This window comes from Monodelphis domestica, chromosome 8, assembly GCF_027887165.1.
Source record: "Monodelphis domestica isolate mMonDom1 chromosome 8, mMonDom1.pri, whole genome shotgun sequence".
Classification (NCBI taxonomy): Eukaryota; Metazoa; Chordata; class Mammalia; order Didelphimorphia; family Didelphidae; genus Monodelphis; species Monodelphis domestica.
In genome coordinates, this window is record NC_077234.1 from 91,674,064 (window position 1) to 91,958,594 (window position 284,531).

General features: G+C 37.5%; 4 protein-coding genes across 13 annotated transcripts in view; all 4 read left to right on the top strand.

Moving 5' to 3' along the window:
- The first annotated feature begins 30,249 nt into the window (after positions 1 to 30,249).
- ALS2 (alsin Rho guanine nucleotide exchange factor ALS2) lies at positions 30,250 to 127,700 on the top strand. 7 transcript variants are annotated; one of them, XM_056807323.1, is made up of 36 exons: positions 30,251 to 31,062; positions 47,514 to 47,593; positions 48,260 to 48,320; positions 52,077 to 52,135; positions 53,507 to 53,661; positions 55,498 to 56,447; positions 59,783 to 60,140; positions 62,105 to 62,273; positions 64,518 to 64,614; positions 66,496 to 66,573; positions 82,258 to 82,431; positions 85,594 to 85,765; positions 86,118 to 86,298; positions 88,858 to 88,923; positions 90,968 to 91,130; positions 92,558 to 92,689; positions 93,103 to 93,231; positions 98,691 to 98,761; positions 99,402 to 99,468; positions 99,821 to 100,023; positions 100,108 to 100,173; positions 108,697 to 108,795; positions 109,381 to 109,545; positions 111,344 to 111,455; positions 111,700 to 111,777; positions 112,042 to 112,175; positions 114,200 to 114,367; positions 114,668 to 114,788; positions 116,186 to 116,343; positions 117,501 to 117,623; positions 119,599 to 119,775; positions 120,233 to 120,278; positions 121,802 to 121,863; positions 122,737 to 122,886; positions 124,592 to 124,688; positions 126,491 to 127,700. In XM_056807323.1, the coding sequence occupies exons 4-36, from the start codon at positions 52,116 to 52,118 to the stop codon at positions 126,527 to 126,529; spliced, it is 4,980 nt and encodes a 1,659-aa protein (XP_056663301.1). In that variant the 5' UTR covers positions 30,251 to 31,062; positions 47,514 to 47,593; positions 48,260 to 48,320; positions 52,077 to 52,115; the 3' UTR covers positions 126,530 to 127,700. The 7 variants fall into 7 exon arrangements, with proteins under 7 accessions (XP_056663302.1, XP_056663301.1, XP_016280674.2 ...); XM_016425188.2 differs by lacking the exon at positions 48,260 to 48,320; XM_056807324.1 differs by lacking the exons at positions 47,514 to 47,593; positions 48,260 to 48,320 and having other exon boundaries at positions 30,250 to 31,062; positions 114,203 to 114,367.
- Positions 127,701 to 128,099: 399 nt separating this feature from the next.
- Positions 128,100 to 189,339, top strand: MPP4 (MAGUK p55 scaffold protein 4). The gene is made up of 25 exons (XM_056808494.1): positions 128,100 to 128,416; positions 128,473 to 128,670; positions 129,040 to 129,199; positions 135,314 to 135,465; positions 138,585 to 138,691; positions 140,563 to 140,684; positions 141,456 to 141,533; positions 142,671 to 142,751; positions 147,484 to 147,615; positions 149,447 to 149,528; positions 152,125 to 152,210; positions 158,230 to 158,301; positions 159,710 to 159,906; positions 164,714 to 164,778; positions 165,299 to 165,316; positions 166,299 to 166,337; positions 173,005 to 173,025; positions 173,460 to 173,474; positions 175,070 to 175,111; positions 177,676 to 177,843; positions 179,236 to 179,316; positions 181,513 to 181,606; positions 185,276 to 185,384; positions 187,179 to 187,313; positions 188,422 to 189,339. Exons 1-25 carry the CDS (start codon positions 128,100 to 128,102, stop codon positions 188,611 to 188,613), a joined length of 2,763 nt encoding a protein of 920 aa, XP_056664472.1. The 3' UTR covers positions 188,614 to 189,339.
- On the top strand, positions 189,147 to 221,170 carry TMEM237 (transmembrane protein 237). Its single transcript, XM_056808495.1, has 14 exons — positions 189,147 to 189,176; positions 190,012 to 190,455; positions 195,377 to 195,408; positions 199,738 to 199,748; positions 200,277 to 200,333; positions 202,602 to 202,739; positions 206,874 to 206,994; positions 208,218 to 208,378; positions 209,254 to 209,377; positions 209,844 to 210,035; positions 211,881 to 211,954; positions 213,336 to 213,429; positions 216,281 to 216,402; positions 220,325 to 221,170. The coding sequence occupies exons 1-14, from the start codon at positions 189,147 to 189,149 to the stop codon at positions 220,390 to 220,392; spliced, it is 1,668 nt and encodes a 555-aa protein (XP_056664473.1). The 3' UTR covers positions 220,393 to 221,170.
- A 34,200-nt stretch (positions 221,171 to 255,370) lies between these two features.
- C2CD6 (C2 calcium dependent domain containing 6) overlaps positions 255,371 to 284,531 on the top strand; it is a 108,016-nt gene continuing 78,855 nt past the window's right edge. Inside the window, exons 1-7 of one of the 4 annotated variants that reach the window (XM_007501624.3) lie at positions 255,372 to 255,707; positions 261,568 to 261,648; positions 266,674 to 266,725; positions 268,400 to 268,545; positions 271,732 to 271,854; positions 273,273 to 273,317; positions 280,180 to 280,248. In XM_007501624.3, the coding sequence (XP_007501686.2) occupies positions 255,462 to 255,707; positions 261,568 to 261,648; positions 266,674 to 266,725; positions 268,400 to 268,545; positions 271,732 to 271,854; positions 273,273 to 273,317; positions 280,180 to 280,248 (762 nt within the window). In that variant the 5' untranslated portion in view covers positions 255,372 to 255,461. Of the gene's footprint in view, positions 255,708 to 261,567; positions 261,649 to 266,673; positions 266,726 to 268,399; positions 268,546 to 271,731; positions 271,855 to 273,272; positions 273,318 to 280,179; positions 280,249 to 284,531 lie in introns of all 4 variants that reach the window. The other 3 variants (XM_056807161.1, XM_016425059.2, XM_007501630.3) reach the window with 3 other exon arrangements.

Here is a 284,531-nt window from a genome sequence, read left to right on the forward strand (position 1 = left end):
AATCTTACCAATATAAAATACCTGGGGATATATTCACCAAGGCGTACACAGGAATTATATGAACACAATTACAAAACATTTTTCACACAAAGTCAGATCTAATGGAAAAATATTAATTGTTCATAGTTAGACTGAGCCAATATAATAAAAAATGTCAGTTCTATCTAAATCAATTTATTTATATAGCACCATAACAATGAAACTACCAAATAATTCTTTTATAGAACTAGAAAAAATTATAACAAAATTCATTTGGAAGAACAAAAGGTCAAGAATGTCAAGGGAAATAATGGGGAAAAATGTGAAGGATGGGGGCCTCATAGTACCAGATCTTAAACTGTACTATAAAGCATTGATCATCAAAACAAATATGGTACTAGTTAAGAGACAGAAGGGAGGATTAGTGGAATAGACTTGGGGTAAGTGACCTCAGCAAGACAGTCTCTAATAAAGCCAAAGATCCAAGCTTTGGGGACAAAAATCCACTATTTGACAAAAACTGCTGGCAAAATTGGAAAACAGTATGGGAGAGATTAGTTTTAGATCAACATCTCACACTCTACACCAGATAAACTCAAAAGGGGTGAATGGCTTGAATATAAAGAATAAAGAAATTATAAGTAAATTAGGTGAACACAGAATAGTATACTTGTCAGATCTTTGGGAATTTATTCAGACTGTACCTTAGAAGATTTGGTTAAGCTATTCCCCTATTGTAACAATGGAGATACTTGATCAGGAATGTATTGGGAACTTTTAAAATTACTCCACCCTACTCAGACAGTGCCTTAGAGGAAGATAAAGTTGTAAACTCCTGATTGAACAATGAAAGTCCCCAACTCATGCCTTATAGTAAAGGGAGAACCTTAAGCTAGGTCTATTTTTAGATCTAATACAAAAAGGTGTTAAGTATGTGATTTAACCACTTCAGGAAAACGAAATACCCTCAATCTTCTGATCTTTTAAGTTCATCCTTTAATAGCTAGTGCCTAATTTGTTTGTTATTTAAGCCACGTTTCTCCAAGATGCTTTTTTAGAAAACCAACTGACCAGACAGCCAGAAGCATTTCCTACAGCCCAAGCCACAGCGGCTTTTGTTGCTAAGGTGCTTTTAAAAGAAATTATTCCTTGCTTTGGCCTGCCAGCATGTATTGATTCTGATAGGGGAAGTCATTTTACTGATTCCATTCTAAATCAGATATATTCTTGCTTGGGGATAACTCTCAAATTCCATGTCCTATATCATCCCCAGAGCTCAGGCCAAGTTGAAAGGATAAATAAAGAACTTAAAACTATGATTAGCAAATTATGCACTGAGACTCATTTAAAATGGCCTGAAATTCTCCCTCTTGCCCTATTTTATCTTAGAAGCAGGCCTAGAGGAGACCTACACATCTCACCATTTGAGACATATATATACTTGCTATATTATTAATACATACCCAAACAGATTTAGACTGTGGGAACCTGCCATTTATTGATAATTGTTATGGGACTATGATTAATGTTTGTGTCTGATTCTAGGAAACTGGATAAAAAAGGAGCACAGAGATAACCTAAATAATGCCAAAAGAGCTCACAGGTCAACAAATCAAAAACCAATCCAGGTAGGATTGATGCACTTCTAAGCCAATACTAAGGACTTGAACCGAGCGTGAGACGAGGTTGCGAAGCTTGACATACATTAAGACGTAGGCCTTCTTTGTATCCGCACTCTTCGTGAAAATACTTACAGACAAGTACCAAAGGTTGGCTATCATTCTGGCTCCCTCTATCCCTGAAAATGAAGGTAAAATCAGACCAGGAAATGACACTTTCCTATTAAAATGAAAATCTGGTCCTTTTTTCTCTCCTATAGTATGGCAACTTCCTGTAGCCTTGGCTGCAAATGAGTAAGTGAAAATTATGCATTCTGTCCTACAGACTTGTGGGATTAGAAATTACTTAACTGGACCCTAATACAGGGGCCTGTGAGAAATTTATTCTTGCTTTCTCAAAATTTTGCATACATAGATTTTTTATATTTTGATACTGATTTTGAATTCTTCTTTAAAATAAATATAAATATATACACATACATATGTATAAATAAAGGGTTTAAATTTTTTCCATTAATTTTTCTCTTTTTTTTGCTTTTTGTTTTTTTCTTATGTTTTCATTTTTGTTTTTGTCTTTCTTTTGAATTAACTCACACACCCCCATAACTAAACCTTGCATCCTCATCTGGACTGGGTGTTTTTTCAACACTTTCTTTGGGGGGATTGTATTTTCATAAAATCCAAGATTTAAATTTTGTTCGAGATAGATCTTCAGAGAAGAAGCTTGCTAACTAACTGAATCCAGAGAATGAACTGTTTGAAAAAGATACCTAAACCCTTAAACTACAGGAAGGTCCAGAATGAACCTTGGGGTGTGGCTGATCGAACATTTATTTTGAATGTACACTCTTATGCCAAAGGGGACTGCCCCCTAATTGGCTTTTGTCAATGCGCCAAGCAAAACATTGGTTTTGCTGTCTCTCTTTCTCTCCTCTATTTCCCCTTATCTACAACTATTGTAGTTTTCCTCTTAGAGGGTAAAATTTTGTATACATTTGCAGTTAGAATTTTTTGGGGTGCAGGACACTTATGTTTAGTGATCAGTTGGGGAGACTAGTCCCCCAATCATCATCGGGGGGATTGTGATTTTTAAATCTCCTCCATCTTGTTTGGTGTAGCACCCAAAATTGTGTACACCCACACTACTAAGGCATGTGCTAGTCAATGGCAAATCAGAAATAACTAACTGCCTACCTGGGCTGTCCTAAGCCAAGCTTGAGACACCATTGGCACATGTGAGGCGCAGGAAGTGAGGTGGAGAACAGCCTCTGGAGTTCGCTCACTTCCTGGAGACAGGGCTAGGCACCAGTTCGTTCTAGGAGCTCGAGCAGGGAGGAGACCTGCAGGCAGCTTTCCTTCAGATCAGTCACATGAGTCAAAGGACTGATTATCTTCTCTACCTTGGCCTTCCAAGGCCTGGACTCCCTCTGGCTCTGCCAGAAGGTTGAGTTAACCTCTTTCCTTGCCCCTTCTTTCCTTCTCTCTCTCTCCTTCTTCTTACTCCCATTGTGATTAAACTGCCATAAAACTCCATTCTGACTTGAGTGTTTCATTTAGGAATTTCATAAGTTAATTCCTTGGTGACATTAAATTAATATACATCAGTCTTTAAAAGTGATTTCACTATCACAAGTACCTGTAAAGGTTAAATTAGTACCTAAAAAGGTCAAGTAACTTACAAAAGGCAAGCTAAACAAAGAGGTGTGAAGTACTCAGAAGATTTAATCTAACCAGAGAAGGTGAAAACCAAAGAAGGTGTAAACTAAGAATGGGCAGTCCTGGAAAAAAGCATCTACTGTGATTGGTAGATGTCAAAATTTAGGGGAGGTGACATAAGAGAAAAATCTCTTTAAAGGGAGACGAAGGAACAGTTCAGGAGACAATTGAATTCAGTTACAATTGAATTTAGTTTGAAGAGTAATTTCAGTTCGGAGTGGAAAAACCCAGCTTGGTTTTTGTGGTGAGTGATAAAGACTGATGGTCTCTCCCTTAGGCTCAGTCCTAGGCCATTTTGGCCTAGGCCTTTTACTACTGCTTGGCTCAGCCTGAGCCAGAGCAGTTTAAATTAGTTCTCTCTCTCTCTCTACTTCTCTCTCTCTACTTTTCTCTCTCTCTCTCTCTCTCTCTCTACTTTTCTCTCTCTACTTTTCTCTCTCTCTCCCTTAATTCCTTCTCTGTTTATTAATTAAAATCTCCATAAATCCCAGCTGAATTGGGTATTTTCATATTTGGGAATTTCCCATGGTGACCACTTATTTTAGATTTTAAGTCAAAACACTAAAAATTATCCTTACGGTTTTGGTGTTTATACCAGATGCTTAACAGTATAGAATGGTTGACTGATTAATAATGCAGATTCTGTAATTTATGCTTGACTAATACTGACAGTACAAATTTTGCAGCTTATGCTTAACTAGTGTAACAAGTGAGAAATACAAGATTTCAGAGCATGAGAGTTCAGCTTCTGTCACTACTTCCCATTGCTGACCACTGCCTACCTCCATCATTATCCCCTCTTAAAGTCTAAAAATCTAGAAGTCTGAGGAAAATGGGCAAAGGTTTCAACTTCTGAAGCTTCTTCACTCTGAGTTGGGACATTGCACTGGCCCTAGTTAAGTCTGTGAAAAGTATCAATGAGTTTGATCTAGGGGATGGAGAGTGGTTTCAGATAGGATGGCAATGGATGTTATCATCTGAAATCTAATAGAGTGTAATTAAAGAGAAATTAAATTAGTGAGGGCATTTAGGAGACAGGAACCAAAAATCAAGAGAATTATTACTAACAAAGGTATTAGGAGGGGGCCTAAGATGGTAGGCAGCCAGGAGCTCCAAAGGGATCCTGATCCCACAGCCTGCTCTGTAAAGTAAGGAAGAGAGACCCTGCGTTTAAGATGAGAAGTCAGGCTGATGGACAGATGAACCTGAGGAGCAGCGGAGGAGGGGCAAGAGAATCCTGGAAGTTCTGAAAGTGACTTAGAACTCTGAAGCCAATGGTCAAGGACTTCCAGACTGGGAGGGGGAGGAGAAGGAGCATTTTTCTAGAGGCTGAGAAAGAGCTCTACCAGGTTTCTCTATCAGTTGGGATCTGACTCCATTCAGAGGCCCTCAATACCTCCCCTGAGATTCATCAACAGCTATCTGAATTCTCAAGTGAGATTTTGGTTGGACTCACTCTGGCCTGAGCCACTTAATCCATTCCCTTGAATCTCTCTCCCTTACCTGTCCCTTGAACTAAACATTAGAATAGTCCATTAAGTGTAGGGACAAGAAGCTGTTGGTGAAAGAGGAGGCCAAGGCCCCAAGGCCTCTGGCCTCCAGACTTTGAAAGTCTTCAAGGGGGGTAGGACTACCCTCACCCACTTACCCATTTTTTCCCTCATTCTTCCGCCATTGCCTTCCCCATTGACATCAAATATATTATATTTAGAAATATTTAGATCTGGGTTTGGGCCTGTCTCTAGATTATAATACAAAGGGGTTGAGGTTTAACTAGTTTAAGACAGGATTTCAAGCTGAAATCCTGTCCTTATCTATGATCTAGGTTTGTCATACTCTACACAGAGAAGGGATTTGATTCTGAACCCCTGTGGCTCAGTATAGCTGGCTAAGGAACTCTGTAATCTCCCTTTACCAGTTGGAGCCATACATTAAACTGAAAGGGCTGTCAGCTACAGTGCCTTTGGGAGGTGGGATTAAAAGGGGTCATCTTGCTTCACTGAGGGAGACACATTGCTACCTTAACTGAATCAACCTGTATCAAACCTGTCTCCTGCCCCCACTTCTCCCTATCAACATCACTGGAGTTACATCCTTCCAGTTTAGACAGTACCTGGTTTAACTCTCCCCATTAGTAATAGAGGAGAGAAATACTCCATTCTTTCTCTCTCCATTTCCCTCCTCCATTACAGCTCCCCCCAGGCTTGTGAATTTTCTTGTGCCTGAGCCATGACGGTCTGCAAAAAAAAAAATGGTATGTTAACAAAAACCAACACTTCACCAAGGAAGGAGCAAGTTCTTCCTTGTGCTATGGTTAGAATATCAAGAGCTCTACAATTTTTTTTTTCTTTTAAACATTATTTTATTTGGTCATTTTCAAACATTATTCCTTGGAAACAAAGATCATTTTCTTTTCCTCCCCCACCTCCCACCATCCCTCCCATAGCCGACGTGTGATTCCTCTGGGTATCACATGTGTCCTTGATCCGAACCCATTCCCATGTTGTTGGTATTTAAATTGGGGTGTTCATTTAGAGTCTCTCCTCAATCATATCCCCTCCACCCCTGTAGTCAAGCAGTTGCCTTTCCTCAGTGTTTTTACTCCCACAGTTTGTCCTATGTTTGTGGATAGTGTTTTTTCTCCTAGATCCCTGCAGATTGTTCAGGGACATTGCATTGCCACTAATGGAGAAGTCCATTACATTCGATTGAACCACAGTGTATCAGTCTCTGTGTACAATGTTTTCCTGGTTCTGCTCCTTTCGCTCTGCATCACTTCCTGGAGGTTGTTCCAGTCTCCATGGAATTCCTCCACTTTATTATTCCTTTGACCACAATAGTATTCCATCACCAACATATACCACAGTTTGTTCAGCCATTCCCCAATTGAAGGGCATCCCCTCATTTTCCAATTTTTGGCCACCACAAAGAGTGCGGCTATGAATATTTTTGTACAAGTCTTTTTCCTTATTATCTCTTTGGGGTACAAACCCAGCAGTGCTATGGCTGGATCAAAGGGCAGACAGTCTTTTATCGCCCTTTGGGCATAGTTCCAAATTGCCCTCCAGAATGGTTGGATCAATTCACAACTCCACCAGGAATGAATTAATGTCCTGGTTTTGCCACATCCCCTCCAGCATTCATTACTTTCCATAGCTGTCATGTTAGCCAATCTGCTAGCTGTGAAGTGATACCTCAGAGTTGTTTTGATTTTCATCTCTCTGATTATGAGAGATTTAGAACACTTTTTCATGTGCTTATTAAGAGTTTTGATTTCTTTGGCTGAGAACTGCCTGTTTATGTCCCTTGCCCATTTATCAATTGGAGATTGGCTGGATTTTTGTACAATTGATTTAGCTCTTTGTAAATTTGAGTAATTAGACCTTTGTCATAGGTTTTTGTTATGAAGATTGTTTCCAAATTTGTTGCTTCCCTTCTGATTTTAGTTACATTGGTTTTGTTTGCACAAAACCTTTTTAATTTGATGTAATCAAAATTATTTATTTTACATTTTGTGACTCTTTTTATGTCTTGCTTGGTTTAAAAACCTTTCCATTCCCAAATGTTTGACATGTATACTATTATGTGTTCACCTAATGTACTTAGAGTTACCTCCTTTATGTTCAAGTCATTCACCCCTTCTGAGTTTATCTTGGGGTGTAGGGCATGAGGTGTTGATCCAAACCTAAACTCTACTACACTGTCTTCCAGTTTTCCCAGCAGTTTTTATCAAATACTGGATTTTTGCCCCCAAAGCTGGGGTCTTTGAGTTTGTCATAGACTGTCTTGCTGAGGTCACTTACCCCAAGTCTATTCCACTGATCCTCCTTTCTGTCTTTTAGCCAATACCAAATTGTTTTGATGACCACTGCTTAATAATATAGTTTGAGATCTGGGTCTGCAAGGCCACCTTTTGTATTTTTTTTTTCATTATTTTCCTGGATATCCTTGATTTTTTGTTCTTCCAAATGAACTTTGTTATGTTTTTTTTCTAATTAAATAAAAAAAAATTTTGGAAGTTCAATGGGTATGGCACTAAATAGATAGATAAGTTTGGGTAGGATGGTCATTTTTATTATATTAGCTTGTCCTACCCATGAGCAGTTAATGTTTTTCTAATTGCTCAAGTCTAGTTTTAATTGTGTGGAGAGTGTTTTGTAGTTCATATAGTTGTAGTTCATATAGTTCCTGTGTTTGTCTCAGAAGATATCTTTATCTTTACTTTATCTAAGGGGATTTTGAATGGGATTTCTCTTTCTAATTCTTGTTGCTGAGATGTGTTGGAAATATATAGAAATGCTGATGACTTATGTGGGTTTATTTTGTATCCTGCAACTTTGCTAAAGTTGTTGATTATTTTGACTAGCTTTTTGGTTGATTCTCTAGGATTCTTTAAGTAGACCATCATATCATCTGCAAAGAGTGATAATGTGGTCTCCTCATTGCCTATTTTAATGCCTTCAATTTCTTTTTCTTCTCTAATTGCTACTGCTAGAGTTTCTAGTACAATGTTAAATAATAGAGGTGATAATGGGAATCCTTGTTTCACTCCTGGTCTTATTGGGAAGGCTTCTAGTTTATCACCATTGCAGATGATGTTTCCTGATGGTTTTAGATATATACTGTTCATTATTTTTAGGAACGACCCTTCTATTCCTATGCTTTCTAGTGTTTTTTTTTTTGAACTGCTTTTTTATTTATTTTTTTATTTAAACATTATTTTATTTGGTCGTTTTCATACATTATTCACTAGAAACAAAGATCGTTTTCTTTTCCTCCCCCCCCCCCCCCGCCTTTCCCTCTCCCATAGCCAACGCATGATTCCACTGGTTATCACATGTGTTCTTGACTCTAACCCATTTCCCTGTTGTTGGAATTTGCATTATAGTGTTCATTTAGAGTCTCTCCTCAGTCTTATCTCCTCCAACCCTGTAGTCAAGCAGTTGCTTTTCATCGGTGTTTTTACTCCCACAGGTTATCCTCTGCTTGTGGGTAGTATTTTTTTTTAGATCCCTGCAGATTGTTCAGGGAAATGGCATTGATACTAATGGAGAAGTCCATCACCTTCGATTGTACCACAATGTATCAGTCTCTGTGTATAATGTTTTCCTGGTTCTGCTCCTTTCGCTCTGCATCACTTCCTGGAGGTTGTTCCAGTCTCCATGGAATTCCTCCACTTTATTATTCCTTTTAGCACAATAGTATTCCATCACCAACATATACCACAATTTGTTCAGCCATTCCCCAATTGAAGGGCATCCCCTCATTTTCCAATTTTTGGCCACCACAAAGAGCGCAGCTATGAATATTCTTGTACAAGTCTTTTTGTCCATTATCTCTTTGGGGTACAAGCCCAGCAGTGCTATGGCTGGATCAAAGGGCAGACAGTCTTTTATCGCCCTTTGGGCATAGTTCCAAATTGCCCTCCAGAATGGTTGGATCAATTCACAACTCCACCAGGAATGAATTAATGTCCTGGTTTTGCCACATCCCCTCCAGCATTCATTACTTTCCATAGCTGTCATGTTAGCCAATCTGCTAGGTGTGACGTGATACCTCAGAGTTGTTTTGATTTGCATCTCTCTGATTATAAGAGATGTAGAGCACTTTTTCATGTGCTTATTAAGAGTTTTGATTTCTTTGGCTGAGAACTGCCTGTTTATGTCCCTTGCCCATTTATCAATTGGAGAATGGCTTGATTTTTTGTACAATTGATTTAGCTCTTTGTAAATTTGAGTAATTAAACCTTTGTCAGAGGTTTTTATGAAGATTGTTTCCCAATTTGTTACTACCCTTCTGATTTTGGTTACATTGGTTTTCCAGTCTATTCCACTGATCCTCCTTTATGTCTCTTAGCCAGTACCAAATTGTTTTGATGACCACTGCTTTATAATATAGTCTGAGATCTGGGACTGCAAGACCCCCTTCCTTTGTATTTTTTTTTCATTATTTCCCTGGATATCCTTGATCTTTTGTTCTTCCAAATGAACGTTGTTATGTTTTTTTCTAAATCAGTAAAAAAATTTTTTGGAAGTTCCATGGGTATGGCACTAAATAGATAGATGAGTTTGGGTAGGATGGTCATTTTTATTATATTGGCTCATCCTACCCATGAGCAGTTAATGTTCTTCCAATTGTTCAAGTCTAGTTTTAGTTGTGTGGAAAATGTTTTGTAGTTGTGTTCATATAGTTCCTGTGTTTGTCTCGGGAGATAGATTCCTAAGTATTTTATTTTGTCTAAGGTAATTTTGAATGGGATTTCTCTTTCTAGTTCTTGCTGCTGAGCTGTGTTGGAATTATATAGAAATGCTGATGACTTATGTGGGTTTATTTTGTATCCTGCAACTTTGCTAAAGCTGTTGATTATTTCGATTAGCTTTTTGGTTGAATCTCTAGGATTCTTTAAGTAGACCATCATGTCATCTGCAAAGAGCGATAATTTGGTCTCCTCCTTGCCTATTTTGATGCCTTCAATTTCTTTTTCTTCTCTAATTGCTACTGCTAGTGTTTCTAATACAATGTCAAATAATAGAGGTGATAATGGGCATCCTTGTTTCACTCCTGATCTTAATGGGAATGGATTTAGTTGATCCCCATTGCAGATGATATTAGTTGATGGTTTTAGATATATACTGTTTATTATTTTTAGGAACGACCCTTCTATTCCTATGCTTTCTAGTGTTTTTAGTAGGAATGGGTGTTGTATTTTATCAAAGGCTTTTTCTGCATCTATTGAGATAATCATGTGGTTCTTGTTGGTTTGCTTGTTGATGTGGTCAATTATGTGGATAGTTTTCCTAATGTTGAACCAGCCCTGCATCCCTGGTATAAATCCTACTTGATCATGGTGGATGACCCTTCTAATCACTTGCTGGAGTCTTTTTGCTAGTATCCTATTTAAGATTTTTGCATCTATATTCATTAGGGAGATTGGTCTATAATTTTCTTTCTGTTTTTGGCCTGCCTGGCTTTGGAATTAGTACCATGTTTGTGTCATAAAAGGAGTTTGGTAGAATTCCCTCTTTGCTTATTATGTCAAATAGTTTGTATAGTATTGGAGTTAGCTGTTCTTTGAATGTTTGATAGAATTCACTGGTGAATCCATCAGGCCCTGGGGATTTTTTCTTAGGAAGTTCTTTGATGGCCTGTTGGATTTCTTTTTCTGATATGGGATTATTTAAGAAATCTATTTATTCTTCTGTTAGTCTAGGCAATTTATATTTTTGTAAATATTCATCCATATCACCTAGGTTGGTATATTTATTGCCATATAGTTGGGCAAAGTAGTTTTTAATGATTGCCTTAATTTCCTCTTCATTGGAGGTGAGATCCCCCTTTTCATCCTTGATGCTGTTAATTTGCCTTACTTCTTTCCTTTTTTAAATTAGATTGACCAGTATTTTGTCTATTTTGTCTGTTTTTTCAAAGTACCAGCTTCTAGTCTTGTTTATTAGCTCAATAGTTCTGTCACTTTCGATTTTATTAAATTCTCCCTCAATTTTTAGGATCTCTAGTTTGGTTTTCTTCTGGGGGTTTTTAATTTGTTCGTTCTCAAGTTTTTTGATTTGCATTTCTAATTCCTTGATCTATGTCCTCCCTAATTTGTTAATATATGCACTCAGGGATATGAATTTTCCTCTAAGTACTGCCTTAGCTGCATCCCATAAGGTTTGAAAGGATGTCTCGCCGTTGTCATTTTATTCAACGAAATTATTAATTGTTTCTATGATTTCTTCTCTAACTATCTGATTTTGGAGTATCATGTTATTTAAATTCCAATTAATTTTTGATTTGGCTCTCCATGTACCCTTACCAATCAATATTTTTATTGCCTTGTGATCTGAAAAGGCTGCATTCATTATTTCTGCTTTTCTGCATTTGAGTGCCATGTTTCTGAGACCTAGTGTATGATCTATTTTTGTGAATGTGCCATGTGGTGCTGAAAAGAAGGTGTATTCCTTTTTGTCCCTATTTATTTTTCTCCATATGTCTATTAACTCTAATTTTTCTAAGATTTCATTCACCTCTTTTACCTCTTTCTTGTTTATTTTTTGGTTTGATTTATCTAAATTTGATAGTGGTTGGTTCAAGTCTCCCACTAATATGGTTTTACTGTCTGTTTCCTCCTTCAATTCTCCTAATTTCTCTATTAAAAATTTGGATGCTATACCATTTGGTGCATACATGTTGACTAGTGATATTTCCTCATTGTCTATACTCCCTTTTAACAGAATATATTTACCTTCCCTATCCCTTTTGATCAGGTCTATTTTTGCTTTGGCTCTGTCAGATATCATGATTGCAACTCCTGCCTTCTTTCTATTAGTTGAGGCCCAAAAGGTCTTAGTCCAATCTTTAATTCTAACCTTGTGAGTGTCAACCTGCCTCATATGTGTTTCTTGAAGACAACAAATGGTAGGGTTTGGGGTTCTAATCCAATCTGCTATTTGTCTACGTTTTATGGGTGAGTTCATCCCATTCACATTCAAAGTTATGATTGTCATTTGTGGATTCTCTGGCATTTTGATATCTTCCCCTAGTTCTGACCTTTCTTCTTTAGCTATCTCCTTTTGAACCAGTGATTTACTTTAGGTCAGTCCCCCTAGTCCCCTCCCTTGAGATGCTTCCCTTTCTAGCCCCTCCCTTTTTATGCTCCCTTCCCCTCCCCCTTCTCCTTCCCTCCCTTTTTATACTCCCTCTCCCCTCCCTCTCTTTAGTTTTCATTTCTTTCTTGCCCTAATGGATAAGATAGAATTCAGGATCCCACTGGATCTAGATGTTCTTCCCTCTCAGATTTGATTTCACTGTGAGTAAGGTTTAAGTAATTCCACTTCACGCTCTCTTCCTCTCCTTCTCATATGAGAGTTCTTCCCCTCCCCTTCCTAAGTGTATCTTTATATGGGACAGATTATTCTATTAAGTCCCCCCCTATTTCTTGAAGTAAATCTTAGTGTTATTGATGGTTCCCCCCTCCCTTTTCCTTTCTTTGCCCCCACTTTCCCCAAATCTTCTTAATGCCCCAATCTTTCCCTATGCATGTTTCTTCTAACTACTCTTATGATGCTACAATTTTTGAGAGTTACACAAAACATTTTCCCCACATATTAATATATATAATTTGATGTAAATGTAGTCCTTATAGAAGAGAGTTTGACTTAAAGAAAAAGATAAGATTTATCTCCTTTTACCTTTTCATGTTTCTCTTGCTTTCTGTGCTTGGATATCACATTTTCCACTAAGTTCTGGTCTTTTCTTAGCAAATGCTTGGAAATCTTCTATTTTTTTTGAATGCCCATACTTTCCCCTGGAAGTATATAGTCAGTTTTGCTGGGTAGTTGATTCTTGGTTGGAGACCCAGCTCTCTTGCCTTTCTAAATATCGTGTTCCATGCTTTGCGGTCTCTTAGTGTGTTAGCAGCTAAGTCGTGTGTGATCCTTATGGGAGCCCCCTTATATCTGAAGCTCTTCTTCTTGGCTTCTTGTAGGATTTTCTCCTTTACTTGGAAGCTCTTGAATTTGGCAATTACATTCCTAGGGGTTGTCTTTTGGGGATTTAGTATAGAAGGTGTTCTATGAATCCTTTCTATTTCTATTTTGCCCCCTTGCTCCAGAACATGAGGGCAATTTTCTTTTATAATCTCCTGTAGAATAATATCGAGTTTATTGTTTACCTCTGATTTTTCTGGGAGACCGATAATTCGGAGATTTTCTCGTCTCCCTCTGTTTTCCAGATCTGTGACCTTCTCAGTGAGATATTTTATGTTTTCTTCTAATTCATTAATTTTTTGGGTTTGCTTTATTGATTCTTGCTGTTTTATCTTCTCGCTTTCTTCGAGGTGCTTAATTCTGGTCGTTAGGGACTGGTTTTGCTTTTCAGCCTTGTCTGCCCTTCTATTGGATGCTTCGAGTTCTTTTTCCAATTGAGCATTCTTATCTGTCAGACAGCTAATCTCTTTCTCCCATTTTTCTTTCCAGGTTTCCATCTTTTGAATAAGTTCCAGTTTGAGATCTTCCAGAGCTTGTTGATAGTTTCCATTTTGGGAGGCGTGTTCTGAAGTTTTTTGGATTTCCTCCTCATTCTCCTCTTTTCCTTGGGTACTTCCACCATAAAAGTTTTCAATAGTCACTTTTTTCCCTTTCTTCCTGGAGGCTTGATTTTGGGCCATGTGAGCCATCCCTTTGGTGGTTTTATTCCCCTTTCCTTTTTGGTCTGGGATCTGGGTTATATGGGTGGTTTTTCTGTGAATTTAGGTTGCTTCAGACTAGTTCTTCCCAGCCTCTTAGGTTTCTTAGAGTGCTGGGCCCCTGATCACAGCCACACTGCCCAGGTGTTCAGCTCCGCCCAGATAATCAACGCGTGGTCCGCCCCGTTGTTTAGCTCCGCAGAGATGTTCAGCGCAATCGCCCCAAGTACAGCTCCACTGAAGTGCTGGATTCTCCAGTGAAACCACCCTGAGACGTTTTTTCCTGGCAGTCCCCAGATCCCAAGGACCCTGGAGTGCCCCCCCAGACAGAGACGTTCCCCACTCACTCGCTGTCCCGGTGAGCGCTCAGGTAGCTTACGCTGGTTTAGTGGGGGAGGTGGGGTGGGGGAAGGGTGGCTCAGTTCACTTTTCTGTGCAAGCTTTTCCTCCTTATTATAGTGTGGAAATGTTCAAGCCCCACGTACCTTTGCCTCTGTGGGGTACTGGGGAGTCCTTCTGTTCCTCCAAAGGTGATTTTATGCTCCTTTGATGTAGTCTATTTCGTTCGGTGCTGGGGAGAGGAAGCGTGTGGCGTCTAGATTGCAGCCATGATTACCCGGAAGTCCTCTAGTGTTTTAATAGGATTGGGTGTTGCATTTTTTCAAAGGCTTTTTCTGCATCTATTGAGATAATCATGTGATTTTTCTTGATTTGCTTGTTGATATGGTCAATTATGTGAATGGTTTTCCTAATATTGAACAAGTCCTGCATTCCGGGTATAAATCCTACTTGATCATAGTGAATGACCCACCTGATCACTTGCTGGAGTCTTTTTGCTAGTATCCTGTTTAAGATTTTTGCATCTATGTTCATTAGGGAGATTGGTCTGTAGTTTTTTTTTCTCTGTTTTTGACCTGCCTGGTTTTGGAATCAGTACCAAGTTTGTGTAATAAAAGGAATTTGGTAGAACTCCCTCTTTGCTTATTATGTCAAATAGTTTGTATAGTATTGGGACTAGCTGTTCTTTGAATGTTTGATAGAATTCATTTGTGAATCCATCAGGCCCTGGGGGTTTTTTTCTTAGGGAGTTTTTTGATGGCCTGTTAGATTTCTTTTTCTGATATGGGATTATTTAATAATTCTATTTCTTGGTGGAGTCAAGATGGCGGCCTAGAAGGAGCAGAAGTTCAGACCTTTGAATACCCTTTCTAACCGATCACAAACTGAATGCTCCTAGGGGACTAAAAATCAAACTTAACAACAAGATAGAACCAAGCAACCCTCCTGCTGGACTTAATTCAAAAGATATGCCCCCCCGAAAATCTGGAATCCAAGAACATTCTGGTTTAAGGGGAAGACAGAAGGAAGGTCCCTGTACCCATCCCCCTTCTCACCCAGAGCGCTGAGACTCCAGCGGCAGTGGGAACTTCTGGGAAGCACAGGTGCTGGTCTGGAGGGCATACATTGCGGGCAGGGCTGTGCCAAGTTCAGAGCGTCCAACACAGATGGTGGGGAAGGAGCTAGAGAGGGAGCATAGACCTGGAAGCCTGGCCAGAGCTGTGGAGATCCTCCATATTTGCTCCAGCCATCCAGGAGGTTTTGGACTCAGAGCACACCCAGCCCAACTAAGCTGAACTTAATCCCATCAAAAGTCTCCAGAACTCAGGGAAACCAGGGCTCCATGCACATCCTCATTGATTGCTGGACTTTAATCCAATCAAAAGCCTCCAGAGGACAGGGAAGCTCAAACCCCCAACAACCCTACCCCAGAGACTATACTGAGAGATCTTCTGTTAAAGCTCCAGGAGGGGAGACTTACAGATGGCCCCAAAACAAAAAAAAAATGAGAGGAGCAAGAGCACAGACAAATATGGGGAGTAAAGAAGGGGTGAATATGAGCAAACAACAGAAAAAGAAGAAAGAAACTACAATAGATAGCTTATACTCAGCAAACAGAATGGAGGGGGAGAGATCAGCAAACGATAAATCAGAAATCCCAGCGAATTGGACACAGGCTGTGGAAGAACTCAAAACACAGTTAGGAGAGGCTGAGGACAATTGGGAAAAGAATTTAAAAATTAAGATAAGTCATCTGGAAACAGAGGCACTTGAATGAAAATGAGAAAATAGTGTCTTGAAAGCCAAAATCAACCAGCTGGGAAATGAGGCAAAGGAGATGAAAGACGAGGTAAAGAGGATGAAAGACGACCTTCAAAGAAAATCAGACCAGAAGGAAAAGGATGACCAAAAAGCCAGAGATGAAATCCAGTCATTAAGAACCAGAATACAACAACTGGAATTAAGTGACCTCACAAGGCAGCAGGACACTATAAAACAAAATGAAAAGAATGAAAAAATTGAGGAAAATATGAAATATCTCATTCACAAAACAGATGATTTAAAAAATTGTTTGAGAAGAGACAATTTAAGAATCATTGGTCTACCAGAAGACCATGACAAAAGAAAAGGTCTGGACATAATACTATAGGAAATTATTCAGGAAAACAGTCCTGATATCCTAGAACAAGAGGGGAAAGTGGAGATTGAAAGAATCCACAGATCACCTCCTGTACTTAATTCCCAACTGACAACACCCAGGAAAGTTATAGCCAAATTCAAGAACTATCAGACCAAAGAAATTTATGCAAAGAATTTCACAATCTAAGAGTTTTTTTTATAAAGAACATTAGTACAAATATGTAGGTATAATATCCCCCAAATTCTCAATATTACAGTTAATTACAATAACAAACAAACCTACTATCATATTTCACATAAGTTGCTGTATGGCATTTTTAAAAGCCTATGAGCTGATAGATATTTGTCACAATTTTCACAAACATAGCAAATCTTTCAACCTTGGTAAACATATTTAAACAAAGCAAAATTTATTTTGGGTTTAGAACATCATCAAGAAATCTAGATATCATTACAAAAATGTGGCAGAGGAGTCTAGGAAAAACTCAAACCTCTGTACTGTTGATGTTGGGTAAAGAATTATAAATGCGAGATGCTCCTCTTTTGGGAGTGCTCCAGGGTACTATATGCCCTGGGATTAACTTCCCAGCTCCTTGGTATGAGACTGTGATGTCTCATCCATTCACATTGTTATAAATGTGGGAGGTGGGGATTAAAATTGTATTTCACTTCAGCTACTAAAATGGACCTTACCTCCTGTTAGGGACAGGCAAAATGACCAGAGTTGTTGGAAAAAAAATGTAAAACTCATGCCGAAAAGACTCCTTAAAATCAATTTGAGATATTTAGCTCATTAAATTTTCCAAAGGTTGTTATACAATTGTAACCAGTTCTAATGAAGCCCATCTATCCTCTACATGACAATTTACAAATTCAAAACAGAAAAACTATTTTTACATGGGCTTTTTCAATAATATTTTTTTCAGTGTAGTTATAGGGGAAAAGCAACAGAATTTAACAGTAGTTAAAACCCAGTACATTAAAATAATTCAGTGTAACAGAATACTATTGAATGCATTAATATATGAACTTAAAACCAACAAAATTAAATCTTAAAACAATCAGTAAAATGCAATAAAATACAGAGATTTTTTAATAAAACATTGGAGTTTGAAATGCCTTAAAAATATAATCTCCAGTCTCTTTAAAGTTCCTTGGTTTTAATTTTTTTAAAAATTATCCATTTAGATGCCTATTGTCAGAAGGCAGAAGATTGGTAGGGATTAGGCAATGAGGTTCAGGTGACCTGCCCAGGGTCACACAGCTAGGAAGTGTCTGAGGCCGGATTAGAACCCAGGATCTCCTGTCTCCAGGCCTGGCTCTCGATTCACTGAGCCTCTGAGCTGCCTTCCAATAGTGAGGGTGGGTTTTAGGGATCTCAAATTGGGCCAAAGAATTGCAGGGAGTTGAATTTTTCCCCTGAATCTCAGGTGATATAAATAAAAGGATCAATGCACTAAAAAGATATCCTTTTAAAGCAGCCATGCTTGTAACTTCCTGTTTGGAAAAGTCTCTTCCTTCTTCTATTTCTCCCCCTCTGTGAACCCCTATCCCCTGCCCCCTGCCACGTGGAGGCTAAGGAAAGAACACCCCTGTTTTTACCAGCTGGTTTTTGATCCTGAAGAAATTGGGTCTGCTACCAGCAGCCTTCTGGGTCAGAGGCCAGAGTTGCTGGGGCAGGGCCAGGGCTGGGCCAGGTGAGCAAGAGCACAGGTCTGGATTTCTGGAGCACAGAAGCAGGCAAGCAGCAGCCAGGCAGGCATGGCCAGGACCAGGTGATCTATCTGATGGCTGGAACGAACTGAATCGAGAGGCTTTGCTAAAAAAGCCCTGCAGAAACATGGCTTAGAAATCATTATCTACACTATCTTTTTTTTTAATTTGAGAAGTTCTCATCCAATCTAGTGGCCACCAGAACTGTAACAGTTAAATTTAGTCTCTACTGATAAAGTATTATATTTTTATGAGGTTTATTAAAGATTATTAGAAATCAAGGATACAAAATAATAAACCATGTGCCATGGCTGATTTAGCAAAATTCAGAACTTCTGCACTTAGTTTACTCACTGCATCCTTACAATCTCTGAGTACAGGAAGAAGCCGAAATAGGCATTACAGCCAGTTTAAATACAAATTGTGTTCTTGCACTCAGGTGAGGACTCGGGTGAGATTATAGGGAATTCTGGGAAGTACCAAGGGCTTCTGGGGATTGAAGTCTGGGGTTCAAATATCCATTTTTACAACATCCTGATAAAAGGGAGTATAGACAATGAAGAAATATCAGTAATTAGCATGTATGCATTAAATGGTTTAGCATCCAAATTTCTAAAGGAGAAACTAGTGGAGTTGAAGGAGGAAATAGATAGTAAAACTATACTAGTGGGAGACCTGAACTCACCACTATCAAATATAGATAAATCTAATAAGAAAATGAATAAGAAAGAGGTAAGAGATGTAAATGAAATCTTAGAAAAAAATAGAGTTAATAGATATAGAGAGAAAAGTAAATAGGGACAAAAAGGAATACACCTCCTTTTCAGCAGCACATGGTACATTCACAAAGACTGACCATATACTAGGGCATAAAAAGGTGGCAAACAAATGCAGAAAAGCAAAAATAATAAATGCAACCTTTTCAGATCATAAGACAATAAAAATAATAATCAATAAGAGTACATGGAGAGCCAATTCAAAAATTAATTGGAAATTAAATAATATGATTCTATAAAATAGGTTAAAGAACAAATCATAGAAACAATTAATAATTTCATTGAAGAAAATGACAATGATGAGACATCCTTTCAAAAAACAATGTGATGCAGCTAAAGCAATACTCAGGGGGAAATTTATATCCTTAAGTTCATATATTAACAAATTAGGGAGGGTAGAGGTCAATGAATTGGACAAGGAAATCAAAAAACTTGACAGCAAACAAATTAAAAACACCCAGATGAAAACTAAATTAGAGATCCTAAAAATTAAGGGAGAAATTAATAACATCAAAAATGAAAGAACTATTGAACTAATAAGTAAGACTAGAAGCTGGTATTTTGAAAAAAGAACAAAATAGACAAAGTGCTAGTCAATCCAATTTAAAAAAGGAAAGAAGAAAACCAAATTAACAGTATCATAGATGAAAAGGGAGACCTCACCTCTAATAAAGAGGAAATTAAAGCAATCATTAAAAACTACTTTGCTCAATTATATGGCAATAAATATGGCAATCTAGGTGATATAGATGAATATTTACAAAAATATCAATTGCCTAGAGTAACAGAAGAAATAGACTTCTTAAATAATCCCATATCAGAAAAAGAAATTGAACAATCCATCAAAGAACTCTCTAAGAAAAAATCCCCAGAGCCTGATGGATTCACAAGTGAATTCTATCAAACATTCAAAGAACAATTAATCCCAATACTATACAAACTATTTGACATAATAAGCATAGAAGGAGTTCTACCAAATTCCTTTTATGACACAAATATGGTACTGATTCCAAAGCCAGGCAGGTCAAAAACAGAGAAAGAAAACTATAAACCAATCTCCTTAATGAATATAGATGCAAAAATCTTAAATAGAATACAAGCAAAAAGACTCCAGCAAGTGATCATGAGAGTTATTCATTATGATCAGGTGGGATTTATACCAGGAATTCACAGATGGTTCAATATTAGGAAAACCATCCACATAATTGACCATATCAAGAAGCAAACCAACAAAAATCACATGATTATTTCAATAGAGGCAGAAAAAGTCTTTGACAAAATACAACACTCATTCCTATTGAAAACACTAGAAAGTATAGGAATACAAGGGTCTTTCCTAAAAATAATAAACAGTATTTATTTAAAATCATCAGCCAACATCATCTGCAATGGGGATAAACTAAATGGATTCCCAGCAAGATCAGTAGTGAAACAAGAATGCCAATCACCACTATTATTTAACATTGTACTAGAAACACTAGCAGTAGCAGTTAGAGAAGAAAAAGAAATTGAACTCATTAAAATAGGCAATGAGGAGACCACATTATCACTCTTTGCAGATGATATGATGGTCTACTTAAAGAATCCTAGAGAATCAACCAAAAACCTAGTGAAAAAATCAACAACTTTAGCAAAGTTGCAGGATACAAAATAAATCCACATAAGTCATCAGCATTTCTATATATCTCCAACACATCTCAGCAGCAAGAATTAGAAAGAGAAATTCCATTTATAATCACCCTAGACCTCTGACAAAGGTCTAATTACTCAAATTTACAAAAAGCTAAATCCATTGTACAAAATATCAAGCCATTCTCCAATTGATAAATGGGCAAGGGACATGAATAGGCAATTTTCAGTCAAAGAAATCATAATTATTAATAAATACATGAAAAAGTGCTCTAAATCTCTTATAATCAGAGATATGCACACCAAAACAACTCTGAGATATCACCTCACACCTAGCAGATTGGCTAATGTGACAGCAAAGAAAAGTAATGAATGCTTGAGGGGATGTGGCAAAATCGGGACATTCACTCGTTGCTGGTGGAGTTGTGAATTGATCCAACCATTTTGGAGGGCAATTTGGAACTATGCCCAAAGGACACTAAAAGACTGTCTACCTTTTCACCCAGCCATGGCACTGCTGGGTTTATACCCCAAAGAGATAATAAGGAAAAATACATGTACAAGAATATTCTTATCTGCACTCTTTGTGGTGGCCAAAAATTGGAAAATGAGGGGATGCCCTTCAATTGGGGAATGGCTGAACAAATTGTGGTATATGTTGGTGATGGAATACTATTGTGCTCGAAGGAATAATAAAGTGGAGGAATTCCATGTGGACTGGAAACACCTCCAGGAATTCATGCAGAGTGAAAGGAGCAGAACCAGAAGAACATTGTACACAGAGACTGATACACTGTGGTGCAATCAAATGTAATGGACTACTCAATTAGTGGCAATGCAGTGATCATGAACAACCAGGAGGGATCTATGAGAAAGAACACTATCCACATTCAGAGGAAAAACTGTAGAGGTAGAAACACAGAAGAAAAACAACTGCTTGAATGTATGGGTCAAGGGGGATATGACTGGGGATGTAGACTCTAAATGAACATCCTAGTGCAAACATCAACAACATGAAAATAGGTTCTGATCAAGGACACATGCAAAATCAGGTGGAATTGCATGTCGTCTATGGGAATGGCTGGGGGAGGGAAAGGAAAGAATATGATTCTTGTAACCAAGGAATAATGTTCTAAATTGACTAAATAAATTTTCTAAATAAATAAATTTAAGTGGCTATCAGTGCATCATGGGTACTTTTCATCTCTTTTGCTTCACTACATCCTGTTATCTCACTAGATGATCAGCTCACCTAATTTTCTGGCCTTTCATCTCTTAAAATTTTCTTTTTTATGTCACTTTGGTATATAAGAAATTTCTAGCAATGTGATAATTTATGCCAACCATACTGTTCTACTGCCCTTTGAATAGATATAATAGATATATAATAGAAACATCTAGAAAAAGACTGTACCATATCCCAATGCACATTTTTCATTTCTAATCTTAGACTGTGCTCCATTTCAATTTTTTCATAACTACTAGGTTTTTATTTAATGAATTAATTTAGACTATTTTCCCATGGTTACATGATTCATGTTCTTTCCCTTTTTCCACCCCAGGCCCATAGCCAATGAGTAATTCCACTGGGTTTTACATGTATCATTGATCAAAACCTATTTCCATATTATTAATATTTGCACTAGGATGATTGTTTAGTCTACATGCCCAATCATATCCCCATCGAACAGTTGTGATTCTTCTGTGTTTCTACTCCCACAGTTCTTTCTCTGAATGTGGATAGTGTTCTTTCTAATAATTCCCTAAGAATTGTCCTGGATCATTGCCTTGATGCTAGTAGAAAAGTCTATTATATTTGATCATGCCACAGTCTATCAGTCTTTCTATACAGTGTTTTCCTGGTTCTGCTCCTTTCACTCTGCATCAATTCCTGGAGATTATTCCAGTTCACATGGAATTCCTCCAGTTCATTATTCCATTTAGCACAATAGTATTCCATCATCAACAGATAACAAAATTTGTTCAGCCATTTCCCAATTGAAGGGCATCATTTTCCACTTTTTTGCCACCTCAAGGAGCACAGCTAGAATTATTTTTGTACAAGTCTTTTTCCTTATTATCTCTTTGGGGTACAAACTCAGCAGTGCTATGGCTGGATCCAAGGGCAGACAGTCTTTTATCGCCCTTTGGGCATAGTTCCAAATTGCCCTCCAGAATGGTTGGATCAATTCACAACTCCACCAGCAATGCATTGATGTCCCAACTGTGCCACATCCCCTCCAACATTCATTACTTTACTTTGCTTTCATGTTAACCAATCTGCTAGGTGTGAGGTGATACCTCAGAGTTGTTTTGATTTGCATTTCTCTGATTATAAGAGATTTAGAGCATTTTTTTTTCATGTGCTTATTAATAGTTTTGATTTCTTTATCTGAAAATTACCTATTCATGTCCCTTGCCCATTTATCAATTGAGGAATAGTTGGGTTTTTTGTACAATTGATTTACCTCCTTATAAATCTGAGAAATTATACCTTTGTCAGAGGTTTTTTTATAAAGATTTTCCCCAATTTGTTGCTTTCCTTCTAATTCTGTTTGCATTGGTTTTGTTTGTACAAAACCTTTTTAATTTAATGTAATCAAAATTATTCGTTTTACATTTTGTAGTATTCTCTATCTCTTACTTGGTTTTAAAATTTTTCCTTTCCTATAGATCTGACAGGTATACTATTCTGTGTTCATCTAATTTACTTATAGTTTCCTTCTTTATATTTAGTTCATTCACCCATTCTGAATTTACCTTGGTATAGGGTGTGAGATGTTAATCTAAACCTAATCTCTCCCATTCTGTTTTCCAATTTTCTCAACAGTTCTTGTCAAATGGTGGGTTTTTATTCCCCAAAGCTATGATCTTTGGGTTGATCATACAGTATCTTGCTGAGGTCATTTACACCAAATCTATTCCACTGATCCCCTTCTATCTTTTAGCCAGTACCACATTGTTTTGATAACCACTGCTTTATAGTACAGTTTAAGATCTGGTACTGCTAAGCCCCCATCCTTCACATCTTTTTTTTTTTCTTCATTATTTCCCTTGATAGTCTTGATCTTTTGTTTTTCCAAATGAACTTTGTTATAATTTTTTCCTAATTCAGTAAAGAAGTTTCCTGGTAGTTCGATAGGTATGGCACTGAATAAGTAAATTAATTTGGGTAGGATTGTCATTTTTGTGTTAGCTCGATTTAATTGTATGGAAAGTGTTTTGTAGTTGTGTTCATTTAGTTCCTGTGTTTATCTTGGCAGATAGATTCCTAAGTATTTTATATTGTCTTGGGTGATTTTAAGTGGAATTTCTCTTTCTAACTATTGCTGCTGAGATGTGTTGGAAATATATAGAAATACTGATGAATTATGTGGGTTTATTTTGTATCTTGCAACTTTGCTAAAGTTGTTGATTATTTCCACTAGGTTTTTAGTTGATTCTCTAGGATTCTTTAAATAGACCATCATATCATCTGCAAAGAGTGATAGTGTGGTCTCCTCATTGCTTATTTTAATATCTTCAATTTTTTTTCTTCTCTAATTGCTACTGCTAGTGTTTCTAATACAATGTTAAATAATAGAGGTGATAATTGGCATCCTTGTTTCACTCCTGATCTTATTGGGTAGGCTTCTAGTTTATCCCTATTGCAGATGATGCTTGATTATGCTTTTAAAAATATACTGTTTATTATTTTTAGGAAAGGCCCTTCTATAGGAATAGACAATTGGGCAGTCACTGCTATCATATGCCCAGTTGTTCCCTGATCATCGTTGCATCTTAATTATCTCTTGCTTTCTTATTCTTAAGACTTAGCTCTTCTTTTTCAGTGTGGTCCCTATCACATTGGTTTCCCATCATTTCATTCTACTGGCATCCTGGGGAAGATTTCTAATTGGGTAACTTTCATTATGTCTTTGACTCTGCTGTACTCAGTATTTTTATAAATGCCTTACATGAATATATTGAAGCATACTTATCCAGTTTGTAGATAGCACAAAATTGAATAAGTCTGGTGATGTTACTTGAGGATGTATCATATGTCCCTAACAGAATGTATGCTCTATAAGGGCAGGGAACATTTTATTTACATTGTTACTATTCCAATCATTGTGCTTTGTTTATATTATTTAGTGAATTGCCATTGAATTTCATTTTTATTGGATATGTTTGATGACAAAAGGATATGTATAAGTTGGATTTGGTTGATGGGTTGGACTAAAGTAGTTGACTTCTCTAGTCTCTTACAAGTTTATAATTCTATAAGTTTATGACCACATGTCTTTCTTACCAATTACTCGCGGGGCCTTGAGAACCTGAGCTACACTTACTGGTCTTGTTCTGAGTTTTAAATGTCTAAAATGGTCCCAATTATGAGTCCTTAGGGGCTTTAAAAAAAACTCAGCTGCTACTTCATTAAATATCAGGTGACTGAACTATTTTAAGAGTAGAGGGGTTGGCAGAGAGCTCTGAATGTAATCCAAGTGAACATGGTGGTCAAAAGCCACTAATCTTTTGAGAAGAATATTGCATATGCTTGAGATAGCTTTTGCCTTCACTCAATATTCTAAAGTAATCTTATATAATGTGCAAATTTCTGAGAATAGTGCTGAACACTTGTTCAGCACTTGTTGGATTGACTTAGATTCCTGAAATGTTTTCCTTTGTCCTTGGCATCTTTACCCCCTTTTATGCATAGGAGAAAGGGGAAATAGTCAACATTCTAGGGCACAAGTGTGGCATTAGTAGGTAATCTAAATCAGAGCAGATCGGGAAGCTTGTATGACAGCTATAACTAGGAGTTCTGGAACTTAGGAGCAAATTCAGTTAGGTTGGGGGACAAGAGTGAGAAGAAACCACAGAGCTGGGGACATAAGATCTCTATTAGGCTAGGACACTGCCCCATAGAGAAAGGAAGCTGAGATCCTAGGCTTAGAATGGTAAAGTTGAGAACAAAAGAATAATATCGATACCAACATATAGTTTACAAAATAATTACTTGGGTGGCATATTACTATTTTATTATATTGATTAGTTTTACAGATTTTTTTCTCTTTTAAAAACTTTTTTTGTTATGATAGATGACTCTCTGGAAGGGGAATGAGGAAAGGATAAATAGGGAGAATTTAGGCAATATTAAAAACAAAAATATCAGTAAAGTTTATTTTTAATATGATAAACAAAAGAGAAATAGCCAGTGTGCTGGGGTGGGGTTAAGAGGATATATAAGCTTTCTGAGAAGGTAGTATAGTACAAAAAGTATTAGATATGAAATCCTGACTCTCCCACTTAGCTATATGAACGAATAAATTATGCCTCCCTGCTTAGTCCTAGATAAATAAATAGTCCAAGCATTCAGGTAGTCCTAGGCCTAGAGTTAAAAAGACTTGAGTTCAAATCTAATCTCAGACACTACTAGCTGTGTGACTCTGGATTGTCCCTTAACCTCTGTTTGCCTCATTTCCCTCAACTGTACAATGGACATAATAACAGCTCCTTACATTGGATTGTAAGAATCTAATGAGATATTTGCAAAGCATTTAGCATATAGTATGCATTATATAAATGTACTCTCTTTCCCTAAATATCCCAGGTCCCTTCAACCAGTTCTAATATGGCATGATTCTAAGTTTTTGTTCATTTAAAAAATTACTCTCATTATTCTGATCTGGACATGATTCTAGCTCAGTAATGCTTCTCTTAAAGTGTAATGCCCCAAACCAAATACTATGTATCAGATGTGGGTCCAATAGATATAGAAAATAGCATAACAATTATTTTCTTCATTCTAGACACTGCGCTTCTAGCAATGTGAGGATCACATTTTTTTTTACATCATTACACTATTGATTCATAATGGAGCTTGAGTTAATAAAGCCTCCAAGGTTATGTGTTGTTGGTTTTTAAAAAAATATATGAATTACTATATAACCATGTACCCCTTGTCCTGTGCTTGTGAAGTCAATCTTTTAACCCAGGGTTGCCTCTTTTGAGTTCAGCTCACTGTTTCAGCCTGTCAATACCCAACTGGATCCTGATTCTGGCATCTATCTGGCTAGTTTTAACAGCTTCCTGTCATGTGCCCATGTGATAATCATGCTATCTCTCTGCCTTTGTGAGGGGGTGGTGATAACCTCAGGCATATTGCAGAAAATAAGGAAACTCATCACTAATATAGCTGTTGCTTACTTTGTGACAGTCTTTGTTTTTCATATATATATTGCTATAGTCTACCCCAAGCAGTTTATAGTACAGCCCAAATTGGGGGACTACAGACAAAAAAGGAAAGCCACCTTAGTCATCAGATCAAGCTACTCTTTGACCCCAAGTCTGATCTGGCTTTCTTGTTTTCCCCACAGTCAGATCTGTGGTCATAGTATAAAGTTCAGTTTAGGGAATGACAACCCAAAGATGTGGATTACTTGCTTTTATTAACTACTAACAGATTTTTTCAGAGTAAAAGACAGATCTATTCTTTTGTTTGGGCTACTGACATCAGCTACTGAGTTCAATAGTCCAATTGCCTGTTTGTATCTTTTTTATTTTTTAAGTTAACATGTTGAATTTTAGCTGCCTCTAGGATATCCATTAAGCCATACTCCCCAGCAAAAAATTCCCTTATTTTCTGTCTTATAGTCAATTCTAAGAACCAGTTCAAAGGCAGAAGAGCAATAAAGACTAGGCAATTGGGGTTAAGTAACTTGCTCAGAGTCACATATCTAGGAAATGTCTGAGGTCACATTTGAACTCAGGACTTACTGTCTCCAGCTTGGTTCTCTCTCCACTGAAACACCTATCTTCCTTCTTAGGAATCCATTTAAAACATTTAATAAATCCTGGATGATATGGAACTAAAGCTCAGGAGAAAGAATAGGGCCAAATCTATAGATTTTTAGAGTTTCTTTTTTACCCTCCATCCTGCAATCACCATATACTTATTTGTATATATTGTGTATGTATATGTATTATGAATTTTAGATTTTCTCCATTTTGCTTAGTCTTAGAAATTCTAGCAACCAGGACTGTATACACCCCACTTAAGGATTAACTGTGAGGAGGATGGCCTATGACCACATGTGCTAGCACGTGACAAATCAGAAAACAACTGACAGACCCCCTGAGCTGTCCTAAGTCAAGCTTAAGCTATCATTGGTACATGTGAAATGCAGGAAGTAAAGTAAAGAAAGGTCTATATATTTCCCATCACTTCCTTTCTGGTTCTCACTCTCACTCTCCCTTGCGGAGACTTGGTCTCTGTTGGTTTTTTTTAAGTGTGGCAGTGTGGGGAGTACTGGTGGCATTTGGCATGCTTGCAGCTCTTATGTGGTTTTGGCATTTATGGTGTGCCAGTGAGGTGACTGGGAGAAGTTCTTAGTGTGCTTGGTGAGTGGTTTAGGCTGATTCCTTTTTCCTTTACCTCCTAAAATGCTATTCTCCTAGGAGACCCCTCATCTCAGAGGAGGCCTCGTGGCTGGTAACTGAGCTAGATTGAAAAGGCCCCTTGGCCAAGACCTCTGAACTCCTGCCTGGCTTACCCAGGGCTGAAACAGTTTAAATTCTCTTTCCTCCCTCTCTCTTCTTAATTTCTTCCCTCTATTGTAATTAAACCACCACGAAAATCCCAAACTGACTTGAGTATTTTATTGGGATTGAATTAATCCCTGGCGACCACTAGTATAATATAGTCAGTCAATAGCCTTACAGTATGTAGGTCATTTCCCCTTTAAAATGTAAGTTGTTTGAGGGCAGGCACTTTTTTATTTGTATTCTAACATAGATATTATATAGTCAATCCCATAACACAGATATTTGCAAAATCTGAGCACAGACACCCTTATTGGCCTATTTCAGAATTTGTCTAATTTATATATGACATGATGGCTACAACAGTTGCTGAAGTAGTTCACATCTAAAAGAAGCAGGAACCCTAAAGTCTAACTCTTCTTTTTATATCCCTTTTATTCACCAATCTGGGTTGCCTCTACTGTTACTGGGTAAACAAAAATATGATAACATTGCTCTTCTCCTTACACCTTCATTACTGATGAGAAAATTTTCTCTAAAGAGCTATATAATAGGACTCTGATGATATTTTCTACACTGAAAATGCTTTTACTATTTTTCCATTTCATTTGGTCAACAATGAATGATCTTTACTAAACAAACTTATGTACTAATATTTATGAAGGTTGAATGCTATGGATTTGAAATCAGAAAACCAGAGTTCAGAGTCCTATCTCCTCCAATTACCATTTGGGTGACACTTGGCAAACTACTTGGATAGTAACATACATACATACATACATACATACATATATATAACATATATATAAATATAATACCAAATTGACATAGGAGTTATTCATCTAGCAATATAACAACAATAATTTACCAAGTGCTTATTATATAATCAGGGCTACATTTTCCCTCTCCCTGTGGCTAGATGCCCCATGTCTATGAGCAGGAAATAATAATAGTTGACTGTTTGTAAATGTTTGTAAAATACTTTACATACATTGTATCATTTGATCCTCACAATAATACTGTGAGGAAGATACAAATGTTAGCATCATTATTCCATCAAAACTGGGGGAGAGGGGGAGCAAGTTCAATGACTTCCTCAAAATCACCAGCTAAGATTCTACCTATTACAGGAATCTACCAATTCCCCTTCATTCTAATGCCTTCCCTCTGTTGATTATTTTAAATTTATCCTGTATGTAAGTTGTATGTACATATTTGTTTGCATAGTATCATAACAATTAGACTGTGAGTTCCTTGACAGTAGGGATTTAGCTGGTGATTTTTTTTTACATTCTTTTTTTTTTTAATTAATTTATTTAGTCAATTTAGAACATTAATCCTTGGTTACAATAATTACATTATTTCCCTCCCTCCCCTCCACCCACCCTTCCCAAAACCCACATGCAATTTCATTGGGTATTACTTGTGCCCTTGATCAGAACCTATTTCCATGTTGTTTTTTGCACTAGGGTGTTCATTTAGAGCCTACCATCCCAGCCATATCCCCTCTACTCATGTATTCAAGCTTTGTTTTTCTTCTGTGTTTCTACTCCCAGTTTTTCCTCTGAATGTGGATAGTGGTTTTTTTGGTAGATTCCTCCAAGTTGTTCAGGCTTACTGCATTGCCATTAATGGAGAAGTCCATTAAATTCAGTTGTACCACAGTGTATCAGTCTCTGTGTATAATGTTCTCTTGGTTCTGCTCCTCTCTGCATCAATCCCTGGAGGTTGTTCCATTAGCTGGTGATTTTGGGGGAGACACAACCTTATTACTCCATTTTCTTGAATAATGATGCTAATATTTGTCTCTTCCTCACAAAGTTATTACGGGAATCAAATAAGACAATGCAGTTTTCCTTTCTCCCTGTCAGCAACATAGCACTGTTCCTGGCACATAATAGGTGCTTAATGTTTATTAATTACTGAAATCACAGGATTAGCAAGAGTCAGAGTTGAGACTCAAATTCAAATCTATTAATCCCAGATTAGGGGCTTTCCCAAACACCCAATAAATAAACAAACCATACTACAAAAACCTAATGAAACATGAATGACTAAATAGACCAACGATTCAATTAAAATCTTGGAGAATCGGTACTAGGTCCCTCCCAGCACGAGAATGTAAACTCCTTGTTCATTCTCTGAGTCGGTATCCTCAGAACATGGCATTGGACTTGGCACCTTGGGGCGCTTAAAAAATACTTGTAGATTGGTCAATAGCACAGAGCCTCGCCCCTAATAGAGCATTAATACATAGTTTGAATTGAATTCATTCTCTTGCAGTACTAAGCATGTGCTGGCTGGAGGTTCTGCGGGCCTAGGATATGACACTCACTGTCATCAGATGCGCGTACCTGTGACACCAGGTGTGCTAGGAGGTGTGGGCGTGTAGGGGTAAATGGAACAGATAAATGTTGTCTCTACAAGTTTAATGACGATGAAACACCCACTAGCTGCTTGTCCATTTAAACTAGACAATTCAGTCAAGCACAACAGGACATTTTCCGAACCTCTCTCTGGAGCCCCGGCACCTGTTACCAAGGGAAGCAGAGAGAGCGTTAGGAAGCTGAGGATTACACCCATACGTCACGGTTCCAACAGCTTCACCTCAGCGGATACTCTGCCCCACCCCCGTTCTCCCTGAGGCAGCCAACCCAACACAAGAAGGGAAGGATGGGCAGGACCAAATTCAACGCCTCTTCGCTAAGTTTGACCCAAGCGTGGCTCCGTCAAACAGACTCCTATTCCTCCCTCCCTCCTTTTACACCTCGACCCTCTCAATTGACTTGTTCCCACTCTCTGGTCCCGCCCCTTCCCTTCGAGGCCCCGCCCCCAGCGCGCGTGAATCTGCTGATCTCGCCGTAGCTGCGGCGGTGGCGGCGACCGCGGTAGTGAGGTGAGGGGAGCAGAGCGGAGCTATTGCACCAGTCGGCAGATCCTGGCGGGGCCGGAGAGGGATGCGGGGGTGGTGAGCTGAGAGCATTCGAGCTAGAACGAGGCGCTAGGGCGAATGAAGCTGGGCCCTAGTCCTGCGACGAGAGGCAGCGACCAAAAGAGCAGGAGAGGTGGCCGGCACTAACCGAAGCTTCCTCGGGAGCTCTTCGCTCAGGCTGGGGCCTCGGGGCCAAGCGGGACCCCCGGCCTAAGGTGGGACCCAACAGCCTGGCTTTCCTGCCACCAGGCCCTGCCTTCCCTCTTTGCCGCCTTCGCGGCCCAGAGCTGCCCTCGAGCCCCTCCTTTTCCCTCCACACTACTCCCCTCGTCCCCCCATTGGGTTCTGGAGAGCACTTCTTGCCCTACGCTTCGGCTGCTCCCAGCCTTTTTTCCAGCTCCTCGAAGCAATTCTGCCTGGCACTACTTGGGTTGCAGTCTTCTTCAGCTTCTCCCTCACTTCCCTCTCGGCCACTCGTTTTTCTCTTCTGGGAACCAGCCTTCGACTTCGGGGGTAGGTAGTCAGTCTATGCGTCGACTGCTGGTGAATTGGCCCTAATGGGCTTGTCAACTGAAGTTCAAGTGTTAGCAATAGTTTGCCAAATAAGAACCTTTAAGTTGGTGAAATTTGTGCAAAGCCCTTTTGCGTGAAAGTAAAAACAGGCATGGGGGTATTGTATGAAGCAAATAAAAGAAATCTCTAGGGTCTATGGTTCTGATATCTGAGTTTTATTATCTTGGGCGAGGACAGATTCCCCATTTTTATTAAATGAAGATATACGTCCATAGAGACTTGTTGGTAAGAAAGTTACTAATAGAACATTTGTTTAGCTAGAGTTGTAGTTAACCACTCAGTGATTGGTTTTGGGAAGAACTGAAGACCAATTACCGAGAGGAATGACTTTATAGCACCCAAGCATAACTTTTTTTTGTTTGTTTATTTGCTTTTTTTGTTTCTACAGCATCTATTCTTAACTTTTCAGGAATAAAGTTTGATGTATGCTTATTTTGAATAGAGTTACAAAAGTTTGGCAAGAAAGATTTCTCTTTGAAGGATTAAAGAAGTTATAGGCTAGAGGTAGAAATGAACCTTAAAGTTCTTGAAACTTTACATAATTCTCTAAATAGGAGGACCTAAAATTTTTGTAAGTTTATTTTATCTTCTAATTAAAGATTGGACAACTTTGTGACTCATCATTACTAAACAGAACCTGGATGCATATAAAATTTGGTCTTTTAATAGGACGCTTGTTCTTTACAACATAAAGATTCTTGGAAAAACTTTAGTGGGTTTTAGGGAGGATTTACTATCCATATTAGAGGCAGCTAAATGTTAAGTGGATAGAAAGCCAAATCTGCAGTCGGGGAGATCCAGATTCATATTGTGCTTCAGATACTAAGTCATGTGACCTGGGCACCTTGGTTTCTTCATCTGTAAAATGGGAGTAATTTTTAACACTTTTTGCAAACCTTAAAGTGCTTTATAAACGCTAGTTATTATTTAAATTTGTTCTTCATTTGCCATACCAAACCAAAGGATATGCAAAACTTGGGAGTTTCACAGCCCAAGAAAGTGTTTGTTTTAGAAAAGTCGAGAATTTTCAGCTAGTAGATATTTTTCCACTAGAGTGCCATTCTGATCATTCTGATTCCTTTTCATGTAGTAGAGATGATCCTGAGTCTCAAAGATTATGCCATCACAAACTCTGGCAGATCCTAACCAACATGGAAAGGCTTCAAGTGCTAGCCTAGTGATGATATTATTTTATCCAAAATATATTATCCAAAGACCAGCCTAACTGAAGTTCAGAGAGACTCATCACCAGACCTACACTTTAGGAAAATCACTGCCTGCTAAATGTAGGATGGATTGGAGGGTGGGTGGAGACTTGAGGCAGAGAGACCAATTAGAAAACTATTGCAGTAATCCAGGGGAGAAATGATAAGGGCCTTAACTAATGTAGTAGCTGTATAAGTAGAGAGAAGAGAATGTATGGGAGAGGTGTAGAGGGAACCCCACCCCGCCAGGATTTGGCAACTTATGTATAGGTGGAATGATAGAGAATAAGGAATTAAAGATGAGACCTAAGTTGTGAACCTAGTGGTAGAGAGGATGGTGGTTCCCTAAAGGCAAGTTTGGAAGAGGGGAGGGTTTGGAAAAAATATGAAGGATTCTGTTTTGAACTTGTTGGGTTTGAGATATCTCAAGGATATCCTGTTGGAAGTGGCCAGCAGGCAGTGGTGATTCAGAACTGGAGCTAGGACGGAATCTATGAGAACTGATGAGATTACAGAGTGAAAAAGTATAGGAAAGAGGACCCATGTTAGAACTTTAGAGGAGTTAGATGTGATACGGATAAAGATCCAGCAAAAGAGAGATGCCATTAGAAAGATAGGAAACTCAAGAGAAAGAGTCATGAAAACCAAGAGAGAATCTACCAAGGAAAAGGAGGCAGTAAACTGTGAAATGATGTAGAGATTAAAAAAAAAAGAGGTCATTAAATTTGGCAAGTACTTTGGAGAAAGGAGTTTTGGTTGACTCATGAGGTTAGAAGCCTAATTGATGAGAGTTTAGAAAAGAAAGGACGTTGTGGTATGTTGACCACTTTTTTAAGGAGTTTAGATTTAAAAAGGAAGGAGAGTTATAGGGCTATAGCTTGCCCAGATGATAGGATCAAATGAGGATGCGCATGTTTGTAGCCAGCAAGAAAGAAACCCTTAGATAAGGAAAGAGTTAAGTTTAATGTGTGAGAATGATATCTAATGGGGAAGACCAGAAGAGATAGGATCAAGGGTCACCTTAAAGGGGTTGGCCTTGGCAAACAAGAGCAACTTCATCAGAATGGAGTGAAGAATAGTGTAAGGCCATGTCAGAGGGTATAAGATTAGGATGAGGTGGAAAGAAGGAGGTCTTTGTGAATAGCTTTAGTTTGCTTTTTTTTTTTTTTTGGTGAAGTACTAGGGAAGACTTGCCCCTAATCACACAGCTTGGAAGTCTTGGAAGTGTAGGATTTTGATTTCAAATGTAGTCTTTGAAGAATTTGGAATGAAATGTAAGGGCATGATTTTGAGAGGGAAAGGGCTGGCCTTGGCAAGCTTCTTTCCCAGAAACTGGCATTAGTTGTTGTTTTTTTTTAAGACATATGCTAAGAGTGTAGACTATAGAATAGGATTGAGAAGAGAAAGTTTGGAACATCTACTGAGGGGAATTCAATGTTTAGGCATGGTTAACAATGGTGTGCCACTTCTGCTCCTTTAGGTAGTTTTTCTCAAGAGCAGAAGTAAACCAGTTACTGAGGTAGTTTTGTTTTGTGCTTGATGCAGAGCTCTTGGGATAATATTGTTCTTTTAATCTGAGTCTGATCCTTCTTAAAAAAAAAACAACTATAAGACAGTGATTGTGAATCTTTTAGAGATTTTAGAGATAGAGAATGCCAGGTCCTGCCCCCATGCCACCCCCCCAAGTGCCATGCCTGCCTCTCCCAGTGAGTAATGGATAGTAATTTAAAAAGTAAATATTTCCATTTTATTAACTTGTAACTTGACTAATCAAATTTTATAAACATTTTGAATGTTTTTAAATCTTAAATTATTTGAATATTTTATTATGAACTTAATCAGTATTGAATTTAACAGTGATAATAAAGTTATTTATACTCTTTTTCCCTTCTGAACATTTTAAATGTTCTTTTTGTTATCTCTTTCATTCTCTCACCTTTTCCCTTTCCCTCCATAGAAGCACTTGTAACAAATAAGTAAAGTTATGGAAAATAGTTCCATATATTAGTCATGTCTGAACATGTATATGTCATTCTTTACCGTTACCTCTCATTCAGGAGAGTACTTTTGAGATTTTCAAAGTTATTTTCCCCTACATTCTTATAGTGGTAATCATATAAAATTTTCTTCTAGTTCTACACATTTTATGCTTTATTAGTTCATACAAGCCTTCCTAGTTTCTCTGTGTCTGTCATTTATCATTTCTGCAGTGATATTCCATAACATTCATATATGTATGAGAAAGTGAATTGGCATTGTGGAAAAAGTGCTAAACTCCAGTAAAGATGAATTTGGATCTTGTCTTAGACTCTTGCTAGCCCTGTGACACGAGCAAATTGCTAAACCATTTTCATCATCTGTAAAATGAGCTTAATAATAGCATCTGTTTCAGAGTTTTTATGATTCCATTCCATCCTACCTTCTCTAACAGATTGCTCCTTCTGTCATTCCTGCTCTCACTAGTCTTCCATTTAACTGACTGCTTCTCTGCTGCCTACAAATATGCTTCTTTCTTTACAATCTTTTTTAAAAAAAATTTCCTTTCATTCATCCCAGTGTGTCTTCTTATCTCTCTCTTTATTTTGCCAATGAACTCACTGCAAAAGCTGTCCACAAATGGTGCCTCTTTTACTCTCTTCTTAACTCTCTGTAGTCTGACTTTAAAACACCTCTCTCCAAATTTAATAGTGATCTTTTAATTGCCTTTTCTCAATTCTCATCCTCCTTGACCTCTCTGTAGCTCTTGACACTGTCAATCATCTACTGCTCCTCTTCTCTAGGTTTTTGTGATGCTGCTCTTTGGTTTTTCTACCTGTCTGACCATTCCATTTTGGTCTCCCTTGCTGGATCTTTATTCAAGGCCAGCTTCTCAGCTGTAGGTATTCCCCAAGACTGTCCTCTGTTTTCTCTTTCACTTGGTGATCTCATCACTTCTTATGGATTTCATTATTTTCTTTATTCCAAATATTCTTAGTTTTATTTATCCAGCCCCACTTTCTCTTCTGGCCTCTAGTTTCCCATCTCCAATGTCTTTTGGACATCTCAAACTGGATATCTTATGGATTTGTTAAATTCAGCATGTTCAAAACTGCATGTATTATCTTTTCCCCAAAACTCCCCTCTTCCTAATTTCTTCATGACTACTGAGGGCACAGCCATCCTCTCTGTCACCCAATCTCAAAACCTAGGTGTCATCCCCAACCACTCAGACCTATCACTCATCCAATGTCAAGTACTAGCGATTGCATCTTTATAACAACTCTGCCACATGCCCCTATCTCTCCTCTGACATTGCCACCCCTCTGGTAAAGTTGACCTCATCACTTCTTGCTTAGACTATGGCAATAATTTTCTGGTTACTCTCCCAAGTCTGAAGTCTTTCCCTACTCCAGTTCTTCCTTCACTCATTTAGCAAAGTGATCTTCCAAAAGCACGGGTCTGAGCATGTTATCCCCCTTATTCCATAAACTAGTTATAAAACCCTATTGCCTTCAAGATCAAATATAAAATCTTCTGTTTGGATTATAAAGCTTTTATAACTTGGTCTTTGCTACACCCCCTGCTACTTTCCTAGTCTTCTTACACCTTACTCCTTCCATAACTCTTATGATCCACTTTAACATTGGCCTCTTTTGTCATTCATTGCAGGAGACACTGTGGATTATCCATCTCCCAACTCTGAGCATTTTCCCTGTGTGTGTTCATACCAAAAATACTCTTGTTGCTTTCCTTGCTTCTTTCAAATCTCAGCTAAAATTCTACCTTCTGTAAGAAGCCTCTGCGGGTTCTCCTTAATTCCTGTTTTTTGGTTTGTTTTTTTTTTCTGAGAGGATTTCCAGTTTGTTCTGTATGTCTTGTTTGTACATAGTTGTTTATGTGTTGTCTTCTGTGAACTTCTTGAGGACAAAGATTGCTTTTGCCTGTCTTTGAATCCTCTGCAATGAGTACAGTTTGCCTGATACATAGTAAGCACTCAATAGGTGATTATTGACTAGCTGACCAAGGCATTTTGCAAAATCTTGAAGCACTGTATAAATTCTAGCTATTATATACCACAATTTGTCCCTTCATTCTCTAATTGATGGCTACATTCTTTTTGTTGCTATAAATATTTTTGCCTATATAGATTTTTTCCCTCTGTCTTTGAGGTCTTTGGGAAATATGCCTAATAGTTCTCTCTGGTCAAAGGATATGTATGTACAGTTTAGTGACTTTGAGAATATTGTTTTCAATAATGGCTCTTGGGATATTGTTTATATTTGTTTCCCAGAGTAGTTGAACTAATTCTATTTGTGTTTTTCCCCAGTAAATCACTAGAAATTTTATATTTTATATATATATACACACACTGTTCACATGTGGCCCCACTCTCTTTGATTAATGATTTGATCTGTTTTTAAAATTCACTAATTTTACATCATCTTCCATATTTTAAAAATTCACTAATTCTGTATCATCTGCTATGTTTAGGATTTAAGCAAATATAACTTTGTTGAGTTAATTCTATACATTACCTTTTAGTTTTCTATTTTTCTAATGCTACATGATTACTTGTTGTAGATGTTGTTAAAAGAATTTATGCTTTAGTTAGGAGTTAGTTTCAGGAATCCACATCTACAATTCTGAGATTTCTTGAAAATTCCATAGAAATGTGTAATCTAAGATTATAGTAGCTATACTGCTAGAAAGCTACATGAAGAGTCATCTATTCTAGCCCCTATTTTATTGATATCCCCAGAGGTTTGAGATCACACAGATAGTAAAATCACAAAGGTAGAATTTTAACTGAAGTCTTAAGATACAAAATTAAACATTCTTTCCATTATAGCTATTGATTTTTTAAAATCATCTCTTTTAATTTTATTGTTTTTTTGTTCCTCTTTATTCATTCATTTATTCATTTATTTATTTATTTATTATTTTTATTTGGTCATTTCCAAACATTATTCATTGGAAACAAAGATCATTTTCTTTTCTTCCCTCCCCACCCCCCACCTCTCCCATAGCCCACCCGCGATTCCACTGGGTAACACATGTGCTCTTGATTCAAACCCATTTCCATGTTGTTGGTATTTGCATTAGAGTGTTCATTTAGAGTCTCTCCTCAGTCATATCCCCTCCACCCCTGTAGTCAAGCAGTTGCTTTTCATCAGTGTTTTTACTCCCACAGTTTATCTTCTGCTTGTGAATAGTGTTTTTTAGATCCCTGCAGATTGTTCAGGGACACTGCATTGCCACTAATGGAGAAGTCCATCACCTTCGATTGTACCACAATGTATCAGTCTCTGTGTACAATGTTCTCCTGGTTCTGCTCCTTTCGCTCTGCATCACTTCCTGGAGGTTGTTCCAGTCTCCATGGAATTCCTCTACTTTATTATTCCTTTTAGCACAATAGTATTCCATCACCAACATATACCACAATTTGTTCAGCCATTCCCCAATTGAAGGGCATCCCCTCATTTTCCAATTTTTGGCCACCACAAAGAGTGCAGCTATGAATATTTTTGTACAAGTCTTTTTCCTTATTATCTCTTTGGGATACAAACCCAGCAGTGCTATAGCTGGATCAAAGTGCCCAGACAGTCTTTTATCGCCCTTTGGGCATAGTTCCAAATTGCCCTCCAGAATGGTTGGATCAATTCACAACTCTACCAGCAATGAATTAGTGTCCCTACTTTGCCACATCCCCTCCAGCATTCATTACTTTCCATAGCTGTTATGTTAGCCAATCTGCTAGGTGTGAGGTGATACCTCAGAGTTGTTTTGATTTGCATCTCTCTGATTATGAGAGATTTAGAACACTTTTTCATGTGCTTATTAATAGTTTTGATTTCTTTGAGAGAACTTTGATTTCTTTGAGAACTGCCTGTTCATGTCCCTTGCCCATTTATCAATTGGAGAGTGGCTTGATTTTTTGTACAATTGATTTAGGTCTTTGTAAATTTGAGTAATTAAATTTTTGTCAGAGGTTTTTATGAAGATTGTTTCCCAATTTGTTGCTACCCTTCTGATTTTAGTTACATTGGTTTTGTTTGTACGAAAACTTTTTAATTTGATATAGTCGAAATTATTTATTTTACATTTTGTGACTCTTTCTAAGTCTTGCTTGGTTTTAAAATCTTTCCCTTCCCAAAGGTCTGACCTAATTTACTTATAGTTTCCTTCTTTATGTTCAAGTCATTCACCCATTCTGAGTTTATCTTGGTGTAGTGTGTGAGGTGTTGATCCAAACCTAATCTCTCCCACACTGTCTTCCAATTTTCCCAGCAGTTTTTATCAAATAATGGATTTTTGTCCCAAAAGCTGGGGTCTTTGGGTTTGTCATAAACTGTCTTGCTGAGATCATTTACACCAAATCTATTCCACTGATCCTCCTTTGTGTCTCTTAGCCAGTACCAAATTGTTTTGATAACTACTGCTTTATAGTATAGTTTGAGATCTGGGACTGCAAGTCCTCCTTCCTTTGCATTTTTTTTTCATGATTTCCCTGGATATCCTTGATCTTTTGTTCTTCCAAATGAACTTAGTTATGGTTTTTTCTAATTCAGTAAAGAAGTTTTTTGGTAGTTCAATGGGTATGGCACTAAATAAGTAAATTAATTTGTGTAGGATTGTCATTTTTATTATGTTACCTCATCCCACCCATGAGCAATCAATGTTTTTCCAATTGTTTAGATCTAGTTTTAGCTGTGTGGAAAGTGTTTTGTAGTTGTGTTCATATATTTCCTGTGTTTGTCTCGGTAGATAGATTCCTAAGTATTTTATATTGTCTAGGGTGATTTTAAATGGAATTTGTCTTTCTAATTCTTGCTGCTGAAATGGGTTAGAGATATATAGAAATGCTGATGACTTATGCGGGTTTATTTTGTATCCTGCAACTTTGCTAAAGTTGTTGATTATTTCGAGTAACTTTTTGGTTGATTCTCTAGGATTCCTTAAGTAAACCATCATATCATCTGCAAAGAGTGATAGCTTGGTCTCCTCATTGCCAATTTTAATACCTTCAATTTCTTTTTCTTCTCTAATTGCTACTGCTAGTGTTCCTAGTACAATGTTAAATAATAGAGGTGATAATGGGCATCCTTGTTTTACTCCTGATCTTATTGGAAAGGCTTCTAGTTTATCCCCATTGCAGATGATGTTTGCTGATGGTTTTACATATATACTGTTTATTATTTTTAGGAAAGACCCTTCTATTCCTATACTTTCTAGTGTTTTTTTTTAAATTTTAAACATTATTTTATTTGGTCATTTCCAAACATTATTCCTTGGAAACAAAGATCATTTTCTTTTTCGCCCCCCCCCCCCCCCCCACCTTTTCCTCTCCCAGAGCCGACGCAGGATTCCACTGGTTATCACACGTGTTCTTGACTCGAACCCATTTCCATGTTGTTGGTATTTGCATTAGAGTGTTCATTTAGAGTCTCTCCTCAGTCATATCCCCTCCACCCCTGTAGTCAAGCAGTTGCTTTTCATCAGTGTTTTTACTCCCACAGTTTATCCTCTGCTTGTGGATAGTGTTTTTTAGATCCCTGCAGATTGTTCAGGGACACTGCACTGACACTAATGGAGAAGTCCATCACCTTCGATTATACCACAATGTATCAGTCTCTGTGTACAATATTTTCCTGGTTCTGCTCCTTTCGCTCTGCATCACTTCCTGGAGGTTGTTCCAGTCTCCATGGAATTCCTCTACTTTATTATTCCTTTTAGCACAATAGTATTCCATCACCAACATATACCACAATTTGTTCAGCCATTCCCCAATTGAAGGGCATCCCCTCATTTTCCAATTTTTGGCCACCACAAAGAGTGCAACTATGAATATTTTTGTACAAGTCTTTTTCCTTATTATCTCTTTGGGGTACAAACCCAGCAGTGCTATAGCTGGATCAAAGTGCCCAGACAGTCTTTTATCGCCCTTTGGGCATAGTTCCAAATTGCCCTCCAGAATGGTTGGATCAATTCACAACTCTACCAGCAAATGAATTAGTGTCCCTACTTTGCCACATCCCCTCCAGCATTCATTACTTTCCATAGCTGTTATGTTAGCCAATCTGCTAGGTGTGACGTGATACCTCAGAGTTGTTTTGATTTGCATCTCTCTGATTATAAGAGATGTAGAGCACTTTTTCATGTGCTTATTAAGAGTTTTGATTTCTTTATCTGAAAACTGCCTACCCATGTCCCTTGCCCATTTATCAATTGGAGAATGGCTTGATTTTTTGTACAATTGATTTAGGTCTTTGTAAATCTGAGTAATTAAACTTTTGTCAGAGGTTTTTATGAAGATTGTTTCCCAATTTGTTGCTACCCTTCTGATTTTGGTTACATTGGTTTTGTTTGTACAAAAACTTTTTAATTTGATGTATTCCAGATTATTTATTTTGCATTTTGTAACTCTTTCTAAGTCTTGCTTGGTTTTGAAGTCTTTCCCTTCCCAAAGGTCTGACATGTATGCTATTCTGTGTTCACCTAATTTACTTATAGTTTCCTTCTTTATGTTCAAGTCATTCACCCATTTTGAATTTATCTTGGTGTAGGGTGTGAGATGTTGATCTAAACCTAATCTTTCCCACACTGTCCTCCAATTTTCCCAGCAGTTTTTATGAAATAGTGGATTTTTGTCCCAAAAGCTGGGATCTTTGGGTTTGTCTTGCTGAGGTCGCTTGCCCCCAGTCTATTCCACTGATCCTCCTTTCTGTCTCTTAGGCAGTACCAGATTGTTTTGGTGACCGCTGCTTTATAATATAGTCTAAGAGATCTGGGACTGCAAGGCCCCCTTCCTTTGTATTTTTTTTTTATGATTTCCCTGGATATCCTTGATCTTTTGTTCTTCCAAATGAACTTTGTTATGGTTTTTTCTAAATCAATAAAAAAATTTTTTGGAAGTTCCATGGGTATGGCACTAAATAGATAGATGAGTTTGGGTAGGATGGTCATTTTTATTATATTGGCTCGTCCTACCCATGAGCAATTAATGTTCTTCCAATTGTTCAAGTCTAGTTTTAGTTGTGTGGAGACTGTTTTGTAGTTGTGTTCATATAGTTCCTGTGTTTGTCTCGGGAGATAGATTCCTAAGTATTTTCTTTTGTCTAAGGTAATTTTGAATGGGATTTCTCTTTCTAGTTCTTGCTGCTGAGCTGTGTTGGAATTATATAGAAATGCTGATGACTTATGTGGGTTTATTTTGTATCCTGCAACTTTGCTAAAGTTGTTGATTATTTCAATTAGCTTTTTGGTTGAATCTCTAGGATTCTTTAAGTAGACCATCATGTCATCTGTAAAGAGTGATAACTTGGTCTCCTCCTTGCCTATTTTAATGCCTTCAATTTCTTTTTCTTCTCTAATTGCTACTGCTAGTGTTTCTAATACAATGTCAAATAATAGAGGTGATAATGGGCATCCTTCTTTCATTCCTGATCTTAATGGGAATGGATTTAGTTTATCCCCATTGCAGATGATATTAGTTGATGGTTTTAGATATATACTGTTTATTATTTTTAGGAACGACCCTTCTATTCCTATGCTTTCTAGTGTTTTTAGTAGGAATGGGTGTTGTATTTTATCAAAGGCTTTTTCTGCATCTATTGAGATAATCATGTGATTTTTGTCAGTTTGCTTGTTAATATGGTCAATTATGTGGATGGTTTTCCTAATATTGAACCATCCTTGCATTCCTGGTATGAATCCTGCCTGGTCATAGTGGATGACCCTTGTGATGACTTGCTGGAGTCTTTTTGCTAGTATCCTATTTAAGATTTTTGCGTCTATATTCATTAGGGAGATTGGTCTATTGTTTTCTTTCTCTGTTTTTGACCTGCTTGGCTTTGCGATCAGTACCATGTTTGTGTCGTAGAATGTTTCTTTTAATTTTAAATAAAATGACATTTGATATAAATGATACTGTCCTAATTTAAGGTCGTGGACCCCTGTGCCAGTCTGATGAAAGTTATGGATCTCTTCCCAGAATAATGTTTTTAAATTCATAAAGTAATTCCAAAGGAAACAAATTTTTTGAAATAAAGATGTAATTTTTTTCCTCATCCAAGTTCACAAACTGTCAGAAATCGATCCATAGACCCTTAGTTAAGAATCTCTATCCTAACTACAGAATGGTAGCCTTAGGAATATCTAAGTAATAAATTGGTAAAAACGTTCCATCTCTCTCATGTATTCCAGTCATTTACTATCAGAATCTTTTACGGGAATTATAAAAAAGAAATGATAATGCTTTTCTAATGAAATGGATACAAATAAAAATGCTCTCATTGCTAAGCATTCAGATTTTGTGATTATGTGTCTTCAATAGGAAAATATCCTTTGCAAAAGGCTGCTATGTTCAGAGTTCAAGCATAAATAAAGTAGGCTAACAAAAATCTGAAAACATGACTTGTCTGTCATTTCAGTGTTTACGAAAGGACTTTGGAGAGAGGGCATTTCCCTCTGGATTAGCTTCTGGTATTTATTTGACAAGATAAAATATATTTTGGAAACAGCTAGAAAACAAAGCATATTTTTGAATTAGTTTGATTAAAAAAATCACCATATTTTATGGTTTTAACCTAAGAATAGGCTATGTTCAGGAACTGTATTTATAAATTATTTATTAGATCTACCGAAATTAAGGACTGTTTGAGGATAAGGACTGTACCTTATTCTTCTTTGTTTCACTACTGGTGCTTTCTATCTAATAACTATACAGTAAATGTTCATTAAGTGAGTATATTTCCTCAGAGAAATGGTGTCAAATATGATTATTAGGTTTCCAGACCAGTTAAAAGTCTATAATTTAAACCCAAACAGCAGAAATGAACTCATAGTAGTTTTGAACTCAGCATCCAGAATCCTAGTGAAAGTTGGAATAGGCTTCATTTTCTGGAGGATTCTGGTAGTTGAAGAAAGGGGGAGATCAAGGTTCTAACATTGGTAGTTACTCTACTGAGAAAATGGGACAATAATCTCCTAAAGTATTGTTAAAGAAGGGCTTTGGCAGCAATAGCATCCAAAAGCATCAGGGTAATGCATAGATTGTTATGGATTGGAGAGTATGAAAAATATTGCCTAAAGCTCAGCCAGATTGTAATTATCCTTTTTCATCAATTCTCAGTTTGGCTTATTGATCTTAATTTGCCTTCTTGGATCACACAAATTAATTCTGTTCCATACAATAGGCCTTCGGATACCTAAAGCTATCTTGTTTTCTTTCTTTTCTAAGTCCATAACAAAATATTTCCAGTTCCTTCAACCAATCTTCCTATGTCAGAACTTGAGGCCATAGAACATGTTGGTGGTTTCCTTCTTTAGGATGCTCTTCATGTTGTTATGGTGTCCAAAACTGAACATTGGGCTAAAAATGCCAATGTGTGAAATTCTAATATGAATTAAAGTCAATTTGATGATGAGCCTCTCTACTTTAGACAAGTCCTTTGACAGCAGACATAGTCCTTCATGGGGCTCACCCTCAGGTGGCTTGTATACTAAAATTTAATGTATTGTCTTTAAAATGTTGATAATCAGTTGAAACATATTCAGATAATCCTGGAGATGGAGGTTTGGTGGTGTACTGATTTTATTCTACCACTAAATCTCTATTCCTTTGTCTAATGTTATGGACTTGAAGCTAGGTTCCTGAAGGCAGTGCCATCAGAGAACAAGCTCTGGCAGCTCCTGCTAAGCAGAAAAAGCTTTCGGAACAGACCTGGTAGTGGTCTGTGTGTGTCTTCCACAAAGCACAAACACACAGAAAATAGCCTATATCAGTCTGAAGAGATTTGTCATAGCAAGATTGGCAGCCAATACTAAACTTTTTGGCTATAGCAATTCTGTCTACTTAGGAATATGCATTTGGTGGAGAGGAGATGCTCACACTGATGAAATCACAGATCTTTGGAAATATTGAAGTAAGTTAGTTTTATTAAAACAAAAGCATAAATCTGATAAGAATTTGAACCAGGAATGATAACTCATAGCATGATATGGTATGACAGACAAGGCATGTTAGAGCTGGAGTGCAGCTTTGGGAATAACCTGGATGAATTCTAGTTTTTTACATGCAAGTGATTATACTTTTTAAAGTGGTCATGATACCCTACATCTCTTGTTATCTTTATTATATACCTAATTAACTTGTGGAGAGAAGTGTCTATTCTGTTTACATTAGGATTTTAAGTTTAAGTGAATTAATTTTGGGAAAATATATGAGAAGTGATTTTATTGGTTCATTTTTTCATTCAATGTTTATGTCATGCACATTGTGCAGAGTAGTAGGAATCAGAGAGAAAGCAACATAAGGTAGACAAAGACCTACTTTCAGTGCACTGTAAACAAAGGAAGTGGGATGAGTCAGCACAAAGACTAACGAATATTTTTTAAGTTTTTAAAATTTCCATTTTTATAAGTAACTCTTATATACAAATAGGAAGAGATTTAAGGAATTTTTGGTGTCTTCTTAAGGGACAATCTTGAGTATAAAATTGTTTGGCATAAAATTCTCACATTTACCTAAAAAGAAAGGTTTTATGTATACTTAGGTTTTGCTGGCAGTCTGCCCCTTATTTCAGACTATTTGGAAGAAGTAACATATGTTAAGTATGCTAGCAAAGGCCCTGCTTAATCCTACCAAGAATGGAGAACAGAGAAAGCCTATTTATTACTTTTTCACTTTTCTTTCTATTCATTGACAGAAAGTCTTTAGTATTAGGGCACATTGTTTTTGTTTGTTTCCTTGTATCACTGGTGTCCATAAGTATATCTCAACTACCACAACTCTTATCTCTGTGTATGGTATCTAAAATCATCAAGTTGGGAGATGGGGGTAGGGGGAAGCATTCCCACTCCCAAAAATCTTTTATTTGGCTGAGGTTGTGGAATTGCATACATAGAAGTATAATAGAAGGTAAGACACATCCACGTGGAATATAGAAAATACAAACTTGTATCCTAGTAAGATCTGATGAACCCCAAGTTTTAGGGTTAGCTTGTAAGCAGAGACTCTAATTTTGACCCACTTCCCATGAGAGTTTACCCCAAGGGAAGTTTGAGATTTAGCTAATCTTGGACTGAACTGTAGTAGTTTAAAGTAGTTTAAGTAGGGATGGCTAATCCCAATGATTTTTTTTTGTCCCAATGATTTCTTAGGCCAAAATCCTTTTACCTTGGTAGCCCAGCCCTTGGCTGGATCTTTCCCTTTTGTGTCTTTTGTAAAGCATTAACCTCTCACTGTTATTCCTGTCTGGGACTCCTCATTTTCTCTGTTACCATTGTAAAGCCAATCAACTATCTTCTCCCATCCTCTGTGCCCAGTTCCCCTAAAAGGTATTTAAGTTTCCCAATTTTAATGCCTCTTTGGAGTTTTCATATAAATGGTGACACTTCTGGGGGTCAGTGACCAGAGCTACCAGAGTCTGGGGACTCTGCGAGGATTTGTAGCATGCATGCTCTGTGAGGAGATCTAATAATGCACTCCTTTTTTCTTAATTAAAAAGTGTTTTTTTTTTCTGACTACTTAATAGTTCTGTGTTTTTTCAAGTTTAATAGACATCATGGGAATATAGGGAAATCCAGAGGGTGCACTAACAAAATCTAAAAAGACTAGAGAATAACTTCAAAATGATATATTTTGAAGTCCAAGGGAGCCCATAGACATTTCTTAACCATTTTTGTGACAGTTGTGGGAAACCTAGAGGCCCCTTCTCAAAATATTGTTTATAAATGTGTAAAAGGAAAGAATAGGGATTGCAAAGAAAACCAAATATATTGAAATGCAATTATAAAAAAAACTTTAAAAATTCAGATTCCAGGTTAAGAACCCCTGCTCTAGTTCAGTTTATACAATTTAAGGATTCCCTCTGCAACATGACTAAGAATAGGCATCTAATCTTTTCTGGAAGACCTCTAGTTAGGGAGACCCTACCACCTCCTGAGATCTATTCTCCTGAATTGTTTCAACTATTAAGACTTTTCCCCCTCCTTAACTCAAGTATAACTTTGCTCCTTTGCAACTTCTACCCATTGCTGCTGGTTTTACCTTCTGAGAGCTAAGACAAGTCGAAATCCTCTTGCACTCAGTAATGTTTCAAATATTTAAAGATGGTACTCAATTGCAAAGAAGGTGCAACCCTGTATTGGTAAAGGTGGGACAGGAAGTGTTCCCTATACCATTAAAATCATAGGTCTAATACCTACCCTAATTTTCAGCATTTTATCTTATTATCCAAATAAGACTGTTAATTAATCATTTACACTAAACACCAGTGTTCATAGTGTCTTTATTTCTTTTTGCAAGTGTGAAGACTAAGATGAAACTGATTCTACTATGTAGCAAGGATATAAAGATTGGAATTAAAATGTAAAAAAGGACATTTCCTTCAGACTAATCAGAATGGTAATAGGTATTACATAAAAGATCTGTTTTTAAAAATCTGAACTCACAAAATAGAGAAATCGAGGAGCAGCCATAGGAGTTTAGGGTTCAATTACTTGCATTTTTCAGTGACAGAAAGATTTTAAGCACCTACATGGTGCCAGATACTAGGGGAAATCCAAAGTTTAGATAAAATATCCTCTGCCCTCATAGACCTTCCAAGTTGAGTAGGAGAGTTCAAAGATAACTAATACATGATATTGTGTAAGTCCTTTCGAGACTTTCAAAATAGACTTCTGTGAGAGGTGGAGAAGTTTTTCACCAGCTGGGGATAATTAGGGAAGAAGTCAGTAAAAGTGATATTTCATTTGGGCTCTAGAGGAGAAAGGACCTTTCAGGAATTGGAAACAGCATGAGCAAAGGCAGGGGTAGGGGAGTGTATTCACTTCAAAAAATCTAAGATTAGGCCAGCTTGGCTGGAACATATAATGTATTATAAAAGAAATTTTCACTTTATTAAACCATTCACTATAAATTCTCAATTAGTGCATTCAAAACATTTGGCAGATAAAGCATTTACAGGTTTTATTAAGATGTTATGTAAAGTCAAGCAGCCTAAAATACGTTCATCTTAGCCAAAATAGTTACTTTGGTCACTACTACAGAAAACTATTTATCTTTAATCAGGAGTCCAAGAACTCTGTGAACTCTAGGAGTAAAACAGATTAGGTAGACTATCTTCAAAATCACTTTGTACTAAAAAGTTTCACATTTTCCTGTGTGTTAACTGTTGTAAATTTAAATATTTCTTGTATTTATAGGATGGACTTTAAGCAATTACAAAATACTTTTACAAATCTTTCTACAAGAAACATTAAGTATTTTTTCCTCAAATACACAGGTAAGAACCTGTAAGGATTCCCTCAGACAAAACCTAGAGTAAATAAATGGTTCTCATCCAATCAGGTTAGGCCTTTCCAAAAGCAATGACTAAGTAATGATGTTTAATAGAAAAATCATAAAGTTTGTTCCATTGGTGTTAAAAGGCTCAATGCAATTTAATGGATCATAGTTTTGCAATAGAAGAAATAAATTATATCTTGATATTGTTACATTTTTGTTATGTTATTTTTTATTACTGAAATTAGTAATATCAAATTATCCAAATTCAAGCTTATAAGGGAGACTTTAAAAAACAAACAAATCCTTACCTGTGTAAACCCAGTTAGTGATTGTTTTATTTCAGGGAGATAAATGAAGTCTGTGAGAAGTCATTTCTATTTTATCACACTATACATTGTTTATTTTAATTTATTTTATTAAAATTTTCTAATTGCATGTAAAAAAATTAACAATTATTTTTTAAATTTTGAGTTCCAAATTCTTTCCCTTCTTCCCAATTCCTTAAGAAGGCAAGCAACTTATTTTGATTATATAGGGGGAGTTATGCAAAATATTTCTATATAAGTCATGTTGTAAAAAAAAAAACACAAAATAAAACAAAAATAAAGAGTGAAAAAAGTTTATTTCAGTCCACACTCAGAGTCTATCAATTCCCTTTCTGAAGGTGAATAGCATTTTTCATCATGGATCTTTTGGAATTATCTTGGATTATTGTTATGATCAGAGTAAGTAAATCACAATCATCCTTACAATATTGCTATTACTATGTGCAGTATTCTTGTGCTGCTCTTCACTTTGCATGAGTTTATATGTCTTTCCAGATTTTTTTGAAATCATCCTACTCATCATTTCTTATAACATAATAGTATTCCAACACAATCATATACCTCAACTTGTTTAGCCATTCTCTAATCATCTAATAAATGGGCATCCCTTCAATTTCCAGTTCTTTGCTACCACAAAATAAAATTTCCATAAATATTTTTGTACAAATAGGTCCTTTTCACTTCTCTGAAATATAGACTGAGTAGTGGTATTGTTGGGTCAAAAAGTATCTACAGTTTTTTAGCCCTTTGGGAATAATTGCAAATTGTTTTTCAGAATGGTGAGTAGTTCATAACTTCACCAGCATCATTGTCACAATTTTTTCACATTCTCTCCACCATTTGTCATTTTCCTTTTCTGACATGTTAGCCAATTTGATAGGTATGATAGGTTGTATCTCAGTTTTAGCTTGCATTTCTCTAATCAGTAGTGATTTAGAGCATTTTTTATATCTAGTTTCGATTTCTTTTTCTGAAAACTTCCTGTTCATATAACTTGACCATTTATCAACTGGGCAATGGCTCTTGTTTTTATAAATTTGGCTCCCAATATATTTGAGAAATTGGACTTTTATCAGAGAAACTTATGGCAATCATTTCCCCCCAATTTCCTGTTTTCCTTTTAATTTTGGCTGCATTAGTTTTGTTTGTGCAAAAGCTTTATAATTTCTTATAATCAAAATTTTCTATTTTATTTCCCTCTATCTCGTTTTGTCATAAGCTCTTCTCTTATCCATAGATCTGACAGGTTCATTTTTTCCATTTTTTATTTGATAGCACAGTTTATGTATAAATCATGAACCAATTTTGAAGCTATCTTTATAAACAGTAGGAGATATTGGTCTTTGCCTGATTTCTGCCAAATTGCTTTCCAATTTTCCTAGCAAATTTTGTCAACTGTTGAGTCTTTACTCCTGAAGCTTGAATTTTTGAATTTATTAAACAATAGATGACTTTTTTTTACTACCATATATTGTAGAGTCAATGTATCCCACTGACCTACAACTCTGTTTCTTAGCCAGTACTAGATTATTTTGATGATCACTGATTTGCAATACAGTTTGAAATCAGCAGTTGCTAGGCTGCCTTCCTACACATTTTTCCCCCATTGATTCCTTTGATATTCCTGACCTTTTGTTCTGATAAATTTTGTTACTATTTTTTTCTAGCTCTATAAAATATTTAGTCCAGTTCATTTGTGAATGCTTCTAGTCTTAGGAATTTTTTCCCTAGAGATCTCATTCAATACTTTATTTTTCTAAAATAAAAGTGATTCTATTTACTTTTCTGCTAATTTGGGCAGTTTATATTTTTGCAAACATACCACACGTTTTATAATTATTAAGGAGACATTTGAATGCTTAAGTTGTTTTTCCCTCAGTAAGATGGAGATTATACCTGCTTGCCCTTTATAGTGATCAAATGAGATAATATATGTAAAACCCTTTGTAAAGAGGAGTCTTAATAATTGTAACTGTGCACCTGGCACTATGTCTATAATAGAGTATTCTTAAGGCCTTAGGGTCATTTTAAGCTTTTAGAGCTCAAAATTAGCTCCATTTTAAACTTTATATTAAAATACCCCTCAGGTTTTTAGGACTACCATGTGTTAAGGGTAAAATTTAGGGTTGAGACTGAATATATTATTTAGGGGTCTCCAGGGATTTAAATTCTAAATCCCAATGAAATACTTAAGTCAGAATGGGATTTTATGGTGGTTTACTTACAATAGAAGGAAGAAATTAAGAAGGAGGAGAAAGAGGGAAAAGGGTAAAGATCTACTCCAACCTGACCTGAGCCAGGGGGAGTTCTGAGGCCTCAGCCAAGGGGCCTTCCCAGAAGATTAAATCTAGCTCAGCTTCCAGCTAGTAGGCCTCCTCCAAGATGAGGGGCCTCCTTGGAGGCTGGAACCTTCAGAAGGATCAAGTGAAAGAGGAGTCAGCCTTATCACTCACCACCTGGTGGTTCAGGGAAGCAGTCTCACCTAGTCCCACATTTCAGTCAACTCCACCGACAAAGTTCGCAAAGGATGCCAAAAGCCCCTCTCACAGGAAGTGACGCGAAATATAAAGGCAGTTCTTTACATCACTTCCTATGTCTCACATGTACCAGTGGTGGCTTAAACTTGGTTTAGGACAGCCCAGGGGGTCAGTCAGTTGTTTCTGATTTGTCACTTGTTATCTCATGCAGGTCACAGACCATCCTCTCCTACAGTTAATCCTTAAGTGAGGATATATACATTCCTGGTTGCTAGAATCCTAAAGACTAAGCAGGGTGGAGTAAATCTAAAATTCACACATATACAATATAATCACTTCCTTACAGGATTCTCAATTATAATTTATTAGGTAATTTAATAGTAATTACAGGAGAATTAAGTACTATTTGCTGATTTTAAGTTCAGTAGGAGTTCAGAAAAGAAAATCAATCAATACAGGTGGGTGTCCTCAACAGTCTTTCAGGATTGGGTAGTTGTTGAGCTGTGCTTTGAAGGATGGATTTGGATTGGGGATGGGAACAAGTGAACAACATAAGTAAAGGGAGAGCTTGAGGGAGCACAGAAAACATAGACTGGGAAAGGTTGGAAGAGAGAAGGATGGGAAACTAGTTTGATTTCATGGGATAGCACCTTAAATTAGTTCTTTGCCTGAATAGATGAGGGAAAGAATATTCAGGATAGAGAATTTGCCATTTCAAAGCAGAAATTGGGGAATGGAGTAGAAGAGATGAAGGACAAAATCATTTTGGAAAATATTGTTTTTAACATGAGAAATAAGGAATATATAAGGACATATATTAAATCCAGTAACTATATGTTAGCTACTATACCACTTTCAGTATTTCTTATATTCAGTGACTTACTGATAAATCTACAACTTTTAACAGTTTTTCCCTGATAACTAGTACTTAGGCATAATACTACTGTATCTAACCCTGGAATATTTGAAAAGCAGTTCTAATATATATGTATGGAAAACATATTTAGGGCAGTTAAGTGGACAAGCGAATAGAGAGTGCTGGGCCTGGAGTCAAAAAGACTACTTTTTCTGAGTTCAAATCTGACTTTAGACACTAGTTATGTGACCCTGGGCAAGTTGTTTAACCCTGTTTGCCCAAGTTCCTAATATGTGTAAAATGAACTGGAGAAGGAAATGATAAACCATTCCAATATCTCCACCAGGAAAACCCCAAATGCTCTAATGGAGAGTTGAGCATGACTGAAAAATATCCAAATAAGACATTTAATATCATTGTATCTTGAGGTTATTTTCTCTCTGTTTAAAAAAAAAGACAAAATTAAAGTAATAATGAAATACCCTGCTTCTGGGAAATTTGAAATAGCCTATTGGAGACTTTAACTCTTTTATAAGCTGAGTAGGCAGAAGAATCATCCTAGCTAATTGACTCTTGGCAGACAAAATATGAAATCATTTAAATTGTTTCAATATTATTTTTGATATATGGTTGGGTTTTTTTTGTTTGTTTGTTTTTGGTGCCAGGCAACTTGTTTAGTAGGGTTTTTTAAAAAAATGGGAATAAAATAACTAAAGCTTCTCTCTTTCCTTTCCATGTCCCATATAGTACTCACCTGTATGGTATGTTTATCTCATGCTTTCCATTTAGGTCTTTATACACTGTTCTTTTTTCATTTGCCAGAGAGGAAATGATTTGGTGATGGAGTGCTTCCACTGACAGATGGACTCACCGGAGAGAAGGTAAAAATATGTTATTCCCTGTGTTTCTCGTTTCCTGTACCTCTAAAACCAGAACCAAAACAAAAATCACATTTATATAATTTATTATTTGACTTTCCTGCCAAATACTGTTATTAGAGAGTGAAACAAAAGGCAGTCAAAAGGCAGTCAAAAGGCAGAGTATAATATTATTTAGCTTAGTGGATTAATTTAATTAGTGGCAAAGTAGTTTTTTAAATATCTGTGTAATATTAAAAATAAAATGGATTAACACTTAAAACTTGAAGACAAAGGTTTAAAATTATTTCAAAGCATTTTGCAACCATTGATTCTTACTATTAATTTTTAGTGTTTCCAAAGGAATATGAATAAGAATGTGTTCTCTGTCAGTTATTTTAAGGTGTAGAGATTTCTGGGTGGGATTATTTAGTTGGTCTGTGGTTTCCTTACTTCATGTAAAAACATTCACTTATCTGCCATCATGAAGAAGAGAAATAGCAAAATCAGAGAGTAGGTATTCTGTAAGTCTTCTCCTAATGATTATTAAAATATTGGCATGGCTATTTTGCCAAAAGTAGAAGTGTACATTTTGCCATATGAAAACCATAATTCTCTACCGTCTCCTTTAGGAAACCTTATAAAGAAATATATAGTGTTCTAATGTACCCTTTACCATGGGTTGGTAAAATGAAGGAAGAGGATTGATATTCTCTCATCTGTATGATATGTCTATCTCATGCATTCTAAGTGATTCTAAACAGGTCTTTCTTTGTGATCCTTAAAGGCCACCAAAAGGATGATACTTTGGACAGAGCCTGAGTGAGGCAGGAATAACTTGGATGATATTTTAGGTGATTCTGCTATAAATCTGAATTTTATATTTCTTATTAGCAATTACAGAGTCTGAACATAGCTTATGATAATTATTATTTTTCAGTAACCATAAGTTTTCCAGGTAGGAGAATACAAAGCAAGTTATCTTCTTTCTATTAGCTCTGTTTACAAGTGCTTCTTAATTAAAAAATTTTTTTTTATTTTTTCAAAACAGAATTTAGATGTACAATCAAAGTAGGGATATGCCAACTCTAATCACTAAATGTGTTAGGTTTCTCCTCTGTTGGTATTCGGACTCTTCAAATCGTATTGGCCTTGAACTTTCTTTGATTAGAGATGAATGGTTAGAAGACTTAAACATAATTCCATTTTATCTTTAAGGAGCCCACTGTCTTGGCGCCTTTCCACAGAGGGAACATAAAGTAGGGAACAAGTAAACTAGATTTCTTATGTTGGTGAAAGGTACCTCACAGTCTCATGAATGTATTGTAAATAAAAAATTCAAGCTTTATCTTCATAAAGGTGTAAGCTTTTTGTGTACTGGTTTGTTTTTGATAGCTCAGCAGAGGCAGAAGGAGCCAAAGAAAGAGGCCTAGTCCATGTCTGGCAGGCAGGATTCTGCTCTATAACACCCGAGAGACTGCCGGGATGGGGAGGAAAGACTGTGCTTCAAGCAGCCTTAGGCGTGAGTCATGGAGTACTTCTAACTGAAGGTATTGGATATTAGGATTTACTACTTGATATTTAAGAGCAGAGTCAAGTGAACTCTCTTGAAAATAAGATTGTACAATAGCTTCATTCTTAAGTTTATGTATTGTATGTTGTGATCCTTTATCCTTAAGGATAGATTTAATGAATATCAGTAAATAACCCATCATTTGGAATCTTTTCACTATAAAATTTAAGTTGGGAGGTATTTTCAATTATATTGAGAAGGAATGGAGATAACTGTTGCATAAAACATCAGACTATAGCAAGTGTAAAAGTTTCTGTACTTCTCTGTATCATATCAGTTGGGCCAGGGAAAAAGAAATCATATTCTCTTTATAAGATAGTATGGCTCTTTAAATGGTTGAGGACTTGGGCATTAGAGTAAGGTTTCATTTTTGATATCTTTGATTTAAATGAGAACCTTACTTAGCTAATTTTTGTTATAAAATTCTCTCTCAAATTTATATATATATATATGTAATATAACACATGCACACACATATGTGTATGTAGAGAGAGTGTTTTGGGTTAGTTCAAAGTTTAAATCAAGAAATATATGAATTCAGAGAGAGCATTACTTTTTTAAGAATGAAAATTCTGAATTAGTAAATTGTTTACCAAATAATTTTGAAATGAGTTACCTTGACTCTTCCAGAAAGAATGAATGATTGAATTCATGTAGATAGTTGCTAACTCTGTCTCTTGACTTAATTTTCTTAAAATAGCTAGCCACAGCTTAGGAACCTTTTAGATTGTTTGAGACCTTAATGAGTCTACTAAAACCAAAGCTATAATCAAGGGAAACCATCTTATTTGAGTAACAAAACCAGAGGAAAACAGATTTCAGTTGTTGTAAGGTCTCCATAAAAATAAACTGTTAACAATACATTTTAATTACAAAATATAAAAACAATGAGATTTGGAGAACTGCCATTTTGGAAAACACCTAAATATGATAATTTCACAGGTGTAAAATTCATGAAAGTCCTAGACACTTTCTTATTAATACAGTGGGGAAGACTGCTGGCCTGAGTCAGGAAGATCTGAATGCAAATACCACCTTAGACACTAGCTGTGTGGCCCTGGGCAAGTCATTTAACCTCTCATCTTCAGTTCCCTCATAGTAAAATGAGAATAATAACAGTACCTGCCTTCCAGGATTGTCATAAGGGTCCAGTGAGATTACTTATGTACAGCACCTTGCAAACCTTAAAGTATTGCATAAATGTGAACTGTTGTTATTATTCATTTGTAATAGAAATTTATCGTGAACCTTGAGAAGACTTTTTCTCCTCTATCTTTTAAAATGCATCATCATTTGCCAATTTGCACAAATCTTAACTGTAGCTTAGGATGTTGTTGTTTGTTGAAAATGGATGAGCATGGGAGCAGCTAGGTTGCTCAGTGGATTGAGAGTCAGACCTAGTGTGGGAGGTCCTGGGTTCAAATTTGGATTAGACATTTTCTAGCTATGTGACCCTGGGCAAATCACTTAATTCCCATTGCACAGCCCTTACCACTCTTCTGCCTTGGAACCAATATACAGTTTCGATTATAAGACAGAAAATTTAAAACTTTTTAAAATAAAAATTAACATAAGTACATTTTATTAAATATTGTTAAATTATACATAGATTATTAAATAAATAAAAAGTTTTTCAAAGATAAGAGTTTATATAAAAAATAAATAATTTTTAAAAGGAAAATGAATGAGCATACAATGAAGATTTTATTTTAGCATAGGAATGAAAGAAATAATTGCCCAGCTATACTATGAGAATTTGTATATTGCAATGTTAGGTAATTTCACTAGCCTTTAATTTAATGTTTTGTTTCAGGTGGTGAAGTCTACAGCTTTGGGAACCTTCCCTGGAGATCAGAACCAGAAGAGATCTGTCCAAAGAGTCCTCTTCTAGAAAATGCTTTGGTTGGACAGCATGTTATTACTGTGGCAACAGGGAGCTTCCACAGTGGAGCAGTAACTGAGAATGGCATGGTGTACATGTGGGGGCAAAATTCTGCTGGCCAGTGTGCTATTGCTAACCAGCACCATGTACCAGAACCAACACCCGTCAGTATTTCTGACTCTGAGACAAGCCCTTTGTTATCAGTCAGGATTTTGCAGTTGGCTTGTGGAGAGGAGCACACTTTGGCCCTCTCAATAAGCAGAGAGATATGGGCATGGGGTACGGGTTGTCAGTTGGGTCTCATCACCACTACTTTCCCAGTGACAAAACCACAAAAAGTAGAACATCTCGCTGGGCGAGTAGTGCTCCAAGTGGCCTGTGGTGATTCCCACAGCTTAGCCCTCGTACAGTGCCTCCCCTCACAGGATGTAAAGCCAGTCCCAGAAAGATGTAATCACTGCAGCCAGCTCCTGATTACTATGACTGACAAAGAAGACCATGTGATCATTTCTGATAGTCATTGCTGTCCATTAGGTGTGGCACTATCAGAAACCCAGGCAGAAAGCCATGATGCCATCACTCCATCCACAGGGGAGAGTCTGGAAAGCAAAAATTTATCCAAAAGCCAGGGAGGAGAAAAGAAGACTCTTAGAGAGAATGGTTTGTCTGTTGCTTCCGAAGTGAATATTGAAAATATGCAGCCAGTGAATGCTGAGGCCACCCACCCTGAACAAGAGATCACCGAAGCCACAGGCATTCCCATTTTGGGAAATGTGCCATTATTCCCTGACAACCACGTAGAGAAAGCATGCTTACAGAAGTTGTCGGATGATTCATTACAAGGACATCCTGAGACAGGTGGCGAGGTAGAGGTAGCACAGGTATCTCTTGGGTTTTATAATAAATTGGGTCATTACTGTTAAACTCTGCATTTCTCAGCATTTTAACTTGTTAATCTAGATTTCTTTTCTTATTTAGAATTGACACTAAGGAAAGAAATATGGATTAATTTGAAATCAATTGTTAATTTCAGTTTTAGGCGGTTTAATGTATATTTTGCAGATATAACTACATACTATGTGCAAAACAGTGGATAGAGCTATTTGAGCCAACAGTTTGCCATTTCCTTCCTACCTTATTTTTATGTTCAAGATACTAAATTTTATTCTCTATTACTTATATTACCTAACCTGACTACCCATACATACAGATTCTTATGTGTATTTGTACTGCTTTTCACAATAGTCTAGGGAATATTATTCACTACCTTTTCAATGCAAGATGTTATACAAAGAAGAGTATAAATTGTTCTTCAAAAAAATCAAAATATGTATGTTCAATGGAATCTCTTCACTATTTGTGAAGACTTCTTTTAGAATACTTCTTTATATTCCTTATTTTATGAGAATGGAAGAGAGATGTTCAGTTCTGATAACATAATTTTGCCTTGTTCCTCTAACATGAGCTAAAACATGTAGAAAGTTCAGATAAGTTCTTTGGGGTAAAGGCACTAAAATTTTTCAATGCAAATTCCCACATTCTTAGTGCTTCACAACATTTCTCTAAGGTAAATGTAGTCTAAAAACAATTTACCCCATTTTACTGATGAGGATTCCAAGGATAATATAAACGTTAAGACTTTCCCAGCCTGTGTGTGACAGGATTTAGTCCACATCTCTTGTCTCTTTAAGACTATGCAATATGCTATGTTGCCGCTCAAAAAAAAAATGAAATTGAAATGATAAAGTTTAACAGGAATGTATTTGGGAAGTTCAATTTTATGGCTGTGAATTGTCTTATTTGACTTTTCTCCAGAATAATAATTTTCAAAATTCCATTGCGTGGGCATTTTATAATTAAAATATCTTTCACAGTTAATTTTTGTGGCAGGCAATCTTACAACAATTCACATTTGTTTTCCATTGACTTTATTATTCATATGAAGTAATTTCCTCTGATGATAGCTTTAATGATTGTAAAGAACAGAGAAAACCTGAATTCATATCCTAAATCTGATAATACTTCATGTACTAGTACCATAAGCCTTATTGGACTTTAGTTAGTGGTCTTAGTAGTGACTTTCTTTTTCAGTAAATAAATGTATTTGGCAAGTTTCTTTTCCTCTAATGAAGGGAGCAAGCACATCTGAATGATGCAATTTACTTGGAACTATGATTTCTTGCTATTGAACTTGGTTATTTTTGCTTTGCAACAGCTTAAAACTGTTCTTCACCAAAATTGCTTTTATTTTTTATTCAGATTAAAGAGAAACCACTTTGCCATATCATTTAAGGTTAAAGCCAGATTTTATAAATATGGCTATATCTCCATCTTAAAAGCATTTATGAACTTCCCTGAAGAGTTTTTAAATTTTCACCAAGGAAGTGATTTGGGTGGGGTCTCTTCAAGTTGTAGAGGCATAGAATGCTTCAGAATCCATTATTAACTTTTGTGCTAATTCATTTTATTAAAGAATAGTTTTTTGGGTTTTTTTTTAAAACATAATCTTATAAAAATATAGCCAGCAAAGACCTTTCTTCTTTCCTTAAGTTTTCTCCTTATTTACTTGGTTTACAATAATTGGTTTTGATGATCTTTTACAAATTTCTTTCCTTTTGCTCTCCTTAGTAAAATGAAACAAGAAATTTATAAATTACCTCCCAATGAATAAGTACTATTGTTATTATTGCTGTTTTTGTTTTGTTTTGTTTTTGTTTTTAAGAAAAAGGCAAAGAAAATTATGGAGTATATACTTTTGAGGATCCTTTAGAATGGGAAGTAGGCTTTTTTAAATGTTCTCTTTGCTGATAAAACTAAAAGCTTTATTTAAGTTTAGTTGATGGTTATAATGGCTTTCCTTTTCAGTAAACACATGTATTTGGCAAGTTGTAGGAAAAATGTTCTTCTAAATGAACTGATGTTGGTTTCTAAATGTTTAATTATTAACCTGTCACATTTAAGGAATGGGTGCAAAGGTAATGATTTATTCAGCTTTCTAAACTAGCTCCTGATAAATAATATATTGCATCATATCCTAAAGTTTAAGTCATTCCATTGTTTCACCAAAGGCTGAGAGGCCATATAGGGTTAATCTTTCTTTAAACTTATATATATCATATTTTTAAATTTTTCTGCTTATTAAACTTTAAAAAATATTCCTTAAAATAAAAATTTCTAGACTCTTTAAAACAACCTTCATAAATCCCTAAATTCTGCAATATCTATTTTGTCCATTTCTCCATCTCTTAGGAAGTTGGAAGAACAAGTAGATTTTCATTCTACTGTCTTAAATCAAGCCTTGGTGGCACATGACTGTAATCCTTACTACTGGAGTGGGATATGGCTGATGGATCAGTTGAGTTTATGAGTTGTGAGCTGCAATAGGGCTAAATGGATCAGATATCCACATTAGTATGGCACTATTATGGTGAGCCCCTAAGAGTTGTGGGGACCACAAGGCTGCTTTTAAAAAGGAACAGATTGTGGCCCAGGTCACCAAACAGAAGGTCAAAGCTTCCATAGTAAACAACAGTGGTATAAAACCTATGAATTACTTCTGCACATCTAGCCTAGGCAAGATAAAGAGTACCCATTCCTCTTCACCTCCACTCCTCTACATAATGCCAGAATGTTCATTTTATTATTAGCTTTCTTTAAGAAGGTCTTTAAGACAGACCCCTCTCTCTCTCTTCTCTCTCTCTCTCTCTCTCTCTCTCTCTCTCTCTCTCTCTCTCTCTCTCTCTCTCTCTCTCTCCCTCCCTCCCCCTCCCTCCCTCCCTCCTTCCCTCCCTCTCTTTCTTTCTCTCTCTCCCTCCCTCCTCTCCTCTCTTTATCTTTCTCTTCCTCTCCCCTTCCCCTTTTCCCCCTCTCTACTTCCCTTACTCCCTCCCCCACTTCTCTCCCTCTACATCTGCAGTAACCAATTTGAGTAATAGTGTCATTTTTCTTCTTCTACTTGTTTGCCACTAAGAGGGCATTTTAAAAAACATCAGGACCCCTCCCCCCAAAAAAAGAGACATATATATCAATAAACATATTGTCAAATGGTACTGATTTCCATCAAATCTTAAATTTCTGATGAAGAATACTATTAATAGAGTAGACAGACTTCCTTTTACTTTGAATTCATCAAGAAGTATATATATATGTTTGTATTAAAGGTAAATCCCCTTTGTTTTCTAAAAGGGTTCATCTTTTTTTTTCCCTGTGTTTTTAGTCTCTTACTGAAGAACCAAATCCCAGTCTCCCCAGCCCACCAACCACAAGTACATCTGCTCTAAACAGCTTAGTGGTTTCCTGTGCCTCCGCGGTTGGTGTGAGAGTAGCGGCTACATATGAAGCTGGAGCCCTGTCTCTTAAGAAAGTAATGAACTTTTATAGTATAGCTCCTTGTGAAAGTGGACTTCAGTCAGGCAATGCTTCCTTGGGCCCAGAAGGATTAAAGGATAGCCGAGAAGAGCAGGTTAAACTAGAATCAATGCAAGGAAAAAAGAGTTCAAGTCTTGTGGATATTAGAGAAGAGGAATCTGAAGGAGTTAGCAGAAGGCTTTCTCTTCCTGGATTATTATCACAAGGTAAGGCATTAGTCAGTTTCTAAGGATGAGTTTTGACAAGACCAAGTGCTTCTGAATTCACCAACTATATCACAAGACTTTACTTTTTATTGAGGAATGAGATCTTACACATAAATGAATTTTCTAGCTAAATAAAATGTTACCCTTTTAAATGCTAGAAATTCTTTTATTTGAATCATTTTGTATAAAAATCTTTCTAAAGTATATCACCTGGTTCCCTACTGCTTTAAACAGAGCATTCTCTTCCTGAGAGTCCAAGATCATTATGAATATCATTATTGCATTGTGCTGTAAAATAATGATGGCTTCCTACCGGACAGTTGACTTGAAGAAGGTTTTTATTTTTGTGATAAATAGTCCTTATCTCTCAAATATTAATTTCTTCACACCTTTCCTCTGTGACCAATTGTGATCTAATCAGTTGTTAGGAAATCAGATGCTAAGATTATTTGAATGGTATTTAACATAAGAGTAAATAGATTATATACTAAAACTCATGTACTTTATTATTGGGAAGGTCCCCTAGGTCCTCACTCAGAACCTTTGAGGCACTGATTTTGTTGTTGTTGTTGTTGTTACACAAACAGGCTGTTTTGCTTATGGTATTTGAAATTGCCATTTAAGTGACCTTAGAATAAGTAAGATGTTACTTTGCTTTATGTATAGATAGTTGCTCCGTCCTGAAGTAGTCTTTCTCTTTAAGCATTAATAAACAGAAAATCTGAGCAGAGGAAATGATACTACCAATACTATTCTTTTAGAATAATTACTAAACACTAGATTTTTATATCTACATCCTTTTCTAGTTGGAATCTCTGGGACATCTAGACTATTTTAGTAAAGATCTAGAAACCGCATTTCCTAGTTTGTATATTACTCTTCCTTGTCTGTTCTTATTCTGCATTTCTCAACAACTCTTCTTTGTCCTGTATTATTTGTGTTAGTTCCCCTTCCCATTTCCACTACCTTTGCTGGCTATCACTGTCCCCTGCTTTTTGCTATTAGTATCAGGAGTATTCAGCCCTACTCTCCTCACTTGCTACTATACTGTTATCTAAAAGCTATTCACCAATAGCTTATTAAGTGAGACAGGCACCAAGACCAGGATGGGAAGCAGATTGTACAGGAAATTAGACCATATTTTTTATCTCTTCAGATCATTTTTTGACTTTAGTGATTGAAATGAGTAAGTTTCTTCCATATAAAGTTAGGTAGAATTTTTGTTATCTGTGTTACAGCTCTTAAAGAATAACAATGAATTTAACTTTAAAGTGCTTTATTTTCAGCATATACTTCACCTCATAAAATGTAGTTATATGTGAAACAGTTTATCATTAAAGGATCACTAGAAAGCTATTTTCAAGTATAACGAAAACAGGCTAGATTAGACATTGAAAATTGCAAAAGAATTTCAAATATATCTTTTCAATCTTCTAAAAAATTTTTTTATCAGAAATTAGTATTTGTCTGAGAAAATATTGAGAATGCCTATTTGACTGTCTTTATGTCTAGAGGGTGGATGATAAATTCATCAGAATGATTTTTCATTTGTTGTCCTCTATGGTTCACCTCATATGACGAATAAGTACCTGCTGATTCTCCTAAATCTGTTTATATTTTTTCTTTCACCAAGTCAGTTGTACTTTGTTCTCTTTGGAATCCATCTAAAAAGAGCATAGCATTTCTTTTTGAGTAAGATAGTTTGAGTTATCTGAATAGTTTTGGCTAGGTGTCTCTTTATAAAACATTTAAAAATTCTTTGCTATGTGTCTCATTTTTCTTTTCTTGAGAAGTTCTTTAAGTTTTCATGCTATGTAGCTGAATCCTATATATTTTCATTTGATTCCTGGTCTTAGAAATTTTTTCATTTTTCTTTTAAGTAGGTAAAAAACACAAAACCTATAATATATGTCTTGAGGAAATAGTTTTTCAAAACGCTTTATATGCCAATTTTATGTTCTTAGTTTCTCCCAGGCTTCTGAGAAAAGCTGCCCGGGCAAAAACACGTACAGTGGTATTGACACCTACATATAGTGGGGAAGCAGATGCCCTCCTCCCTTCTTTAAGGACTGAAGTGTGGACTTGGGGAAAAGGAAAAGAAGGACAGCTAGGACATGGTGATGTTTTGCCTAGGTAAGATTAAGATTTAACAATAAACACTGGGTTTAATAAACATTAATTCAACAAGCATTTATCTAGGTGTGAGAGATGTAAAGATAAATTACATATCCTCAAGGAACTTATGTTTTAGTAGTGGTTTAAAAGTACTAAAATTAATTAGGTTAAATAGCCCCTCCTTTCTCATTTTGTAACATATGACATCATGTGTTTGTAAAAATGTTTTAATTTAATTTTCCAGGACAAATTTGAAATTGTTCTGTAGAATTCCCTTGTTTTGTCTATGCATGGATAATGACCACCTTTTTAAACCAACTAAAACAGAAAGTGGATGGCATGAGATTGGGAGTGGGGGGTGTAGAATATTCCATTCAACTATTTTGAAATTTAAGAACAAGCATATGAACCAGTAAGCTTATAGTAAGTACTTATTGTGTGCTGGGTATTGTGCCTAAGGACTGGGGTAAAAATTAAATTAAAAAAACAAACAAACAGTTTTTGCTCTCTAATTACATTCTTATTGGGAAAAAAACAAGTCAGTACATAAAAAGTAGAATAGATGGAAGATAGTCATAACTGGAAGGCACTAGCAGAATATCTGTGGGGCCCAGGAATGGCTTCCTGGAAAATGGTCGTTGAGTTAAGTTTTAAGGGAAGTCGGTGATTCTTTTTTGGGAGGGTAGAGATGATAAGGAAGAGCATTTCAACAATTCAGTAATGCAACAGATAAAAAATGTACTTAAGTCCCCTGTTATGGCCAGTTAATGAAGAGAAACACGGTAGAGAAAGACAAAAGGAGAAAATAGAAGTAAAACAGAAAAAAATAGGTGCATAAAGATGTTACGTAGCTACATAGCCTTTTCATGGAGTATTAACTCAATCTTCCAAGATATTGCTGCTGATAGCTTTGAAATCCATGCACCATTTTTACATGTCACATAAGTGGATTAACTTCTAAGTATTTATCCAGTGAGCCTCAATGAAACTGAACTTTTGTCCAACTTAAAAGTTTCATTAATTTGATAAAGATCTCTCTAGGCTCTTAAATATTTTTCTAGAAAAAAGAATTTAGTGTCCTTGTGTAGACTTTTTAAAATTTGAACGCTTATTCATATTGGTATACAAGCAAGCAACGCTAAGTTAAAGATGCTATTATATCTTGGTAATCTTGAGCATTTGGAATTTTATAAAAAGTCAATAAATATTACAAAATTGTTGATAATATAACTTGAAGACTTTACATGATTCCGTTCAACAAGAAAATTTACCTTTAAAAATATTTTTTTGATGATTGTTTTCATATCATATTAATTCTGAATATATTCTTCCTTCTTCCTCTACTCCTATGGTCTATCCCACAATGGTTCCCTATGTATTTATCCCACAAACCCTTTACAACAACAACAAAATAGTGTGAAATTATTTACTACTGAAGACCTCAGTAGAGAATTTTTAGCATGAATCTTCCAAGGGGTTTGTGAACCAGCAAATGGGAACCACTACTCTATCCAGCAAACTTTTCCTTCTATCAAATATAAACAAACAAAAAATTTTAGCAAAACCAACTGGCATGTCTACTGTTTGACAATATATGCAGCATATTATACTCTAGCTTTCTTTTTTTGTGTTAATCTCATATTTGTTTTAGTTTTTATATTTGTGTTAATTTGGTATCAGATTGTTATTGATATATTTCCTAAAAAGATTTTTTTCCCCGATTGTCAGTTTCCCTTTGTATTTTAGTTACATTTACTTTATTTTCAATTTTGTTTGGTTAAAGATAAGTACCTAGAAACTCAAATTAAAATGGAAAATAAATTGGATGTTTTATGAAGTTTGTGTGATATCAGATCAAAATCCAAAATGACTATTTTGTCTATATGCCCTACAGAATAAGAGAAACTACAGAAAAACTTAACTGTCCTAATCCTTTGTTTCTCTCCAGTTTGCATTTCCTTTTTCTAATAAGTACCATGTGTGCAGTTTGAATCTCATTATGTTCTAAATTATAAGGATTGCTGACTAGCCAAAAACTAAGTTAATAATGCTGCTGAAAACCTTATAACATTACTTTGTGGATTTGAGAAAATATTTAATACTTTAGCTATTCAATCCTTCAGTATTTTTTTTATTGTCTGTTAACTTGAACATTTAATCTGATATTTTAGGTAGGCTAGGTCTACTTTTTATTGGTTCTTAGTATAACTTAAAATTGTGGGGTTTTTTGTTATTTGTGTTTTTTTTTTGGTGGTTTTCTAGACTTCAGCCATTATGTGTAAAATGTTTAGATGGTAAAGAAGTAATTCAACTGGCAGCTGGTGGTCATCATTCCCTTGCTCTCACTGCTAAATCCCAGGTATGAGAAGAGTAATTATATGCTAATTTCATTTCAGAGGATTGGGTTTGAACCAGTGACATAGGCTTATGGCATGTTTTTTTTTTTTCTCAGAAAGGTTAGCTATGCATGAAATTGTCCATATGTTCACCAGAAAGAAATAGAAAGATTATATACCCATAGTTTGGGAATATTTATGAACTCATGTTAATCATGAAGTTTTTTGCTTGGAGAAGAAGTGGGGAAGGAAGGAACCTTTAATTAAGAAACTAAAAAAAAAATATTCTAAAGTCTTTGTTATAGAGTCACAGACTTCAAAGTGATGTCTGTATCAGTACCTAAATCAATTTTTAGAACTGTAAAAATAAAAAAAAATGGTGAGCTACATAAAATAAAAATTATATAATATTTTATAATATGTTATATTATTATATAATACTTTATAATATAAATAAAGGATTTCTAATTCTAAAGGATTCTAAATCTACCCAAATAGATTCCCAGGTTCCGCAAAGAATCGCTTCGCCTATGTTTCACAGGCTACACTACTGCTCCCTGATCTGACTAATCCAAATTTATACTATCTAAATAAAAACTACAGCAATTATCCTTATAATTCTTAACTTCGCCTTCAAATTCTAAAGTAGCAAAGGCTAACTAGTTGAGTCTTAACAAGAATCCAGTTAGGACTCCGAGTCTGTTCCAGACCAAAGACCAGGTTTTTCTTTGGTCTTCTCAGAGTTAAACAATTTATAAAAACCACAGTAGATATTCAGTAGTGTTTCCCAAGTTGGGAAAGGAAAACACTGAGCTCCTTCAGAACTTTCCTTCAGACAGTGAGAGAGGCAAAGATGTTACCTCCTCTAGCCCTGAGAGACTTTCTGAGAGTGTGTCTTTGCCAACTGCCAGAGAGCAACTCCCAATTGCCAGAGAGAGTAATTGACATAGAAAAATGGTTATAACTGTCAGCAGGTGAATTAACACTCTTTCTCTTAGCTCTGCTTCAAACTACAGTTCTTTTCTCAAGCAGCCACTTTATTTCTTATCTCTAAACTAATAAAACAATACTTATTTTCTAATGTCATCCTTACAGAACAGATAGCTTGTGGATTTTGCTGACCAAACTTAGAAAAATAGTTATTTAATTTAGACTTTAATTCAGACTGCCCACCATTCCATTTTCCTTTTTAGTAAGCTACAAATGAGCTCTAGACCCTTTAATTCAAGAATTCCTTTATACCTTTAACCTAAATTTCTTCTACTATTAGCTCCCCTTCTTTTTATCCTTAGTGAACATGGAAGTGGCACTTGTTATTCCCTATAGTAAAATATTCATAATAGAGATTTTCAGATTATCCTTCAACTTTCTCTCCCAGGATGCACTTGAATTCCAGTTTTTTAGCTTTTATGATAAACTGTCTTTAATTTCTTTCATCTAAAGAGTTAAGAGGTAAACATTGTTTTGCTTGCCATATTTTAAAAGCTGATTTATGACATTTCTGTATGGCAGTGTAACATAGGAGAAAGAGCCCTGGACTTTTCTCAGAAGTCCTTGGCCCAATTAATGGCTCTGGTGTTTACTAGGTGAGATTTTATCTCTGTCATCCTCAAATGTAAAATGGGAATAATCATATTATTAATATTCCCTTACATGATTACATAAGAATGTTATATAAATGTTTCATTATTATTTTTTTCACATTGTAGAGTAAGGTATTTATAACTTATATTTTAGATGGTCCATGATCTTAGATGGGAAAAAAAGTTGAGAATTCTTGTTCTAAAGAATGGAGATATCAGTATAATCTAAGTAAAATTATTTGCATGTGTTAATTATTGCCATAACTGAAATTATTGTATTTAACCTTTTTCTGATTATTAACTCTTATCATTTTCTGACAGGTTTACTCATGGGGTAGTAATACTTTTGGTCAACTTGGTCATTCAGATTCTCCAACTACAATTCCTCGTCTGGCAAAGGTATTTAAATATCTTTGAGAATTTCTTTATTTTTAACTTTTTGTTCTAAGTTCTCTTCCTTTCTAGCCCTCACTCACTCACCAGAAAGCAAGAAATATGCTAGAAAGCAAGAAATATGCTACCCTTTATACATATGAAATCATCTAATACATATTTCCACATTAGCCATGTTGCAGAGAGAAAAAAGAAAGCAAAATAAAGTATTCAGTCTCAGTTCATCAGTTCTCTCTTTCTGGAGATAGATAGCATTTTTCTCATGAGTTCTTTGGATTTGTTGTAGATCATTGAATTGACCAGAGTAACTAAACATTCACAGTTGTGAATTTCAAAACTATTCCACCCTAATCAGACCATTCTTTAAAAGATGTGATTTAGCTATTTCCTGATCATTAACAATGGAGATACTTGGAATAACGGAATCAGGTCTTAGAAACTCTACATTCTCCACCTTACTCAGTTTAAAAAGATTTTGAAGGTCTGCATCAAACTCAAGATTTAATTATCTGAGGAGATGGCCTTCAACAGACATAAGCAAAAAAAGGACAGCCCAGTCAAGCTAAGTCCTCATTGGTACAGATGAGATGCAGAAAAATGATGTAAAAACATCCATTTAAGGCATGGCACTTCCTGGTCCTTCCTCTTTTCCTGGAGAGATGATTCTGGCTGGCAGCGTGCTAAGCTTTCTGACATCTTGGAGTGTTGGGTGGTGAGTTTTGCCCTAGAGCTGATCTCAGGTTCAGGCATCTTAGCTGAGCCCCTTTGGAGGTCAGGCTGATTCCTTCCTCCTTCATACTCTAAACCCTTACTCCTTATCTCCTGATCTCCCTGCCTGATACTAGTCAGGGGGCGGGAGAGGGAGAAAAAAAACCTACTCCATCTTCTTCTTATCTTCTCCACTATCAATTAAATCACCATAAAATTTGGCAGCTGACTTGGGTATTTTATTATTTGGGATTTCCCTTGGTGACCACTTAAATTCAGATTTTTTCAGTCTCAACCATAATTTCACCCTTTACACAGTTGACCCATCATTACAGTGTTGTTGTTGCTGTGAATAATGTTCTCCTGTGAAAATGAAATGGTCCTCCAGAAGGAGATATGTATATAGAGAAGGATCCAGATGAATTGGTGGTGAAAAAATCCACCTAAGGACCTTCCCAGAACCAGTGAAATGCAAAACCCCTTGAGACTATATTGAAAAACACAAGAGTTAAGTTTATTTTGCAACTTAAGGTTAGGGAACTGATAGTCAAGAACAAAAAATGTTCCTGATTCTACAGATCTAATTCTCCAACCAACCTTCTATGCCTCTTTAATGAGACAGCCCTTCTGGTCTTCTAAAACTTCTTACCAGCTCCCTATTCTTATATTAACCCCAAACCATCTAACTACCTAGACTAATTATCCCAGAATTTTAATCAGTTAACCCTTCCATTGTCTCAAAAATGGCTATTGAGAATAGAGTCACAGGTGGTCTGAGTCCTTCCCCAATCCTAGGGTTGACTTCTAAGGTAAAAACCCCAAAGTCCCAGATGTTAAAATCTTTGCATTTCCCTAGCCAAATTGACACAACACTTCAGGGAAAACCAGATCACCTCCTTCTTCTTCCAAGGCATAAGAACCTCCAAGTTTCTCCACAAACTGGTCAGGTCATGATAGCTGATGGAGCTGCTATTCTCCCTTCCAGCTTAGGGATTGAAAAACCAGTGAAGAGACAGTTAACTCCCAAACCTTTCTTTCCAGTCCTTCTCATTCTAGAGTATTTTCCCAGGGTTCATGGCTAAATTTTCCTCTCTCTTTTAGAAACAATTTTGCATTTTCCCTTATCCCTTATCTCTCTATTCCTACACCTGGTTCTGTTTACCTCTCTTTGAATCAATTCATATATATCTTCCCAGTTTTTTAAAGTCTTCCCCTTCTCCATTTGTTTTAGCACAAGAGAATTCCGTCATAATAATTTATCATGACTTGTTTGGCCATCTCCCAGTTAGCATTCCTTCTAGTTTCCAGTTCTTTGCTACTACAAAAAGTGTTGCTATAGATATTTTTCCTTTTTCTTTGAAATATAAATTTAGATATGCACAGTGTTATAGTCATTTGAACATAGTTAGACTCTTTTCCAGAATTAGACCAGTCTTGAGAATTTCTTAACTTATTCTGAAATACTGAACCATAGTTTATACATTATCACTGTTACTTTAATGATTATAGATAACCAAATCATATCTACAAATTTAATCTAAAAACATTTTTTGTACATATAAAAGAATCAGACTGTTTTTCATATTTACTGTATGTTATTGAAATCACTTTAAAAGACTGATATATATTAATTTAAGGTCACCAAGGAATTCACTTATGTAATTCCTAAATGAAACACTCAAGTCAGCAGCCAAATTTTTATGGTGTTTTAATTACAACAGGAGGAAGAAAGTATTAGAGAGAGAGGGGGAGGGGGTGGGGAGGGAGAGATGGAAAGAAGTTTAACTCAGAACCACTCTGGCTCAGTGTAAAAATGGAGACTTGAATTCAGGACTTCAATCCTCAGAAGTCCTTGCTCCACTTCCCCAGAATGCTTTGTAATATCACTGAATTCTCACCTGGGCTGAGATCGAGATGGGGTATTTAACCTGATTGGAAAGGCTTCTGGGCTCTCTTTTTTTCTTTCCTGTTTCTGCTTGCAAGCAGACGCAGCTCTTTTCATAATGTAGGTGTGTTTCTTATTCTGTATTTGCTTTAATCCTTAACCTTTAATAAACCTCTAAAAATATAATACTCCTTGCAGAGAGATGCACTTCTAGGCCAATGCAAAGGTCTTGAACCTAGTGTGAGATTCGAGGTTGCGACACTTGACATATGTTAAGATGTAGGCCTTCCTTGTATCCACACTCTTCCTGAAAATACTCACAGACGAGTATCCCCAAAACCTTGGCTCCTATAATCTGGTCCCCTTTTCTGCCGTTCATAGTGTGGTACCTTTCTGTAGTCCTAGCTACTGACTGGGTAAATGCATCATTGCTTAGATCATTTTTATTGGGCCCTGATTCCAGGACCTGTTATAGATTTATTTTTCTTTTACTTAGAATTTTTACACATAAGACTTTGATAGTCTATATTTTCATCCAGAAATTTTTCTTTTTTATTTGGATTTTTCTGATATCTTTTTAATTTCTCTTGCCAATTGAATCATATACCTCATCCCTCAGTCATGCATCCCTAAGTGATCCTATACTTTTCAATCACCCTCTTAACAGGGGAATGTAAAAAATATCATTATTTAAATTGCAATGTTTAAATTCCTTTTAGAAGAATTTTAGGTAAAGAAAGATGCTACCTCTCTGAATCCAGAAACTGAACTGTTGAAGAAGATACCATGAAGAAGCCTCCAGATCATAAAGCTGCACAAAAATGAACTTTTGGTGTAGTTGATTGAACATTTATTTGTATGTATACTTTCATGCCAAAGGGGACTGCCCCCTAACTGGCTTTTTGTCAATGCCTCCAGCAGTTATTGGTTTTGTTCTTTTTTTCTCTTATCCTCAAATTATTATAATCTTTAAATTGATTATGTTTTTATGATCCTTTGGGGAAGTCCTTCTTCCCAGAGGATCAAACAGGGTGGTGGATGTAAAAATGGAGACTTGAATCCAGGACTTCAATTCCCAGAAGTCCTTGCTCCACTTCCCCAGAATGCTTTGTGATATCACTGAATTTTCACCTGGGCTGAGATTGAGATGGGGTATTTAACCTGATTGGAAAGGCTTCTGGGCTCTATTTTTTCTTTCCTGTTTCCACTTGCAAGCAGACTCTGCTCTTTTCATAATGTAGATGAGGTTGTCTAGGCCAGAGGCCTAGACACATTTTTCTTATTCTGTATTTTCTTTAATCCTTAACCTTTAGTAAACCTCTAAAAATATAATACTCCTTGAAGAGAGAAACTAATTTCTACCTGCCTCAGTATCCCCTAAATTTTTAATCTTTACACTCAGGCTGAGCCAAAGGGGACGTTAAGGCCTTGGATAGCTAAGGCAGGGAAAGGGATCAGTCCTTATCACTCACGTAACCAATCTGAAGGAAAGCAGTCTGCGGAGCTCCTCCAACCTCAAACACCAGCCTCGAACTGAGTCTAGCCCTCCTCACAGGAAGTCCCGAGAACTCCAGAGACTGTTACCTACCTTACTTCCTGCATCTCACATGTGCCAATGGTGGCTCTAGCTTGACCTAGGACCACCCAGAGGTCTGTCCTTTTTTTTGCACATGTCTGTTGAAGGCCAAATTCTCAAATAATGAAATCTTAAGTTTGCTGCAGCCCTTCCTAATCTTGTTACACTGAGTAAGGTGGAGAATGTAGTTTCCAAGACCTTATCCTGTTATTCCAAGTATCTCTATTGTTATTGATCAGGAAATAGCTAAATCCCATCTTCTAAAGAATGGTCTGATAGGGTGGAGTAGTTTTGAAATTCACAATCTCCCCCTGAGGCCCGAGGAAGACTAGTCTCTCCAGTGGGTCTTGTAAACATACCAGCTATGAAATTACAGTAGTTTGAGATAAGGGGAAAATAGAAGAGATAGAGAGAGAGAGAGACAACAAAACCAATGTTATGCTGGGTGAATTGACAAAAGCCAATTAGGGGGCAGTCCTCTTTGGCAGATGAGTGTACATTCAAAATAAATTCAATCAACCTTCAGTTCAATCAACCACACCCCAAGGTTCATTCTTGATCTTGATGTAATGTAGGTTTTCTGGCATCTTTCTGCAACAGTTCATTCTCTGGATTTAGGAGTTAGCAAGCTTCTTCCTTGAAGATCTTTTTCAAACAAAAAAAACTTGTCAAAATCTTGGATTTTTATTAAAATACAATCCCCTGCTGAAGTGGCTGTTAAAAATAAAAATCCAGTTCAGCTCAGGATGCATTGTTGAGTTATGGGGGTTTATGAGTCAGTTATTAAAAGATTCAAAAACCATAAAAACAAAAAACAAAACAAAAATATATAAAGGGAAAAAGTATGGAAGAAAGTTAAATTTTGGGGAGAAAGGGAAGGAAAAAAATTCAAAATCGGAATTAAAATACCAAAATCTATGTATAAAATGTTGAGTAAACAAGAATAACTTCATAATGGGCCGTTGTAAAGGTCCAATTTAAAGTAATTTCTATCCCACAAGTCTGTAGGACAGAATGCAGTAATATTTCACTTACCCATTTGTAGCCAAGACTACAGGAAGTTGCCATACTTTAAGAAGGAAAGGAACTAGAATTCTATTTTGATAAGGAAGCATCATTCCCTGGTCTGACTTTTTTCATTCTCAGGGATATAGGGAGCCAACATGATAGTCAAATTTTGGTACTTGTATGAGTACTTCATAATGTGTGTAGATACAAGAAGTCCTATGACTAACGTATGTCAAGCGTTGCAACCTTGAGTCTACATTAGTATTTCCTGTGTGCTCTTTTGGCACTATTCAAGTTAAGTCTGTGCTCCTTGTTTTTATCCCATTTCCTGGAATTAGACACAAACAATAATAGTCCCATAACATTTTATCAATAAATGTCAGATTCCCACAGTCTAAAGCTGTTTGGGTATGTATTAATAATATAGCAAGTATGTATATTTTAAACTTATATTATTGAAGAGAGAGAAAAAAATTTTAATTGTACATACCTTTTGTACAAGAAATGAGGAAAGGGGGAAAAATCAAATATTCAAAAGAAAGGCAATAATATAAAAAGGAAAAGAGAGGAAAAAAAATCAGGAATTCATTGTGTTTTTGAAAAACAGCATCCACTTGTCAATGGATTATTATCTTCAATGCATGTGATAGGATATAGTCAATCAGTCTCAACAGAAGATGCTCTCTTTACATGTGAGCAATGAATCCAAGAGTCCTTCTCTCTAACCTTTATAGATGTTGGAGTAGTTAACAATATTTGGAAGGTCCTTCCCAGGAAGGCTGAGTTGCCCCAGTACGCTGGAAATTCTTAATATACACCTTGTCTCCTGGGTTCAGATCGTGAAGTGAAAAGTCTAGTGGTCCAGCTTGTACTGCAGTTCCAGATTCATGGAGTTCACACAGTTTATGCTGTAATTCCTGTATATAGGAAGCAATAGTAGTATCTCCCCCTAATAGAGATGTATATGCCGGGGAGAAAGGCTTAGCCTGTATAGGCAGATGTCCAAAAAGCATTTCAAATGTTGAGATATGTAAGTCTCCTCTAGGCCTGCTTCTAAGATAAAATAGGGCCAGAGGGAGAATTTCATGCCATTTTAAATGAGTCTCAGGGCATAATTTTCCAATCATAGTTTTAAGTTCTTTATTCATCCTTTCAACTTGGCCTGAGCTCTGGGGATGATATGGGACATGGAATTTGGGAGTTATCCCCAAGCAAGAATATATTTGGTTTAAGACGGAATCAGTAAAATGACTTCCTCTATCTGAATCAATACGTGCTGGCAGGCCAAAGTGAGGAATAATTTCTTTTAAAAGAGCCTTAGTAACAAAAGCCACTGTGGCTCGGGCCACAGGAAATGTTTCCGGCCATCTGGTCAGTTGATCTACTATGACTAGACAAAATTTATAATGTCCAGCCTTTGGCATTGTTATGAAATCTATCTGTAGGTGCTCAAAAGGTATATAAGCCAGAGAACGCCCACCAAAAGCTTTGCCACAAAAGGCGTGTTGGTTATATGCCTGGCAGGAAGAGCAGACTGAACACACTTTAGAGCCTATGGTAGTTATACTGGGGGCTATCCATACTTTCTTAACAGAGTCCACGATGCCCTGGGTACCAAAGTGACAATTTTTGTGAACAGATTGGCAAATTTGGTGATAGAAACTTCTAAGGAGCAGGGGTTTCCCTTCAGACGATACCCATACTCCATTAATCTGTTTTGCTTTAAATTTTTGTCTCCATTTTTCCACTTCCTTTTCATTATAGGAAAGTGATAAATTTAAATCATCAGTGGTTGTTAATGTTAAAATTAATCCAGGCCTTTCTGTGGCTGTTAGCTTTGCAGCAGTATCTGCTTGGTCATTTCCCCTAGAGAGGGTCAGAGCCACCTGTATGGGCAGAGCAATGAACTACAGCTAGGGCTTCAGGCAGTTTGAGAGCAGAAAGAACTTTATTAATAATTTCTGCATTAGCTATGGATTTTCCAGCTGAGGTTAAAGATCCTCTCTGGAGCCTTATCCTGGCTGAGTGACAAATGCCAAAAGCATATCTAGAATCCATATAAATTGTTGCCTTTTTACCCTTGGCAATTATACAGGCATGTTTCAGAGCTATGAGTTCTGCCCCTTGAGTGCTGATATTAGAGGGCAGCGAAGCTGAGCACTCAGTGGCAAATTCTGTGACTACAGCAACTCCAGTGTAGCATATGCCATCTCTCATAAAAGAAGAACCATCAGTAAATAAGACCAGATCTGAGTTGTTTAAAGGAGTGTCCACAAGATCATCTTGAGGCTTTTCTGCCATGGACTCTAGTGTTTCACAACTATGTAATGGTTCTCCTGAAGTTGGTAAATCTGGAAGCAAGGTGGCAGGGTTAAGAGTTGAACACCACTTCAAGGTAAAGTTTTCATTGTTTAACAAAGTTATTTCATACCTTGTTGATCAGAGAATGCCTGTGTTCTATGTCTTAGCAATAATGCTCATGTGCCTCATGTGGGCATGCCAATACTAGATCAACAGTTTTTGTCACTAGTAAGGCTGTAGCAGCTACTCCTCTAAGACATAGTGGTGCTCCTGACGCTACTGGGTCCAGTTGGGCAGAATAATATGCAATTGGGCGCGGAGAAGGTCCCAAAGTCTGAGTTAAAACACCTGAAGCTACCCATCTTCGCTCATGTACATACAAAGTAAATGGCTTGTTGTAATCTGGGATGCCTAGAGCAGGGGCAGACAGGATAGCCTTTTTTAGATCTGATAGAGCTGACAGGTGTTCTGGTTCTAATTTAAGGGGTTCAGGGACTGAATCCCTTGTTAGTGCTATAAGGGGTTTAGTAATTTCCCAATAGCTAGGAATCCATTGTCTATAAAACCCTGTTGCTCCCAAAATTGCTCTCAACTATTTCTTAGTGATAGGAGCGCTTAAATGTTGAATATTCTCAATTCATTTGGGAGAAATAAAGCAGACACCCGCAGTCAGGATGAACCCCAAATATTCTACTTTAGGGAGGCACCACTGAACCTTATCCTTCGAAATATTATGCCCTCTTTTGTGCAATTCCAAAAGAAGGTGTTTGCTATCTTCCTGACATGCTTCCTCATCTGTTGAAGCCAAGAGTAGATCATCTATGTATTTGATTAATTTGCTGTTTTTAAATTTTATATTATCTGTATCTTGGCTCAAAATTTGTGCAAATAAGCTTGGGCTGTCTACAAAACCTTGTGGCAAATGACTCCAGGAGTAATTATGGCCCTGCCAGGTGAAAGCAAAGATATGCCTGGAGTTTTCATGTATGGGTATGGAAAAGAAGGCTGAACACAAGTCTACTACTGTAAAGAATGTAGCTGTGCTAGGAATAGAAGAAATAATAGTATTGATATCGGAAATTATGGAGTGTCTATTTATAATGTGATTGTTCATAGCCCTCAAATCCTACACGAATCTATAGAGGTGTTTGCCATCAGGCCCTCCTTTTGGTTTTTTAACGGGCAGGATGGGTGTGTTGTATTCAGATTTACAAGGGATTATTATTCCCTGTGCAATTAATGAGTTAATTACTGGGGTAATATCCTCAATTGCCTCTTTTGAGAAGGGATACTGATGAATGGAAGGAGGTGGGCTAGATTTAGTTTTTTTTCTGTATAGGAAAAGCCAACTTAAGCCTACATCAGAATAAGATGTGGCCTAAAGAGACTCCGGTATATCTTCAGGTATTGCAAAGGTGGGATGCTCTTTTTCCTCCTGACTCTCTGAGAGAATTACCGGGAGTAAATTTAAAGATTTCTCCTATACTTCCAATGATAAAGAACCATCTGGGGAGCAATTTATTATGGCTCTGAGTTTGCATAGAAGGTCCCTCCCCAGCAAATTTAAAGGGGAATCAGGCATCAAAAGGAAGGAATGTTGTACCTCTAGGCATCCTACAGACACCATTTTAGGGGTAAGTCTTTTAACTCTTTGGGGTATTTCTGATACTCCCATTACATTCTCTGAGCCAACAGAATAACATTATAAATCAAGTGTTCTCTTTAATACAGACCAGGAAGCCCCAGTGTCTAATAGACAATCATAATAGGTGTTACCCACCTTTAAAGTAACATGGGGTTCATTAGTATGGGGGGGTAGTGGATAGGGACAACAGGTAGTAGGACATCAGGGTCTGGAAAATCAAAGGTTGAATCCTCTGATTCCTGTGCCCCAGCCCGCCCGCCCCCCTCCTCCCGCCCCCCCCCCCCCCCCCCGGGCACCTTCATTGTGTTTCGGAAGTTCCTGGGGCACCCCCCGGAGGGGCATTAGCACCTCGAGTATTTTTTGGACGAGCACTATTTTTTATATATTGTTGTGGAGTCATTTGATTTGAGTTATCATTTTCCCAATATCTATTCCTATAGTCATCATTCCTAAAGTTGTGGCTTGCATTGTCATAATTATATTTATTTCTATAATTATCACTTCTGTAGTTGTTATTAAACTGCGTATTCCTTCCTATAATCTTGAGAAAAGCTCTACACTCTACCATATTGTGGCTCTTCTTCCCACAGAAGTGGCAGGTAATGAATTGATTATTAGATTTCTGGAGAGGGGCAAGTGTCATTGGTTCATTATCATGCCCACTTTCTAGTTTAGCTATCTTATCTTTTAAACATCTCATTTCTTTCTTCATTTCCTCCATGGCATCATTATTTTCTTCCTCCTTTTATTTGTTTCCCTTTAAAACTTATATAGCTGTTTTTCACAATTCTTCAAGGTCCATCTTTGACCATCTTGGACAATGTGTTCTAAAATAATCCTTAATCCCTTTGCAAGAGTTATTGACAAAGATCCTTCTAACTTGTCTAAAGCTATTCTCTTTAGTTAGGTCAAAATCCAGGTATCTGTCCCCAAACTCGATTATTCTATCCATGAATCTGGAGGGTGTTTCTTCCTCATATTTCTTAATTTTTTTCAAGTTTCATCCACTTATCTGTACTGTCTGCATATTTCCTCATTGCTGTAAGGATGGCCTCTCTGCAACAGTATAGTTGTAGATAATCCTCAGGGTTGTTATAGTCCCATTCGGGATCCTGAGATGGCCAATGTGCTGCATTACGCCCCCAGCTTTTGTTGACATGAGCAATTATTTTATTTTTCTCACGTTCAGTTAAAAAAGCTTGTAGCAAGTTCTCAACATCCTTGTAAGACGGATTATACTGAAAAAAAAATGTCTCCCATCTTTTTTGTTACTAGAAAGGGATCTTGTTCATATGTGGGGATATTTCATGCAAATCCGTTTATTTCTTGGGGAATAAACTGTATCCTTTGTCTTAAAGTCACCACATCCCTATTCCGTCCTATTTCAGGTACTTTTCTTAGAGGAAACAGTCCTCTAGTTGAATTTTGTACCTGTGGGTCAGTTTGACTAGGACAAGTTTCTCTAGGAGGACAAGATCTCCTTTGGGCTAGAATTTGGTTTTCTGGAGGAGAGGGAACATGAGAAACTGGGATTTCAGGGGAAGGGTTTTGGGGATTAAATTCAGTAAAAATTTGCACTACACGAGAGAAGCAGTCTATTAACTGAGCTATAGGGAAGGTATTTTCCATCTCTATTTCAGGGAAGGAAATTTCCTCATTCGGAGGTTCTGAAACAGGTCTGTTTCTGGTAGGGTGGATGTTTGCCAATTGATCCTGTAAGAAACATTTTAAGTTTTCAAATTGGGCTTGCATGTTCTCTTGCATCTTTTTTATGTCCTCAATTTTTTGAATGTTTTTCTGAATTTCAGCTTCAATTAATTTTTTTATGTTAGCATCTCTATACACAGTGTTGAGGAGTAAAAATGACATTACCTATTAATATAAAAAATTGGAGTTATGCTGTATTTCTCAATTCCCCTAATTCTTCAACCACCATATAAATGTCGAAGAATGTAGTATTCATATATATATATATATATGTATATATATTTTGTAATTATTTTTCTAACAGTCTTCACAAAACACATGGGGAGCAGGACAAAGCCAAAACTTTCTACAGGTTTTTTTCCACTCCTAATCTAGGCAGTTGTTTCCTAAGGGAAAGGAGATTTAGAAATAGCTCTCCCAGCGAGGACCTTAGGGTCCTGTTGCTAAGATTTAAAACAGCTGTATTCTATCTAATTTAAGGAGAGAGGGAGAAAAGGAAAAAAATCCAAATTTACTTACCTGTATAGCTGATCAAAATAAGCTATTAAAAAAGTCACAGTAGAAAAAAGTTTAGGAAAGTTAAGAAGAATGCGGGTATTTCGTCACACCAACATGGTCAGCCAAACTGTGTTTTGAAATTGCTTTAAAAGACTGATATATATTAATTTAAGGTTGCCAAGGAATTCACTTATGTAATTCCTAAATGAAACACTCAAGTCAGCTGCCAAATTTTTATGCTGTTTTAATTATAACAGGAGGAAGAAAGTATGAGATGGGGGTGGTAAAGGAGGGGGGTAGAGAGGGAGGGAGAGAGAGAAGGATAAGGGAGAGAAGGAAAGAAGTTTAAATACTCACTCTGGCTCAGGCTGAGCCAAAGTGGGCTTTAAGGCCCTGGATAGCCAAGGCAAGGAAAGGGATTAGTCCTTATCACTCACGTGACCAATCGGAAGGAAAACAGTCTGCGGAGCTCCTCCAACCTCAAGCACCAGCCTCGAACTGAGTCTAGCCCTCCTCACAGGAAGTCCCAAGACCTCCAGAGACTGTTACCTACCTCACTTCCTGCGTCTCACATGTGCCAATGGTGGCTCTAGCTTGACTAGGACCATCCAGAGGTCTGTCCTTTTTTTGCACATGTCTGTTGAAGGCCATATTCTCAAATAATTAAATCTTAAGTTTGCTATAGCCCTTCCTAATCTTGTTACACAGAGTAAGGTGGAGAATGTAGTTTCCAAGACCTGATTCTGTTATTCCAAGTATCTCTATTGTTATTGTAAACCTTAAAATTTCTTAGACTTATGAATGTTGGAAATTTCCCCATTGATCAATTTCATACTGGAAAAAATTTCCTACTGATAGTAAGAACTCTATTGGAATGTGAAACCCGTTGGCATGGGAGGATTCTTCTCCTCCCTACTTAAGACTACTTTAGGACAGAAACCTTTTGCTAAACAATGGAAAGGGTTTTGACCTATGCTTAAGCATAGAACAGGAAGTTCTTTGAGTCATGATTGATTTTAGAATTGATACAATAGAGATACTTGGAATGACAGAACCAGGTCTTGGAAAATACAATCTCCACCCTACTTAGAGTAACAGGATTTAGGAAGGGCTGCAGCATAGATCAAGATTTAATTATTTGAGAATATGACCTTCAACAGACATGTGCAAAGCCACAGACCTCTGGGCGGTCCTGGGTTAAAGTAGAGCCACCATTGGCACAGGGGAGACATGGACAGTGATTGGTAGATGTGAGAACTGAGGGGAGGGAACTTGGATGGTTTCCTTAAAGATAGCGGGGTCTGAGGAGAGGGAGGAGGGGGTTTTGCTCTGAGCGAGGTGGCTCTGAAGGAGGACTGAGGAAGTTGCTCTGTGGGAGGACCAGAAGAGAAGGCTGGCTCTGAAGGAGGAGAATTCTCTGGAAACATTTTCTTGAAAGGAGGCTCTCTTGAAGGTGGAGCCTGAGGTTGGCATGAGAAGCCTTACCTAGAGAGATCTTGGGTGAGTGATAAAACCAACTGACTGATTTATTCATTCTTATTCCTTTCTTACTTTCTCTCTTTTTCTATTGATTAATCAATGTATTATAAATTAAATGTCTCTATAAAACCCAGTTGGCTTGGGCATATTCATAAATTGGGAATATATTCCCTGGCAACCATCTTATATTTATATAAAACCAAGACACAGTAGAAAACATATTTCAGTGGTCATAATTGATATATATATTTCCCTTGCTCCCAAACATTTTAATTATCACATTATTGATCAGGAAATAGCTAAATCAGATTTCTAAAGAATTGTCCAAATTGGGTGGGGTAGTTTTGAAATTCATAACTGCCCTTTTTTGGACATTGTGATTTGTATTTTCAGTCTTTAGTTAGCCTACACTTGCTATATTTTATTTCATATTTTCTTTACCGTTTTTCTCTTAAACTGAAAATGAAAAACTCAGTTTTTTATATCTCAAAACCTAAATTTGTCAGTCAAGAAACATTTATTGACAACTTGCTAGATGCCAAGCACTATGTATTTCTCTTGAGTTTTGCTGTGTCAAGTAGTCCACAGCATGCAACTTGCTGTAAACTTTCTAGGAATTTATAGCTTTTAAAATTCCACTTCAGCTTGGCCCTTACATCATATGTTTATTTTCTTATGGACTTTTGTCCTTTTTTTCTGAATTGAAGATAGGAAGTGATTTTACATTCACATGAAGAGTTTTAGTGTATGTGGCAGTATTCTAAGGTACAGTTAACCTACAGTTCCTTTGAGAATCATAAACAGAGAAGTTACAGCAGTGAGAGGGATAGTTGCTTTGATTTTTGAAAAATTTTTCAAATGTTATTGCAGATTAGAAATAATTTTGCCATAATCTTTTCCCCAAACATTTGATTGCCTTTATCCTGAACTTAAATCTGTGCAGTGGTTTTTGTGTTCAAGGGATTTATGTTCTCACTCAGAAGATAATACTTGCCTGAAGCAATTCGAGAACAATAATGTTTTTCAAAATTTTCAATTTACCTTGAATACATTTATTATGTATTTGCTCTGCAATAACTATTCTGTTATCTCAGTTTTTAATTACGATCTGTCATAGCTCAGAATTTAACAAATACTTCTTATGAAGTATTTGTCATTTTTTTTTAAACCCTTACCTTCCATCTTAGAATCAATACTGTGTATTGGTTCTAAGGCAGAAGAGTGGTAAGGCCTAGGCAATGGGGGTTAAATGACTTGCCCAGAGTTACACAGTTAAGAAGGTCTGAGGCCATATTTGAACCTAACGCCTCCCATCCCTAGATCTGGCCCTCAATGTTTTATGTTTGTTTTTTTTTAAGCAATTTCTTTTATAATCATTTAATTGACACTATAGAGTTAGAACCATAGAATTTTAGTACTATAAGGAACCTCAGATGTCTAATTATTTTCTAATCCAACTCCCACTTGAAATATAAATCTCCCTTACACCATATCTTACAATTAGCCACCCAGCCTGAACTTAAAGACCCCCATGGATAGAGAAATCATTATGTGCAAAGTTTACATTATATATTTTTCTGAGGACCAGTCTAGCTAGATTTGAACAGGCTGATCACCAGGAAGCTGACCACTTGATGTGGAATTCTTTGGCTGTGGCTAGTTTTGAAACAGAAATAATTAGCACCAGACTTACCTAGTATTATGGTCTTTGATATTTTAAACATAGCATTGAAATGTTTGAATTTATTCTGGTCAGGGGAGAGAGATAGGGATTGGGCAGGGCTTAATATAGGAAGGAACTAAACTTGGCTTGTGAGCAAGGGTTTTTATTTATGGGGAGGAAAGGAGTTTTGGATTTGCATCAGTATTTCCTAGATTATAAATAAGAAGATGCTCTTTTTCATTTTGTTTCATTCCTCACGAAATTATCATATACTGATTTTAGGAGCCAGAAACGGAAATGATAACCATACCAAGTGTTAAATTGGAACAATTGGGGGGAAATCAAAAGAAGACAGGACTACAAATACACTGATATCAGACTTTAAGAAATTTGGAAGATATTAAGTTCCTGTACTGGCAATAAATCATAGCCAGGTGGTCAGCCACAGTAGGGAAGGTTACACTCAAGTACCATTGCAGAAGATGGAGCTGGGTCCAAAAATCCAGGACATTCATATAGGAGGGGTCAGGTTTGGAGTAGTTTACCAACAGGCAAGGTAATTTCTTCATCCCATAATTCTGCACCATCAGGCTATACTAAATAGAGGTTCACAGGTGGGCTAGAAGAAATATCCTAAGGTTGAGCACAATGAGTAGTTTCATATAGTCAATAAATAATTATTTAAAACTTGCTATATGCTAATCTCTGGGCCCATAAGACAAAAAAAAAACAGCATAAGATTACAATGATTGATTCTAGGTCAAAAGCACTCTCTTCCCTTACCTGGTTTTATGCATCCTGTCCAGTATGGTCAGAAAAGTTTTAGCAAGTGTGCTTTGCCACACAGGGGCTAGCAGGGCTCCACAAGTGTTTTTCATTATAAAAAAGGCAAAGGGCTAGGTCTTCTAGTATAGAGAACCTATTTGAAAACTCCTCAAATGCTGATGCTTAAGATTGTAATAAAAGTTCTACTTTAATGTATAAGGTGAATAAAAAGACTGAAAGGTATTCCTTCTTTTTGTAACCCAAACCCCAATTTAAGGAATTTTTTTTTTGCTCTTTGTTTGGCACAATGTATTGTTAGGAGGGATATTCATTCTTTGAAAGCAGTGAGTACATTTTGCTGTTGCTGGAAACAGTATGCCATAATCTCCTGATTTAATCTCATGGAAATTCTAGCTAATGTTCACCTGGAGCTGAAAATAACTCTCTAATTGTAGGTGTGTGATGAAAATGGAATCTGGAGTATAGCTGCTGGGCAGGATTATTCCCTTTTTTTGGCAGATACAGATGATTTCCAGCCTGGATTGTATTACAGTGGTCGGCAAGAACCTGCTGAAAGTGATCATGATATTTGTACTAAGACTGCATCACTGCTGGGATCCTGTAGTAAAGTAAGTACATCATAGAATTAGAATAATGGTGATGATATAACTTATATTTATACAGCATCTAATAATTTATAAAGCATTTTACATATATTATTTCATTTGTTACTACCAAACTGATAAATACTATTGGCATAGTATTTTATGGATATAAAATTTTATGGATAAGAAAATAGGAATTTACAAAGATTAAATTACTTGTTCATGGTCACACAGGTAGAATAAGCCAGGAGAGAAATGAGTTTGAATTTCATCCCTTGACACACTCAGCATCTTTTCATTATACCAGTTGCCATTTTACATGCCAGAATTAAAGCCTTGGACAGTAGTTATCATTAATGTGTGTGTGTGTCTCATGCTAGGTTAGTTTCAGTGATGAAGAAAATCATTGTGGCCCTTGTAGTTCTCAAAGAAGGATATGCTCTGCTAGCTTTAGAATATATGAAGTTTTTATTTGTAATCGACTGGGATCATCAAAGCACAAGTGATATAAAGTACTGCAATGAGACTTGATAAAACCTTGGTAGTCTTATTTTCTCATCACTTACAAATTTTATTCTCTCCTGTTTCCCATTCTTTTACTTATTGCCTTTTTAGTATCAGGTTTTTTTTTTGTTTGTTTGTTTGTTTTCCCATTTCAGCCTCCTGCTTTTGTGTTTCTCTTCCCTGCTAATGCCAGGCTCCTCCTCAAAATTAAATTAATGCAGTGAAGAAACTAATCAGTTTGTTAACTATCTCCTATGTGCCAGTCATTGTTCTAGGGACTGAGAATATAACGGCAAAAGTAAAACATCCCTTGTCTTTTTAGAGCTTACAATATTGCAAGAGGAGATAGCATGTACATATATGTTTTAAAATAATTTTTTAAACAATCAACAAACATCTATCCTCTTCCTCTCACCTTCTCCTTCCCCCACTGAAAAAGAAAAACAAAACTCCTGTAATAGAATATGCATAATCAAGCAGAAGAAATAATCCCCTTTGACTATGTCCAGTAAAAGATATCACGCTCTGCATATCTAGCCAAGAGGTGGGTAGCATTTTAACTCATCAGTCCTTTAGAATAATGATTTAGTTCTTAATTCTTTAGAAATTATTTTTATAGGGAGCAACTGGGTGGATCAGTGGATTGAAAGTCAGACCTAGAGAGGGAGGTCCTAGGTTCAAATCTGACCTCAGACACTTCCCAGCTGTGTGACCCTGGGCAAGTCACTTGACTCCCATTGCCTTGCCCTTACCACTCTTCTGCTCTGGAGCCAATACACAGTACTGACTCTTAAGACAGAAGTTAAGGGTTTAAAAAAAAGAAAAAAGAAATTGTTTTTATAATATTGTTATAGCATTACTTATTCTGGTTCTACATAAAATATTGCTCAGTATCAGTTCAAAGTGAGGTTCAAATTGAGACTTCTTCTGTCTCAATTATGTGAGAAAATAAATCCCTCTGAATTCCTTTCCTCTTCTTTCTTACTGTAAGCTCCCCCTTCCAACATACTTTCCTTTTTTCTTTTAAGATCATCATAACATAACATAACAAAAATACTCCCAGGCTATCCATCTTACTGGATTCTTTGTTTATTCTTAGGATGCTTAGGTTCCTTTGGTTCTTAGTGGGTATTTGTATAATTTCCTCCCCCACTTTATACCTTGACACACAAATACAAATATTTCATCCTTATGAAATCTTTTCAGGTACTCACTTGTATTTACCTTTTTATGTTTCTCTTTTCTCTTATGTTTGCATTTTGTGGTTTCTACTAAGCTCTCATCATTTCATCAGGACTATTTGGAAGCTCTCTTTTTCATTAAAAAGTGCATATTTCCCCATGTAGGATTATACTTAGTTTTCCTTTGCTAAATTTTGTTTGTTTGTTAATATTTTATAGAAGGAAAAGTTTGCTGGATACAGTAGTATTTCCCATTTGCTGGTTCACAAATCCCTTGATAATACTAACCACAAAAGAGATTTCTGATTCCTAAATCAGAATGCTGACTTATCTAACTTAATCAATATCCTAGAAAACTTAGAGCTGAGTTTTAGGCTTCCTACAAAAAACAAAGCTTGTAATATCCTGTTATGTCAATCAGGAGAAACCATTAGAGATCTGCTCCAAATTCCTAATTCTCCAAATGAGGGGAAAAGGTCCAGAGTGGTGAAATGACTCCCACAGAGCTGGGATTTAAACTCTAGTCCTTTGTAGAATATCATATTGTCCTTTGCCCATCCCATTAGTAAACATGACAGAGTAATTGCTACAGTTAGTCAAGTGTATCTAAAGAATTAAGGAGTCTTCTTTTTTTTTAAAGGAATCCAACAGCCTAGAAGTTCTCCAAGAGTTTGTCATAGCACATCAGCACGCTTTACGTTTTGCTAGATGGGCTGCAAAATATTTTACTTAATGTTGTTATAGAAAAATAATTTGTAAGTAATTTTGTCTAATATAAATTTTACTGACCCAGCATACATAGTATGGTTATGTGTTGTATTTACAAAATACATAAAACTTAACTATTACTCATAGACATTAATTTCAAAACACATCAGACCTTGAACCTGCTAAGAATTTAAGTGAGAAAAAAAGTTCTGTGTTTGAAGGGAAACCATACTCAGGAATATTCCCATGCCTCCCCTAGAAAGTTGCTAACTTAAACATTCAAGTGCACTGTGATTCTTCATAACCAAGATTTTATCTTGAACAAAAAGTTTGTAAACTACTACTATAGCCCATTTATACTTTGCTATATACATAGCCAGGTATCTTTCCATAGTGCCTCCATTTTCAATTCCACACAGGAAAAAGGATCCTGAGATAACCCTCCAAATTATTTCACTTTGCCTATTTTCAGTTGTTCCTTAGGTGCAGTCTATATGAGGTAGTCCTATGATTACTATGTCTCAAAAGAGATGATATGGTTTAAGACTGATTTTGAGTCATGTCTCTGACACATCCGAACTATTACCCTTTGCCAATCACTCAACCTTTTAGTGACTAGCAGTTTCCTAAGACTATGTAAGTTACAGGCAAAAAGAATTTCCTCACAAAGAATTATTAACACCAGTAAAATCACAGGTCTAGATGAAAAACAAGCAAAAAAAACCCCTAAAGGCAATTCTTACCATGAGCAAATTATATTCAGCCTATAATCTTATCCTACTCTTTTCTTCAGCTTGGGTACATAAGCAGTGTGACAGCAGGAAAAAACAGCTGCCTAGCTTTGGTGGACAAAAATATTATGGGATATATTGCCAGTCTTCATGAGCTGGCCACTACAGAAAGACGGTTCTATTCAAAACTGAGTGATATTAAATCCCAGATTCTCAGACCCCTCCTAGGTTTAGGTAAGTGGAAGTTCCCCAAATCATCAATGCTCTGATCTCTTTAAATAATTTTTTATAGGAGGTTTACTAAAGGCATGACTTTGTTCTCCTCGTTCTGTTTTGTATTTACTTATAAGATTGCTTGCCTGTTTGTATTTAAACTTATGAATGTATAATTCAAATGATTTATGACAATTAGTTGAAAATGATTCTTGCACTAATTACCAATATGTTAAATATACTTTTTAGTCATTAAGTGACAAGCTTTTTTGTGAATAAATTAAATATCATGAAAAAATATTTGATCCCAAATTTCATTTTATAGTAAGCACTATATATATAGCCCTTTAAATTGTATTGTTTTTGGTTACAGAAAATTTGGGTACCACCACTACAGTCCAGTTGTTGCAGGATGTGGCAAGCAGATTCAGCAAGCTGTGTTACCTGATTGGTCAGCATGGAGCCTCTCTGAGCAGCTTTCTTCATGGAATTAAGGAAGCCAAGAGTTTGGCCATCTTGAAGCATGCAAGTCTCTTCTTGGATAGTTATACAGAGCAAGTATCCAGTCCCGTGTCATGTTCAATCTCTGCAGGGTTATTCTGCCAAGGAGAACAGCTCCTTAATCAGAAGAGACTAGATTAGGGAGAGTGACATAAGGTAATATAAATTGCAAAGCAGTATTTTAATGTTAAGCCACCTATTGTTTTGCATTACTAAAATTTAGTTTTCTTTAGAGGGGAAAGATAGAAGGACTAAACTTTTTTGATGATTAGAAAAGACTGAAGACTTTAGTTCTTATGTAAGCATTCCCCCACCAAAAAATTTATATGGTAGCATGATATTACCCAGATGATACCAAAATGTTAAATATAGACATAATATATAGTATAATAAATTTTGACAAATGGATCTGGTTTCAAAGGGAGTGGTTTTGTTCTTTTGGATGACTTATACTCAGATTTGGGAGAGGATAAAAAGTAAATGATTTTACAGACTATAAATGTGGAGCTGTTCTGGTATCTTGGACAATATTCCATTTTGTGTGCTTTGAATAAAGTAAAGTTTAAGTATGCAGATGCATTTCACGTCTTTTCATGTTTTCCAAATATCTTCAAATGGATTAGCAATTTTAACTTGCAATTTTCCTTTTTAAAAATTTATATCATCTAATAACCCAGTTATTAACCTTGTTAATTCTGGGAGGAGAGAGGGGAGAGAGGAGGGAGACAACATGAATCATGTAACTTTGGAAAACTTATGTGTAAATGTATTACTGGAATAAAATAAAGATAAAACTAAAAAAAAGTTTATCATCTTAACATGTGATTTAAGTACATTTATTATCTTTTAACTAGATTGATAGTAGATATCCTTTCAAAGTCTCAACTTTGTTAAATGTGTTACTGGAATAAAATAAAGATAAAACTAAAAAAAATGTATATCATCTTAACATGTGGTTTAAGTACATTTATTATCTTTTAACTAGATTGATAGTAGATATCCTTTCAAAGTCTCAACTTTGGACTTTATATATAGTCCCTCAAAAAGTTTTTAGAATCAAATCAGTAGTGCCTTCTGTGTGTTTTTTGTTGTTTGTTTGTTTTAAGTGAAATGATAATTAAAATTGAATATATTCATAGTTTTTACGTGGGAATAGGAAACCTTCCAAACAGAAAATATATTGGGTTATTTTCTTGTGAAGCCCATTATAGACTTGAAATTTCCATTTTAAAATCACTGAAGCCATATACTACAAGTCTTCAGAATATTATAATATGTTCTCTGGACAAATTCAACAAAATGAAAATTTGCCCTAATTTTTGTTTTGCTTTTCTCACTTAAGTCATACTTATACTGGAAAAGTTTAAAAAATTATTTTTCTTTCCATGTTTCATCTAATTGTTTTTGGGTTTTTTCTTTTACTAATTATGGCATTTTGTCTAGACTCCCCCCGCCCCTTTTTTTATTTAAACCCTTACCTTCCGTCTTGGAATCAATACTGTGTATTGGTTACAAGGCAGAAGAGTGGTAAGGGCTAAGCAATGGGTGTCAAGTGACTTGCCCAGGATCACACAGCTAGGAAGTGTCTGAAGCCAGATTTAAACCTAGGACCTCCCATCTCTAGGCCTGGCTCTCAATCCACTGAGCTACCCAGCTGCCCCACCCCTCCCATTATTTTTATGGCGGCAGTGAGTTAACATAGTGACTAAAGACCTAGATCTGGAATTAGGGGGACCTGAATTCAAATTCAGCCTCAGACATGTATTATTTTTGTTTTCCCAGGCAAGTCACTGAGCCTCTTATCTTCTCCAGTTTCCTCCTCTGTAAAAAAATGGACATAATAATAACACCTATCTTCCAGGTTGTTGTGAGAATAAAATGAGATAATATTTGTAAAGCCTCTTATAAATCGTAAAGTAACATATAAATGCTTATTATTGTTATCATTATTTTATATATATGTATACATAAATATATACTCATATGTATATTAAAGACATAGAGAAAAATACCACCTTGCTTTTTAATTTCACGTTTTATATACCAAGATTCAAACAGTAGCTTGCATAGACAAAAAATAATTTATAAGTACTATATGAATATGTAATTCCTACGTTCATATAAATTAGTCTAGATGATAAGAGTTCAAAATAGCTTTTTTGAATCTCATTACCATTATCCCTTTCCAAAGAAATTTTATGGGGGAAAATCAAAATATAATATTGAATATTTAAATTAAAACTTAATTTCAGAAGACATAGTTTCTCTCAGATATTTTAATCATACTGCCTGTTTACCAATATAGTGATGTTTGAATATAATTGGAACTATATTATCATATTAGCTTTAGTCCTTGGGTATATGAGTTTGGATATGTTTAAGTTTTCAGTGTTAACATTACTTGCCATTACATGTTGTCTTTTTTTTTATTATTACTATGTGATAGCAAATGAGTGACCATTTCGTCTGTTACCCTACCAGTCACAAATGTCAGCATCATAGCATTTTAGGAATTCTTTTAATTGGTAAAATACCAAAAGAAAAAACTACCTTCTGATGTATTAAAATTCTGATCTTAACAATGATATGTATATTTTTCTCATCTGTTAAAGGTATTGCACATCTATTACAAATTTTGTGGTTATGGGAGGATTCCAACTTCTGGCCAAGCCAGCTACGTAAGTAAATGTCTTTAAATATTTATTTAAAAAACCAGAGATTCTGTTGTATGAAATTATTTTTATATTTTTAGTGTTCAGGAAAATCTGACTTGTTTGGTCACTCAGGTAAATAATCATACCAAGATTATATCAAGTAATTCATAATCTTTTATTCTTTTATTTTTTTCTCAACTGAGATTTTTTTAAGCTCTTTTGTTAGGGGCATGGATGTTAAATCTTAAACCTCTGTCTAAAGGTTATTAATTTTATATTGTGTTTATATTTGTATTTTCTCTCAAAGAAGATATAATGATACTGAACATTTCAAGGATGAATAAATCTTTTTTCTTAAAGGTTTGGGGACTTTTTTGGCATTACATGTGATTTGTGTCACATTATGGGATGTATGATCTGAATTGAGCCTTCATGTACCTGGACTATACAATGACCTTTTCTTTTCAAATAACATATATCTATTAAAAATTTTTTTTTATTAATACACTCTTACATTCTGTCTTACAGTGACAAAAGAGCAGTAAGAACTAGGCAGTGGGGGTTAAGTGGCTTGCCCAGAGCCACACAGCTAGGAAGTGTCTGAGGTCAGATTTGAATACAGGACCTCCTGTTTCAAGACCTGGCTCTCAATCTGCTGAGCTACTTAACTACCGCCTAACATGTATTTGTTTTTGCTGGGTAGAGATGAAACCTGAGTTATTTATTCACTTATTAGTATTTAGAGCATTTTATAAATGGTTGTTGACAGTTGCAGTTCTTTACTTCTGAAGGATGTTAACTCATGAGCTTTGGTCATTTTCTTCTGGTTCCTATCTCTTGATCTTTAGTTACTTACATACCTTATATATCAGAATTTTATTAAAACCACCAGATTCAAAAGTAATTTTTCCTTCAAGGAGTTGCCCTTCTTGTTCTAGCTACATAACACAAATTACTGAGGAAAGGGCTTCAAAAACTGTCAGGAAAACAGAAAGACAAGCAAACAGAAGATAGGTTTAGACCTTGCAAGCATTAATGCTTACATTCCAAACAGATATTTGATTCAAATCTTAAAAAAAAAACAACTAAAAATGCAAGAAAACAGAATGGAGGCTCCTCCACAAATATGGCTAGGGAGAGATTTTATAATCCAAAGAAGACATTCAGAAAATTAAAAAAAAAATTTTAATCAGTTATTTTTTTCAGTAAATTGTTTTCCTTCTCTACTTTTTTTCTGAGGCAGACTAAGATTTACTAGAAGAATACATGTTGGAATTTCTTTTCTTTGTCTATTCATATGGATGACCAAACTAAAACTAGAATGTTTATTCTTTTTCCTGAACTAAAGTGTTTAAAAAAGACAAAGGCAATTTACTTAGATTATTCCAATTTTCTTTTAGTTAGTACTTTGCTAAAAGTAGCGAAAAGTATTATTCTTTTTTTTTAACCTTTACCTTCTGTCTTAGAATCGATACTAAGTAACAATTCCATAGCAGAAGAGCAGTAAGGACTAGGCAGGTGACTTGCCTTGGGTCATATAGCTAAGAAGAATCCGAGGTCAAATTTGAACCTAGGACCTCCTGTCTTGAGGCTTGACTCTCTCCACTGAGCCACCTACCTGCCCCAAAGTATGATACATTATTCTTGATTTGAATGAGTTGTGCTGAAATTCATTATTCTGGTCTATTTAGTTTTGTATAATTTAGCCAGCCAACTTAAGGTTTGTTAAGAAACAAACCAGAAAAGTCCTACTAAAATGAAATTAGAATTATCTATTTTCTTAAGAGATTAATTTCCTATAGGTTGTCGATATTAATAGACCGCAAACAAGTTCTGAATTTAGAGTATTCTTAGTATTACTGCTAACTAAATTTTTTTGAACAAAACCCTTTTAAATGATATCAAGGGTTAGTCAGTTGTGGTTTTTGTCTTTCTTCCACAGCCTCAGTATGTCACATTATAAGTTTTACTGTAGAATAAAAGGAAAAGAAATATTTTTCTTATAATAACAATATGCACAAAATAAGCATATTTGTTGAATAAATATATATTTTCTCTCTCTCTCTAGTGACTTCTTAAATAAAAACCAAGAGTTATTACAAGACTTATCAGAGGTGAATGAGGAAAATATCCAATTGGTGGAACTGCTAAACACTTTGTTTTTTTTGCCAATCAGACGTCTTCATAATTATGCTCGAGTTTTGCTAAAGCTTGCTACTTGTTTTGAAGTGGTAAGTTCTCTTTCTTTTGACATACATGAGGACTGGAATTCTGAGTTCCTTTTCTACACTTGTACTGTGTTACTACTAGGCCATTAATTAGGTTAATTTGATACTGATTTTTACTTGAATAAAATGGTAGTCTAATAATGACATAAATGATTCTTGATAATACTATGAAAGATCTCTTCATAGTTTCTCTTGCCTTGGTACTAAATGTCATCATTTTATACAAATGTGTTTGTAGTTCAGACCTAATTACAGTAAATGCAACTTTTCATTATATTCTACTCTGAAAGGCTTGGCAAGTGCCATTGTGGCACATTCCAGGACCCTTTGGGCAATGGGTTATAGTTGGTGCATGCTGAAATGTCATCCCCACATTATACCCCAAGAAATGTTGAGGAATCTAGTCTAGGTCTTCATCTTTCTAAAAATCAGTAGGGTGTCCCACCTTCAGAGGTGGAATTGTTCTAAGTAGTTTGTTCCTAATTTGGAGAAGCCTTAACTTGTGTTACTCTAGGGCAAAAAGATCTAACTCCCCTAGAATGACTCTATAATCACTCCTTCTTTGGCGTCTTTTGGTTTTTTTATCCTCTTAAGAAGGGGATGTTGTCATCCACTGCTATAATAGAGAGATGTTACCAGTTCCATCATATGTTAACTCAGCTTTGAAGTACTCCCGATCAGTCAGTAATGGCTGAGCTTCCCAAACTCCTGCCATTCATAAGAACTAGTATTCTGGACAGCCTTTCAACTGTAATTTTAACAATCAATTTAATGGAAACTTTTCCTGCACCAGTATACCCATTTTGCTTAAATTGGCTTGGTTCTGAAACACTGAAGACTTTTCTCTTACATAGCATACGTAGCATATGCTACATGAAGCCATTTCCTATAAATTGTCTTAATTTTTATCTTTGATTATATTAAAGCAGATTTAGTTTTAAAATTCAATACTTGGACAATTTGAGATTCACAAATTTGTTTTTATAAAATTTATCTGGCACCTGACCAAATTTTAGAAACCTATATGAGGTAGTGACTCCCTCAACACCTTTTTCTTTTTATCTTTTTATCTCAAAGCCCCTCTCCTTCTATTCTTCATTCAGTATCTCTTTCCTTGCAGTGAATCTCCTGGTTCTCCTTTTCCCACTGCTTTTTCTTCTGACAAATACCTGTCAGCACCTTCTTCCTTTCCCCTCAGGTTATCATCCTCACTTCATAATAATAACTGCCTAACAGAATTTATTTCTAATAGTTGCTACCAAAAACACAGCCAACTCTACCTCAAGTCCCATAACTCTTTGGGACACCATTGTTCTTAGTATGAATTGTTTCCCTAAAGTAAATTCTGTATTCAGATTGCTTCTGTTGGCTTAGATTGTGGATGACTGGTTCACATTCTTATTTACTTTTTCTTAATTGTTGACCTTTAGACATCTCCAGAGTATCATAAACTGCAGGATTCCAGCTCTTGTTATGAGACTCTTGCTCTCCATCTCGGCAGGAAAAGGAAGGAAGCAGAATACACACTGGGCTTCTGGAAGACCTTTCCTGGGAAAATGACGGTACAGCACCTGCTGTCACACCTTGCAAACAGCAGGCGTTTTCATAATTACTTCTATAATTTTCTTCACCCCACCTCCTACTGTTTATGATGCTAATGCTACAATGACACTTTTCAGGATGCCTAAATCTCATAGCATAGATGCTCTAAGTCTCTTATCAATAATCTTTTTTTTTTTGCAGCCTATTTAATTTCACACTTTTTTTTTGTTTGATTCCTGTGAATTTTTTATTCTCCTTTGACCTCTAATTATATGAAAACTTTAAAATTCTTCTCAAATCTAATGAGTTATTTTACATTTGACTAACATCTTTTTGGGGGGGGTCTTTTTTTGCAGTCTGTTTGTGGGTTACTTATAATTCTTTTTCAAATTTTCCTGAAGTATTTTCTTTGGCATTTTTGTTTTAATCACAGGATTCCTTGAGGAAACCAGAACGTAGACTAATCTGTGAGAGTAGTAATCGAGCATTATCTCTACAACATGCTGGTAGATTCTCTGTGAATTGGTTCATTCTCTTTAATGATTCTTTGGTCCATGCCCAGGTAAGCCAAAGTCCTAGCCTTTTAAGACAAATTCTAGTAAAGTGAATACCATTGCCTACCTTAATTGACTTGGATTTTTTTTTAATGTCTATATTTTTTATTGCCAAAAACTTTGTATTAATTCATTGAATTATAGAACTATTTAGTTATTTACATTTTGCAATTATGCTATAGACTATTTTTTTGGAAATTTTACAGTATTGTGGTTTTTCAGTGGTTTCAATAAAAACAGATATCTGAGGGGGACTGTGCACAAGAGCCAAGATGTTAACTTTTTCTTTTTCTTTTTTCTTTTGCATAAATTCTTTCCTTGATTCTCATTGCCACTTCCAGATCTTCTCTATTCCATCAGTAACCTCTCCTCCTTTGAGATTTGCCTCATCCAGAGATATATGAGTCCTCCCTACACTCAAATCCTTTTCCCTTCCCTGATTGATTCTCTTATTTTGTTCCAAACCATTTCTTTTCTCAAGCTACCTATATCCTTATCCTTCCTTATCCTTCTCAGCAGAACTTGCCTCCACTTACCTTGAAAGTGAGGCAATCCTCAATGAAATTCTCTCCAGTTCTATATTTCAACTCATCTCAATAATCTCTTCAACTCATCTTCTTTATTCTCAGAATGTGGCCCTTCTCTGTCCCAACTCCTACTGTGCCCTTGATCCTGTACTCTCCTTATTCCCCCAAAAGTTTTCCTTTCAATTATCTCCCTCTTTTTTTGTAATTTTCATTCTCCTTATCCACTCTTGTTTTCAGTATCTTCCAGTGCACTCCTTCCCTAAAGCTTATAGATATGTTCAGATATCATTCATTATTTTTTTAGATTTTCTTGTTCTAAGCTTAACACTACCCAAAAAACCTTTCCAAACATCATAGAACACAAAAAGAGGATTGCATATCTAACTGAATTTTCATTTCATACTTCTTGCTTTAAAAAAAATTCATAAAAAAAGTCATAAATTCAACATGTTACTTTCACAACTGATCTTTCTTCTTTCCTGTGCTTTTAAAAAAGTGTTTTGATGGCCTCCTTTTGAGGGAATATCACTATAGTCTTATGCCATCTCCCCCTAACTAAAAATAGTGATGGTTGTGGGGAAACCCTTATGACAAATAAACACAGTTAAGTAAAACAAATTGACCTAGTGGCATGTACAGAATTTGTTTTTTTGGTACCTAATAAGAAGTGCAAAATGTACTTCATGATAGATCCTCTGGAGAAGTAGCTGATTTTTGCTTTGATCATAGCTCTTATTTTCTCCAAAGTTTTTCTTGATAATATTGTCCGGATATAAATTATTCTCCTGGTTTTGCTCCCTTTAAGCTGCACCTAATTCATATTTTTAGGATTCTCTGAAATTTCCTTTTTCCTAACATATAGGAATATTCCATTATATTCATATATCATCACTTGTTCAGTCATTCGCCATTTGATGAGCACCCCCTTGATTTCCTCTTCTTTGCTTTTCTTTTCCTTTTAATCCCTTCTTAAGGATAAGGATGTTTATTTTGCTTATAAATCTTCCCTCCAATATATTATTCTCACTAATAAAGACACTCTCTGTCTATCCCTGCCTATTTCCCTGTTGAACTGTCTGTATTTCTGCACCAAACTTTGTGTAGGTCTATGTTTGTATTTGCTTGTTCATGTGCACGTGTTTTCAGTTACCCTTTTTCTAATTCAGATAAGATTGAGAGTTATTTGATCCTCTTTCCTGGTGCTTTTTTCTTCTTGTTTATATATACTCTTTTCATACACTCAAATTTTGAGAAAAAGAGCAAGTTCCATCTCCTCCTTCCTCCTTTCTACATTAGTTTATTTCCTCTTATACCTTCCCTTCTCTTTTCCCCCTCAAAACATTAAAGGGTTATCCTCTGTTTTGCAGGTTAAGTTTTTCTTTTGCATTTTAGTATGTGATGATTAAAATAGTGGGAGTCATAAACTGTTACAGATAAAAGAGTGGTTGGCTTAAATTGTGATCGCAGAAAATATGGTTTCAAGACAGTGTCTTGTTTTAAATCAAATATGAGGTGGTCACCAGGGAAAAATTCCCAAATATTAAATATACCCAAGTCAGCTGGGTTTTATAGAGATTTTAATTAATACAAATGAGGAATTAATGAAAGAGAGAGAGAGAGAAAGAAGAAATAATGAGAAAAAGGGTTAGACCAGCCTAGGCCAGCATGAGCCAGCCTAGGCTGAAAACCCTAAGAGAGAGATCAGTCAGTCATTTATCCACTCACCATAAGATTTGTCCAAGCAAGATTCTAGTGTTCAGAGAGACACCAGATGCCTCCTCCAATTCAGCTTTTCCCAGCTGAATCCCCTGAGACCTCTTTTTTGACCTCCTTTTAAAGGAAATTTCCTCCTATGTCACCTCCCCTGAGTTCTCACATCTACCAATCACAGTAGACATTTTTCCAAAGGACAGACCATTCTTAATTCACATCTGAGTAGACTTAAACTTTTGATTAAGTTCACACCTGAAAAAAAACCTCTGAGTAAGTTCTCACCCCTTTGCTCCTTGTAAATTCACAAGTTGCCTGACCTTTATAGGTACTTAGCACCATTTTGTATTAGATATAAAAATAGGCACAGCTTAAGAACTTTTGTCTTACTATAAGTATGGGTTTAAGTATTTTTCATTGTTCAGCAAGGAGTTTCTTCCTCTAAAGCAGGCTTAAGTAGGGGTGGAGTAGAGGTCTTCACATTCCTGATCTAAGTAGAGGTCTCACATTCCTGATCTAAGTTCTTTCATTGTTTAAAATGGGGAATGGTCTTAACCCAACCTTATGAAGTAGGGTCTGAGAATTTTTAAGATTCACAAGTAATATTGTGTTTCAAGATCTCTTGCTTATAATAGAAGCTGCTAAGTTTTGTTTCATCTTGACTTGAACTCCTTTTTAACAACTGTCTTTTCCTGATCTGTTTTCCAAGTCATTTCCAATTCTTAATAACAGATATTCTATATTTTCTCCAATGTTTTTAACCTTTTTAATTTTGTTTTAATATTTCTTGCTGTTTCATAATTATGTTCTCTTTGGTCTATTCTCATTTTCAAGGATCCTGTCACTTGGGTAAAATGAACCACTTTCTGTTATAAACTATTTATTCTTCTTGTTCCTTTATGTTTTAGCTGTTGCTTCGTTTATTCTTATCATGTGATTGTGGAAAATCCATTTTTTCTTGTCTGTTTTGCTTTGTGGTTGTTATGAAGTATCTCGTTCTTTGCAAATGTGTGTTTTAAAATGGCTCTGAGCCCTGGGAAACTACATTTCCTAGGACCCTCTACCCTAACTTCACTCAGCGCCATTTTAAAATGCACACAAGTTTGATCTTAGGGTATCTGTGGATCTTTTTAATGGTCCATGCTTTCTTCAAATTATTTATCTCTCTACCCATAGTTCCTGAATTCAGTCTTCATGCCAGGGCTAGGTTCAACTTCCTGTGGTGCTTTTGAGTGGGGTGTTCAACCCAGATGGCCTGGACATCTGTGCTAACCTCTACCTTTTAGAGTTAAACCCCTTTAGTATCTTTGAGGGATGAGGTGCTAGATCTTTAGGGTCCCTTTTGGCATCTCAGGACAGAGTGCTAGGGAACTCAGAGCCCCATGGATTGGAAAAATCCCTACCAAAGTGCAGCTGAAACCATATTTGTCATTGCCACTTCCAGTAGTTCCCAAAGCGTCCCCTACTGGGGTTAGAATTCTTTGTTCCTGCAGCCTCTGAATGCAGACCCTTAGAGGATATGGTTACACTGGGAAAGCAACTCCTTTTCCTATTACTTATAAGTTTCTGACTGCATTTCTGGGATGGAAGAAGTCACTTAGTTTTTTCTAGAGTTGGTATGTCAGAGCTAGGCTGTTTTCCTTGTTTAGGCAGCCTCATTGGCCAGAAGTGAATCTTTCCCCATTATAAAACAACAACAACAAAAGCCCTTTGATTTTACCAAATCTTCAAATTTTCAACTTATATGTTGTCTCCTTTTAATAGCCAAACTCAAAGGGAAAAAAAGCTTGTCTACCTTTGTTGCCTCCCTTTATTCATTTTCCACTCACTTTCTCAATTCCATACAGTCTTGCTTATTACTCCCCTGAAACTGATCCATCTTCCACACAGCTGCCAAATGGTATCCATACATCTGATCTTGTCATTCTCTTACTCAACAAACTTACTTCTAGGAGAAAATACAAATCCAGTCTCATCTGCTTGGCTTTAAAGTCCTTCACCATCTGCCTTCAACATGCCCTTTCCAGGGTTATTGTTCTTCTACACCTATTCTGAATTCCAACCAAATTAGCCTATTTGCTGTTTACATGTTTCATAGGTGTCAGGCATGCAGCTCATGAAACACTCTCCAGTATAGCCCAAACCAGATTAAATGTAATTGGAAAATATTTAATAAAATAAAGATGCAATAGAACATGAATAAAGCAAATACATGGTTTTCTATTTCCATATGTAGTCCACAGTTATCTGTATATTCAGTTTAGTGGTTTTGTTTTGATTTTGTTTTGACACCAGTGTCAAACATGTCTCATGTCTCTGTACCTTTATATGGAGTTTCCCAGGCTTGGAAAGCAGTCCCTTCTCACCTCCATCTTCTAGAATTCCAGGCTTCCATCAAGGTTCAGCTCAGATTTGTCAAGATTGAAATTACAGTAAACAGACACAAAGTTTTGAGCACATTCAATTTATTGGTAAGACTATCAGTTACCAATAAAAAGGCCTTTAGCTGCTCAGCGGGCCCAAAAGACCCCAAATGAGGACAGACAGATCATTTTTACAAACAAAAGGAGAAGCATCCCAAAAAATTGAAGGCAGTATCATAGAGGGGTAAAATAATAATAATATGATTGGTTATAAAGTCAGAAAATGATATGGTAAGTTACAAAAACAGAAACATAGATGTGGAGGATAATATGATTGACTGGACATCAGGAATGTGGGGCTTGCAACCACTCCTTTCATCTTGTTGCTAATTGATTGTGTCCACTTGCAAGTTTAATTAGTGACACACAGATAGCAAATCAGTCTTCCTTGAAGGACAACTATAGAAATAAGTTTCTTTTCACTAAAGTGATTAATAGGGAAGCAACTTTTAAACTTAACTCAGAAAGGAAGGCCAAACTTCTAAACCTGTGCACTTCTAAACATAACTTGAAGTCAAAGAAACATGACTTAAGCAGTTAGTACAAAATGTCATTGGTTAGTAGAGAATAGAATCGATTACAAAATGAATCTGTTTTTCTCCAGCACTGCCTGTGTATTTGCTTTGTTCATATTTTATATTTACTTTACTCTATTTACGTTCCTTGAGAACAGGGATTTTTTATTCTGACCATTGAATAGCAAGCAGTGCCTTACCAATAGTGTATGGCTTAGGTGGTATTCTGTAAATACTTGTTGAATGAATCAGTCAATCAACTCTTGTGTCATTTTGTCTTCCTTTTTTATAGTTCTCCACACATCATATTTTCCCCTTATCTACTCTGTGGGTTGAGCCTATTTCAGAAGAAGTTGGTAGTGTGTAAGTAATTTCCTCCCACATTTATTCTCTCTTTTTTTTGGTTGTTCATTGTGCCTAACTCTTCATTACCATTCACTGAGGTTTTTTGGCAAAGATATTGGAGTGGTTTGCCATTTCTTTCTCCAATGGATTAAGGGAAACAGAAGTTAAATAACTTGTGCAGGGTCACACAACTAGTAAGTGTCTGAGGCTGAATTTGAACTCAAGTCTTCCTGATTCCAAGCCCAGTGTTTTAACCACTGAACCATCCAGTTGCCTCTATTATTCTCTCTTCCTAATTCTAAAACTTAATTTCTTGAATTTAATAAAATAGATTACATTTTGTAATTTATACTAGAGAGATAAAGTAATAGATATAGGAGCCAAGATATAAAGGCATGATATAAAGATATAAAGGCATGAAGGAATTCCCTGTTCTACAAAGGAACATTTAGAAAACATTTTTTTACATTCTATAAATAGAATAATAATCATAACTTCAAACTGAGTCTTTTGAAATGATTAGATTACTTAAGTTTTTTAAGGGTAACAAATTCTATTGATTTCTTTGTACTTTTTAATTGGTACAGGAAGTTGTCTTTCATACTTAAGTAGTTACATGATAATGACATCAGTATATGTAGTCTCATTTCCTTTTTAGGAATGGCTTAAAGATAACAACACCTGAAGAACAATTTATTCTTGTTTCATCAACACCACAGGAAAAAGTAAGTTCTATGCTAGCCACCCCTTCGTTTGCATATACTTATGGCCATCCCAGGCATTTGTGTTCTATTTAAACAAACAAACAAAAAGACTTGATTTTATTTGACTGTAATAATTGGGTATACATTGTCTCTAGTAAACTTACATCAAATTGAGTTTTTGCATTTTTTTAACATTTTTGACAGTCTACTTCTAAAATATAGTGATAAAATATTAAGTTATTCTGCACCACACAGTTTATATTTACAAAACGGTTTAAGAGACTAAAGCAGTTCTCATACCAACAAAAGCAAGTATTTAAAGTTGCACTTGTTGAATTGTTGATTTTGCCTCACTGTTACCTTTTCCTTCTAGACTAAATGGTTACGGGCTATAAGCCAAGCTGTGGATCAAGCTCTCCGTGGTATGTCTGATTTTCCCCCATATGGAAGTGGAAGCAGTGTTCCCAGGCAAGAGCCTCCTATTTCACGAAGTGCCAGATACACTTTCTACAAGGACCCTCGACTAAAGGATGCCATTTATGATGGACGATGGCTTTCAGGGAAACCCCATGGCAGGTAATATTTTAAAAATTGGAGATGAAGGTAATAGGAGGTGACATATGCCCAAATTGCTAAAATAAAATATTCTGTTTATTCCAGAGGGACTCTGAAATGGACTGATGGAAAGATGTATTCTGGTATGTTCAGAAATGGTCTGGAAGATGGGTAAGAAAACATCTTATCACATGTATTTGAATGAGGGTGAGGAAGCAATTTGGATTCCTTAAAAAGCACATTATTATTGTGTTGAAGGAAGGAAGGAAATATTTTAATATTTTTTAGTAATAGTAAAAAATACTTTTTAGGCCTAATACCTATGAATCCTAGAATGTTAGTACTGAAAGGGACCTTTGAGGCTCTTTAGTCTAACCTCCCTGAAAAATCAAGTGACTTGTTCAGGATCACATAGATACTGGCAAATCCCTGGCTGACACCTAGTTTTCTTAAATCTTAATCCAGTGTTCTTTCTACTTTTTACATTGTCCCACCCAATGATATGATCAGTAAGAGTGAACAGAATAAAATTTGTCCTGATTTGATTAAACTCAGCAAATTGTTATGAAGTACTTGCTCTGTTCAGGGTATTGCTTGATAAAGAACTCCTGAGAAGCTAACATCCTTCTGAGAATCTGTATTCTTCATAGAGCCTGAGTTCAAATTATAGTTTATCAGGATATAAGAAACTGTTTCCAGAAGAATTGGAAAGCCCCAAGATAGAGACATATCTTGCTGTTTATACAACAAATACTACTGTTTATACAACCTAAAGAATTGCACCAGTCTCAAGATAGTTTAGAAATAAGGAAATTCACCTGGACACATTCAAGCAACTGCCTGGCTGGTCAGGTACAACAGGAACTCAAGATAGCCATTGTCATCTTTGTAGCTGGAGCCTAGGGGACTATCAGACATTTTGTCTTTTTGTAAAAAGCTTTCTGACCTCCATTCTCTTTTGTTTCTTGTTCAGTTATTTAAAGTTGTGTCCAAACTCTTTATGATTGGAGTTTTCTTGGAAAAGATAATGGAGTGGTTTGTCATTCCCTTCTCCTGCTTATTTTACAGAGGAGAAAACTGAGGTAAACATAGCCACACAACTAGTAAGTGTCTGAGACCAGATTTGAACTCAGGAAAATTAAGTCTTCTCGATTTCAGACCTGGCACTCTTATCCACTGTACCATATAGCAGCCCTAGAACAAAAATGACTCTTAATAGGGTTTTGGTTCCTCAGAAGTGGCATATTAGGTGAATGCTGACATACACAAAAAGGTACACATAAGAGATTTTTTTTAAGTCAAGAGAATTTTTCATTTACTTGATATTACAGAGCCCAATAAGCTGATATTCTTGGTAAGCAGTTTGGGCTTTAGGCCCAGCTGATGATTTTGTAGACCAGCCTCCAATTATGCCCATATATGGTATCTCTTCAGTTATGTCCAGCATCTCTGCCATCCCAGTAGCTTCCCAGGTTTATTCCAGCATCTAGAAGCATAACCTAATGGGAGGGAAATGAATGGGATGGTCTTTTCCCCTTAAGTCAGCATTGCACCAACCCAGTTCCAAATGTGCTAGAACAAAATTCAGTAAAGGCAGAAAACCAGCTTCTCAGAGGTCAAGGCACTCCAATATTGCTTCTTCAAAGATCTCTCTCTAATTCTTCCCTAGTGGTGTAAAGTTTAAAATTAAATCTTAATAGTAAAAATATTATATTTTAGAAGGTTTATTAAATGATCGTTAGAAACCAAGGAATAAAGAGGATACAAAATAAAAACCATGTGCCCATGGCTGGTTAGCCATTTTTAGCCATCCTCACTCACTACCATCACTGCTGATTCTACATCAGAGAGGAGGACCCTCAATGCCCACACCCCTTATCCTCTGTCTACAGGAAGTAAGTAATGACAGGAAGTCAGTGGGATCTTGGGATATGTAGTTCTTTTTTAGGGTAACAGATTTTCAATTATACATTTCCCCTCTGAGACCTGCAGAAGACTAGTCTCTCCAGTGGGTCTTATAAACATACCAACTTTGAAATTACAATAATTTGAGCATAAGAGGAAAAAAGAACAAAACCAATAATTGCTAGACACATTGACAAAAAGCCAGTTAGGAGGAAGTCCCCTTCAGCATAAGAGTGTCCATACAAAACAAATGCATTCAACCCCCACAGTTCAAATCACCACATCCCAAAGTTCACTCTGGATCTTCTGCTGCAGCATGTGATCTGTGCAGGCATCTTAATGGTGCCTTCTCCAAACAGTTCACTTTCTGGATTTGGAGAGGTAGCGTGTTTCTTATCCTAAAATTACTCTCAAAAAGAATTTAAACTTTGCAATTTATAATAATAATAAAACATTCCCCTGAAGAGGGTGTTGAAAAACACAGGGATAACTTAGGAATGAAATGCATGGTTGAGTTATGAGATATATGAATCAATTGACAATAGAAATCAAAAACATCAAAAAAATCCAAATAAAAGAGAAAAAATAATTTCTGGATTAAATATAAAGTATCAAAGTCTTATGTGTAAAAATTTTAATCAAAGGAAAAATAAACCTATAACAGGTCCTTGAATCTGGGCCCAATTAAAGTGATTTAAGCAATTATGCATTTACCCAATCAGCAGCCAGGACTATATAAAGTTTTGTCACACAATAAAAGACAGAATAGGGACTAGATTATAGAAGCCAGGTAGGAGCCAAATTTGAGATACTTGGTAGAATGTGGGACAAGGAAGACCCACCTCTGACATATGTCAAACAGCTGCAACCTCAAACCCCAAACAAGTTCAAGTCCTCTTGTCTTGGCTCAAAATTTTCATCAATCCCATTGGGATTGATTGGTCTCTTTGACCTTGTGCTCAACTGGCACTATGCAATTTAGCTTTGTGCTTCTTTGGCACTGTGCAATGGCTCTTTTTGTATTCTCTTGTCCTGGAATCAGACAAAACATTTCTCTACCTTTAGTGCAACATTCTTTATAATATAAATATTTTTTAAATTCATCCATTCAGAAACCACTAGTTAATTAAAATTATTTCTGAAGACCCCTTAGAATTACCATTTAAATTCTTAGCTCATTAAATTCTCCAAAGGTTGTTAGCCAGGTTTAGTTCATCCATTTATCTCTTCTTCGCCATGAGTCCCCTGGCTTAAAATAGCCTGACCAGTAGGAAGAGCAAGCAACCAGTCAAAAAGTAGGAAAAGAAAAATGCAGCACCTCCAAAGAGAGTTGGAGTTTGCAAGGGTGGTTGGGGTGGGCAAAAAGCCTTGGCAGGAGCAACGTGGATTAAAAAAATTATCTAGGCTGTCTTAAAAAAAAATCAAAAGAGTTTCCTGACTCTTTTGATTGCCATCTGTAAAATTTATAATTAAATCTTAATAGTAAAAAGATTATATTTTAGGAGGTTTATTAAATGATCATTAGAAATCAAGGAATAAAGAGGATACAAAATAAAAATCATGTGCCCATGACTGGTTAGCCATTTTTAGCCATCATCACTCACCACCATCACTGCTGATTCTACATCAGAGAGGAGGAGCCTCAACGCCCATGCCCTTTATCTCTGTCTACAGGAAGACAGAATGACTACAGTAATGACAGGAAGTCAGTGGGATCTTGGGATATGTAATTCTTTTTTAGGGTAACAGATTTTCATTTATACAGTGGCAACATATTCTGTGGAGACAAGACAGAGTTCTACATCTCCATCCCTGTCCCACACCAGACACCATTCAGCCTGAATATAATCTCAGATAATCTTTGTGATCTGAGAGTGATTAAACAGCCACCCCTCATCCCTTCCATCCTCTTCTGTTTAGGACCCAGCTCTAACTCCTGTGGTTCAGGTCCTATAGTCGACACAACAACTGTTTTCACTCAGCCTTTGCCTGGGGAAAATGCCCACTCAAATCCTTTCTCTTTGGAGTTTTGGAATTGCAGGGAGAGAGCTTCCTCTAGTCCTACTGTAGTCCCAAGCCATCTGGGCTAGTGAAAGGTCTCCACAACCAAGAAGACCGTATCACTATATGGCTGTATGTTATCACTTCCCTCCTTTCCCCAATTCCATACCTTTTTACTCTGAACAGCAGCATGGCCTCAGCCAAGGGACCCCACAGTCTTGTCAACAGTCATCTGTAGCCTTTGTAAGACCTGAGTTTTGAATTGTGAGACCCTAGGAAAGCAAGAACCACAATCTGGTAACAAAAATAACTTATTGAACATGTTATTTTTAACTTATAAGTCATTATAAGATAATTATCACTAGGTGTCTATCATTTCAAAGACTCTTATTTTTGCTTTTTGTACTCAACCCATGAATTTATTTCATATATATTAAAAGGCAAATCTATGTTGTAATCATCATCTGTTGACATTCTTAATAGTATGTGTGGTGTATTTGAGAAAAGCGAATTTTTTTTATGGAGTTTTCAGGTCATGTGAAAAGTTTTATTTTATCAGTGTGTCTTTATTTACTTACAATATGCCAGTGAATCTGTAATTTCAGTGTTCCCTCCATTGGTGCAGCCTACAATATTTTCATGTAGTCTTAAGCATAACTATCAGATGAAAAGTAATTTCAAATCCACAAGATATCTATTTTCATTACTTATCCAAATTAAGTCCAGTGTCCAGTGTAGTCTAGTGGATAGAATGCTGAATGAAGGGTCAAGAAAAAACTCCCTTCTGACTCTATGAGTGTGATCATGGGCAAGTAACTTAGCATTTCTGAATCTTAGCTGCCTTATCTTAAAAATAAGAGGTTTGGGGGGACAGCTGGGTGACTCAGTGGATTGAGAGCCAGGCCCAGAGATGGGAGGTCCTGAGTTCAAATGTGATCTCAGACACCTTCTAGCTATGTGACTCTGTACAAGTCATTTAACCTAACCCATTGTCTATCTCTTACCTCTCTTCTGCCTTGGAACCAATACATAGTATTGATTCTAAGATGGAAGGTAAGGGTTTAGGAAAGAAAAAAAAAAGAAGAGAGGATTAGATTAAGTGGCCTTCTAGCACTAAATCTATGATCTTTAAGAGTTCCCTCCTACTGACAGTGAAAATTGATTTACATCATATAATTTCATTTTTGATCTTGGGTTGTGAGCACCTAAAATTCTAGTGTGCTAATAGATTTTCTTTAAAAAACTGAATTACAGTTGGGTCAGGGTCTAGTCTCTAAACCTAGGTCACTGACTCTTATGAGTGTTCTTTGCTGATTGATTTTCCCTGCTCTTCACAATGAGAGTTATAAAGTCATAAAATAGATTAAATCTGGGCATTCCTCAATCAAGCATCAATTTTTTTCTGAAATACCTATTTTCTTTGTTTTTAAACCCTTATCGTATTTTTTAAAAACGTTATTTCTACCAATTTAAGCAATTTAATCTGGCTTTTACATGAATTATCATACAAAACATATTTCCATATTATTCATTTTTGTGAGTAATCTTATAAAACCAAATCCAAAACATATACCCAAATAAATAAGTTAAAAATTATATGCTTTCATCTGCATTCCTTCTCCAACAGTTCTTTCTCTGGAGTGGGGTAGCATTTTTTGTTATGTACTTTCTCAGAATTGTCCTGGATCATTGTATTGCTGATAGTGGCAAAGTCTGTCACATTTGTTTGTTCTACAATATTGCTGTTACTCTGGACAGTGTTTTCCTGGTTCTGCTTATTTCCAATCATGTAGGTCTTTACAGCTTTTTCTGAAATCATCCTGTTCATCATTCCTTATAGTACAATTGTATTCCATTACTATCATATACCACAATTGGTTCAGCCATTTCCCAATTGAGGGACATCCTTTTTTTTTTTAAACCCTTACCTTCTGTCTTGGAGTCAATACTGTGTATTGGCTCCAAGGCAGAAGAGTGGTAAGGGCTAGGCAATGGGGGTCAAGTGACTTGCCCAGGGTCACACAGCTAGGAAGTGTCTGAGGCCAGATTTGAACCTAGGACCTCCCGTCTCTAGGCCTGGTTCTCAATCCACTGAGCTACCCAGCTGCCCCCGAGGGACATCCTTTTAGTTTCCAATTCTTTGCCACCACAAACAGAGCAGCTATAAATATTTTTGTACAAACAGGTCCCTTTCCCTTTTTTAAAAAAAAATCTTTAGGACACAAACCTAGTAGTGATGTATTATTGGATCACGAAATACCTAATTTCTGTCAGGCACTGTACTAGTCCTTGAGTGTTCAAGTATGAAGAATCTAACAATTCCTGCTCACCAGGATCAATGTGCCTATATTTATTTACAATAAGTTTGTTCTAATGAGGGAAACAAATGTATATTAAAGTATGTACACCATGGCATGGACATAGAATAGTATACCTGTCAGATCTATGGGAAAGGAAAGAATTTAAGACCAAGCAAGAGATAGAGAATATTACAAAATCTAAAATGAATAATTTTGATTACATTAAATTAAAAAGGTTTTATATAAACAAAACCAATGCAAACAAAATTAGAGAAGATGCAACAAATTGGGGGAAAATAATTATAACAAAAATCTCTACCAGAGGTCTAATTTCTCAAATTTATAAGGAGCTAAGTCAATTGTACAAAAAAAATCAAGTCATTCCCCAGTTGATAAATGGTCAAGGGACATGAATAAGCAGTTTTCCAATAAAGAAATAAAAACTATCAATAAATACATGATTCTAAATCTCTCATAATTAGAGAAATACAATTCAAAAAAATGCTGAGGTACCCTCTCAGACCTTGCAGATTAGCCAATATGACAATAAATGAAAATAATAAATGTTGGAGGGGATGTGGCAAAATTGGTACACTAATACACTGCTGGTAGAGTTGTGAATTGGTCCAACCATTCTGGAGGGCAATTTGGAATTAAACACAAAGGGCTTTAAAAGAATGTCTGCCCTTTGATCCAGCCATACCACTGCTGGGTTTGTACCCCAAAGAGATAATAAGGAAAAATTTATGTACAAAAAATATTTCTAGCCACACTCTTTGTGGTGGCAAAAAAAATGGAAAATGAGAGAATGCCCTTTGATTGAGGAATGGCTTAACAAAATGTGGCATCTGATGGTGATGGAATCTGATGTTGTGCTGAAAGGAATAATGAATTGGAGGAATTCCATGTGAACTGGAAAGACCTACAGGAATTGATGCAGAGTGAGAAGAGCAGAACCAGGAAAACATTATACCCATAGACTGATACACTGTGGCACAATTGAATGTAATGGACTTCCCTACTAGCAGCAATGCAGTGATCCAGGACTATTCAGAGGACTTATGAGAAAGAATGCTTTCCATATCCAGAGAAAGAACAGAGCAGAAATACAGAAGAAAAACATATGATTGATCGCATAGTTTTATGGGGATATGATTAGGGTTTTGATGTTAAAAGATCACTCTACTGCAAATATTAATATGGAAATAGGGTTTGAACAATGATACATGTATAACCCAGTGGAATTTCTTGTCAACTCCAGGAGGCGGGAAGGAAAGAGGGGAGGGAAAGAACATGAATCATGTAACCATGGGAAAATATTCTAAATAAATAAATTTAAAAATAAATTAAAATAAAATGTGTACATCATAAATATAAAGTTATTAAATACCAAGTGTTTTGAAAGGATCAGGAAAGGCTTCAAGTAGAGGGAAGTACATCAACTGTGAATTGAAAGAAGAGAGAGACTCTTACAAGGTAAAAGAAAGAAGGGAATGTATTCCAGGGACAGAGGGATGGCCAGTGCTAAGGCACCTGGCCCCAGGGAGGTAGCCCCTCTGGTATGAGGGCTTCTCATTCACCTTTGGTGTAGCATGTACAGTGGCCACACTCTGATAAAAGCATCTTGGCAGATAGGCTAAACCAGGTTGAGGGCAAGCAACAGACCTCAAGCCTGTTAGTAAGTTAGGAGGATGTCTGTGGCAAGCATGTGAAAACTTCTCTGATGGAATAGGTGAATGAAGAACAGTTTGTTCCAATAGCCATAAAGGCAGCTGAAGTGGGCACTATAGAATGCCTAGAGTTTGGTCAGACGTTGAAGATGCCAAGGTCATCCACTGCATTCCCTGACATCACCAGTAGTCTTGTGACTTGTGTGTCTTGCCACTAGTTTTTGATGACTACAAGAGAGAGTGAAACTGATGATTTTGTGTAACTGCCTCACTTAAATTCAGTTCATGAGCAAGTCAAGGTAACACCCCATGATGCCACTGATCCTCTGAAAATGAAGGATAAATAACAAGGGTCCCAGATGGGAGTTAGAGTGTTATATGTAAAGAATAGAGAAAAGATAAGTTTGAGAAAGCAGGATAATGTTCAATAAGGCTGGAAAGATAGGTTGGGACCAGGTTGTGAAAGACTTTTAAAACTAAACAGAAAAGTCACTTGAGTGAGGAATCATTTGGCAGCAATGTTCTGGACATACTGAGTTTGGGATGCCTCCCAGATCCAGTTTGAAATATCCAATAAGTAATTGGCTATATGGATCTGTTAGTCATATTCATGGAGCTAGTAATTAAACCATGGAAGCTGATGAAGTCACCTAAAAGAGGAGAGAAAAAGGAGAGTAGGGACTTAGGAGATAGAGCTTTGGGGAGCACCTGTGGTTAGGGAACATGGTCAGAGCATTTCCTTTCCCATTGGCTATTTTTGTCAGAAATTCTCCATCTCAAAAATAAAATCATAGTGTATGTTTTATCTACTTTGGCAGGTATGGGGAATACAAAGTCCCAAATAAAGCACTGAACAAGGATGACCATTATGTGGGATATTGGAAAGAAGGAAAAATGTGTGGTCAAGGAGTCTACAGGTAAATGTGTCCTTCAAATTTTGATAGAGTAGTGCTAGAAAACATTTTATAATTGTCATAGTATGCTAAAAAAAATACATATTCCCATAGTGAAATTTTACTTTTCAGTCTAGTTCATTAACTGTATATATATAAAAATCAACATTTTTTCCAAAATTTGGAAAATGGTTTGTTTGTATTTATTAAATCTCATAAAAATTACATTCCTAGTTTCATGAATATTATTTTTGCCTATAAAATTCTTGTATTTATCATAATCTCCTATAGTAATGGTAGTATATAGTAATCTCTCCTTTGTAGTTCTGCTATTACCTGCAAGCCATAGAAACTGAGGAAAGAACTTGAGATATTCTGTAGTAGTGCAAAATAACAAATCCTGGGCTTCAATGCATTTGTTTTGGTTAATTAAAATATAAATGAACATCTTCATTTGTAGAATACTGTATTAAAAAAAAAATAGAATTACCAGTAAAACTTGAATGTGAATTAAAATTTCTTATTCTGAAAGAGTAAAGGAGAAGCTCGGTATTTGAAAGCTTCAGCTTAATATGTATGCTGCTCTTTGCCCTTTCCTTCCAACTACAGCTATGCCAATGGAGAGGTATATGAAGGCTGCTTTCAGGATAACATGCGTCACGGTCATGGCCTTCTACGCAGTGGTAAACTGACTTCTTCTTCTCCCAGTATGTTCATTGGCCAATGGGTGATGGATAAAAAGTCTGGATATGGTGTATTTGATGATATCACAAGGTATACTATTTCCTTTCTTATTAATCTTCATCTTTTAGACTGAGAAAATAAGATTCATGCCTCAAAAAGGAAAGATGCTTCAAGGTGTGATATTGAAATCACTTTAAATAGACTGATATATATTCATTTAAGGTTGCCAAGGAATTCACTTATGTTATTCCTAAATGAAACACTCAAGTCAGCTGCCAAATTTTTTTTATGATGTTTTTATTACAAACAGGAGGAAGAAAGTATTGGGGGGGGGTGAGAGGAAGAAGAAGGAGAGAGAGAGGGAGAGAGAAAAAGAAGTTTAAATACCCACTCTGGCTCAGGCTGAGCCAAAACAGGCTGTAAGGCCCTGGATAGCCAAGGCAAGGAAAGGGATCAGTCCTTATCACTCACGTGACCAATCTGTAGGAAAGCAGTCCACGGGGCTCCTCCAACTCCAAGCACCAGCCTCTAACTGACTCTAGCACTCTTCAGAGGAAGTCCTGAGAAATCCAGAGGGTGTTCTCCTGTGTCTCACATGTGCCAATGGTGGCTCTAGCTTGACCTAGGACTGCCCAAAGGTCTCTCCTTTTTTTTGCACATGCCTGTTGAAGGCCATATTCTCAAATAATTAAATCTTGAGTTTGCTGCAGCCCTTCCTAATCTTGTTACACTGAGTAGGGTGGAGATTGTAGTTTCCAAGACCTGATTCTGTTATTCCAAGTATCTCTATTGTTATTGATCAGGAAATAGCTAAATCCCATCTTCTAAAGAATGGTCTGAATAGGGTGGAGTAGTTTTGAAATTCACAATGGGGGGCTGAATGGTTTAGTTTTAGGGAATAAAGAAGAGGAAGTTTAAAATGACAGGAAAACTGGCAAAGAATAAGCTTCTTTTTAATGCATCACTTTTTTTATGACAATTCACATAAATCACATTTAGTAAAAGGCCAGGCATATTATTTGGAGTTAATATTGGTACAAAATTCTCCTAAGCTCTACACACACAAAACCTACTGTCCTCTCCAGTAAAAAACTTGAAAAATAGGAGAGAGAAGAGAAGTTATAAAAATTACTACTTTTAATTTGCTTTAGGGGAAATAAAGAAAAGATGAGCAATTTCTACAAATATAAAATTAACAACTTGTGCATCGTGCTTATAATTTACAAAGTACTTTAGAAACTATTGGAAAGTAATATTTCTTACATAACATGTCATGTTTGCCAAGAGAAAAACTCATAAAAGAAAACTTAGTTATATTTAGTAACAAAAATTTAGAGAGAAATCTAATCACCTGTAGATTTAAGTATATTCTTTCATTAAAATCTTTTTTGTTGTTGCTACATCCTCAATTATTTGAAAGAGTTGTTAATGTTATCATTTCCCCTCATGTTAAGGATTGATAGGATTATTTCCATTTTATCAAGAGAGAAACTGATCTATGTTTTTGGAATCTCTCTTTTTTCATTTCAGGTATCCAAGAAAGGTGGGGTGGCAAAAGAGTGTATTTTTATGGAATTGAATGATTATTTCTTAGAGATGTGTTCCTGAAGTTGCTTGTATATTGAACATTTATGAAGTACATTACATTTTCCTGCCAATAACTGCTATAATTTCACAGATATATTGGGGATGAGAGGGATGGACAAAGCAGAGTTTGCTACCAAAATGTATGTCTGTTCTAACAGTGAAACCTCTCTGATTATCACATAGGGAAAAGATCTACTAAGAAAAAAAAGGTTGAGGTCAAGCATACCTCACATGCAGTTGTTTAGCCCACTGTTTTGACAAATTTATCTTTAATCTGCATTGTTTTTCTTTTCTTTTGCAGGGGAGAAAAATATATGGGAATGTGGCAAGATGATATGTGTCAGGGGAATGGTGTGGTAGTTACCCAGTTTGGATTATACTATGAAGGAACATTTAGCCTTAATAAAATGATGGTGAGTAGAATATGTGTGAATATAAATACATATTTATATACACATTCATATACATATATACATGCATACATGTAAATATGTCATTGTTATTGATTTTTAAATTAATTTTTATCTTTTTCCTATTGATCTGAATTGCCTTCTTAGATTTCTATTTTTTCCTTTTGTATTAAATTCATCATTATGATTTTAGCCATCATCTCTCTTTCATATGATATTATCACCATATGTTTGTTTCTTTAAATAGGGAACTGGTATTTTACTCTCAGAAGATGATACTGTCTACGAGGGAGAATTTTCAGATGACTGGACACTTAATGGAAAGGTTGCAAAACATTATTTTTTACACATGTGATACACCTCCTTATACTTCCTTTATACTTATGAAAATATACTCTTTTCTCTTGTACTTTTTACTAACTCTTGGGAAAAAATAACATATTTGTATTTAAGAATTTAAGATTGGAAGCAATAGAAGAAGTGGGGATTAAGGCCAAGTTTTATTCATAATTTACAGGCTGATTTCTCTTTGACCCTTAATTAGAAACGTTCCCACTAATTGCAAATTTCTTTCCCTAAATTTACTCAGGGAACACTGACTATGCCAAATGGTGATTACATTGAAGGTCTTTTCAATGGGGAATGGGGATCTGGGATAAAAATTACTGGAACATACTTCAAACCCAGTTTGTACGAGAGTGAGAAAGACCACCCCAAAATTCTGTAAGTATTTATAGTGATTCTGGTCTCCTGTTATGTTCTGTAGAATTATTATGCTTTTACCAACATCATTTATTGAATTGTGGGTTTTTAAAAGTTTTTTTCTTTGAACCATTTAGTACCTTTGACAAGTCACCTGGCACCTGAATTATGTATATCTACTTTTTTTATGGGGAGGTTCTGGTTTGAGGATGACCTCAATCCCTTTGCTTATAAAGTCTAAATATATATGGAAAACAAGGATTATATTTTTCCAGTTTACATTTATGGATTAAAGGAGAAATATGACTAAAATTCATCATTTCCTTCATATTGACATTGCCACTTTTTCTTTATGGATACCTATTTTAGTTTTGTTTTCATAATACCATGCCAGATGCCTTGTTCAGATGAGAGCTCAATATATTTTCTGCACTTTTTTTCAAAATTGTGAACTTTATACCATAAATAAACTAATTCAACTTATGTTTGAAAGTATTTTAAATTCCCTAAATGGCCTATAGCAGCTTATTAGTTACTCCCCTTCTTCAATGTTTCCTTTCATTATTTTTGTCTATTCTTGCATTTGTGAATTTATTTTCTTTTACTTAGTTAATGTGTATTTTTTTTTAAACACTTACTTTCTGTCTTAGAAGCAATACTGTGTATTGGTTCCAAGGCAGAAGAATGATAAGGGCGAGGCAATGGGGGTCAAGTGACTTGCCCAGGCTCTCAATCTACTGAGCCACCCAGCTGCCCCCAATTAATATGTATTTTGATCTGGTTTCTCTTTCACTTCACATTATTTTATGTCATCCCTATTTCCTCACATTTGTCATTCTCATTTGTATTCTGTTACATTAGCTGTTTTTGTTCAGTATACTTATATGCTACAAGTTTATTTAGATATTTTCCTTTTAGTAGATATTTAGAAAGTTTCTATTTTTTGTAATTATAAATAGCTATTTAAAAAATATATTCCCTTTGAGTGGTATTACTGAGTAATAGGATATGACTACTTTTGTGAGTTTTGCTTCTAGATTGTTCTACAAAAATATTCCATCAGTTTGCATTTTACAGCCTTGTCTGAATATACTTGTTTCCCTAAAACCTCTTACCAAAATGGATTTTTCTTTTTTTCTTAACCTAAGAAGTGCTTAAGAAGAGGTGCCACATAGTTTTTCCAATTTGCATTTTTTACATCAATGCATCAATTAATGTTACCTGATGTGTAATAGAATTCAAGGTTTTGCTTAGCCTCTGTGGCAAAAATTACAAGTTCTTTATTGTAGGAGGAAATCCACTGCAGAAATCAGTAAAGAGAAGTGGGGGATAATAAAACTAATTCAGAGTCAGTACTTTGTATTGTGGGATTTAAATTAATATCCAATACTCAAAGCATTATATTTTATAAAGTTTATTAATAATCACTAGAAGTAAAGGAATAAAAGGGTAATTATCTAACAAAATAGAACCACATGACTAAACTCCCTTGCCTGTTTAAAAAGACCGCCAACCACTGCTGCCATTACAGAAAGAAAAGAGGGATGGAAATACCCAAATTTATATGCTGCCTATGTCAGCATGTAACAACAGGAGGAGAGTAGGGTGCTGGGAACTATAGTTTTTAGGGTACAGAAATGAATTAATAGTGTGTGATGGCACATGCCTTAAAGTATATTGTAACTTCTTTGTTTTTTTAACCTTTACCTTCTGTCTCAGAATTAATATGAAATATTGTTTCCAAGGCAGAAGAATGGTAAGGATTAGGCAATGAGGGTTAAGTGACTTGTCCAAGGGCACATAGCTAGGAAGTGTCCGAGGTCAAATTTGAACCCAGGACTTCCTATCTCTAGGTCTGGCTCTCAATCCACTGAGTCATTTAACTGCTCCTAATTTCACATTTTTTACCCTATTCTAATAAGCATTGCCATTACCCCTCTTCTTCAGAATCTTACAGTTTACACATGGGGAAGCTTCTTAACTTTCTGCTTAAGTTCTTATTGTGTAAGGAATAAAGCAATAAAAATTTTGTGTTATTTTATTAGTAGGAAACTAGGAAACCTGGCAGTGCCTGCTGATGAGAAATGGAAAGCAGTATTTGAAGAATGCTGGCACCAGTTAGGCTGTGAGAACCCAGGCCAGGGAGAACTCTGGAAAGCATGGGACAACATCGCTGTAGCCCTAACCACCAATCGTCGCCAGCACCGAGATAGGTGAGTGGCTGTGCAGCTCGTTGGGAAACGTTGAAACTACACAGAACTGAGCCCCAAAGTGTAACCTTTTGCTCTGAGAACATTATAGAAGCTACCTTAAACTTCATCATTATTACAGGCTTATTTTCTGCTTCCTTCTGACTTCCTCTCTGGGGAAACAGAAAGTCCACTGTATGTATGCATGTATGTTCCCAGCCCACATCTGGGACATAACACCAAGTTTGGGAGAATGTAGTGATATATACATTTTTAAGAATCATGTTTGCTTCATTATGTAAACTTACCCTTCCCTTCTTACAGTCCAGAGATATTAAGTCGTTCACATACCCAGACATTGGAAAGTTTGGAATTCATTCCACAGCATGTTGGTGGTGCCTTCACTGTCGAGAAATATGATGAAATAAAGAAATACTTAATAAAGGTAAATCAGAAGCCAGTTAGTTAAATATTTGTCTACTTCTGTGTTTGCTTCCTAAATAATTCCTATATCACTCTAGAATAGCAGCGTCAAACTCAAAGGCCACTGGGACAAGATTAAAATATACTGGAAAACGTTTAACAAAACAAATGAAATTACAGTACAATATAGATAGGTAAATTTGTGGTTTTCTAAGTCAATATATAACCTACAAGGATCTGTTTTTATTTGAATTTGAGCCCATTGCTCCATAACACATTTCCCAAATTAGGAAGTTGTGATGTCTGACAGGGCAGAGGATATGAGTCACAAGCAAGTGCAGTGATTGGCATCTCAGAGCTCAGCAAGCTCTGTGATTTTTTGTTGGCAGAAGCAAAGACTTGTTTGTCAGAGGGTGAGCTCACTTCTACTTCCTGGGCCTTTCCTCTGTACTTATTGGCCCAGGCTTTAAGATGCTGTTATTCCAAGAAGAAAATAAGTAGATGATAATAGGAGGATGTGGAAGGAAAGCCATGGGAATAAAGAAGCCCTAGACACTGCTGTAGAGTTTGTGAATGACATTATTCTAAGACAAGGCTTAACACTTTTGTAAAAGTGCATATACATGGGCAGCTGGTTGGCTCAGTGTAGATAGAGAGTCACGCCTGGAGTTGGTAGGTCCTGGTTCAAAACTGGCATTAGGGGGGCAGCTGGGAGGCTCAGTGGATTGAGAGCCAGGCCTAGAGATGGGAGATCCTAGGTTCAAATCTGGCCTCAGACACTTCCCAGCTGTGTGACCCTGGGCAAGTCACTTAACCCCCATTGCCTAGCCCTTACCATTCTTCTGCTTTGGAACCAATACACAGTATTGATTCCAAGACGGAAGGTAAGGATTAAAAAAAAAAATTGGCATTAGACACTTGGCTAACTGTGTGACCCTGGGTAAGTCACTTAACCCTCATTTCCCAGCTCTTACTGCCCTTCTTCCTTAGAACTACTATTGTTTCGAAGACAGACGGTAAGGAAGGATCCTTTACCCACCACAAAAAAAAAAAGGCTTAAATGTTAAATTATGTTCCTGAATTGGAACTTATATTAATGTGAAAATATCTGGGAAAATATCTCAGAATCAAGATTTTGTTTGATTTCTCTGAACTATAATTTAAGACATCTGGCCTGTGTCACCCTGGACAAGTCACTTAACCCTCACTGCTCAGCCCTTACTATTCTCTACTTTGGAACACAGTATTGATACTAAGATGGAAGGTATAAGTTTTTACATAATAAAATTAATTAATTAAAAGAAATTTAAGACTTCTGATCTTTTAAATATCTGAGGGCTTTTGGAAAAAATGATTGGCCATGTTTATTTTTGCTTCATAGTTTGCTGAATCACTTAAAAGAATTCTTTTTTCTTTCAGGCTTGTGACACTCCTCTGCACCCTTTGGGTCGTCTCATAGAAACCTTGGTTGCAGTGTATAGGATGACCTATGTGGGAGTGGGAGCTAATCGGCGATTATTGCAAGAAGCTGTGAAAGAGATTCAGTCCTACCTTAAGCGTATTTTCCAGCTGGTCAGGTCAGAGGATATACAGTGAATTGAAGTTCTTTAAGCAGAATAGAAAGTCATTTTCCCCTTGAGACTGAGTCTGTCCTCACTTTGATTTTTTTAATGCTTCATTAAGAATCACCACTTTTTTCCCCTAAGACTTCAGAAATTTTGCATAGTGGATTTCTGAGATAAAGGACAAAGACTCATTTTTGATAGCAATATTTACTTGTTGAATTTATTTTTACACTCTCAGAAAGAGGCCTTTACCCTGAAAGAGGCACTGACTTCATGATAGGATGACAAATATACAAGTACAAGAGACCTTAGAGGTCATCCAAGCCTATCTCCTTATTGATAGATGAGGAAACTGAGGTTCAGAAAAGTTGAATAACAGGTGTAACGTTACATATGGGAGACCTGAGATGGCTGGGCAGATGCTCTAATTCCCAGTCCACTGATATGTCCTCTGTAGCATGCAGCCTTCCCTGTGTAGTGTTTCTAAAGCTTACTACATCTATAATTGAATCACACCTCACATTAAAAAAAGATCATGTCGTTGAAATGTTACTTTAAATAGAAATCCAGTAGAAAGATGATAGCCTGTAGCCTTGAAATCCTTTCCACTGATATTATGACAGACTTTTACTCTACTTCAGTAGAGTTAAGAAGACCTGAGTTTAAATTATGCTTCTGACTTACAAAACCTTGTTGTAAGTAAGGAATTTCATCTCTGTGAACTATAGTTCTTCATAAAATGAGGGGGTTGAGGCCGATGATCACATCATTTTGTAGCCTTTGAAATCTTTAATTCTGTAAGATGTCTGACTTCTTAAAAACTTAATTTTAGGAAGTTTATATTAGATTAAATGTAATTGTGACTATCTAGTACCTAATAGTGTTATTTGTTGAGGATCTACGTAACATTTTTTAATACAAAGAAATCTTCTCTGCTTTTTAAAATGCTTATGACAGAAACTGGCCTTGCATCTTCAGTCACAGTTTTCATTACAACTAGCTGTAGTATTTTCACCTAGTGGAAACTATGCCATGACAAGAAATCTCAGCAGACTAAGAATAAGTTGAAATAAATTCTTCTTTCATTGGACTTTAAATGGGCAAGTAGAATACAAAAAAGTACAGAAATATTTGAACTCCCAAAGTATAATCAATTTCTCCTTCCTCAGGTTCCTATTTCCTGATCTTCCTGAAGAGGGCAGCACAATTCCATTGTCTGTTCCTCTACCCCAGGAAAGGAAATCTTTCTGCACAGGAAAGTCTGATTCTAGGTCAGAATCTCCAGAACCAGGGTGAGTGGAGGTCATCTCAAAGGATTACACTATGAAGAAGTGCTTCTGGTAGAATTTATTTGGTTTCTGTGTCAGAAAAACTTCATCCTTTGGCAATTGAGTGTCTGTTGCTAAACCTTTCTAAATTTAGCTGGGCTCATCTCCCCTAATCCCTTGTCACCACACAGAGCTGGGTGTTGGCACATTCCAACAAACCCAGTGGTGCCAGAAAGAATTCTAGTGCAGACCTGGCAGTTGACAGTATCTGATTTCCAAGGACCAACCTACTTAAGTATGGAGAAAGTCTTCTCACTTGATGAATTCTTGGGACATTTGAATTCATGAAACAGGTGATGGTGGCCAGGAACAGTAAGCAGTAAGTGGACATTGTACAAAAGGAGCTGAATTGTGTCCATCTTGGCATCCCGGCTCTAAAATGAAACCAGAAAAAGAAAGAAAGTTGAAGCCTAATGAAAGAATGGCTCACAAACTCTTGTTGGAGAGAAAAAGAAAGAGGAGTTGATAAAATTGGTTTCCTTGTGGGTTTGAGGACAACCAGATAGATCATTTCATGAGAAATTTGGTTATCTTGCATTGTAACCCTCATGATAAGTTTCTGGGAGGGAAGAAGCAGGGAGAAACATGCTGTCAAACACTAGACACATAATTGCAGCTTATACACGGATCTAAGTTGTGAAAGCTTAAAACTGCACTAGGATTTTGGGTTTACCTTCTTTCCTGGCTATTTTCTAGCTTGTTATACCTTCCTCCCCTCCATTCTACTTTACAGTTCAGTGACACTGGCCTACTTGCTGTTCCTCATACATGACATTCCATCTCCCATCTCCATTCCTTTGTAGTTGGCTGACATCCATGCCTGGAATACTCCACCCCCTTATCACTACTGGCTTCCTTCAGGACTCAACTAGACCCTTTCCTTCTTCAGGCAGCCTTTCTGCTGCCGTGCCCCACCCCCACCCCCCAGCTGATAATGTTTCCCCCTTCAGATTGCAGTATATTCTATTTATCATATTAGCATGTTGTCTTCTCCATTAGAATGTATACTCCTTGACTGGCAAAACCATACTACTTTGTTATTGGTTTCTTTCTTTGTATTTCTACTGTTTAGTATGGCGCCTGATGTATAGAAAGTGCTCAGTAAATGCTTGGAGACTGACTGACATATTTGTGGACTAGAGTTTATTCAGAAATGGATACCCAGTTTTTTCCCCTAGTTCTTTGCTCCCACAATTATAAATATTTTGGTGCCTGCTAGATTTTTACTTCCCTGGGATACACACCAATTCATGGGACTTCTAGACCAAAGTTTCAATTTTGTCCCTTTTCTCGCATTGAAATCCTGAATAGTTGGACTACTCTGATATTGCATCAATATGCATATCTTCCTACAGACCTTTCAACTTTTCCCATTTGGTATCTTTTGTTCTTTTTGCCACTTTTAGCATCATGTAAAATGAAACCTGGGGCAGCTAAAAGCTTCAGTGTATAGGGTACTGGGTCTGGAGTCAGGAAGACTCATTTTCGAATTAAATTCAGCCTCAGATACTTACTAACTGTGTGACTCTGGCCAGTCACTTAACCTTGTTTGCCTCAGTTCCTCATCTTTAAAATGAACCGGAGAAGGGAATGGCAAACCACTCTGGTGTTTTTGTCAAGAAAACCTCAAATGGGGTCATGAAGAATTGAACATGACTGAACAACAATAACAAAAGTGAAGCCTGTCATTTTTGCTGGCATTTCTCCATTTCTCTTAGTATTTGCAACATGCTTTCATGTGGACATTTATAATTTGCTGGTCTTCTTTTAATAATTGTTCCAGTCCCAAAGATTACTTATCTATTGAGAGGTAATCACTTTTCTTTATTTGTACATTGCTTTGTCTTTTCCTTTCTTTATAATTTTAGAGCCTGAAAGTGTTGATCATCTCTTCAGCCATAACTTTTTTATTTCTTTTTTACCTCCCAATGTTTTATAGCTATGTGGTCACGAGTTCTGGGTTACTGCTGCCTGTACTGTTACCTCGACTCTACCCACCACTCTTTATGCTGTATGCCTTGGAGAATGATAGAGAGGAAGATATTTATTGGGAGTGTGTTCTTCGACTCAACAAACAGCCAGACACTGCTCTCCTGAGCTTTCTTGGTGTGCAAAGGTGAGTGTGCCAGTTTTAAGGCAAAATTGTTTCACTAAATATAGCAGTCCTTTCATACTTTTGGTATTGAGTTATGACCTACCATATTTTCCTTCCCTGTTCATCATATTGATGATCATTGTACTGATGAACAAAATATTGATTTGTAACCTTTAGACTTTATAAAGATATGAGATAGACTAGATTTAAGTTATTCTTGACCAAGATTGTTTCACACTATATTAATAAATGAAAGCCAAATTCCCCTCTGTAATGTTTACTGAACCTGCAAATATAATATTATTCATGGATTCTACTACAACTGCCCCAAAACATTTTTTGCACTTGAATTATACCTAGATCTGAAAAAGTTGTCAGGCAGAATGGAAAAATATCAATATAGCTATTATAATATCTTTAAATAGTGTCTACTGTAAGTAATGATTTATAATTATAGAATTATGGCATCTTTTTGTAGGAAATTTTGGCCAGTGACTTTGTCGGTCTTTGGAGACACTAAAAAGGTATGGTTAAATTGGGCTTGATTTATAGAGCACATACCAGAAGTACCTTTACCATAAAACCTGAATAATACCTGAAAAATGGTACCAGAAAACCCAACTATCATCCTTGACTTCTTACTATTCCTTATTTCCCCACCCCTCCACCCCTAATATCCAGTCTGTTGCCAAGAATTGCCTATTTCTCCTTTACCACAATTATTCAGTTCACCTCCTTCTCTCCTCTAACATTGCCACTACTCTAGAATGGACTCATTGCAATAGCCCACTGGCGTGGGCCTACCTGCCTCATCCAACTCATTTTCCAGTTAGCCACAAAATGATTTTCATAAAGGTTAGAGCCAGCCATGTCACTTTCCCCACCTTCCCTTCCTCAGACTCCAATGTTGCCAAGATCAAATACAGAAATCTTTGGCATTCATAGCCCTTCATGATCTAGTCCCCTCCTACCTTTCTAATCTCCTTACACTGTATTCTCTACTATGTATTCTTTGATCTAATGACACTGGTCTCATTACTTCATGAACAGGACTCTCTAATTCTTGGTCCTAATATTTTCTGTCTCACCCCTATACCTGGAATTTTCTCCCTCTTCATCTCCACCTATTGGCTTCCCTGGCTTCTTTTAAATCTTAACTTAAATCCCACCTTCTACAGAAAGCTTTTCCCAATCCCTCTTAATTCTAGTCCCTTCCCTTCTTTGGATTACTTCCCTAAATTCCTTTATATATAGCTTATTTGTACGTATTTGTGAACACCTTGAGGGCAAGTACGGGCTTTTGCCTCTTTTTGAGCTCTTAATACAGAGTGTTAGATTTATTTGGTTGGTTGGACTGAATGTTAGATTGGTGGTCACCAGGTCCACACCTCCAGAAAGGCTAGGAAACTAAATCAGCCTTTACACTCACCACAGTGACCATCTAAAAGGAAAGCAGTCTTAGGTCTCCTGCAGAAGCTCCTCCAGGGGTCCAATTCCACAGCTAAGTGTCTTCATCAGTCTTCCAATCTCTTCTCAAGTGTCTGTCTTCCAGTCTCTCCTCCCAGTGACTCTTCTTTATTCTTCATTGATTGTTGTGTGTCCCTTTTCCCTCTATTTAAAGACCTTTTTCTCTTGTGTCACCTCCCCTAAATTTTTACATCTACCAATCATAGCAGATGCTCCTCTCCAGGACTGCCCACTCAATGTATGAAATGGATGTTACATCTTTTTGTGGTTAGTTAACACCTTTTTGTAGTTAAAATGGGTAGATCGACTTTAAATACGGAATTAACACTTTTGGGATTAAAATCTAAAAATAGACCAAGGATTACAATTTTATCTTCACTATCAAGGAAGAGCTAAGTACCTTCATTGTTACAATCAGGAGATAGCCAAATCCAATCTTCACAATAACCTGGCACATAATAGGCACTTAATAAATGTTTATTGACTGCTTTCTGAGTGACTGAGGGAGGCATTCTGTTATGATTGCAAAAATAAATCGTTTTTCCTTTTATTCTTCAAATACAAATGTTCTCTTGTACAGGTTTTGCCTACTACAAAAGATTCCTGTTTTGCCTCAGCAGTAGAATGTCTACAACAAATCAGGTAATTTTTAAATTTTAAAACATTAATTGATTCAAGGCATTAGTGAGTTTCCAGAATTGGTACACTGATAATGAATTTTGGAAGATTCTGATTTTTCTTGAATCCCCAGATTTTTGCTTTTGCCACAAGCTAAAACTGAGGCTTTCTGAAAAATATAGATGATCTTCTATCCTAAATCATTGGAGATCTTTGCCTTTTCTTGAAAACCTGCCATGAACTGGCCACAACCAACCTTTCTAGTCTTAACCTCTCAGTTATCCCTCCTGTCTATAATGGCCTCCTGGTTAAAATCAGAGTTTTCCTTCTGAGTTGATTCATACTGTTTGTTCCCCCACCCCCCAAAAAATCCAACCTATCACTTCTTGACCTCTATTCCCCTTTCTTTAAGACCCAGTTCAAATTTAAAAGATACTTTCTTCATAAAGCCTTTCTTGATTTGCCCTCTTTCTACCTAAGACAGAAGTAAATTTGCCCTTTCTGCATTATGCTGTAATTATTCATGTACATGCCTTATTTCTTCTGATAGACTAGAAGCTTTTTGGTATTGCCCATTGTATTTGGCCTTGTGCCTTGCAGAGTAAGCTTCAATAGATAAATGGAAAGGCAATACTTGACACTTTTTGAGAAATCAAAAGGCTTTTCTGTATACATTATTTATCCATATAAGACTATAAATTAGGCCAGAATAAGAGATTATATGCTAGGTGGGAGGAAGTATGTTTTATTGGGAAGAGAGATTTATAATTCTTTTTGTTTAAGTAAAGATGTCTATTTTAAGGCCTTTGAACCCCAAGTACATATGATAAAAGTCTGATTTTTATCTTCAGCAATTAGAAAGTTGTTACATGTGTCTCTTTTACTCTCTTGCAACAGCACTACATTTACTCCATCAGACAAACTTAAAGTTATCCATCAGACTTTTGAAGAGATATCTCAGAGTGTCCTTGCTACGCTTCAGGAAGACTTCTTGTGGTCCATGGATGACCTGTTTCCCGTTTTCTTATATGTGGTGCTACGGGCCAGGTGACCAGCTTTACCATTCATGCTTTTAAGGAAAATTTTAAAAGTTTAAATTAATAAGCATTTTTAAAGGAGGTAGGCTGAACAGGACTTATATTTGGGAAAATGGTGAAATAAAATTTGTCTTTGGCTTCCTTTTAAGGAGGAAAAAATGACATTTAAAATAAAATAAATCCTCAACATTCACTCATTTAACTTTTGTGACTTTAAACATTTGTGTGATTTTATTAGTAACCTCATTTTCACTTTTGTGTTGGCAACTGTGTATATTTATAGCTATTGCACACTGAGGAAAAAAACGAGAAGTACTATATGTGCAAGTTTATAACTGCATAAAGGAAGAAAGATATATAAGTGTGTGTGTGATTGTGCTCCAGAAAGTATTAAAGTAACCTCTTGAGTTAGTGAGGAGAGAATTGGAAAATGGGGAGGTGGCTAATTTTGTGGGTAAATGAGGTGGTGGGGACCCCATTCTCCTGCCAGTGCTCATGGGGCAGCCAGAAGTTAGGGAGCCGTAACCAGGGAAAAGACTCACCTCAAGGTATGCACTTTTCATCAGGGAATAGTTCAGCCATGGAGTAGAAAGGGACATTAGGTTGCTCCTCTCCTCTTTTTGCCTCAAGGTTCTTCAGACATTGCTGCACCTTCCCCTCCCTGTTCTTCTCTGTCCTTTTATGGGCTACTTCATGGTTATCATGTGTTAGGAAAAGTATATGTTATCAGAATTAATGTTTTGTTATAAAGAATTGTATGAAGAAAACTGTATTTTCAGGAATTTCTGGTGATCATGAATACATAATCCCTTATTTCCCATTTGGTTCAGTGTACCAGCATTCATGTTTCTGACTTTCACACTGTTTTCTAGCAACATTGTCCCTACAAAAGTTGAGAATTGTAACTGTACTGTAAATTGAGTCGAAAATTTTTAGTGTGGTATTTAATTACAGAAAACTTGGAGCACAGAGAACTTGCAAATGTCATTCCTCAGTTTTTAATTTATCTCACATCTCTAGAAGAAGTAAAATAGCAAAATAAACATGCTTTACTAATTTAGATACTCTCTAGGTCAAGGTGGAAAAGTTGGAAGGGAAAAAAGTACTTTTTCTCTATTCTGAGTCAAAAGGGAAAAGTCCCGGATTTGGTGTCACAGAACCTGAATTAAAGTACTATCCACCCATTTTCAGTCTGAATAATCTTGGGAAAATTAGTTCACCTTTTTGGGGAGGAGCTTCAGTTTTCTCCTTTGAAAATGAGAGGGTTGGAGACTTCTAAGGTCTCATCTGGCTCTTAATTTTCTGGTACTTTTTGATACAGTATAGAACTCCAGATATGTGAATAAGTTCATAATTTTGTATGTACCTTGCTAGTGGCTTATCTTCTATTAGGCTAGTCTTTTATCCTCTTAGTTGAATCAAAACAATCTTTTCCTTCTATTATCCCGGTTGCTTTTTCTTTTCTTTTCTTTTTAAAACCCTTATCTTCCATCTTAGAATCAGTATTGTATGTTGTTTCCTTGGCAAAAGAGGAGTAAGGGCTGGACAATGGGGGCTAAGTGACTTGCCCAGGGTCACACAGGTAGGAAATTTGAAGCCAGGACCTCCTGTCTTTCAGCATGGCTCTCTATCCACTGAGCCACCCAGCTGCCCCCTCCCCTTGACAATGGACGGTGAATGACTGTTAATAACCAGGCCCATTTTTCTTCTGACAGGATTAGGAACTTGGGATCTGAAGTGCATCTCATTGAGGATCTGATGGATCCATATCTCCAGCATGGGGAACAGGGAATCATGTTCACTACCTTGAAGGTGAGTGTATTTCACCTTTTTAATAATGCTGATTAACCACCACTTATTTTCTGCCTTAAAGTTTGCTCTTTGACTTTTTTAAAATGAAGGCTTATTGGCAATGAGGATTAAGCAAAAGATAGAAGAGTTAAAATATGTTCTTTTTTTCTGATAACTTAAAACTTGGCCAGGCACATCTCAAAAGGAGAGCTAAGCAAATCTGGTACCAGATGGATTTCTAGTTACTCCTTCCCCAAGGAGCTCAGAGCACCATTGCTTACTAAGTTGTTTAAATGTTGAACCCTTGTAAGTTAATTATATACTCAATAAAAATATAGAGGAATCTTTTTATAGCTCCAGAAAATGCTCAGAAATTTCCGTTTGCTGTAGTAGCAGATCTGAGGAATTGATCCATGTCAGTAAGGAGTTTGCAGTTCAACCACTGTTCTCCCATTGCCCTCTGCTCCCTTTTTTCCTGCCAGTCTGTTTCTTATATATCCATACTGAGGGCAGTTCTCTGAGCCTGTGGTGCCCTTGGCACTTGGACTCCATGGCAGGGGTGGCCACATGGGCACCTGAGCCGGTGAAAGTGAGAACAAGCCCATTTGAGTCTCTTCTTTTTTGCCTTATTTAGAATAATAACCTTTTCCTGGCTACTGCCCCTTCTCCAAACCACCTTCCCATGCCGCCCAGGCCCACACTGTCCCCTGATGGGGACCTTTTAGCCTCCACGACCCCCTGCAGCTGCCCTTCTAGTGCTGGGGCCCATTCAGAGAGAGTGTTCTGTCCAGGCCTCCCCCTAGGAGGGGGGTCTCACTCATTTTCTCCACTGGAGTTTGCCTCATTCCAAAGGAGCGTTGTCTCACCGGCTCGGCCTTCTCCCTTCCTTTTCCCTCCCCGCTGGGGCTCTGTATATTGTAAAAATTAAAATTTTAAGAGATTTATTAATTATTATTTATTAATGTTATTATAATTTATTAATTATTAATTAGAAATAAAGGAATAAAGAGGTAACAAAATAAAAACCCACGTGCCCATGGCTAACTAGCCTGTTCAAAATCCCTGCTTACCACCACCATGCTAGACAGGAAGTAAAGAGACAGAGCAAGAGCGCCCACTAAATTTATCCCCTGTCAACAGGAAGTACATAATGACAGGAAGTCAGTGGGATCCCAGGAAATGTAGTTTTTAGGGTAATAGATTTTCAGTTACACAGTATCCTTTCCCTTCCACTTGGGATTCATATTTTGTGTCTGTGGCCCATGATACCCTGGCATTTGGTCACGTCTTACCTAGAGACTGTGCACATCCTAAAGAGATATGCTGCCTCCAGGGGTCTGGCAGAACTAGTAGGCCCAAGTGCAGTCAGGTGGCACAGTGGAGAGAGCAGTAGGCCTGGAGTGGTGGGGGGGGGGGGTGTCTGGGTTCAAATTCAGCCTCAGACACTTCCAGCCATGTGACCCTGAGCAAGTCACTGAACCCAGATTGCCTATCCTGGGTCTCTCTTCTGTCTTAGAGTTGCTACAAGGAATGGAAGGGAAGGGGTGTTTTCTTTGTTAAAAAGAACTAGTCAGTGGGGGCAACTGGGTGGCTCAGTGGATTGAGAACCAGGCGTAGAAATAAGAGGTCCTGGGCAAGTCATTTAACCCTTACTGTGCCTCTGCCTTGGCACCAATACACAGTATTGATTCTCCCACAGAAGGGAAGGGTTTAAAAAACCAAACCAGTAAGTCTGGTGCTGAGATCACTCGAGACTCCGCTCAGCAAACATCTTTGAGATGTGACTTTGGTTTCTAAAACTCAGCCCTGATTTCTTTTTCCAGGCATGTTACTTTCAGATCCAGCGGGAGAAGCTGAACTAAAGCCCTGCCACCAGGAAGCCGGATGGTGTGTGGATCCGGGACTGCATCCGGAGCTCAGCCTTCCCCCGAGGAGCCCAGAACACCCCCCCCCCCCCCAAAGCCACAGAGGACCTTGTGCTCCTGCATGCGAGCTCCACCAATGGAGCGGCGCCTGAGCTCCCAAAAGGGCTGCGGCGGAGAAGCCGGGAGGAGGCCTCATGGGGCAGCACGGAGAGATGCCACCGGCTCCCGGGCTGCACCTGCCCGATCCAGGACCACCTTCTCAGAGCCCACGTCTGGCCGCAGCGTTGGGGACGGGAGCCGCAGACTCGGCGTGGAGCCTCTGGGGCTTCTTGGGAAGTCTGTGAATACTCTGAGCTCCTGGTTATTTCAGTTCTCTTGGCACTGACTGGATCCCTTCTCAAGAATCAGATTGTACCTTGAAACCACACTTTGCCTTCTTAAATTCTTTTCAATCATGGGTTTATCTTGTGTTTTTACTGAGAGAGAAAAGAGAATTCTAGCCTGCACTTTTAACCTTTCCAAAGCTTGTCCCCGGAACCCTCCTGCATGGTGGAAAGGCCTGTGATCATGACTGTCCCTGTTCATTGAGTACGAGGCGCGCGCCAGGGGCCCCTCCTGCTGTCTCTGAATAGAAAAAATGGAAATTCTGTCTTCATTTCCTTACCACACTGCTGGGAAGGACGGCATCGACCGACACTCAAACACTAACAGAGAAGCTGTGAAGGCCGCGTGCAGGCCTGGGCAGGAGGCTGCAGCGGGAGCGCCGAGAGACCCGAAAGGAGGCCGTTGTCACCCCGTCCCACCCCCACACTCACAGGGAGCAAAAACCAGACTGGTTGGACGTTCCTGTTTCAGAAGTATTGTGACCCGAGAATCTCAGTGTTTTCCTTTTTTAAACTTGCCCAGAGTGGTTTCAGGGGATTGGGTTCCGGTGTGCCCTTGTGAGTCCGGGTGGTGCTCTTCTTCGTCCTGTCCCTTCCACGCGAGGGGCCGCTGCAGGAAACACCCCTCCGGCTCACAAGGCCAAGGAGCGCCGTGGAGCCCCATCACAAGCGGAATCGTGGTCCGTGCCCTCCCTGGATCAGGCAAAACCAGTTAAAATACCGTTTGGGAATGCTGGCTGTCACAGAGCAGCAGTTTTCATAATAAAACATGTTCTCTTTCTGAAGTGGCTGCATGATTCGTAGGGACCCGGCCCCGGGAGCGCGCCCACGTCCTCTCCCCTTTGCCACCAAGCCTTTGCCTGAGACACGTCTCAGAATGGCATCTTGTGGCGGAAATGTTTCCCACCGACACAGAACTCTGAGCTCAATCATAGGTTTACGGAGAGGAGCCCTTCCCAAAGCCCCGAGCCAGAGAGGAGGCCCTTTTATAGAGAAGGCTTCGGACCCGGTGACGGGGATAGAAAAAGAAAACATTCATGTCTTTGCCCTTCATTAGTGACGCAAAAAAAAAGATCCCTCTGGCTGGTCCCCAAGTCCATTATTATGGCCAACCTTTCCAAGGCCTTCGCACTCTTGGTGTCTTCTACTGACAATATTGGGAGTCAGCAGTTTGGTTAATTGATATGTACAAACGAGTGGCCCTCCACCTCCTGTGTGACTGCCTGGAGCTCGCACCCAAAGCGCCGCCCCTCCTGCCTGAAGGCGTGGAGCTCGCACCTAAAGCGCGCCCACCCCCACCCCCGCCTGACAGCCTGGAGCTCGCACCCAAAGCGCCCCCCCCCCCCCACCTGACGGCCTGGAGCTCGCACCTAAAGCGCCCCCCCCTCCTGCCTGACGGCCTGGAGCTCACACCCAAAGCGCCCCTCCCACCTGACGGCCTGGAGCTCGCACCTAAAGCGCCCCCCCTCCTGCCTGACGGCCTGGAGCTCACACCCAAAGCGCCCCCCCCACCTGACGGCCTGGAGCTCGCACCTAAAGCGCCCCCCCTCCTGCCAGCCTGAAGCTCGCACCTAAAGCGCCCCCACCCCCACCCCCACCTGACGGCCTGGAGCTCGCACCTAAAGCGCCCCCACCCCCACCCCCGCCTGACAGCCTGGAGCTCGCACCTAAAGCGCCCCCCCTCCTGCCTGACGGCCTGGAGCTCACACCCAAAGCGCCCCCCCCTCCTGCCAGCCTGGAGCTCCCACCTAAAGCGCCCCCCCCCACCTGCCAGCCTGAAGCTCACACCTAAAGCACCCCCCCTCCCCACCTGACAGCCTGGAGCTCCCACCTAAAGCGCCCCCCCCACCTGCCAGCCTGAAGCTCCCACCCAGCAGGGTGTGATGGGCTCAGTAGTAACTCTTGGTTGTAGACTTCGGGTCCAAAGATGTAAACAAGATTGATGGCACCCTCAACTACCTTTCTTTGCTAATCCCTATCATTTTATAAAGCAAACTATCGCTTTGACTGTTAACTCAAAACTAATGGCTGTGTTATTAAAATAACCATTAGAATCACAAAAGGGGCTCCACCCTCACAACGTGTAAAATCAGGTTCTACAAACCCTTTTTACTCCGGTCCCAGCCCCCCACCCCACCCCCACCGCAGGTGGTTTGCCTTTTGTTCCCGGGAATCTTGTGGCAGAATCTGTTTTTCAGAATCAGTGGGTTCCATCCGCACTCCAGTCAGCCTTCAGAATGAGAGGCGAACTGTGGACCTGCAGGAAGGGAAATCCGAAAACGGTGTGAGCTCAAAGAGCAGTGGGGCGACGTCGTCCAAACCCGGGCCGTGCCGTACTGCGCCTTCCTTGTGGCTGCCTCACTCCTGAATTGAGCGAGCGGGACTTTCCCAATAACACAGGAACCCTTTTAGCAGTGAGAGGGCCACAGTCCACGTACAACCTGCCAGGGAATTAGAGACTGCCGAAAAACAGCCGCTTCATACATGTCAGCAAGGGCCGTTCTCCCCCGCTCTATCACTTACGCACCCAGAATAACAGAAATAGAAAAATAAAGATTTCCAAACTTCAGAGCTCTTAGATTCTACACCGAACCCAGCAAGACTGACTGGTTCCCCGGGTTCTCCTATTAAAATGTACTTGGGGTACCTGGTCTCCTAAGGGGTACTGCAAAGATAAGCAGGAAATAGAGGATGGAGGCAGAACAACAATCTCAACAAAGAATGCCATTTTTTAGAAAAGTTCCAATGATGTCTTTAGTTTTTGCTTTTTTTAAACCCTTACCTTCCATCTTGGAGTCAATACTGTATATTGATTCCAAGGCAGAAGAGTGGTAAGGGCTAGGCAATGGGGGTCAAGTGACTTGCCCAGGGTCACACAGCTAGGAAGTGGCTGAGGCCAGGTTTGAACCTAGGACCTCCCGTCTCTAGGCCTGGCTCTCAATCCACTGAGCCATCTAGCGCCCCCCAATATCTTTAGTTTTTTAAACCAGTTGCTTCTGACATAGGCATTCCCAAAGGGAGCTCCCCCTTCGAAACAAAATGTTGTGCAAAACCAGCTGACAAAATGACAGTTTATTCAGCATTGTTCATCCATGAGCCCCCCTCATTTCCTCTGAGAGGAGGGATGGGTGCCTCTAGGATGAAGCTGACCACATAGCATTTAATCTCAGATGTTTATTCATCATCTTCCCCTTTTTCTCAGAATTTACCATATTCATCATTTCTTTGGGCAAAATATGCTAATTATGTTCATAGTCGACAATTCAGTTGGTCATTCCCAAAAAGGAAATGGATTTTTCCCTAAAAATTCCCTGCCAGATATGGTGCTGGAAATGGATTTAGAGCAATAAAAGGGCCTGAAAAGTCAAGATCGGTGCCATTTTACACACAAGCAAGGAAACCAAAGGAGGATACCCTGGATAACCAGAGCTGACACACACCAAGTGTTTGAGAAGCGCTCTGTGAATAGAATTCCCTCCTATCCTCGGAGACCTGCCTCCTATTAGGTCACTCTGCAAACATCCATAGTGTAAAAATTAATATTCAATAACTTCAAATTTATTTTATAAAATATATTAATAACCACAAGAAGTAACAAATTAAAAAGGTAACTAACAAAATAAAACTAATCTACCTGCACAAACTGCTCGCTCCACCAATGTCCTGGCCAACCCAGGAAGGAAAGAGCGAGAGCAGGAACCTGACCCAACGTATCTCCTGTCTACGTCAGCACGTAATGACAGGAAGTCAGTGGGCTCCTGGGAAATGTAGTTTTTAGGGTAACCCTCCAAACCTGCCTCTCAGAGCCAGTACTGATCAGCATTGGGAGTGAGAATATTCCCATCCATAGGAATGAAATCGTAGGTCTTCTCCCACTCTTCATTCCCTCCAAAAAAGAAGAATGTGCCAGGTCTTGAGGAAAAGAAAAGCATCAAATACCTGTTGGGAAGGAGTGGCCAAGAAAGGGAAATACAGGGATGAAGAAGGAAGCCATATCCAGAAGGCAAAAAAAACACCTTGAACTGTGTGATAAGAGGGGAGTCCGATTGGAGGTTTTTTTGTTTTGTTTTTTGAGCAAGAAATGGAAAAAATGGGAGTAAGGTCAGAAAGCAGGTGCATGGACGTATGGCAGCCTGTGTCAAGATGCCCATTCTGGCTAGGGGTGAAGAGGAAAGGGACTGGCACTGATTAAACACCTGCTGTGTTCCAAGCACTTCATAATTGTCATTATTGTCATTCACTCCTTACAACTTGGGGAAACTCATGAAGAAACTCGGGCTGAGAGGTTAAGTGAACCCAGCCTCACACCGTTATTAGGAAGGGTCTAAAGTCTGATTTTAACTTGGGTTTTCCTGACTACAGGCTCAAAACTCTTCCACATCGCCCAAGTGGCTCTTAAGTTCCACCAGGCTATCTTTTTCTTTTTCCAGAATATGCAATCAGGATTTATTCATAGACAAATCAGCAGAAATGAGGATCAGCATGCAGAGGGGGGCTAAATCTTCCCCCATCCTCTCCAAAGTCCCTTTGGCACTTAGTCCCCTCTAAAAGAGTTGCAATGACTCCCTGGCTAATATCCCAATCCCCCACCCCATCCCCGCCATGGATAATGGTCATTTTAGCCTATCAGGTCAACATCCTGCACCCACTCAGACTGACAGCTTTCTAGGGACCGAGGGATAGAGGGTGGAATGGGAGGGGGGGGGGGGAGGAAATATTGCTGAAGGAAAAGACAAAGCCAGGAGGCTGCTTAGATATTCAAGACTGACCTGCCTTGATTTCCCCTCAAGTTCAGGGAAACTCACCAAACACATCACTGGATTGGAGTTTGGGAGCGGGGAGAGAAGAGCAATTCTGAGGGAAGGGACAGATACAAGGTTGAGTCACAAATCACAAGGCAGTTGGGCAGAATAAGGAGCTAAGAATTAGAGAAGATTTTGGAAAGGTTTTAGACTGAGGATGACAAGTGAATTTACCAAAGCAGGAGATGGAACATCACTTTTTGCTACCATCTTTGTCTTTTTTGTTTTTGTTTTTTCCTATAAGACTAGCCAGAATTCTTCAGGAGCTTCTAATTTCCAATTCCTACTGCCTGCAATCAAAAACCAAGACTTTCTGAGGAGAGAGAAATGAGCTGAATGTTCATTTGAGTTCAGAGCAACAGCTCCTGGGTTCAAAGGGGATTATTTCTGATGGACAGCACAGTCATTAGCTACTGAGAATCCTGGGATTAGATGGCTTCAGGAACAAGATTTTGCCTCTTAGGTTAGCCTTATTGCCAAGGTTATAAAGTTTTATTTCATGTCCTCCCTTTGTAGCTTCATAAGAAATGAGCAAGATTATGCAAGCAAGTTCTCTAGCTGCCACACATTTTCTTCATCCAAAAGCCCACATTCTCTAAATGTGACATTCTTATAATGCTCTGATAGAGAGGAAACAAGATGCTTGTTTACACGTAGCTGCACAAGATGGTTGAGGAGAAAAAATAATAAAGGGAAACATCAACCTAACAGGTTCAAAAATGACTTGTAAGGTAAGAAATAGTCCAGGTCTTTTGCTAGTAGTTTTGAGGCGGGGTTTCTGTGGCTTAGTATGAAGAGGATGTCCTGAGATTAGCTGGGGCAGGGAGGTGACTGACTCCTAATCACTCACTAGGATTTTTCCTTCAAGCTTTTCTCCAGGAGAAGACTAGCACTGTGCCTGCGGTATGTAATCCATGTCCCAGGTAAGAGAGTATGCCAAATATTCTGCAGATGTGTAAGGGGATTGATTCTTCAGGTCTTTTATAAACGTGAGGTCCCCTCCTATCCTTAGCTACTGTCAGTATAATTCTTGGTAAACCAATTGAAAGAAAACCTGCTCAGAACTAGAGCATGTCTCTGGCTGGTAACTTGGGAAGGACAGACTGTGCTATGAGAAACTGTTTCTTAAAATAAGAATAACATAAGATGTCACAGACTGAGAGATGAATAGGGAGGAAAAATAACAGACAGAAGGATGGATGGATGGATGGATGGATGGATGGATGGATGGATGGATGGATGGATGGATGGGTACAAATAGATATGGATAGACAGAGATAGAAATATAGAGACAAATATATATAGATGAATAGAGAGCTAGAGAGACAGATAAAAATAGTTACAGATAGCTAGATGATTAGAGAGAGAGAGAGAGAGTTGGGGAGGTAGGTAGAGAGGGAGATGGATAGATATAGAGAAAGAGGGATGGATGGGTACAAATAGATATGGATAGACAGATGGATAGAGATGAAAATATAGAGACGTGAATAAATGGATAAGAGACAAAAATAAGTACAGATGGCTAGATGGATAGAGAGATTAGATAAAAAGATAGATGGATGGATGGATGGATAGATAGATAGATAGATAGATAGATAGATGAATGGATGGATAGATGGATGGATAGATGGATGGGGAGGTAGGTAGAGAGGAAGATAGATGGATAGATATAGAGAAAGAAGGATGGATGGGTACAAATAGATATGGATAGATGGATGGATAGAGATAGAAATACAGAGACAAATATAGATAGATGAATAGTGAGCTGGAGAGACAGATATAATAGTTATAGCTAGCTGGATGAATAGAGAGATTAGAGATGGATAGATACAGAGAAAGAGGGATGGATGGGTACAAATAGATATGGGTAGATAGATGATAGAGATGAAAATATAGAGACATGGATAAATGGATAGAGACAAAAATAGTTACAGATAGCTAGATGGATAGAGAGATTAGATAAAAAGATAGATGGTTGGATAGATGATGGATGGATGGATGGGGACTTAGGTAGAGAGGGAGATGGATGGATGGATAGATAGATGAATGGATTGATGGATGGATAGATAGATGAATGGATGGATGGATAGATAGATGGATAGATAGATGAATGGATGGATGGATAGATAGATGAATAGATGGATGGGGAGGTAGGTAGAGAGGAAGATAGATATAGAGAAAGAGGGATGGGAAAGATGGGTACAAATAGATATGGATAGACAAATGGATAGAGACAAATATAGATAGATGAATAGTGAGCTGGAGAGACAGATAAAATAGTTATAGCTAGCTGGATGAATAGAGAGATTAGAGAGAGAGAGAGATGGATAGATACAGAGAAAGAGGGATGGATGGGTACAAATAGATATGGGTAGATAGATGATAGAGATGAAAATATAGAGACATGGATAAATGGATAGAGACAAAAATAGTTACAGATAGCTAGATGGATAGAGAGATTAGATAAAAAGATAGATGGATGGATAGATGATGGATGGATGGATGGATGGATGGATGGATGGATGGATGGATGGGGACTTAGGTAGAGAGGGAGATGGATGGATGGATAGATAGATGAATGGATGGATGGATAGATAGATGAATGGATGGATGGATGGATAGATGGATGGGGAGGTAGGTAGAGAGGAAGATAGATATAGAGAAAGAGGGATGGGAAAGATGGGTACAAATAGATATGGATAGACAGATGGATAGAGACAAATATAGATAGATGAATACAGAGCTGAAGAGACAGATAAAAATAGTTACAGATAGCTAGAAGAATAGAGAGATTAGATTGAGAGATAGATAGATAGATAGATAGATAGATAGATAGATAGATAGATAGATAGATATCCTAGTCCCAAGGAAAGAATATCAGTCCATTTTCACATTGTAATTTCCCCCTGCAAGTTTTCAGGTACTTCTCCAAATACAACTAATTGGCCCCAGTAGAAAGCATTTTAAGAAAATGTACATGGTGACCAAGAGATGTTTGTTGTTTGAACGAAGTTAGGTATTTCATCGCATTTTTAAAAAAGGAAATACTTTATGATTAAAGATGTTTAATGCTTGTGGGAGCCACCTGTCTTAGGAATCAGCAGCATCTGGCAAAAAAGACAGTTCATCTTTCACAGAGGGCTCTCTGCTCCTTCGAGCCCCAAAGCTGATGCTCTTCTGGAGTTTGCAGTTCAAGAAGAGAACGAACGCTCCTCAAACACAAATAGCTCAAATACAAGTTAGAAGGAGAAACGTACAGAGTAGTGACCAAATGGGGAAGAGAATCATCATGATAGATTGGAAGGGCAAAGATGGCTGTAACCTTAATAAACAACCGGCTATCTCTCCTAGTTTATGTATTATTAGTTGGAAGGTGTATTTCATTAGGGATGGACTAGAGCTATTCGTTTTCTAATCCACAAAATGGCATTTTATTTGTTTGTACCCACACAGCTAACTAAACCAGAGCCTTCACTTATGCTACCTTATAAATGACAATCTTAAAGATTTGGTGGAGAAAGGAAGTGCAATCAGTGGCATAACCAGGCAATTTTACTGGTGTAGCTGTAGAAACTCTAACACTGGATGGCTCGTAGAGCCGCTTTCAGTTCATTCAGGACGCCAACATTGAAGGTTGGGCAGAGGTTGCAAGAAAGACTCCTCCTGGTGGCGCACTCCATGCCTATAGCCAACATCACATAGCCCTCTGTTGGCCCAAGGACCAGGCACAGCACCATTACCATGACCAGTAAATCAGTATTTGTCAAAGCACACTCCCCCAGGATCCTCAGGGCAGAAATTATTCCACATTTATTACTTTGGTATTTCCTTCCAGAAAGAGGAGTTTGTTTTTAGAAATGTGGTGTAGGGGACAGCTGGATGGCTCAGTGGATTGAGAGTCAGGCCCAGAGATGCGAGGTCCTGGGTTTAAATTTGGCTTCAGACACTTCCCAGCTGTGTGACCCTGGGCAAGTCACTTGACCCCCATTGCCTAGCCCTTTCCTCTCTTCTACCTTAGAACCAATACACAGTATTGATTCTAAGATGGAAGGTAAGTAAGGGTTTAAAAAAAAATGATTGCTTGAATTTCATTCATTTAAACAACCTTCTGGGTACCATAGCAAAAAATCCTTTCCCAAATAGGTCCTGATCAGTCATATATGTAAAATCTAGTTGAATTGCTTGTTGGCTATGGAGGGGGAAGGTGGGAGGAAAGGGAAAGAACATGAATCCTGTAACCACGGAAAAACATTCTAAATTAATCAATAAAATAAATAAAATTTTTAAAAAAACATTAAAAAATCCTTTCCCAGCAATCATTGGTAGTGTTGTCAAGTGTGTCTTACAAGACTAATCAGTTCTTTGGCTTGAATCGCAGTGTACAGGGAATGACTGTGAGAAATGAATAATGACAAGACAAAGAACACCTTAAAATCAACTTTGCCTTTCTTTGGAATGAAGTCATCGCAGACCCTGAAATCAGCAGGCACATCAATAGTCACAGAGCCAATCCCAAGACCCACCTTGCCCATTCTGGGACAAAAGGACGAGAAAGTGAAGTGGAATTCAGCAAATTCCCCTTCACTTCTCATCCCTATTTTAGACTCACTGGATGAAGAACCATACTATCAGCCAGCTCAGATCCCCCTACTGATCAGTCTCTGATGATCCTGAATTATATTCCTTGGGTGGACTCCATATTTAAGCCTAAATCTGCCAATAATACCTAGACCAATGGAAAAGGGTTAGTTGGGGGAAGCCAGACAAGTATATACATTAGCAAGTCATCTAATTACTAATTAACATGCTCTACCTAAGAAAGATGCATATAAACCTTCCCTCTATCCTACCATCCCCAGAAAGCACTGTCCTCTCTGTTTCTATCTGTCTGTCTGTTTCTCTCTCTGTCTCTCGCTGTCTCTCCTCTCAGTCTATTTCTCCATTTCTCTCTCTCTCTCTGTCTCTCTCTCTGTCTCTCTCTTTCTCTCTCTCTCTTTCTCTCTCTCTCTATGTCTCTCTCTCTCTCTCTCACCCTCTGTCTCCTCTTACTCCCTTTCTTGATCACTCTCTTTCCATCTCTCTGTTTCTGTTTCTGTTTCCATTTCTTTCTCTCTGTCTGTCTTTCACTCTGTCTCCTCTCACTCTTTCTCTATCAATGTCTCTCCCTCTCCCTCTCCTCCCCTCTCCCTCTCCCTCTCCCTCTCCCTCTCCCTCTCCCCTCCCTCCCCTCTCCCTCTCTCTCTCTCTCTCTCTCTCTCTCTCTCTCTCTCTCCTCTCTCGTCTCTCTCTCTCTCTCTCTCTCTCCTATGTCTCTCTCTCTCTCTCTCTTTCTCTCTCTCTCACTCTCTGTCTCCTCTTACTCCCTTTCTTGATCACTCTCTTTCCATCTCTCTGTTTCTGTTTCTGTTTCCATTTCTTTCTCTCTGTCTGTCTTTCACTCTGTCTCCTCTCACTCTTTCTCTATCAATGTCTCTCTCTCTCTCTCTCTTCTCTCTCTCTCTCGCGCTGTCTCAGTCCTCTGTCTGTCTGTCTCTCCTCATATAGCCATAGCCATATTCGGAGACCTCAATGCCTCTCTTCTTTTTTATTGCAATGACCTCCTAAATGGTCTTCCTTAAGTTGCCAAACTGATTTTTCTAAAGCACAGGTCCATCAGTGTCACTCCTCTATCTAATGCGCATCACTGTATTTTGGTTCCAGGGCAGAAGAGTAGTAAGTGACTTACCCAGGGTGACACAGCTGGGAAGTATCTGAGACCAGATTTGAACCTGGACCTCCTGTCTCTAGACCCTGGCCTTTCACCTCTTTTGATCACTTATCCATTATGGAATGACTCTTGGTCTTAATTTTGTCTTTCAGTTTCCTATCAGTTTGGATATCAGATCCTTATCAGAGATACTTAATTGCAAAGATTTTTGCTAATCAGTATTTTGCTTTCTTGTTTGATTTGGTCATGCAAAAGCTTTTTCAGGTTCATGTAGTTATGATGATCTGTTTTATCTTTTGTAAACTCCCCTATCCTTTCTTCTCTTGTTGGGAAAGATGTCTGCATCCCTTTTCTGAGGTCAGAGCTCGATCTATGAGTGCTCCATATGAGAAACCTAAAGCCCCTCTGTCCAAGAGGGCCAATTTGACAGCCTTCACTTACAGACCACCTTGAGTTGTAGAGTGATTAAAAAAAAAAGGCAGCCTATAACCCAGAAAGTCTTCCTTTATCTAACTGGAGAATTAAGATTAGAGTTCCTCTCTCTTCTTTTTAAATGTAGATTTAGAGCTTACAGGGAAAGACTCTGCCTCCTCCTTCTATTTTGTTGTTACTCCATCAGTGTGAATTCCTGGTCGTGTAAAGTCCCGTATACTGGTGCAGATCAACAATTCAGCTCTAATTTATAATCTTAGACAGTTGCCTAAAGGCACAAAGAGGTTAGATCATCTTCCTGTGGTCAAAAGGGCAGTTAGGTGACAAAGACAGGACTTGCCCCCAGCTCTTACTGAGTCTTACTCAGAATTTTTCTTCATAGCACTTCCTAGATTCATAAATATTCGACAAAGCAGACATATTGAAGGGCACACATCTGACCACCACCCACCAAGTGCAGAAGCTCACAATCAGATGTAGCCGATGACCCTTGCATTAAAAATAAAAACATCAGCAGAATGGCTCTGCTCCTTTAACCTTCTTGATCTCTGTACAGACCTATTTGAGGAAAAATTCTGAAACAGGAAACATTGTGAGTTTTCTCTTTTCTCAAGACCATCAAGCTTTAACACGGAATGGTCACATTATTTTATGGACTTCCGGTGTGATGGAGGGGAAGGATGGGAGTAAGGTCATTTCTACTTAAATACTGTTGATATGTTTCCTAGGTTTCATTTCCTTTGGAAAAGGAAACTTTCCTTTACAGAAAAAGGAGAGAAATCACCAGACCAGAAGATCATGATGGAGCTGCCAACAGTCACCAGTCAGGAGAACGGTACATATCTCTGGACGGCTGCTCCAGGCCTGAAAAAGTCTTAAATATTTATGTTCAACCATGAAGATTGATTTGGGGTCCAGTAGATCAGTTTTGAAACTTTCCATCTTACTTCTACTGGTTAGGAAATTTATAATCCACTTAAAAAAAAAACCCAAACCTTTATCTTTCATCTAGAATCAATAATGAGTATTAATGGGTCTAAGGCAGAAAAGTGGTAAGGACTAGGCAAGGGAGGTTAGGTGACTTGTCCAGGGTTATGTAGCTAGGAAGTATCTGAGATCAGTTTTTGAACTCAGACCCTCTTCAATTAATATATCATTTAGTACTTGTGCCCACTTTCTTTATGGCTGCCCAATAGATGGTATAGAATGTTGGAGTTGGAGTGAGAAATAATTGTGTTCAAATCCTTCCTCCAATACTTTTTTTTTTTTTTTTTGAGATTGGAACTTCCTATATCACTCAGACTGGAAGTATAGTAACTACTCATGAGCCACATCTCAACATTGCTCAACATGGGAGATTTAAGCTGCTCCATTTTTCTAACAGGGACCAGTACCCTCCTCCTCGGGTAGCCCAATGGCTCCAGATGTTCACCATATTGGTTAGTGTGGACTCCTGCTTGGTGTTAGCCCATTCCATCTCAAAACTCCTAATTTCAAGAGATCTGCCAGCCTCCATCTTGCCAGTATGAAGGAATATAGCCTTGCACTAGTGCATTCAACTCTTCCATTACCTGTTAACTCTCTCTCTCTCTATATATATATATATATATAATCCATATTAACTATAACAAGTCACTCAACGAGTCTCAAGCCCACCATCATCTGTGAAATGGAACTAATACTGTCTGGCACATCACAATATCTATGATACGTCAAGGATACATCACAATATTGTTATAATATATAAATTGTGATGTATAAATACAAAGCATTTTAACCATTTAAAAACACTATAAAAGGATGTCTACTAATATTATGCAAAGCTCTGGATATTGTATTAATTTTATGAATTAAAATGTATTACATCAAGTTCCCCAAAATTTTTCAGTTAAAAAAATAAATGTCATGATCAAAAAAGAAAAAAAAATATACATTACATCAAGTTCCCAGCCAAATAATCCAATGAGAAATTTCCTTCATCCACAGAGTACTGGGATTTCTTGGAAATACATTTCTGATGACCTTCTTAGAAGTTGGAGTCTTCCAATGACCACTTCCAACAAAGGGCTTCAGAAATGCTAAAAGGTACATAGGTTTCTGCCTCTGATGGAGGGAGAAGAACTGGGAAGAAAGTAGGTACCATCACAATAACCCAAAGCATGGCACAATGGAGGAAGGACTCATTCTATTTTCCTGCAGGACAAGCTGCATCACATCGTTACATATTTGTCCACAGAATTATGAGTAGGAAGTTTAGCTCTGGTGGCAAATTGAGGTAAATAGAAAGGATACAGAGGACAGTCTTAGTTAAACAAGCCCAGCAGATGGGAGAGAAACAAGGAGGCACAATGGAGGGGCAGGAGAGAAGAAGGCTCTAAGCAGGTGGAATTAGATCCCAGGACAGAGGTGATAGATACCTTCATAGCACCCATGCTATGTTACCTGTCTAAGGCAAAGCCCCGCTCACCCTGCCTTAGTTATGACTCTGTCACCTACTGTTTGTACTTAATACTTCTCTCTCTCTCTCTCTCTCTCTCTCTCTTTCTCCCTCTCCTTACCCCCCCCCCTCTCTCTCTCCCCTCCTTACCTCTCTCTCTCTCTCTCTCTCTCTCTCTCTCTCTCTCTCTCTCTCTCTCTCTCTCTCTCTCTCTCTCTCTCTCTCTCTCTCTCTCTCTCTCTCTCTCTCTCTCTCTCTCTCTTTTTCAGGTCTCTCTCAGAGTCTGAAACTGGTCCTGAAAGAACTGAGTCTGTTCTATAGCAGGGATGTTAATGGAGTCAGTCTTTTATATGATCTTCTCCATTCCCCTTGGCTGCAGGCTCTTCTAAAGGTGAACCCCCAGATTCCTTGCAGATTGCCCCAAAGTGATCCTTGCTGGTTTTGTATTATATTAGGAGATTTCCACTCGAAAATGATTCTAATGTGAAATTTCTAAGTGTAAAGAAGTTGTCCCCACCCATAGGAGCTATTCAAGTCATACCCTGCTATTTATTTTTACCGATGAAACCATTTAAAAGAGATTTTCCTAATAGCAGCCCATAGTCAGATGGTCTGAAGCTACTGCTGACCCTCAGGGTCTTTTCTCTTGGCAAGTTATTGTCTCAGTGCATAGGTGGATACAGGATGTCTTGGGTGTGCATTTAGATGACAGCAGCAGTATCCAATGGTCTTAGACAAGCAGCTAAACACCCAGAGAACCCCACTAGAAATGAGATACAACTAGGGTGGAGCAATTTGCTCTTTGTCCCAGGATGCCAAATTTTGCAGTCTTTCAGAAACAGCCGAACTTTGCACTTACTTAATAAGGATAATTAGTTAACTAAAGAAGCTACTATTGCATTTTTGTTCACTCCTCTCACTTCCCTCACCACCCCAAGCCTCCCCACTAAGAGACTCCTTGGTTTCTTGGCATTTCCATTTCCCCCATTTCCACGGGAATGTTTCATCCAGCTTGTTGTGGTACTTGTCCAAAGTGGAGAATTCTTTATTGTGGATCTGCTGCCAATTGTCCACAAGTTCTGCAGCCAGGATCCTTCTCTTTGGACGCTCCATTCCTAAATGGTCAGACTGGGCTATTCATGTGCCTTTGTCCCCTCTGTAGGTTTATGAATGTCTCCAGGAATATATCACAAAGAAACCAGTCCCTGTCCTGGCCCAGGCACAAGCATTATCCTGCGAGGTAAGAGAAGGATCCAGAAAATGATGCGATGACGACTTAACCCCCTCCTAACAAAAAAGTAATTTAGCGTTACCAGATAAAAGTGATTAACTGATTGGGATGATTTGACTGCATGCATCTTTGATATAGTTTTCATTGGGTTTGGAGATATTTCTATTTTCCATAAAAAGAGGGAAGGGAGAAAACTCACCTGTTAATCTACTCTAAATTATTCAAACTGATCATGTATTTTTAACTAATATTTTAGGACAAATTAATCCATTTCTTCTTCTCTCCAGGCTTCTTATTCTCCCATGCATCCCTCAAAACAACCTTGATTATGAACCAGTCTGGATAATTGAGAATTGATTTTTTTTAACTAGACTATCTGATATTAGAGACTCACAAGACTAGAGGGAAGTGCCTCCATTCTCCATTCCAGCAGTTCTAAATCACCATAAATCAGATGGAGGAGAAGTTTTCTTTTTCCTAAAGTTTTATATTCTTTATTTACCATGTCCTTGAACAGCGCTGCTTAGCCAATAGATTGGTCAACCTTGAGATAGAAAATACTATTTCCAAGGAATGAAGTCCTCTATAGGGCACTTACCAAGATTTCTTCTAGCCCCAAACAGATGTATAGGACAACAATACGTTTTCTGCTGATCCATAACTGGAGAAACTAAGGTAGTTTTGCCTGGGGCAGGAGACGCATATTTGTCAGGAACTTTTTAAGGACACGAATGGGGTAAAAAGTAGAGACATCCCTGTAGACTTGGAGAAGGAACTGAGGGAGTCTCATAGAACTGTCAAGAAGGAGGAGGCTTTGGGTTGGGGCAGTCCTATCTGAAATCATAGCTTGCTTCTTCTGTAGTGTAATGAAATAAGGACTTTGCCCAGACCTTGAGATAAAAACTGAACAAGGAGAGCCCCCAACGGAGGGCCAACTAATTCTTACATAAGGATGCGTGTAGGTTTGAAATGTAATGTTGTCTGTTTCATTTTATTTTTATTAATTGTGTTAAATATTTCCCGATTAAACTATACCTGGTTCAGACCACACTGGGGAGTGTTGTGGGCCACTGTGGCTGGGATGGGGCTCCCTAAAAAGGAAGATAATCCATTTCATGATCCGTGTCATTCCATTCTGTTATCCAGGTGGTGGAATTATTGCGGGATGCTCCTCAGTCCCCCGAGGTCCAAGAACTGAGACACGTTCTAAAAGCCAAACACTTCCAGGCAAGTGCTGGCCCCTGGGTGGGGTGGGTTGTTGTGTTAGGATGAGAAGAGCCCAGCTGGATGGGCACCCACTGGAAAATGGAAAGCATAAATCAAGGCATGGGCAAAATTGCTCTCAGACAAGGAGCCTCATGAGAGGAATGCATTTAATGTCACCAGATTTTAGAGCAAGAGGAAACCTTAGAGGTCAAACTTTGCCATGTAATTAGCAGTCTTTTCTTTTCTTTTCTTTTCTTTTCTTTTTCTTTTCTTTTCTTTCCTTTCCTTTTCTTTTCTTTTCTTTTCTTTTCTTTCCTTTCCTTTTCTTTTCTTTTGTCTCCTCCCCTTCCCTCTCCTCTCCTCTCTTTTCCTTTCTTTAAGAGGCACTAACATCCATGAAAGCCTAGGGATCCTAGACTATAGAGCTAGAAGGGACCCTGGTGGTGGTCTAGACTGCGGGTTCCTCAAAGGTTACCCAGACAGCAACTACAGAAAGAGCCCCAGAATCACATCTCCCGACTGGGTGTGAAAGCTTTGTCTAGGATGTCCTAAGACAAAGGGGGTTCTTTCAACTTGTTGCAGCTCCTAGATCAGACGTAACCTGGTCAGGTGTTAAGTCGCTTTGGCATGGGATCATGGCCTCCTAGATTTAGAGCCGGGGAGATCAAGTTTACCCCCTCTCATTCTACAGATGGAGAAACTGAGGCTGAGAGAGACTAAGGGACTTGCCCAGGGTGCAGGGCAAGAAGAGAAGGGTCCGGATAGTGCAGTTTCTTCTACTCCACATTCTTTTAACAAAAAAAAATTAATTCATTTTTTAAAAATATCAGTTTTGCCAAATGAAACGGATTAAATGAAATGGGATGCTTTGAATGTACATGCCATTTTGACGGGGTTTTGATCCGCCTCTTTGCTTACACATCATTTAAAAGGGGGAAAGGGGAAAATGACAAGATTGAGCTATTACAGATCATTCCAGTTGAGCATGTATTTTAATCTCCTATTTTAAGACAAATTTTCCACTTCTTCCCCTTCCCTTCTCCTTCCCCGTCGCCCCTCCCAAAAAGAAATGTGTTCCTGAGTTAGCAGGATTTGACCGTAAAAAACAGCAATATTTTTTATTAGATGCAGCGCTAGTAAGTGTCCGAGGCAGGTTTTGAACTCAGGTTTTTCTCTGGCTCCAAGCCTAAGGCTCCATCCACTGTACCATGCTGATCTTAATACTTAAACATCGCTGTTTCTCCTCCTCAATGTTACGTAGCGAGTCATTAAAGAAAGCAATGGCGGAAGTTGGCCACTAGATGGCGCCGTGGATTCAACTTTGTACTTGGCCAGCCTCAATCCCTAGCCATGCGATCTTGGGAAAGTTACTTACACACCTCAGTTTTCTCATCTGTTAAAAAAAAAAAAAAGGGAGGGGGGTGGTGGAAGGAGGATAGCGCTGACCTCCCAGAGTTGTTGTGAGGCTCAAATGAGATAATATTTGTAAAGTTCTTTCCAAACTTTAAAGCACTATGTGAAAGATTTTGATGATGATGATGATGATGGAGGAAGCATCCAGAAAGGTGATGACCGAGTCCTGAAGAAAAGAGGAATAGCAAAAATAGCTCTCCTGACCTTCATTTCGTTGGCAAAAATCTCTCAGGACTGGGAAACAAATTGTGGTTGACAAGAGCACGTCCTATAAGAAAGGAGACAAGTTGGAAGAATTCCAAGTTTAGAATTGGGTTTGACAATGCGTTAATGTAATAAATAAATGAATAAAGCATTTATGAAATGCTTACTTTGTGCAAAGACGTGTGTGTACTAGTATACTGGCTGTGTAGTGGTGATCAATCAGCTCTTGGAGAACCCTTTCTGGTGCTTATGCAGACTGCCTGCGGATCTCAATTTCCTTATTCCGTGGCATTTGGAATGCAATCTGAGCGTCAAGCCTTTAATGCCAAGAGTAACCATTTATTATCAGCAATCCAGAGAGCATGACCAAAGCGAAACTGTTTTAAAAGTTCCAATTAGATTGGGAAGAAGAATAACAAACCCAGCGATTACAGAAATGTGAAGTGCTTTGTCATCAAAAGAATCTGATCTCATGTGGTGTAGGGTGATGGAAGGAAGACTGATAGATCTGGAAGAAGAAAATCTGAGTTCAGTTGTTGACTTGTTTTTGAGCCTCAGTTGCCTTATTTGTAAAATGATGGGCTGTACTAAATAATTTCCAGGTTCTTTCAAGCTCTGCATCTCTGGTCCTGCTTTTCCTTCGCTTAAGTCAATAGATATAGACCAAGAAAACCATCAAGAGGTTTCTACCAGTGTTGTACCATAGTGCTAATGTTTTCTTTATCGTCCATAGAATGCACAGCAAGTGCTGTTAAGGTTTCCCGTGTGTGTTCCTGTCATTATTTGAGGCAGCGGTTTAAATGTAGAGTCGGATTTTGCTGAGAGCAGTTTTCTTTTTCTTCAAGTTTTATTTTTTGTCTAACAATCATTTCCCCTAAATGCCCTCCTTCCTCCACTGAACTCTTCTTTATGCTGAAGTATTTAAACAAAGCTTACCAATATGGCAACCACATAGAACATCAAGATACCTTTTCCATTTGCGGTCCCCACTGTTCTATTTGAGAGGAGGAAGCTGGGTTTCCTTGTTAGTTCTATAGGAGCAAAATTGTTATGCTACATTTTCCACAGAAAATTACATTATAATTCATCAGAGTTCAATTCTTTTTCTTCTTCTTTCTTTCTTTCTTTCTTTCTATCTTTCTTTCTTTCTTTCTTTCTTTCTTTCTTTCTTTCTTTCTTTCTTTCTTTCTTTCTTTCTTTCTTTCTTTCTTTCTTTCTTTCTTTCTTTCTTTCTTTCTTTCTTTCTTTCTTTCTTTCTTTCTTTCTTTCTTTCTTTCTTTCTTTCTTTCTTTCTTTCTTTCTTTCTTTCTTCCAAAATTTAGTTATTGGAGAAAAATACCTTTGAGAAGGAGGCTTTCCCTTCTGATTAGCAATAGTGAAAGAGATATACCTACAAGTGTTGAAGAAGGAAACCGCATATACTAATGCTAGACACTGTTAAGCACTTTACAGATATTACCTCATTTGAAATCCCTGCAGCAACCCTAGGTGTTGTTATCCCTCCCATTTTACAGATGAGAAAATGGAGGTAAATAAATGTTTGTATTCAGGATCCCATAGTCCAAGACCATAAGTTCTTAAAGTTGTAGTTGAACTCAGTTCTCCCCACATGCTAACCATTGTACCACCTATTTACCTACCTGCCTATCAACCTCAGCAGGTTAAATGACTTACTTAGAGTTAGCCAGGACTTAAACTTTGATCTTCCTCACTCTGAGGGTAGCTCATTATCCTCTCTGCCATACTATTTCCCTCAATAGTTTTTTTTCTCCTAATTTGTAACTTTTATGGATGTCTTTTGTTTTAATACTACCTTTATTTCTAAATATATCCTTCCTCTCCCCTCTAACTTAAGATCCACCATGTTTCTTTGAATTCCCAAGACATATTGCTTCTTAGTGTATGAGAGCATTCTATTACACTGGAGTCAAGCTGGCTCATCTTCATGAGTTTAAATCTGACCCCAGAGACTTACTAGCTGTATGGTCCTAGACAAATTCATGTAGCCTTGTTTACCTCAGTTTCCTCATCTGTAAAATGAGCTGGAGAAGGAAACTGCGAACCTCTCTCATATCTCTGCCAAAGAAAGCCCAAAAAGGGTCACAAAAAGTTAGACACAACTGAAAAAACTCAATGACAACAACGTTCACATGTCACAGTTTGTTCAGTCATTCCTCAACTGATGGGCACCCTTTCTGGGTTTTTTTGGTATGCCAAAGAGTTGATAGTAATATTGTTTAATATATAATATTATGATGTATTTATAATGTATAATATAACATAACATATAATAATAAAATAATTTTATATATGACATTTCTTTTTTTAAGCACTTAATTTCCCTCTTAGAATAAATACTAAGTATTGTTTCCAAGACAAAAGAGCAGTAAAGTTTAAGCAATTGGAGTTAAGTGACTTGCCCAGGGGCACACAGCTAGGAAGTGGTGCATTTGAAACCAGGACTTCCCATTTCTAGATGTGGTTCTCAATCCACTGAGCCACCTAGCTACCCCCTTGACGATCATTTCTTTCTGTCATTGACTTCCTTAGGCATAGAAATCCAGCATCAGCATAGTCTATGATCTGGCATAATTCTAAATTATTTTTCAGAATGGCTGAACCTATTCATGTGTCCTCCATCAATGTGTTTGTCAGCTCATCCCTTCAAATACTGACTGTTTCCATAAAAACAACAACTTTGCTAAATGAGCTGCTTAATTAATACTTCTCATATAATTAGTAATTTGGATCAATATTTTACATGATTGTCACAAAAAAAAATTTGTTACAATCAGAAGATGACATAGGAAGATCTGTTAGTCTCTTGCTTTAACTAATATCCAACTGAACAGTCAAATATTTCCCGTCTGTTGAGTTAGGAAAGCTAGGACCTGGAATAGTTTGTAATTCAAATCCACCTGTGCACTGTGGACTAGGTCTGATCTGTGGGTTATGTTACCTGGTTTCCAAGAAATGAGATTACCACCCAGAGTCAGAGAAACATGAATTTTTAGTAGGAATTAGTCATTGGGAGGACCTGTGTGCCACAAGTCCTGTTGTTTGGAGTTAACCGACTTAGAGGATGCACAGGTTTCCCAAAATGGTCTCAATTTGGTTTTTTGTTCTCCTGTCCCAGGCCTTACTCAACGCCCATGATACCGTGGCTCAGAAAGACTTTGAGCCAGTTCTTCCCCCACTGCCCGATGACATCCCCGAAAACGAGGAAGCTTTGAGGATTGTCTGCTTGGTGAAAAATAAGCAGCCCCTGGTAAGAAAGTCTTTTGATGTTTGAATTTTGAAATGTACTATGGAAATTAGATTCTCTTTAGAGGTGTGTGTCCTTGGTTGACAGAAATTGAACTACAAGCGTTCAGAAAATTTGGAGGGAAATTGTGTTAATACCCATAAAAGGGTTCCCCACTCTTAAACGTTTTTATGCTTTTGAAAATCATGAATTTCTTGATCTTTACCCTGACTAGAAATTTCCATTGACTGTTCTCTGGCCAAGCAGCAAAATATAAGATGTAGGAGATTAGGTCTTTTTTCCTCTTTGTTTTGGCAATTGACTTGCTTTTTTAAAATCACTCTATTACAAGTCATTTAATTCAATTGAGCAAAGTTCTTAGAAAAGCAGCCGAGAAAATATCTTCTAATGTTCTTATACTGGAGAAGGAAAAAGTAGACCACTCCTGTGCCTTTGCCAAGAAAACCTCATGGACAATATAGTCCACAGGGTCGTGAAGAGTCAAGATTCTTATGAGAGAGATGGAGAGATGTGGACCTGACAATAATACAATTAGACCAATTTCAAGCTACTTAAATTGTTAATGGTTCTGTGCCAAGTTGGCAGGAGGCCTTGAGTGCCCCAGGGATCTGTATTGGGCTCCATGTTGTTCTCATGTTTTTATCAGTTTGGGATACAAGTACAATTTGCAGATGGCTCAAAACAGGGATGACATTGAATAACAAAGTTAATATCCATAAGGACTTCAACTTAAAGCATTGGGTTAGATCTAAAAATAAATACAATTTAATAGGAATAACTGTGAAGCTTTATGTTTTGTCTAAAAAAATTACTTCCCAAGTATTGCTTAGGAAAATTGATTCCTAAGTATAGAATTGGGGAAACAATGTCTAGATCAGAGTTCCTCTGAAAGAGATTCAGTGCTTTTAGAATATTCAATATGAATCAGTGGTAGAATGAGGCAGTCAGGAAAAAAAAAAAAGTCATTCTTGGGCTCCATTATAAGAGGTAAAGATTCTAGGGATGAGGAGGTGAGAGCTCCTCTGTACTTTGCCCTGTAACGTACATATATATTTTGCTATGGGTACCACAATTTATAAAGACATGGATGAGATAGACAAGCATCCATCCACAGAGGAAGGTATTAAGATGCTCCACAGCATAGGAGGACCAACTGAAGGTACTGGGGATGATTTGTCTGAAGAAATGAAGACTCAAGAGAAACATGATACCAGTATAGGATTTAAGTACTTGAAGAGTCATCACATGGAAGAGGGATTAGCCCCCAAAGTAAATGGTAGAAGCAGCAAAGAGGCAAACTGAGGTTAGATATCAAGAAAAACTTCCTAAAAATGAGAGCTGACCAAAAGTGAAATGGGTGACCTAAGGATGGCTAACCACTTGTTGAGTATGTTATAATAGGTTTTCATAAGACCAGATGGCCACAGAGTTCTCTCCTTTCTACCTTTAAAATTCTATGCATTCAATTTAGTATAATCTTAAACTCTCTCTCTTGATTATCTCATCAATTTCCATTGGTTCAATTATCATCTCTGTGATCTCTGTGTATATTACCAGCAGATCTATCCATCCAGCCCTAAAATATCTCCTGAGAAAGGTATCTCAAGCTCAGTAAATCCAAAAGTAATCATTTATCTTCCCAAATTCCTTCCTCCTCCACCTCCACTTTTCTTTATTTCTGTTGCTTGAAAAAGTTTCTTTAATTCCTTTTTCTTTTATTCATTTTTATATGATTTTTCTTATCCCAGATGTTAAAGATGACCTTGTCTGCACTGACTCCAAGAAGTTCAGCCACACTAAATTAAAAATGTGTTCTGTGGTTCTCTTTTGTCAGGGTGCCACCATCAAGCGCCATGAAATAACAGGAGATATCATGGTAGCCAGGATAATCCATGGAGGACTGGCTGACAAGAGTGGTAAGTTGGATCTTTGGTAGTCTGTGAGTGTGTGAAAACTAAATAACTTCACTTTTCTCTCAACCTTGCTTTGGGATCAAATGGTGATCCCTTGGGAACTGAAGAAGTGCCCTTGAGTAGCTTAAGCAACCATGGAACAAGGTCACTCCAAGGGATCTTGCTCCTCCTCTCTAGCGTCTTTCTCTGCCTTCCCTGCCTTTAAACATACATATCCTCCATCTTGAAGATGCCTGCTTTATCCTACTGCCTCCTTCTAGTGACTATCTTCTTTTGTTTCTTCCATGAGGTCAATCCTCACCTCCAAAGGTGGGCATATCCCAAAGCTCTTTCCTAAATCCCATATTTATCCTTCCTTTCTTTCTTTAGAGAACTTATCCATGTTGATGCCTTCAATTTAATGTTTCAATACTTTAGTGAACTGGTGATCTCATTCATATGAGTTTTCCATCCTTTGGAACAGATTGAAGATATACTTTGGTTATGAGGCACATGGTATAGTGAATAGAGTGCTATACCCGGGATCAGAAAGATATGGTTTCAAATCCTACCTCAAGCACTTATTATTTACTATGTGATCCTGGGTAAATAAAATCACTTTGTCTCTTCAAGGCTCAGTTTCCTTATCTGCAAAATGACCAAATAACCTCTAGGGTCCCTTCCAGATCTAAATCTGTGATTGTGAGCTACTTTGAAATTGTGTCATTCTTATTCATGTCTTTCTATAAATCCTCCAAAAAGAGATCTACCCAACTTATTAGGAATCTGCCTTGGTTCTTACGTTGAATGTTTTCATAATTTCAATATACCTTGTAGACCATCCATCTTGTTATTCCTCGCTCCCCTCCTTTTTTGATCCTAAGAAGCCTCGATATGATAGTATTGATAGTATTTCTACTTTATAAATTATGATAACAGCAATATCTACTAGGAGATCTGCCATATAGTTTGGGCTAGTTTTTCCCAAGGTCTTTGCCTCTGCAGACTAGGTTAGTTTTTCCTTAAAAACTTTGAAGCTGTCCTTAAGATTTAATTAGTCCCTGTGTACTAAGACTTGAATCATGGGTGACCCCATGGACCATAGCATTCCAAGTTCTTCTTTCTTCCACTACCTCTCAAAATATGTTCATTGTTTATTGAATCCATCTCTCTCTCTCTCTCCATCTCTTCCTCTGCTGTCCCTTTCTCCTTTTGCAAATAATCTTTGTCACTATAAAGATCTTTTCCAGTAAATCCTGTCTTCTCATCATGTAGCCAAAGTATTTAAAATTCACCTTCAGTATTTGATCTTCCAGTGAATAGTGTGAGTTAATTTCTTTCAGTATTGATTGATTCCATCTCCTTGCTGTTATAAGGATAAATTAGGAATTTGGGATAATTTAGAGTTTTGGTAGTAAATCCACCTTAGCTTAGCTGGCAATCAAATGGTTTACTAACAACAGCAACCAAACCCTGAAGAAGATAAGTGGATCCCATTCTCAACTCTACACTGTTCAAGGGACCCTCAAAAGTCTTTGAAAGCATAATGAAAGCATTATGAGAGGCTATTGGCAGAACAAGGGAACTGATGATCAGGTCTACTCTACTTTATCCTCATCACACCACACCTGGGGGATTGTGTTCCATTTGAGATGTCATGATATGAGTAGAATTTGACAAGTTGGAGTGAGACCATGGTATAAAGGAAAGAGCACTAGAATTAGAATCAGAGAACCTGAGTTTGAAACCCAACACAGCAGTGTACCTGTATGACCTTAGGCAAGCAACTTATATTCCCTGGGCCTTTGTTTCTTCATCTGTTAAAAAAAAGGGGGGGAGGGGACAGCTAGGTAGCTCAGTGGATTAAGAGCCAGTTCTAGAGACGGGAGGTCCTAGGTTCAAATCTGGCCTCAGCCACTTCCTAGCTGTGTGACCTTGGGCAAGTCACTTAACCCCCATTGCCTAGCCCTTACCACTCTTCTGCCTTGGAGCCAATACACAGTATTGACTCCAAGACGGAAGGTAAGGGTTTAAAAAAAAAGGGGGAGGGGAGGAGTTGACCTAGATGATTTCTAATTTCCCTTCCAACTTGAAATCTATTATCCTGTGATATAGAGGATGACCAATAAGGTAAAGGGTTTAGAAATCATATTATACAAAGATTAGTTGAGTGAACTGGAGATACTTAGCCTAGAAAAGAGAAGGTGGGGAAGGAGTATGGAATGATATGTGACTTCAAGTATCTGAAGGCAGTTGACTTATTTCCTCTGGTCCCAGAAGACAAAACTAGGAGCAAGGCAGGATAAGGAAACATCTTTTGCTATCCCCAACTGGAATGGCCTCAGGCAATTGTGAATTTCCCTTGGTCACCAAAGGTCATTAAGCAGAGTGTATTAAAGAAAATTTCTTTTCAGACATAGTGTGGATTAGGCATTCCAATGGATCTTTATGATGTGCTTTGATGTTATTCACTTCTGTGAAAAAACTTCTTTCCTTCTTTTTCACCCATTTCTGTTTTTGAAACTTTTCCTTGTAGCCTTGAGAGCCTCAGGTATTCTTCTCGCCTACCCCAACCCCAAACCAATCACCCCATCTTTATCTTATGTTTCCATTTGTCTAGGGCTGCTCTGTGCTGGAGACAAATTGGTGGAAGTGAATGGCATTTCAGTAGATGGACTTGAACCAGAACAAGTTATCCATATCCTGGTATCAGTCTTTGCTTTCCTTTTCTTTTTCTTTTTTTCTGATAATTTAGCTAGGGGATGTTGTGGAGACAGAACTAGGCCAGTCAGGAAAACCTGAGAATAAATTTGGCCTCAGACACTAATTAGCTATCTAACAAGAACAAATCACTTAAACCAGTGGGGTCAAGGAAACAAACAAAAAAAGAAGACCCTACAGAAGTATATTTGAAGGATGCATGTTGATTTCGTTTTTAAATGCAATGTTATTTATGTTTCATGGTGTTTATATTCATTTTGTTAAATATTTTTGAATTATAATTTAATCAAATTCAGGTATGCACACTGAGTTGTAACCTCTTTTTTGATAGCTCTGACTTAAATCTCTGACTCAGTTTCCTTATTTATAAAATGGGGTTAATAATAGCACCACCCTCCCAGGTCATTGTGAAGATTAAATGAGATAATATATGTAAAAGTCTACAAACCTTATAAGGCTGCTACATGTATATCTACATACAATTCTCAGGATGGCATGGAATATGAAATAGACTTTAATGGTGACTTGTGTGTCTATCCCAATTTCTCTCTTCAGGGTCTGGTATTGTTGCTGTCATTTTGCATCTACCAGATCTAAATCCCACTGAGGGAGGATAGATACCCTGATTCCTTTTCCCCTAGAGAAAGAGGGAGGAAATATAGGAAGACAAGGAATAAGGAAGCAAAAGGAATTCATGAGCTCATTAAGTATAGCCCAAAGTAATTCTATGAAGTACTATGACTATATTTATTTGACTACTTATGATTGCTGTATGTAGTGGTTACTGAGGTCTACTTGTACTAGATTGACCTATTTGTCAAGGTTCTAGCTCCCCATCTACATTAATATAAAGCCCCCTAACCAGTCCTTTCATGAGAAAACTAAAATACATGAGAGGAAACTAGGAAGGAGATTTTTAAACAATTTAGTGAACCAATATCAATACTAAACAGATAGGTAGTGAATGATAGAATGTCTAAATTGATAAAAGTTAACTAAACTACAGAAAGATAGAGTAACACAATAATAGTAGAAAACTGTAACATTTCTCTCTTGGAACTGGATAGATCTAACAGAAAGTGTAACAAGATGGGAAATTGAGAACTGAACAAATGGCTAGTGACTTTATAGCTGATAGGCATGGAATCTTCTGAATGGAAACATTAAAAAATATTCATATTCTCAGAACCATATGGCATAGTTATAAAAATTGATCTTGTATGAGGACACAGAAAAATTATAAGTGAATGTGTTTAATTTACTTTGTTAAATATTTCTTGAAGCTCTGTGTCCACTCCCCTTTTTAGTTTTATTTTTTATTTTTCATTTTTAAATTTTGTTTAATTAATTAAGTTAGACTATTTTTCCATGGTTACAAGATTCTTGTTCTTTCCCTCTCCTATCCCCACCTCCCTTCCATAACCAATGCACAATTCCGCTGGGTTCTACATGTGTCATTGATCAAGAAATATTTCCATATTACTGATATTTGCACTAGCATGATTGTTTAGAGTCTGTATCCTCAATCACATCCCCATCAACCCATGCCATCAAGGAGTTGTTTTTCTTCTGTGTTTCTCTTCCCACAATTCTTCCTCTGAATGTGGATAGTGTTCTTTCTTCTAGGTCTCTCAGAATTGTCCTGGATCATTGCATTGCTGTTAATAGAGAAGTCCATTATATTCGATTGTACCACAGTGTATCAGTCTCTGTGTACAATGTTCTCCTGGTTCTTCTCCTTTCACCCTGCATCAATTCCTGGAGGTCGTTCCAGTTCTCATGGAATTCTTCTAGTTTGTTTTTCCTTTGAGCACAATAGTATTCTATCACCAACATATACCACAATTTGTTCAGTCATTCTCCAATTGAAGGACATCCCCTCATTTTCCAATTTTTTGCCACCACAAAGAGTGCAGCTATGAATATTTTGGTACAGATCTTTTTCCCTATTATCTCTTTGGGTCACAAACCCAGCAGTGCTATGTGTGCCCACTCGTCTAACCACACACACTAATAGATCAGGTCTCCAGAGTTTAGCTACTTCTCTAATCAGAGTTCTGGGATTTCTGTAGTATTGTCACATGCAATCCCCTAACCAGTATACTCCCTAAAATTTCCAGATTATATTTCTCCAATATCATCCAACAAGTGATTATTGTATCCAATATTAATCAACCAGTTCACATCTCTAATCTGCCAATACAGTCAGTAGTCCCTTCTCTTTAATTTATATCCATAGAGCTGCCTCAGGCACAAAGATATTACAGAGCCTTTGTGTATCAGAGGAGGGAAACAATAAAATTAATATAAACAAAAACTCTATGAAAATGTAATCAATATGAGAAGCACAAGAAAAAACACAGATTTAAATGGAGACTTTATGATGACAGCCTGAACAATCAAAAGTCAAGTAATAGAAATAATAACTATGTGAAAGATAATTATTATAATTATGAAATAATGTGCCAACATTTCTGAGATACAGATAATATAATCTTCAAAGAAAAACTATGGTGTCATATATAATAAGAACATACATTAACACAACAGAGAAAATAGAGAATTGATTAGTTGAATTTTCTATTTAGTAGTAGTCTCTTGGTAACGGAGGATGACGATTGTCTTTGTGCACTTTCATCTGTGATGTAGATGAGTGTGCACAAAAACACTTGTGCGTAAAGGAGATTTAAGTGGAAAAGTCAATGCACAGGGACAGTCCCACCCTCTCGGCGTTGGAAGCCTGGGTCCATTGGCACGAAAAATCATTACACTTGGAGACTTCCTCAGCTGCATTGGATGGCCGTGTTGTCTTTTGTGCTCCAACACGCCCTGAGCGTGTTGGATAAACTGTAATATTTAAAATAGTGGAAGCCATAAGCTGTACAGATAAAAGAGCATTTGGCTTAAATTGTGGCCGCAGAAAATATGGTTTCAAGACAGTGTCTTGTTTTTAATCAAAATATAAAGTGGTCGCCAGGGGAAAATTCCCAAGTATTAAATATACCCAAGTCAGCTGGGTTTTATAGAGATTTTAATTAATACAAATGAGGAATTAATGAAAGGGAGAGAGAGAGAGAAAAAGGAAATAATGAGAAAAGGGCTAGATCAGCCTAGGCCAGCATGAGCCAGCATAGGCTGAAAACCCTAAGAGAGAGAGATCAGTCAGTCTTTTATCAACTCACCACAAGATTTGTCCAAGCAAGATTCTAGTGTTCAGAGAGACACCAGCTCAACATTGGCCAGCTCAATCTCCAGAGTGAGTTCATTTACATCCACGATGTAAATGATAAAATACTTGTCCTCTGATCCAAAGAGAACCAAAAGAAAAACAGCATTTTTAGATTCAGATTTTGAAAAATGAAGTCGAAACATTCTACCTTTGCCACCATAAACATTTTTTCATTTACCAATATCATCTACAATATCTAGATCATTTTTTTAAGTTATTATTAAAACCCTTACCTTCTATCTTAGAATTAATACTAAACATTGGTTCCAAGGCAGAGCTTTTTAATCATTTCATCTTCAGAAACTGTCAAAAAAGGTTGAAGGCACTTGTGATATTCTGGAAGGGACAGGAGAAAACCAACAAATAAACAACAAAATAAATACAAAAAATCAATCTGAAATATCAGAAGAGATATATGTAAGTTCAAAAACAAATGACTACAGAATTGGAAAATAAGGCTAAAAACTGGTTCATGGAAAGATTTTTTAAAATGAGAAATCTATAAGCCAATCTGACAAAGAGAAGGAAAATTAACTTAATAAAAGATATTCATGATGAATTCACAAGATAAAAGAAATAAAATATGTTTGAAACTACTATATACCCTTACATGTCAGCAACACTGAGAATTTAGAAGAAAGAGTTATGTGAAAAATATGTAATATCTAAATTAACAGAATACTAAATCAAGATTTTAACTCATCTTGGAAGAGGAAATCGAATGAGCTATAAAAGAACTATCAAGAAAAATCTTTCTAGTTCAGAAAGATATATAGAATAATTCTCTCAAACTTAAAAAATTAATATACATATTATACAAATTCTCAAAATTGAGAAAAAAATTATACCAAACTCCTTTTATGAAATAAATATAGTATTGATATATAAAGCAGAAAAGGATGAGATCATGAAAATAATTAATAGTTGTTATAGCTAATATTTATTTATATCTTTAAAGTGTGTGTGAAATTTTTGTACATTGTACATTTTGTCCCATTTGATCTTCATGAAAGCCTTGTGAAGGGCAGCTACTGGACTGAGTGCCAGGCCTAAGAACAGGAAGTCCTGTGTTCAAATTTGGTCTCAGACACTTCCTAGCTATGTGATCCTGGGCAAGTCATTTAACCCCCATTGCCTAGCCCTTACCACTCTTCTGCCTTGGAACTAACACATGGTATTAATTCTAATATGGAAGGTAAGGTGTTTTGTTTTTTTTTTTAATATAGCATACAGAAATACAACTGCCCTATATATCCCCAGATCAACAGATTGAAAATGTTCTCATTGGAACCCAAACATTAAAAGTTTGGTTCCAGAAAGTCCAAGTAATTTTGAGTATAAAAGGCAAAGAGCAAGTTGGTTTTCCCACAATTTCCATCTCATGTTCCTGATTGATTCTAAGATGGAAGGTAAGAGTTAAAAATAAATAAAACAAGAGCCTTGTGAAGCAAATACTATTGTTGCCAGTATTTTACAGTTGGGAAAATTGTGGAAGAGTGAGATTAAGAGACTTGGGTAGGATCCCCCAGCTAGTAAATATTTGATGTAGACTTTGAACTCAGATTTTTCTTTTTTTGTTTTGTCCTTTATATACTACAAATCTAGAAATCAATATCATAATGAATATTAATTCAAAAAATTTAATTAAAATCCTGGTGAAAAAAAGACTACAACAATTATTCCAATAATTAATTCATTATAATCATATTGGATTTAAGCATGGTTTAGCAGTAGGAAAATAAGATAAATAATATATTAAAATAAAAACACCCCCAAACTCATGACTATATCAATAGCTATTGATAAAGCCTTTGACAATGTATAGTATTTCTTAAAATCTATGACACATAGGCATAGAACCTTTTCTTAATGTGATAAATAGTATCTCTAAATTTAAAAGCTAATCTTATGTGCAATGGGGAAACATTAGAAGCTTTTCCAGTAAATACAGAAGTAAAAGAAATATATTCCTTTTCCTGCGGTTATTGGTCATAGTTTTAGCAATAACAATTAGAAAAGAGAAAGAAATTAAAGGCATAAAGATAGGCAAAGGAGAAATGAAACATTTTTTTTCTGATGACTTGGTGATTTACTTAGAGAATTGTAGAGAATCAACAGAGAAATTAACTTTTAATAATCAGTAGCCTCAGAAGGATAACTGTATTCAAAATAAATGTACAAAAAGCAATAGAATTACTATATAGTAATAGCAAAATCCAGGATGTAATAATAGAAAAGTCCCATTCAAAATAACCATAAGTATGTAAGATATCGGAGGATCAGTCTAATAAAGCACTCTCAATGCTCACAGAGGTAGAATTACAAGATAATACACACAGATATAGAATTACAAAATGACAAAATGTTTCTCAGAAATTTAAAAACAACTTAAATAACTGGAGGAATATCCGATGCTTCTGTCCAAGCCATGTCAATATAATTAAAATGATGATACGCCTTAAACTAACTTACATATCTGGTGTTATAATCAAGCCACCAAGGGTTTTTGCAGAGCTGGACAAAACAATAATAAAATTTATTTGGAGGAGGGGTCTGAAACTGTTGGGGCAGATGTGAAGAGACACACCATGGAGACTGGGACACATGGCCCACTTGGGATATTGACCAATGGATGAAGGAGATGAAGATCTTAGTTTGGTCCTCATGAACTAAAATTCCAACATAATGCTGGGGGCCAGAGAAAAACTCAGTTTTATGGAACTAGGACCAATCTATTAGAAGTTGATTATAATTTCTCCTCTTGAAATTTTCCAGGCTATGTCTCATGGCACAATCATGTTCAAGGTGATCCCGGTTTCTGATCGCCCCACCAGTAACCAGACAATGGTAAGACTTCAATGAATCGTTCTCCAGGTTAAATTTGCCACCATAAAAATGGCCCAACTGCATCTGATAATGGTGTCCTTAGCTCCTAGTGTGCAGGGATTATTTCTTTTGGGGCTTCATATCCCCAACATCTGGGCAGTAGGTGGTGGTGCAGTGGAATCAGGAAGATGCATTCTCCTGAGTTCAAATCTGGCCTTAGGCACTTATTAGATGTGGGACCCTAGGTAAATCACTCAATCCTGTTTGGCTCAATTCTTCATCTGTAAAATGAGCTAGAAAAGGAAATGGCAAGCTGCTCTACTATCCTTGCCAAGAAAACCCCAAATGGGACCATGAGAAGTTGGACATGACAGAAAAGACTGAATAACAAAATTCCCAAAACCTAGTGTAGTGCCTGGCATGTGGTAGGCACTTAATAAATATCTTTTGAATTTAATATTTTTTACTCAGAAACTTGATTAACAGAGACAAAATTAACAGGCATAATATTGGTAATTATATTTTTTTATATACAAGCTAAATGCACACGAGATTCTGAAACATGAAGATTATTATTTCTAGTAACCCCATCCTTAATACAATTAATCATTCCAGTGTATTATGACACTCAAGTGCCATCAACTAGACAAATAGGGAAACAGGCTGTTAACAGGCAAGATGAGGAATCAAACAATAGAAAGAAGAATTGATCAAGGAAAGACACTGAGAGAAATGTGCAATTTGGCTGAGCAAAACGTCTCTTAGTAGTTATGGCTGTCATTGGTAATTAGTCTTAATAATCCCAAATAATAGGCATCATCCTGATTCAGAATTGAATAAAAAATTAGAGTATTGTAGAGATATAAACCTGCTGTGAGAAACCCTTTGTGAGTTTATCATAGTATTAAAGAGTTTGGATTCTATTCAAACAAGAATAATTAATAGAGCACTTTCTAGTTCTATGTTGCTTCACATACCAAATGTGTTGCTACAATGGCAAACTCAGTCTAAAGGATAATACTCAGGGATTGTGAGGGTCTCTTGAGAGCTTTTAATAGGAAGCTCTGATTATTTGTACTAATTTCAAGGCTTGAATCTAGTGGAATCTTAACAACTTAGAGCTTGGTGCTATTTTTTAAAGCTCTAGGTAAAAGAGAGGAATAGAGAAGGGTATGAGGGCGGAGGTAGGTGTCTGCTTTCATGCCTATATCACTTACTGCCCATCCTTTTGGGAGAGAGTCAGAGATTTCCCCCTCCTCTCATTTTCTAAGTTTTATGAATAATCAGTGGCCTCTGATAGAAAAAGGAGTAAAATTGGACAGAAGAAATGGAAAAAATTAGTATGAAGCAATGAATAGAGGTCCAGAAGAAATGATTTAGACTTGTAGGTAAAGGTTCTTTGATGGTATAATTGTATGCTTTTCACCAGGTCTATGTTCGAACTATGGCCAAGTACTGCCCCTGGGAGGATCCCATCATCCCTTGTGCAGATGCTGGGTTGCCATTCCAGAAGGGGGAGATCCTCCAGATTGTGGATCGGAATGACTCTCTCTGGTGGCAGGCCAGGAAGGTCTCTGACTTTGGTACTTGTGCTGGTCTTATCCCTTCCAATCACCTTCTGAAGAGGTAAGGGTATTGATTGCTTTTAGACTTTAACCACCAGGAAAACAAAGGGTTTTATTTGGGATTTTATTGCATGTAAGATGGAAGAAAGAAGAAGAGTAAGAAGAAAAGAAGAGAAGGAGGAAGAGGAAAGGAGAAAAGAGAATAACTCTTTTAACGTTAGATCACATGGAATGTTTCTACCATGAGTCTTAACTTCTGGTCCTCAGCTTTGCAGTTCAAAGCTCCATTTTGTCAGTTTACCATCTGATCAGAACCTCAGGAGTAATTTACCTAACCAGACTCACAAGAGACATATTGATGAACCAGAATGCCAAAATTTATTAATTTACATGGAGCAATTCAACTGCCAAACAGACTGGGGCATTCATGTTAGCTGTTCAGTGCAGTCTCCCCAACTAGCAAAGTCTGTTTGGGAAGCCACATTAATGTGAGAAGCCTTATTGGAAAGTGTAGAGTCAAAGTAGAGAATGTGAGGTGATCATACAAGACATTGCTATAAAACTCTGATATTCAGGAGCATACATGTCTCCCAGTGAGATGGGCTGCAATACTTGGATTGGCCAGTCAGAGTATCCTATCCCCTGAACTGTAGGGAAGACATGTTGACCAAATTCTTTGTCACTCACCTTTTTCATTATCTTTTGTCAGTCACCAAAAGTTTCTGCCATTGCAATTTTCTATTGTGATGCATTTATTTGTTGAATGAATGGGAAGCCATTTGGAGTCAAAGAGTTTGGATTTGCTGACTTTTTACCTGTTCTACCTGTGTGACCTTGGGCAAGTCATTTTGTCTATAGACCCTTGGGGCATATTAAAGAAGAGACCTGAATTTTGGATTAAAGTCCTGGTTCTGCCAAACACTATTTGTGAACCTTTAAGGATATCACTTAATTTCCTTGCTTTTGCTTTCCTCATCTGAAATAAAAGTGGTTGGATTAGACAATCTATCAGACTGCTTTTGGCTCTAAATCAATGGAACTCCTCTTTGCCTCAGTTTCCTAATTTATAAAAAGAGGATATTGAATGAATTAACCGCTAAAATCCTTTCCAGCTCTAGATCCCAAGATATAATGATAATAATTTAACAACAATAATATTTGACATCTATATCCTCAAATGCTCACATGGATCTGTGATCTCATTGATTTAGATGTTCTCTTCAAGGATGCAGATCACAACTAATCGCAACTTGGCTGACCTGTGGGATCCTTGTCTTTGTCCTCCTGGAAAGTCATCATAGGAATATTCGCAAAGTGTTGGAGACCTTCTTTAATGTCTTTTAACATTGCACAGATAACAGCAGAGCCCTCCGGTCTTCCATATTTTATCCCTTGGTCTTGACATGTCATGACCAGCCCATCTCCTCTTTCTGTCATACATTTCTCTGATTGCATCTTTTACTTCTATTCTTCTACAAAGTTCTTTATTTCTATATGTTGTATGTATATGTATGAATATAATATGTAGTTCTATATGTTACCCTTTAAATACCAGAATGCAGGTGACTGCCTACTTCATCTATATCAATTGATCAATATCCAGAACAGCCCGCTCCATTGGTGCTTGAACCAGTTCCAGGGTAGTCAAGATTCCTAAGTCTACCCCAAGGACACAGGTCTGGTGTGGATGAGTCTGAATCAGAGAGGGGTTCCAGGAGCAAGGCTGACCTTAGATATTGGTACCAACATACTTTTGCCCTTCTCTCCTGTAATAATAATGTCTTATATTTTTGTAGCATTTTATAGCACTGTTCCCAGTTGATTGTTACAACGAACCTATGAGGGAAGAAAGACAGTTATAAATACCACCATTTTGTAGATGAATAAACAGGCTCAGATATATTAAGCAACTTGCCCATGATCAGACATAGGCAATGGACATACTAGTCAGTAGTCAGGAAGCAACTAAAAGCAATCAGGAAGACATGGAATCAGGAAGGTGAGTCCAAATCTCAGTTCAACACTTACTAGGTGAGTAGTCCTGGGCAAACCACTTAATCTCTGTCTGCTTCAGTTTCTCCATCTGAAAGAAATGGAGATAATAATAGCACCTACCTCTCAGGGTTGTTATAAGGATCAGATGAGATAATATTTATAAAGAACTTAATGTGTGCCTGGCACATAGTAGGCACTATATATACATTTTTATTTCCTTCTCAAAAAAATGGTTTAATTAACTCACTTGCCTCCTTCCCATACCCCCAAGGGTAATAATTCTTGACTTTTCTCTGCTCCAAGATAGATGGATAAACAACTATTTGCAAAATCTGTTATCAAGGTTAAGATAGAGTTTATATTAAATGATTGATAAATTAATTGATAAATTAATAACAGAGGATCAAAGGAAAGAGTACAAATAAGAATTATGTAGCAGAATTTTAGCATACTAATTCTGTGTTGATTTAAGTGAATTAACTCTGTTTCTCCTTAAAAAAAAAAAGACATTTTACTGCCAAAAGCATTTTGCTTGGAAGAATTATTTTGGATTTTATTTCATCTCTGCCTCAACAGAAATGGAAGCACTATTTGTATTCCTAGAGATTATTTGACATGATGATTATAGGTTTATGGTATTAGAGCATTAGGCAAGAGACAAACAGAAGGAAGGGGTCAAATCCTCATGTAGCCTGTGGCCATTCCTGAGTCTCTGACCTCCCCAGACCTTAAGTTCAATCTTGGGGCATTTAAATAATAACTGTGGCTCATTTTTGAGATATTTTAAATTATGTTAGAAGGTGAAGAAAATGAAGAAAAATGAATTATTTTATGACTTAAGGAGTCTTTTGTGCAATATTAAGGATGGCAATTGAATTAATTTTGATAAATAATAATATATGTTATTTGTAATAAAAGTAATAAACTAAATTTCAGTTCCATTTAGCACAGAATATATTGAATTTAAGAATGTGGCAAATGATATGGCATTGTGTTAATGAAAAGACTGCAGTTTTAGGGATCATAGCTTTATAAGATTATAGATTTAGAGTTACAAAGGCCCTTAGAGGTCATCAAATCCAACTCCCTTATTTTATAGATGAGGAAACTGAGGCAGAGAGCTTAAATGGTTAAATGATTGCCCAAGATCACAGCACTTTTAAGTGTCTTGATCACGATTTAGACCTCAGATCCTCCCAATTCTAAGTCCTGTGCCCCAGTTTGTTTGTTTTGTTTTGTTTTGTTTTTTGCTATGTAACTAGATAAACGTTTTATGACAGAAGAAAGAAAACAATATGTGAATTTAAGAGATATATTCTTCTTGCCTCGTGTTTAGTTTCAACTTCAAGGCTATGACATCCAATGTGCCTGGAACGTGAGACTTTTGACAAGTGGGCCTGTGTTTCTCAGTTGTTCATGTGTTTTCAAGCCCCTCTCCTCACTCTCTGCCATTCAGGACTGTGCCTTGATTTTTTCTATAAAGGCTGACATTTAAGGTTATTGGAGTTTTTTAGAAGAGACATTTTTTTTTCATGTAACAGCTATTTTGCTGGGCTGCTTGCTTTTCCAGTTGCTGGGTTATTAATCCCCAACCTGTGCAGGTAATCCCCTTGAGCTAATAGCCAATGACACTGCTCTGGCCATTAGCAGGTGGAACACTTGCCTAAGAGGACAAAAAGCTCCACAGGGAAGGTTGGAGGAAGAAGTGAGTCCCCAAGAATCAACAGCAGGTCACATGGGATATATCGGTCTAAACGTAATTTCTAGGATTCTTTTTCTTATATTCCTGATTGTTCTTGTCAATGAGAGGATTTTCTCCTTCTGAGGCTGTTGTTAGAGCCGATAGAATCATTAATATTGTGAAATTCTGAATCTGAAAAAATCTTCTAAATCACAAATTCTTACCTGAGGTCCTTGAACTTAAAAAAAATTCAATAAATGCATTTAAATATGACTGGTTTCACTTATAAACATATATTTGAATGGTTCTCAAAGTGTGTTCCTCTCTAGGTCACCTTAGCTAATGAGCTAAAATTGAACATTAAGACTGGTGCTAAGACTAGGTGATAATTGCTTTAATCGCATTTTCCCATTCATCTCTGATTTCAGAATGCCAGCAAACTTCTCAATCCATTCAGCCACAAAATGGATATCTTTAGGGTTCGTTAGGCTTACCTGAAGCAGACTAACAAATTTGCCAGCATTGCCTTCATCTCTTGGTTATAGGTGACTTCCAGAGTCAAAATTGAAGACTTCAGTCTCTCTCTTTCTTTGATATACATTGGGAATTACATCGATTGAGTCCAAATGATGCTTTTTATATCATTTGGAAAAGACTCTGCAAGATGAAGGAGCCGATTGCTTTTCTTTGACAGAGCCCTATGATATATCATCCACATCCATTAAGTAATACATAAGATGCTTTAGTTCAATGCCTTCTCTTCAGAACCTAATAGGTAAAAAAAAAGCACGACTGAGAAGGCAAAGTCTGAGTTAATTTGATTTATTAGCAAAAGCTTGCAATTTGCAGAGAAATTCGGTTGGAAGTCCCTCCACAGACTGAGAATCCTGAAGAAAAATTCACAAGGATTTTTATAGTAAATGTACATTGACTATTTTTAGATTTAGGGGCTTTCCAGAGTTTGAGGGATTCTGATTGGTTGCATCCACCTGCATCCCACAAGGCAGTTAGTGATACAGGGATGGATGGTTCCCCTCAAATGGTTTGTTTAATTTACAGGAAAACTGAACTTTAACTCAGGAAAACAAAGCTTAACTCAAGAAGCTACACAACATATCATCAATGATACAAAAAGGAGTCAGTATAGTTCTCTCGCTGACGTTTGTTTTGTTGTTGTTGTTGCTTTGCATAGGAAACAGCGAGAATTTTGGTGGTCTCAACCTTTCAAGTCACAGACCTGCCTCAAATCAACCATATGTGAGTGTGGGTTTCTTTTCTCCAAGGCAAACAGGAAATACAATCATTAATGTGCTTTATGAGAGAAGCAGTCTTGGCCTTGATTGGGGCTGACCTTAGCTGTAAGTGAAATATGTTATCTATATGTAAGTTTAAGGGTTATTGGAAAATTCTTCCTTTCTCTTCTCCTTCCCCCAAAAGATTGCCCCCATTAACTTCTCAAAAGTTAATTGATTGACTAAAGCATAGGACTCAGATACTTACTAGCTGTGAGATCCTAGGCAAGTCACTTAATCACTGTTTGCCTCTGTTTCCCCAACTATAAAAATGGAAATAATTACAACTACCTCCCTCCTGGAGTCTAAAAGGGATTTAAAATGAGATGTTTGAAAAGCACTTTGCAAACCTTAAAGTGCTATATAAATTGTAGCTTTTATAACTATTTAGAAAGTCTGATGCAGTTGGGATGTTGGATATCTTGTTTCTTTTCATTGACTTGTTTTTACTTTTTTAATTACCTGCTTCAATCGTTTGTGGCCAGGGAATACAATGGCAGAAGGTAAGATGTAGTACCTACCTGCAACCCAATGTCTCCTTGGAATTTACTGATGTTTTCTTCATTTAATTCCATTCAAATCAATCGGTAGAATGTCAGCTCCTGGAGGGTAGGGACTATTTCATTTTGGTCTTTGTAACCCCATGGCCTAACACATAGTAAGTCTTCATGGATGTTTATTGATGGATTATTTAATAGTCCTTTTTTTTTAAACCCTTACCTTCTGTCTTGGAATCAATACTCTATATTGGTTCCAAGGCAGAAGAGTCCTTCTGATAAGGCTTGAACTGGCTGCCTTGTGAGGATTCCAAAGTTGCCAAAGACTCTGGAAACTGATTTTCTTTTCTTTCTTCCACTTTCATGGGACTTCCTTTTCGTCCTGCTCTAGATGATAATTTTGCCCTTTTACACACACACACACCCCCACCCCCCGTCTGAGCTAGCAAGAAATATGGCTCTTCTAATATTTAGAGACTTGGTCCTCCTGACAAGGAAGCTTCATTGGGACATTTCATGTCTCTTGGCCCCGGGTGCGACTTTGGCACAACAGTTGCTAGTTATATCATTGAAGAATGCCTCAATTCAAATCCGCTTCTGACACATTCTAGCTTTGTGACCAAGGGCAAGTCATTTAGCCTCCTGTTGTACCAGGGAACTCCCTAATATTATAAATTACAGATAATACAATGGGTCACTTTTCCCACCTTCAAGATGCCTAAAGTAGGTTTGAGGTTTAGGGAAGGTTAGTTTTGCAAAGACCAGTTAAAATCCAGAGGTAACAGTATAGTAGATAGAGTGTGGCATTGGAGTCAGGAAGATGCATCCAAGTCCTGCTTCAGATGCTGACTACCTAAGTCTCTGGCCTCAGTTTCCTCATCTGTAAAAGGAGGGGGGGTGGATTCAGTGACCACTAAGCTCCTTTGGGATGAGTTTTATTTCCAGCATTTATGATTTCCAAGTGGTTTCTTTTTATGCTCATTTATAGAGGAAGACATCAAGATTGATGAGAAGATTGTGGAAGAAGGTAAGGAGAGCCATTCCTAGCTAGCTATGTCATCACAAGGAGACACCTCATCATCAGAGCATGCTTCCTTCCTTGTTCCTTCCTTCCTTCCTTCCTTCCTTTCTTCCTTCCTTCCTTCCTTCCCTCCTTCCCTCCTTCCTTCCTTCCTTCCCTCCTTTACTTCCTTTGAGCCTTTCTTCCTTCCCTCTTTCCCTCCTTTTTTTCATCTCTCCATGTCTCCTTCCTTCGATCCCTCCTTCTTTCCTTCCTTCCCTCTTTCTTCCCTCCCTTATTTCCCTTTTCCCTCCTTTACTCCTTCCTTCAATCCTTCTTTCCTTCCTTCACTCCTTCTGTCCTTTCTTCTGTCCTTCCTTAATGCCTTCCCTCCTTCCCTCCTTCCTTTCTTCATTCATTCCTTCTTTCCCTCCTTCCTTCCCCTTTCCTTCTTCCTTCTTCCTTTATTCTTTCCTTCCCTCATTCCTTCCTTTATTCTTTCATTCCCCCTTCCTTATTTCTATCTATCTATCCTTTCCTCCTTACCCCCCATCCTTTTATCTATCTTTCCTTCCTTCCCTCCTACCCTCCTTCCTTCCTGGTTCCATCCTTCCTTCCTTGTCCTCCCTTCCTCACTTCCCTCCTTTCTTCAGTCCTTCCTTCCTTCCCTACATTACTTCTTCCTTCAATCTTTCCTTCTAGCCATCCTTTACTCCTTCCTTCCTTCTCCATTCCTTCCCTCCTTCCCTCTTTCCCTCCTTTGTTTCATCCCTTCTTCTCTCTTTTCTTCCTTCCCTCCTCTTCTTTCTTCCTGTCTTCCATTCTTCCCTCCTTGCATTCCTCCTTCTTTCCTTCCTTCCCTATTTCCTTCCTTACCACTTCCCTCCTTCCTTCCTTCCTTCCTTCCATCTTTCTCTACTCCTTCCTTCCTCCCTCCCTTCCTTTGTTTTTCCCTCCCTCCCTTCTTCCTTCCTTCCTTCCTTACCACTTCCCTCCTTCCTTCCTTCCTTCCTTCCTTCCTTCCTTCCTTCCTTCCTTCCTTCCTTCCTTTCCTCCCTCCTTCCTTCTCTCTTTTCCCTCCTTCCCTCTTTCCTTCATCTCTTCCCTCCTTCCTCCTTTTCAATCTTCCTTCCTTCCTTCCTTTTTTCCTTCGCTCCCACCTTTCTTCCTCCTCTCCTTCCCAACTTTGTTCCTTCCCTCCTTCCTTCATATCTTCCTTCCTTCTATCCCTCCTTCTTTCTCCTTCTTTCCCTCTTTCCTTCCCTCCCTCCTTCCCTCATTCCTTCCTTCTTTCCTTCCTTCCCTTCTTTCTTCCATCTTGTCTTCCTTCCCTCCTTTTCTCCATCCTTCCTTCCCTCCTTTCACCTTCCTTCCTTATCTCCTTTTTTGCTTGATTCCTTCTCTCCCTCATTCTCTTTTTGCCTCCTCCATTCTTTCCATCCATCCTTCATTCTTTGCTTCTGCCCCTCCTTCATTCTTTTCTTACTTCCTTCTCTTCTTCCCTCCTTTCCTTCTTTCCCTCCTTCCTTCATTCTCTCTATCCCTCCTTCATTTAATTTCCCCCTCCTTCCCAACTTCATTCTTTCTCTCCCTCCTTTGCTACTTCCCTCTTTACCAATATCCCTCCTTCCCTCCTTCCTTCCCTACTGCCTTCCTTCCTGTTTTACCACCTTCTTTCCTTCCTTCACTACTTCCCTCCTTCCCTCCCACCTTCATTACTTCTTTCCCTTTTTATTTCCCTCTATCCTTCCCTACATCCTTTCCTCCTTCCTCCCTTCCTTCTTTCATTCTTTCCTTACTTTTGTACATCCTTCATTCTTTCCCTCCTTTACGCCTTCCTTCATACCTTACTTCCATCCCGCCTTCCTTAATACTTTCCTTCCTGCCTATCCTCCTTCCTTTCCTTCTTCCTGCCTTCTCTCCTTCCCTCCTTTCTTCCTGCCTTCCATTCTTCCTTCCTTCCTTCTCTCTTTTCCTTCCTTCCCCACTTCCTTCCCTGCTTTCCTCCTTTCTTTTCTCCTTTCCTTCCTTATCTACCTCCTTCCTTCCTTCCTTCCTTCCTTCCTTCCTTCCTTCCTTCCTTCCTTCCTTCCTTCCTTCCTTCCTTCCTTCCTTCCTTCCTTCCTTCCTTCCTTTCTTCCTTCCTTCCTTCCTTCCTTTCTTCCTTCCTTCCTTCCTTCCTTCCTTCCTTCCTTCCTTCCTTCCTTCCTTCCTTCTGACCTTGGCTACTCCTTCCTTCCTTGCCTCCTTCCTTCCTTTCTTCTTTCTATCCTTCCTTCCTTCTTTCTTTCTTTCCCTCATTCCCTCTTTATTTCCTTCTCTCTTTACCCCCTTCCCTCCTTTTCCTCTTCACATATTTCTTCCTTCCCTTCTTCCCACCTTCATTCCTTCCCTCCTTTCATACCTTCCTTTCCTACTTCCTTCATTCCTTATTTCCCTCTTTCCTTTCTTCCTTCCCTCCTTCCTTATCCTTCATTGACTGCTTCCTTCATACCTTCCTTTCCTCCTTCCTTGCTACCTTTCTTCTTTCCTTGCTTCCTTCCCTTCTTCCTTCCTTCCATGCTTCCTTCCTTCCCTCCTTCACTCCTGCCTTCCTTCCCTTCTTCCCTTCTTCCTTCCCTTCTTTGTTCCTTTTCCTTCCTTTCCTTCTTACTCCTTCCCTCCTTTTCTCCTTCCTTCCTCCCTTCCTTCCTTTTCTCCAACCTTACTTACTTCTGTCTGCCCGACCTTCCCTCCTTCCTTCCCTCCATCCTTCCTTTCTTCCTTGCTTCCTTCTTTCCCTCTTTCTTTCCTCATTCCTTTGTTCCTTCATTCATTTCTTTCTTCCTTTTCCCTTCATTCCTTCATTCATTTGTTCTTTAATTCCTTCCCTCATTCTTTCCTTCCTTCGTTCATTACTTTCTTCCTTCCCTCCTTCCTTCCCTTCTGCCTTTCTTCCCATTCCCTCCTTCCCGTTTCTCTCCTTCCTTCTTTCCACCCTTCTCTCCTTTCCTTCTTCCTTCCTCCATCCATCTATTCCTTCCTTCCTTTCTTCTTTGCATCCCTCCTTCCTTCCTACCTTCCTTCTCTCCTTCAATTCTTTCTTTTGTCCTTCTCTCCATTCCTCCTTCCTTCCTTCTGTTTTTCTTCCTGTCTCTCCTTCCCTTCCCATCTTCCATCCTTCCTTTTCTTCCTTCTTCCTTCCCTCTCTCCTTCATTCTTTCACTTCTTTGTTCATACCTTCCTTCCTTCCCTCCTTCCTTTCTTCCTTTGTTATTTCCATCATTCTTTCCTTCCTTTATTCTCTCTCTCCTTCCTGCCTTCCTTACTTTCTTCCTTCTTTTCATCCCTTCTTCCCTTCTTCACTCCTCTCTTTCCTACACTCCTTCCCACATTCCTTCCTTTTCACTTTCTTTCCTTCCTTCCTTCTTTCCTTCCCTCATTCCCTCATTCTTTCCTTCTAGCCTTCCCTTCTTCCCTCCTTCCTTCCTTCCATCCTTCATTTCTTCCTTCCCTCATTCTCTCCTTCCTTCCTTGATTCCCCCTGTACCTCTTTTCCTCCTTGCCTCCTCCCTTCCTCCCTTCCTTCCATCATTCCTTCATTGTTTTATTCCATCCTTTCTTCCTTCTTTTCTTCCATCTTTCATTCTTTTCTTCCTTCCTCCTATTTTTCCTTGATTCTTTCCTTTCCTACTTCCCTTCCTCCTTCCTTCCTTCCCTCCATCCCTCCTTCCATTTTCCCATCTTTTCCACCTTCCTTCCTTCTCAACCTGCTTCCCTCCTTCCCTCTTTCCTTCATTCCTTCTTCTCTCCCTCCTTTCCATCTTTCCTTCTTCCTTGCTTTTCTATCTTTTTTCCCTTCTTCCTTCTCTCCCCCCTTCCTTCATTCCTTCCTTTTTTCCTTCTAACCTTCCCTCTTTCACTTTCCCTCCTTCCCTCTTTCCTTCATAACTTCCTTCCTTCCCTCCTTCTTTTCTACCTTTTCTCTTCCTTTTCTTCCTACCCTACTTTCTTTCTTTCTTCATTACTTCCTTTCTTGCTTCCTTCCTTCTCTTCTTCTCTACTCCTTCCTTCCTCCCCTATTTCCTTCCTTCCTTTTTTCTTCCTTACTCCCTTCCCTCCTTTCTCCCCATCTTCCTTTTATCTCCTTCCTTCTTCCCTCCCTTCCTTCTTCCCTCCCTCCCTTCACTCTTCCCCTCCATCCTTCCTTCTTTCCTTTCTTCCTTCCTTCCTTCCTTCCTGCCCTACTTCCATATGTCCTTCCTTCTTTCCTTCCCTCTATCCTTCTCCTCATCTTTCCTTTGTTCGTTTGTTCCTTCCTTCCCTTGTTTCCTTTTTCCTTAACTTTTTCCTTCCCTTCTTCCCTCCTTCCTTCCTTGCCTTTTCCCCTCCTTCCTTCCTGCTTTTCCTCCTTCCCTCCCTCCTTACTTCCCTCCTAATCTCCTTCCATCCTTCCTTCTCTCCTTCCTTTGCTTTATTTTCCTTCATACATTCCCTCCTTCCTCCTCTCTCTCCTTCTTTCCTTCTTTACTCTCTTCCTTTCTTCCTTCCTTCTTTTCTTTCTTTACTTCCTTCTCTCCCTTCTTCCATTCTTCCTTTCTTCCCTCCCTTCTATCCTGCCTTTCTTCATCCCCTCTTTCACTCCTACTTCTTAACTTCCTTATTCCCTCCTTCCTTCTTTCCTTCTATCCTTCCCTCCTTCCTGCCTTCCTTCTGTCCCTCCATTTCTCCTTCCCTACTGCTCTCCTTCTGTTCTTCCTTCTTTCCTTCTATTCTTCCCACCTTCCTTCCATCCTGTCAAATTTTTTCTTCTTCCCTTCCTTCCTTCCTTCCTTCCTTCCTTCCTTCCTTCCTTCCTTCCTTCCTTCCTTCCATCCTTCCCTCCCTCTTTCCTTCCTTCCTTCCTTCCTTCTGTCCCTGCTTCCTTCCTTTCTTACCTTCCTTCTTTCTTCTCTTCCATCCTTCCCTCCCTCTTTCCTTCCTTCCTTTCTTTCTACCTTCCTTTCTTTTTCCTTCCTTTCTTCCCTCCTTCCTTCCTTCCTTCCCTCCCTCCACCCCTCCTTCCTTACTTCCTTCATTTCTTCTGTCCTTTCCACTTTCCCTCCTTTTCCCTTCCTTTCCTTCCTTTTCTCATTCCAGTCTTCCTTCTTCCCTCATTCCTTCCTTTTCTCCTTAATCCTTCCTCCCCTTGTCCTTTCTTCCTTCTTTCATTCCCTCCTTCCTTCCTTAATTCTCTCTGCCCCTCCTTCACTCCTTGCCTCCTCCTTCCCTTCCATCCTTCTTTTCTTTAGTCCTTCCATCATTCTTTTCTTTCTTTCTCCTCTTTTTCCCTTCCTTTCTTCCCTTTTCCCTCCTTTCCTCTTCGATCCTTCCTGGCATCCTTCCTTCTTTCCTTCCCTCCTTCCTTCCTTCATTTGTTTCTTCTCTCCCTCCTTCCCACATTCCCTTCTTCCTTCCTTTATTCCTGCCTTCCTTCTCTCCCTTCCTTCTTTCCCTCCTTTTTCCATCTCTCTTTCCCTCCTTCATTCTTTCTTTTCTTCCTCCTTTCCATCTTCCTTTTTTCCTTCCTTATTTTCCTCCCTCCTTTCTTCCTTCCCTCTTTCCCACCTTCATTCCTTCACTACTTCCTGCTTATCTTTCCTTCCTCTCTTTTTCCTTCCTTTCTTCTTTCCTTCCCTCCCTCCCACCTTTCTTCCTGCTTCCCTCCTTTTCTTCTTCCTTCTCTCATTCTTTTCTTCTTTCCTTCTTTTCTTCCTTCCCTCTTTTCTTCTTTTTTTTCCATCTTTCCTTCCATCCTTCTCTACTCCTTCCTTCCTCTTCTCCTTCCTTCCTTCTCTCTTTCCATCCTCCCTCTTTTCTTCCTTCTCTCCTTCCTTCCCTTCTTCCTCTCTTCCCATCTTCCTTTTTTCTTTCTTCCTTTATTTCCTCCCTCCTTTCTTCCTTCCCTTCTTTCCACCTTTATTCCTTCCCTCCTTCCCTATTTCCCTCCTTCCTTCCTTCTCTCCTTTTTTGCTTCCTCTCTTCTCTCCCTCCTTCCCTTTTTGCCTACTCCTTCTTTCATTCCTTCCTTCATTCTTTTCTTCTGCCCTTTCTTCATTCTTTTCTTCCTTCATTCTCTCTCCTTCACTACTTCCCTCCTTCCCTCTATCCGTCCTTCCCTTCTTTCTTTACTACTGCCTTCCTTCCTTCCCTTTTCCCTCCTTCTTTCCTTTCTTACTTCCTTGATTCCTTCCTTTCCTTTTTCCCTCACTCCTTCCCTTCTTCCCTCCCATGTTCCTTCCCTCATTCCCTCCTTCCTTACTTCTATCCTTCCCTCTTTCCCTCCTTCCATCCATCCATCCTTCCCCCTTTCCTCCTTCTTTCCTCCCCTCCTTCATTCCTTCTAAACTTCCCTCTTTCCTTAATTCCTTCTTTATTCCTTCCCTCCTTCCTTAATACTTTTCCTCCCTTGTATTCTTCATTCCCTATTTCCTTCCTTCTCTCCTTCCTTATCTTTCCTTTCCTCCTTCCTTCCCTCCTTTAATCCTTCCTTGCATCCTTCCCTCTCTCCTTCCTTCTTTCTCTCCTTCCTTCCTTTCCTCCTTTTCTCTCTCCTTCCCTCCTTTCCTCTTTCATTCATTTCCTCCTTCCTTCCTACCTTTTTGATATACTCTCTGAGGATGCAAAATTCTGAAGTTATATATACATTTTTTCCCTTCCTCATCAAAAATCAAAGATGAAGAAACATTTCATTCTGGTAAGTAAAAAAGCACATCATTGTCCTCTAATTTTAATTACATATAGCCTAAATTGTTTCTTCATTTAAACAGGTTTATAGGAAGATGATGCAATAAATGTTTTATTTTCCTCTGTATGTAGTAGTTTATAGAAGTAAATGTTACCTAAATGAATTACGCACCTTTTCATAATTTCCCATGTTCATTTATTGTACTTCCCCATTCAGTATGTTTTAATCCTCAATCTTAGTAATAATTGTTTATGCTTTTCACCTCTGTGCAGTTTCTCTTAGTGATGCAGTTTTTTAAATTGTTGCAATTTGAGTACAAATTGAAGAGGAATGTCAAACGTCACACTGAAGGTCTGGCCATTCCTTTGGCCTTTTGCCATGATTTTTTTTGACAGCAGATTTTAATTTTTAATGTCTGTTTCTGCTTTTATCTGAATGCCCAGAGGAGCTCTCCGAAGGTAACTAGACATTTTTATTTCCTTTAGCATACAAAAGAGAAGCAGGTTTAGAGTATGTCTGTTCCATAGAGTAAATTCTTGACTAGGTAACTCATTTTAGATTTCAAAATAAAAGTTGGAATATTAAATATCAAATTGTGAAGAATATCTTCTTTAAAGGATAAAAACCACCTAAAAATGAAATAGATTTCATATAGAGGTACATTGCACCCCCTAACTGCGTATGGATTGGCATATCCCTAAAAAAGTTTCCTTGCTATTTTTTCTTCTTTATTTCATTTTGAAATATGTATTTGATTGCTTCATAATGAATTGAGGATATTTGTGCTTTGATTTTACATTTGAAATTTTTAAGCAAAGATTATTTTAGAAAGTCGTTTGCTATTACATTGTACAAGGAATATGTTCTCTAATCCATTTTCTAGCACCACAAGTAAATCTATGTACATAAACCTGTAACAAGAAATTTTTTCACCTGGGGCAGAACCAGTTGTTTATTGGGAGACATTGGAGGGAGGGAAGAGAGGGCAGTCTGACCTGGGAAGTGGAGGGTGGAGCTGGAAAGGGGCTGGCACCTGTTCCTAGAGTCTGACTTCAGTTCCACTGCAGTGGTCAAAGGAAAGTTGGGCCTCAGGAGAGGGCACTACTGAGAACTTGGCAGCTTAGGGGCAGTGATTGAGTCCTCTCTCCCCTCTCTCCCATAGTCAGGACCCTCAGGCAATTCCTACCCTACTAATGGCTCTGCGCATGCAGAAAGAGGAATTCAGGAGGAATCCATTTGAAAAAGATATCTTCCTAATGTTTTAGTAGAGCTATTTCTCCAAGGAGCCAAAGTATTTTGAAGTATTTGTAATAATGACTGCATTTTACTATATAAACTAGAGTTGTAGTTTCTGAGTCTGGACTTCTGAGCAGTTTTCTTTAGTCCCAGATCCAAAAAATAATGTAAATAAATAACCAAAATTAATAAATAAATCTATATCTTTTATCACCTTATGGCAATGAACAACAATTAGGGATCACAGAGTGACTACATGACTTTTACTTCCACACAATGAGTTAATTAGAAATCAAGCAAACCTAAATGATGTATTGCTTTACTAAAGGGCTCCCATCCACCAAAGCCTAAAAGCCCAGAGTTAGAACCATTCAGAAATTTAATTTTTGGTTTTGGTTACCATGCTATTAAGTTACAGTCAAAAAATGCACATTTTTGCTCATTAAGCACAAAAACGCATATTTTTGTGACCTTTACCACTTTTTTTAGATCTTTTATAAGACAGTTTGGTTCTTGATTATGTTAGGGAAGGTGAATGTTAATACCTAGTCCATGAAGAGATACAATATCTCTAAGTTGGTGCCAGACACTTAGAAATGTCTATACCTTAGTGGATTTAGGAAATCCAAAGTATTTAGGTTATTCCCGAGAGGACTTCCATGTACAGACTCATCATTATAGCCATATTTGTGCTACCACCAACTATGGAAATGAAAGAGTTTATAAATGTGAGGATAACTTCAATGAAGAAAGTAACCACAATCCTTTGCCCTCCACTCCATTTTCCTTTGCGGACTGTTTGCTCATCATGGATTAGATGAAGAGGAATTTGCTGGATATGACCATCAATTCTTTATCGGTAAGTGATAAGGGAGTCTCTGGTGCCTGGTTTAGCTGGACTCCTAGCAAGTCTGACATTCCCTTTCTGCCTGGAGCCTTCCTATTTTTAATAAATTTCTGTTCTTTTGATATTGTTTCCCATTTTTCTATTCCCAGAAGACACACTGGTATTTTTAACCAGTGTATATATAACTAGGCAAAATGCTTCCTGGGGAAGATTCCACTGTGGGAGGGAAAGGTGAGTGATGAGGCTAGGGCACAAAATAAGAGTCCAAAGAGTAGGGGAAGATGGGGTGAGGCTAGAGAAAGGGACTCCTCTGCTCATGAAATCCTAGGGAGAGGAGAGGAGATGGGGAGACAGTAATTGCCTTAGGTGGGAAGCACACACATTACTGGGTGTTAGTTCCTTGGGGCAAAGTCCTGTTCAGTTTTAGCTTTGTTCAAAATTCTTTTAATCGCTTCATGATCTTTTCTCCACTGATCTTCCTCCAGTCAACTCCCAGCACACCCTACCCTAATGGAGGGTTTCCCCAATACAATGCCAGCTTTTTGTTGTTGCTTAGTTGTTTGTCAGTGATGTCCAACTCTTTGTTGGCAAAGAGGCTGGAGTAGCTTGTAGCTTCCTTCTGCAGCTTATTTTACAGACGAGGAAATAGAAGCAAACAAAGTTAAGTGACTTGCAAAGGGTCACACAGTTGGGACCTGAGATCAGATTTGAACTTGGGAAGATGGGTTTTCCTGATTCTAGCTGCCCTCCATGCCAGCTAGATTCCTGCTTTTCACAGGCATACTTCATACCCCACCCCCCTCATAAAGAATGTGTGTGCACCAGGTTAGTTATACATACATCCACGTAGCCTACCTAAATGCAGCTCCCAAGAATCATGGATAAATAAATCTCTGGCCTTTTGGTCACACCTTGACAGGACAATTTGAATGTGTGCCTTTAGAAGAACAGGCACTGCTGGCCATTTTGTTTGCCAAAGTAGGTAAAGTTTGTCTCTGGTGACCAATTCCTGGGGTTCTTTTTTCCTTTTCCCCATTTTCCTTAGATGCCTAGATCATTTTGTTTTCTTATCAAAATCTCTTGGAAGGAAGGTATCCCCAGTTCATTCAAAGAGAGATGTCAGTGAGTGAGAAGGCTTAATATAGTTTTGCTTCTCCTCCCCAAGGTATATTTATTTAAAAAGGAAGAGATGAAAGGAATAAAAAAAGTCATGAAGATTAGAAGGACAAGAATTAACCATTGGTTAGAAGAGAGATTTTTCTTGAGGAAGATAGAGGAATGAAGCATAGCAAGGACTTCTGGGAAGTCATGAAATCATACTAGTATTCCCCACTCAGGTTACAAATTCAGGCTGACTCTAACTATAGGTGTAATCCAATGTGAAAGGAAGCCAGGAGATGGAGCTAAGGAGGGAGAAAATTCCAGTCATGGGGGACAGACAGTGGAAATGCAGAATCAGGAAATAGAATGTCTTGTGTGAGGAACAGCAAGGAGGCCAGTTCACTGGATTACAGAGTTTTGGAGAGCAGTTCAATATTTAAGAACTTAAAGGGAAAAAGAGGCCAGGTTAGAGTGGGCTTTAAAAACCAAACAGAAGGTCCTAGAAGTAATATGGAATCACTGAAGTTTTTTGAATAGGGATAACATGGTCAAACCTACACATTAGTTAATTCACTTTGATAGCTAAGTGCAGGATGGACAGAAAGGGGGAGAGACTTGAGTCAAGGAAACCAACCAGAAGGCTACTGCAACAGTCCAGGGATGAGGTGAGGACAGCCTTCCCCAAGGTTGTGGCAGGCAGCGTCAGAGGAGAGAGACTGCAATAGTAGAAATAAAGGGACTTGGCAATGGATTGGACAGTAGTTGGGGGTGGGAAGAGGGAAGAGGAGGAGGGATCAAGGATTCCCCCCACATTTTGAGCCTGTATGGTGGGGCAATGCCGCCGCCCCAATAGTAATAGGGAAGTTAGGAAGAAGGGATGGCTTAGGGGGAAAGACGATGAGTTGAGTTTAAGACATACTAACTTTAAGATATCTATGGGACGTGCAGTTTGAAATGTCTAATGGAGATGCAGAAACAAGACCAAAAGTCAGTAGAGAGTTTTAGGGCTAGACAAAGAACTGAAATTCATCGGAGGAGAGATGATAATTGAATCCACCAGAGTGGATGAGATCACCAAGTAAAACAGGATCCAGGAGGAAGAGAATAGAGCCCAGGCAAAAACCTTGGGGGACACCAATTGTAAGCAGCCACAACTGGCATGAACATCCAGCAAAGGAAACCAAGAAGGTCCAATCAGCAGGTAGGAGGAGAGGGCAGCATTACAAAAACCTAAGAGACAAAAGAGAGCATCCAGCAGTGTCTGAGGCTACAGAGAAGTCCAAGGAGCCCTTGATTCCTTCTTCCCTTGGTGGCAAAGTGTGTGGCAGCATCCTGAATCGAGTCTCTGCTTTGAGAGGCCATCAGCATCCTGGCTTTAAATGGTGGTTTTAGGGTTCCCCTTGCTCCCAATGCTTTGGCTGTCTCAGACTTTTTTAAATTACTGCCAGTTCTGGACCTGATTTTTCCCTCCCTAGCTGGTTTCCGAAGAAGCATGCGCCTCTGTCGGAGGAAATCTCACACCAGCCAGCAACCTGCCAGCTGCTGCACCACCAGCTGCTACAACGCCCTGGGAGCCCCATATGAGGAGGTGGTGAGGTACCAGCGACGTCCTTCTGATAAGCATCGCCTGATTGTGCTTGTAGGTAGGTCTCTGGATTGATTGCCATCCTCACGATCAAGTACATCAAAAGCTTTGGCGTATAATCTGGCAGTTTAAGTGAGAAATGCTGTGGGATGGAAATGCAGTGGGGCCATTTGCGAAGACCCATTTAGCAGGTGCGTAGATAAAAGGAAAAATAAAGCCAAGGGACTAGACTCTGTTTTACAAGGCAACCACATTTTTAATGGGGCAATTTATCAGCTGTGTGATCCTGGGCAAGCCATGTAAGCTCTGTTTGCCTCCTCAGTTTCCCAAGCTGTAAAATAAGACTAACATTAGCACCTATCCCAAAGCGTTGTGAGTATCCATTGAGATGATACTTGTAAAGCGCTTAGTACAATGATAGCACATGTATAACCTATATCTGAATCCTTGCTGTCTCCAGGCGGGGAAGAAAGAGAGAGAGAGACAGAGAGGCAGAGAATTTGTATCACAGATTGTCAGAAAACAATGTTAAAAATTGTTTTTACTACATATAAATATGTAAACATTTTATATAACAAATATATAAAACAAAGTATTACTGTGAAAGCACTTTATACAGTGCCTGGCATGTAGCTGACCCTATATAAATGTTTATTCCCTTTCCCCACCTCCCAGTTTTATATCAGGTGGTTTATTCTGAAGGAACAGCAGAGACCTGTTACAGTATGATTCTTTATATTATTTATTATATCATTTATATTATCTGATTCTTTATAATAGCAAGCTATATTAGAACAGGACTCTGCTGTACTTACCATGTTTCCCCATTTAGATGATATTCTTTAGGAAACATTTAAGTATTAAAATCAATTTAATTCAATAAGTGTTTATTGAGCATCTATTACATATCAGGAACTGGGCTAGGTATTAGAAATACAGGGACAAGAATGAAATAGTACCTGCCTTCAAGGGGCTTACATTTTTCTGGAGGAAAATAATATGTATTGAGATAAGGACATAAAAAAAATACAGAATAAAAAACTCTGGCAATAAGGTGGATCAGGAAAAGTCTCTAGCAAGATATGAAACCTAAGCAGGACTTTGAAAGAAGCTAGAGATTATAGCCAGAGGTGGGTGAGGAGGTGCCACAGAGTTCCCAGGATGTCTAATTAATAGACAAGATTTCTAGAGTTGGAAGGCTTCTTTATCAACCATCTATAAAAGTTTAAGTAGTACACATTATTCCCAGGGCCAAGAGGAAAAGTCACAACTACCCTTCACAGCTCGCCAATTTAATGTGAAGGAAAGTTGTAGAATTCATCCTTTATCTTTTCTTTCTTCTTTTTTTTAAATATCAGTATAGCAGTGATGATAAATTCATCACTATATATAGTTATCTATATGTAATGATTTCTGATTTTCTTCCTACCCAACCCCTGGCCCCATTCAGGCCCTTCTGGTGTTGGAGTAAATGAATTGAGAAGGCGACTGATTGAAATTAACCCAAATCACTTCCAAAGTGCAGTGCCACGTAAGTTCTATTTTTCCTTTTGCACTTCATATTTTAATAAAAACTTCCTTTATTTCTGCCTCTGAAAATATATTCATTTCATTAGCCACATGATATCTCCTTTGCTGTGAAAATACAAGAAATGTGATGACTTTCACAGGCATTACTATCTAGATTTTGTTTTGATTTTTGGAGAAGAGCCAGACTGAAAGATGATGGCTACTTTCCTAGGCTCTTTGTAAAATAATTTTGTCTTTGACCCATGGATTTCTTTTCCAGCAAGTTATTGTGTAGTCTGCTTTATCTCAAACTTCAGTAGGATTTCTTAACTACTTCATATGATACAGCAACTTCTCCTTGTAAAAACTTTTTTAAATGATTGCAAGATGTATAATATATACCACAGATATTTTGTAATGCCCAAATATATAAATCTGTTGAGGAAGGGGAAGAAGTTGTCTTAAACTTTTTGATGAAATTTACTACCCTTTGAGGAATTATAATAGTTTTATTCAAACATTTTCCAATTAAGAAGCTCAAGAAAAGATATAGAAAAGGGAGTGGGAGGGAAAGGAACAAGCATTTATTAAGTACCTAATATATGCCAGACACTTTACAAATATTATCTCACTTGATCCTTATAACAACTCTGGCAAGAAGGTGCAGCTATAATCTTCATTTTACAGTTGAGGAAACCAAGATAGATTTGCCCAGGCTCACCCAGTTAGTAAATATCTAAGACCAAGAACAATTGATGAAGCCTGTGGACCCCTCCCAAGAAAATTGTTCTTAAATGTATAAAATTAAAAAAAATTGGATTACAAAGGAAACCAGTTATATTGAAGTGTAGATAAATTCATATATCACACAGGTTAAGAATTCCTGCTCTAAACCTAAAGGAGAAAATGAAAAGAATTGAAGAGAAAAGTTTGCCTTTTAGAACTCTTAAAAGAACTCAAGCTCTCTTCATTACATTAGTCAGTCTATTGGTTCTGGCTTCAACTGATTTGATCAAACGCAAACCCATAGATTTATCCTAAAAGAACACTTTCAGAATAGAATATTTATAGAGTAATTTGTGAGTCTCTTTGATATTGACAGGCAATATTTGGTGAGTTCCTACCTTCTTACACGAGTTTTTACCAAAATTGAGGTGATCCATAACCAAAGTAGCTATGCCCACCTATCAGACTGATTAGAGAAGATCCTAGTCTTTATATCCCTAGAACTGACAGAGCACTGGAACCAGCAAAACTATTTCAGTGTTTTAATTTGGATCCGGAAGAGCCTGTGGGGATATATTTTATAAGCAATAACCTGGAAAGATAATTCATAGAAAGAGGAAGGCTCATAATTAATACTCCTTTCTCTGGGTAGAGAAAATGTATACCCAAGGCATCTTAAAGTTTAATCTGCATCATTAACTTTTTCTCCATCACTTCCTCAAATCTAAATGATCAACAAAATATATCAAGTCCTGGCATGTAGCATTTGCAGATTTAGGAAGACCAGCTTTGGAATCAAAGGACTACGTAGAGTAAAAACTTTACCATTTCTTACATATTCGACCTTGGAAGTTACTTATCATGGATATCAGTCTTCTTGTCTGTATAGTGAGGTGGTTGGAAGAAGTGGCCTGTGAGGTACCTTCCAGATCTACTTTTATGATATTAAGACCCAGTATTATGCATTATGCCATATAGGTACTCACTAAATTCTTGCATAAATGAGATTTATATAATGCTTTAAGGTTTGCAAAGCACTTTACATACATAATCTCTTTTCATCAAAGATTTAGGTGCCATTATTATCCTCATTTTACAATTGAGGAGTCTGAGGAAGATTAATTGACTTGTTTAGGGCCCTACACTTAATAAGTGTCTGAGTCTTCTCGATTTAAACCCAGCCTTTCCTGGCTCCAAGTCCAATCTTCTATCCCCTTGGCCAACTATCAACTTAGATGCAAGAATGTCCATTTTCTTAGCAAATGTAAGATCTATTTGGTGTTAGGGAAAATTGCAAACTTGACTTAGTGTTAATTACTCAGTTATTATGTTTTTAAGAACCTGACTAAATTGTAAATGCCTTGACAAGAGCAAAGATGCCTTATTCATTTTTCATTTATCTCATCACACCTAACAGTTAAAACACAAAAACATTTCTTTTGAATGAATAAATGAATGAATGCTAAGGGCCTTTTGTTATCCTTCTTGCTAGATACCACTCGTTCTAAAAAGAGTTATGAAGAGAATGGTCGAGAGTATCACTATGTCTCCAAGGAAACGTTTGAAAGTCTGATATATGGTCACAGGTAACCAGAATGTCCAGTCATTGATTCAGAATCAAATACTTTTCTCCTTTTGCTTCAGATCTCAACATGAATGAGTGCTTGTTCAACTGAAGTAAATGGATTCCTTCTTTTTAAAACTATTTTTTTTTGTAAGAAAAACTTTGAAATAAAAATAAATACACAGGACTTTGTCAAAATATCAAAAAATTTGTTTTACAAGAATATACATGGATTCCAACAAAATAACAATAAGGCCTTGTTAGTTTTGGAGTTCCCTTTTCCTTTCTTTTAGTTTTGTGTATTTTATAAAATTTTTTGCTATTATCATACATATATTCCTAGTCAAAAGGTTTTTGATTCTACAATATTTTCTTCTGCTTTCTTCCATATTTTTTCATGGTTCTGTAAAAATTAAATTTATATCTCTAATAATAAAAATATTATATTTTATGAGGTTTATTAAGGATCATTAGAAATCAAGGAATAAAGATACAAAATAAAAACCACGCGCCCATGGCTGGTTAGCCATTTCAACCATACCCACCTTACCACCATACTTGCTGCATCATTGCAAAGGAAGAGAGAGCTGTAGGAGGTGTTACTTCCAGTTAAATACCAATCATGATCTTGCCAACATGGAGACACAGGAGAGATTATAGGGAATTCTGGGAAATACCAAGGACTTCTGGGGAATGAAGTCTAGGGTTCAAAATCTCCATTTATACATTCCCCCCTGAGACCCGTGGAAGACTAGTTTCTCCAGTGGGTCTTGCAAACATATTAGCTATGAAATTACAATAATTTGAGGATAAGAGGAAAAGAGAACAAAACCAATAATTGCTAGGCTCATTGACAAAAAGCCAATTAGGGGCAGCCCCCTTTGGCATAAGAGTATACATACAAAACAAATGCATTCAACCCCACACAGTTCAAATCACCACATCCCAAAGTTCACTCTGGATCTTCTGATGCAGCTTGTGGTCTGTGGAGGCATCTTCATGGTGCCTTCTCCAAACAGTTCACTTTCTTGATTTGGAGAGGTATCATGTTTCTTAACCTAAAATTACTCTCAAAAGGAATTTAAAATTTGCAATTTAAAATAATAATAATTATACACCCCCCCCCCCAAGAGAGTGATTGAAAAACACAGGGATCACTTAGGGATGCATGGCTGAGTTATGAGGTATATGAATCAATTGGCAAGAGAAATAAAAAAAAATAAAAAGCCAAATAAAAAAAGATAATTTCTGGATGAAATATAGACTATCAAAGTCTTATGTGTAAGAATTTTAAGTAAAGGAAAAATAAATCTATAGCAGATCCTTGAATCAGGGTCCAATTAAAATGATTTAAGCAATTATGCATTTACCCAATCAATAGCTAGGACCACAGAAAGTTGCCACATTATGAAAGACAGAATAGGGACTAGATTTTTAAGAGTCAGGTAGGAGCCAAATTTGAGATACTTGGTAGAATGTGGGACAAGGAAGACCTGCCTTTAACACATGTTAAATAGCTGCAACCTCGAACCCCAAACAAGTTCAAGTCCTCTTGTCATGGCTCAAAATTTTCATCAACCCCATCTGGATTTGTTGTTCTCTTTGACCTTGTGTTTGATTAGCACTATGCAGTTTAGCTTTGTGCTTCTTTGGCACTGTGCAATGGCTCTTTTTGTATTCTCTTCTCCCGGAATCAGTCAGAATCATTAAGCAAAGTCCCATAATTTTTTTAAACAATCAGTGGCATCATTTTAATAATCTAAAGCTTTATGGGTACATATTGACATTATAGCAAATATATTTTAAACTTATATTACTACAAAATAAAAAAAGTTAAAGAAAATCTTCTCAATACTGGTGACATGTGCTTCAAATACAAAAAGAAGAGAAAAATTAAAAAAAAACTGAAATGGTACATTGCACATGCAAGAAAAAATAATAATGAGAGTTTTAAAACATCAAAAATATATAGCTTATAGTCATTGACACAGTGTCAGCTAAGAAAAGGTAGAATACAAAGGTTTCTCACCAAAAATGAGATCCATTTCCTCTTCAAACCTTCAAACTCTATGTTACAATTTACAAAGCCAAAATAGAAAAAAAGGCTATTTTTTTTAATATGGGCTTATTCAATAATATTTGTTCAGTAGTTATAGGGGAAAAGCAACAGAATATAACAGTAGTTAAAACCCAGTATTTAAACTGATTCAGTGTAACAGAATAATATTGAATACATTAATATATGAACTTAACCCACAAAATTAAATCTTAAACAAAACAATCCGCAAAATACAAAAAAATGCAGAGGCCTTTATAAAACATTACCTCTAGTCTCTTTAAAGTTTGTTGTTGTTGTTGTTGTTTAATCTGTTGAGATTCCTTTTGTCAGTACTGTGGCATTTCCCATAGTGAGGGAGAACATGGGTTTTAGGCATCTCAAACTGGGCAGGCCCAAATGGCAAAGAGTTGCAGGGAGATGAATTTCTCCCCTGAATCTCAAGTAAGATAAGTAAAAGGATCAGTGCACTCAAAAAACATCCTAAAGCTGGAAGCCATTTGAAGTAGGCAATGCACTGCTCTCTCATAGAATACGCCATGCTTTTAATCAACTTCCTGTTTGGAAAAGTCTCTTCCTTCTCCTTGCCACCGCCCCCCCCCCCAGTGCCCCCTGCCATGTGAAGGCTAATTATTGTTTAAGGAAAGAACACCCCATTTTTACCAGTTGGCTTGTGATTCCAAAGACACAGTGGCAGCTACCTAGGTGCAGGGGCTGGACCTGGGGTTGGATGAGCGATCTGGGTTGGAGGCTGGAGATCAGGAGTAGAGTTGCTGGGGCCTGAGGCTTGGGCCCCAGCCATATGAGTGATCTGGGTCAAGAAGGTCAGGAGTGGATGGCTGGAGGCAGGTGCGGGCAGCAGGAGCGAGCTGAATCAGAAGAAGTGGCTTTGTGAGGGTGGGTGGGTGGGTGGGGTGGGCAAAAAGCCTTGACAGGAGAAACATGACTGAAAAAAAATTATCTAGGTTATCTTTAAAAAAAATTTGAGAGTAATTCTTGTCCCTTCTGGTTGCCAAAGTCCTTTCTTAATTTTTTTTGTTCTTCATATTTGTCATTTCTTTTGGTTCCATAATATTCTATTATGCTAAGAATTTGCATTACCATTTCCTAATCACTTCTTAATTTTTCCATAATTTCCCTATATATTTATATTACATACACTGCTATGTATGTTTTTGAACAATAAGGTCTGTTTATCTTTTTAATAAATAACATACTTTTGGTACACATCTTAATGATAGGATCATCAGGCCAAATATTAATTTGGTAACTCTTTTTACATATCACCAGACATCAATTCCTTCTTCATGTACATTCTCTAAAGTCTCTGTGTGGGAATTCTTTGAGTCACAAAAAACATGGGATCCCAGATATTTCATAGTCTTTTAGGAGAGACGAATCAAATTGTAAAATGTAGTCATTTTTCACAAACAGGTGAACCCTTAGGTCTTCTAATTCATTTGGTCCTGCCTAAATTCCCCAGTGATCCCTCTTTTCCAAGAAAAGTGCCCATATTCATTACTTTCTATAAAGATTATCATCTGAGGTGTTTGGTTATATTTTTAGGCTTTGTAACTAATGCTGTTTTTCAGATTCTTGTGATGGACATTTTCATTTTTTCCCCCATCTTTACAGGATGTTGGAGTATGGTGAATATAAAGGAAACCTATATGGTACCAGTGTGGATGCTGTCCGAAAGGTCCTCAATGAAGGAAAAGTCTGTGTAATGGACTTAGAACCACAGGTAGGCCATATATGAAATCCACTTCTCAAGTTTCATGACTTTGTAGGCTTGAAAGATACTTAAATAAGAGGTAACTAGGAGAGTAAAAAAAAGAGAGGCTTAACATCTGTATTAGAGTTCTGTTGTGTCAGACGTACAGCCTACTGCTGGTTTGATACAAGAGGGGAAACTTCTTTCATTTATAATGGATGTTCCCATTAGCCTCCATTCCCTTAGGATGTTTCATTTAAATTCATATTCATTTAAAGATCCTGCATAATATTTTTCTTTGTTAGCTACTTGCTATTATAAATGCCTCTCTTCTTAACACTAATCTACTCTCAGTGGTACTTTATAACTATGAATAATGCTGACAAGAATCAAAGCTATGGAATATAAAGGTCTTAACATCATATATGCATTGTGAGAATCTTGCAAGATAGGAAATGGAGGTAAAGGACCGATCCTAAAACTCTAGAATATTTGAGGAAGGAGAAGACTAATAACAGAGGGAATCAGGTAGGGTTTCATAGTGGAAGTGGCAGCAAAATGAAGCCTAGAAGCCTAAGGATTTGTAGTGATTGAAATAATAATAGTTAACATTTATCAAGCACTTATTTTGTGCCAGGCACTGTGCTAAGTGATTTGTGAATATCAGGTTGCTGCTAGCAAAACATTTGGCCTGGAAGGAAGGAATAAGAACTAGATCAGGAAAAGTATAATGATGACTACTTGTACATCCTAAAGGTATTAGGGAGCTACTGGGGCTAAGGGAGGAAGGAAAAAAAAAGGAAAGGAGGGAGAAAAAGAATTATATAGAAATTAGACCACTGGACATGAGTCAGGAGATCTGGATTTTAGTTGTCTGTCATTTACTTGCTCTGTAACTAGGGGCAGAATTCTAATTTTTAGTAAGTTTTTCCTTAAATTTGGTTTCCTGACAACCTTTGCAGGTTGTTCTTGGTGTAGTTAAGGCTTCAAGAAAGTTCAAGAAAGATGTGTTTGATCCTTCTCCTGTATAAGTCCTTCCAATATATAAAGATAGCTTTTTCTCATGTGGCACGATCTTGAAGCCCTTCACATCAAGGCTATTCTTCTCTGTTCTCCAGTTTATCAAACATCCTTCTAAAAATGCTACGTCAAGAATGGAACTCCAGATATGCTTGGATCAGAAAAGATCCTATCATAGCCCATTCATTTTTTAATTGTGGAATATCAAAGAGCTCTACCTATATTAGGAGAGGATAGATTTTTGAATATAGGGAAAGTGTCTTGTACCTCTCATCTGTAGCATTATAAACAAATTCTCTTTAAGGTCACCCTTCTGAAGATCTCACCAAGATTATGCCAGTTAAAGAAGGTGTTGGTAAATATTCAACAAGAGCTTTTAGACTGTACCATTCCCTTAAATTTGTCACTGACTGGTGCCATCCTGATTCAAGATCAAGTATGGAGAGAAAAAAATAGCTTTGTGACCACCACCATTGTATTCACTTAGACACAAAAACTATAAAAAAGAACATCCTCTTATAAAGTTTGATAACTAATAACTTTCTCATATAAATGACTACAATTAAAATTACCAATTGTTAACCATTACAACTTCACGTATTCTTTTTCAGCTCTTTTAAGTGGTTGGGGTAAGGCATATATATTATCTATCTATCTATCTATCTATCTATATATGATGATAAGGTTGTTACTATCTAAAAAAAGTAAATGTTAAATGTGCTTACCAGAAAGTACAGAAAACTCACAACTAAACAATTCTTTTTAAGAGATGTGGTAAATATTTTTTTGAATTGTGTTGTGTAGAATATTCAAGTGGCCCGAACACATGAACTGAAGCCTTATGTGATATTCATAAAACCATCCACCCTGAGTCGTATGAAACAGTCTCGGAAAAATGCCAGGATTATTACAGACTTTTATGTCAACATTCAATTCAAGGTGAGATTCAGGGAACTGGAAAGTTATATGCCTCCTATCATTTCTACTTAACCAAACACTCTTTTGTTCGGCTTCTATTGCCCAGAAATTTGATTTTTGTTTCATAAACACAAGGACTTTATGGCTTTCTAATGAACATCACCTTTAAACATTTAAATATCAGTGCCACAAATGAGATTATTAGTGAGACAGAAGATTTCTCCTCTGTCTCATTGTTTTTCCTGTTCAAGTATTCCTCACTTTAAGGAAATCTAATGCCATATACTAAAATTAATTTATGAAACAGAAATGAGGCCATTTATTCACTTTTTAAAAAGAATTCTTTTGCTTTATAAAAAGATTCATTGAAGAAGTGGTACTTTAAATACCTCCTATTTCACTTAAAATGATTTTTTAACAATTTATTGTTAAAAATTCTGTTTTGTAAAACAACAAACACCAGTATTAACCTACATATATTATTTTCTTCATATTATATTTTAATGATGTTCTTCATAAAATCTTGATTTTCTTGGTTGTAAGAAATATCCATGAGTTAAAATGCCAATTAGCAAAATGAAAAAAGGAAGAACTTTGTATATGTAAATGTTGCTCTGGCAGTTTGTTGTTTAGCCCTGTGTAATCTTGGGTAAATCACCTAATCCCTTTGGGCCTCAGTTTTTGCTGTTCAGTCACTTTTTAGTCATGTCTAACATTTCATGATCCATTTGGGGTTTTCTTGGCCAAGATGCTGAAGTGGTTTGCCATTTCCTTCTCCAGCTCATTTTACAGATGAGGAAACTGAGGCCAAACAAGGTTAAGGGACTTGTTCAGGGTCATACAGCTGGAAGTGTCTGAAGCCAGAATTGAACCCAGGAAGATGGACCTTCCTGCCTCCGGGTCCAGCGCTTTATCCACCATCCCACCTAGCTGCCTCTTTGGGCTTCAGTTACTCATTTGTAAAATGAAAAAGTTGAGCTCGAGGATCTCTAATATCCCTTCTGGCTCTAAAGCTATGATTCGATGACCTCATTGGTCTCAAATGCATCTTAGCAACTTACCTGCCAGACTAAGGAAGTATTCTTTTTATTTGCATTGTGTATATTCACCCTAATTCTCTCGGCTGCAGGATGAAGACCTACAGGAGATGGAGGATGTAGCTAAAAAAATGGAAACTCAGTTTGGCCAGTTTTTTGATCAAGTGATTGTGAATGACAGTTTGCAAGAGGCATGTGCACAGTTGTTCACTGCAGTGCAGCAGGCCCAGGATGAGCCCCAGTGGGTCCCTGCCAATTGGATTTGTTCTGACTCTGAATCTTAACAAGGAGTCCTCTCCATCTCACCCTCTCAGTGCTTGATACTTGTATCTGAATTTGAAGGAAGTATTTTTGCAAAGAAGATTTGAAACAACATTAAGAAACAGCTAACGCAAAAATAGCATTTGGTCTCAAGCCTGTAGAACCTTTTTTCTGAACCATTTCGGCCCCCCACTCCACCCGTCCCTCCCTCAGTTCTTGTAGTGCCAGGACTTGTTCACTTCACTATTAAAAGTATAGATACACCAGGCAGCTCTGGGAATGGAGAGCCAGGCCCACGGGAGGTCAGGGGTTGAAATCTGGCCTCTGACAATTCCTAGCTGTGTGACCCTCGGCAAGTCACTTAATGTCCATTGCCTAATTCTGGCTGATCTCTTGCCTTGGAACCAATACACAGTATTGATTCTAAGACAGAACTTAAGGGTTAAAATAGAACTATGTATATTTTAACCCTTACATCTATATGTACGAATATATATGTATACCTGATTTAATTTTATAAATGTGTCTTACATTACTGGGTTTCAATAAAACAAACATGCTCACAATCACCCATCTGGAACCAGATGTAGAAACTCCATTAATAAATTTAGATCATAAAGGTTTAGGATAAATGGTTAACTGATATCACACATAATCTTTGTGGAGGTCCTTGGATGTGAGGCATTTTTCTAAGTAAAGATCATTGCTCCATTTCTGTGTTTGATTATATAAAAGTTTTGTGGTTGCTTCACATGGCTCTTTGACCAGGTAATCTATCTATGATGGATCCATTAGGGCACTCATATAGACTCATCCATGCAACTCTTCTCTACAGCCTCCCATAATCTTCCACTGATAATGCTGGGGATTTCCCTCTAGTTTTCCTGACATTTTATAGACATCTGTGAAATACATTTTCCATTCACTGATTTTCCCTTCATTTAACTGGCCCATATTTTTTCCAGTCATGCATTCGTCTGAGAGCCTTTATATCATTTCTCCTTTGAAATTCTTCTCAGATCTAGAGATCTTTCCATTGCCCTTTGGGTCATAACAATCAAACTAAAAAAAAAATTGTTTACCTTCTGTCTTAGAATTGATGGTATCAGTTCCAAGGCAAAAGGACTAGGCAATTGTGTTAAGTGACTTGTCCAGGGTCACACAGCTAGTAAGTATCTGAGGTCAAATTTGAAGTCAGGTCTTCCTGACTCCAGAACCAACGTTCCAGCCACCTAGCTGACCATTTACATTTGTGTGACCTCTAGGACAGAAGCTTCGTTAGGTGTCTGTGGCTCTCAACAGACAAAAGTTCCCTGCCTTTCTCCTACACAGCCCAGAGCCTGTGGGGACAGAGGTCAGCAGATGTGGTCCTTGGCCATACTCTATTCACACACATACCACATACACACACAATTACATAGACCACACACACAAAGGATTCAACCTCCCCCCGCCCCCAGCACACTTGTACAGACCGCACACACAGGGCTCATACATGGGCAAACGGAACACACCCAGAGGCGCATTCTTCCACACTAGAGCTCTACGATCCATTCATAGGAGAAGGCTCCGGCACCGTGGAGGAAAGGAACCAGAGCCCGGAAACGGGGCCTCCCAAAGGGGAGGGGTCTAAGCAGCACGCGCCAGACTGGGCGGCGCAGCGCATTGCAGCTGGGAGTCCGGGTCTCTCTACTTCTCCGGGCGTACCCACCTCTCCCTCCCCCGCGCCCGGACCCCCTGGGGCGGAGGCGGCGCGGGGGGGAGTAGGATCGAGGCGGGAGCTCGGACTGGGTTGCGGCGGTTGCGCCAGTGGCTCTCTGGGAACCGATATGAGTCCCGGGCCCCCGCAGGAAGAACCTATCCCGGTGAGTCGGGGCTGGGATGGTGCTGGGCCGGGTCGCCGTCTCAAGGCAGCTGCCTGGTTGTGGAGGAAAGGCAGGGGATCCCCGCCCCGCTCCCCAATTTGGGCGGACTGAGGGGGATGGGGGTTGGTCCCAGGAGATGGGTGGGGTGCGACGCCGAGACGCCGAGATCGTGTGTTGCTATGACGACGCCCCGCCCCTACGTTCCCAGACTGCGGCCTGGACGGCCCTTTCCCGCCTCCCTTGTCTCGGATCGCCTCCTTAATCCCACCCGTCCCAAAGTGCTTCATCCTAGGCGATCCCATCTTCGTTTGCTACCCTCTCCCTCTTCCTTCTGAGGTCAGCTCATACCCATCCCGTCCCTCAACCCGCTGAGCTAAGCAGGCTGGGGCTGCACTCGCCCCCCACCTCCCGGGGGACTTGACAGCTTGACGCTATGATACAGCTATCACCGCCCCGTTCTCGTCTACGTGTCCACCTCCTAATGGGCGGGGCTAGGGCTCGATTCCTGCCCGCCTGCGGGAGCCTTGCGGGCTTCCGGTGGCTTCTTCTCTTAGAGGTGGACTTTAGATGGTATGGGAAAGAAACAGGCGGTAAGCTTCCAATTGCTTTCCTTTGTCTGTGGTTTGGGGAGGGATGACCCGAGTAGCTGGTTTGGCTTTGTTTGATGAAAGCATCAGTTGGCTCTGCCTGACTTCAGGGTGAAATTCTTCTAATCCATCCTCTGACACAGTTCTGCATTTAATCCTTGGAAGGATCCTTGTTTTGTAACAACTCTGTTTCAAACCCCTTTAATTATGTCACTGTGGTTATTTCCTCTGATGCTTTCATCTTTTATTCGTTTTTATGGTGACCATCTGTCCTCTTATTTTCAATTAGTATTTCTGTTAGTATTAATATATTAATGATCAAAGGACAAAATTTAGGAGAAAAGTAACAGTTAACCTTTTTGACATACAGTATTGTTACTACACTAAACAACGGGAAAGATATTAGTGGACAATGTTTTCTTTTGAGAGATCTGTGATTTTATTGGTATAAGGAACTTTATTTTAGGAAAACACCTCTACCAATGCAGATAAGTGCTTTCTTATGAAGACTCAGAGCAGTGGTCTACAAAGTGTGCACACACCAGGAGGGTGCATAAGATATTCCATTGGAGTGCTAAGAAAATATTAAGTCCCTAAGCATTTATTAAGTGTTTACTATGTGTTAAACATTTATTAAATGAATGCCTACTATATATCGGGCACTGTGTGGAGTCCTGGGGATACAAAAAAGGCAAAAACAGCCCTTGCCCTCAAGGAGCAAAAAATCTAATGTTAACTACCACCTTGCTTAGCTGCTTTCCTTCCATCCTTGCCAGTGCCTAGCTTGGGTAATGATGGATGGCCAGCTAAGAAAAGTAGGTTGGGGAGGAAATCATTCTTCACCAAGGCCTTGCATCCCTCTTGCCTCTTTTTGACAAAAGTACTGCCTACCTACTAATACCCTGAGTTTAATCCTCATGTCTCCAGATTGCAAATATGAATCCGAAAGAGAATCTCACCAGAATCCAAAGTTCTAATTAGGAAGCCAAAATCCAGAGAGCCAGGAGACACTCAAGAATCCATCAAGAACCTTCAGTGCACATGAGGCTACCAGAACTCATGCTGAAGGAGTGTCCCACTGCAGTGCCAACAAGCACAGAGAGGGTATCCTTACCAAAGAACCAAGGAAGGAATCACTCCACTCACCATCACAAGCCAACACAGGATCCAGGGAAAGTCTCTTCCTCCAGTTGGCTCACCAACGCAGAGAGGATCCCTGAATCCTCGAGCTGGCCTTTTTAAAGCAGTTTTCTCAAAGTTACTTCCTGTCATTCTCCCACTTTACAGGAACCAATTGTAGTCTTTCAGTTTGCCTAGCACTTGGGGAGGGTGGGGTTAGGAGGTGGTACAGTGGCCTCTGGAGTTGTCACCCACTCTAGCAAGTGACTTGTGAACTCTCATACTTAGTGACTAGTAAGGTACTAAGTAGGGGTACTTAAGTTTTTGATTGATTAACTTAAAAGTTGCTGGTTGATAGACAAAGAGTGTTTGATTCACTCTTCACAATATCCATAAGTCTGGCCCATGAGTACTTTGTCAATTAGAGTCAGCTTTTTATTACATCTTTAATACCTTCATGATTCATTATACCTGAAACTCTACAAGTCAGGTCCAACTCTTCATGACCCAAGTCCAATACTGGAGTAGTTTGTCATTTCCTTCTCTAGCATATTCCAATTTTATGAATGAGGAACTGAGAGTGTAGCAAAGAAGGAACTTGGAATTCAATTATTCCTAACTCCAAGTTCATGTGTTTACCCACTATTCCCTGCTAATTATTCAGCAAAATATATAAGTTCATCTTTATTTTTATCCTTCCAATGAAGACCTGTTCTAGCACCACATCACTGCATCCAGATGACATTGGGTTGTAGAAGACTATACCAATGAGAGCCCAAGATGGATCTCACCAAGGTGGAAAAACTAGGCTCCAGGATAGAATGTACCTTATGATCCTCAGCCTAGCTAATCACTGAAAGGTTGGCCACCCATTTTTTTTTTATCTACTGCCAACTTACAGACCACCACTCCACAAAGACATAGAAAGTCTTATGAACTTCTGTGGTGAGAGAAATACATACAAGCATATAGATGAAATCACGAAACCTTAAAATACATTATTGTGAGTTCTTTTATTTTGAAAGATTTTAAAGTGCTTCAGAAACTAAGAAGAGGCATAGAAGCATGATGGAAAGAAAAATTAGACTTAGTGTCAGTAGCCTTGGGTTCAAAGTTAGCATTAGATATTCTTAATCTTTCTGTGACTATGAGAAAGTCAGTTACTTTCTCATCTCCTCAGTTTCCTGATTTGTTAATAAGTATAATAATACACTGCTTATATTCAGAATTATTTTTAAGTGTTTCAACTCTCCTTTTTTTTTTTTTTAGATTTTTGGGAAGATTTTATTTACTTAGTTAATTTAGAATAATTTCCCATGGTTACAAGATTCATGTAGCTGACGCATAATTCCACTGGGTTTTACATGTGTCATTGATCAAGACCTGTTTCCATATTATGGATATTTGCACTACGGTCATCATTTAGAGTCTATATCCCCAATCATATCCCCATCGACCCATGTGATCAAGCAGTTGTTTTTCTTATGTTTCTGCTCCCACAGTTCTTTCTCTGGATGTGAATAGGGTTCTTTCTCATAGGTCCCTCAGGATTGTCCTGGATCATTGCATTGCTGCTAGTAGAGAAGTCCATTACATTCGATTGTGCCATATATCCCAGAATTATTGTTTATTTTCATTGCATGGTCACTCTACCACCTAAATACTCTGATGTACCACCATGATGTTGAGATAACCCTGGGTTCTCAAAGGCCATGCCAATGAATTAAAGGAAAGTCTCATTTGTTATACCATACTCTAGAGGCTTTGAATTCAACAGTGGGTTGACTGCTTATCTGTTGTCTTAGGACCAGTTTCGATTATTATCTCTTTGGGATATAAACCCAGCAGTGCTATGGCTGGATCAAAGGGCAGACCATCTTTTAGTGTCCTTTGGGTATAGTTCCAAATTGCCCTCCAGAATAGTTAGATCAGTTCACAACTCCACCAGCAGTGCATTAATGTCCCAACTTTGCCACATCCCCTCCAGCATTCATTACTTTCCTTTGTTAGCCAATCCGCTAGGTGAAAAGGGGGAATTTGTAAGAGAGAAATCAAATCCATTTGTTTAAGGAGAAGAGAGTGAATGAGAGAGGTGCAAGAAGAGGAAAAAACTCAAGATTCCAGTCAGAGAACAGAAGCTGAAAGAACTCCAGCTGCTCTGGCACTTCTTCACCTGGGAGCCTGAGAAGCAGATCTCTTAAGCTTGGGTCTCTCTTTTTCCCAGTCAACTTGGGTGAACTGTTTCCCAGTGAACCCCTGAATACCTCTCACTTAGCTTAAGATATTGTGGCCTGGGACTTGTAGAAAGCCATCTACAAAGAAATCCTCTCTCCAAAGATTTATTCTCCATTTCTCTTCCTAATTTGTCTTGGACTCCAGTACTCAAGCTAGATTAGCTCATGAGTAGGGAGCAAACCAGCAGCTGACCAGAAGAGGGGTCAAGGCTGAGAGCTTGAACCCCAAGATTTGGGGGGGATTAGACTGCCAGTCAGTAGGAAGGGCTTCCTGATTACCCACTTTCCTCACCTGACACCTGTCTCTCTCCCGTCCTATGTGAACTAATAAATTGTTTACTACCTTAGAGTTAGGTCTGGCAAGTTTCTGAGACTAGGAAAAGGGACAGAAGACTTGGGGATAATCATACCTCTTCCCAAAGGCTAAGGTTAACTCAGGATCTCAGTGATCCAAATAATCAGACCTAAGGAGCAATCATCTCTCCTGGGCTGTGGGGTAACCTAAGATCTTGGGGAAGAAATGACAGTTGGGGACCTGAGAGATCCAGAGGCAGAAGGATCCATCCTGCCTCTCAGCAATAATTGGGACCAAGGGAGGCAATGTGACATTTTACCAAAGCTCTTTTCTCTAGTTCTTTACCTCCACCTCCTAGAACCGTTCTCTGAGGAGACATATTCCTTCCCTCAGGGAGTCAAGATTGGGTTACCTTACTCAAAGGGAAGAGAGGGGAAGATCAATCTCTTACCCCCTCTCCATTCTCTCAACTCTTTCTCTCTCTCCCTCCAGTTCCCATATGTGTGTGTGTGTGTGTGTGTGTGTGTGTGTGTGTGTGTGTGTGTGTGTGTGTGTTCCCTTTCTGGTCATGCATTACATCGAGTGTCCGGGTTAGTCATGGATGCTTAAAATATTAAAGGAAGTATTTATTTGTTATTGCTGTCAATTGTTTACTAAAAGCGTTTTTATCTTACATTTTTTCCTAGCGTCCTCCAAGAGCTCTTCCACCAGTACCAAGGTAAAAATAATTTTTTAATTTTGTTAATAAGAAGGATATATATATTAGTTCAATAAACATTAAGTACTGATGAGGCAAACAAGGGTGAAGTATTAGATCTATTTTGAATTTTTATTCATTGTGTGCATGTTATTTCCCCTCATAGAATGTAAGCCTCTTGAGGGCAGGTACAATATTTATTTTTGCCTTTGTGTCCACAATACATAACATGGTACTTAGAATGGAACATGCTAAGTGTTTAATAAATGCCTTTTGAATTTGCATACTTTTATAAATGTTAAGCTGAATATTTACTGAGGACAAAATAATTTGACAAAAATGTGGGATGATTTTAATAAGAAGTCAGAAGAAGATCACTAAGCTGTTAAAGTTGAAAATTTTAGAATTATGGTGTACTAATACTAAAAAAGTATAATAGTTCTAAAACATCCAGTATAGTTCAGTTAAATTAATTGGCTAGAATGTATTTTGAGTATGGCACCTTGTATATCATAGGTTTTACACAATTATTTTAATTGATTCATACATTAATTGTTTTGATCCTTAGCTGGCTTTACACAGGGAAAAGAAAATATGTTTATTTCTAATTGATGCACTATGATGGCATTTTGGCAATAAGGACCAAGTGAGATAATGTAAATGATTCTGCAGAAGGGAAGGAATAGAATTCAGCAAGGTGGCATCATAGTGCCCAGTGCCCTGGGCCATGAGTCAGGAAGACATGAGACAATTTGACCTCTAACACTTACTAGCTGTATGACCCTGACCTAGTCATTTAACTACTGTCTGACTCAGTTTCCTCAGCTAGGAATGACAATAGCACCTACTTCATAGGGTTGTGGTGAGGATCAAATGAGATAATATTTGTAAAGGACTTAGCATAATGCCTGGCAGTTGGGCAATTAGTTAGGCAGTTAAGTTTTTGTTCCCTTCTGTCTCAGTCTCCCCCTCTCTCAACAACTTCTCAACAGGGAGATAGTACCATTTTAAATTTAGAACAGACAATATATAATATACATTAGAATGATATAAAACCTCCTTGTCTAAATTAGCTACTATTATTATGTGCTCTTAAAGATTTTTTCCCCCAAAACAGGTTTTTACCCATTTTTAAATGAATTAGCTATTTTTAAAGTAACAATGGATTCTTACTTATTGTGATGGCAAAGAAGTCACTGTACCTTTGTGGGCAAGAGGGCCAATTGGGAGACCTAGATATATGGTGCTGAGTCCCTGTTCTGAAGAGATGTTAATAGAAATGGTTGAATAAATTTGAAGGAAAAATCATTAGAACATAGTATGATAGGTTTAGCAATGTATGGAACTCAGAAGTCATCTAGGTGACCTTCCTTATTTTATTGATGTTCCTAAGAGGTGAAATGAACTTGGCCAAAGTACCGTGTGATGAAATCAGTAACTCTTGTTGCTCAACTAAAAAGAAGAAATTAGAAATCATTTCATGGTTCTGAATCTAGGAGACTGGTAGTACCATTAATAGAAATTAATATTGGGAAGAGGAGCCAGTTTGAGAGAAAAATGATTAGTTTAATTTTGAGTGTATTAAATTTAAAGAGGTCATCCAAGTGGTTGTGTCCTATAAATAGGAGAAGAAAAGGACTGAAATTCATGAAAAATGTCAGGGCTGGACATATAGATTTGTGAGTCATTAGTAAGAGATGATAGCTGAAGCCATGAATGTGAATAAGTTTTAGAAAGAAGAGAGTATGTAAATGTATTTGGAGATGTATTCATTTAGAAGGCAGAAAGAAGAAACTTCAAACAAAATAAAGAAGTTCCTACATACACAGTCAATTATCCCAGACTGTAAGATCATCATTACAACATTGCTATTACTGTGCCTAATGACCTCCTGGTTCTTTATTCCATTTTCCATTGATTCATTTGGGTCTTGCTGTGGTTTTTCTTTCTGAAACTACCTCCATCTTCATTTCTTATAGCACGGTAGTAGTCCATCACAATCATATGCCATAATTTGTTTAGTCAATCCCCAGTTGATGAGTATCCTCTCAATTTTCAATTCTTTGCCACCATAAAAAATTAAGTGCTATAAATATTTTTGTATATGTAGTAGGTCCTTTTCTTCTTCCTTTGATCTCTTTGCGATATAGACTTAGTAGTGACATTGCTGTGTCTTTTGGGCATAGTTCCAAATTGTTCCATATTTGGAAAAAAATTTTTCTAGATTAGCCATATCATAATTAAGGGCAAAAAACATTTTTATATTAGTTGTATTGCCCCCAAAAATTATAGTAGCTCTTTTTGTGAGAGTTCTCATTTTCAGATCTCCTTCAGGAGATGCTTGATAGAGTCTTTTAACTTATATTTTACCTTCTGGATCTAAGATATCACTTTTCCCATGATAATTTCTTAAAATATGATGTCTAGGCTCATTCGGGCTTTCAGGTAGTCCATTAGTTCTGAAATCACCTCTCTGGGACCCATTTTCTAGGTGGGTTATTTTCCCAATGATACAATTCACATTTAATTCTATTTTTTAAAAAATATTGTTTTATAGTTTCTTGAAGTCTCATGGAGTCATTAGCTTCCACTTGCCCAATTCTGAATTTTAAGAATTATTTTCTTCAGTGAGATTTTGTACCTTTTATTCTGTTTGGCCAATTCTTTTTCAAGAGTTCTTTTTTTTTTAGTAGATTTTTGGGCCTCCTTTACCATTAGGCCAGGTCTGTTTTATGTTATTTTCTTCAGTATTTTGTTGTGCCTTTATTACCAAGCTTCAAATTTTCCTTTTAGATTTTCTTTTTGGCTTTACTCTCATTTTTTTTCCCAATTTTTGCTCTGCACTTATTACTTTCTTTAACATTTCTAGGAATTCTTTTTGGGCTTGAGTCCAATTAGCATTTTTCTTTGAGACTTTGCTTGTAGCTGTTTTTATATTGTTGTCTTCTGAATTTGTCTTAGTCATCCCTGCCACCAAAATAGCTTTATATGGTTAAATAATTCTTCTCCTCCTCCTTCTTTTTCTCCTTGTCCTCCTTGTCCTTCTCCTCCTCCTTCTCTTTCTCCTCCTCCTCCTTCTTCCTTTCCTTAACCTATTTGTTGACTTAGAACTTTATGTTAAAGTTTGGCTCTATTCATCTCAGGGTAGAGAGGCACTATCTCAGGTATCTAGCTTTTTTGTGCTATTTTCAGAGCCAGTTCTGGGGGTCTGCCAATTTTTGGTGCTTCCAAGGTGCTACGATCAAGAGAGAGGTGTGGTCGCTGCTCTTCTGGTCTGTGCTCTGATCTTTGCCCAAGAAGGGCCTTGTTCCTCTATAACTTCAAGTGCTACTGCTTCTTTTGGCTCTGGAACTATGACCAGGTCCCTTGCTCCCCTTCATCTTTCAAATGCCAACACTCTTCTATATCCTAAAACTGCTGTGTGAAGGGAACTCCCTCCCAGGATCATGCATTTGGGTCTCACCTGCATCCCTGTGCTCCAGTGTGGGTCACAGGACAGTGAACTAGGCATTTGACCTGGAAAGGATTGGGATATAGATCTTCAATAAAAGAGAAGAATAAAAAAGGGGTTTCCAGGAAGTGGGGGGCTCTCTGTTCTATCAGGCATGAGGCTAAAGGAAGGTGGCTGAGGGAGCCATGTGGAAAGCACCCATATGGCTAGTTAAAATAGTTTTCTTTTCTCTCTGTCTACCTTCTTTTTTCAAGTAAATATTAATAAACTCTATGGAAATTAAGGACCAGGAATTTAATTTAGTTATTACACAGCAATCCAAAACTATGTATGGGCAGTAGAGTTGCCAGGCAACACCAGGTCCTGCATCAGCAAAGGGTATCTTTTGATGTCTTCTTAACCATTTGTCTGACACTCTTCCTGTCTCTGGACTGAAAGATCCTGAAGTGCTATTGGTGCTGCAGCAGTGGTGATGGGGGGCCTCTGTGGCCTGCTGCTGGTATTGCTGCCACGTGCATTCCAGATTGCATTAGGCTGACCCCTACTTAGTATAATAGATAGAACTCTCCTGTGAACTTCCTAAGTTGTTTTGGGTATAGAAAAATGTTTCACCCCAACCTCTGTTGGCTCTGCTGCTCCAAAATCTGATTTGAGGCAAAAGTTGTTTGGTAGAAAATACGGAGAGTTCAGCTGGTTGCTGCCTGTACTTAACTATCTTGGATCCTAATGATGTCATAATTTATTTTCATTTTTAATGAAATCTTAAGCCAATTTTTATATTGAATGTTGTCATCAATGAATTTTAAAAGATTCCAAACTAATACTTTTTGTCTTTTTCTTTCATGTTGGTGTGTTTGTTTCACCTTGGTTGATGTCATGTAAAATGTTTGCTCCTGAAGTACACAGCAAGGTAAATTAGTTAACTGTTAAAGCAAAATTTCCTATATATACCATTTTATGTTAAAAATGTCTAAATTTCTAAATGTTTTTTCTTAACATCTAATTTGAATGGTGTCATTATTCACGTGTTACTAACTATATGTACCCTCTTTTGAAATGAGTGAAAGTAAATAACTATAGAAAATCCTCCTTTCTCATTAGGATCATTGCCTCCATTTTGCAGTGATTTGGGATATTATGCTATGCAGCATTACAAATATGAGCTTAAAATAACCTTTCCTTTGTCAGAGCCCACCTATCACGCAGCTCATGGTATTATAGCATCAAATACAGTTCGAATTCCCACCCATACCTGCATTACCTGTACCATGAAATGTTCCCTTTTTCCATTCTTTCATCCATTCCTCTAATGTTATCTATGTTGTGGAAAAAGAATGAAGCTTGCTATGTGAAAAATTTCCTATTTCCTACTGTGAGATTTTTTTCATCGTTGAATTTTAGGTCAACTTTTTTATGGTTGGTGTTTTCTCTTTTACAGATGACATTCCACTTAATCGTCCAAAAAAAAAGAAACTCAAACCAAAAAATGCTCTAGGTAAGAAGTTGCTCTATATCCAAGGGGTTTGCTGGAACTAGTTGTTAAATTTGTGAGGATTTATATCTTGGAAATAAAAAATTGCCCCAAATGAGGCTTGATTTATTATTTTATTGATTGTCTAGACCCATGTTGGCAAAGCCATGGCATGTGTGCCTGATGTGCCAGAGGGGGCTGCTCCGTTCCCCCTCTCTATCATGCCAAGAACATTTTTTCACATGCCCCACCCCTCCACCTCACAGCTCAATGCGAGCACTTCCTCCCTCTGCTCTCTGGTGGCTTGAAGGTGCAGTTTGGGCATGTGAGCTTGAAAAGGTTCACCAACACTCGTCTAGACTTATGAAAGTAATTGAGAAAAATAGTAATTCCAGTTAAATTTAAAAGTCTGTCATGTGTAGTTTCTACCCACCCCCACCCCCCACACTCCCCTAAGACTATTGTTAAACTTTTACCAGCATATCCCTGTCCTCTCAGAAAACAATAGGGTGTACTTCCAGCTGAGTATTGCTGGATCAGAGAGTGGCAACATCTTAGAATCAATACTGTGTATTGATTCCAAGGCAGGAGAGTGGTAAGGGCTAGACAATGGGTGTTAAGTGACTTGCCCAGGATCACACTGCTAGGAAGTGTCTGAGGCCTGATTTGAACCCAGGACCTCCTATCTCTGGGCCTGGCTCTCAATCCACTGAGCCACCCAGCTTCCCTCAGATACAGATCTTTCAATGAAAGTTTGTCTAAGGAGTTTATCATTAGGAACCTCAAAACCACCTGATCTCTGATCCCTTTATGGGATTAGAGGGTTGTTTTTTTTTTTTATCAGTTCATACACTTAATATATTTAAAGGTAGTATCATATTCTGTAGTCAGATTTGGTCCCTGTAAGGGAATTTATAACCTTATAATTATGATACAGAGATCTCTCTGGGCCTGGGGCCTAATCCCCCCACCTCCAGGGCAAAGTTTGTCACTAGAAAGGCAGAGGCTTGGTCGGAGCTGCTCCCCTCCCCCTCTCTACCTGAGCTGAGGAGATTCCTCACTTTACCTGTTCCTCATCTGCTAGGGTCAAAACCTGGAGAAAGGGGAATTGGTGCTATCCAAACTCTCAGGTTGAGGCTCTCATGTCCTCCTCCACATTTCAATTTTCTTGATTTTTTTCAACATAATGGCAGTGTCTATGTCTAAAAACTATTTAGAATAGTAGATGAAAATTTTCATTTAATTTAAATATAATTCAAATATTTTTACTTTTTGCTATCTAATGCTTATGAAAATGGAATAAATAGTGGACCATGTCACTGGAGTCTAAATAGATAACAGTGTCTAAGGGGAAATCAAGAAGCAGGTCTAACGAAAAACAGAAAAATGGGCTTGAAAATAATTGTCATCCTTTTTTTTCTGGAGAACTCTGATAGAATTTGCTACCAAATATTTGTGTTCTTTTAGTTCAGTGTTATGAACAGCAATAAAATTGACCATGAGATAAATCAAAATAGACATAGCCTATGTAGATTTATAAGTCAAATAAAATTTGGAGTAATGTAAATGATTTGGGCAAAGTTTGAAAATGTTAAGATGTTTTATTTTGTCCTTCCAATCTATTAATAACCCTGGATATTCCATTGGTACTTACTCCTAATTAAACTGACTAAATTAAATTAAACTTACATAAAATTTAATTCCTCTAAAGCATTCTTTTTTCTGACCCTAGATCCATTCCTCCTCCTGACTCTTTTATTTTCCTTGATAATGACAGCACCAAACAAGTCCATTTGCATTCCTCTGAGTTGTCTTTTCCTTTCACTTTCAAAGCAATCATCAGTCTTGCTGTTTTTGTCCCTTCAGGGTCTCTTCTGTATTTCCCTCTCTTTTTATTCTCATTGGTGTTATCCCAGCTTGGGCTTTTACCACCTCTCCCTTGGATTCTTGCAATAACCCCCTAAAAGCATCTCTGAGCTTCCTATCTCTCTTCTCCACTGCATCCTGCATACTATTGCCAGCTAATCTTCCTAAAATATAGCTCTGACCATGTTACCTCTTGGCTCAAGGACCCCCCAGTAGACAGAAGTGGTCAGAGTTGAGATTTTGTATTCTTGGCATAATCAGTACTAAGCAAGAGAAATTTGATTAAGGGGTGGTAGAGTAGGGGTTTAGGGTACAGAAAGCATTCTGGGCTTATATTAAAATTAAGCAATTAACTTTTCTTGACATCCTAATATTTAATGTTTTCTACTTGTGTTATCCCTTTCCATGTATTTTTTTTTTCTGTAGGTAGTGCCTCTCCAGAAGACATCATTCAGGATACAGGCCATGAGCCATCTAACAGCCGTGAACCATTGACTCATGAATCCCTGGAGCATTTGGATGCTCCAGTTCAAAGGAAACGCAAGAAGAAAAGATTACCTATTGGTATGTGAGTCTTTTCTGTAAGTAGAATAAAGGAACAGAAAGATGGTCAGGGTTGTTATTCCTATATAAAGACAGAGTCATGTTCTTTATCTAGCAGAACTTAAAAGATGTCAAAGAATTCTACCTGCTCCAAAATATCTCCTCTACCTTCTTTCTTTGAGAGTACCCTCCCTCCTTTCTGGCCTTCAATTCTTACCATTTGTCCTTCCTTTGGGTTACGGCATTATCTCTAGAAGGACATTTAAAGAATATGTTGTATAGCAATCTAGGTTTTATCTTACAGTCTTTCAAATAATTGGCAAGCATACATCGTCAAAATTGGTTTGTGTAAGAATATAAATTTAGGGGTTTGACTAAATATGAAAATTCTATAGTAATATTATGGTCACCGATTTAAAGATATTATAACTTAAGTCAAAATGACTTTTAGTAATTTTATTTACAAAGAGGTGGAAAGAGTGAAAATGGAAAAAGGCACCTTAACAAGCCTACTAGCCCTTCTCCTGTGAAGTGAGGCTCAGCCCTGCAAGGGCTTCCCCATGTCCTGTGGTGTCTTCAGCTAGAGTTCCACCAATGCAGCCTTCTCCAAAGTCAAAGCAGGGATCTCCAGAACCAATCTCTCCAGAAGCCATGAAAGGAAGGCCAACTATTCACCCATCCAAGATGAACTCCAAAGGAGAAGACTGAAAACCAAGTCCCAAGGCGAAGTCCTCCAACACCGGAGTCCAAAGGAAAAGGTCCAGGAGCAGTCCTCCAAGAAGCTGCCCAAGAGCCAAGGTCCCAAGTGAAGGTGAAGGTTGAAGTTTCTTTGGACAGGAAGTTCAGGACTTTTTACAGTCCTTTTTCCACGTCACTTCCAGTCCCTTCCTACACTTTACAGGGATCAATGGCAGTCTCTCAATTTGCCTAGCACTGCCCAGAGGCAGGGCAGTGGTCCCTGGAGTTGTCACCCACTTTAGTGAGTGACTTGCAACACTCTTACTTAGTGTTAAGTAGGGGTACTTAAGTTTTTGATTGTTGCTGATTGATAGACCAAGAAAGTTTGATTCACTCTTCACATTTGGGTATTCTAAAATGCTCTTTATATGTTAGTACATGTTTTTTATGTACTAAGCTATTAGAAAAACCCAAATAATTATTCAGAATAATATTTGCCATTTCCCATGAAAATGGTAAAGAATTATCTTTAACTACATGATAGCATTTATATAGCACTTTAAGGTTTGCAAAGCACTTTACAAGTATTATTTCATTTGACAATAATAAAAATAGCTAACATTTATATAGCACCTACTATATGCCAGGCCTTGTGTTAAACACTTCACAATTATTATCTCATTTGATCCTTAAAACAACCCTGAAAGGTAAGTACTATTATTATCTTCATTTTTATAGTGGAGAAAACTGAGGGAGACAGAGGTCAAGTGACTTGTCTGGGGTCACACAGCTGATATTTGAGGCTGGATTTGAACTCAGATCTTCCTAAGGCTAGGTTCCGTGATACATCCACTATGCCATCTAGCTTCCTCATATAAGAAAGAAAAGTATTGGAATATATGAGGGATAAATAAGGATGCATTTGTAATCATTGAGAAGAATAAGCATTTTCAGTGAGTATATGCTTCTTCTATTGCAGTGAAAAAAAAAACTTGTTTAAGAAAGTTATTTGGATAAAAAGAGAAATCTAAACATTGAGTTGTTATAAGTAATTGAACATTTTATGTCAAAAGTTAGAGGCAGGGGGCAGCTAAGTGGTCCACTGGATTGAGAGCCAGGCCTAGAGATGGGTGGTCCTGGGTTCAAATTTGGCCTCAAACACTTCCTAGCTATGCGATCCTGGGCAAGTCACTTAACTCCCATTGCCTAGCCCAGTAATGATGAACCTATGGCACAGGTGCCAAAGATGGCATGCAGAGCACTCTCTATGGGCATGCAGCTGCCCTCTCCCTCAGAGTTTATTACTAGAAAGGCAGAGGAACTTGGGCAGAGCTACTTCCCTTCCCCTCTCCACCAGCCCAATGACATTGTTTCCTGTCCCCCACCCCTCTGCCCAGCAGCCAATGGGAGCACATGGGGGGAAAGTGGGCAGCTCAAAGGCATTAGAGCTAGAGGGGAGCAGAGGACTTGGGCCACTCCCATCCCCCTCTCTACACTCACTGAGGACATTCTTCACTTCACCTGTCCCTCCACTCAGCAGCCCAGTGGGAGTACTTCCTCCTTCCCTTGTGTGGGGTAAGCAGGGAGACGGGGCAGTCCTGGCACTTGGTGTGAGGGAGGGGCACAACACTTGGTCTGGGGGTGGGGTGGGGGCAGGGCCTGGCACTCCATCTCTAAAAGGTTCACCCTCACTGGCCTAGCCCTTACTGGAATCCTGTCTTGGAGCCTGTGTATTGTTTCTAAGATGGAAGGTAAAGGTTTAAAAAAAATGAGAGGGGGTATGGATTAGTAGAATGAATACTATCCTTGGGATCTGAAAAACCTGCGTTCAGGTACTTCCGGTCACATATTGGCTGTGTGACCCTGGGAAAGTTACTTTATCTCTAGTGAACCAAGCAACTTTCCAAGCCTAGAAGCTGCCAAATTGTTGCTCTGCATTGGTAGGGGGTTTCCTCATCGAAAATTCCATTTACCAATGAAATCATAGTTCTGGATCAAAAAAAAAAAGAATTGAAAGTTAAGCATATGGCAATTAAAGAATCTAAATTCGAGACATCAATAAAGAATTTTCTATATCTTAAAACTTACACAATATTCTTAAGTTTTTGCCATTTTTTAAAAGTCTCAAGTACACAGTTTGGAATGAATGGATAGAGCATTTATTAAGCACTTACTATGCAAAGTACTGTGCTGAGTGCTGAGAATTGTAATAGGTATATTTTGGGGATGGGATCGAATGGGTTTAGATGAACTTCTCTGGGCCAGTAATAGGTTTTACACTGAATGAAAGGGCAGGCTTGGCCAGGCCAGAGCCAGGTCTAGCATCCCACACACAGACCAATCAGTCACAGATTAGACAAAAGTCACTGGAAGTTGTCATTTATTCTTTAAGAGAGGTTTGAAGGGAAAAGGGAATGACTATCACTATTTTACTAACCAAGCAATCCAGGAACTATGCCTTCTCAAGAAGGGTCTTCATAGAGTTTGATTGACTCCTCTTTTCTCCCTCTCCTCTCTCACCTAAAATCCCAAACCCTAAGGACTAGCTGTCCTGCACTAACCCAAACCCCTTTTGATGGTTACTTGAGGCAGACCAGAAGGGCACCTGAGGGGAAAGATCCCAAGTCCAGATGGACTCAGACCTCCCACTCACTGACAGCTGCAGACGACTGGAGGTTGTTTCAGGCTAGCTTCAGGTGCAAAGAGCTTCTTCCAAGGGAAACATGAGTATCAACAGCAAGGACAGGTGCAGGAACTCCACCAAGTATTTGGCAGCAGATCCTTCCAGGTGCTTGCAGTCAGCAAACCCCCAGAGAGACTCCCAGCTCCTGAGTTCTCAACTCAGCCCCTCCTTTTCAACATTCCAGAATCTTTCCTCTGCAGACCATCATCTCTTACTGTAACCCTCCTAACCTAACCTAACCTAACCCTAACCTAACCTTCCTAATAACAGAATACAAAGAGAAAAGTGAGAAGACCTTGCCCTCAAGGAGCTCCCCTTGGAGGAAATGGGGAAACACCCATGACAGGTTTCTAATGGAAAAGTCCTATGGTCCTTACAATGTAGCAGCAAAGCAAATAGGAATGCTGTTTAGATAATTATATGTGCATATAATTATTATAATTTTACACACACACACATATATATATATATATATATATATATATATAATTTTGTATTTGTTTTAACAAGGGCGGCTAGGTGATATGGTGCATAGAGTGCTGGACCTAGAGTCAAGAAGTTTCATCTTCATGAGTTCAAATCTGGCCTTAGACACTTTGGGCAAATCACTTAATTGTGTTTGCCTCAGTTTCTTCATGTGTAAAATGAGCCAAACAAGTAAATGTCAAACCATTCCAATATCTTTGCCTAGAAACTCCAAGTGGGGGTCATAAAGAATCAGACATGACTAAGCAACATTCATTTTAATAAAAATTTGAGGATCATAAATTTATGTTGCCTTATTTTCATTTCAGAATCAGAGACATCTTTCACCCCAAAGAGCCCTCCTAATACAGCCCTCTTTCTAAATGAAAATGGCATGGATTTGGAACAAGCTGATGAACCAGTTCCTCGAAAACCTCGAAAGAGAACAAAGTGAGAATTGTGTACTCTGTGAATACTTGATGTTGTGCTCTATTCCCAAACTGCAGAATCTTGCTTATTACTAACAAATTCATGTTTTTCCTCTCTAGGATAAGGATAGCCGTAAAACCAACCTAGTATTAAATTCAGAAAAATGGGCTCATAGCTACCAGTTTGATATTCCTAAAGAGTAGACCTGATGTCACTCCCCTGCAAGTTTAGCTTCAGTGGCTCCCTATTACCTCAAAACATTTAGTAGCTATATAACCCTGGGCAGGTCACTTAGTCCTATTTTCCTTAGCTTCTTCTTCTGTAAAATGAGCCGGAAAAGGAAATGGTGAACCTTTCCAGTATCTCTGCCAAGAAAGCCCCAAGTGAGGTCACGAAGAGTTGGACATGACTGAAATGGCCGAATAGAAGCATTGCCTTTATGATAACATATAAGATCCTCTATTTGGCATTTAAAACTTCAAAATCTGACTCTCATCCATCTTCCTAGATTGATTAGATTATTCTCCCTCACATACTACACTCTAGCCAAACCTACTTGTTTTCCTGTCTCCTCTGGCTCTGGTAAGTTCTCTTTCCTCTTCTCCAACTTCGAATACCAGATTACCTTCAAGGATATTTGAAGTGGACTCTCCTGACAACTGCCTCAACTTCGATGGGGCTGGTTTTTGTACTGACTTCTCTGTGGATGTGCGTCCGACCCCAGAAGTATGGCGGCTTCTTGAGGAGGCAGACTTCTTCCTTGAGGGATGGAGGGCCCATCTCTTGTTTCTAGGCCTCCCCCATCACTTAGCACACTGCCCAGCACAGAGTGCTTGTCGATGATTCACATTTACAAAGGGAGCTTGTGAGGCATGGCCAGCCTGGGCCTGCCTGCAAAATGGACACTTGCAAATCTGGCATGAGATGGAGATGCTCCCAGGCGAGAAGGCCCAGGCCCCAAAGGAAGTTCTGGGCCAAGGAAAGTCCAGAGAGTTAGGAGCAGGCCTCTCAGTAAGAGGGAAGCATGGCCCTAGGTTTGGTATCATGATGCTGTCCTACTGATCAGATACTGAAACAGAATTTATAAAAACAAGAACTATAACATTTCTACACATTAAACATTCATCTAACTGCATCTAGTTCTACATGTCCATTTTGGGGGGAATGCTTTACTTTTCTAGTTCTCTTCTTCAGTAAGAGTGTGATAACCCTGTTTGTATTCTCCCCTTGCTGCTGAATAATAGGAGAAGCCAGCCCACAGCACTGCATTATACCAATGAACTAGGAGTAGAAGAGGAGGACATCATTGCTGATGAGCAAAACCACCCAGAACAGCAGCCTTCAGTATTCACTGCACCCATGGGTGTCAGCCAGCCTGTGGGGAAAGTATTCGTAGAGAAAAGCAGTAAGTATTTTTTTGTTTAGTTATCAACTTTTGTTGGGCATTACCTGATGAGAGTAGATCATTAAATTAAGAACAGAGCATGCAGTTACATTTTCCTTTAGTGAAATAAGTAGTTCTGATGTATTTTGCATACTTAATAAATCAGGGTGGAGGCTTGCTACCCAGAATGTTGTTCACACCTCAATAAGAGGCCACAACCTATTTATAACGGTAAGTCACAGGTACGAAATGCCAGTGAGGAATCACAGGGAGGAAGGAGGCAATTGGAAAGAGAGGTAGGTGAGGTAGGAGGCAGCGTGAGGGGTAGTAGAGTCTCTGATTTCCATGAAATTTAGAAGGATCCAGAGAAGGGGCTCCGGTATGGTGGTGGGTGCCTGTGAAGTGTCTATGGACAAAGACAGACAAGAGTTAGGCAGGATGAGGAAACCTAGGTGGCTTCTTCTCCACCAATCTAGGGAAGAGAGGCAATCAGTCATTGCTCCTCCAAAGTCCTCAAGAAGAAAGCGTTGCAGCATTTATGAAAAGCCTATAAAATATAAATATATCAATATGTATCACAGCCAACAGTTATTTACTAAGTGCCCTCAATGGGCCCAACTAAGCACTATGTTAAATACACTGGATCTGATTTCTAAAAATCATTATTATTAACAACATTAATAGATCTTTGTTTACCACTTATGGGGCTATATCTTTATTTTAAATATATGTATTTTAAACAATCTAAATGCAAAGGGCCTCCTGAAACAGGAACTGATTAATAGCATTTCTTTAGGTAGAAAAGTAGTAAATTATGTTTCTCAGTGTTGTAGGACAGCAAAAATAACTGCATGCTTCATTTCATTGCTTATTAAATTTGTTATGTTTGCTACTAGGGAGATTCCAGGCTGCTGACAGATCTGAATTAATCAAAACCACAGAAAACGTTGATATGTTAATGGACATAAAGCCTTCCTGGACAACCAGGGATGTAGCTCTCTCTGTGCACCGAGGCTTCAGGTAGCTGCATTGAATTTTTTCTTCAAAGAAATATTTAGTGGGTCTCAGTAACCTAAAAAGTTAGTTTGCCTCTTTTAGCCTGTTCAAGATCTTTCATAATGTTGGCAATTTTAGTCTGTAGGTAGATAATTTTTCAATAATGAATTAGAATTAAATAAAGGTTAGCTCATTTAGAATAATGAAAACTCCTTTTGAATTTATTGACCCATCTAGGATAATTAAAATTTTCTCGGAAATTATGGAATTGTAATTATTATTGAAAAAATTGTCTTTCTTTTTAAAAATACAGTTTTATTTTTGTATAAAGAGACAGGTACAAAGTCACAAGTCAGTCAACAAACACTTAGTAAGCACTTACCACATGTGAGGCAATGTGCTAAGTGCTGAATTTACAACGAAAGGCAAAAACATTGAGTTATTTCTTTCTGATGAATCACTTAATAATAATTCTTTTCTCCCCATCTAGGATGATTGGTCTCTTTTCTCATGGCTTCCTTGCTGGCTATGCTGTATGGAATATTATTGTAATTTATGTTCTAGCAGGAAAACAATTGTCTGATCTTTCCAACTTCCTGCAGCAATACAAGAGCTTAGCTTATCCTGCTCAGAGTCTTCTTTATCTGCTTTTGGCTATAAGCACAATTTCAGCTTTTGACAGGTAAGAGATAAACTGTAGAACCACTGAAGTTTTTAATCATTGTGGAGCAATGTCATGGCTATAATGTTTTAGGGCCCCTGCTTTGATATTTAGGAAAATAGACTATAAAACAATGATGCAATTTTTCATGTGATTTAAAAAACCACTTTTTGTCACCCTTTTTGAGGAACAAGAATGGGAACAACAAAACGTTTGGGGAAAAACTTTCTGTAACTTTAAATAAGTAGGCTTTTGTAATCCTTTTAACATACAGAAATGAAAAGTAGTTCAAGGGCTGTGGCAAAGAGTAGAGACTACCCTACACCAAGATAAACTCAGAATGGGTAAACGACTTGAATATAAAGAAGGAAACTATAAGTAAATTAGGTGAACACAGAAACGTATACATGTCAGACCTTTGGGAAGGGAAAGATTTTAAAACCAAGCAAGGCTTAGAAAGAGTCACAAAATGTAAAATAAATAATTTTGACTACATCAAATTAAAAAGTTTTTGTACAAACAAAACCAATGTAACTAAAATTAGAAGGGAAGCAACAAATTGGGAAACAATCTTCATAACAAAAACCTCTGACAAAGGCCTAATTACTCAAATTTATAAAGAGTTAAACCAAAAAAAAAAAAAGAGTTAAACCAGGTATACAAAAAAATCAAGCCATTCTCCAATTGAAAAATGGGCAAGGGACATGAATAGGCAGTTTTCAGTTAAAGAAATCAAAACTATTAATAAGCACATGAAAAAGTGTTCTAAATCTCTTATAATCAGAGAGATACAAATCAAAACAACTCTGAGGTATCACCTCATACCTAGCAGATTGGCTAACATGACAGCTATGGAAAGTAATGAATGCTGGAGGGGATGTGGCAAAGTAGGGACACTAATTCATTGCTGGTGGAGTTGTGAATTGATCCAACCATTCTGGAGGGCAATTTGGAACTATGCCCAAAGGGCGATAAAAGATTGTCTGCCCTTTGATCCAGCCACAGCACTGCTGGGTTTGTACCCCAAAGAGATAATAAGGAAAAATACATGTACAAGAATATTCATAGTTGTGCTCTGTGGTGGCCAAAAATTGGAAAATGAAGGGATGCCCTTCAATTGGGGAATGGCTAAACAAATTGTGGTATATGTTGGTGGTGGAATACTACTGTGCTCAAAGGAATAATAAAGTGGAGGAATTCCATGGAGACTGGAACAACCTCTAGGAAGTTATGCAGAGTGAGAGGAGTAGAACCAGGAGAACATTGTACACAGAAACTGAGACACTGTGGTTCAGTCGAATGTAATGGACTTCTCCATTAGTGTCAATGCAATGTCCCTGAACAATCTGCAGGGATCTATGAGAAAAAACACTATCCTCAAGCAGAGGACAAACTGTGGGAGTAAAAACACCGAGGAAAGGCAACTGTTTGACTACAGGGGTGGAGGGTATATGATTGAGGAGAGACTCTAAATGAACACCCTAATGCAAAAACCAATAACATGGAAATGAGTTCAGAGACAAGTCAATATTTTATAGATAATTAAATTTGGAGAAGCTTCCTCTAAGACTTTAAATTGTCTTTTTGCCTTCTGGTGTTTCTAAGTCCCAAAATATGTTATATGATACATATTTGTAGCCAAATATTTTTCTGGTATTTGAAATAAAGGGATCTATAAGGATGTGGGGGAAAATATTAGGAAAATGTAGATGATACAGTGCTATGCACACTGGGAATTTAATGTTTATTAACTGAATTCAACATATGTAATAGTATTACAAGAAGACCAAAATTATTTGCAGGACAGAGATTTTCTATAAGAACACTTTTCTACTATGTTGTGATAAGAGACTTTCATATTCCTAGGATTGATTTTGCTAAAACATCAGTAGCAATTCGAGGTTTTCTTGCCTTGGACCCAACAGCTTTGGCTTCTTTCTGTGAGTAAAAATTAAAGCTATACCATTATCAACTATATAAAACTGAAACTGAATTTGTAATTCAGTACTAAAAAAATGTAGTGTGTTCATGTAAAGTAGGTATATTGCTTCTATTTAAAAGAAATCCTAACAATCTAGCAGGAATAAGCAATGTGTATGTGTGAAATATACACATATATACATATGATAGTTATTTTATATATGTATACATATATTTGTACATATCCATATAGAATTAAAATGTTCTTTGTGGTGTCTTCAAGATACAAGTCAGCATAGTGGGTAGGGAGCTGACCTTTGAATTAAGAAGACCTGAGTTTAAGTACTGCCTCTGCCGTACACATTTATGATTACTTCCAGAATATCGCTTAATGTCACAGTGTCTCAGAAACCTGCAGGAGCAGCAGAGAGTGAGCCCCATGGCCAAGGAACAAGGAGACAGGACCATAAATGACACTCACCCAGGACCTTCTAAGAAATGTACAGCTAGTTCCCTGTCAGGCCTCACCAGAGAGCACCAGACAACCACCTCCAGAAATAGCAGGAAACAGAGAAAACCAGGGTACTGCCTGAGTACCCTGGGCAAGAGCCACAGCAGGAAATAGTCAGCTCCCAAGTAGGTCATGCCAGAGCTATAAAGAACCCTAGATGAGTCCTGAAATCATCATCACAGAAAAAGAAATTGAACAGACCATCAAAGAATTCCATAAGAAAAAGGCCCCAGGGCCAGATGGATTCACAAGTGAATTCTACTAAAATTCAAAAAACAAGTAATTAACACTACATAAACTATCTAAAAAAAAAAGGAGGAAGAGGGAATCCTTTCAAACGTTTTTTATGACACAGATATGATGTTGCTACCTAAACCAGAAAGAGATAAAACAGAGAAAGAAAACTATAGATCCATTTCCCTAATGAACATTGATGCAAACACTTTAAACAAAATACTGGCAAGGTGATTATAGCATCATATCACAAGAATCCTAAATCATGATTAGATAGACTTAATAGCTGAAATGCCGGGATAGTTCAATATTAAGAAAACCATCAGTATAATTGACGATGCCAGTAATAACACAAATAGAAACTATATGATTATTTCAATTGATACCAAAAAAAGGATTTGACAAAATGCAGCATCTGTTCCTTATAAATAAGAAAACATTGCAATAAATGGAACTTTCCTTAAAGTGATAAATGGCATCTATCTAAAATCATCAACTCTAATATTTTTATAAAAAATAGGTGTCAGAGAACAATTGCCAAAATTGTTTCTACATATAACTGGAAAAAACTGATATTGAATAATGTATTAATTTAAAATAATTTGAGTTATATTTTATGCTATTAATAATTTGAAGTTTGTGGGTGTTTCCCCCAGTGTACTTTGCTGCTCTTATCTTGTCTCTGAGCCAGCAGATGACAAGTGATAGAATCCATCTTTATACACCTGCAACAGTTAATGGGAGCCTCTGGTAAGAAATTATACTAACAATTTCTATTGTTGTAGAAATAATGTTGTTATTCATTTTTTAAGTTAATTTTTATTGTTATTGATATTAATGTTGTATTAATATTCTTATTTTTCTTTTTTTCTACTCCTAAATCCAAGAAAGCTTCGTTGAGAAGTATAAAAGTAGAGAGTTGGCCTTGGAATCAGAAAAACTTGTTTTCAAATCTTGCTTGACACATATTAGCTGTGTCACCTTGGGGCAAGTTATTTACTCTCTCAGTTCTCTAGGCAACTCAAAAACTATAGCTTACAGAAGAGTTACTGATCTAAACAAGTAAATGGAATTTCTATACCAAGAGTTCTCTTCAAATTACGGGTCCAGACCAAAAGAAAAAAAGTGGAATAGGATGGCTATAAGAAATTATCTTAACTCTCATTAGTAGTTGCATTTGCTTTTTATGATGAGTTATAAAAATGATAGTTCATAATGACTTGCTAGTTAATTACAATTATTTCATTATAATCACAGTTTTACTATCTTTGTACATGAGGTGTTGTTGGAAAACCTCCTCTCATTAGGGTTTCTGAAAGTACACTGGTGGTGTCTGGGAGTAGTAAGCCTTATTTCAAAAGTTGAATATGGACACTATGAAAAAACCAACTCAGACATTTAGGGAATCAAAGACCAACTCTATCAGTTGTTAAACTTGGCCCCTGCAGTCATAGGGCCAGGTCTCACTCTGTCGAACCAAGTTGGTTCAATGCTTCAAGTTTAAAACTGAAATGAAATTAAACACTCATAACCCATATAAGAGTAAACAAAAGGAGGTTTACTTTGTAATAATAGCAGTTCATTCAGAGTAAGGAAGAAATTTTGATCCAGATAGCCTTGATCCAGCTCTGTGAATTTCTCACATACTGATGATATCATTTTGCTGGTCTGTGGTCATAAGTCTGAAGAAGGAGCTCTAGGTGTCACTTATAGGCTCCTTTTGTACTTAAGTAACAAATAAGCTACATTGACAGCCCAAGCCTTAGTCCCTTGAACCAATTAAATCTCAACAATTTTAGTAACTTTTAGGAAGAAAAAAACCTAGCCAAATTTGCATAGGATGGAATGTCATGGTATTATTCCCACTATACCTTCCCAGCTTAATTTTTTGATTAAGCAGTTCTAAAATTATATCTTTTATTTCCTAGTCATTCTCGTGAATTCCAGTCTAGCAACACCAATGACCTACTGGCTATTTTGAATTGGATGTCATGAAGGTGTCTCAAACTGAATATAGGAAACACAGAACTCATTTTCTTTTTCCTGAAACCTCCACACCTCTTATTTACTTCCCTATTTCAGTTTGGTTGCTTCTAATCACTCGCATTTGAAACTGTGGAGTTATATTAGACTTCTCACATTATCTCATCACACATATTTAATCATTTGCCAAATCTTGTCAATTCTTCCTTCACGTTGTCTTTTCCATTTGTCCCCATCTCTGTACACAAAGTTCAAGCCCTCATCACCTCTCACCAGCATTACTGCAGTTACCCATAATTGATCTTTCTAACTCCAGTCTTTTTCTACTCCAATGTATCCTCCATATAACTGCCATATAAAGTGGTCTTCCTAAGCACAAATCTGACCATATCATTTCTCTCCTCCAATATCTTTGTCTTACATCTAGAATCAATCAATCAACAAACGACCTCAGCCCTCATGGTAATTAACCTTTGAACAGGGAAGAAAGCACATACATTTATAAGTATATTCAGAATATATAGATAAAATTAATAAAAGGTGTTTTTGAGAGGTAGGGAACTAGTTAGCTGGTGGCAACAAGAAAGGCTTTATGTAGAAGATTGTGCTTGAAGTAGAATCTTGAAGGAAAGCAAAAATACCAAGAGGTGAAAGTGAGGAGGGAATCATACAAATTCCTCTGTTTGACATTTAAAGCCCTTCACAACCTGGCTCTAACCCACCTTTCCAGCCTTACTATACATATCTCTCCTCTTCCTACACTCTTCAGTTTCCAGAAGATATTGTCTCAATACCCACTTCTAACATATATGGCCATATGACCTATTATGATAGGAATTTGGTGAGGAATGAACAAAAGGGAATATATTAAAAAAATCTGATTTATTGATTGGGAAGGGGAGAAAGGAACAGGGTTTAGGAGAAATTCTACAAATTATCTTACTCTCTAATGTCTATAACTCTATCTAAAACTATCTTATTAAGCAAAGCAGTAAATTTCCCCAGTAACCAAGTCTCACACATGGAGTCCAATCAAAAGGGCCAGGATCTTCAGTTGATTAGTGTCCAAACAGGTCCAGAGGTAAAGTTGTCTTCAATCTTCTTTACTCAAGCTGCCAGCAACCAGATTAAAAAGATTCCTCTCTTCATCTGGTCTCAGGAGAAGCAGAAAACTGTTTTTCAAGCCTTTCTAATCAAGGTCCTTCCAGGAGAGAAGTGTGTCAGTTAGGACATAGAACCTTTCCCCAGATCTCCAGCCTTAGGCTCCTGTCAATCACTCACTCTGACGTATGCACCATTCAGTTTGTTGCAAAATGTTCTTTCTCTAGCACAGACCCTTAGTGTCCCAGAAAACTTTTTTAAGATTGTAAGAGACACAAGAACTTCCTAGTTGCATTGGGAGGGGTAATTTTCTTGTCAGGAGTTTCCCACGCTAATGAAATCTCAAGTTCAGATCCAATCCCACCTCCTTACCCCCACCCAAAGATGAACCTATACTTAATTTCTTCTGTTTTATTTTTTGTGTGGATTTGCACCAAACATTGTTGGTTTAAGTTCATAAGAATGTGTACATGTTCAAAAATAAAGTCAGTTCCAAGAAGTATCTTTATCTTTTTAGGGTAGCAGGTACAGAAGAACAAATTCTCCATCCCTGGATTGTGGTGAACTTGGTTGTGGCTCTTCTGGTTGGACTATCTTGGCTTTTCTTATCGTATAGGCCAGAGAAGGATCTCAGTGAAGGTATGAAAACACATTATAAGTGTAGAAAAATATTGATACCATTAGAACTTCCAAAACTATTGTTTTTAAACTCCTTTTAATGGGCATAATTTTTCCCAATTAAGACAAATTCTAAACTTGAGAATTTACTCTCATCAATTCATTGGTTTAAGAAATAATATATCATCCCAAGTCTCAGTGTAGCTTCTGCTGCATGCAAAAGTCCTTAGTTCCCCTTATCACAGTCATTATTACAATTAAATTGTGAGCTCCTTCAGGGCAAGGGCTGCCTTTTGCCTTTCTTTATATCTCTAGCATTTGGCAAAGTGCCTGACATATAATAGAATGCTTAATAAATACTTATCAACTGACCATTTATAGTACATATTATTGTTAAATTGCATACCCATAAATGATATATTATAAATATATAACTAGTATAGTATGTTCTTAATAATATATAATAAAGCAAATAAAATATATATAATAATAAATACTGACTAGTGTATTCAATTAAGGTAAAGGAATAGAGGGACTAGCCCTCAAAAACCATAGTGTGTCAACACATAAGAAGTTAAGCCAGCAGTTAAAAATGAGAATTTGAAGCTCTGAAGAGAGCTGGGAACAGAATTGTGGATTTGTGAGCTAGCTAGTAAAAGGTCATAATAGAAACCCCGAGAATGGAGATCTCCGAGAGTGAGAGTGTGAAAAGAAAGAAAATATCTCTGCTAGGAGTAGAGGGTAGTGGGGAGAAATGAATTGAAAATGATGGAGGTTGGGATTTGGTTTTACCAATTATCTATTGATTTATATAAAGAACTTTAACTTTCAGTACTATTATTTTTTTTTTAATTTTTACTTAAGCATTTTTCCACGGTTACGATTCATGTTCTTTCCCTCTCCTTCCCCCCAAGCCAAAAGGCTATTCCACTGGGTTATACATGTATTATCACCCAATACCTATTTCCATATTATTCATTTTTGTAATAATCTTTTAAAAACCAAAACCCCACATCTAATACCCATATAAACAAGTGAAAAATCAGATGTTTTCCTTCTGCATTTCTATTCCCACAAGAACTTTAACTTTCAAAAATATTCAACAAGCATTTATATCGTCCCTCCTACATGAAGAATATTATGCAGTGTGCTCAAGAAGATACATATTTTATGTCATGGTCCCTGCCCTCATGGAGGTTACCAACTTGTAGTTGGAGATAACACAATACAAATAATGATAACACAAAATATTTTATTTTGTGCATTATTAAGGTGCATCATAGAGGCACAAAATAAAGCACATCTCATGTTTATCTGGAGAAAGAAAATGAGTATTGTTTTTAACAAGTTTAAGACTTCCAGGACAAAAAGTTAAAAACTTCCAATCAGCAGTTGTTAACTTAGAACAGGGAATCAGAAAAGAAATTTGAACTAAATAGATAAATCTGAGAATCAGCTACATAAAGATGATAATTGAAGACATGGAAGCTGATGAGGTCACCAGAAGATAAAGAGAGAGAGAGAGAAAGAAGAAGACCTTACACAGAATTTGGAATATACTCATGTGATGATAATGATCCAGCAAAGGCAATTAAGAAAGTAGTCAAATTTGTAGGGGAACCAAGACGGTGCAATATCACAACCAACCACCACCACCACAACAAAACCAAGGGAGAAAAAGATTTAAAAAAGCATTCAAGAAGGGAAAATTATCAAGTGTCAAATGCTGTGCAGAAATCAAGAAGGATGAGGGTGATGAAAAAAAAATTGAATTGGCAATTAAGATATTATTGGTAAGGTACTATTGGTAAAAACAATTCTCCCAAATTCACTAAACTGCACATAAACATTTGATGCCCTACTAGGTATATCCCCTATAAGGCAAAGGACCCATTTATATATAGAACTATTTATAAAGGCACTTATTGTTGCAGAGATCTAAAAAGATGAGTGCCCATTTATAGAAAAGATTGTGGTATATGAATGTAATGGGGTATTATTACATTGTGATAAAAGGGAGGGATTAAGAGAAATCTGGAAAGACATACAAACTGATGAAGAGTGAAATGAGCACAACTAGGAGAATGTTTCACTCAATGACCACAATAATGTAAAGAAAAAGTGACTGATAGACTTTAGAATTCTGAATGATACAGTGAGCAGTCATGACTTCAGTAAACTGATGAGGTATGCCTTCTACTTCTTGGCAGAAAGGTGAATGGATTAGAAGTCCAGAATGAGACTTATATTTTCAGACATGGCTAATATTGTTTATTTAGTTTTCTTAACTGTATTTATTCGTTACAAAGGAAGATGTCAGTTTTGGGAAGAGGGGCAGATTGTGAGTTAAAAGATATTCAGAAGAGATGAGAAACTTCACAAGGAGACAGAGAAGCAGCATTTTTGTTGCTTTGCTAATGCATTTGATATATGCTTTCTTGAAAATCAAACTATAAATCAAGGCTCCAAGAAGCTGTGATATGCACCGCAGGCACACCTCAGTAAAACTGTCTCAGCAAACTAGGTTGAGGGTAACTGACAGGCCTCAAATATATCACTGAGTGAATGAGAAGGATTTGTTTGAACAGGTAAGGAAGGTAGCTGAAGCAGGCTCTGTGGAGTGCTTGGATCTTGGTTAGACATCAGAGATGCCAGAGACATCCACTACATCCTGGGCCATCACCATTTGTCTTCACTTTGTCTTGCCACTGGATTTAGCTGACTGGAAGAGAGAGTGAGGCTCATAACTTTGTGCAACTCTGCCTCATTTAAATCCAAGTCATGTGCTATGTCATGAGTCCTTTTTGAAAAGAAAGGATAAACAATGACAGATTTACATTTCCATACACAAACCTCTTTTAATGTTTTTTAAAATATTGGAATGCTTGTTAATATTTATTAAGCTCTTAAAGAAAAAGATCATTGGTCACTATGGAGAAAGCAGTTCCAATTAAATGATGAGAAGTCAGTTGGCAAAGATGTGAGGAGTGAGAAGAGAGGAAAAGAACTGGAGGCAATGAAAAGAGATAGATTTTTTAAAAAAGAAGTTTGTGAAAGGGAGGATGACAGCACAAGGGGATGAGAGGGTCATCCTCTTGTTTTGTTTTGTTTTTTAAATGTGAGATAGCTTCACATATTTATAGGCCAGTAGAGGGAAGCCAGTGGACATTAATTAAAGATTAGAGATGAGATAATCATGGGTGCAGTCTACTATATATGGGATGGAATCAAAGGTCCATACAGAAGGCTTTAATGAGAAGAACCACCTCTTGATTGGAAAATAGAGGAAAAGTGGAGAGAATGGAGTATGAAGTGAAGAGATTTCAAGATATAGAAAAGAAAGAAGAGAAAGCTCCCTTTTCTGGTAAAGAATGAGACAAGGTTTCTTACCCTGAGAGGATTAGGAAAAGGGAGAGAAAAGGTCTGGAGCAGCTCTGTAAGAACTATAATAGAGAATTAGGTAGGAGTACAAGGATTGCCTTGTGGCAATGAGGGCCCAGTTGAGACCAGATAGATGACCATAAATTTGTGTTTTTAATTACTTGTTTTTGTTTAAACATTTTTTTCTCCCTCGCCCCAGAACAACCCCTTTTAAACAAACAATCCAATGAAACACATTCCCTTAAAGGTTGCACCCTAAAATGTGTCTCAATCTGAATATTTCCCCATCTCTTTCAGGAGATAGATCACATTCTTCATCATTGGTCCTCTGGAATAATGGTCAATCACTATGTTGTTCAGAGTTCTTCAAACCTTTCAAAATTATTTTGTAATGTTGTTATACTTGGACTGCTGAGAATTCCTTACTGTTGTGGAGGAGTTTTCTGTTATTTTATAATGTAAACAGCATTCAAAATGGTTACTCATAACCAAATATGCATGCATAATTTATTAGGATTGGGCAACAACTTTAAATATTTGTCCATCTTTTTTTCCCCCTTAGAACTGATGTTTTCTTCTGATGTTCAAGAATATCCTGATGTGGATAAAGAAACCATATCTCCTTCATGATGTTAAAAAATATCTATATTTAGAACTAGGACAGTATTTTTAATGTTCCAACTGTGATATGTAATCCTTTTTTAAAATGTATTTTTATAGGATGTTTGCAAATGTATCTAATATTACTTTGATTATAAAAACCTGTTATCCAAGATAATGAAAAATATTAAACTTTTGTACCTTGTTTACTATGATAAATTGCTATAGCATTTATTATCTCAATGTGGGTAGAAATCTGTAGGGGAAAGTCTTTTATTCATTTTGTCCTTTCCTGTTTGTTTAAATTATATTGGCATTTGTAGTATTTATTTCATGTGACATTGCAAATGCTAAATAATGCTAATAAGAAAGAAGCCATAACAATTTAGCATTGTAATGTATTATATGCTAAATTTAAACAAATTCAGGAAACAGAAAAAGATGTATACACTGTAAAAATCCTTTAATGAATTTGTTTAAATTTAAAATTCAAATTTTTCCTTATTGGAAAACTGCATGTGAATTATATATTATAATAATTTTTTTAAAAAATTATTAATTTGGGAGGCTTTTTAATTCAGCTCTTCTCCTCCCCCCACCATAGAAGGCATCGTCCAGCAAAATATGTAAATTATGTCTTTGGTGTTTCTACTTCTTAGTTCATTCTCTGGAGGTGAACATTCAAAAGTTATTCTTCAGATATTAAATCTGTAGCTGTATATAATGTTCTCTTGGTTATACTCATTTCACTATGATAATTTTTTAATGTAATGGCTTATTTTATGATAATAAAAAGGAATTTAACAAATTTCATAATTTGGTTCATTTCTTATAATTATTTATATTTTTTGTGATCAACTACAGATGTAAAGGGTTACCTTGACACAAATTTGGTGGCAAATACATTGTTGGATGACATGGAATTTGCTTTGGTTTCTAGAGGAAAGTGGCTAAGATGAGAAAGGGCCTTTGTGAATCTTAAAACTGCTCAGACTATACCTTAGAAGATTTGGTTAAGCTATTCCCAATTTTAAACAATGGAGGTACTTGGTCAGGAATGTATTGAGAACTTTTAAAATTACTCCACTCTACTCAGACAGTGCCTTGGGGGAAGATAAAATTGTAAACTCCTGATGGAACAATGAAAGTCCCCAACTTATACTTATAGTGAAGCAAAAACCTTAAGCTAGGTGATCTATTTTTAGATCTAATACAAAAGGGTGCTAAGTACCTATAAAGGTTAAATTAATCACTAAAAGGTCAAGCAACTTACAAAAGGCAAGCTTAACAAAAGAGGGGTTAAGTTTTAGTCTAACCAGAGAGGGTGAGAACCAAAGAAGATGTGAACTAAGAATGGGCAGTCCTGGGAAAAAGCATCTACTGTGATTGGTAGACATGAAAATTTAGGGAAGGTGACATAAGAGAAAATGTCTTTAAAAGGAGAATTCAGTTCAGTTTTAGTTCAGTTTGGAAGCTGAATTGGAGCTCTGAACTCAGTTCAGGGGTTCAGGAGTTCAGTGGAGTACTGGAGCTTGCTTGAGACTATCTTGTGGTGAGTGATAAAGACTGACTCACTCTCCGTTAGGCCAAATGGCCTAGGCCCTTTCCTACTGCTTGGCTACTCTTTCTCTCTCTCTCTCTCCTTCCCTTAATTCCTTCATTTGTATTAGTTAAAATCTCCATAAAACCCAGCTGACTTGGGTATTTTCATATTTGGGAATTTCCCCAGGGCAACCACTTAATTTTAGATCTTAAATCAAGACACTAAAAATTATCTTTATAGTTTGGCCGAAACCTTTACAGTTTTGGCAATTCACAGTCTTGGCAAAACCACATTTTCATGGTTACACCTTGAGTTCTTAACATGAGGATAGGTTGAAGAAACAGAACATGTTTAATCTAGTGAAAAGACTCAAAAGAGAAGGAATATCTGGGTTCAAGTGTTTGAAAGGGCTGATATGTAGATGAGAGGTTAGACTTGTTCTGTTTATCCCCAGAGGGCAGAGTCAGGAGTGGTAGAAAAATATGTAAATTTAGGTTTGAAGTAGGGAATATTTCCTGTGGAGCTGTCTAGGAAGAAAGCTAATTAAGGTGGGTTTCCCCTCCTCTGATAATAGTATGTGGGATTAGATTAAGTGTGTAATTCTCAGATTAATCGTTGGCTTGTTACCCCAAGTTTCCAGACCCCATTTAGACAGTATTACTTAGAAAAAAAAGTGCACACACCACTACCCCCCCCTCACCATCCCCCATCAAATTTCTCTGCCAAAATCTTGTACATTAAGAATTCCAGCTTTGGAACTTCCAGTCAAGATGGCGGCTTAGAGAAAGCTAAAGTTCAGATCTCCGGAAACCCTTCCCTACCGAACTCAAACTATATGCTCCTAGGGCACCGAAATTCAAAACGAACAACAGCATAGACCCCGGGAATCCTCCTCCTGGACCTGGAACAAAAGGTATGCCCACCCCCCAAAAGCCAGAACCTGAGATCACTCAGACCTAAGGGGTCGGCAGAAGGAAGGTCCCAGGACCCATCCCCCCCAACCCAGAGCACTGAGTCCAAGGCAGCAGAGGGAACCTCAGAGCCTCAGGGCCAGCTATTCTGAAGTCCACTTCCTGAAAACAACCTGACTCAGACGAGGGGGCACCCAGCACAGACAGCAGGGAAACAGAGAGAGATGGGGGGGGGGGAGCCTGTAACCCCCTGGTTGGATCCTTCCATCAGAGTCTCACAGAAGGTCCCTGCCTCAGGGAATACTCAGTTCAACCCAGGGAAAGCTAATCCTATCAGGAGCCTGTGGAGCTCCAGGAAGCCGTGACCCCTTCCCCCCTCAGAGTGCTGGGTCTTCTGGCCAGCAAAGGCATTAAAACACCTCGTGGAGAGTGCGGAGACAGGCTCAGAGCGTAAAAGTAAGGCAATGGAGAAGCATCGGGAGGGAACTGAGGAGGGCAGTAACACAGAAACACCAGCAATTCCTGGCTTCCCCAGGAAGACAGAACAACAACTGCATAGAACGGACAATTTGCCTAGGGCTAAAACCTCTGAACACCAGACAGAGATAAGAAAAGCTAGTACTCGCCACTCAGATAGAGATGGCAAACTCCACAGAAGCACAAAAGCCTCAAAATTCCAAGAAAAACAAGAAGAAGGGGGAGACTTTGGACACATTTTATGGAGCAAAAATACAAAATACAGAGGAGACAGAAGAGGAAACACAAGCAAATGCTCTGAAATGTTCCAAAGGAAAGGGAAACTCTCCACAAACCCATGAAGAATCTGAATCGGAAAGGATAAAAAAGATGGAAGCATTCTGGCAGGAAAAGTGGGAAATAATACAAAAGAAATTCACACATCTACAAAACCAGTTTGACCAAACTGAAAAGGAAAACTAGGCTTTAAAGGTCAGAATTAGGCAACTCGAAGACAACAAGCAAGAATTAATAAAGCAAAGCCAAAAGACCAAGAAATTAGAAGAGAACATAAAATATCTCACTGACAAGGTCATAGACTTGGAAAATAGAGGGAGAAGAGACAATTTAAGAATAATTGGACTACCAGAAAAGCCAGAAATAAACACCAAACTTGACATCGTAATACAAGATATAATCAAAGAAAATTGCCCAGAGATCCTAGAACAAGAGGGCAATACAGGCACTGAAAGAGTTCACAGAACACCTTCTACACTAAATCCCCAAAAGACAACTCCCAGGAATGTAATTGCCAAATTCCAAAGCTTTCAAGCAAAAGAAAAAATCTTATAAGAAGCCAGAAAAAGACAATTTAGGTATAAAGGAATGCCAATAAGGGTCACACAATACCTTGCAAGTTCCACTCTGAATGATTGTAAGGCACGGAACATGATTTTCAGAAAGGCAAGAGAGCAGGGCATTCAACCAAGAATCAGCTACCCATCAAAATTGACTATATACTTCCAAGGGAAAGTATGGGCATTCAACAAAATAGAAGATTTCCAAGTTTTTGCAAAGAAAAGACCAGAACTCTGTGGAAAGTTCGATATCGAAAAACAAAGAGCATGGAATACCTGAAAAGGTAAATATGAAGGAAAGGGAAAAGGAGAAAAATGTTATCTTTTTCTTTTACTCAAACTCTCTTCTATAAGAACTACATTTATATCAATCTATGTATACTAACATGTGGGGAAAATGTAATGTGTAAATAGGGGGAAAAGAAAGACCAAATAGAATAATCTTTCTCACACAAAGATTCACACGGAAAGAGGAGGGGAAGAAAACTCCTATAAGAATGAGAGGGAAAAAGTTTTTACTTAAACCTTACTCTCAGGGAAATCAACTCTGAGAGGGAAGAACATCCAGATCCATTGGAATCTTGAATTCTATCTTACCCAACAAGGGAAGGGAGAAGGGAAAACCAAGGGGGGTAGGGGGAAGGGAACACAAAAAAGGGAGGGAAGAAGAGGGGGGAGGGGTAGGGAACAACAAGGGAGGGACTAGAAAGGGAAACATATCAAGGGAGGGGACAAGGGGGACTGATTTAAAGTAAATCACTGGACTAAAAGGTAGAGCTGAAGAAGAAAGGTTAGAATTAGGGAAGGATATCAAAATGCCAGGGAGTCCACAATTGACAGTCATAACTTTGAACATGAATGGGATGAACTCACCCATAAAAAGTAGATGAATAGCAGAATGGATTAGAATCCAAAACCCTACCATATGTTGTCTTCAAGAAACACACACGAGGCTGGTAGACACCCACAAAGTCAGAATTAAAGAATTGAGTAAGACCTTCTGGGCCTCAACTAATAGAAAGAAGGCAGGAGTCACAATCATGATATCTGACAAAGCCAAAGCAAAAATATACATGATTAAAAAGGATAGGGAAGGTAATTATATTTTGTTAAAAGGGACTTTAGATAACGAGGAAATATCACTAATCAACATGTATGCACCAAATAGTATAGTACCCAAATTCCTAATGGAGAAACTAGAAGAACTGAAGGAAGAAATAGACAGTAAAACCATATTAGTGGGAGATCTGAACCAACCACTATCAAATTTAGATAAATAAAATAAAAAAATAAATAAGAAAGAGGTAAAAGAAGTGAATGAAATCTTAGAAAAATTAGAGTTAATAGACATATGGAGAAAAATAAATAGGAACAAAAAGGAATACACCTTCTTCTCAGCACCACATGGCACATTCACAAAGATTGACTATACACTAGTTCACAGAAACATGGCGTACAAATGCAGAAAATCAGAAATAATGAATGCAGCCTTTTCAGATCACAAGGCAATAAAAATAATGATCAGTATGGTATATGGAAAACAAATCAAAAATTAATTGGAAATTAAATAATTTGATATTCCAAAATCGGTTAGAGAACAAATGATAGAAACAATAATTTCATTTAGGAAAATTACAATGGTGAGACATTCTTTCAAACCTTTTGGAATGCAGCCAAAGCAGTAATCAGAGGTAAATTCATATCTCTGAGTGCATATATTAACAAACTAGGGAGGGCAGAGATCAATGAATTGGAAATGCAAATAAAAAAACTTGAAATCAAACAAATTAAAAACCCCCAGAAGAAAACCAAACTAGAGATCCTAAAAATTAAGGGAGAAATTAATAAAATCGAAAGTGATAGAACTATTAAACTAATAAATAAGACTAGAAGCTGGTACTTTGAAAAAACAAACAAAATAGACAAAGTACTGGTCAATCTAATTTTAAAAAGGACAGAAGAAAAGCAAATCAACAGCATCAAAGATGAAAAGGGGGACATCACCTCCAATGAGGAGGAAATTAAGGCAATCATTAAAAATTACTTTGCCCAATTATATGGCAATAAATATACCAATCTAGGCGATATGGACAAATATATACAAAACTACAAACTGCCTAAACTAACAGAAGAAGAAATAGAATTCTTAAATAATCCCATATCAGAAAATGAAATCCAACAAGCCATCAAAGAACTTCCTAAGAAAAAATCCCCAGGGCCAGATGGATTCACAAGTGAATTCTATCAAACATTCAAAGAAAAGTTAATCCTAATGCTATAAAAACTATTTGACATAATAAGGAAAGAGGGAGTTCTACCAAACTCCTTTTATGACACAAACATGGTACTGATTCCAAAACCAGGTAGGTCAAAAACAGAGAAAGAAAATTATAGACCAATATCCCTAATGAATATAGATACAATAATCTTAAATAGGATACTAGGAAAAAGACTCCAGCAAATGATCAGAACGGTCATCCACTATGATCAAGGAGGATTTTACCTGGGATGCAGGGCTGGTTCAATATTAGGAAAACCATCCACATAATTGATCATATCAACAAGCAAACCAACAAAAATCACATGATTATTTCAATAGATGCAGAAAAAGCCTTTGATAAAATACAATACCCATTCCTATTAAAAACACTAGAAAGCATAGGAATAGAAGGGTCATTCCTAAAAATAATAAACAGTATATATCTAAAACCATCAGCTAAAATCATCTGCAATGGAGATAAACTAAATCCATTCCCAATAAGATCAGGAGTGAAACAAGGATGCCCATTATTACCTCTATTATTTGACATTGTACTAGAAACACTAGGAATAGCAATTATAGAAGATAAAGGAATTGAAGGCATCAAAATAGGCAAGGAGGAGACCAAGTTATCACTCTTTGCGGATGACATGATGGTCTACTTAAAGAATCCTAGAGATTCATCCAAAAAGCTAATTGAAATAATCAACAACTTTAGCAAAGATGCAGGATACAAAATAAACCCGCATAAGTCATCAGCATTTCTATATATTTCCAACACAGATTAGCAGCAAAAACTAGAAAGAGAAATTCCCTTCAAAATCACCTTAGACAAAATAAAATACCTAGGAATCTATCTCCTGAAACAAACACAGGAACTATATGAACACAACTACGAAACACTCCCCACACAACTAAAACTAGACTGGAGCAATTGGAAAAACATTAACTGCTCATGGGTAGGATGAGCCAATATAATAGAAATGAACATCCTACCCAAACTTATTTATCTATTTAGTGCCATACCCATGGAACTTCCAAAAAATTTCTTTACTGATTTAGGAAAAAAACATAACAAAGTTCATTTGGAAGAACAAAGGATCAAGGATATGCAGGGAAATAATGGAAAAAAAAATACAAAGGAAGGGGGCCTTGCAGTCCCAGATCTCAAACTATATTACAAAGCTGCAGTCATCAAAACAATTTGGTACTGGCTAAGAGACAGAAAGGAGGATCAGTGGAATAGACTTGGGGCAAGTGACCTCAGCAAGACAGTATATGATAAACCCAAAGCTTTTGGGACAAAAATCCACTATTCGATAAAAAACTACTGGGAAAATTGGAAGACAGTGTGGGAAAGATTAGGTTTGGATCAACACCTCACACCCTACACCAAGATAAATTCAGAATGGGTGAATGACTTGAACATAAAGAAGGAAACTATCAGTAAATTAGGCAAACACAGAATAGTATACATGTCAGACCTTTGGGAAGGGAAAGATTTTAAAACCAAACAAGACATAGAATGTCACAAAATGTAAAAGAAATATTTTGGACTACATCAAATTAAAAAGTTTTTGTACAAACAAAACCAATGTAACTAAAATCAGAAGGGAAGCAACAAATTGGGAAACAATCTTCATAAAAACCTCTGACAAAGGTTTAATTACTCAAATTTACAAAGAGCTAAATCAATTGTACACAAAATTAAGCCATTCTCCAATTGATACATGGGCAAGGGACATGAATAGGCAATTTTCTGATAAAGAAATCAAAACTATTAATAAGCACATGAAAAAGTGTTCTAAATCTCTTATAATCAGAGAGATGCAAATCAAAACAACTCTGTGGTATCACCTCACACCTAGCAGATTGGCTAACATGACAGCTATGGAAAATAGTGAATGCTGGAGGGGATGTTGCAAAGTAGGGACATTAATTCATTGTTGGTGGAGTTGTGAATTGATCCAACCATTCTGGAGGGCAATTTGGAACTATGCCCAAAGGGCGATAAAAAAGACTGTCTGCCCTTTGATCCAGCCATAGCACTGCTGGGTTTGTACCCTAAAGAGATAATAAGGAAAAAGACTTGTACAAGAATATTCATAGCTGTGCTCTTTGTGGTGGCCCAAAATTGGAAAATGAGGGGATGCCCATCAATTGGGGAATGGCTGAACAAATTGTAGTATCTCTTGGTGATGGAATACTATTGTGCTCAAAGGAATAATAAAGTGGAAGAATTCCATGGAGACTGGAACAACCTCCAGGAAGTGATGCAGAGTGAGAGGAGCAGAACCAGGAGAACATTGTACACAGAGACTGATACACTGTGGTTCAATCGAACGTAATGGACTTCTCCATTGGTGTCAATGCAATGTCCCTGAACAACCTGCAGGGATCTATGAGAAAAAACACTATCCTCAAGCAGAGGACAAACTGTGGGAGTAAAAACACGGAGGAAAGGCAACTGCTTGACTACAGGGGTTGAGGGGACATGTCTGAGGAGAGACTCTAAATGAAAACTAATGCAAATACCAACAACATGGAAATGGGTTCGAATCAAGAACACATGTGATACCCTGTGGAATTGCACGGCAGCTATGGGGGGTGGGGAGGAAAAGAAAATGATCTTTGTCTCCAATGAATAATGTTTGGAAATGATCAAATAAAATATTGTTTTTAAAAAAATAAATAAAATAAAAAACAAAAACAAAAAAGTTGAGTGGGAAGACCTGCCCATTTTTAGATTTGATCACCAAAGGTGTAAACACCCCATTCACACTTGAGTGGGCGAGGTCTGTGACCCACATGTTTCATTGTTGTAAGGCTCATCTCCAGGGTCGTCCAGCCCTGTGTGACCTTACTTGGGGTAACGAAATGAAGAGTAAAGAATGGACGCTATATGAAATGCATAGCAACAAAGATTTATTGGGTTCAAACAAAGCATATATAGGTTAAGACACACAGGAAGACATGATGTTACCGCCCAGCAACAGCAGGAACCAATAATTGGGCAGATTCATAGGAATTCATGACGTTACCTGCCAGGCACAAGGAGGAACCAAGAGGATTCCAAACAAGGGCAGAGAAACAAGTTTCCCACAGTCTCTCACAGTTTCTCACAGCCATTATCAATCCTCCCTCTGCTGACTATTCCAACCTTGCAGTTTCTCACAAACCTTATCAAACCTCCCTCTGCTGACTATTCCAACCTTGAGCATGCAGCTGGGCAGATCGTAAACAGTTCAACCCACGACCTTGACTATGCAGCTTAAGTGGGGGGAAGAGGAGGGCTTTAACCCTTACGGCTCTGCCTCAACTACAGTGGGTGACAAATCAGAATCAACTGCTTCCTGGGCAGTTCTAAAGTAGGATTTCAACTGTGATTGGTAGATTAGAATTAGGGGAAGGCACAGGAAGTGATGCAAGAGAAAGTGTCTTTAAAAGTGAGTGACAGCTCCCTGAGTACAGTTCTACTGGCAGTTCTTTCTTTCATTGGAGTGGAGGCTGGTGGAGAATCTGCTGACTGGACCCAAGATATGGTGGGTGAAAAGCTGACTCCTTTCATATTGGATTTTTTTAAACCCTTACCTTCCATCTTAGAGTCAATATTGTGTATTGGCTCCAAGGCAGAAGAGTAGTAGGGGCTAGGCAATGGGGGTTAAGTGACTTGCCCAGGGTCACACAGATGGGAAATGTCTGAGACCAGATTTGAACCTAGGACCTCCCACCTCTAGACCTGGCTCTCAATACACTGAGCCACCCAGCTGCCCCCTCATATTGGATTTTCTGAAGGGACTAGCCTGAGAAGAGACTTCCCCAGGTCCTTGGCTTTGCTGAGGTCTACCGACTAAGTCTCCCTGCCCAGGTTGAGTCAGGGGCCTGGATTAAATTACTTAATGCTTAGGCTAGATATCTTACCCTATTCTCTCTCTGATTTTCTTACCTCACTCTTTCTATATTTTGTAAATAAATTGTAAATAAATCTCTTTTGTTATAAATTTAATTTCCTGGTGTAATAATTAAAATAGTGGAAGACTTAAATTATTGCAGATAAAGAGTGGTTGGTTAAAATTGTGACTGCAGAAAATATGGTTTCAAGACAGTGTCTTGTTTTAAATCAAATATAACGTGGTCGCCAGGGAAAAATTCCCAATTATTAAATATACCCAAGTCAGCTGGGTTTTATAGAGATTTTAATTCATACAAATGAGGAATTAAAGAAAGAGAGAAAGAGAGAAAAAAGGAAATAATGATAAAAGGATAGGCCAGCCGAGGCCAGCCCTGGCCAACCCAGGCCCAAGCCCTAAGAGAAAGATCAGTCAATCCTTTATCCACTCACCACAAGATTTGTCCAAGCAAGGATTCTAGTGTTCAGAGACACCAGGCCAGCTCCATCTCAGCTGACTCCACCAGCTCAATGAATTCTTCCCCCTCTCTCCTGAGGTCTCCTTTTAAAGGGAATTTTCTCCTATTTCACCTCCCCTCAGTTCTTACATCTACCAATCACAGTAGACATTTTGCAAAGGACAGACCATTCCTAATTCACACCTATGAAGGCTTAAATTTTTGATTAAGTTTACACCAGAAAACCTCTGAGTAAGTTCTCACCTCTTTGCTCCTTGTAAATTCACAAGTTGCCTGACCTTTATAGGTACTTAGCACCCTTTTGTATTAGATCTAAAAATAGGCACAGCTTAAGAACCTTTGCCTTACTATAAGTATGGGTTTAAGTATTTTTCATTGTTCAGCAAGGAGTTTCTTCCTCTAAAGCAGGCTTAAGTAGGGGTGGAGTAGAGGTCTTCACATTCCTTATCTAAGTAGAGGTCTTCACATTCCTGATCTAAGTTCCTTCATTGTTTAAAGTGGGGAATGGTCTTAACCCAACCTTATGAAGTAGGGTCTGAGAATTTTTAAGGTTCACAATCCAACCTTATGAAGTAGGGTCTGAGAATTTTTAAGGTTCACACTGGTGAGCCTACTTTTAAATATAACCCAGTCCAACCTTTAAATAAACCCTTTTTTCCCCATACAGGGTGAAGGAAATTCCCAGACCCTGGTGGTGAGCTTCAGAGCTCCAGAGCACAGACCTCACAAAACAGCCACAGCAATAGCAGCAGCAGCAGCAGGGGCAGTGATGATAGCAGAAGCATAGTAGCAGCAGTATGGTAGCACTGGCAGTAGCAGCAGCTGAGGAAGATAGGCTAAGGGCAAAACACTTTGAAGTCTCCTATACCTACCAAAAAAAAATACCACATACCTACCTACTCTCACTCAGGCCTCTGACAGGGAAGAGAAGATAGCCTCAAGGCAAAGCCCTGTGAGCCAGTAGCTAAAATAGAAATGGTCAGCAACATGAAGCACTCCCAGTCCTCCAGAGGGAAAATGAATAAACAACAATTAAAAAAAAATAGCTCCCAACCCTGGAAAATTTCTACAGAGAAAAAGCAAAAAACAGAAGCAACAAGAGAGGGTGAGAAACAAACACAAGCAAACTCTCAAAAAAATGGAAACTGGTCACAAGATCTGGAAAAACTCAAAAAGGGATTCAAGAACCAAGTAAAATAGATAGATGGAAAATGGGGAGAAAAGTGGGGAAAAGAAATGAAAGTAATACAAAAAGAAAATAATAGCTTAAAAGGCAAAATTGCCCAAGTGGAAAGAGAAATAGTGAAATCAAATGAAGTAATAAGCAAATTGAAATGGAAACTGTTTAGGATATGTAAAAATGAGGGGGGAAAAGAGGTTTGTACCAAGAGAAACAAGAAGGAAGAGGTAAAATAGGGTAAATTATACCACATAAAGAGACACCTGAAGCATGGAGAATACTATTATAAAAAGGGGAGGATGAGGGTGGTGATAGGAAATACTTAAACCTTACTCTTAGTTGAATCAGTTCAGAGAGTGAACAAGATTTATTGGGGTAGAGAATCCTATCTTACTCTATAGAGAAGTTGAAGAGTTAGAATAAGAAAGAAGAGTGTGGAGAGGGGAGTAATTTAAGGGAGGGAAAACTTGGAGGAGGGGTAAAAGACCCTATAGAGAAATAGGAGGGGAATAACAAGGAATGGGGTGGGAAGGAGAGTAAAATAAGGGTGGGAGAAAGAGGGACTCATTAAAAGCAAAACACTGGTATATGTCCATAACATGGAGAGAAATAATGATAGGAGAAAGGACAAGATTAAAAGAGGAAAACAAAATGATGGGGAATACACAGATGATAATCATAACTGAATGTGAATGAGATGAACTCACCCATAAAATGGAAGCAGAGTGGATTACAAACAAAAATCCCACCATATGTTGTTTACAAGAAACATACATGAGGCAGGTAGACACACACAGGGTAAAGGTAAGAGGCTGGAGCAGAATTTATTGGGCATCAACTGAGAAAAAGAAGACAGGAGTAGCAATTATGATCTCTGGCAAAGCTAAGGCAAAAACAGATCTGATTAAAAGAGATAAGGAAGGTAATTACATACTGATACAAGGCAGCATAGATAATGAAGAAATATCAGTACTCAACATATATGCACCAAATGGTATAGCATCAAGATTTCTAAAAGAAAAACTATTGGAGCTTAAGGAGGAGATAGATAGTAAAACTATACTACTGGGAGACCTCAACCTTCCCCTATCTAGATAAATCTAGATCTAGATGAATCAAACCAAACCAAAAAATCAAATCAAACCAAAAATAAATAAGAAAGAAGAGAAGTGAATGAAATTCTAGAAAAATTAGAGTTAATAGATATCTGCAGAAAACTGAATAGGTATAAAAAGTAATATATCTCCTTTTCAGTAGCACATGGTACATTTACAAAGCTTGACCATGTACTAGGTCATAAAACTATTGCCAAAAATGTACAAAAGTAGAAATAATAAATGCAACTTTTCAGATAGCAATGTGATAAAAATTATAATTAATAAGGGTTCATGGAGAGACAAATTAAAAATTAATTGGAAATTAAATTATCTAATTCTTCAAAACTGGTGAGTTAGAGAACAAATCATAGAAACAATTACTTATTTCATCAAAAAGAATGAAAATGAGGAATGACATATCAAAATTTATGGGATACAGTCAAAGCAGTTCAAGGAAGAAAATTTACATCACTGAGTGCCTATATTAACAAAAAAGAGAAACAGGAGAACAACAAATTGGGTGTGAGACTAGAATAACTAGAAAAAAAGAACAAATTAAAACTCTCAGTTAAAGACCAAATTGGAAATCCTAAAAAATCAAAGGAGAAATCAATGAAATTGAAAGTAAAAGAACTATAGAAGTAATAAATAAGACTATGGAAAGGAAACAAGACTGACAGTTGGTGGGGGAAAGGGATGCCGGGGACATCTATGGAGTTGCAATAGGGGACAGTTTAGAACTGTCAGGGGACAGCTTAGAGCTGTCGGAGAACAGCTATGGAGTCACAAGAAAGAAAAAGACTGGAACATTATCAAAGAGGGATAATGAATGTTTCTTGTAAGTAGCACACCAGATTTAAAGCTCTTCTTGGGAGACACAATCTATCCTCCCCAATCCTCCCCAGAATGTGAACAGGGGAGTTAACCCATTCCCAGGATATCTTGGAACTATTCATGCAGCTTTGAACTGAGATTACTATGTTTTGGTGTACTCAGCAGGAATGGTATGTCACAAACACCTGAGAAGAGGAACTCCATTCCATGAAGTCATGAAAGGTTCACTGCAAAGGGGCAACTGGGAGTGGCAGTTGGGTCTTGTGACTAGCACTTTCTTCAATCAGGGAGTTTATAAGACCAAAGGGTTAGGAGGTCATCCCTTAGCATTTCCTCCATTTGAATGCATACAGATAGATTTTATCAATATGCCAAAAGACAAAGGGTTTAAGTATTGCCTTGTCATCATAGACAGACTGACTAGATGGACAGAAGTTTTTCCTGCCAAAAAGAAAAACACAGCATTTGTGGTCAAAATCCTATTAAAAGAAGTCACACCTAGATTTGGGATTCCCTCAAAATTGGACTCAGACCGTGGAAGTCACTTTACTCAAACAATATTAAATGAAATTTATAAAAAATCTAGGAATACAAGCAACATACTACACACTGTATCATCCCCAAAGTTCAGGGCAAGTAGAGAGATTAAATAAAGACATTAAAACATTAATAGGAAAATTTTGTGCAGAAACACACCCAAAATGGACAGACATTCTGCCATTAGTTCTGTTCTATCTTAGAAAACAACCCAATGGAGATTTGCATATCTCTCCATTTGAGATGCTATATGGACACGCAATTTGGCAAGGAAGGACTTGTAAACCATCTTACATTGCAATGATAGGTGGAGACTGTCAATTAACAAATATATATACAAGCTTTACAAACAAGAATAGCAGAGTTGCATGAAATGGGCTTGATACAACAAACAGTACCCCTGGATTACAACTTGCACAACATCAAACCAGGAAACATAGCATACTTAAAAAATTTCAATAGAAAATTAGCTACAGACATAAAATGGACTGGACCACATGAAGTATTGCTTACTATGCCAACAGGTATAAAAGTTGCAGGGAAAGACTCATGGTTCCATTGCTCCCACGTAAAACCAGAAAAAGTTCCACATCACTGTAACAGACATAGAAGATAATTAGACAAGAGATAGTGCTGAGAAATGAAAACAAAAACTGATTAACATAAAAGGTACACCACAAAGAAATAATAGTGACACATAATGTTTGAGATAAATTTCCAGCCCAGAGGAAAAGCAATCCAGAGGAAAAGCATCCCAGAGGAAAAGATTTTACCCAGCCCAGAGGAAAAGCATCAAGAAAAGCTGCTAGAGACAAGAAACAAAGAGGAAAAGCTGAAATGGACAGCTAAGACTTTGAACTTTGTAAATTTGTTTATATAAGAGGACAGATCAAAAACCAGACTTATATGTAAGACTGAGTATGTTGAAATAATAAAACAAAAGTAATTTCACTTATTAGGGAAATAGCATGCATCACTACATAACCTGGAAGAAAGGAGAGATCCATCAGTCAACATGAGAAGTGGAAATCTGAAGAAATTGATAAATATTAAACCAACACTATACTATTAGACACAAAACACAAAATCACAAACTAACATATTGAGAGACCTTGTTTAAATAAATAAGTATCTGAAACTGCATTTATGCAAAATGTAAATATGTATATATTTAGTTCCATAGGGTCTTAGGCAAGTAGAAAGATCAATAGATATTTCTATTTAACTGACATAAGGATGTGGAACAATGTATATTGTTGTATTATATATAAATAATTTCTATAAATAATGTATTAGTTTTAGTTAACTTAGCAAAAGTAGTATTAGCACTGAGATTCAATTTGCTTGTAATAGTTTTGTTCAACATTTATTGTACTGAATTTATTGTGAAACCCAAAACTACCCTTACCCAAACTTTCCTGCAAAGAATTCCTTAGAGTAGATTAGTAAACTGGTAACTATAATATAAATAAGTGACCTTGGGAAGATCACAACCAAAAAAGGGACGATTTTGGAAAGGAAACAAGACTGACAGTTGGTGGGGGAAGGGGCAACTGGTAGTGGCAGTTGGGTCTTGTGACTAGCACTTCCTTCCTGCTGGGTTTGGACTTCCTTCCTGGGGTTGGAGGAAGCAGGAACTTGTTTAGCCCAGTCTGGAGTAGAGTACCTCTACTTTGTTCAGTCCAAAGACACAGGCTTCTGAAGGTTAGAACTGTTCTTGTTTGCTTTCTGTCTACTGCTAAGATTCTGAATTAGACAAAGCGAGGACAGAGTAGATAGGAGTGGGAGAAACCCACCACCAGCCAGTGGGGCCTGGCCTCAACCCCAAAAGCTGAGGAAAAAAAACTCCAATCCCAACTGGTTATTAAACTTCATATTATTTGAATTCGCAGCCAGATAAGTGGACTATCTTTTCTGTGCATTGAGGGATCTGAATATCAGTTCAGTCATTCAATGACAAATAGTCCTTATCAGACCCCTGCTGCTTCCTCTTGGCAGGGGACATCTCTCTCCTTTGCCTCACCAATAAATATTCTCTCTCTCCTCTCAACTCCTCCATACCCTGCTACAAACCTTACATTATCCCCAGTTTTTCCAATTCCCCCATTTCCTTTCCCAATAAATATTACAAGACTAGGAGCTGGTATTTTGAAAACTTAAATAAAATAGATAAAGTATTGTTTAATCTAATTTTAAAAAAGGAAGAATAGAAACAAATTAACAGTATCATGAATGAAAAGGATGATCTCACCTCTAATGAAGAGGAAATGGAGGCAATTATTAAGAGCTATTTCACTCAATTGTATGAAATAAATATGGCAATCTAGGTGAAATAGATGAATGTTTACAAAAATATAAATTGCCTAGATTAACAAAAGAGGAAATAGAATACCTAAATAAGCCCATATTGGGCAAGGGACATGGATAGGCAATTTTTCAGATTAAAAAAATCAAAACTATTAATAAGCACATGAAAAAGTATTCTAAATCTCTTATAATCAGAGAAATGCAAATCAAAACAACTCTGAGGTATCAACTCACACCTAGCATATTGGCTAACATGACAGCAAAGGAAAATAATAAATGTTGGAAGGGATATGGTAAAATTGGGACATGAATACATTGTTGGTGTAGTTGTGAACAGATCCAACCATTCTGGATGGCAATTTGGAACTATGCCCAAAGAGTGATAAAAGACTGTCTGCCCTTTGATCCAGCCATAGCACTGCTGGGTCTGTACCCCAAAGAGATAATGGACAAAAAGACTTGTACAAAAATATTCATAGCTGAGCTCTTTGTGGTGGCAAAAAATTATAAAATGAGGGAATGCCCTTCGATTGGGGAATGGCTGAACAAATTTTGGTATCTGTTAGTGATGAAATATTATTGTGCTGAAAGGAACAATTGTAAGAATTAAATTAATATTTCTACCCAGATATATATTTTATAAAGTTTATTAATAGAATAGGTAGATCAGCATAGTTAAAATCTCACCCTTCATATAAGTCACCTGACCACAAGTTGCCTATCCTCCATTCCTTTCCTCTACCTCTTTACCTGCCTGCTCCCTCCTGGAATTCATCCAAAAAGCCAAAAGCCTAGAAAGATTTGCTCCCTTTCTTTTATTGATGTTCACAGACACTGTGCTGGCATTTAGGGAATGTGGACGGACAGGTTGACCCTCCAGGAGGGGGAGGTAATGAACTTTTCTGACACAAACTCCCCTGTGATCCTTTGAGAGACCAGTCTCCCCAATGGATCATTTAAACATAACCATTTTTAAATCTCTAAATCCCTTCTAGCTAAAAGTACACACGCTATTGCATTTTTCTAAGAGGATGTTACAATAGTTAGAGATAAGCGGGAAATATGAGAAGAAAAATACAAAAACTGATTGATAGGCACATTGATAAAATGCCAATTAGGGGGAAGTCCCCTTTGGCATAAAAATTTACATTCAGAATAAGTATATTCAACCCCCTTCAGTTCATTTCAGTTCATTATATCTCAAAGTTCATTCTGGATCTTTTGATGTAGTATGTGCCTTCTTCAGGCATCTTTACAGCATCTTCTCCAAAAGGATCCACTTCCTTGATTTAGGATGTTGTCAAATGTCTTTTCCTGAAATTTCTCCAAAATTTTTAAATCTTGGATTTTAGGATAATTATACTATCCCCTGAGGAGGGTGTTGACAATCACCAGAATCATCCTGGGATACATGGCTGAGTTATGAGTCACAAGAAAAACAAAACCTCCCCAAAAATCTCAAATAAAAGAGCAAAAATTAAATTCTGTATAAAAATAAGTACAGAAATGATAAAAAATAAAAATCCTTTGTGTATAAAATCCTGAGTAAAAAATAAACCAGTAACAGGTCCTTGAATCAAAACAATGCCCAATTAAAGTGATCTATGTCCCAAAAGTCTGTAGGATAATAGAAATAATACAGCACTTTACCAATTTGCAGCCAGGACTACAGAAAATTGCCAAACTATAAGTGAGAAGGGACTCTGCTTCAGCAGCAAATGGGAAAAATCATTCCCTGGTCTGATGTCAGAGATAGGAGGAGCCAGGAAGATAGTCAAACTGAGGTACTTGACTCAGAACATTGCACATGGAGTGTGGTATAAGGGAATCCTGCACACTAGGTTCAAGACCTTTCGTATTGGCATTCAACAATCCTCCCTGGACTGGTTTTGGTCTGTTTTAACCTGGTTTTGGTCTGTTTTAACCTCATTCTATTTGGCACTGTATAGTAGCTCTTTTGTTCTCTTCTCCTGGAATCAGACACAATCATTAAAAAAAGTCCCATAACATTTATCAATAAATGGCAAGTTTCCATAGTCTAAAGCTTTGGGGTATGCATAGTTACTAGGACTAATAGATACTATAAACTTATATTGTAAGCTTTATCCTTTAAGTCAAAAAACATTAATACTGATTTCATGTACTCCAAGTATCACCAAGGATAGGAAAAAAGAAAGAAAAAAATCAAATATCCTATTACAAATATAAAGAGAGGAAAAAATAATTAAAAATAATTAAAAAATCAAAATTTCACAGTTCATATTCCATGTTACAATGTGTTAGCCAAGCAGAGACACAACACAAAAGGTGCTCACTCAAAAATGAGATTTATATCCCTCTTAACTTGGTCAGAATTCACAATGTGAGAGTACATAATTTTTTCACCAGGTAAAAACCTTTTTAAAATAGTCCACAACAACTAATACAGATTCTAAGAAGTACCAAAATCCCCAAAATTAAAACAGCCCATTTTAGGACAACTGCAAGCAAACCTGTTCCTTGCAGCCATGAGAGGTTCCACTAGATATCATTAGGATTCACTTGAATCTCTATAGCTGCTTGCTGTGTGTCATTAAAAAACTTTCAAAGCTCAGGGATATTTGTCACAAGTTCTACAGCTTTAGCCAATCTTTCAATCTTGGAAGAGATATTTTAACAAAGTTTATTATTACCATCATTCCAAAATTTGGTGGGAGAAAACCCAGAAAATAAACCTCTGTACTGTTGATGAAAATCTTGTGGCTCCAAAAATGTCACCAAGAATCTAGATTATTCTGGTGAAATGATAGAATAAGCTGAAGAGTTACAAATATAATAAATGCATTTCAAATCTACTAGGCTTCATAGGAAAAATAATTCCCACCCCCTGGATGAGATTATAACAAATCACATGGTAACTAAGCCACTTGGGCATCTCCCTCCCTCTTGGTTTGAGATTGTAACAGTGTAACATAACTGTCTCCAATATGTCCCACCCATTTTCACATGGAGCTAAGGACTAAATAGTTCATCCATTACATTTTCAATAAATGCAGAGATGGGAAAATATAGCAATGCCATTGCACTTTACTTATTATTTACTTAACTACAAATGTACCCTTACCTCTTGTTACAAACAGCTCAGAGGCAGACAAATGGTTAGTCAGAGGTACGGATGCTCCCAGATATCTAAAAATCATGTCTGAATACCCGTTAAAATAAATTGAGATTATAAGACAATTAAATATTCCAAAACATTTATAAAGGTTGAAACCAATTTGATGAAGTCCATCCATCATCATATATATGTGACAATTAGCAAAGGCAAAAAACAAGAACAAAAGACTATTTATGGGCTTTCACAATTATATGTTCTTCAGTACAATCATAGGAGAGGTACAAATAAAGTCAATGTAACAGAATGTTTCAATATTGATAACTTAAGAAGTGGTTAACAGTAAATTACATATATCTTGTATTTATAATTGTGTTACAGAGACTTTTCATTCTGGGTAGGGGAACAAACTGAAACAGTTAACATCAATAAGGCAATACGGTCTGGAAAGGCTTAAAATTCATCTCTAGACTCTTGTTCCTTCCCCTCCCAAGTACCATCATTCATCACAATTCCTTTGTCCACATCTCTGGGGTCCCCCATTCTGAGGGGAGTTCCCATACTGAGTACAGATGTCTGGGTGTGAGTTTCGATTTGCCTCATTAGAATAATTATTCCTATTTATAGCATTATCCCTGAAACTTCTATTCATATATTCCTGATTCTTCTTCTTACAATTCATAATTACATTACCCACTTTTACACCAAAATAACATGTTAGTAGTTGTTTTGTGGATTCTTGTAAGGGAACTATAACCTTTCCTTGCTTTACCTTTCCAACTATTTCAGTTAATTCTTTTATTTCCTTCCTCAATGTCTCAAATAAAGTAGTGTTCACTTGACATACGTTAAGATGTAGGCCTTTCTTGTGTCCACACTCACTCTGAAGATACTCACAGACGAGTATCCCCAAAACCTTGGCTCCTATAATCTGGTCCCCTTTTCTGCCTCTCATAGTGTGGTACCTTTCTGTAGTCCTGGCACTGACTGGGTAAATGCATCATTGCTTAGATCATTTTGATTGTGCCCTGATTCAAGGACCTATTATAGATTTATTTTTCTTTTCACCTGGAATTTTTACACATAAGACTTTGCCAGTCTATATTTTCATACAGTTTTTTCTTTTTTTTATTTAGATTTTTCTGATATCTTTTTAATATCTCTTGCCAATTGATTCATATACCTCATACCTCAGCCATGCATCCCTAAGCGATCCTGTATTTGTCAATCACCCTCTTAACAAGGGGAATGTAAAAAATATCATTATTTTAATTGCAAAGTTTAAATTCCTTTTGAGAAGAATTTTAGGTAAAGAAGATGTTACCTCTCTGAATCATGAACTGAACTGTTGGAGAAGCCACCATGAAGAAGCCTCCAGACCACAAGTTGCACAACATTGAACTTTGGGTGTGGTTGATTGAACATTTATTTGTATGTATACTTTCATGCCAAAGGGGACTGCCCCCTAACTGGCTTTTTGTCAATGCGTTCAGCAATTATTGGTTCTTTTTTTCTTATCCTCAAATTATTGTAATCTTTAAATTGATTATGTTTTTATGATCCTTTGGGGAAGGACTTCTTCTCAGAGGATCAAACGGAGAAATGTAAAATTGAGATTTGAACTCTGGACTTCAATCCCCACAAGTCCTTGCTCCACTTCCCCAAAATGCTTTGTAATCTCACAGAATTCTGAGGTGGGCGAGATCGAGAAGGTACTTAAGCTGATTGCAAAGGCTTTTGAGCTCTCTTTTTTGGACTTCCATTTTGGGGCAGATGTGGCTCTTTCCATAATGTAGGTGAGGTCTGGTCTAGGCCTCTGGCCTAGGCATGCTTTCCTTATCCTGTATTTTCTTTTAATCCTTAATCTTCAATAAACCTCTAAAAATATAATACTCCTTGCAAAGAGAAACTAATTTCTACCTGCCTCAGTCTCCCCTAAATTTTAATCTTTACAATCCTCCATTCCCTTCCTCTACCTCTTTACCTGCCTGTTCTCTCCTGGAGTTCATCCAAAAAGCCAAAAGCCTAGAAAAGACCTTTCCCCTCCCTTTTATTGACATTTGAAGACACTGTGCTGGCATTTAGGGAATGTGGATGGACATGTCAACCCTCTAGGAGGAGGAAGGAATTAACTTCCCTGACACATAATGAACTGGAGGAATTCCATGTGTAAAGATTAAAATTTAGGTTGAGACTGACGCAGGTAGAAATTAGTTTCTCTCTGCAAGGAGTATTATATTTTATGAGGTTTATTAAAGGTTGAGAATTTAAGAATATACAAGTAAGAAAAGGCACGTGCCAGTTGGGCCATAAGGCCCACCCAAAATTTCACTCACATCAAGAGACGCGCTGTTTGCCAGCGGAGATAGGAAGTAAAGAGCCCCAAAAGCCTTTGCAATCAGGTTAAATACCTTCTCGATCTCTGCCCGCATGAGAATTCAGTGAGATTACAAAGCATTTTGGGGAAGTGGAGCAAGGGCTTCTGGGAGTCGAAGTCTTGGATTCAAGTCTATTTTTACATTTTCCTGTGTGATCATTTGAAAAAAAATAATTTTTTTCCCAAAGGATCATGAAAACATAATCAATTTAAAGATTATAATAATTTGAGGATAAGAGAAAAAGAAAAAAAGAATAAAACCAATAATTGCTAGACGCATTGACAAAAAGCCAGTTAGGGGGCAGTCCCCTTTGGCATGAAAGTATACATACAAATAAATGTTCAATCAACCACACCCAAAGTTCATTTTTGTGCAGCTTGTGGTCTGGAGGTTTCTCCAACAGTTCAGTTTCTGGATTCAGGGAAATAGCATCTTCTTTACCTAAAATTCTTTTCAAAAGGAATTTAAACTTTGCAATTTAAAATAATATTTTTTTTTTACATTTCCCCATGTTGTGGGTGATTGAAAAATACAGAATCACTTAGGGATGCATGGCTGAGGTATGAGGTATATGAACCAATTGGTAAGAGATATTAAAAAGATATCAGAAAAATCCAAAGAAAAAAGAAAAAACTGGATGAAAATATAGACTGGCAAAGTCTTATGTGTAAAAATTCCAAGTGAAAAGAAAAATAAATCTATAACAGGTCCTTCTATCAGGGCCCAATCAAAATGATCTAAGCAATGATGCATTTACCCAGTCAGTATCCAGGACTACAGAAAGGTACCACACTATGAGAGGCAGAAAAGGGGACCAGATTATAGGAGCCAAGGTTTTGGGGATACTCGTCTGTGAGTATCTTCGGAGTGAGTGTGGACACGAGAAAGGCCTACATCTTAAAGTATGTCAAGTGTCACAACCCCAAGTCTCACACTAGGTTCAAAACCTTTGTATTGGCCTAGAAGTGCATCAATCCATCCTGGATTGGCTTTTCTTTGGCTCTGTGCAATGGCTCTTGTGTGTATCTCTTGTCTTGGAATCAGACAGAATCATTAAGCAAAGTCCCATAATTTCTTTTAAATAATTAGTGGCATCGTTTTTATAGTCCAAGCTTTTTAGGGCATGCATTGACAAATGTATCTTAAATTTGTAGTGCTGAAAAACCAAAAAGTTAAAGAAAACCTTAATACTCGTGACATGTGCTTCAAATATAAAAAAGGAGAGAGAAAAAAAAACTGAAATAGTATATTGCACATGCAAGAAAAATATAATAATAAAAGAGTTTAAAAATTCAAAAATATAGTTTATAATCATTGACACTCTGTGTCAGCTAAGAAAATACAAAATGCAAGGCTTTCTCACCAAAAATGAGATCCATTTCCTCTTCATGTCTGGCCATGATCACTGTGACTTAGAAGGCAAATGAATTGAGCAAGGTATATTTTTCATTTTTAAAGAATAGAAGTACAAATATGTGGTATCAACATCCCCAAAATTCTCAATAGCCCAATTAATTACAATAGCAAACAAACACACAATCATATTTCACATAAGTTGCTGTATGACATTTTTAAAAAGCCTATAAATTGGTGGATATTTGTCACAATTTTTACAAACATAGCAAATCTTTCAACCTTGGTGTTTAAACATATTTTTAAACAAAGTAAAACTCATCTTGGGTTAAGAACATAATCAAGAAATATATATATATCATTCTGGTGGAAGTTAAGTAGTGAGCTGAAGAGTATAAATAAGAGGTGCTCCTTTTTTGGAGGCTTTTTAGGGATACAAATGCCCTGAGATTAACTGCCCCAACTTCCATTCACATATTTAGAAATGTGGGAAGGTTGGGGGTTATAAAATGTATTTCACTTCAGCTAGAATTGGCCTTACACCTTGTGTTAGGGGCAGGCAAAAATAACCAGAGATTATTTAAAAAAACTTACAAAAATCATATTTTAAAAAACCCTTAAAATCAGTTGAGACATTTAGCACATAAAATTTTCCAAAGGTTGTTATACAATTATAACCAGTCCTGAAGTCCAACTATCCTCTATGTGACAATTTACAAAGTCAAAATAGAAAAAAGCTGTTTTTTCATATATGGTCTTATTCAATAATATTTGTTCAACACAGTTATAGGGGAAAAACAACAGAATTTAACAGTAGTTAACTCAGTACATTAAATGAACAGTATAACAGAATAATATTGAATCTAGTACTATAAGAATTTAAAATCACAGTTATATCTTAAACAAAACAATCAGGAAATGCAATAAAAATACAGAGATTTTTTATAAACCATTGGAGTCTGAAATGCCTTAAAATCATAACCTCCAGTCTTTAAAGTTCCTTAGGTGTGTGTGTTTTTTTTTTACTTAATTATCCATTTAAATGTCTATTGTCCGAAGGCAGAGTAAGGGCTAGGCAATGGGGGTTAAGGGATCTGCTCAGGGCCCCACAGGTGGGGAGTATCTGAGGTCAGATTTTAACCCAGGACCACATGTCTTTAGGCCTGGCTCTCAGTTCACTGAGCCATAGAGGTTTTTCCCCAAAGTTAGCTAAATGGTAGTAGGGAGCTAAATATTTTCCCTGACATGCAGGTGAAGTCATTAAAAGGATCAATGTAATTAAAAGATATCCTACCCCCAGCAGAAAACCAAACTAGAAATCCTAAAAATTAAGGGAGAAACTAATAAAATCGAAAGTGATAGAACTATTGATTTAATAAATAAGACAAGAAGCTGGTACTTTGAAAAAACAAACAAAATAGACAAAGTACAGGTCAATCTAATTTAAAAAGGAAGGAAGAAAAGCAAATTAACAGCATTAAAGATGAAAAGGGGGACAGCACCTCTGATGAAGAGGAAATTAAGGCAATCATTAGAAATTACTTTGCCAATTTAGGGGATATGGATGAATATATACAAAAATACAAACTGCCTAGACTAACAGAAGAGGAAATATAATTCTTAAATAACCCCATATCAGAAAATGAAATCCAACAAGCCATCAAAGAACTTCCTAAGAAAAAATCCCCAGAGCCTGATGGATTCACCAGTGAATTCTATCAAACATTCAGAGAACAGTTAATCCCAATACTATACAAACTATTTGACATAATAAACAAAGAGGGAGTTCTACCAAACTCCTTTTACGACACAAACATGGTACTGATTCCAAAACCAGGCAGGTCAAAAACAGAGAAAGAAAACTATAGACCAATCTCCCTAATGAATATAGATGCAAAAATCTTAAATAGGATACTAGCAAAAAGACTCCAGCAAGTGATCAGAAGGATCATTCACCATGATCAAGTAGGATTTATACCAGGGATGCAGGGCTGGTTCAATATTAGGAAAACCATCCACATAATTGACCACATCAACAAGCAAACCAGCAAGAACCACATAATTATCTCAATAGACACAGAAAAAGCATTTGATAAAATACAACACCCATTCCTATTAAAAACACTAGAAAGCATAGGAATAGAAGGGTCATTCCTAAAAATAATAAACAGTATATATCTAAAACCATCAGCTAATATCATCTGCAATGGGGATAAACTAGATGCATTCCCAATAAGATCAGGAGTGAAACAAGGATGCCCATTATCACCTCTACTATTTGACATTGTACAAGAAACACTAGCAGTAGCAATTAGAGAAGAAAAAGAAATTGAAGGCATCAAAATAGGCAAGGAGGAGACCAAATTATCGCTCTTTGCAGATGATATGATGGTCTACTTAAAGAATCCTAGAGATTCAACCAAAAAGCTAATTGAAATAATCAACAACTTTAGCAAAGTTGCAAGATACAAAATAAACCCACATAAATCATCAGCTTTTCTATATATCTCCAACACAGCTCAGCAGCAAAAACTAGAAAGAGAAATCCCATTCAAAATCACCTTAGACAAAATAAAATACCTAGGAATCTACCTCCTGAGACAAACACAGGAACTATATGAACACAACTACAAAACACTCTCCACACAACTAAAACTAGACTTGAGCAATTGGAAAAACATTAACTGCTCATGGATAGGATGAGCCAATATAATAAAAATGACCATCCTACCCAAACTTATTTATCTATTTAGTGCCATACCCATTGAACTCCCAAAATACTTCTTCACTGATTTAGAAAAAACCATAACAAAGTTCATTTGGAAGAACAAAAGATCAAGGATATCCAGGGAAATAATGAAAAAAAAACCACATATGATGGGGGCCTTGCAATCCCTGACCTTAAACTATATTACAAAGCAGCAGTCATCAAAACAATTTGGTACTGGCTAAGAAACATAAAGGAAGATCAGTGGAATAGACTGGGGGAAAGTGACCTCAGCAAGACAGTATACGATAAACCCAAAGATCCCAGCTTTTGGGACAAAAATCCACTATTCAATAAAAACTGTTGGGAAAATTGGAAGACAGTGTGGGAGAGACTAGGAATAGATCAACACCTCACACCCTACACCAAGATAAATTCAAAATGGGTGAGTGACTTAAACATAAAGAAGGAAACCATAAGTAAACTGGGTAAACACAGAATAGTATACATGTCAGACCTTTGGGAGGGGAAAGGCTTTAAAACCAAGCAAGACATAGAAAGAATCACAAAATGTACAATAAATAATTTTCACTACATCAAACTAAAAAGCTTTTGTACAAACAAAACCAATGTAACTAAAATCAGAAGGGAAACAACAAACTGGGAAAAAATCTTCATAGAAACCTCGGACAAAGGTTTAATTACTCAAATTTATAAAGAGGTAAATCAACTGTACAAAAAATCAAGCCCTTCTCCAATTGATAAATGGGCAAGGGACATGGATAGGCAGTTTTCAGATAAAGAAATCAAAACTATTAACAAGCACATGAAGAAGTGTTCTAAATCTCTTATAATCAGAGAGATGCAAATCAAAACAACTCTGAGGTATCACCTCACACCTAGCAGATTGGCTAACATGACAGCTATGGAAAGTAATGAATGCTGGAGGGGATGGGGCAAAGTAGGGACATTAATTCATTGCTGGTGGAGTTGTGAACTGATCCAGCCATTCTGGAGGGCAATTTGGAACTATGCCCAAAGGGTGACAAAAGAATATCTACCCTTTGACCCAGCCATAGCACTGCTGGGTCTGTACTCCAAAGAGATAATGGACAAAAAGACTTGTACAAAAATATTCATAGCTGCGCTCTTTGTGGTGGCCAAAAATTGGAAAACAAGGGGATGCCCGTCAGTTGGGGAATGGCTGAGCAAATTGTGGTATATGTTGGTGATGGAATACTATTGTGCTAAAAGGAATAATAAAGTGGAGGAGTTCCATGGAGACTGGAACAACCTCCAGGAAGTGATGCAGAGCGAGAGGAGCAGAACCAGGAGAACATTGTACACAGAGTAACTAATACACTGTGGTATAATCGAAGGTAATGGACTTCTCCATTAGTGGCGGTGTAATGTCCCTGAACAATTTGCAGGGATCTAAGAGAAAAAAACACTATTCATAAGCAAAGGATAAACTATGGGAGTAGAAACACCGAGGAAAAGCAACTGCCTGAATACAGTGGTTGAGGGGACATGACAGAGGAGAGACTCTAAATGAACACTCTAATGCAAATATTATCAACATAGCAATGGGTTCAAATCAAGAAAACATGTAATGTCCAGTGGTTTTACGCGTCGGTTATGGGGAGTGGGGGGAGGAAAAGAAAACGATCTATGTCTTTAATGAATAATGCTTGGAAATGATCAAATAAAATATATATAAAAAAGATATTCTAGTAAAATAGCCATGCTTTTAAGTTCCTGCTTGAAAAAGTCTGTTTCTTCTCTCTCCCTTTCTCTCTCCCCTGCTATGATCCCCCACATGGTCAATACCCCAGTTTGTTTGTTACCAGCTGGTAGAAATGAGTCCTGAGCGATCTGCTCCAAGGATTTGAATTGAACAAGGATTGGGTGCACCAGGGTAGGCCAGAAATGACAGGATCACAGGCAAGCAGGGCCGGGAGCCAGATTGGGGGCTGTCCGAAGCGGATGGCAGCTGCAGGCAGGCAAGCTGAGCCGGGTGGGGTGGGCGGCAAGCGCAACAGGTCCGGAGCGAGTCTCTGAGCTATCTAATGGCTGGAACGAGCAGCAGCTTTGCAAGGGCAAAAAAAACCTTGGCCAGAGAAACGTGGATCAAAAAAATTTCTAGGCACTAGCTATTAAAACCTGAACTTAAGATCAGAAAAGGGATAGGACGAGCCAATATAATAAAAATGACCATCCTACCCAAACTTATTTATCTATTTAGTGCCATACCCATTGAACTACCAAAATACTTCTTCACTGATTTAGAAAAAACCATAACAAAGTTCATTTGGAAGAACAAAAGATCAAGGATATCCAGGGAAATAATGAAAAAAAAAACACATACGATGGGGGCCTTGCAATCCCTGACCTAAAACTATATTACAAAGCAGCAGTCATCAAAACAATTTGGTACTGGCTAAGAAACAGAAAGGAAGATCAGTGGAATAGACTGGGGGAAAGCGACCTCAGCAAGACAGTATACGATAAACCCAAAGATCCCAGCTTTTGGGACAAAAATCCACTATTCGATAAAAACTGCTGGGAAAATTGGAAGACAGTGTGGGAGAGACTAGGAATAGATCAACACCTCACACCCTACACCAAGATAAATTCAGAATGGGTGAGTGAATTAAACATAAAGAAGGAAACCATAAGTAAATTGGGTAAACACAGAATAGTATACATGTCAGATCTTTGGGAGGGGAAAGGCTTTAAAACCAAGCAAGATATAGAAAGAATCACAAAATGTAAAATAAATAATTTTGACTACATCAAACTAAAAAGCTTTTGTACAAACAAAACCAATGTAACTAAAATCAGAAGGGAAACAACAAATTGGGAAAAAATCTTCATAGAAACCTCTGACAAAGGTTTAATTACTCATATTTATAATGAGCTAAATCAATTGTACAAAAAATCAAGCCATTCTCCAATTGATAAATGGGCAAGGGAAATGGATAGGCAGTTCTCAGATAAAGAAATCAAAACTATTAACAAGCACATGAAGAAGTGCTCTACATCTCTTATAATCAGAGAGATGCAAATCAAAACAACTCTGAGGTATCACCTCACACCTAGCAGATTGGCTAACATTACAGCAAAGGAAAGTAATGAATGCTGGAGGGGATGTGGCAAAGTAGGGACATTAATTCATTGCTGGTGGAGTTGTGAATTGATCCAACCATTCTGGAGGGCAATTTGGAACTATGCCCAAAGGGCGACAAAAGAATATCTACCCTTTGACCCAGCCATAGCACTGCTGGGTCTGTACCCCAAAGAGATAATGGACACAAAGACTTGTACAAAAATATTCATAGCTGCGCTCTTTGTGGTGGCCCAAAACTGGAAAACGAGGGGATGCCCATCAATTGGGGAATGGCTGAGCAAATTGTGGTATATGTTGGTGATGGAGTACTATTGTGCTAAAAGGAATAATAAAGTGGAGAAGTTCCATGGAGACTGGAACAACCTCCAGGAAGTGATGCAGAGCGAGAGGAGCAGAACCAGGAGAACATTGTACACAGAGACTAATACACTCTGGTATAATCGAACATAATGGACTTCTCCATTAGTGGCGGTGTAATGTCCCTGAACAACTTGCAGGGATCCAGGAGAAAAAAACACCATTCATAAGCAAAGGATAAACTATGGGAGTGGAAACACCGAGAAAAAGCAACTGCCTGAATACAGAGGTTGAGGGGACATGACAGAGGATAGACTCTAAATGAACACTCTAATGCAAATACTATCAACAAAGCAATGGGTTCAAATCAAGAAAACATCTAATGCCCAGTGGACTTACGCGTTGGCTATGGGGGGTGGGGGGGAGGAAAAGAAAATGATCTATGTCTTTAACGAATAATGCTTGGAAATGATCAAATAAAATATATTAAAAAAAAATAAAAATAAAAAAAAAAGATCAGAAAAGAATCAGAAGATTGAGAGTCTTTTCTCCCATTAGGTCGCCAACTGTAAAGATTAAAATTTAGAGGAGACTGATGCAGGTAGAAATTAATTTCTCTCTGCAAGGAGTATTATATTTTATGAGGTTTATTAAAGGTTGAGAATTTAAGAATATACAAGTAAGAAAAGGCACATGCCTGGTGGGCCATAAGGCCCACCCAAAATTTCACTCACATCAAGAGACACATCTGTTTGCCAGCTGAGACAGGAAGTAAAGAGCCCCCAAAGCCTTTGCAATCAGGTTAAATACCTTCTCGATCTCTGCCCACATGAGAATTCAGTGAGATTAAAAAGCATTTTGGGGAAGTGGAGCAAGGGCTTCTGGAAGTTGAAGTCCTGGATTCAAGTCTATTTTTACACATGCAAATTGGAACGACCTCTAGGAATTGATGCAGAGTGAAAGGAGCAGAACCAGGAGAACATTATACCCAGAGACTGATACACTGTGGCACAATCGATTGTAATGGACGTCTCTACTAGGAGCAATGCAATGATCTAGGACAATTCTGAGGGATTTATGAGAAAGAACACTACTCACATCCAGAGGAAGAACTGTGGGAAGAGAAACCCAGACAAAAAACAACTGCTTGATCACATAGGTCGATAGGGATATGATTGGGGATATAGACTCTAAATGATCACCCTAGAGCAAATATCAATAATATGGAACTAGGTCTTGATCAATGATACATGTAAAACCCTGTGGAATTGTGCATGAGCTTTGGGAGTGGAATGGAAGGAAAGAACGTGAATCTTATAACCATGGAAAAATATTCTAAATTAACTAATTAAGTAAAAATTTCCAATAATTTTAAAAAAGCCCATATCAAAAAAAGAAATCGAACAAGTCATCAAGAAACTCCCAAAGAAAAAATTCCCAGGACCAGATGGATTCACAATTGAATTCTATCAAATATTTAAAGAACAATTAATTCTAATACTCTACAAAGTATTTTACAAAATAGACAAAGAAAGAATCTTACTAAATTGTTTTTGTGATACAAATATGGTACTGATTCCCAAGCCAGGAAGACCAAAAACAGAAAAAGAAAATTATAGATCAATCTCTTTAATGAACATAGATGTAAAAATATTAAATAAAATACTAGCTAAAAGACAACAGCAAGTTATCACAAGGATTATTCACTATGACAATGTGGAATTTATACCAGGAATGCAAAGCCTGTTCAATATTAGGAAAACCATCCACATAACTGACTATATCAACAATCAAACTAATAAAAATCGCATGATTATTTCAATAGATGTAGAAAAAGCCTTTGATAAAATATAATACTCATTCCTATTGAAAACACTAAAAAGCATAGGAATAAAAGGGCCTTTCTTCAAAATAATAAATAGTATTTATTTAAAACCTTCAGCAAGTATCATTTGCAATGGTGATTAAGTTAGAAGTTGTGAATATGAAATCCTCTACCCTCTTTTATGATTATATTAGCTTTTATGATTGTAACAAATAATAAAGTTTGCATTATATGAATTATATAGATTAGCTGAGAAAAATACAGCTTAAGGGTGGTATTGAATCTTTTTGACAAGCATTTTGACCTTAATCTTGTAAAACCAAAAGTGGCAACCAAGCCTACCACACCTTGTTGCCCAAACATAAGACAGTTAGTCAGGAAGTCTTCTCTCAGGTGCAAATGTCATCCATTTAACTGCTGACTCTCAGGTGCAAATGTCATCCATCTAACTGCTGACATAATTATCAGTGGAACACTAGACCTTGACCCTTTACTGCAAAGGTCTTAGAAAGGTCAGCCATAATAATAAATATAAATCACCCATAGGGATTATTTTTGCACTTTTCAGCATATTCAGTACTTGTGAGACCTATACATGTGTAAAATTTTGTATTCATTCTATTTAAAAAAATTTTTTAAACATTGTTTTATTTGGTCATTTCCAAACACTATCCATTGGAAACAAAGATCATTTTCTTTTCTTCCCTCCCCTCCCCACCCCCCACCTCTCCCATAGCTGACGCATGATTTCACTGGGTATCACATGTGTTCTTGATTCGAACCCATTTCCATGTTGTTGGTATCTGCATTAGAGTGTTCATTCAGAGTCTCTCCTCAGACATGTCTCCTCCACCCCTGCAGTCAAGCAGTTGCTTTTCATCAGTGTTTTTACTCCCACAGTTTATCCTCTGCTTGTGGATGTTTTTTAATCCCTGCAGATTGTTCAGGGACACTGCATTGACACCAATGGAGAAGTCCATTACCTTCGATTGTACCACAGTGTGTCAGTCTCTGTGTACAATGTTTTCCTGGTTCTGCTCCTTTCGCTCTGCATCACTTCCTGGAGGTTGTTCCAGTCTCCATGGAATTCCTCTACTTTATTATTTATTTGAGCACAATAGTATTCCATCACCAACATATACCACAATTTGTTCAGCCATTCTCCAATTGAAGGGCATCCCCTCATTTTCCAATTTTGGGCCACCACAAAGAGCGCAGCTATGAATATTCTTGTACAAATCTTTTTCCTTATTATCTCTTTGGGGTACAAACCCAGCAGTGCTATAGCTGGATCAAAAGGCAGACATTCTTTTATCGCCCTTTGGGCATAGTTCCAAATTGTCCTCCAGAATGGTTGGATCAATTCACAACTCCACCAGCAATGAATTAGTGTCCCTACTTTGCCACATCCCCTCCAGCATTCATTACTTTCCATAGCTGTCATGTTAGCCAATCTGCTAGGTGTGAGGTGATACCACAGAGTTGTTTTGATTTGCATCTCTCTGATTATAAGAGATTTAGAACACTTTTTCATGTGCTTATTAATAGTTTTGATTTCTTTATCAGAAAATTGCTTATTCATGTCCCTTGCCCATGTATCAATTGGAGAATGGCTTGATTTTGTGTACAATTGATTTAGCTCTTTGTAAATTTGAGTAATTAAACCTTTGTCAGAGGTTTTTATGAAGATTGTTTCCCAATTTGTTGCTTCCCTTCTGATTTTAGTTACATTGGTTTTGTTTGTAAAAAAACTTTAATTTGATGTAGTCAAAATCATTTATTTTACATTTTGTGACTCTTTTTAAGTTTTGCTTGGTTTTAAAATCTTTCCCTTCCCAAAGGTCTGACATGTATACTATTCTGTGTTTGCCTAATTTACTGATAGTTTCCTTCTTTATGTTCAAGTCATTCACCCATTCTGAATTTATCTTGGTGTAGGGTGTGAGGTGTTGATCCAAACCTAATCTCCCCCACACTGTCTTCCAATTTTCCCAGCAGTTTTTATCAAATAATGGATTTTTGTTCCAAAAGCTGGGGTCTTTGGGTTTGTCATAAACTGTCTTGCTGAGATCATTTACGCCAAGTCTCTTCCACTGATCTTCCTTTCTGTCTCTTAGCCAGTACCAAATTGTTTTGATAACCACCACTGCTTTATAGTATAGTTTGAGATCTGGGACTGCAAGTCCTCCTTCCTTTGCATTTTTTTTTCATGATTCTATTTTAAATTTTGATGGAAATTTCTGTCTTTATAACAATAAATTTCTGTGCATAAATAAGGGTATCTTTTGAGACTTGGGATGTTTGGTCTTTTGGTCTTGATCAGAAGTACAGCTTTATTGTGAAACTGGTCCTCTCCCAATAAACCCATTTCCTTTTGGCTTGGAAGAACAAAAGATCAAGAATATTAAGGGAACCAATGAAAAAAATGTGAAGGATGGAGGCCTAGCAGTAGCAGAATTTAAATTGAGCTGAGTAGCTCAGTGGATTGAGAGCCAGACCTAGAGATGGAAGGTCCTAGGTTCAAATCTGGCCTCAGACACTTCTCAGCTATGTGACCCTGGGCAAGTCACTTGACCCCCATTGCCTAGCCCTTACCATTCTTCTGCTTTGGAACCAATACACAGTATTGACTCCAAGATGGAAGGTAAGGGTTTAAAAAAAAAAAATTGTACTATAAAACAGTGATCATCAAAACAATATATTAGAGATAGAAGGGTGGATCAATGGAACAGACTTTGAGTAAATTACCTCAGCAAGTTAATGTTCAATAAACTCAAAGATCCCAGTTTTTGGAACAAGAACCCTTTATTTGACAAAAACTTTTGAGAAAATTGGAAAACAGTATGGGAGAAATTAAGTTTAGATCAACATCTCACACCTTATACCAAGATAAATTTAAAATGGATAAATGACTTAAATATAATGAGGGAAAGTAGAAGTAAATTAGGTGAACATAGAATAGTATACCTGTCAGATCTATTGGAAAGGAAGAAATTTAAGACCAAGTAAGAGATAGAGAAAATTACAAAATTTAAATGAATAATTTTGATTACATTAAATTAAAGTTTCACACAAACAAAACCAATGCAACCAAAATCAGAAGGGAAACAAACAAACAAAAAAAATCAAGCCATTCCCCAATTGATAAATGGTCAAGGGACATAAACAGGCAATTTTCAGATGAAGAAATCAAATCTATCAATAATCAGGTGAAAAACTATTCTAAATCCCTCCTAATTCAAGAAATGCAAATCAACGCAATATATCATTATAAAAATCTGTGTTTGTATGTAGATTTTGTCTTAAGACTGAGCAAAAGACTTGTGTAGGCAGTGCCCCTTTTCCTTCCCTTCCCCTTTGCCCTTCCCCATGGCTCATTCAACCCGCCTCTGCAAAGAGAAGAGAGACCTAGTCTCTTTTCCTTAGGGAATAACAATTCCCATGTCTACACAGCCCGGCAGCCCGGATGCCTTGATAGTAGAGGATAAAGGCAGGATGGAGAACGGGAACAGATGAGGTCTCTTGCTGCCCGCATAGATGCTTTGGGCCTCTCATCAACTCTTGGGGTATCTAGAAGGAGCGTGGTTTGTGGTGCTGGAGAAGGCGAGGGTGATAAATTACTACGTGCCCGACCTCGAGCAGGCAAAGACAGCTGCCTCCCAACACTTTCCTCAACTTCGAACAGGACCACCGAATGATTCCTCCGCTCTCCCATACGCATGAGCAGCACCAGAGCCTCCAGGATATCCCTCTTCCGCTAAGGGAAACGAGGCTTTCCTACTCGTTCACCCCGCCCCTAGCCCCGCCCCCGGAAGTTCCTGTTAGAAATGCGCGTGCGCAGCGCCGCGGACCCCTCCTCTCCCCCCTTCCCCCCACCCCCAGCGCGAGCTCAGTATCAGAGTGGCCCGAGCCACCGCGGTCGGTTGAGGGGGCCGGGGTGGGGGGTGGGGGGTGGGGGGTCCAGGATGGACCCAAGCCAGATGGAAAAGAAGGTTTCGGAACATAATCAATCTCAGCGAAGCAGCGTCCAGTCGCTGTTCAAGGTCCCTTTACTTTTTAAGGACAACACCGGGGCTGACGACGATGTGGGCGAATCAAGAGCCTTGGACAGCATCTCTGAGGGGCCCTCCTTTCAGAGACAGATGACCTCGACTAGGATCGAGCCTTCTAGGGAAGGCAGCAAGGAGGGGTCCGGCAAAAAGCTGACTAACGTGAGGAGGAGAGCTTAAAGTAGCTGTGGCGTCTGGGGGCGGGGTCGGAGCGTCAGGGGCCCACCCCCCTGCCCCTGCTGTGGAAGTGGGGCGGTTTAGGATCTGGAGGGGGAAGGGGAAGGGAGAGAGGGGGAGGAGAAAGAGTAAGGGAGGGGGGAGGGGAGAGGAGACTGGGAAAGGGAGGGGGAGGGGGAGGGGAGGGCCATGTGGTGAGTCTTGCTCTCCCCTGCCCTGAAAGTTGGGGTGTGACAGTTAAGGGTTCTTCCTGGGATTGGAATCTGGATGAGGATCCCACGGGAGAAAACTTGTAATATCTGGAGACTAAAATCCAGATATATGGGGATATATATGACTTCTCTAGTTTTCAACTCGGGTTAGTCAGTTAGAAAGCCTTTTTTAAGCACATACTACTGTATTCGGGTCACACTGTCCTAGCCCTGCCTCCAGAAACTCAGTCTAATAGAGACAGTATTGCAAACCAGCTTTAGACAAGATAAATTGGAGATAATCCGCAGAGGCAAGGCACTGACATTAGGGCGTTTGAAGCAAATTGAGTTTAAGGAAGCAGGTTTACACCAGACCAGCGAAATGATCTATAATCCTGACCCAGTTGACCTTACTGGAAAAGAAAAATTTTATTTGATCAATATGATATGTTCCACTAATTTGTATTCGGTAGTTTCTGGAAGAGGGAGGGAGTATGTTGTGTAAAAACAAAATTTATTTTCCTAAAGCTTTGGACGTGAATAGTTGGAATTTTAAACTGGGGTAGTGTGGTTAATACTAGAGTACTTGCCCATTGCATTTTAATTTGTCTTAAAGAAATCGGAAGTGCTTGTTTTTAAGTCTTATTGGTTTAATACATTTTTGAGGTATTTTGAGAGGGTTAGTTTTTCTTAGAAATGCTAGTTTTGGTGATGGAGTTGACCACATTTAGCCATACTCTGTTTTGATGAGGTATGTGCATTTGTGAGAAAGCTGGTTAGATTGACATATTAAAGGTGAACTGGTTTAAGCTAAGTAGACTATAGTGGATAACAAACCTACACCTCATTAACAGGATTGCATAGTTACACAGATGACTAGCAAGATTACATGAATGCAAATAATTTTTGAATTCCATAATTTTTTTAGACGTGTAAGGATATCCCACAAAAGGCCTTCAACAAATCTTGGCATGAAGGCAACTCATGGTACTTGTAGGCTATTCCAGCAGAGCACAATCTCTACCAAGTTTTTATTAGGATTGGAAAGCTTTCAAGTAACCTTCTGGCAATAAGTCCTTGTTTTGAGAACAAGTGGCAAGAGGCTTATCATGAGTATTTTGGCTTTGGGTCCTGTAAAGTTCTCTTCCATTCTGCTATCATGGTGACAGTGGCAGAAAAGGGTGTTAAAATTCACCAAGGGTTTATATCACGTGTAAATAGCAAGTTAACCTGATTTTCCAATGTGTGTTTCTGTTCAGAGTTCATTTACTAGTAGAGAACTGAAGCATATCAGTATTAACATTCTTATGAAAATGAAACCAAAAGACATGAATAAGTTGGATAAAGTTTAATACTATAAAAATATTTTTGAAGTCACAAAATATACCCAATAATATAACAAAAATCACTGTATATTTGAGAATCAACCTAGAAATAAATGTATGGATAAAGATAATCACAATACCATAATGATGGAAATAAAAGGCAGCAAATCATTACATTTAATATTCATGGTAGGGTTGAATTATTATGGCAAAATGACAACTACCAAAATTTATTATCCAAACTAATGTGATGTTAATTGAAATGCCAATGGATTTCTTTATAGAACTAGATAAAATCAATGAAATTAATATGGAAAAACACAGAACTATCAATGAGCACTTTTTAATAAAAGGAAGATGGTATTATGCTTCAACTTTAAAACAAACAAAAAGCAATTATCTTCAAACTATCTGATCTCCCCTCAAATAATAGAACAGATATAACAAACATCCAACCAAATATATGCAAAATATTGTTTGATAAAACTATAGAAAATAAAACCTGGGTAAAGGAATTTTTTTAAATTGTGAACTTAACAAATATTTTAGGATACAAAGAAGAAAATAGAGGAGTATATATGCAATTGTGAACTTGTTAGTTTTCAAGTGTACATTAAATTACAAGGTAGTAATAAAATTGCCCTATTTGTTTGTGTCTTTTTCTGAAATTCTTTTTGTTTGTTTCTGTGTATTTTAAAGTGTTTTATCAATGCTCTTTTCTTTTAAAAAATATTTACATATCTGTCACTACACACTAACTCATCCCTAACTCCAGATAAAATTCCTTTCTAGTAACAAGTAGAGTCAAGCAAAACAATCAACATAAAGACCATGTCTGAAAAGTTTGTTTCATTCTATACTTCTACTTCATCAGAAAAAAAGGATTATTCTTTAACAAATTATTAAGAAAAAATGAGTGCAACTTGGCAAAAAGCATATTTAGAGTCCTGTATCACACAATAGACTTTAATGAGATCCAGCTGCACAATCAAATTAAACATGGCATATGTCAGTTGTGGAAGAAAAATTAATTTTTGTCTGTTCAACAAATAGAAGGGATTATTAGGGACAAGCTATGCGTACTTGCCTACATAAAAATAAAATACTTCTGCATTATAAAAAACTGAAATTAAAAGAAAAACTTGGGAAGATACGTATGGCAAATATGAAATAAACTGATACCTAAAACATAGAATGAATTGTTAAAAATGAACAAATTTTAATGTGTCGAGCTAGGAATGAAGCATTAAGAGCTTACTAGAGCAGAGCACTGTGCTAAGGTCTGGAGAGAATACAAAGAAAAGTTAAGACAGCCCCTGCTTTCAAAGAACTTGAATTCTAATAGAGGGAGACAGCTCCTATGCAAGATTTCAACTTCAAGTTAAATGAAAAGGCCCATGATTCAGCAGCAAAGCAGATTTTCCTGATGAAATCATCTCTGATGTTTAACCATTTGACAGTGCCAATGACTGGTAAAAAGAACTTTTCTGTTTTGGGCAGTTTTCAAAAGATGTGACTGTGTAGCAACTACAAGAACAGTTGCCATTTTATCTCCACAAGGATTTTTTTACCAAGACAATATCTGTGGACACTGGTCTTCAAGCATTGATGTTCCAAAGTAGTTGCATAGAAGGAACTGTGCCACTTTCATCATTCTAAGAGGAGATGATAGGTGGTAGTTTCACTTGTCAGCTACATGCTGATTTCTGTCTCTCAGATTCCTCACTGCTTCATCCAAGACAGCTTAACTGTTCTGTGAAGGGTAGTTGGTTAGCAGCTGGTGGAGAGGGCAAATTCCTTCTTCAGAGAAGCTGTTTCCCCAAATTATGGTTATGAGGATTGGCCTTGGCTTGACCAATATTCTAGGGAGTTCTGCCAGGCCCAGGACTCCTATAACTATCTGATGATGAAGCTGGTCAACAGCTGTGGTTGTTGGTGATGAAGGCTGATAGCTTCCATTTTTCAAAAGAAGAAATGGAAAATTAATAACTTGAAAAGAGCTCAACTTCATTAATAGTTAGAGATACAAATTAAAGCAACTTTCAGGTTTCCAATTTATGCCCATCAAACTAGAAAAAAAATTAAAAGCAAGGAAAGAATGCTGGTGGAGTTGTAGAGAAAGAGACATTTATTGATAGTGGGATGTCACACTTGTTGAATCTAGAGAAAATTTATCATGTAGAAAAGTTAGGAACATAATACCTTTTGATCTGATCATTCCATTATTGGAAATATACCTTAAAATGTAATTTTTAAAAGCTCATAGAAGTATTCTATCTCATAATTAACTAGAACTAAAATATCCAACAAGAGGGGAATATTTGAATATAATCTTTATAATTGATATGATAGCATAATTAAAATAGATCGTTGCCCATTTAATGAAAATAAAAAGACATGAAATAATGCAGAGCAAAAGATATAGACCAATTAGGCTAGAGTGCATACCAGTTAAAATGATATAAGAATAAAATTTAATAGAAATCACTGGACAAAGGATTTTTATGACTATAGTGAAAGAAAATTTAATGACATTTTATAGGATGAATTCAATTTATACAAAGTTACAAGGTAATTACTTGCAATTACTGCCTTGATGGTCAATATTGCTTATAATAAATCACTAAAACATTTTTACTAGGGTAGGTAGGTGGCTCACTGACTAGAGAGGAGTAGAAATGCGAGATTCTGGGTTCAAATGTGGACTTAAGGTACTTCCTAACTCTGTGACCCTGGGGAAGTCACTTAACCTATTTCCTAGACCATACCACTCTTTTGCCTTAGATACTTTATATCAATTCTGAGAGAGAGGGTAAGGGATTTTTTTTTTTAGTTCAAAAAGAAATATTTTTATAGAAGTTGTAGCCAAATGAGAGATTGTGTGTGCTTAAAGCAACAAGAAAAATGATGCCATGAAACACTGGTCAAGCTCTCTGCTAGGTTTTGTTTTTTTTTTCTCAGCCTTGCAGTGTTTTGTGAGACGTTGCTGCTAATAATTTTATAGTCTCTCTTCAATGTTTTACACTAGAATTTATACTCAAAACCTATGATGTCCTTGGTTGTTACCTTGCTTGGAAGGAGGTTATGGGTCTACTCCATCAATATCATTTAACTTCTCAAAGAATGGTGATTAAAGATAATGCCTTTATTTACATTTATCCATTTTCCATCTTTTGAGTTGATAACTTGTCAGGTCCATTTTCAAGTGTTCCACAAATTTGATGTTTCTTACTGCTGTTGGTCTCACAGTGAAATCCATTCTGTCAACTTCTTTTATACAACTCTGCAAAGTCTATGTTTTCATCACTTTGAGAAAGTTCCCATATGGAACCTTCCTCCACCAGTGCACATTGCAATCCCTCTGTAGCTTAATACATAAATCCTAGGAAAATGTTTGAGACATTTAGAGATATTCTTTACTTAGGGCCACATAGTAAGTAGGGAGAGGCAGGATTTAAACCTATATCTTCCTGATTCTAATCCCAGAATTCTATGTACTCTAGCATGTTACCTGGCCTGGATCAGGAAGCTCTGTTTTCAAATCCTTCCTCTGTGGTTTTCTTGAAATTACAACAATGTCAATGCTGATAGGTTTCAATTTTTTCCCAGTATATGTTGAATCTTTGGTTGTTGGACAGAGAGCTCGCATTCAGTTTGCAACAGCTAGATTAATATTTATTGTCTAAAGAAATGGTGACTTAGCACTCTCTACTCCTTTTGCTGGCAGTTGTCTCCTGGCATGGAGGTAGCAGAAGAGGAACACACATAGGATTCAAGGCATTTGGGGTTTAGAGATTTTTGGCTGCTCTATGAGTCACATAGCCACATTTTTCATCCAATAGCCAAACTGTTGGCAATGATCCTCTCTATGTTTAGCTAATCAGTAACCAGATTTTTGAAACTTTTGTTGCTTGATATAATTTGCCAAAATTTATGCTGCACTGGTATAGTCTTCAGAACCCAAGGATATTTCCTTGTTGAGATGAGGCATTGGAGTAAAGATTTTGTGGGGGAAGATTTATCTGTCCTATGCTAAATTCTGTTCTAAAGTATATATTGTTCTGCCATATAGTTAATTTAACTGCTCATACCACTGCTTTCTTTCATCACTAGTTCTTTGTGAAATACATTAAAGCATACAATTTGAAAATTTTCACTGTAATGTGGGCCATAGTGAGTCAGTAATAAACTTTTAGGCACCAATGCAGCATAGCATTTAACTACTATAATTATCCCAAAGGCTGTCATTTACAGTACTGAATCGTACTTAACTTGTATTTTCATCTTGTTTAAATTTGAAGCAATTTAGAATTCATTTATATTTTATAGATGCTGAAAAAAACTAATAGAAATGATAGTACAGATTCAGATGTACAGGAAGTACCAGCTTTGGTTCCATTTGGAGATGTGGTATGTAAAAAAGCATTCTATGCATCTACAAATTCCTTTATACCTCTTAATTATTTTGACATCTGACTTTTGGATGAATATATAAGAAATAATTCATAATAAAATTTTCATTACTTCTTTTTTATAAGACAAAGATTTTATAAGAATATTCATTCAAAGAGATTTAGTGAAGTAATTGGAAATCACTTATTACAGAGAATTAGGTTTGACATACTTATGGTCATTTGACTGGTATTGCAGATTTGTACTAAAAAATGCTAAATTTATTTTATGGATAAAACACTAAATTTAGTTTTTGTATTTATTTCAAAGTATCACTGCATTAAATTCTTTTTCTATATAGTTTGAATAACATTTCCATAGAATCATGGAATCTCACAGTTGGGAAGGGACTGTAAAAGTCTATTTAGTCTAAACATGCCTGAACTAAGTACCTTCTATGACAACTTGACAGTTGGGCCATCTGACCTAGGCTTGAAGAGCTCCAGTGAGAATTTACAGATTTCCTGAGGAAGCCTATTCCTCCTTTGGATAGCTCTAGCTATTTCTACCTACGGTTCCTAATCCACTCCAAAATTTCAACCTAGCTCTAACTATTGTACCCTCTGGAATATCTGTACCATAGGCAACAAACATTCCTTCATCTTAAATCTCCCACTCCTTCCATCTACTAGCTCTTATTGCAACCTACTTTCTCTGATGACTCAGTTTCCTTGGTCACCCTTTCTAGTCTTGACTATATCTTCACTCATTCTTAGCTCTCTGACTGGAGCAGGGGAGGTGAAATATGGTTTGCTTCTCATTACTATTTTTATCCATCCCTCAGTAATCTCTCTTTATTTTAATTTTACACTATTCATATTTACCATCCAATCAAAATCCTTTTTGTCTATAGACCTCCCAGGTCATTCTCCTTCCTTCCTAAATTAGTTTTTATACCTGACTCATAATTTTTTTTCTACTCCCTCCATACTAGGGATCTTCAATATTCAAATATCCTAACCACTCAATTCCTCAACCTACTCACTTTTTATGAACTATTCTTCCATCAAGCCTTAGCCACACAAAAGATGGCCATACCCTTGATTTTGCCACTTCCCACAAATATTCCACTTATGTTTTCAAGAATTCCAAAATACTTTTATCTGACTACAATCTACTGACTTTTCCCCACTCCCTCTTCCCAAAAGAAACCTACTCTTCATACACATTGTGACCTCCAGTCCCTTGGCCTTTCAGTTCTTTCCCAGACTACTTCCCCTGCACTAGCCACACTCTCCTCTTTCTCGTTCTGGCTCTTTGGTGAACCAATTCAATTCAACCTTCTGCTCTTAAATCTCTGGCCCCCTTTTCATATCACTAATTACATCCAGCCAAACCCACTACAAATTATAACTTCAAAAGGGCTCTTAGTGCTGGAAGGCAACTCTCCCTTTTCAACTTACTATCCCACTCTCCAAAGCAGCTCTTCAAAACTTTTTCATCCTTCTTCTAACCTCCTATGGCTTCCTTTCTTCATTTTCTCAGCTAAGAACCTTGCCTCCAATTTTACAGAATAAATTGAGGCTATTTACCTGAACTCCCTTTTCTCCCCTCTTCCTTGATTTTTCATACATGCTTAGTGCCACTATCTCCTCCTTCTCCTCTGTCTCACAGCAATCCCATTCCTCCCTTTTCTCTAACCAACTGCCCCTTCTGTCAACCCTACTCTTTCACTTATTTTCAGTCTCCTACTGGCTCATTTTCTCTTGCTTACAAACATGCCAATCTCTCTCTTCTTGGGGGGGGGGGGGTGACCTCACATGATCTTTCCATTTCAATTAACTATTCAATTAACTGTCACTTCTGGCCTTTGTAACTAAACTCCTCAAAAAGATTTCTCCATTTTCTCTCCTCTCCTTAATTTATTACAATCTGGCTATATCATCCACTGAAATTGCTCTCTCCAGGGTTACTGATGATCTTTTAGATGACATCCAGTGGCCTTTCCTTAAACCTCATCCTCTTTGACCTCTGAAACTTTGACACTATCGATCATCCTTTGCTTAAAACTCTCAATGTTTTTGGAACACCACTCTCCTGATTCTCTTCCTATCTGACCATTCTTGTTCTGTCTCCTTTGCTTTATCCTTTTCCAGATCACACCTTCTAACTGTAGATGTCCCCAAAAGGTTTGTCCTAGATCTTCTTTTCTTCTTTTATTTCACTTGGTGATCTCATCAGCTTCCATGGATTTAGTTATCTGTATGCTAATGATTCTCAAATCTACTTATCCTGCCTCACATTCTCTGCTGATTTCCAGTCTCACATCTCCAACTACTTTTCAGACATCTTGAAGTAAAAGTATAGTAGACATCTTAAATTCCATATCCTCAAAACGGAACTCAATATCTTTTCCCCTAAATGCTCCCCACATTCTAACTGTCCTATTACTATAGAGGGCAACACTGTTTTCCTAATTCCTTGAGTTAGCAACCTAGAAGTCATCTTGGTTGCATTATTCTCTCTCATCCTCCATATCCAGTCTTGTTTAAGCCTGTTTGATTTCACTCGAGCAAAATCTCTCTTATACTCTCCCTTCTCTCCTTTGACACTGCCATCATTCTGGTATAGGCCTCATTGCAATAGCCTACTTGGGTCAGGATGGGGGTGATGGTGTTAGGGGGTGGGTGGGGAGAGTGGTTATCTACCTCTATTCTTTGCCTATATAATTCATGTTCCATTCAGTTACCAAAAGAGATTTTCCTAAAGCAGAGGTCTTATTCAAATTCCAGTGACTTCCTATGATTTCCAGGAGCAAATACAAAAAATGCTCTGTTTGGCACTCAAAGCCCTTCTTAACCTATCCCTGCCCTATCTTTCCAGACTTCTTATATCTCAGGCCTTGATACATACTCTTTGATCCAACGACATTGTCTTTTCTGACTGTTCCACAAATGAGATGCTGGGTTTCTCAGCTTTGGGTATTTTCCCTGTCTCCTATTACTGGAACACTTTCTCCTCTACTCTGCCTGCTGACCTTCCTGGCTTCCTTTAATTACCAAATAAAATCTATCTTCTTCCAGAAACCTTCCCCACTCCTCTTAATTCCGGTGCCTTCCATTTGTTAATTATTTCCTATTGATCTGTATATAACTTCTTTTATATCTTTATATCTTGAGAGCTTAGCAAAGTGTTTGGCACATAACAGACACTTAATAAATGTTTGCTTATTGATTGACTAACTAGAACACTCAAACATATCTATCTCTATATACTTGCTTGCCTAAGATAAAGAAAGAGCAAATACAAAAAAAGAGGGGAAGTGTGTAGGAGTTGGATGAGATTCCTTGCCTACTCTACATTTGGGATTGGGTTAAAACAATCCACAGAAAGAAAATCTGAAAAGCTCAGAAGCAGTCTTTTGTATATTTTCTAAATCATCAGCTCTTCAGGCTTAATAGCCAATTAGGGAACTTCTTTCATCACACAGTGCAAACGTCAGAGTTATATGTGATTGGTAATAGTTACTCTCTCCTCCCTTCCCCCATTCTCTCCCAAACACCTTTTGCCCCCAAGCTTACATGGAGCCTGTTAGAATCAGCATATATGCATATTCTCCAAGAAATGACCTTTATTCTAGTTCACCCACCTTACAGAAGTATAAAATTATCATTAAAACAAATTTAAAATGTTACATGATCTGCTTAAGGCAATGATTGAATAAATTGAGTTGAATGAATAAATAATTGAAGTTCATCACTTTAACTATATCATACTAACATAGCAGAATTTTTGTTTTTGTTGTTTCATCTTTTTAAATGTCTATTTTCTCTTTTTAACCCATATAATAACCACTTTTGACAAATGCTTTCCACCACACTTCCCCCTCAGGTTCCTAAATTTCTTCACATTCATATATCTTCTAAATGCTCAGTAAATGATACTTTCTTTCACCCTTTTAAATTATTCCATTATTCTATTCAGGTTGAATATTTAATAACATCCCAGAACCATATTCTTGTCATATGTCTTATTCCACCAAGCTTCAGCGATTCCCAGGAGAACAAGTGGGCCTCCTTGAGAAATGTTTTGTGTATTAGTATAGAGAGCTAAGATACTGTGGGTTTTATTCTTGGATCCTTTTAATCAGTTTCAGAGTAGGGAGAAACCTTAGATGCTATTTAGCCCAACCCATACAAAAAAGTCTCTTCCTCCCTCTCTTTTTTTTCTCTCTCTCTCCCCCTGCCTCTCTCATTTCCCTTTCTTCCTTTCCTTCTCCTCTTCTCCCTCTTCCATTCCCCTCCTCCCCCCCTCTCTCTTTCACAGGTACTGGAAGTACAGGAGGACTACTTATGGGCTGAGACACATGATTGGCTTTGACCATTTCTTACTCCATTTCCTACCAGAGCCAGTTTTGTCTCCTGTTAGACACCTTGGTGCCTACCTTTCTTTTGAGGGGCTTGTATATTAAGTCTGAACTCAGCACAGACACCTATTTGTTTTAGCCCACTATATCTCAGAAATCTCAAACTCAAGAAATCCAACAGTCTCGGCTTCCCTAATAAAGATTTAAGTGTTTGTACTACTATACCTACCTAGCTCATATCCTTAAAAAATTTTTTTTTTATTTTGTGAGTTTCTAGATATTTAAAAACTTGGATCAACATCATCTCACTTTTTCTTGACATGGGCACTGTACCCCAGAAACCCAGGCGAACTATTTTCAAGGGAACTCCCTTGTTAAATTAATAAATCTCTTTTTGTTTTTAAGCTAAGTTTCGGAGTCATTGCATGCTTGCAAAAGGTATCCTTCCCGAGCCCCAAGGGTATCCTTCCTGCCCATAACATTCCTATTATTTATTAAAGTGTCTGTCCAGTCTTATTCTTTCCTTAGAGGAAATCTAGTGAATGTTCACAAGCCAAAAAATGAGACTAATTCACATTTAAAAAATAATTCTGCACAGGATAAAGTAAAAGAAACAACAATGGATTTTTTCAATGTAATCATTTAATAAAATGTTTCTGTTTATTTGATTCTCATAGGTTGGCTGCCTAGCTGTTCATATAAAGAAATGCAGACATTTTTCACCCAGGAGTATCCTTCTTGTTTTATTTTAAAAGCAAAATTAAGTTTTCTATTTCCACTGACAACTGTTTTGATTTTCAATTTGTGGGTAGCCACATTCATTGTCCTTGGGAATTACGGTATACCATTCTTCTTCTTTTTTTAACTCTTACCTTCCATCTTAAAATTAATTTTTATTATGTATTGCTTCAAAGGGAGAAAAGTGGTAAGGGCTAGGCATTGGAGGTTAAATGGATTACACAAAGCTAGGTCACACTGCTAGGAAGTGTGTGGGGTCAAATTTGAACCCAGGACCTCTCATTTCCACACCTGGCACTCAATCCACTGAATTACTAAGCTTCCCTTACCATTCTTCTTAGGAAGCCATATACATTTTTTTCCCCCAAACCTTTACCTTTTGTTCAACTATCAGTTCCAAGGCAGAAGAGCAATAAGGGCTAGGCAATGGGGATTAAGGGTCACACATCTAGGAAGTAGCTGAGGTCAGATTAAAACCTAGGACCTCCCATCTCCAAACCTGGCTGTCTTATTTACTTAGCCATTTAGTTGACCCCAAATACTTCCTTTTCTTTTTTTTTCTTTTCCCTCCCTCTTTTAATAATTATCCTCTTTTCTCCCATTCTTATTAAAATTTTTATCCCATGGGAGATTTGAGGGAGTCTAGAGAGACATACTTGATAACCAGAAGATTACCTATGGATCAAAGGTCATTACAGTGATCATTAGATGTACAGGATATATCCTTTCAGGAGAAGTTACTTCTAGTTATTTATCAAATGATTTATCCCTTCCTTCCTTCCTTCCTTCCTTCCTTCCTTCCTTCCTTCCTTCCTTCCTTCCTTCCTTCCTTCCTTCCTTCCTTCCTAAACTTGTACTTTTCAGAGTCTGCTCATTCATATTTTTAATTTTGTACCTTAAATGAACCAAATGTATATCTTGAAATCAATCATTAAATGGCATTAAAAAGTGTCACTATACTTTTTCCATCTATATATAATCTGTGGGAATAAAAATCCTGGTTGATACTAAAAAGTATTGTTTAAATGAGAAAAACAAAAAAATAGTTTAATGAATTTTAAACGTATTTTATAAGTAACATGATATATATCTATATATTTGAAATTAATGAGATGATAGAAATTATGTAACAAATTTGACCAGTGTACACAGTTAATATGGATAATTCAGGCCAAATTATTTCTCAGTAAGTTTAATGTTAAAATTTCAAAATGAATTATTTTCTAGTTTAATTTCCTAAAAATTGCAACATTTTTGGTCATTAGTATTCATCAATCTGTTAAGTCATATATTTTGACAATCAAGCAAGCATTTATTAATCACCTGCTATGTACCTTTCATATGTTCTGGGCACTGACTAATACATAGTTTTAAAAAAGGCAGCCCCTACCTCCAAAGAGCTTATATTTTAACAGATATGTTTAAAATTGAACAGGAAATAGTATGTTGAGGAAAAAGAAGATGTGGTCTGAGAAGATTGCCCACTTAGTCATGGATAAAAGAAGTTATTCTTAAAAGACTTTTTTAAGATAACATGTATCAGTTAATAATTTTTCATTGATTTGAAGATTTTGGCCTAAGTTGTCTAAATTAATAAAGTTGATACAAAATCATTGCTCAACAGCCAAAAAAATATGCTTCCTGAATTTCAACATCTATTTTCAGTCAACTTACAGTATTATACAAATTTGTTTATTCGCATCACTGTTAACAGGGTCATGAAATGTACTAAATCTCATTGCTTGAATTACAAAAACAACGAAAAGAGACCCGAAATTAAATTTGAAGAAGTGAAATATTTCTCTGTACAGGTAAGACCAAAGTTTTAATTTTAACTAATGAAATGCTTTTATAAAATTACAGATAATAAGTGTGCTAATTATGTAAATGTTCCCTTAATATAATTGTTACTTAGTCTGACCATAGTACTTTTCTCTATTCTCTCCCTTGATTATCGTATTTACTCATGATTTTTTTATAGATAGACTCCTGAAGTTAATAGGAGGCTCCTGAAGCATTGAATGAAGGGGCTAATATGATCCAAATGTTAGGGAAATCACCTTGTCAGTTGAATGAAGGATGAATTGAAGTAGGGAGAATCTTGAGGTAAAGAGAACAAAAGGAAGCTATTACAGTAGTATAAGTAAGAAATGATAAGGGAGGGTATTTGCTTTATGAGAAGTGAGAAGGTTAGGCATACAAGAGAAGTGGAGAGAAAAATTACAAGATTTAGCAACTAATTAGATATTTCAATGAAAGAATGAAGAGTCAAAGATGACATCCACTGAACCAGCAAATCTTTCAGGCATATTCTTACAGCTTGTAGACAGAGCTTTCCACACAACCTACTCCCAACTTCATAATTCGCTTTACAAAACCTGGTAAGGCAATTTGCCATGTCAAAGAACAGAAATTGATATTGCCTTTGCAATTGATACGTTTTGCTATCTTGCTGTCCTTAATAGCTCATGACCCAGAGGTATATGAATCTGAAATTAATATGCTAAGGTAGTGCAATATAATACTACTCTTCCATTCTATCAGATTGATATACATTAGTTCCAAGCCCCTAGGAAGAAATGAAAACAATGCATTCTGTTTCTAAGTCTTAAGTTAAAGGGCAAAAACCTTGCATTTTTGCTGTCTAGTAGGGTTTTATAGTAAAAACATTTCTTAATGGAAAATAATTGATAAGGAAGAAAGAGGTTGGCATGCCAGGCTAATTAGGAAAGAGACAGACACTGGGTCAGTTCCAACACGTGTGCTCTTCTTACTCTCCAAAAGTCATGAATGTCATATACTTTTGCTTTTGTTGTGCAGCAACTGCAGTGGAGTCTTAGGCAAAACCCTCTGACAAGTTCTTGCAATTTTATTACCTAGCATTTGCCCACTTCTTTGACCCGACTATTATGTCTTCCTGCTTGCTTTTTGTTTGTTTTGAACTGCTCTTTTCTGACTAGCTTCTGTCTAGAAATCTTTTTTTTTTGCCCCAAAATTAAGAGTCAAGGGCATCCCATTTCACTAGGAGCAATGACTATATCTGTCTCCTTACACTCCTCTAAGAATTTTTCCTTTCTAGTAAATGTAGAGCTAGAACTCCTGTGTTTTGTATATCTTGAAAATTAATCTCACAATCAGAATTGTGTTACCTCCAGTATGGATTTCTTATGTGTGCACCTGATCTGGTCAATGTGGTCTTCCTAATTTTATCTTTCTAGGTTCTATGTCTACTTCCTTATGTAATACATTGAGGACTGAGGTATTAGAATCTAAACAAGGTAATTCTAGTTAGGTGACACAATGATTGATTTTTGAATTAGGAAGATCTGACTCCTCAAACTTGGCCTCAGACAGCTGTGTGACCCTAGGCAGGTGCCTTAACCTTTCTCAACCTCAGTGGAAATTTATTATTATATTATTGTTTATTATATTATTATAATAAAACAAATTATAATAACATTTATTTCACAGATCAAATGAAGGTGCATTTGTAAAATACTTTGTAAACTTAAAGCTATTATTACTATGCCATTATTATTGATAACAATAATAAAAATGGCTAACAATAATAGTGCTTATGTGCCAGGCACTGTGCTAAGTATTTTATCATTATCTCATTTGATCCCCACAACAATTTCCTGGGAAGTAGGTACTACTGTTATCCTCATTTTACAGATGAGGAAACTGAGGCAAAAAGATTTTTTTTTTTAAAGTGATTAGCCCAAGGTCAGAGTCTGGGTTTATAACAAAATTTGTCTTTAACTTTGCAGCCCCAGCTTCTAGTACAGTGCCTTGCACTTAGCATGCTTACTAAATATTTGTTGAATTGTATCACTCTTGACTAGTAAATATTTGAGTTTGGGTTTGTATGCAGATCTTTCTTACTCAAGGCCCTGCACTCTAGCTACTGTGCCACCAAGTGACAGAAATGTTAGTAAATCAATCTCATTCTTCTCCTATTTATTGTTATCCTTGCAGTTTCATCTATAAACACTCTTAAAATGATCTGTTGTAATGGAGTCACATGCCAAGCTTTTTAAAAATTAATTTTCTCCTCAGTTCTTTACATTTTTGTGAGATTATAATGTTTATAAGTCTGTCACCATTCCACACCACTTAAACTGAAATGTGAAGGAAACCAGGGGATGGAAAGGGAAGGATAGAATTCCAAAAATAAGGGAAAGCCAGAGAAAATACTGAGTCAAGAGATGGAGTGTTTTTTTCAAAGAATAAGTTGGTCAGTGTTGCTGTGAATTATCAGGTATGTTAGGGAAGAATCATAGAGGTGTGAGAAGACTTGAAAATTGGGGAGTGGGCGAGTTTTGAAGGGCTTTGAACACCAGACAGAGGATTTTCTATTTGATCCTGGAGGTGATAGAGAGCCAAAGACATTCATTGAATGATGGAGGTATGGGGTTAGCCTTGTGCTTAAGGAAGATCAATTTGACACCTGAGAGGAAGGAGAGACTGAGACAGGCAGACCAACCAGCATCTATTGCAATAGTCCAAGCATAAGGCAATGAGGACTTGCACCAATGTGCTAGTGGTGACAGAGGAGAAAAGGTTGGGGAGTGGGGTATATAAGAGAAGTTTCAAAGGTAAAATCGACAGAATTAGAAACAGGTTGCCTATGGGAGAGTAGTGAGCACTCACACCCTACAGTGAGAATTAAGACATTTAATCTTCCTAGATATGTATTGTTTCAACTATAAAATGAGTTGGTTGGACTACATTATTTTTAATGCCCATTCTAGCTCTAAATTCTCATGATCCCTTGACTTGGATTTGCCATTTATTAGTTGTGTGATTTTGAGGAAGTCACCTAACTGCTCTTAATTTCTATGCTCTTAATTTTTATTTCCATTCTTTGTAAACAGGGAATAATAATATTTGGCCACTACTTGGTAAAATTGTTGTGATCAAATTAAATAGAGACATCTAAAGCACTGTTTAAAGTGTGTTTTATGTCAGCTATTATGATTATGATTATTATTTAGGTTCCAAGACGTCATGATGATGAAAGAAATATGCTTCATTTGGAATTAATGGAGTTTGATGATTTGGAAGCATACCCTGTACTGTTGGGAAGTTTTAGCTTACATCTTTACGAAATCATTCAGGTATATATTATTTTAATAGTTTTATCAACTGAATTCCTAGCCGTGCTTGATTGGTGATCATGATTATCAAAGGATTCAGTTTCAATACTTTCAAACTCTTATGATGAGACCAAAAAACTACATCTAGTTGTAATTTGAGTTTCATTTGCTTTGTTTATACAAAAATTTACTCTCAATATTAATAATAAATTTTCTATCCAAAATTAAATGCCTTTGAAGGTAAAAGGTTCCCATCCAGTAGATGTTTTCAAGCAAAGATTAGATAAACTCTTGTTAGAGTTTGCTGTAAAGGCAATTCTTGTTCAGGCAGGACTAAGACTAACTGTCTTCTGAGATTTCTTTCAATTCTTGGATTCTAATTCTTTAATATATGCTTAAATTGTATCTGCATTTTGAATTCACATTTTCTTAATAGAATTCTCTGTATGTTAGGAATAGGATTGTTTGTATAACATTGGCTACTCTGGCCCTCACTGCCTAGAAGGCTAGGTAGGTTAGATTTAACTCCTTCTTCAGGTTCCCCAGTATCCTTAACAAGGATTTAGGGAATATTTAGGCTCTCTGCAAATGGCTACAACCCTAAACCAATGTTATTCTCCCAATAGTGGAAGTATAAATTCTTAGTACCACAGTTCCATCTAACCACTAACAATCAGATTCATTTTTATACAGAAATGTTTACTTCAGAAGGCATAATCACAAAAATACAAAATAAGGGAGTCCTACTTCCTCTCCTCCTTTTATACTATCTCAGTCTCTGGAGAACAGAAGGGGATTAGGTTCATAATTTAGCTCAGTTCCTATAGGTCTCTATCCCAATTTCAAGTTCAAAGCTTTCCCTCACGCATCTTGGCTTCTCAATACTTCTATCTTAAGCTGTGCTATCCATCCAGGCATCCTGGCTCTAAAGTCATTGTGGCTCAAACTCCTGGGTATAGTGGGGATTACTTCTGGAACTTAAAAGCAAAGTGGACAAACATCATATAATAGAAACAAATAGCCTTAGCCTCATTTCTCAGATGGAGTACAAAGAGGCAGTAGGGAAAGGAAGTCCTTCCACATTACCACTTCAGTGCATGGTTCCCAATCTGTAGGCAAACTGTGATCTTATTTATCCTTTGGATGAAGGAAAGAAGAAATGTTAAAAAGAGTAACAGAAAAAAGCAAGTAGAAAGGGAGCAGTAGACAGTCACTCAAAGGAGGCTACTCCCACCCTCATGATAAGGGATGAAAAGACCAAGTTAGGCACAGGCTTGGGTTACACATACATGTGTAATTTTGGTTTATAAATAACATTTCATTTGTTACATGATTTATATGAATTTGTATACTGTCCTATACTAATATAACATTCAACCCCATTCTTTGAGATGTCATGCATTTAAAAATTTCCCTTTTTTTAAATTGCTATCTTCCAGAAAGGATGCTTCACGGAAGAATTTTTTATGAAGATCAGGAACCTGGTAGGGTTTTGTTTCAATACATATGTAATTGAAATATTTATAATTGTTCCATATAAAATATTTTTAAATGGACAGATCATATCTTAAATTTTTTTTGATCTTTGCATTAATTTTCTCAATTCTATTTTTTACCACCTGCCTTCATTATCACTGAGTTTTTGTTATTCCTCTCTTATCTTTCTGATTGATGAGAGTTATTTGGGCTAATGCATATTTTTAAGTAGTTAAAGAACTCCAGGACCAGTTTGAGAGTCATCTTTCTAGAGATAACCTGATAGTTTTGATGAATATGATAGTATAGTTGAATGACTAATTAGAAGACTAATATGACTTCAGGATCAAGAAAAATGAAAAGAGCTGCTGGGAGCTCTGATCTTATACATCTTGAGGTCATTTGGTGATTTCTGACTTCTCTGGGTTGATGGCCTTGAACATGGCATGACTTTAGATATGGCAACCTTGCTTATTTAGCCAAACAGACCTAGTATCTGGATTATAGAATGGAGACAAAATCAAGAAAGGAGATCAGATCATTTTTGGTCAACAGGAAGGGTAGAAAATAAAATGGATGCCGTTGGTGTATGCGTCATGTTCTAGTAGATTAACTTCACATGCATAATGTTTAATGATTAGATTTTAATTAGATTTAATTAGTAGATTAATTTAGACATCCAGCTTTTAAGCTAAATCAGCTCTTATTCTGCTGTGTTCTATGTCAGGGCTCTTGAGCAGCACAATTCACTGAATACAGGCTCACACAGACACTGAGGGAATATATAGATATGCCACACATGCTTCTGGCTTCCTCTCCTAGGAGATCAGAGCCATATATATATATATATTTATTTTATTTTATTTATAAAATATATATATACACACACATGGAATAAAGCCACAAAGGAGAAAATGTTAGGATTCTAAGATTACTGCATCCATGCTACTGCATTGCTCCCCTAAGCTTTATTTCATTTTTGCTACCAAATTCTCCCATAGAGAGGCAGCTGGGTGGAGGAGAGGAAAGAGTACTGGGCCTGGAGTCAGGAAGGCCTGAGTTCAAATATGACCTGAGACACTTACTAGCTGTGGGACCCCAGGCAAGTTACTTAATTCCTGTTTATCTCAATTTCCTTAGCTGCCACTAATGAATAGGTGCTTATTAAAAGACTTTCTAGAAAAACAAACAAAAAAACCTTACTATATGCTAAGCACATGCTGATGCTGGGAATGCAGATACACAGACAGAGAGGAAAAGCCAGATCCTTCCCTGAAGGGCCAGGCATTCTAATGGAGGAAGAAAATACAGAAGTCTTGAAGGTACCAAAATGGAAGCAGATTAGAGAAAGACCAAATTGTGATCTGAAGAGGATTAAAATAAAGGTTCTGATAAGAACCCATCCAAGGGAGAGACCACTGGGAAAAAAATATTTCCACTGTGTGAATTCCAGGGCTAGAATGAGTTTCCAATATAAAGAAGTTTCTTAGCATAGTAGAGAAAGTCCAGTATACAGCCCCTACATATCCATTTCTCTCTGCTCTTATTGTTCATTTACCCCATGAATGCCCAGTTCCAGTTTTATTTATTAAAGTGAAACAAGGTTAAAGTTATAATGTTACACGATAATAATAGCTAACATTTATGTGGTGACTACTAAGTGCCAGGAAATATGTCAGTTCTTATAAGACAAATACGTCATTTGATCCTCACAACAACCAGCCCAAGGAGGTAGATTTTATTATTGCCCCTATTTTACAAATGAGGAAACTGAGGGAAACAGGTTAAGTGACTTGCCCAAGGTCACACAGCTAGGGTGTGTCTAACACAGGATTTGAAATCAGGTCTTCTTGACTCAGTCTAGGTACTCTATCCCCTGCATTACCTAGCAGCTAAGAAGTCTTAAAGTCTTAAAACCCTTAAGTCAGTGGTTCTCAACCTTTCTAATGCCGTGACCCAGCAATACAGTTCCTCATGTTGCAGTGACCCCAAACCAAAAAATTATTTTGGTGGCTACTTCAAAACTGTAATTTTGCTACAGTTATGATTGGGAATGTAAATACCTGATATGCATTATGTATTCTCATTGCTACAAATTGAGAGGTTGAAAACCGATGCCGTAAGTAGTAGGTATCTGTGGTCTTTGTGAATGAAAGTAGGCTTAATATTTCTACATTTCTTATTTCATTCACTGAGGTCTCACTTAAGTCTTTGTAATCTATTCTCTTTATGAGTAAATAAAAAATACAAGCAAATAAAAGATTTACTAAGCACAAATTATTTTTTTCTAACTTAACTATCATCTAACCCAAAAGCCTGCCAGTCAGAAAGTAGAGTATCCCCCTATTCCTTTTTCTTTCTTCAGTCTTACCGATTTTAGATGCTCAATCAACCTATCATGGCCTAGCCTGAGGTAAACTTCTGATGGCCCTCCCATTAAATCTAGTGAGATTTTTCATTTCTGTTAGACTTTACTTGTAAATCTTTATAAATGTAAGTTCCTTGTGGAAGAAGACATTTCCATTTTTGCCATGAAAGATTCATTACCTGAGTTTCAAGCTATCCTGATTTTGTAGTGATTACTTTTGCTCCTTGTGAAAGTTTCTTTACCTCTTGACCCGTATAAACTAAAAGTTAGTAGTGAAGGACAGTCAAGTGTATTGTCTCTTCCTGGAATATATCGGCCACTTAACAAATGCTTCTTGACATTGACTTGGTTTTTCTCTGTATGTAAATGAATGTGGTAGCCATTCCTCATTAGGGCTTCCATGTCTCAAATTAGTCTAAATTCCTTGGTAATCTTATCTTCCAGAGATAATTATCCCCTTTTTTATTAATGGGTAGAAATTCCTTTCCCCTCCTGAACAGCCAGCTATTATATATTTCAAAAACTTGCTCCTGAAAATATAAAATGTAGAATGACAGTGTTTCTGTACTCCATGAAGTACTACCTCATTTTGGAGGGTGGAGTCAGTGCTCCAGAGTTTTTCCTCTTTAAGCTTCCATAGGATCATTGATTTAGGACTAGAGGGGACCTTGGGGGTCATTTAGTCTAGCTGCTAATTTTACAGTTGAGGAAAGTCAGATCCAGTGAAGTGATTTTTCTAAACTCAAAAAATATCAGAGAGAAGAAATGAATTACAATCATCTAGTCTAAAATAACATTAAAATGGTGATTGGTGCAAATACCTGTTTGGAAACAACTGCCTCCAGTCTTGCTATCATGTACACACACACACATACACATCCTCAATTTTATTAGTTAACTTCTTTTAGTCACCACCAGAATACTTTTTTTTTTTTATAAAACCCTTACCTTCCGTCTTGGAGTCAATACTGTGTATTGGCTCCAAGGCAGAAGAGTGGTAAGGGCTAGGCAATGGGGGTCAAGTGACTTGCCCAGGGTCACACAGCTAGGAAGTGGCTGAGGCCGGATTTGAACCTAGGACCTCCCATCTCTAGGCCTCACTCTCAATCCACTGAGCTACCCAGCTGCCCCCACCACCAGAATACTTTTTTACCTTTCATCTATGTCATTGTGGAGCTAACAAACCCCACAACTTCCCCCTCCTGTATCTTTCTGCTGCTCTCTTTAGTTCATCCAACCTTCTATGTAGCCTTATCACTCTTCTCTTATTCTCTAACTCAGCATCTTTCCTTTCGCTTGTCTTTCAGTTCTCACAGTTGCCTCCTTTTCTCATTGTTGGTAGTGTGTTATCAGGACTTTTACTTAGAAGTACTAACCCCAATTAAATTGTGTATGTGCATGTGCATGTATGTGTGTGTAACTATGAATTTCCTCTTTCCTATATGTGCTCTCTAAACTTGAGTCCACCCCTCCCACAAATCTTCCACGTATTTTTGAGAGAGTAGGTCCAAGACTTTTAGGGTTTAATTCTTTGTATCAACTGTTCTTACTATAGTCCCTAAGTAACTATCCATTTTATATGCTAATTACCTCTGGCTAATTGATGATCATTGGGGAGTCTACTGACAAATGCTTATGAACAATAATATTAGAAACCCTAACCCTTGAGGAGGGTTAGTAACCCCTAGAATCACTAGATGTCTTCCAGACACATGTTAAGATGATAAGAGATTCTTTTGCACTTACAACTATAGAAATAATTTTGTTCAGTGAGACATAAAATAGAAAAAAATCACATGTTCTCTAAAGCTTCACTGTTATGAAGGATGACTTCCATGGATAACTTTAATAGAAGAGGAATTCTCTGCTAGTGTAGAAATGTTCATTTTGTGGATAACTCTGTGCTGATAGATTGCTTCAAACCCCAAAACAATACATAGATTCCTAGAGATTTACATAGTAGTCCACATGGGGACTTCTACCCAGTTAAGTATATAAACAAACTAGTTTAGTACATATTTTACCCTGATTTTGACATGCAGTTTAGTGACTAGTTCATTTAGTTAATGTCAGTATAAATCTCAGATAATTACTGCAGATAGATAATGAACCAGGCCCATGTTCAAAAGAAAAGGCAAAAGGATAATATTTTGAAAACTACACAGTGATTTAAGCAATTTTAAGCTGTTCCCTGTCAGCAAAATCCATATTTTTCTATACATTCCTCTAGCGATACTATTTGGTTGCAAATGATATAACACTCAAATCTCTAAAGAATTAGTATTGCATGAGACCCAAATGAGAAAATATATGATGTGGGTTTAAGTCATCCTATTCTAGCATACTGTCAACAGCAAACAATGGCATGTTTAAGAAGTGGTTTAAAAGATACCACCTGTGTTGTATTACTAAGAGGGGAGGTAGGCTAGTCACTTAACGAGAGTGAATGGTAATAGACTGTAGATAGGTAACTTTAGTGTTGCACCACTATCCCCCAAATATTATAGGAATCCAAGAAAAAATATCAATGTATTGTTCATCTTTCTCTGAACATTGCTCAATGTAGGAAGACAGATGTATTAGTGCATAGAAGACAGTGCAAAAGTCAAACATTTGTCATTGTTGCTCCCCAAAATATGACATGAAGTAAAAAATGTCATATAGATAGTTAGGGCAAGGGCCTTGCACTCTTCATTTAGCTTTTGTTTTTATTAACTTTATTTGCATACTACTCAGACAATTTAAAAAATAATCTTAACTTTAGCCAAGGACATTCTGGCTGACTTTTGTTGGCTGTTCTTAGCTAAATGAAGTTCATGGAGTGTTTAGGATGGTACTGTTGAGGAGAAGTTATCATCCCCCAGTTATTTCACTGTAGAAGATGGTTCTTTTTTTTTTTTTTTAAATCTTTACCTCCTGTCTTAGTATCAGTTCTAAGACAGAAGAGCAGTCAGGGCTAGGCAATCATGGTTATTTGTCCTGCCCAGGGTCAAACAGTTAGAAAACACATATGGGTTCAGACAACCTAGCAAATGGTTTAAAAAAACTAAAGTCCAGAACAGTGATGGTGAACCTTTTATTAGAGATAAGAGTGTCAGGCCCCATCCCCACCTCATCCCCTGGACTAAGTGCCATGACTGCCTCCCTCAGAGACTGTGTGCCATGCTCCTTCCCCCCATCAAGTGCCAGGTGCACCCTGTTCCCCCTCTTCACCCCACACAAGGGAGGTAGGGAGGAATCACTCCCATTGGGCTGTTGGGTAGAGGTGGGTGATGTGAAAAAATGTTCTTAGGCATAGTGGAGAGGGGGAAGGGAGAAGCTCTGCCCAAGTCCCTCTGCCTTTATAGTAACAAACTCTGGGTGGGGGGAGGGTGGTCACATGCCCACAGAGAGTGCTCTGTATGCCATCTATGGTACCCGTGCCATAGGATCGCTATCACTGGTCCAGAAGATAGTAGCAGAGGGAAACTTAGTGACCACAAGATCCATGAAATGCTACATTAAAACAACAACCAATCTTTTGTTGTCTTTAGAATTTTTTTTGCCTTTCAGAATGTAAGGGGCAGAAATATAAGGGGTTGGACTAGATTATTAAAGAGTATGGTCTCCAGGAATTTAATAAATTCCAAATGATTTTTTATCACTTTATGGCAATTTATTTACAAAAGGAGAAAGAATGAAAGTAAGAAAATCAGAGAGGATTAGGGTAAGATATCTAACCTAAAATACTAAGTATTTTGCTCTGACCCCTGGCTCAATACAGGCAGGGCTAATTAATCCTTAGCCAGAGGGGCTTCAGCCTTGAGCCAAGGACCTGGGGATAAATAAAGCAAGGGCTTTAGTCATGAAGCCTCTCTCAAGAGAGGAGGCCTCCTCTAGCCCCTTCAGAAAATCTAGGAAAGGAATCAGCCTTTGTTCACTCACCCATGTGGTAGTTCAGAGGGAGAGATTTTAGAACAGTTTCACCAAGTCCAAGGTCTCAAGTCCAGTCAGCAGATTCTTCACCAGCCTCCAACTTTAACTCAGAACTCCAAAGAATGAAGAACTGCCTCTTAGGAAGTTGTAACTCCTTTTAAAGACACTTCTTTGCATCACTTCCTGTGCCTTCCTCTACTTTTTATGTGAACAAATTATAGTCTATAGTTTTGCTTAGGACTGTGCAGGGGGTAGTCAGTGTTTTCATCACCCACTTTCACACACGTGGGTCACAGACCTCCCCCACTCAAGTGTAAGTGGGGTATATACACTTTTGGAGATTAAATCTAAAAATGAGTAGGGGAGAGTTAATCCTATCTTCACAAGATATTAACCTTCCTTACAGGTTCATGCTAGTCTTGCTAAGTCACAGGAAAATTTCCATGTAAATCTAGAATTTATTATAAGACACTTTTGACTTTTCTAACTTTATGCACTATGTGTAGTAAAAAGTTTTACTTTGTTATCTTAGTCATTAAAATAACATTCTGATCTAATATATGAAAATGAATTTGTCATATGTTTAGGTTGTCTGCAGGGTTGAAGTGGAATTTATGTTTTCCTATGGAAACTTTGGTTATGGCTTTTCACATCAGGTTAGTTCCTTTTTTACTTATATTGAAGTTTTAAGTAACAATATTCTCAGACTTTTTTTTGCTTATTGTGAATTTAACAATGATTGGCAGACATTTAAATATTCAAAAATATTATACATTACATATAGTTTGCTTTTTAAAGAAATATTTATATATAAATAGGTATATCTTAGGAAGATAAAATTGTTCTAATTAAGGAGTACTTCTTGGCATTTATGAACTTTTTATCTTTAATATTTTGATAGCTATTTCAGGATAATAGGCTTCCATTATATTTTGTATATTTGTATATTGTATGTATTTTGTATATTTAAAAATATTATTCTGAGAAGCAGTCCTTTGGTGTCACCAGATTGCCAAAGAAATCCAAAAAAATGTTGAGAAGCACTGTTGCATTTCTGTCCCCTTCTGTGGTTTAAAAATGTTTCATTAATGCTTTTTAAAAATTATATATCTGCCTTTATCCATTAATTCACTAATTTCTCCTTTTCCCCAAATAGAAGCCCTTCATATATATGTGTATACATATATATATGTATACACAATATGTATATGTATACACATACACAGAAATCTATGTGACTATATATGTGAATATACCTGTATATGTGTGGTGTTAGTAAAGCAAAACAAATTAGCATATTGGCCACATCTCAGAATGCACATCTCAATACTAGTTTAAGTTCTTGAAAATATATATATCCAGATTTTCCTCAACCTAAAGTTCCTTTGTTTTTATTTCTCTCTTACTTTATTGTTTTACCAAATACTAGATTATCGTGGACATTTACTACTCAATATTGCGTATTTGATTTGTTCCCCTCCATTCCATTTCATAGGAAGTACCAGATTGCTTTGATGATTATCACTTTGTAATACAGTTTGAGATCTGGTACTGCTAGGCAACTTTTCTTCACAATTTTTTTCATTGATTTCCTTGACCTTTTGTTCTTCCAAATGAAATTTATTATCTTTTCTAGCTTTAGCTCTATGAAATAATTTTGTGGTAGTTTGACATGGCACTGAAAATTAAATTAATTTAGGTAAATTTTTTTTATTGTCAATAAATGTCATCTTTATATGTTAAATATGTCAATGTCATATGTTTATATGTCAATAAATGTGTAAAAATGTCATTTTTATTATATTGACTTAGGTTACCTATGAGCAATTAATATTCTTACAATTGTTTAAATCTGACTTTATTTGTGTGAGAAATGTTTTATAATTCTGTTCATATAGGTCCTGGGTTTATCTTGGCAGACTCCTATGTATTTTATATTGTCTACAATTATTTTAAATGGAATTTCTATATCTTCCTGTTGGATTTTATTGGAATATATAGAAATGCTGATGATTTATGTGGGCTTATTTTATATCCTGCAGCTCTGCTGAATTTTTTGGTTTTTTAATTGATTCTATAGGATTCTCTAAATATGTCATCATCTGCAAAGAATGATAGTCATTTCTTCATTGCCTATACAAATTCCTTTAATCTCTTCTTCCTCTTTCATTTAACTTCTTTAAATTGGATATTTTTTATATTTTTATATTTTATATTTTTGTTTAATATATTTTAAATATTTTAAAATATTTGTATGCTATGCCATTAGGTACATCTATGTTTAATATTGATATTATTTCATTTTCTATGATACCTTTTAACAAAATATAATTTCCTTCTTTTATCTCTTTTAAGTATATATATTTTTGTTTTAGCTTTGTCTGAGATTGTGATTGCTACTCCCATTTTTTTAACTTCAACAGGAGCATAATAGGTTCAGTTCCAGTCTCTTACCTTTACTCTGTGTGTCTCCCTGCTTCAAATGCAATTCTTATAGTGTAGTGATTAAAATGGTTGAGGCCATAAACTGTAGTAATTAAAATAGTGGAAGACATAAATTGTAGTAGATATAAGAGTGGATGAGTAAATTGTGACCGCAGAAAATATGGTTCAAGACAGTGTCTTGTTTTAAATCGATATATAAGGTGGTCGCCAGGGAAAAATTCCCAATTATTCAATATACCCAAATCAACTGGGTTTTATAGAGATTTTAATTAATACAAATGTGGAATTAAGAAAGAGAGAGAGAGAGAAAGAAAATAAATGAGAAAAGGGCTATACCAGCCTAGGCCGGCATGAGCCAGCCTAGGAAGAGAGGGATCAGTCAGTCTTTTATCACTCACCACAAGATCTGTCCAAGCAAAGATTCAGAGGGACAGAGTCTCCTCAGAGGGAGTTCCAGCCAGAGTCAGCCTCCCTCAGACTGTCTTCAAGAGCCTGTCTTAAGAGACTGTCTGTCCTTCCTCAGATTTTCATCTCCTTATAAAGGGAATTTTCTCCTATGTCACCTCCCCTAAGTTCTCCCATCTACCAATCACAGTATACATTTTTCAAAGGACAGACCATTCTTAGTTCACACCTAAGAAGACTAATCTTTTGAGTAATTCACACCTGAGTAGACTAGAATCTGAGTAAGTTCTCACCTCTTTGCTCCTTGTAAGTTCACAAGTTGCCTGACCTTTATAGGTACTTAGCACCCTTTTGTATTATATCCAAAAATAGGCATAGCTTAAGAAGGTTTTGTCTTGCTATAAGTATGGGTTTAAGTACTTTTCATTGTTCAGCAAAGAGTTTACAACTTTATCTTCCCCTAAGGCATGCTTAAGTATGGTGAAGTAGAGTTCTCACATTCCTGATCTAAGTTACTTCATTGTTTAAAGTGGGGAATGGTCTTAACCCAACTTTATTAAGTAGGGTCTGGGAATTTTTTAAAGTTCACAATCCAACCTTATGAAGTAGGGTCTGAGAATTTTTAAGGTTCACAATCCCCCCTGAATGATCATTGGGAGACTAGTCTCCCATTGACCATTTAACATAATCATCTTGTAATCCTAAATGCACTTCTAACTGTAGATATATACAATATTCAATTTTCTAAGAGGAAATTATAGTAGTGAGGGAGGAAATAGAAAAAGAAAGAAAGCAAAACCAATGTTTTGCTGGGCGCATTGACAGAAAGCCAAATTAGGGGCAGTCCCTTTTGGCCTAAATGTATACAATTACAATAAATGTTCGATCAAAGTTCAGTTCAATCAACCATATCCAAAGTTCATTCTTGATCTTCTTGATGTAGTGTAGATTTTCTGCATCTTTCTGCAACAATTCATTCTCTGGATTTAGGAGTTAACAAGCTTCTTCCTTGAAGATGTTTTCTCGAACAAAAATCAAAATTTTGGATTTTATGTAAAATACAATCTCAAACAAAAAATCAAAAATTCTTAGATTTAAATTAAAATACAATAGACAGCATACTATTAGATTCTGATTTTTGATCCATTCTGCTGTCTCTTTGTGTTTTATGGGCAAGTTCATCCCATTCCTGTTTACAGTTATAATAATTAACTGTATATTTCCCTCTATCCTACCTCTCTCTCTCTCTCTCTCTCTCTCTCTCTCTCCCTCTCTCTCCCTCTCTCCTCTCTCTCTCTCTCTCTCATTTTACTGTGCTTCTCCTCAAAAGTATTTTACTTTTGAATACACTCTTCCCCAATCCATCTTCCTTTCTATCAGTTTCTTTGCCACTTTTCTTATTTTATCCCTTTTTTACTTCCCCATAGGGCCATATAGATTTCTATATCCAATTGATTGTATATGTAATTCTCTCTTTACACCAAATCTGATGAGAGTAAGGTTTCATTGTTTCCTGCCACCCTTTCCCCACCTTCCCCTCCATTGTAATAACCCTTTTCATTCTTCTTTTATTTGAGATCACTCACCCGTCTATTTTGCCCTTCTCTATTCTGCCAGTACAATCCTTTCTCATCCCCTAATCTTTTTTTTAATATCCTCTCACCATGGATAATTCAGATCCACATGTTCTATGTATATTTCTTCTAATTGTCCTAATATTAATCAAGTTCTTAAGAGTTACAAGTATTATCTTCCTATGCAAGAACATAAACAGTTTAACCTTACTGATTTCCTTACAAATTTCTCTTTCCTGTTTACCTTCTTTTGCTTTTCAAGAATCTTCTTTTGAGAGTAAAATTTTCTAGGCAGTTCTGGCCTTTTCATTAGGAATGTTTGAAAGTTCTTAATTTCATTAATTATACATTTTTCCCCTTGAGGTATTATATTTAGTTTCACTGATAATTCTTAGGCATAATCCTACCTCCTTTGCCTTCTGGAATATCATAATCCAAGCCTTTAAAACATATCCTTTAATGTAGAAGCTGCTAAATCCTGTGTAATTCTGATTGTAGGTCCATCATATTTGAAT

Excerpts from the sequence above, each read along its gene's own strand:
- ALS2 (XM_056807323.1), top strand. The coding sequence starts at position 52,116 with ATGGACTCACCGGAGAGAAG. Across the intron at positions 117,624-119,598 it reads TCAGAATCTCCAGAACCAGG|CTATGTGGTCACGAGTTCTG; the intron begins GTGAGTGGAGGT and ends AATGTTTTATAG. Across the intron at positions 119,776-120,232 it reads AGCTTTCTTGGTGTGCAAAG|GAAATTTTGGCCAGTGACTT; the intron begins GTGAGTGTGCCA and ends ATCTTTTTGTAG.
- MPP4 (XM_056808494.1), top strand. The coding sequence starts at position 128,100 with ATGTACAAACGAGTGGCCCTCCACCTCCTGTGTGACTGCCTGGAGCTC. Across the intron at positions 142,752-147,483 it reads TAAAAGCCAAACACTTCCAG|GCCTTACTCAACGCCCATGA; the intron begins GCAAGTGCTGGC and ends CTCCTGTCCCAG. Across the intron at positions 166,338-173,004 it reads TGAGAAGATTGTGGAAGAAG|ATGAAGAAACATTTCATTCT; the intron begins GTAAGGAGAGCC and ends CAAAAATCAAAG.
- TMEM237 (XM_056808495.1), top strand. The coding sequence starts at position 189,147 with ATGCTCACAATCACCCATCTGGAACCAGAT. Across the intron at positions 208,379-209,253 it reads AGTATTCGTAGAGAAAAGCA|GGAGATTCCAGGCTGCTGAC; the intron begins GTAAGTATTTTT and ends GTTTGCTACTAG. Across the intron at positions 210,036-211,880 it reads ACAATTTCAGCTTTTGACAG|GATTGATTTTGCTAAAACAT; the intron begins GTAAGAGATAAA and ends TCATATTCCTAG.